Source organism: Emydura macquarii, unplaced genomic scaffold (genome assembly GCF_026122565.2).
Source record: "Emydura macquarii macquarii isolate MOO-44397 ecotype Brisbane River unplaced genomic scaffold, CSIRO-AGI_Emac_v2 contig_1230, whole genome shotgun sequence".
NCBI lineage: Eukaryota > Metazoa > Chordata > Testudines > Chelidae > Emydura > Emydura macquarii.
Window position 1 is genome coordinate 8,115,566 of NW_027131367.1, and position 243,793 is coordinate 8,359,358.

A 243,793-nucleotide genomic window follows, 5' to 3' on the forward strand; every position below is an offset into this window, starting at 1 on the left:
ATATTAAACATCCCATTCATGATTTTTTAAAATCAACCTATACTTCTCAATGGGCGTCACTCATTTTAGAACCGCAGTTCCCTATAGTCTACACAAATTTGGTGTCCCCTCACTTTACTGCTGCCAATTCTTTATATCAGAAACAAAGGCCCATGAAACTGAGGTTATAGACCCATTTACACTAAAAGGAAGAAATCACACAGCATTTTAAGTTTCCTGCATGAATAATTTATTTCTTTGTCTCATTCTAGGTCTTCGTCACACCTTGAGTGTGCTCCACATTTGGGCTTTGATAAATCAGCTAGAACTGTTAAAAAAAAAAAAAAATTCAAAATGTCAATACAATTTTTATCATCAGAGTGTGGACTAACGAACAAACAAACAAAAGGATGAAATTTGGGACCAACACTTGAACTGACCTAATTCTAATTGTTCCAGTCTGAACTCTGAGGGTATGTACACACTGATGGCGGCAAATTTGCCGCTCTCAGATTGATTAAGCGGCAGTGAAGACCCGCTCAGTCGATCCGGAAGTCGATTAAATTAAACCACCTCCTCAAAAGGCGTAGCGCTCTGTGGATGCGAACGCATTTCCCGTCTACGCAGTGCCATGGAGACGGCGCACTAGAGGGAATGTATGAAGTCGATGGGAGTTACGCAGGCTACTCTGTTTGGGAGAGTTAGGCCCTGATCCTGCAATGAGCTCAGCGCAGGAAGCAGTATTCCCAAGCCCTTGTCTTCAAAAATCATGAGTCAGGCCTTGAAAAGTCGTAAGATTATTTTAAAAAATCTCAGGGTTTGTAAGCGAATACACTAAGGGTGCTTTGTATTTGCTTTCCCACTTTTAGCACGAACAGGTCACATTTTCCAGATTTTCTCTGCAAGGGCAAGGGCTAGAAACATCTGTTTTTGTTTAAGCGAAAGCTGAGCATCTCCTACAGCCCCAGGAGCTGGGGGGCTTTACAAAACCCACCCCTACAAACAACTCCCTGGAGCCAGCCGCTCCTGGGTCCTCCTGATTCCATCCAGCTCCGCTCGGCTCCATTCTCAGGATCAGGGCCTCTCCTTTCCATTCCTGAAATGACTGAGCACTGGACTGGAAACTAAGGGCGGCTGGAAACACACCCCTGCCCAGCCCTCCTTGCTGGGCTGGGGCTGCTCAGGGGCTGGAGTGCAGGGCAGGCCCGGCCGCCTCCATCCCTCCCAGCCCGGACGGCTAGGGGGGCGCTCTTGGCTGCAGTTGCGGCTGGAGCCGCAGAGGGGCGGTAGAGCCACGGGGCCGGCGCAGCGGGAAGAGAAAGGCGGCGGCTCAGTCAGCCAGGCCCCAGCGGGGCCGGAAGCGGAAGGAAGCCGAGCTGAGCTTCCGAGTAGCACATGGGCCCGGTGCCGCCGTGACCCGTGTCTGCCCCGCTCCCTTCCTTGCCCGGCGGAGCCGCCCCGCGCTGCAGCGCCCGCCATGGCGGAGAGGATCGAGCAGCGCATCGAGGGCCGGCTGCCGGAGCTGGAGCAGCTGGAGCGGGTCGGACTCTTCACGCGCAAGGAGATCAAGTGAGAGGGGCCGGGGGCTGGGGCCGGGGCGGGGCGCTCGGGGGGGAAGGGGGGCCGGTTTCGGGGAGTTTAAGGCCAAAAGCGAGTGAGCTCCTCTGGTAACGTGCGCGTCACGCTGGCCAGGAAACCCCCTGCACACCCCCTGCACTGCACAAGCCTGGTGTGCGCCGGGGCGGGAGGGGTCTGGGAGACACCCCACCCCACCCCCCCCCGTAGGGTCCCAGCTGGCCCCAGCGTGCTGCAGAGGAAGGCGGCGGATGCCCCCGGCCCGCCCCCTCCTGGCGGGATCCCGTCTAATCTGACCTGGGGGTCAGAGCTGGAGATCAGGCGGACCCGGAGCACGGGAGCGAGACTCAGCCGCTGGGCATTTCAGACCGAGGTTTCTCTGCAGCATCGCACCGCCCTGGCCCACCCCGTCCGTTGTCCCGTCTCCTCTGTGGCCATTCTCCGAAGCGGCAGAGGAGGCAGGTTGAGGGTTCCCCACTCGCAAACACGTATGATCAATTGTGCGGGGGGAGGATCCTCCCTGACTGCTCTTAGGCATGGTCTGAAGACCGGACGCATCAGACTTGATCACAGGCCTTGTCTGAGTGTGGACCTGCGAGTGCTAGGAGCATGCTGAGAGAAATACAGGCAATCCTGGCCTCTCCATGTCCCAGGAAGGCAAGGGATGAACAGGGTGATTCATGGAATCCAAGGCCGGAAGGGATTGTTTCAATCATCTAGTTGAGCCCTTGCACACGGAGGCTGTAGAGCTTCTCCCAGGCTGGTCTAGAGCCTAGGGAATGGGGCCTTTGTGGCTCAGGGCAGAGACTGGGCTGGGGCCTAAGGGATTAGGGGTCTAGAGGAAAAGAGCCCAGGTTATTGCAGGGAGTTGCGGGGGAGGGAAAGTTGAGCCTGAGACTGGGTTATGGGGTGGCAGCCAAGGCTATTGGGTGTCTGGGACAACAGCCATATTATTGGGGTACTGAGACTAAGCTAGAACAAAGGTTATTGGGGTCAGAGATCATGTACTTAGGGGGAGGGATGGAGATTATTAGGATGAAGGGCTGAGCCACAATCAGGACCCAGGTTATAAGGTGAAGGGAGCTCAGAGCCCCGTTTATTAGGAGGGGTGGGGGTGTAGGACCCTGGTTGGGTGGCAGAAGCTGGACTACAGCTCATGTTGTTGGGAAAGGGGCAGAGCCTGAGCCAATGTTATCAGGATCTGTGAGGAGGAACAGGCAGAGGCTTGGCTACAGTTCAGGAGAAGCAAATGGAGGCTGAAATAGAGCTCCAAACCCAGGTTTTTGTTAGGGAGGAGTAGTAAGCACTAATTTAGGAACTAAACTAAAAAATCCAAGGGATGTAGCAGTCATTTGCCAGAATGGTGATTAAGGTTTGAAATGGGAGGTTTTTGGCTTAATTTTTATTTTCTCTGGATCAGAAGAAGCTGAGTGTGGACTGAAAATCTGCCTCGTATTTATTTGGAGGCTATTGGAACAACTTGGTAGAAACGTGCTCAACTGGAATAGCGTAGGAGACAGTCCAAGAACCCAAGGTCCAAAGAGGCTCCGTGCCTGTAGCTGTAGGACATCACCATGGGTGGAGATAGAATTTAAGAGTGAACAGACTGGAGACTGTGCCTGCATCACAAACACATGTAACAATGTGCCACTTAATTACTTGGTCATTTGACTTTTGCCACTTGGAAAAGGAATGACAAGAACAAAACTGAGTTTAAAACCTGCCCTGTAGAAAAGGCCTGTACTGCTGTATGCTACAGCAGAGTAAATTATTGTGGATTAAGAACAATTAAAGGATGCCTAAAAATGGAATTCTTACATTTCTCCAGGGCAGTCATTAAGAAGGCCTCAGCTCTAGAATACAAAATACAGAGGAGAGCCCTCCACAAGGAAGACTTTATCAATTACATTCAAGTACGTTTTATTATTAAGGGTTATTGGCTTAGTCAGGGCCTTTAATAACAGAAACATTACATGAGGAAGCATGTACTAGTGGTTAAAACACAGGGCCGGGAATCAGGTGTTCTGGTTTCTGTTCATGACTCTGCCACAGACTTTGTATGTGACTCTGGATAAGGCACCTAATTTTGCTGATCTTCAGCTTCCTTCTCCATTCAGAAATGTTGAGGCTTAGCTAAGACACCTTCCTAGAGGTGCTAGAGAAATGCAATTTATTATTATGAATAAAGTGTGACCTATTTTGTGGTGGTATTTAACTTATGAATTGAACTTTTGAACTACTTTAGGGTGCTTGAGAGTGTCTGAAATGTCACACTGTGATATAAATAGTCCAGCTTGAGTGCTGGCAATTTTTGTAGCTGTATAACTGACAGATGTTCGACTATAACTTGATAGCTACTTTGTCATGGATATAATTCTTGCTGTTCACCTGATAAGCTCTTTATAGCTGTTAAATAGCTAAACTTGGGAGATTTATTTTTTTCTTGCAATTACTTTTTAATTTTTTTCTCCCCTTCCCCAGTATGAAATTAATCTGTTGGAACTGATCAAGAAAAGAAGATCGGTAAGTTGATGAAGTACTTACGATGCAAAGTAGCATAAATCAAATCTTGATAGAGCAGTAAAATTAACTATTATTTTTCCCACCCCTCAGCGCATTGGATATTCATTTAAGAAGGATGAGATTGAGTATTCTATTGTGCAGAGAATACATGGCATCTTCAAGCGTGCCACAGAAAAATGGAAAGTAAGCACATTTCCTTCTATAGGGCCTGGCAGTATTAAACACCTCTTGATGCAGTGTGATGTAAGAGAATAAATACAAGCATAACGGCTAGCAAGTATCTATGATAATGCAGGAGAATATACAAGAAAAGTTAAACATGTTTGTTCTAACAAATGGCAGTAGGTTAGGGGTAATGTGCCAATATCTGATACATAACCTCTTGGAGGGACAGTATTCTGCCCTGTGCACAGATAGACTCTATGATCTGCTGGGTCTTTTTTCATCTCCAGCTGCTAGAGTTTGATATATTGCCATGTGGATTTGTCTGGCAAGGGCTGGAAACTTGGAGTAGTTTCAGGGAAAGTGATTGCCTTGAGTCATCCAGCAGTAATACCTCTTTAGGGAGATAAAGGAATTCTGCTGATGAGTTCTGTATGGTGCAGGAAGATGATGGGGAAGGAGGAGACTGTACTGAGGGATGGGATCCTTGAGGCATCCTTGCAGGGATGCAGGAGTTTGCAGGCATGGGTGTGAAGGAAGGGAGAACCACAAGCTGTGAAGTGACTCCTGCTTTACTACAGTCATATCACATATATGCTTTACATACTTTTAAAAATGCACAGCCAGTTCTAAAGATGTACTACTGCAGTGTTGTTTCTTCCTAGTTAACCCTATCTCCTTGCCTTTCCAATAGGACGACGTTCAGCTGTGGTTGTCGCATGTGGCTTTTTGCAAGAAATGGGTGAGTATTCAAAATGTCACTTTCCTGTAATTTTACAGAAGTAACATCTTCTGTGCTGAACGGGTCTGAGGAGTGTCATTCCCCAAAGGCAATCTTTTTGTGGGGGAGGGAAGTTATTAAAAACAGTGGGGTTGGAATGGAAATGCCTTTCCCATCAAAACCGTAGAGTAGCTGTCAATGCTCCGTACTGTGTCTTTGTTGCAGATGGTTCAGTTTAATGCTAAAATGTTCACAACAGGTAAAACTCAAGGAGTTCTCTTGTCTTTACAGAATAAAAAAATTCAGCTTAGCAAAGTATTTTCTGCCATGCTAGCCATTCATCCAAACAAGCCAGGTACAGTCAATGCTTTTTTGTGTCTTTTGTTCAAATCACCCAATTTGGTTCATTTAGAAAAACAATATAATATGCTAGTGTGACAAACTAGTGTCAATCAAAGCTACTGCTCTTTGAGATCCCAGTTCAACTCCTTAATCATCCCTTTCTTGCATTCTCCACCTTGCTGCTCCTCTGAAGGGAATGTCTCTGCAAAGAGAGGGTTCTGAAAGAAGGATCATACTAGAAGATCAGAAAAAACGGTGTCTGTAGGGGCCCTCAGGTATCGAAGGCCTTTCTCCTAAGGAGAGCAGGGAACTCAACAAATATCCCTGAAGTAGAACACTTTGGATGGACTAAGCGCCATCCCCCCTCCACTCTCCCCGGTCCCTTTTAAAGCCATATATTGCACTTCCTTGGCAGTGCCTTCCAGAATTGCCCCTCTTCTCCCATTAATCATGTAGCAGAAACTGAAACAGATCCATTTGTGTGTTCCATTGTAGCATTGTGGATAATGGCTGCCAAGTGGGAAATGGAGGAACGCCTCTCGTCCGAAAGTGCCAGGCACTTGTTCCTTCGTGCGTTGCGCTTCCATCCGGAGTCTGCAAAACTGTACCAAGAAGTGAGTTTATGGTTCTGCTTCTGTGTATATTATGTTTGCTTAGATCAGTGTTGCAAAGATTAGTTTCCCATTGTCCTGGGAAGTGGGGGTGAGTAGATTATTGTTTATGTACTTAAACTGGTAATATTTCATGACTGTTTTGCAAGACTGGCTTTAAATTAATTAGTGTAAAATCCTCACACCTATAGTTAGGAGAAATTCTGACCTCTTAAAACCTGTTTCTAGGCATTTGGAGTTCTATGGGGAAAACTGCATTGGTTAGGGCGTGGCATCCAAATCTTTTGCTGGGGGAATTGTTTTATCTTAACCAATTTAGTATAAATAGCCACACTGCGATCAGGTTTGCGTTAGCCTATTTTGCCCTGTCCTCTCACATGCTCTCGGTTAAAGCCCAGTTCTCCAGAAGTTTTACATTGCTGTAACTCCACTGACTTCAGTTGGGTTGTCTCTGACTTACAACAATGAGAATAGAATCGGGTCCTTAGTTCTGGTTTTCACATCATTAGCTATGGGCGAAGCATACTGGTTGAGAGAGGAATGGCTTCTGAAGGGAGCCAGATTAGAGGTCAGTGAAGATCCCTATTTGGTAAATGTGTATTCCAGAGGAGAAAGTATAAGAGCAGCTTTGTAATTACATTACTATAATGTTGCTTAATCTTAAGGGGCCTGCATTCCCTACTCTGGCAAAACTCCCATTCATGTCAATGGGAAAGTCTTGCTTGAGTACAGATTGGAGTATGCCAACTTCCTCTTCATTTGTATCATTACAACTGGCACTGCATTGTATCTAGCATTCTTGTTATTTATGTAGTAAGTGAAAAGTGAACGTTAACTGGCACAATAAACCGTAAACACTGCATACAAAACAAATCCCAAAGAAGGGCTTAAGGGGGGTGTTTGTGAAGCCTTTGGCAAAGATTAACTCCTACAAAAGTCAATTCAGATTGTGGGTCATGAGATTCCTATTACAGGAGATGCTGTTTCTAGAATGGAAAAAGGCTGGTGGTCTGTCATCTGATTTCAGTGTGCGTATGCTTGTTAATTGGATCTAGGGCCATACATTGATCCCTTGCTGAAGTGCACACTTCATAATCTGCATATAAAAAGGGTGGTGTCCCCTCTCCCCCTCCACAACTCAGCAAAGATGGAATAGCAGATGCTGTGGTGAACTGAAACATTACTAAGATGTAATTGTTCTTACAAAATGTTTTACTGTCCACTTGCTAATACAGGATTATCACAAATAAAGCTACATTACAGTTGCTTAAAATAAGTTAGCAAACTACATATTGTGATGTATTAATCCTATGTTTTTAAAACAGCTGCTTCATTTGCTATTTCTCAAAACATAGTCATTCATAATGGGGCTCCCAGACAGTGGTGGGAAGTTAGTGGAGTTCTGACTTGCAACTCTTCAAACAGGGCTTGCTTTAATAAATGTTCGCATGTTTATGCAGGCCATAAATATTTACCTCTTTCTCCCTTCCCATTTTATCCCGTCGGCCACAGTATTTCAGAATGGAACTGATGCATGCTGAAAAGCAGAGAAAAGAAAAGAAAGAGTTTGAACAAGCAAAGATGGACTTGGTAGGACACGTGTAATTTTTGTTATTTAAAATGGATTGTTTTGTAGACAGGCAAGGCTTTTTAAGATAGAGGGTTTAGAAGTATGTAGTACAGTAGAACCTCATTTCTCTGACCCTCCATTATGAACCGAACAACCAGCACACACAGATCCTGAAGCGGGCGATCTCTCCTGTGGTCGCTAGATGGCACTGCAGCCTCACACTTTCCCATTCTCCAGATTATCCGAATTTTTGATTATCCTATCTGGCCCTGGTCCCAGTTAGATCAGATAAACGGGGGTCTGCTCTAACTGACTGCCCGGCTACAAGTGCACCTTTTAAGTGCACTGTTTGACATCTATAGCCATTTAGCGGAACCAATTTGTTTGTTTAATTATAACTTACGTTCCTGTGGACATCAGGCCTTCTGGCTACAGGTTGTTGGTCAGATCACATGATTTATACATTTATTTGACTACCCTTAAGGGAACACACCAATTGTTGGTAAAGGCCTTTGCCAAGATAGTAATAACAAAATAAAGAAATGTAAAGCTCTCTGTATTCACCTCATTGAAAGTAACTACCAGTTTCTGATGAAGACTAGTTAAACTGGTTTCCTCCATTTTGTAGTAGATACTGATTTAATTCTATTCGGGTTGCTACAGACTAGACAGAAATGTGTTGGAGTTGAGAAAAATTTCTATTACCAGTTCTAAATCTTTGCAGAGAATGGCAGTTCAAAAAGAAACAAAATTCTCTAAAATTAGTTATTTCACTTTTTAGGGCGAGTTCAGTTATTCTGAGGAGATTCTGAATGGGGAAATGGCTCGAATAATCTACAGAAACTCCGTTCAGAAAATCAAAGGTAATTGAGTGCTTCCCCGCCCCTCTTGGTTAGTGGAAAAATTACCATATTGGAGTGTGTGTCTGGTATCTTGTGTGGCTAGTCCTGGTTTCAGTGTATGCATGGAGATGTGTTCTCAACTGGTAAAATTCACTCTTCCTGCACAAAACCTGAGTAGTGTGGTGGCATTAAGCGGGTAGCACTAAGTGGCAATTCATAGCCATTCTTCAGACAGGTACTTTCTCTGGCTCACCTGCCTTTAGCCTGAAAATAGTAGCCGCTGCCCCTCCATGGCCCTTAGCCTTTAGCCTGAAAATAGTAGCCGCTGCCCCTCCATGGCCCTTATGCTTGAGTTCACAGCCACTAAATCTGCATAAACACGAGATCAGGCCCATAGTTATTTGTAAAATCAAAACATCTCTTCTGGATGTGCTAGTGATATTGATACAAAATATAAAGTACGTTTCATTAACTCCATCTCTCTCCCCCCTGCGTGCTTTGTTTTCCACTATGACCTGGATTAAAACCAATCATAGAAATGTCCCCAGGCTCAAAAAGGATGCAAATCAATCTGCAGTCCCCACTCAAGCAAGAAGTGCCATTCTCCTCCATGAGACTCCTGGTGACAATATGGGTTGCAGGGTCATGGCTTTGCTTGTCAAGATGACTAACATCAGACAGTGAAAAATAAACAGGCAGATAACTAACATCTGGTCTGCCCTAGTATATGCATTAGAATGATACTTTTCAGTGGCTGGGTAGATTTTACAATATTGTATTTACTTTCTAGGAAACTTAAGTAAAACCTTTGAAAACCAGCAAAGACGAGAGAAACACTGTGTGCCAGAAGAATGTAGTATCTTACTTGTCATTGAGTTTCTTTGCTCTCTTGATCTTAGGTGCAGAGTTCCACCTGTCCTTGCTTTCAGTTGCAAACCTCTTTGATTTTACGCAAGACTTGCAAAAAGAAATTCTTGAAAAGTAAGTTGATTAAAAAAATAATAATAATCGCCAGCGAGGGCCTAATTTCTGGCCAGCTGACAGTTTGGTGTCAGAGACATTGTACTGGGGAAGTTGGATGTTAAGATCTAACAAAACTTCCTTTTTAAGAAAAAGACCAATTTTAGTGTAAAACAAAAGTTTGGTGCCCCAGGCAAGCCAACTTCCTGGAGGAGGATGTTGTGTGTGTATATATATAATGCAAAATTGGCTTCACTTGAGATCATGCTGATAAAATGTGGCTAAAATGCAGTTGTCTTGGAGAATGATTTTTTACACTCATGATAATTTTCAGAAAATGTGCAACTTCCTAGTTCACTTAGTTGCTTGTAATTGTGTATCTTAAGTTTTCCAATGCATTTCTTTTTCCAAAAATGCAGCTTCTAAAGCGGACAGTCAAGTTTAAGTTGTTATTGAATAATATATGTTGCAAAGAAAGAGGCCAAAATTTTAGTTAACTACCTCTTAGGCAGGGTGAAACATTTTATCAATGAAATTTAATGCCTTATAATTGTTCCCTTGGAGTAAAATGGCAATTGGCAACTCCATAACCCCACTCCTCTAGAATGAGCTTGAAGCAAGATGTCAATTTGCACATGATGACATTGTGGACTGTGCTTACTAGCTTGCAGGCTGAGCATGGTGATGATCCTCTTACATGGGACTACATGGCCCATCGAGAACTGGAGATGGGATCCCTGCCGTCCCCAGAAGGTTCATCTAAACAGATGAAAGCATCCGAGGTGTTCCAGAAAGAAGAGCGGTGCTGTGCAGTCTTTGAGGAAGCAGTGACAGCCCTCCCCACAGGTTAGAAACTCTGCTTGGATTTTAAAATTGGTTTTCTCAATATATTTGTACACTAGCGCTTGCGAGAAGTCTGTAGCAAAGCTTCCCCAGCTACCTTATAGCAGGGCCTGTGTCTTAATAGAAAGGGCGCGTCTTGGGACACCATTTCTTCCATATCCAATTCTGTGGGCCATGTCCATGCCCGCTCACAAACCTTGTAATATCCTTGTAGCAATTGCTTGCCTGGAAAAGTATTTATTTTAGTTTTTTTTTAATGTGACTTAGTGAATGGGGAGAGTCCAAAGTTTGCAACCGGCCCGATCTCTGCAGACCACTATTTGGAAACCATTGATAGAGAATACTCTGTTTTAAGCATCTTTCTGATGGACAGCCAGAGAATTCAAATATATTGTCAGTTTGCTGTAACTAAGCAGCATACATGGAATGTCAGGGGAATGGATCTTTGTACTTGGCTCCTGCCTACACTAAACATGATAGCATTTGTAAACACAATTGTTGGCCAGTGCTGTTTAAATAGTTCCTTTTTCTGTAGCTTTGTTAGGGAATGACTATAGATTTACCAGCCACTATCTCTGTATAAAGTGGCTGGCAGCCTGTGGGAAGACATGGTCTATAATAGAATCACAGAAATGTAAGAATGCCTCAAGAGGTCATCTAGTTCAGCCCCCTGCGCTGAGGCAGGACCAAGTATACCTAGATCATCCCTGAGAGATGTTTATCTAACCTTTTCTCAAAATCCTGCAGTGATGGGGATTCCACTGCTTCCCTTGGAAACCTATTCCAGAGCTTAGAACTACCCTGAGAAAGGTTCCTAATATCAAACCTAAATCTCACCTGCTGCAGATTAAGCCCCGTTATTTCTTGTCCTACCTTCAGTGGACGTGGAGAAAAATTGATCACAGTCCAGCCCTTCACATATTTGAAGACTTGTCAGGTCCCTCCTCAGTCTTCTTTTCTCAAGACTAAACATGGCCAGTTTTTGTTTTTTTTTAATCTTTCCTGATAGGTCAGGTTTTCTAAACCTTTTCTCCTGTTTGTACACATCTTTCCTAAAGTGTGGTGCCCAGAACTGGACACAGTACTCCAGTGGAGGCCTCATCAGTGTTGAGGAGAATGGGACAGTTACCTCCCATGTCTTACATACGACACTCATATGAATATGCCCCAGAATTAGCCTTTTTTGCATCTACATCATGCTGTTGGCTCATTGAATCTGTGATCTACTATAACCCCCAGATCCTTTTCCACATTACTACCACCTAGCCAGTTATTTCCCACTTTGTAGTTGTGCATTTGATTTTTTACTTCCTAAGTGTAGTACCTGGACTTGTCTTTATTGAATTTCATCTTGTTGATTTCAGACCAATTTGTCAAGGTCATTTTGAAGTCTCATTCTGTCCTTCAAAGTGCTAGCACTCATCCCAGCTTGGTGCCATCCACAGATTTTATAAGCATACTTTCCATTCCATTATCCAAGTCGTTAATGAAAATGTTGACTAGTACTATAGCCAGGACTGACCTCAGTAGATATGCCCTCTCAGTTTGACAGCGAGCCATGGATGCAGGTGCAGGCTCTTTGAGTACAGTCTTTCAACCAGTTGTGCTCTCACCTTATAGTAATTTCATTTAGAGCACATTTTCCTAGTTTGTTTATGCAAATGTCACGTGAGATTGTCAAAAACCTTACTAAAATCAAGATGTATCATGTTTTCTGCTTCCCCCTCCATTTACTTGGTCAATGACTCTGTCAAAGAAGGAAACTGGGTTGGCTTGGGATGATTTTGTTCTTGACAAATCCACATTGGCTATTACTTACAACCTTATTATCCTGTAGGTGCTTACAAATTGATTGTTTAATTTATTCCAGTATCTTTCCAGGTATTGAATTTAGGGTGACTGCTCTACAATTCCCTGAGTAGTAGGAGCACTGAGCTAACCCCTGCATTTGTCCCTCTCTTACTCAGGCTTTGTGCCAGGAGCCACATTTCATCCTCATTTTGGCCACAGTTCAACAAAACACTTAAGTACATGTTTCAGTTCCATGGATTTCAACAGAACTGCAGGATGCATTTAAAGTTAAGCAAGTCTAAAGAGCTGTTGTGAATGGGGATGGACTTAACCATGTGATTAAGTGCTTTACTGAATTGAGGCCTTAATGCTCTTCAGAGTAAAATTACAATTGGATTGAAGGCTATTTGCTAAGCATTACTTTCTGTAGTCCATAATGCAGACAAGCTATTTTAAACATTAATTTGACATAATTATGGATGCATCATCAATAGTATTTATGCTTTTAATTGTGCATGGCATCTCATCCTGCCCCCTCCACAAGACAGATGTCTGTGCTCTCTGCTATGGTTTTGTTCAGTATATAACTGTCCCTTTGACTTTGCAGAGGCCATGTGGAAATGCTATGTCACGTTTTGCCTGGAGAGACTTAACAGGAAAACCAATAGTGAGGAATTGAGACGGAAGGTAAGTGTTTGTCATGCATTCATAGTACCAAAAGCTCCTGCTGTCACTGACTTCCATAGTTTGTCTTCGTGATACCCTTGTAAACTCTGGTAGATTTCCATCAATTTGAAACAAATAATGCAGCTCTTAGAACAATTGGCTAGGAATTTGGACCAAAAGCTATCATTAAGGATCAGTTGTTCTCCCTATTAATCATAAAACTTGAACTCACAATGTACTTGTTCCTTTACTGATACTTTTATAAACAAAAGATATATAAAAATAATGTTAACATAATCCGTGAGCAGAGAATTTTTTTAGATTTAATTATATTTATAACACTTTTTTCATCCAGGGATCTTAAGTTTCCTTCTAAAGTGCTTTAAGTATCATTCCCATTCTACAGATGGGGAAACCGAGGCAGAGAAAGACTTGCTCTAGTTCACACAGCGAGTCAGTGGAAGAACTGGAAATAGAACCCAGGTCTCCTGATGCTCATTGCCTCAGCCTCTGGACCATGTCATCATCTCTGGTTCTTGTCCAGTCTCACCACAGTAGTCTCAAAAGAGATGGTGATCCTTAATATTCAGAAAAAAGTAGTGACCGGAACTGGGAACCTGGAATCCTGGGCTCCCTTGTATTTCCAGGACCACTCAGGTCCGGCAATAGGCCAAGGTCACATTCTGTGTCTCAGTTAACCTGTCTGTGCATGTCCACGGAGTATAATACAAGCTGGCTTCCCTCAGGACACAGGAAGCTTAAAGTTGGTCAAGTGCTGTGAGCTCCTTTTGGATGAAAGGCGATATAGGAATGCAATTGCTGTACCAGCACTGCAAAATCATACTTGCTTCGACTGAGCATTATTTTGATGGGTGAATAAATAGTTTTTTCATTACCTGGATGAACAGACTTTTGTGCCTGAACTGGTGAATCTTCACCACAGCTCTTCTGTGTTTAATTCTGACTGGCTGAATTAAGAAAGCAGTTGCTTTAACGATTTCTCTTGCATTTGACTTTTTAAATTAGCCATTTATGGTTTGACCCTGCCCTTAAAACTGCAACTGAGCTTTGCTATGTTTCTTATACAATCAGTCTGCAAGCTGCCTGTATATATCTCTTTCTAAAGGAAGGATGGAACCGTAAGGCCGAGGAACTTGATGCCACTTGTAAGCTGGAATTTACAAAGGAGCCTAAAGGAGCCTAGGCATCCAACTTCCATTGAATTACACTGGGATTTGGGTACCTTAGAAAGCCCCAGCCTTGAAAATGTATGTTTGATTTTGGTAGACACCAGCACATACAGCAGCAAAGGTTGTTATTCTTTCTCTTTCAGAGGCTGGAAAGGACTTTGAGTGTGTTCAGCAGAGCCCATGAGTCCACCTTGCTGCCAGAGATTTTGTATAAACAGTGGGTAAGGATATATACAGGAAACTAGATTGAGGCCCTGATCCTGAATTGCTTGCACTCCCAAAACTGCCACTCAAGTAAATAGGAACTTTGGATGTGCAAGAATGCCAGATCAGGGACTAATTTCCTAATAAATTATGTGTATCTATCTTGTTGATTAACTTCAACTGCTGTTTCAGCTTCACCTGTTACTGGAGCATGGCCTTTCTGAGAAGGCCACAGAGATAGCTGCAGCTGCAACCGAACGGTTCAGCCAGTCGGTGGAAATGTGGCAAACGAGACTGCAGGTGCTAATCAGACTGAGCAGCGGTGATGTGGCCCAGTGTTTCGAGGAAGCTGTGAGACAGGTGAAATCTAAGGTCTGTGACCATTTTAATCTGTTTCACAATACTCTGCGACAAGAACCCTCTGACCTGTGACTTTATTTTTTCTTAAAATTGTAAAGCCCCAAACCAGTCTTTAAAATCAATATATATGTATGTGCCCACCATTCAGAATACACATTATGTTCAGGGGAGTGCAAACAAAAACATGACTTTTAAAAAAATTTAAACTTGAAATTCAAGGATTTGAACAGTGAATTGTGATGCTTGTTCCATGTTCTTTTAGTGACCAGTTGGCATTTCCTGTGTCTGCCTTGGAGAGGCACCCATGTGTTCTTGCATCCCTGCATGCTGGCTTTGCATGGTCAGAGCTGTCCCCGAAGTGCTAAGGGGACAGGGGATGGAGTTTAAGGACTTTGCTCAGTAGGCTGGGCATTTTCCCCCACCTCAGCTGCCTACAGCTGAACTCCAGGAAGTGGAGGAGACAGGAAGGGTATCTCTCTTCCCCTTTCTGCTGCCTTTGGGCTGATCTCTCATGGTACAAAAGGACTCACTCCCAGCTTGATGTCTAGTAGCTGTTAAACCAGGCAGCATTTACCTGGAGAGGAGGAAGGTTATGGGGGCACATGTAATCTCGTTGCTGTTTGTGTGGGGGGAGTAGACCTTTGTTCATGATAGCCCCTTTTGGGGGTGATTTTGCATCCAGACGGACAGCATCAAGGTTAGAACATGGATGGATATTAGCTGGAAATGTTTGTATTAAATTGTTTTTAAACTCTCTGGTGACTGTTGGCATCTGTTGCTTTTTGATGCAGTTCAAACTGAGGCTTGGCTCTGAGCTTTCACCGCTTCCTTTTCTTCTGTAGGGCTGTTTGCCGTTGTGGACTCTCTGGGTGGAATGGAGTGAACAAGCAAACAGCAAGGAAGACACAGAAGCCCTTTACCAGGTACGTGGCTGGTGGAAATATAATTCCTCTTACTGTGTGAAAGTCAATAATGGCTGTGACTTATTGGAAGAGTACGTGGGGCATGCTTAACAAGCGTTTTCTACGTCCAGCCCTTGTCTAATCTCATGCCTTGACCACCAGTCTGAATGCAGGCTCTTGGATCATTTGGGGAAAATGTTTAAAGAGAATTAGAGTGACGTAAGCTCTAAGGGTATGTTTACGCAGCCCGGGACAGTCAGCCTCCCAGCCTAGCTCGGCAGGCTTAGGATAATGGAGTTCATGTTAGGGCTCTAAAAATCGCTGTGTAGACAGCACTTTGAAGTTGTGGCTCGGGCTGGAGATTGGGCTCTGAAGCCTAGGGAGTGGGGTGGGCTTCAGAGCCCAAGCTCCAGCCTGAACCACAACATCTACACAGCTGTTTTTAGCACTGTAGTGCAAGCCAGTCTGTTGACCCAGGCTGTGTAGAGTACCCTAAAGTCTCACTGAAAATCAGTTAGACTTCGGAGCCCTAAGTGCACAAGTCACTTCTGAAAATGGGGCTTAGGTTCCTAAGTAATTTAGGCACCTTTAAAATTTTTACCCTAATATCTGTGTGGTTTACAATTTGTGTCCTATTGTCAGTCGTCAGTTTGTAAAATGTTCTCTTGCTCACACAACCTGCCTGATGAAAACGTGAACACTGTACCAGAAAATTCAATTTAAAAGAAAATTAGAGAAAAACATTTTGGTTCTAATCCCATCAGAGACCACCCCCCTCAGTAGTCTTGGACAAAACACTTCACCTCTCAGCCTCAATTTCTCTACTTTTAATGTAAAATACTTGCTTCTAATGGGACATTTGAGAATTAATTTGTTTGTAGAGTATTTTGTGATCCTCCAGATGAGAAGTCTATGAAAATACAAAGTATTAACTCTTTAAAATGACTTGAATACTGGAAAGGAAGAAATTTTAGCTCTAATTTAAACTTAGAGGTTTGTAGTTGGAAAATATTGGGTTTGTTGCATCTGCCATTTTCCAGCTACAGTTTTTCCAATACTTGAAATTCAGTCTCTTTCTGAGGAGACAGATATTTGATGCTAACATATTTGAAAATGGAGACAAGTAATTGGAAGGAATTGTTTGTATAGTTCTCTCTAGTTATTTTATAACTGTAGCAAAAATCCTGTGTGTTTAACTTGCAGAGATCCTTATTTGTCACAGCCCCAGCTGATTCTGTAACCATGAAAGAGAAGTATCTTGATTGGGCCTACAGAAATGGCGGTTATAAGAAAGCAAAGAAAGTCTTTACCAGGTGAAAAATAAAAATCTTGAAATCTGGTCTTTCTAACATATGTTTGTAGGAGATCTGAAATCTAAAGTTCTTAATGCTTTCATTTTAGCATGCATGAAAGTCGCCCGTTTTCACTCGAGTTCTTCAGGAAGATGATCCAAATAGAAAAGGAGCAGGTAAGTGTTACATATCAATTTAGTATTGTATTTTGTAGGACATGTGTTACAGCTTTCGAGTTGAATAGGAAGGGGGAGTTGTCTGAGTACCATGTAATTAGGTTGCAATCCTCTCCATGTTTGTCTTCTAAAGTGGAGCCACACCATGTAGTATAAAACTGAGTTCCATACAGTAACTAGTCTTAAACTTCTGAGCTGTGTGTGTGTGTGTGTGTGTGTGTAAAACAGTGTAATTAGCATAACTTTTTTGGTTAAAGTATCTAATAATGCAGCAGACTGGTTTGTTTCTGTGCAAAATCAATGGTCTTTAACTTTTCCTTTGTTAGGAATCATGCAAGATGCTTAATTTGAGAGAATACTATGAACGTGCCTTAAGAGAATTTGGTTCTACAGATTCTGGTATGGAGGCTTTCTTGTTCAGTGCATTTTTTTCCATCAAGCTGAGAAAAGTGGGGTGATCTTCCTGCCCATAGATCTGCTAAGCTCATAGTACAGCTTACTGATGCTGTATCTTTAATGGGAATGGCACTCTATGGTGAACTTGCCCCATAGAGCTTTCAGTCTAGGGGCCTGATTCTAACAAATACTCATGTGGGTAGTCCCAGTGAAATCAGCGGAATTACTTGCGAGAGTCAGGGCTTGTGGGGTTTGTTGACATTGGCTGGCTTAGGGTTAATCAGCCATCTGTAACTCACTAGTTTTGAATACAGTACAAATCAAGCATGTGTAATTGTGATCATTTACACAACATCCCTTTGAGGATAGTGTCTTCATCTTACAGATGGTGTGCAGATAGGTTAAGCATGTCTCTGTCACAGCTCGGAAGAAAACCCAGCTCTCCAGACTCTGTCAGTGCTATAACCCCTAGGTAAAGCATCCTCTGTACAAGGAGACAAACAGTTGGACTTTACTATATTCACATATGTAACATTTAATGCGCAGAGCCTCTGTGTTAGGCATGGACACGTGTGTGTTATAACAGACAAATCAGAATGTAACTACATTTTTTCTTTTTTTTTTTTTTTTTTTTTTCCCCTTTAAAAGATCTCTGGCTTGATTACATCAAAGAGGAGTTAAGCCATCCCCAGGGCAAAGCAGCAAACTGCGGTAACATTCACTGGAGAGCTGTGAAGATGCTACAGGGAGAGCTAGTGGAAGAATTTGTTTCCAAATACACTTTGCTGCAAACTGGACACTTATGAAAAATGTAGATTGGTATTGTCTGTCAGAAACATTTGCAAGTTCAACACAAAGTGCAGAATTTCCAGAGTTGTTTGGTTGTCTAATTTTTTGTATAAAATTCTGAAAATAAATGCATTCCTGAGTCATCCTAGTATGTACATAAATTCCAACATATTTGAAAATAATCTTTGGTCTTAACACACAGCTGCTGCTAGTGTTGCCTGTCTCAGTGGTGAGTTCCTGTGAAAGGGTACAAATCCGCAGTTAAGAGGAAAAACTCATTACAAAGCAAGTGAAGGCATCTATCAGTGTATTCGTTACTGAGAACTTCGGAAAGCAAACATTCCTGACAATCTGCGCTATCTGGTGCAGTAAATAGCCACTATACATCAAATTTCACACATTTAAAAGTTCATATTAAAACTAAAATTGATGCAAAGAAATTTAATTTCAATAGAAACTGAAGCTTGGTTTCATGCCTATGTAGAACAGTGTGAAATGGAACGTAAAAATAAAGTGACAGTAATTCTGAAAGCAAAGGGATCAGCTTGCGAAGTGGGATTTGGTGGTAGAGGTAGTGTGAGTATTTGCCCTTTTCCAGTATAGCAGACAGTCATATAATTTATAATGCTCAATTGTCACTTATTGAAATATACTTCAGCTCACTGCTGCAGCAACGTGCTGGCTATCAAATCTAGATTTAAATTTGTAATTGTTGCTACTTACCCAAGCCATATGAAAGAAGACGACTGTTGGTTCATTAATGTTGGACATGAAAATGGACATATTTTGGGGATCTCCAAAATGTAGGGGCTTTTTTTTTTCCTAGTTTCTTAGCAGCAAATTCCCCCCATAGTTTTCTTCTTTTAATTTTTTGTTGAGGTCTGTGTATGTGGTTTGTTTCTTGTTAAATCGGTTGCTATTCTTTCCCCCCCTCCCCCCCAACCTCTAAATAAAATTGTAAAGGGCTGGTTCTGAGAATCAAAAATGTCAAATGGAGAGCTGAAGTGGGATCTGTACACCTAGATTCTTATGTCCCCCCTTCAGTGTGGGAGCTGAGCATTTTCATCTATATTTATATCCACTTGCTCACAAAACAGAACTGAAATAACATCCATCTCACAATTTCTTCAATGAATGGTGACTTGCTTACAATGCTATATTTCCACGTCAAGATGAGTAATGAATGACACAGTACTGAATCAACATGGAAAAACAGGCACATTCAAAATGCTGGATGCAGAATGCTATTTTTGGGTGCATGAGACTATCTAAAGTCTTTGAACTGGTGAAGATGGAGAGTATCTTCAAAGAATACCCCACCCACCTCACCCTGACAGACAAGATACATGCTATAGATGGACAGAAAATGATGGTGCACACATAGAATGTTTACCCTCAGCACTGTTGAGGTGACCAGATGTCCCAATTTTATAGGGACAGTCCCGATATTTGGGGCTTTTTCTTATAGGTACTGATAACCTTCCACCCTGTCCTGATTTTTCACACTTGCTAGCACAGTAGAACCAAATGATTATACAATAAACTTGGCATACCATCCATTATTAAGTCACTTCATTTCTAAAATGGTCACACGGAAAATCAAATGGTTTGGCTTATGTTTTGCACGCTTCTGGGGTGTGGGACAAAAATCCTCCATACTTTGGTGTACTTTACTTTTCTTCCACTGCCCAGAAGCTGCAAGAGTGTCAGATTTGCACAAAGTGTTTTGTGGTGTTACTGTGGCTGATGTGCTGAGTTCGGTGTGAAGCAGTGTCCCAAATTTGTCAGTGCATTTGTTGGCTTCTGCCTTTAGGCATGATCCTGTGCCCATTAGAGCCTATGGGAATCTTTCCACTGATCTCTCTGAGCACTGGAGCCAGGCCCCCGATTGAGGATTTATCATGGCATGAATCCTAATTTTGGGGGGGTGGGAAAGGCAGGAAGTGATCTGGCTGCAGAACTAGTAATATTTTGCCAGAGTGGAAATTGCATCCTGTTACAAAGTTGTTATGAGGCACATCACTTATACCCTGGATCCTTTCTTTCCAGAACGGCTTTTCTGTAGAGAACAAGGCACAAAATGAAGGGGGCAGTTTTATGATGGTATTGGATCCTTACAATGGATGAACGTTGCTTCTGTTTCATGTGGCCTGTTGCCCTTCTTGCCCCTCCCCCTAAGTATGAAATCAAGTTTAATTTAAAAATGTTACATGAAAAGAATCGAGAAATATTTTCTGGAAATTTGATAATTGAAGTGTAAAACATTAAAATAATGTTTTGTAATGGTGCAGGGAGCATCCTAGACACTGATGAACAATAAAGAATTGCTTGAAAAAAGTTTGCTAAGGGTTTGCTCTGACTTTGCCTTTGACTTGCTACCTAGGATTGATTTCCCCAGAAAACGTAAACTGCTTGTACAGAGATTCTTCAGTATCTAGTAGACTAACAGTTTTTGTTTTAGGAACAGATCTATTGAAAGTCACTTTAACCATTCTTATTTTGATTGTGAATTCCTGGTGCTATTTGTTCCAACTGCACGTCTCTTATGAGTTACTAGCAGCTACCTACAGTACTGGCTGAAAGGCTGCTGGGATAGAACTTGAAACTGGGCTGTCAGCTCCAGAGAGCAGTGAGATGCTGTCCCTTTATCAGGGAAGAAGGGAAAAAAGCAGTGCCACATAACCTTCCCCAGAATACCTCGTGAGCTGAAGAAGGGCCTCAGCACAGTGACGATCAGTAAGAGGAGCTCTCCTATGCCCCAATCATAACAGAGCAGACACAGAGCCCCTCAGCATACACACATTAGCCCACAGATGTTTCTCTTGCATGGGGAGGCAGTGTGGGCTAGTGGACAGAGCTCAGGAGTTGATTTCCAGCTCTGCTACTGGGCTGTCGGATGACCTTGGGCAAGTCACTATCCCTCTCCGTGCCTCTGTAAAATGGGGATAAAGATACTGAGCTCCATAAAGTGCTTTGAGCTGCTAAGAGCTACATGGGAGCTAGATGTCAGTATTATCCTCAGGCTAAAGAACAGGGGCAGTAGTTACTCAAGCCTTACCACTGTATTATAGTAACTTGGGCAGACTGACTGAACTCTTGGAAAAACTCTCCTTCCTACACCACATAACCTGCACTCCTTTCCCCTGGCTATATCAGCTGGCCATGCAGCTAACTGCCACAGCTCAGGAAGCCATGGCTATTTTGTGGTAGAGTGGGGCCATGCAATGCTGGAAAGACAAGACTGCTGGCTAATCTTTGGAGCTCTCCTATTGATTAAAAACAAAATCTCATTAATTTTCTTATGGAAAATCATTACAGCCCGGTCTCTTAATTCCATGGCTGCTGCCGTGGTCAGCATATACATGCTAACATTTTCTATTAGTGAAGATACAGCTTTTTAAGTCTTGTGTTCTTGGCATCAAAGTTGTACTGAGCCAGAACACCACATTATAATCCAGGGCTTCCATTTTTGACAGGGGAACATTTTTTCCTGATGGCACAATAGTATAGACAATACCTATTTTGCTAAATGCTGACCACATGCTTAGGGCTACACTAGGCAGAAAGGACAGCCTACCTTGCAGAACATACGGCTGAAAAGCCAATTTCTTTTATGACAGAGATGGGGGGAAGTCTTAAGAAATAGGATTAGCTGCAATGTTGGAAAGGAAAACTAAAGGCCTGCAGGTGGGTTTATGTATAGACTTATTGCTAACATCCAGTCACTCAATCTGCACTGTTTATCTAGCATCTGTTCACAGTCTAGATGCTGTCTATATATCAAGGCATAAAACAGACAGAGACCTGTACAAAGCAGCATCTGCCCCACTCAGGATACATTTTCAATGGGGGGGAAAAAAAAGGTATGGCCTTAACTGTTAAAATATCAGTGGTGATGCAGCAATTCTGCTTTTAACTTGGGTTAGCAGCTGAAGTTCAGTGTCAAGGTCCACCACAAGCTTTAACTGCTGCTGTTAAGCCTAAGGTACTATTTTTTCTGTATTTCAGCTGGAGTTAAGAACATACTTTGTTTCGTGAGGACCAGGGATCCTAGAAATCTGTTTGCCATGGGAAAATGTGGAATTTGTGTTCTTACAGAGAATTTTTAGTTTCTACATTTTGTGAAAAAATAAAAACATATTATGAATTAATAACATTTTACTGAAAGTACCAGTGTCACTTATGAAATGCACACAGCCACTCTTGTGGTTGATTTTTTAATGCACTTTAAATTTACATAGTTAAATTTACTCCAATAAACTGCTTTTGGCACATACAGGGTACTCAGTGGTATACAGGGGTTCGTGTTTTAATGCATCTCTAATTTCATTTCAGCCTTCAGATGTAATTAAAGTTATGAAAAGATGCCAAAAATTTAAAAAATCACCCCTAAAGACTGTCATTGAGTTTGCAAGGACAAATTTCACATTGATGGCAATGTGCTACAGATTAATATTCAAAGGCAGACAATTGTAGAACACATGAAAAGTGCTAAACATGAAGGGAATGAAAAGAAATGAAAACAAGAGGCTGAAATAGCCAGGCCATCGACAACAGCAATGAAACAATGCATGGTCACTGGATGATTCCAGGTGTTTTGTGTATTTAAGAAAAATCAATTTTCCGAAAATATAGATTACGACGTAGAAGTATTTGGTATATGTAAGAAATGCAAATTGCAGTTAATTGTATCGTAATATAATGATTGATGACAGTGGTAGGCTTAAAAATGGTAAATACATTAATAAAACATTGCGGCCAGCTGATACCTACTTATCTCGAGGCTAAGGAAACTAAAGTTCAGCATTTAATTTTCATCGTGGAAAAGTGAGAGGATTTTGGGGTTTTTTTAATCAGAGTTTTTTTTTTTAATTTTGATTTTTAAATCAGGGGAAACTAGGGTCCCTGGAGAGGGCAGAGCCGCGGGCTGGGGTGCTGCCTGGGGCCGCATGCCACCACCCACCTCCCTCGCTGTGCCAAGGAGAAGGTCCTGGCCTGGAAGGCAGGGAGAGGGGCCTGAAGTGGGGGGAAGGCAGTGAACCCAGCCCAGCGTGGGAAGGGAAGGTGCTCAGTGGAAGCCCCCCCCGCACGATTTAGGGGGCCGGAGCCTGGGGTGTGCAATGGGGGGCAGTGGGGCTTCCACTGCCCCATGGGTGGGGGGCTGGGGCGGGGGTGTTTCGCTGCTTTTTAACTGGGGCCGCTCTCCCCACGTGCTGCCCTCCAAGCCCGCCGCCGGTTGGCTGGGCTGAGCGGAGCGGAGCTCAGCTCCCGGGTGTTGCAGTCCGGCCGGTCGCGTGGCGGTGGGTCCGCGGCGGCGGGGGGGGCGCAGCCGGCACTCGCCGGCCCTCTGGAGGGCGGGTCCGCTCTAGCCGGGGATGGAGGGGCCGGGGGCGCGGCGGCGGGAAGAAGAGGGTCCCTTGGGGCCGCTCCTAGGCCCGGAGGTGAGAGGCAGTGGGGAGCCTGGCGTGTGGGGCGGGGATAGGGGGCGTGTTCGGAGTGGGGAGGGCATGGGGGGCAGTGTGTGTGTGTGTGTGCGCAGAGGTGGGGAGGGGGCAGAGCTTGTGTGTGCAGGGGGGAGGGGCAGCGGGGTGTGTGTGTGTGTGTGCGCGCAGAGGTGGGGAGGGGGCAGAGCTTGTGTGTGCAGGGGGTGAGGAGGGTATGGGGAGGGGCAGCGGGGGGGGGTGCGCAGGGGGGAGGGGCAGCGGGGTGTGTGTGTGTGTGTGGGGGGGGGGGTGCAGAGGTGGGGAGGGGGCAGTGCTCGTGTGTGCAGGGGGCGAGGAGGGGCTGTGAGGGCTGTGCAGAGGGGTTGTATGGGAAGGCAGTGGGTGCATGGGGATGACTGTATGAGGAGATTTATGGCCGAGGCTGGATTGTGTGTCAGCGGGGAGTAGTGTGTGTTAGTGCCTGGGGATAGAGCTGGGGTTATGGACAGAACTACAGGGGATGGGATGGATGTGGTGGGGGGTGGCTGATTTCTTTAAATATTGTGGTCTCATTTCCTTTCCTTCTCTTTATTCCTGTTTATTTCCCCAAATCCCATGGTAGTGTAAAGTGCATCTTTCTCTCTTCCCCCCCCGGCCTAGGTGGCCACACCTGAGTGGAGGTGAGGGTGGATTCTAGTTCAAACCTAATGTTTTAGACCCTTCAGGCTGATTTTCTGGCTTGGCTTTATGTCTGCGAGAAATATAAAGTTATCAAAAAAAATTGCAAAAAGGCCAAATGATGTCTGGGCTGATGCAAAACTCCTGGGGGTTCAGGTCTCTGGTAATGTGCAAAATGTTATTAGGCTTTTTTTGAAGTCTTATTTTAACTCTTTAGGTTTACAAGCATGTGTTCCTGTTATGACTTTGGTTATACATATATTTGTGTGTGTGTGTGTGTGTGTGTGTGTGTGTGTAAGTGAGTAACTGACACTCAATTTTCCCTTGGAGAGCATGGAAAATAGGAGTTGTTTTCCCTGTCAGTTACTGGAAACAGAATTGTTATATTTTAACAGGGGGAAGAAGCAAAATGCCTTCTAATTTTTCCCACATGTAAAATTTCAACCCTGGGCATTGTCACGATATGGAGGATTGCTTTCAGAGTTGTAGTAGTCGCTTCCTGACATAGAATGGGAGATATATTATTGTTACTGGTTAAGAACTTGCATACTAGGTACCTGTGAGTTACTATTCATAGGCCATTGACCAATGGAGCACCACGCAGGTGCAGGGGGCAGCCTGCACAGAGTAACTTGCAGGATGGAAACTATAATAAACACACAAAATGTAAGTCCCCTGTCATTCATTGTTTCCCTTCATCTATCACTAACTTTGCACCATCCCTATCTCCTTCCCCTTTGATTCAAGTCCTGTGTAGCTCACAGCTGGCCTGAAGTCCAATTTATGTAGTCATTTGCTCAGAACTCCATGCAGATACAGAGACTCACAAACTGGTGGGATCTCTTTCACAATCCTTCCCTGGACTAGTAGACTGGAGGAAAGGTGCTGTTGCTCTGCCATATTCCCCTTGTCCATACTTCGATGCTGGTACCAGCGTGGGAGGCAGTGCTCCAGCAGAATTTCACTTGTCTCCATTGTACAGTGAAGTCAGAGCAAGCAGCCCAGTTTCCTTTCTGTCCTATAGTTCCCAGCTTTGGGGCCGAAGAGCTGCTCTGTTGCTGGAGAAACTTTGTTTCTCTCTTTCTGTCCCTTACTTTTCCTCAAGCATTCCACTGCTAGAATTGGATCAGATACCCTTTCCCTCCCCCAGTCTCTGGGCTCCTGCAGAGGTGTTAGGTCTCCATCCATTAACTCCCCCTCTTTTCACTGCCTACCTTTGCTCATAGCTTTTCCAAAAAGTTGCAGTTCTAAAATTGACTTGTGTCCATTTCGCTGCTTCCCACAGGATTCTGAACAGAGGTGGTGAAACTGGCCTGAGGATGTTTTCTCCTTGCTGGGGCTGTCTGTCTGCAGGCTTATTTAAAATGAAACCTTAACTTGGGCAGAAGTAGATGGCTTGGGGCTCCTGATTTGCTTTGGAACAAGAGTCTTCATAAGTGTCTAAGGAGCAAAGTTGATGAACCTTTTTAAACCATGTTTCTGCTTTTTAGGTAACGGATGCTGCTGGTAACTCTGAGGAAGAAGAGCTTGTGAAGGGAGAGAAAACTGTGAACTGGAGGCCTAGAAAAGGTATGCAGAAAAAAAAGGCATTAAATCGGAACAAGGTGAGAAAGAATAGTTACTAATGCTGTCTGCTAGGGGAGGCCAACAAAGCTGTGTAGTGCTAATGGGTGGGAAACTTCTCTTGAATGACTCTGCTAAATTATTGTTGCCCATTTTCTGCACATCCCTAGATAGAGGAGCACTTGATCAATATTGCGAAACAAATTCTTCTTCCTTTGGAGGCTCCAGCTAGAGTTATTCAGCAAACCTCCCCCTAAAAAATATCAAGAGGTAGCAGTGATGAAACAGGACTGTAAATTCTAGACATCAGCCTAAGGTGCAAAATTCAGATCCAGACTTTGGATTCAGCCCATATAGAGAGACCGCCAGCTGTGAAGTTCAGATCCAAAGCTTGGGGGAGTTTGGAGCTAGTGATGGGATTCAGGCCCATCTCTAATGTATTCCAAACAGCAAATATCTGAAACCCATAACAATACTGGTGTGGTATTAAATACACACACATGAAATTGGATTTATAATTAGATAGAACTGATTCCTCCTCTTGTGTTACAGAATTTTATTCCTTCTGTAACCTCAGCATAGCATAATGGGTTGGGGTTAGATTTCTGTCTTTAGCTGAATTTGCAGAAGTGTTGTCGTTTTCCTGGGCTTTGACTAGCTGGCCTTTGTTGCCTGTTCAAAACAGGGCCGTGTTCACAACGTGTCCTCATGTAGCAGACTGAACTACTGCATGGTATTAAAGCATTTTCGCCACCCCAGTTTATTTCCTATGCATCTCTGTTTTTTTTGTTGTACTGCAGGCCATTTGGCAAGGAGCATTTCTGATGCTGAGTCTCACCAAAGCAGATTTTCTGATTGCTCTTGCTATGAAAGTGACACCACTCATTTGGATTCGGATTCCTTGGAACCTTCTATTAAAATCATTGGTGACTTTGATGACTTCCAGAGTGACCTTGAGAACTGGGAGTTGGAGGATGAAGCTGGCCTTGCATCTTTCCCTGAGCTGAAAATTGATTCTCAGTATGAGGAAGAGGATTGGGATAAAGAATTGGAGGATGCTGAATGTAATCCGTACGGTAGGTGCAGATTTGCTTATGCTTTGATCAAGCCTAGGACTTTTGGTGGGTGGAGGGGGGTGCTTTGCCTGAGAGCCCATTTAAACAGCTCCAGATTCTCCTGTTTTGAGCATTTGGTAGTGATGCTCTTTGCCTCCTTTCTGTCTCCCTGGTGCGTTTATGATGCATACTTGTACCTAGGTCTCAAATGCAATAGCTTAAAAGAAGCATTGCTGTGTTCAAATAGGACGGTCTTGGCTCTTTCCTTGGCCAGTGGGGTTCTTAAGAGATGCTGTGGCAAGGGGAAAATGTACATATGTATGTGTGGAGTTACTCTGGGGTTAGGCCTTTATAAGTCTTGTATATCGCTCTGAAACAGGAGAGATGGTCTCATCCTGACCTCTAGCAGTACAGTAGCTGAGGGCCCTCTGCTAAAGGAGCCTTCTTCTTCCCTCCTGAGAGATTCATCCTGTGCTTTGTCAGTCACGTCCCTCTGGAGCAGGGGTGTCAAACTCATTTGCTATGATGGGCCAGATTTGAATTAAATGTACTTCAAGTGGGCCGTACAGACCATAAATCGAAATACTAGGCACAACCATTTTTAGGTAGTATTATATTGTATTTGCTAGCTATCAGCGATATAAAAACTGCAGTAAATTCACTTCTACAACTACTACTATTTTACGATTAAAAGGATCGGTTAATGATTAAGAATTATAGTACTGCGCGATGCCCCAAGACCACACTGTCCCTCTTCCGTCTTTTGGAGCGCTGTGTCTCATGCACACAGCGCTCCATGTGCTGCGGCCAGTGTACACAGATCTCGTGGCAGCGCGCGCTGCCACGAGATGTTGCGGCGGTGTACTTTCTAGCGTCGTCGTCCACTGTCACGAGATCTCACAGTGTTGTGCTCTCTGGTGGCAGCGCGCACTGCCGCGAGATCTCACAGCATTGTACTCTCTGTACTCTCCGTGCGCTGCTGCCAGGGGCCGGACCAAAAAAGTTGGTGAGCTGTATGCGGCCCGCTGGCTGGATGTTTGACACCCTTGCTCTAGAGCATAGTGGTGTTGGAGGGTTGTGTAAAGAGACACAGTTCCTGGCCTGAACGTTCATTTACTGGCTGATCCTGCAAACACACACGAACAACTTTACCCTAACAAGCAATCCCATTGATTTTACCAAGAGTAGACATGGGAATAAACTTGCTTGTGTCTGTGTTAGCAGGATGGGTCCCTGAACGCTCCTCAGTTATGGGGCTGCTCCTTTGAGTGTCTGAGTACCCTGAACTTCCACTGCAGTCAGTGGGCAATGAGAGCATTTAGGGACTTGCCAGATTGGACGCTTCAGTTGACAAGCTGAGGGCATGCGTAATGAATAACCCATTGAGGGTTTGTAGAATGAGCCAGTCCTAGTGCTAGTCTTTCTCCTTGTTGTTCTCTCACTCAGAATTTGTACAAATAAAACAATTCCCTCTTTGCCTGGGAGATATTGATTGTTCTGGCTATTTTGTTTAATTGCATTTATCTTTCCTTTTACATATGACAGCAGCATTCAGTCGCGTTCCATAGGTTAATAGCAGAAAAGTCTAGGTTCGCTGCCTGAGAATTCCTATAGACCTTTGTAGTGCTGGGTTAACTCAGGATAACTGTGTTTGTGTGTTTCCCTCTGGGTTAGGCTCAGAGAGATGAGGAGACTAAATATTGTGTGTGTGTTTGCACATGCACCTGCTCACACTTTTAAAATCTTTGGTTCCATCAAGAGCTTGATTAGCAGTTGGCACAAGGACTTTTCCCCATTCATTTACAGTCAGCTTATTTTACCCATGACTCATGCCCTTCAAGTGCTCACAAACCTAGAAGTGAAGGGAAGTCCTGACTGTGGCTTGAGAATTTACAGACAACATTACCCTATTTCAATGCAAAAAACCTTGCCTGTGTACAGTGGATCTTGCTGTGTCTTTGTGGCAGGTTTGTTAAGATATTTTATTTTAATCAAACTAGTTGTAGACTTAGAGGACAAACTGGGTCAGCACTAGCTCCCTGCCCCATTTCCAACCTCCCTCACTCTTGACCTGATCCAACAAAGAGTTCCTCAGGTGCTGCTGGCAGATTGATGGAGGAGGCAGAAAGGAAATGGGGACTGTTAGGCACCAGCGAGAGCCCAGTGGGGCAGGAGGAGTTGTGCTATAGTGGGGTTAGAACCCTATGTGGCTGCATAGACCATGAAAGGGACGGATGGTCATGTGCTTAAGGCCCAGGACTCTGAGACAGGAGTTCTGGGTTCTGTTCCTAGCTCTGTCACAGGCTGTCTGTGAGATCTTGGGGAGGTAATTTCCTGAAGCTCTCTGTAGCTCACTTTCTCTATCTGCACCACCAGTTGCATAGGGGTTTTGTAGGTTTCATGCACTAATGTTGGTCAGTCAAATTGACATTCTTGCACTGGTGTAAATACCTTGCTATGACAAACCCCTCAGTAGCGATAGCCAATGCTGAGTGTTCTCGTGCAGCCTAATAACACTCTCCTATTTTTTAAAATCCTCTTTAGACGCAGAAGATATCGACTATGGTAGTCTTCAGGAAAATGATCTATTGGCATCCTGTGCATGGCAAGAAGAATCATTGTATAACCCCAGGTGTCACCACGCCACTCCACTCGCTCTGAGTTTGCCAAATAGAATACCTGAGGTTGGCCAGTTTGATGATGCAGATGACTGAGATTTGCCCCTATTCAGGGCCACACTTTGGCAAATTTGACTCTGCTCCATTGAAGGGATGCAGTGCAATGTGGGGTACCTTCATCTAGCCCAGTGGGTTCTAAACAGGGCTACTAATTCTCTACCTTCTCTGAAAATTTTCTTTGGGATTATTATTGAACTGCAAATAAACTGATCATGATTGACTGGTAGGAAGCAGAGAGTGATCTCAGGCTGGACACCAGCCTTAGGAATCAGTGCAGTTTTGTAGTGTTTCATTTTCATGTCTTTTAAACAAAAAGAAAAGTTGTCTGGGAAGTATGATTTTTAAACTTTGGCTCGATAGCCGGCATTAGCCAGGTTTAACATAGATCTCATCTGTGTAACTTTAAGTTTTTTCTTTTTTATTTGGCATTAATCATTGAGTTGAGCTGGGGTTAAATGTTCCTGTCCTTGTTACAGATTCTATATCGTGACCAAAGTTGTGTTTGAAGTTCAGGCCCTCTGATGGGCTGTTTGACAATATTAGTCGTGAGAAATACAGAGCACTCTGTGGTTTACCCAGCTTATTTTGTGTCTGTCAATACAAACACGGGGAACTATAGAATCAAATCTCAACAAGAGACCTAGGGCATGATTTACTCATGTTGCTGACCACTTACACAAACGATCCCATTGTAGTCCATGGGACTGCTCACTTGAGGAAGGATTGCGTAGTTGGGGCCTGAATGAAAGTAGCTGACTGTGCTAGGGTGACTGGCCCATTTAAGAAGGAGTGGGAGGTCCAGCACACTTGTGACTGGTTACCTGCTGCCCAGCTGGTTAAAGACACCTGGCTGGGCCTTTTAAAGGAGGGGACACTAGCAGGGGAAGGAGAGCTACCCACTGCCTCCTGTCTATCCCAGAAGATAAGGGTGCTGCTGGAGGAAGCTGTGGCAGGAGGCTTCTGCTGGAGACAGTGGGAAACCAGGCATGGGCCAGGAGAGCAGCAGAGGGGTTTTGCCTGCTGGCTTCCCTGAGCCGGAGGGAGAGAGTTGAAGGTGGCTGAGCTCCAGCAAGGAAGGGTGAGAGGCAGTGGCAGCCTCTGATCTAGAAGGAGGGTTGTGGGCACTCAGTGCTTTGCAGGATCAGGTGTATACAATATGTTAAACCTGGAAGATAGAGGAAACCAAGTCTAATGATCAAGCTACAGAAAGCATTGCTAATCTTGAATGGCTCACAGTCCACAATAAACAGGCCACTTTGCTTTCTCGTAATGTCTAATCGAAGCCAGGTCAGTGCTGCTACAACACTGGCATGCCGTGTAGGGTTAAAATATCCTCAGACAAAACTTTCTCCTCAGTAAGCCATTTTTTCACTCAAATTCTTTCTGTGGCTGGGCGCTTTGCAGTGCTGCCCTGCGGAGGGCAGCAAAAAATCCCATCAGTGAATGTTTTTATTGGCAATGGATTTAAGCAGCAAGTTTCAGATCAAGACTGGATTGCCAACATCCCGATATTCAGAGGTGTTTGGCTCGGCATTCAGCCCAGATCTACTGTTTAGTCTTCTGCCACTGTGAGCTTTGGTTTATAGCATTTTCTTTAGTTTCCTATTTTTAAAAATTCTGCCTAAAATTATACTTACAGGACATTAGCAAGACAAGATGGGTGAGGTAATATCTTTGATTGGACCAACTTCTGTTGGGGTGAGAGAGAAGCTTTTGAGCCACACAGAGTGCTTCTTCGGGTCTGGGAAAGGCATTCCGACACAGCTGTGGTGTTGAAATTCTATAGAAAATTAATCCCTTTTATTCTGCAAGCATTTTCCCATGTGCTCCGTAAATGGTAAGATCCATCTCAAATCTAATTTGAATTTAAATGTAGGGCTTGTCAACACATACATACTAATCTGGAGTAAGATCTGGTGTGAATTTAACTTTCCTGATTATTTCTGAGTGTGGATGCCCTTACTCCAGAATAAGAGCATCCGCACATGGATTTAATCAGGAATAGCTATTCTGGAATAATTTCCCTTGTAAACAGAAGTCTTTATACTGTTATGCTTTTAATTGGAATCAGGAGTATTTTTCTTGACTGCCATTTTATTTGAGGGAAAACTTGCCTTGAAATGGTGAGTGCATGGCTTGTTAAATTGACTGTCCATACTTTAAGTGACTGGAAGCTAAAGGATTTGTAATAGCTTTCTGTTTGCAAATAGTTTAAAATGATCTTCTTAAAAAAAATCATTGGGTCTTAAACCATGAGTCTTGTACTGCAGAGATGTATTGCTTGCTTTTGGGGTATGTTGGCAAATGTAACTATTCATCTTGAGCCCTCTTCTCTAGAGATGGGCCCAGTGTAAAACTTCTGATCTGAATATCCCCCAGATTTTAGCGAGCTTTGAAATCCAAATGCTGATTTCTCAAAAGGCTCCCATTTTAATGGGCTTAAGACCAACTTCCTAGATCCAAACATCCCCGGACTGTAGTCTTCAACATCTCAACATGAATCTTGCATTTGAGCCCATCTCTCCTACTGACATGCACATGTCATTGTAATTAAGAATTCCTCTTTAATAAAAATATCATTATCAGGGAGCACATAAACCAACAACTCAAGCAGAGATGCCTGTCAGGATCACCCCTTACACCTGCACAGAGTCCCTTTCAAGCCAATTGACATAAGGGTCATCTTGGTGGATCTCTTTGCAGAATCAGGGCCATGAATATTTCCCTGAGAGAAGATGCACGTTGATACTACACAAGCCAATTTTGAATGCTTGCTAGGTTAAACTTCCTTATGTGACTTAGATCCTCCTGAACTAGTTGCTGGGGAACATATCCAAAAGACAGGAAGTTCTGTGCTGCAGTTTAACACATCCTGTGGCTTTTTCTGAGTTGACTTTGGCGGCTAGTGGATAGGAATGGGAGTTAGGAGACCTGGGTTCAATTCCTGGCTCCGCTAATGCTTTGCTGAGTGACCTTGGGCAAGTCATCTCCCTGTTCCTCAGTTTCCCCATTTGCACAATGGAATAATATTAACCTCTTTTAGATCTGTGGCTGAGATGTGCTGTAGAAGAGGTAGGTGGTATTATTAAAAAAGGAGTATTAACTTTTTTTGGAACACATCAACAAAGAAAATAAAACTTGTCTTCTGCCACTTCCTTTGAATCCTCCAGGGGAATGATTTGCAGGAGGATGTAATTAAGGAAAGTATTCTTCATGCTTTCTGTTGACTGTATACAGAATCTAAGGTATGGAGGTTTTGATAGGGATTCCTTGCTGTTATGTGACACACAATCCAGATAACTTATTTCTATTACGTTTTTTTAAGATCTGCATTTCTTAATTGACAGAGTGTTGCTTGGCAGTCTGTTATATGGTCATGCCATTGAAACTGTGTGCCTGGGATCTCAGTCTGAGAAAACGTCTCCTGGGTCATCAGGAGCATGTCAATAATTTTGCAGCCTGGCGGGGAAATGCTGATGGCAGCAGACCATCTATACCATCTGCTGCTTCCAAAGACTCCGTTTTAAATCCTGGGTCACAATGTCACTCTGTGAAGTTGATGGCTAAGTTCCTATAGCCCATAGGCAGGGAAAGGAAATGATTGCAGACTTGCTGTTCTCAACCCCCCTGCAGGTCTGCATTGGAAACACATGCCCCTGAGTGAGTAAGGTTTTATGGGATGACACTGATGTGGAGCAGGTTGTACTGGGAATTACCAGTTGCTCATAGCACAGGTTCTTGGGATGGCAGGGGAAAGTATGTGACCTACTAAGAAAAGCTGCAAAGCATACCCTGGAGTGCACAGCACTGCTAATTAACTTTGGCAGTGAACAGAGCTTCCCTTGAATGTCCTGGGACAGAGCCTCAGCTGCTATCCACTGTCACAGCAGTGGACTTGCATTTACATCAGCGGAGGGTCTGCGCCCCCTACTTCCACTTAGCAATGCTGCTGGGAGCTGTGTGCTGAAGTCGGGGCTTTGCTCTGCTCTGTGACTTGTCTTATTTCTCCCCACTCCATTACTGCTGAGGATTTTAGTCTTTAGCTATAATGGGCCATAGTCATCTCTGGTGTAACACCACTGACTAGAATGGAGCAAAACCAAGATTGCCTGACTTTTGTTCCTTTTATGGTTTTTTCCCCCTCCTGGCTAAGAATAGTTAATTTCAAAACATTCAGCCAGTTTCAACCCAGGACAATTGCTCACCCTGCAGCCAATGCACTCTTGGTCCTCTGCTCTCAGTTGCACATATGGGAACTTTTAACTGGAAGCCTCAGGCTCCACCTGTGGATGTTAAATTGGTACTTAAAAATGTACTGTGACAGGGGCATTTACATTCCTAAACCCTGATTAGGCTGTAGGTGCCAATGTTTAAAATATGGTACCTGATTTTCACAACGGACTAAATATGAGCAGCTCCTAGTCTCTTCATTTGGAGTTTGGGTGCTCACCAGCTCTGAAAATCGGGCTATGCATCTCATCATTGGTCTTCATTGGAGACACTGAGATGCAGGGGCCTTGATCCGTGGTTCTTGTACTCTAAGATCAAGCATACCACACAACTCAAAAGTACTTGGAGGGCCACCTTTATAATTTTAATCAGTGTAGATACAATGGATTCTTATTCTGATGCTATAAACTGATCCTGATTGCACTCCATATACCAGCAATGGAGCATGTACTTCTAATCTGAGAGCCCTTGCCCTAGAACTTTCAAATCTTCAGGAAGGAGAAACTCTTTCTCCAGATACTTGTTCTGTTTCTCCAGTTACTGTATCACAGGCCGTAGAATTATTCTGGCTCCTTCTGGAGCATAGCTGCAGTAAATGGTTGTCTCTTCATGTGTGATCTTTGTCTATTTCATTTTGTCCAAATATCTTTTTATTGGTTGGTGGGTGAATGCAAAATTCTAGATAGCCAGTGGAGGTCACATCACATTGTATAACCTTGTAAATTGTTTATCTGTTGCGAATCTTGGTTTCTACATTGCACCTCTCGGCTCACTATGGAGATGAGCAAGCTTGTGGATAGGGTCAGAGAGGTGCGTGGAGGGCAAGGCTGCTGAGTGGGGAGTCTCAGTCCCCATCTCTAACTATTGGCTCCTGGGGAGGTAAGTGAAATAGAAACAATAATCTGTCAGCAGGATTGCATCAGAGCTTCACTCCCCGACTGAGAAGGGTGGTTTCCTTACAATGATTTTCTTTTCTGTAACTGCAGTGTGAGATAGAGGCAGCATTTCCAACTGCCAACTCTTGTTAGTGCCAATGGCAATTGTGTGGTTGGGATTCTGAATACGGAGTATGTCTTCAAAGCTGCCAACAAATGGCATATTTGTACAGATTGTTTTAGGGGGACTGGTAATGGGAGACTGAGCCTTTCACCACTAGATCGCTGTCTCATTTCTGGCATGGGTCAGTAGTGACTGAGGATCACCATTTGATGCATCTTCGTTGGACTGTGGTAAGAGCTGGTGGTCTGGCTGTAGTTCAGAATGGACTAGTGTCCTCAGTGGCAGCCATTTTAAGAGTCTCTGCAAGAGGCCAGGGATTGATCTGGAGATGGTAACAACTTGCTCAAAAACATGGTCCCTTTCCATCAGGTTTGAGGCACACTAAAGGCCTGAGATTTGCGTTGACTGTCAATGGGCCTTTGACCATGGCCGAAGAGGACAAATGGGAAAGCTCCTCTGCTATTGCTTCTGCTGTACCATATCTGCAGTACATTGAGGTCTTCGGTCTTCAGGGCTGTCCGGTACGTTTTGTGAGCACAGAATAATTCTTTTAGAGGAGGGTAGTTGGGAATCTTAGGAAAAAAGATCAACGCTTTGCCCTGTTCAGCTATGAGTTTTTCCTCCTGGACAAAGAATATTTTGATGCTCGTGTTCCTCTTGCTGCTTGTTACTGTACTTTAGCTAATATTCCTGGGACCTATAAAACCATCTGGTTCTGAATGGTAATTCTGATCCTCTGTTTTCCCCCCACTGGGAAAAGGGAGCAGATTGGAGGAATGTAAATGAGCACATCTGCTCTTTTAAACTTTTTAATGTCTAAATGTCATAGATTTTAAAGGTCAGGAGGGTCCACACAATGATCAGCTAATCTGACCACCTGCATAACATGGCCCTGAGAATTTCTCCCAGCATTTCCTGCAATGGTGGGACTTTTTCTTTACCTCTTGGTTTAAAAGTTTTGAAAGCTCTTATAATCAAATGAAGGCTATAAATAAGCATTTTATAACCAGCTCTAAGAAAATGCAATGCTGTCAGATGTGCAAAACAAAAAACATTTTTTTTAAAGCAATGTCTTATCTGGCACCCTGATCCTGCAGTCATTTTGGTCAGGCAAAACTCTTGCACCAACATGGAGCCCTGTTGAAGTCATAGGGCATCCACGTGGGAGGACGCTGTTCTAGGTCTGATCATATCTCAGGCTTAAAAAAGACTAGTGTGCTTAATAAGACTCTTTTCATCTTCCAGGAAAATTGGTGTTATGGGATCTTACCACAAGGTGGCAGTCTTTAGCAGTGTCCTGAGAGTCAAGTTTGCAGGAAATATAGATAAATAATCCTCGTCAATAAGCATTGTGCTTATAGTACGGTGTCTCTGAAGCACTGGCCAATAAATAAGGGAAGAAATTGCTGTCTCACTTTTTGTAGAAAAAGCCCAATGAGTTTTGCTTCTGGGTGGGAATAGTTTTATACATCACAACCTGAAGCTGCCTCTCCCATTTGGAGTTGCACAAAAATGCTAATCCCCCCCAAAATACACAAACCTAGAGCACATAAATAGCCGCAGTGCTAATCCACAAGCCACTGATGTTTTTTCAGTTACATTCTTTATCAGTCTCCTTTGCTTTTGGTGTAATGCCTTTCTGTAGGCCAGTTCTCTGTGCTTGGAAAAAGCCTGTTACTATCCTTCTGCCAAGAGACCTTCAAAACCCTCCTGAACTCTCTCCTTTTGCCTAATTGTCCAGCGCTCACCTGCTCTCTGATGCTTTCTGCACCTGCGTTTCTGAATAATTTATATTGAACCTGTCTAAATTAGGGACCGATTCTATAGTTCTTATTTGCCAATATAGTCCTATTACAGTTAATGGGACTGGCTATATCAGTAAAGTCTGCAAGACTATGTTGTAAACTACTTGGGGGGGATTTTATCAGCCTGCTGAATATAGGCCTAGGCTACAAAATCTGGATTTGTTCTTTGAACCTCAGTCTGGGGAATTGTTTGGGGGCTTGGTTTGATCTGTTAGAGGTGGGTGAGCTGTACAATTCAGATCTGGGTTGGTGTTCAGATTCCAACACCCCCACAAGTTTCAGAGGTCCTCAGGTATGGTACTTTGGTTTGGGGAGCGGTCCTTCTCATTTAAAGTGCATTGTACCCCTATAGAAATAAATACAGCATGTCTTTGGCTCCTGTTATACCTTCTGAGCCCTCTGGCTGCAATAATGTGCTTCTGGTTACATACAGGGGTAAAATTCTCAGCAGAATTAATGGGGAGTTTCTAGCATGTGTCCCACCACCCCAACAGGATTTATTTTGGGTGTGTTTTACTGCCAAGGTGCCCACATAAAATAAGTGCCTGCTGCTGGCAGTGGGAGGTGTAGGATTTTTAGGTTCATTCGGTGTTGATAATGTAAAGGTTCCTCTGGCCCCCTTAAAAAGTATAACCCTGATTAGAGGACACACCAGATTTCATATAAATCTCATCTTTGTCACCATCTGGCTAGATTATTGTAATGCGCACCTCATTGGGTCCCTTTGAAACTGAGCCAGAGCCGCAACACGCCCAGCATGCAGTGCCCCAACTGATCTTTGCTCTAGGGCTGGAGGAATTGGTAACATCCAACCTTTGTGATCTGCGCACTGCCTGAGAGCCAAAGGATTCGACTCAATGAAGTGTCCGTAATCTAGGCTCTAGGAACTTGGGTCTCCACCACCTCCTCTCTGACCTTGCAAGACTGATGAGTTTGGCTCAGTTGCTCTTGCTCAGCTGTGCTGACTTCCGTCTCCAGACCACTGCTGACCACCTGTGTCCCATCAGAATTTGCTCCCGAGTTCTTTTCCAGGCTCCACATTAGGCCTTTCAAGTCCTATTTGACTGTTTTGTCCTCTGTATTTTGCTCGTTCTCTCCTTTTGGGGTTGAGTTTTACCTTTTTCCTTTTGCTAGTGGCTGCTTCTGTCTGGGGCCTTCGGGCTCAAGTTTATTGTAAATTTTGTGTCTGGTTCTAGTACAGGGCCCTCTGCCTCTGTGTGCTTTCAGCTGTGCTTTGTGTGCCGTGAAGAGAACATTGGCTGTTTAGTGTTCTGGGTGTGAAACAGCCATGTAGACAGCCTAGAGGCCTTGTAACAGTGCTCTGGTACATGTGAGAACACCAGCTCAGTGGAATACACTAAGGACCATCACCCGAAAAAGAACCAAGCGTGATTTCTGCTCTGCTTTCCGGCTGCTTAAGCCAGAAGAGAGTGCAAGGGCTTTGTGTTGCTCTACAGCACCCCTTCTGGCTGAATGGGGAGCTGCATGCATCATCTCCAAACTCAGGCGTCATCCAGATTTCTGTGTCCTGAATGCTGATGGAGGTAACACAGCACTATAGGGGTGGAGATGTTGAACTGGGAAAATATGGGGGGCTCCTCAGAAGATCTCCTTAGAGAGAGTTATGCTAGGAGTGCCGTGTATTTATGTGCTAGTTTATCTCTTGTCAGATTCATGCAAGCCTCGTGTAATTAATCAGAGAGATCTTGCTTTGCAGCTTGAAATTGGACTATTCCACAGTAACTGTTTGTGCTGCACCTGTTTGCAGGATGTTACCTTAGACGTTACGTTGATGAGAGATGGTTTTATTTTTAGCCCATTTTCCCGTGCTCAGGCCTGGGAGTGCTCCCCTCATCCATTTCACTGTCCAGCACTATTTTAAAGCTGTATGCACCATCTGTTTCCCCCCCCCCCCATGTCTTATCAAGTATCCTCAATGTTCTAATATTAACAAGGAGGCCTCTTCATTCTCAGCTATTCCATATTTCTACTACTGAGCTCTTGGCACCTGTGTTCTTGGCCACTGCAATCTAGGAACAACTACTTGCTGCTCAATTGGCCAGATCTTTCTCTAAATATAAAGCATGAATGCACCAGTGAGATTCAGGCTTGTCTCTCATTTTGTCCTGCCTGTATTGGGTCTTTTACATTTTGAATAAGAATATAGGATCCAGATACCTCACCACAGAAACCATCCTAGTGACATCTTCATTCTTCTGCTTGGTGGGACTGAAGCTGCTGCTTGTCTGTCTGGTCCTTGTTGTTGTACCAGTAAAGTCCTGGGCAAATCCTCACTGCCCTTTATTCTTGGGCACTTTGGGAACAATGTAATTAGTTCCATTGCTGCTTTTATTAAAATTCCTGCTGAAGCATGTTTAATACTTGTGTTCAGGACACTCATTTTGCAATGTTCAACCCCATTATTTTTTCTTATCTCTGTTACATTGTCTGATTTCACAGGAGATCTACCCCTTTCTGGTTAATAGCGTCTGACAGAACGTGGAGGACTGTAGGGCTGTTAAATGGCATCTTCATTTGAATTTTTTTCTGTTGAGCTACATTGCATACTAATTACCTTATCCTTCAGGATCTCATTTTGTTAAAAAAAAGATGAAATTTGTTTGAATTTTGGTTGTATTATCTTAAATATTCTGGACAACTCACATGCACAAATCTTATAAGGGTTGTAGTATTATGACACAGGCTCTTTTAATAGATTCTTCTATTTTAAAAATCGTAGGCAGAATAGCTTCTACTCTCCAGATTTAGCTAATCTGCTCTAAAAGACACTTGGGCTTTCCCATTTTCATTTTCTTTTCTCGTCAGCTCCCCACTATAGCAACACTCAAGGGCACTCAGTAAGCTTAAATACTTGCGTTCATTGCAAATGTACCAAGGAAAACACAGCGAGATGCACTTGTTGCATCGTTATTTTGTTCTTTAGGTGGAAATGGCTGGGTTCCCAGTAGTTTGTGGCAGATTTGGGGTTGGACATACAGAAAGGATCACAAGCATCGCCAAAATCGAGCACTGTGGGGCCATCGAATTCAAGGCTAAGGATTTAACACCAAGAGAGATCCAAGAGTTCAGATGCTGTTGTTGGTTCTGGCTGTTCACTAATGTTGCAGCGTGGCCTAAAGCATAGGGACGCTAAAGACCTTGGTTTGATTCTCAGCTTGGACACAGATTTCCTAAATAACTTTGGACAAGACATGTAATCTGTCTCATGCCTCTGTAGAGTGGGGTAGTACTTCTCTACCGGGGGGCTATTGTGAGGATAAACTTCATTAATGACTGTGAGGTGTTCAGATATTATTGTGATGAGGGCTATCTAAGTAGCTAGCTAGCTAGTTTGTATTGTGGGATATCTCCTGAATGTTAAACAGGAACAATCAATGTTGGAAGGTGATCGCAGCTTTGAGAAGCTGGAGGAAGTTACCACCAAAGAAATATGACTTTCTAAGTGAATACCTAGTTAGTTTCTCACTGAAGGGGCAATCATCCAGGGTTGAGACTGCCCTAGAAACGTGCAGCAAAATTAATGAACAAAATCAAACTGAGTTTTCCCTCTGCACCATTCTTTTGAAATATCAGACACTGTCCACTTCCATTGATATGAGAGAGACTAGATGGAACCAAAGGTCTGATCCAATATGGCAAGTCCCATGTTCCTAATGTGACTTTAGATTGTGAGTGCTGCTACTACTTTTTATTAATGCTCAAGGCTATGGACACTTAGGTCTTACTACGCTAATATCCAATTCCCAGTTCTTCTATGGGAAGACAGAATACATCATATTTAAGAATTGCCCTAATACACATCTTCAGGAAACTGGCTGTATTAAACAGTTCTGTATGCCTTTAGGTTATTTACAATCTGTGTTATGGAGAGTACTTTAATTGATCATTCAGTGGAAATGCCAACCTTAACATCTGATTGCCTCATCACATTTAATAATAATGACAAGCTAATACTTCTCACTGGTTTCCAGGATTATTGCAAGTGGATTTTGCACAGATAGAATGTTTCATTGTGGTTCTAGCCCACCTGTAGTTAGAAATCTTCCATCAAAACAACCACACATTTGGGGATAATTTGGGTATGGACCAGGATTTTGAAAGTTGTCCCCATGTCTGCTGCTAATGCCAATCTTAGAATTAGTAACAGCAGCAATGTGTTGTCAGTTCATCTCTTCTATATAAAATGAATGTGTGCAAACACTTAGTTTGGTAAAATGCTGTCAAGAGCAATAATGGCAGAGTTAGAAACCATTTAGCAATTTTTCATTGTCAGTATTGATATGGGAATTCTGTTTGCAGCACAGTTATGGTAGAAAGAGTTTCCAAGGTCATTGGCGGTGGCCAGGAATAGGTTCATGTATTGAAGAGCCTGCGTCTGCTGGGAGAAATGGCTTTTTTCTTTTTAGGAGCTGAATCTCAGTTCTGTTGTTTGCCAAATTAAATTTTAAAAAAAGATATACCTTTAAGGTTGCTGTAGTTACAGAAACTTTCCTAGTTTTAGGGCCGTACGAATTTCAGCTTTGGAAAAGCACTTTGCCAAAATGTTGGTTGAAAATCAGATTTTTTTTCTCCACCAGACAGATTGAGCTTTGAGAGTTTTTTTTAATTGGTGGAACTCATTGCCACAAGATGACGTAGAAGACAGGAGTTTAGCAGGATTCAAAACAGAATTAGACATTTTATCTGGTAATGAGTCCTCCATAGTTGCACTGAATTATATTAAGAGAAGTTAGGGATATAAATGCTCGTTCTCTAGAGCGTAAGCCAATCACTAAGTGTATATCTATACTGCAATCAAAGGTCTGACTGCAGCATGTGTAGACATACCTGAGCTAGTTTTAATCTGGCTAGCTCTGGTACCAAGAGCAGTGAAGCTCTTGCATGCCAGGTTAGCCAGCAGAATACAAGCACGCCAGGGAACCTGGGTACATACTTGTGTGGCTAGCCGATGCTATGGCCTGTACTGCCATAGCTTCACTGCTATTGGTACCCAAGCTAGCTAGGTCTGTATGTGCTGCAATCACACCCCTGATTGCAGCGTAGACATAGCTTAATAACGAGCATCAAGAAGATATTACTGTGGAAAGGTTATTCTGTAATTGTCCACTTGGGGGGGCATTGCACTATGCTAGGAAGCATCTAGTGCTTCAAGTGTTGCAATGGTGGCAAATTGCCACAAAGTGCTTTTCAATACGTATACACGTAGAATTGTTGTTGTTGCAGCCTGTTAGGGTGGACACTGGACCAGACGGATCACTGGTCAGATCCCCATGTGGCAATTCTTGCATTGTTAAGCCATGTCCCTCATGGCGGTCAACAAATGATACTTTTAGCAGGGTTATAAAAACTAACCCTAACTAATAAAACAATATTAGATGCGCGGCTGGGAAATAAAGCCAAAGTGATTATTGCTCTGTCATTCCAGCAGCTGACTGTACCAAGAACACATCTGCCCAGCAAGGGCCCATTTTGGACACTGCTCACTGTTGTCAACGCTCATGTCCCGTATAATGAACACACACCTGTGGCTTTATCCTTAAAGCTGAGATACAAATCCCGATTACCCTGCCGTCTCTGAGGTTCTGATCCAGGCCCACCTCTGAAAAGAACATGTTCAGTCCGAGCAAGCATGCTCCTTAAAATGCAATTTCCTGGCACTTTGTATTTGGTATTTTAACACATTCCATGGATGCAAAGCATCTTGTGGTTTGAATAAATAAAAATACCAGATTGCTTAGGGCACATCTCTGCCCCCTTGCTCGTCAGGCTGGCTGTGCCTCAGTCATTGGTCTGGCAATTTCAGTGAAGGCTTTAATGAGCTTCTGGGCCTTCCCCAGTTTTGCTGCAGACAGATACTGGCACAAATCAGCTTGGCTTCTTAGCAATGGCGAGGGTACAACCCAACCCCCCCTCTGCCCAGTCTTCCCTTTAGGGTATGAATCTCCAGAAAGTTAGTGACAGGAAAGATAAAAGCCAATCGGTAAATATGATTGTTGAAAGGACCTGAGAGATCCCAGCTTGAAAAACACAGTTGCAACTGTAACAATTTGTAATTGGTCTGTGGAATTAACTAACAGATGCATAGCACATGCAGCTGTAAAACAGACTCCTCTGTAATCTATAGGTCTCTGAATTAATTACTGCTGAAGCTCAGTACAAGTTTTAATTATGATAATTTGGTTTATGATTCTTCTACCTTAACATCTGAGAATTACTAGTGTTAGTTTAGGCCTAGGCAGGTGATAGTGTAGATTATAACTCTTGGATTTCCATGTATTTACATTCCATTGCTGAATATTGTTTTGAGAACAATTTTAATCAAATACTGTGACCATTTTCAGCTTTCAGTTCTATTTAGGAAGGTTCCGCAAGCCTCTCTGCTGTTTACATTTAAATAAAAATAGTTATTTCTTTTCAACAAAGTTTCTTATATTGCAGAAACTTCTTATTTTATTGGCAGAGCATACCATAAAATCACCAGTTTTATGTAATTAGGGCCTCATGGTATCTTTTATTCTAAGTAAAGGAAGACACTGTGGTTACCTTTCAATGTTGGATTTTTAATAGTAGCTATTGTCATCATTGTCAGCTATTATAGACAAGGTTAAAGTTCTATGATCTGTATGGCATGGATTTTTTTAACAAGTATGGCATTCAATACTTCCCCTCTAATATCATACAAACTACTAGAGTATTATTCCTCCATACCAGCAGGTGGAGACAAAGACCAAATAACTGTGAAGATGTCTACCTGGAAAGAATGTAAGTACTATAGATCTTTCTGTTCTTTCAGGACTCTGAATAAGCATCTGATCCAAAGCCCACTGACCTCATTTAGCATGGCAGTCCTTCTACTGGCCAGTGTTTGTGAAGCTGCTGCTTTCGGCTGTAGGGTCTAGTTTGGAAACAGAAGTTCAAAGAAGAGATGTATGTATGACCTCTCTCTGTGAGTTTGGATCTGCCCAGGAGCCAAAAATGCAGGGGTCAAATCACACCCAGAACTTCAGGTCTGAACATGCCAAAAATTCCCAAGGAGGATGGGCGTGGGAGAATGGTGCTGTGTTCAGATTTAAAGGTTTGGGTTTGGTCATTTTTTTAATTTAGTGTGTGTTTGTGTACACACACTCTGCATGTGTGTATATGACATATATGTATGTACAGATATGGTGTGTGTGTATATTATTGTGTGTGTGTGTGGTTTTATTGCACTGGCTTTTTGCCTCTGCTTTCACTTGAAGCAAAACCCTGAAGTGTAATTTTGAAGAGAGGGCTCTAACAAATAAAAAGTCAGTGTAACTTGCATTAAACAGAAGAGCTGGTTTTATTAGCTTTTTGGAAAGAATGTAACACTTTTTTTTTTTGTGCAGAATGCAAAGCTTTATTGCTTGGGGAGTGCCTGTAACAGCTGTTCACAGAGCTAGCCATCTTCTTGGAAACCATTGGTCAGTGGGAATTACTCCTACCTTACAGCCAATCCAAATAAGAATATGTTTATGGTTTTTTAATTTTTAAAAAAAAATCCTGGTTCAACATCACTTACATTGAGCTACTGGATTCTTCTTTGTTAGATCCCCACAGCACCCTAGATGCACTGCCACGGACGTCGGTGGAGTTATGCCAAGGAAAGATTTTGTTTTATGTCTATAATAACGGAGGCATATTTCTCTTTGTTGTGCTGTATGCACAGCAGTTGCTCTAGGAGATAAGACCTGGCACATCTGTAATGTTTTTGTATAGACAGAGGAGCTAGAGTTTGATGTTAACCCCTGAAGTTTCAAAGCAGCACATGGGAAGGCTCATGGGAGTGTTAATTTAGGGCGGGTCTGCTGAAACCCTGCATGCAGCTTTGGGAATTGGGGGCTTATACTAACTACTGTATCTAGTGACGTGGGGAGTGGAAGCACAAATGCAGTGTGACCTCTAATTCTGCAAGGGAGGGGTGAAAAATCAGGTGTAAAATGTGTCCGCATCAGGTTGATGCAGACGATGTGGTTTCATGAGCCTTTTACGCAGATATGGGACTAACCCAATCATTACATCCAAACCTAGATGGCTCTTGCCCATTTCTATGAAACAGATGTGAATGGGAACATTGGCTGCATGTCTCCTTGAGCTCTGAGAGAGTTTGGATCTGGATCAGACTATGGAACTGAGGTCTGGACTGTTTCTAATTGTGTGTTGCATGTTGTCATCTTGGGGCACTGCCCACCTCAGTTTGTGCTGTCCAGAACACCAGACTTGCCCTTGGTACTGAACAAACCACAAGTCGTGCTGAATTAACAGTGGTTAGAAACCTTCCCACTTGCCTCTTCTACCGTGCAAGAAGCTTGGGGATGCTACTGCCAGGAGAGCGCTCTGATCAGTTCATAGCACATGGGGTAGACTAAAGACCTGTGACTGAATGCACAGCTAGAGCAGTGGCCAGGCAGAAGCTTACTTTCATGGAGAGAGAAATGGGGTCACATTTACAGCATAAGAATAGGAGTGAGGAGTTCTGCCTTCAGTTCCTGACCCTGCCATGCAGATTTGTTGCTCTGGGATATATCCCTTAACTTCTCTGTGTCTCAGCATTTTGTGAAATGTGCATTCACCCTTTAGTGAAATGGGGATAATGACATTTCAGCCCAATAAAGAGGGGTTGTGTGTGGTTTGGTTGGTCAGTGTCTGAAAAGGACATTGAGATCCATCTATGAAAGGCAACTGCAGAAGTGCAAAATATTTGGCTGCAGTTGGAGCAGAGGGGCAGGAAGTTAGAGTAGCTTTTCAGAATGAAGACACACAGGCTTTGTATGAATGACTGACATCAGCGAAGACGTGCAACACACAAGCCAGGAGCCGTATCGCACCTGTTCAGTGGAAGAGAACCTTACTCTGGGCATCCGTCTGACCAAATCCAAAGCAGCCTCCGGTGAGCATGTTCTGGGAGCAGAGAATGACAGACCAGTGTGATAGGTACCTCACCGGCAGTGTTGCTTGGAGGGTGTTATTCCAGCATTGTCCTCATGAAGGAAGAAGCAAAGGGAATCCTTAGAGATGAGAGATGCTAAATATCTCAGCCCTGTGATGGAGGCGATATGCTGCTGTTTGCGTGCTGTATTCTGTTGTTCAGATTTGACCTCCTGTAGCAAAGGCTGAACTTAAAACCTGGATTAGATCATAAATCATAACATTAACACGCATTGAATCAATGCTATTAGTCCTGTGTGTAGGACTGCCTTCCGTGGGGCTCACTTGGAAATACATGGCTCTTCAGGCTCTCTTAAGATTTGGGTTTATACTCCTAGCCTTTTAATTTAAAATGTCAGTCTATGTGGGATCCATCTTCAACTGTTTTAAATGGGCACATCTTCATTGATGTCTGTGGAACTACGCTGATTCATACCCGCTGAAGGTCTGGCACAATGTAATGTGGTGCTTCTGAAAAATACCAGGACTGAAGTTCTCTGCTTCTCCATCAAATGATACAGCAGCAAGAGAAGTGGCCCCTATCCTGCCCTGCCAGTCCTCTTAGTTCAGCCTCCATGCAAATTTGGCCCTTGGCCTGTCTTCTGAGACTGCCTACCAAGGTGGTAGTTCTGATGGGATGGCATGTATCAGCAGGAGTGTTGTAATGAAGACCACGAGAAGTAATTCTTCTGCTCTACTCTGCACTGATTAGGCCTCAACCGGAGTATTATGTCCAGTTCTGGGTGTTGCATTTCAGGAAAGATGTGGACAAATTGGAGAAAGTTCAGAGGAGGTCAGCAAAAATGATTAAAGGTCTAGAAAACATGATCTATGAGGAAAGATTGAAAAAACTGGGTTTGTTTAGTCTAGGGAAGAGAAGACTGAGAGGGGACATGACAACAGTTTTCAGGTATGTAAAAAGTTACAAGGAGGAGGGTGAAAAATTGTTCTCCTTAACCTCTGAGGATAGGGCAAGAAGCAATGGGCTTAAATTGCAGCAAGGGAGGTTTCGGTTGGACATTAGGAAAAACTTCCTAATTGTCAGGGTTGTTAAGCACTGCAACAAATTGCCTAGGGAGGTTGTGGAATCTCCGTCATTGGGAGGTTTTTAAGAACTGGTTAGATGAATGCCTGTCAGGAATGGTTGAGTTATTACTTAGTCTTGCTGTGAGTGTAGGGGACTGGACTAGATGACCTTAGGTCCCTTCCAGTCCTACACGTCTATGGTGCAAACACGTCCAGTCCTCTGGAAAGTGGACTGAGAGATCCCCTGACTCATTTCATTGCCGCATGGTTGTCGGTATGTAATGACTTTCTGATTCAAACCAGTGACTCAATGGGAAAAGCTCTTGCCCTTTATCATCCATCGACTTTATCTTGTAAGGCTAATTTTTATATATAGAAGAATGCTGTCAGTTTGCTATTGTTGCCAGCAAGCGTCGTTGGTCAGATCCAGCAAAGAAACCTGCAGCAATAGATTAACTCAGTTCAACTACAATTCTGAATATATTTAAAGTTAAAGCAATTAGTAAAACCCTCCCAAATTTGGTGGACTTATAGTGAGGAAAAAACGTAAGTCATGTGGTTTTGTTTCTCTTTCCTGACTGGTACCATAATGTCTATAATTAGTTTTTGGTGTGAACACACATGGAATGAGCACATAAAATTTGCTTTTCATGAGCTTAAAATTTGCTGTCTGCATTTGTGCAACTAAAACTTGATTTCATGAATGCAGGTGGAAACTGCAAAAGCAGGGAATAAATAGTCATAGTGAATTTGTTCAAATTTCCAAATAGATTAATTGAAATTCATTTGCAGTATTTACATGGCATTGCTCTTTCTATACAATTATAATTGATAAATATTTCATTTTCAGATGTAAAAATATATCAATATAAATGCAATCTATTTTATTGGACTTTTCTAGATGAGCTTCCCTTATACTGCTATATAGACATATACACAGGATTCATTTGTTATATTATTTATGCCCCAGGTCAATAACAGATATAATCAGGAAGAAACAAAATGAACAAGTTAGTAAAATGATTATTCTTTTCACTTGTTTAAAAATGTCCTGGAAAACAGGAAGAAGATTAATGATGGGCTATCGTTTTAGTTACAGTCTTAAGTGTGGCATATGTGTAACATCTGGTAGGTTGGGAAAGTGAAACTGTCACAGTCAAAGAATCTCAGTGCTGATATTGAGGGTTGAATTGTATGACCTAATTTAGAGAGAGAGCAGGGGATTCTAAGCACACAGATCAGTATGGACAGTGGCTTTTATTTCAGCACATAGTCAAATGTTTTCATTGGCTATGGAGCTTTGTTGGCTTTCATCTAAAGAATATAGACTACTCATGAAGGCTAGAATGGCTGGGAGACCACTTTGCAAGGAAGCTAGTGAGTAAGCTGATAAATATAGCAAAAAATCAAAGCACATATATCGGGGAATGTATTTGGTTCCTACAGGACCAAATCCAGAGAGGTGCTGAGTAATAGGAGCGTCTTGTTAGAATGTGCTTTTGTAATTGAAACCCCAAACTGGCTTCTCTCCTCTGCAGATATGCCAAAGATTTGGCTCTTATTTTGACAACTCTAGTTTAGCTCTAATTATTTGTCAAACTGCTTCATAATGTCCAAGTCAATGTGCATAGCACACTTAGTTAAAAATACTGACGTCTTAGTAATACGAATATGAGACCTCATTCCAGCGCTCTGCTGTTAAATCTTTGCTAAGGGGGAAGGAAAGACTGTGAGGTTTTGGTGCAGTTAATAAAACATGTGGATTAGCAAAGTGATGATTAGTGAGGTTCTGCTGTAGGCAGGAATCTGAATATCTATCTCTGCTGAAGCCCAAATAGAAAGTTACCTGTGCTGCCTACATGAGATTGTGCATGACTGATTATGATGCTGGTTTGCTACAATCTCAGCATTTTGCAAGCATGTTGGAGTGTGATTAACCCCAAGATATTGTATAAATGTTTGAGTGCTTTGTACTCAATCTCGGTGCATAGTTGGCAAAAATTACTTTTAACAACCATAATTCCCATAGTAGTGTGTGTATATTAATCAGTGTGAGGAAGTTAAGTAAATTTCTGTATCCTGGGCCTGATTCAAAGCTCGTAGAAGTCAAGGGAAAGACCCTTTGACTTCAATGGGCTTTGGGTCAGGCCCTAGCTGATGTATTATTTATTACAGTAGCACCTAGGAAGTGCTCGCAAAGGCTCCATTGTGCTAGCACTGAACACAGAGGTTGTAGTCCAGGTGTGAGACAGGATGTAACAGGTGGACAAAACAGGCAGCAGAGTAGCTGGGTAAGAGGACGAAGTAACAAAATGAACAGGGTTCATCAAAAAAAAATAGACATCTCAACTCGCCACTAGCCTAATATGAAGGTGAGTGTGTTAAGGGGAAGGGTCTTCCATTTACCACAAAAGCGCAGTTTAATGCTCAGAATTGGGGCTGATTAAGAAGTTTGTCAAAACTGTTTTGTTGGAAAATTGTGTCTTCGACAAAACAAATTTTTCTCTGCAAAGTATCTGCTTTCTGTAGAACATTTTGATTTTTCATTTAAAAAGCCCCTAAAATTTCTAAAACCTGAAATATTTGGCCAAAAACCAAAATAAGTTGTTGTTTTGAAATTGCTACCGGGGTCCTCCTTGGGAGCTGCAATTTGGTTGGCTCATAACCTCATTCTCCTCTATGAACTTGGCTTCCCAGATGGACTATTTTTCCCATAATGCACCATGGTCTCATTAATCCTGTGTTTAATTGCCTCTCTCTAAAATGGGAAACCATGGTTCATCGTAGGAGATATAGTCTGACTAGGGAGTCTGACCTATAGATGAGAATGGGAGTTTGAGGCCCCTGAACTGCAGCTCTCATGAGGCACTGCAGCAGTATTTCCAAATAAAAATATTTCAGTTTTCAGCCCAAAATTTTCAGTGGTTGAATTTTCTTCACAAATCTAAATTTTCTACCTGGGAAAAAACTTGTTTTTCAATCTGCTCTACTCACAATTACTATGCTGCTGAGAACAGATGGTGTTCTAAGGTTATGGTGGCATGGAGAGGCAGTGTGTTCTGATGCAGGGAACTTGAGAGTCAAAACTTCTGCATTTTATTCCTGGCTTGCTCTTATGAGATACTGGGCAAATCACAATTTCCCTCTGTCTTAATTTTTACCTCTCTGTGAAATAGCTACAATAATAATAATACCTACCTCCTAGAGATATTGTGAGGCTTTAATGATTGTTTATAAAAGTACTTGTGCTAATTATTCTTGCTAATCTTATTATTCCACTTGTTGTCTTGAGGTTCCTGGAAGGGTTGTAGACAAAACTCTGTCAGAACATTAGCAGAAGATGGTGCCAATTTATAGCTTCAGTGTGTATAATTCTAATACGCTATAATTCTAATACACTATATATTCTAATACACTATAATCCTATAATGAATTATAATGGTGTATTATTCTAATGAAACATGCCCTTGTATTAACTGTAATGAAAATGAGATTAGCATGCATCAATCAGATGGTAACATAGGAGGATGGCAGTCACTCCAGCTGATTGTCCTGAACTGCTAGACCATTCTAGCATAAATAGCCCTGGTAATTATTCAGTCAATCCTGGTCTGCTTCCAGTGATTTCTTTCCAGTACGATGTTGCTCTTGAGATCTGTTCTGATCCGTTACCTCCTGTTCCCACCAAACGGAAGTCAAAGGCACAAGATGAGATGGCATCCCTTGTCTGGTGCGTGGTGGGATGACTCAGTTGGGTGGGTAAGGACTGGAGGTAGTGCCCAGCAGATTGCTCTCGGATATCGGCTGATGGAGTGTTGATTACCCCATCTTAGTGGAATCTTGCCAGCTGCTGTGTGAGCGGACCGGAATGGGGGTTGGTTGCTTGTGCTCTCCTACTCGCTAGCAGAACTGGACAACACGGAAAGAATTTTCATGCTGTGTGCTTGCATGTGTTTATACAGCTACATGGCCATGCTGTATCTATATTTCGGTATGAAAACTATGAGTACTATGTTAAGGGTTAGACATTTAAGGGTGGGATTTTCAAAAACACCCAAGGGAGGTAGAGGCACTAGTTTCATTGCCTTTCAGTGACCATGTGCTCCTAGATCCCTTAGGCACTTAAGAAAATCCCTCCCTATATTTAGATAGGCAAGCACCGAAGAGTTAAATTTCTCCTAGTGTTACAAACTCTCTCTCATTGTACATCTAAGTTGGTTTTGAATACTAGTTACTGTTAAATGAACAACCAGAGAGGGGCCTGCCCTAAAGAATTTGCAGTCTAAATAGAGAAGCCAGCCGAAGAGTGGGAGACAGTAAATGGCCCCATTTTACAAATGAGGAACTGAGGCACAGAGATTAAATGAGTTCCTTTTCACAAAGGGAGTCTGTTGCAGAATGGGAATTGAACCCAGGTGTTCTTAGTCCCAGCCCTTTTGCCTTAACCACAGGAACGTCCTTCGTCTCTCCAAGTTTGAGATACTGGTGAGCAAAAAAAAAAAAAAGCTTAATTTTTAAGCTGAATTTTTTTCACTCTCCAATAACTCAAAAATAGCTGATAGGGTTTCCTTCAAACTTTCCCCTCTAAGATGAGAGCATGCATGGAAAATCTGAGCTCATGAAAAGAATCTTTGAGAGAGTTAAGCCATATAAATAAAGGGGGGGCTGTGTAAAAATGGAAATTTGAATGCAACTTCAGCTATAGTTTTTCTCTATCAAGAAAGCTTAAAGGACAGATCTACAGCTGGTGTAGTTGGTCTGATTGACATCAGCTGAAAATCTGGCCCATAATATTTGCAGGAGTGTATAGCAAACAGGTAGGTAACTTTGCATGGAGAAATGTGTAGATGTGTGCTAATGGTTAGCTTACTGATGGCAGGGTTTTATGCAAGCACAGACTAAAGCAACTACCCTAAATATTATGGAAAATTCCAACTCTAGGCTGGTCTCCTTAATAATATTCCACCACCTCTTTTGATGTGAGTATGAGTGAAGATGTGAGGATACATTTCTCCAACTGAATATACACACACACTATCTGGAAGCTTAAACTTCCAGGCAACTCGCCAAAGAACTGCTATTGACATAAACCATTGCTGTGTGTCAGCAGTATAGAGAACATGAGTGCTTGTTTCAGTTTTAGTGCTTTGTGTCATGTTAAGAAAAGAAATGCACTAAAAGAATGAGACGGCAGAAGGAAGCTCCGTTTAACTGGTAGCTGTTGTTTGGGATTGCGCACGAACCAAAAAAAAAAAAAAAAGTCTTTCGTCTTGTGCCAAGGAAGGGTTGCTTATATGCCAGGTACAGCAATACTTGCTTAACAATGTACCCAAACACGTGAATGATTTATATTCTCTGGGAGCAGCGTTGCTTTGCTCATGATGCCCCTGGCATGAACTAACTTGTTGCCAGAATTCTGAGGACCGATAGGCTGAAGAGTCGCACACCCAGTCTGCACACAGGCCGCAAGGAATGGTGCACGTGGTTGCTAGATCCTTCAGCCAGTCTTGCAGAACTGCCATGAAATTTACAAGTCCAGGCACCAGCTCTTCTTGCCTGCCCTTTACTGCCCTTGTGGTGACAGTGAAAATCTTTCCACCCCCTCAGCCAGGGGCAAGGAAGAATTTAGCAAGGCCCTGTTAGCTTAGGGCCTGATTGAGGAAGCTACTGAGCATGCCATCTGAGAGGAACTGAGTGCTCTTAACACCTATGGAAGTCAAGGGGCCAGATCCTCACCTGGTATAAATTGGTGTAGCTCTATCAACTCAAGATGGCAGCATGGGCTAGTGGATGGGCCACTGGACTGGGAACTCGGAGATCTTTTATTATTATTACGGTGGGGCCTAAGGACCGACCGAGAAGGGGCCCCATTGTGCTGGGCACTATGCCATAGGATAGTTGACCGTCCCCAGAGTGCTCCCAGTGTAAACAGCCATGGCAGGCACGGGGTGGGAGAAAGGGATGTAACACACAAGCAGTGAGAAACGGTGTGAGGGCAACAGCCAGCATGTCCTCTGCCACCATTTGTTATCTTTAATTCTATCTGGGAGGGGATTAGCTAAACGAAACGTGGAGTGGGGGGAGGCAGTGAGGGGGATGAGGCCGGGGGCGAAAAGTGGAGGGCAGGCAGCATGAGGCTGGGGTGAGGAGATTGAGGGGGTCGGAGCAAACAGCCAATCAGCACAGGGGAGAGTGTGTCTAGAGTTGTAAGCACAGAACGTGTTTCCGATGACCTCATCAGCATCCACCAGGACCTGCTGAAGCCACTTTTGTGTCTGTGCCTGCCCATGTCTAGAGTTTTTCTTCCCTGAGCCCACAGAGATCGTGGGTGGGAGGCAGCACAGGGGTCCTAGTGCCCTAGAAGGGTGGGGGAGGGCAACCTGGCACAGTTCACAGTCTGGAGGTGCTGGGAGGACGGAATGGTCCCAGCCATAGCCCCTTTTTTCACCTTCCCTCTCAGTGCTACTGACCTGCTCTGTGCCCTTGGGTAAGTTACTTCCCCACTCCATGTCTCTCTTTCTCCTTTTGCATTGTCTGTTTTCAGATTGCAAGCCATTTGAGACAGAGACTCTCTTAATATGTGTCTGTACAGCACGAAGCACCATGAGGCGCTACAGTAATATAAAAAATAATCATTGCCTTTAATACCACGAGATGCTACAGTAATATAAAAAATAATGCGGATCTACACGAGCCAAGGATCTGGCCTGATATTTCTTCTTTCTCGGTTATTAATTCCTCACAAGCGCCCCTGCATTACAAATAGCCTTGTCTGTGACCGGCTGGCAAAGATTGCTTTTCATATTAAATTACACATCGGATACTTTTTTCAAGTTAATGCGTACATTCAGCAATGGAACAAAGATCGCTATGTTTTTTTTTTCTGTTGTAACTATTTTCACTACAGTATATGTAAAAAGAAAAGTAAATCATATCAGAGACACTATAAGAATAATCTGGTTACAATTTTTTTAAGATCATGTCAGACTTTTTCCTCCTACAGTCGCAGAGGACACAACTATATATTTTAGATTTGAAAATTGGGATCATATAATTTTGAGGCAGAGGTCCTAAAATGTCGATTCATGAACCTGCTGAGATAAATGTACCTTCAGTGCAGGTGTGAGATGCAGAACTGTGGTCTATGTGGATGACCATCTTGAGTGACCATTTGTCTTGCCTTCTGGCAGCTGCATTAAAACCTTATATGCTCTGGTGGTTTTACTGATGTATTAAAAAGAAACAACACTATTGTAGGCGGCAGTGTTTTGGGGTGATGTTGTAGTATCTTTGTTTAAGCCCAGATTTCAGCGGTGGGTGTGTAAGAGGGCACACTGGACCTAGAGGTACAGTTACGTATCCCATATCTCGGAACTAGCAGATCACATGGCTGCTGAGGGTGAGGTATAAAAGGAAGGGGAAGCTGGGTCAAAGGGGAGCTAAGGGTGCCTTCTCCCCTTCGGGCTGGCTAAAGCAGGGAAAGCCTTGGGGATTATTGCTCTGTGTTTATCAGTTAAATTTTTGTGATTGTTTGTTTGGCATTTAATTAACAAGGTCTGAGGAAAGGGCTTTAAAAGGGCTGGCCCTTGGAGCTCTGTTTCCATTCCCTGGCTAGTGAAACCCCCTTCCAGCTCACAGGGTGCCTAATGTTAGACTCCTAAGAACATATGGAAGTACCCAAATACGTGGCCGGATTTTTTTTTTTCTTCTTCCCAAAAGTGCTAAACCCCCTGCAGCTTCCACTGTAGCCTATCTTGGCCATAGAGGCTGGGATGCCACCCTTAACTTGCTTCATCTCTTGTAAAAATCCCAGCCTAAAAGATTAGCTTCAGACCTCACAAGTACCCCTCCTTTTCATCACACAGAAATCGTGGCACCTCCCAGCTTTCTTAACGAATAGCTGAACTTAGCAGCTGGGTATCCACTGGAGAGAACGTAGATGCCAATGAAAGTGACATGTAGATCAGTGAAACTGTCAACTGAGGGAGGGGAGTTCATGAGTAGGGGAGACAGTGTCCTGGTGTTGTCTTTGAACCACTGCTGCATGCCTATCTATGTGGCATACCTGGAGATCTGTCCACGTTTAAATCAGCACACACGTCCTCACTCTGGGATCTCCACCGACTTCTCAGTTACCAAGGAAAACAGTGGTAGCCACACTCAAACGTTTATTTAAAAAACCAACAACTCTAAAGCATAAGCATGAGCAACCAGCCTAACAAAGCGGAGTTTGTTTCTGTGAGGACATCAATCTTCACCATGAAAGAGGCCTTCTGCGGATTAACTCTGGCTGCTTAACTGTTCTTAGTCTTCAGCCCTTTTCACTTTCCTTTTTAAGCTAAAATGTTAAACTGGTGAGGACACATTAATCAATTGCTTGGAGTCCCGAGGTAAAAAATGTCTGGACAGTTGGGAATGTCAGACTGAGAATCATGTTATCACATGATAATTAATAAACTGTGGTGAACATAGCCATAAAAATTGTCCTTTTGTTTCCCTGTGTACCGCGCCTTTACATTTCCAACATTCCCCTCCGTGTGGTTTAAATGCAGTGGCTGGTTAGTTGTGTGTTTTCAGTGCAGATGCCACAGGGGAGGTGCACATGCTGTGCTCTCTCTCCGTTGTGGGGTACTATTGTTGCTTTTGTTCTTTATATCTCTCTTCACCTCAGACAAGTCATTCCTGGTTCCAGGTATGTCTGTCTGTTTGTACCTTATACATGGAAAACTGTAACAATAAGATGGTGCATGGCCGAGAAAGTCCAAAAAGTTAGGGGAGAACAGCCAATGAGGGTGCTTATCTAATGTACAGTGAAAATGGACGGCTGACTACAGAAGGGTCAGATTCTCCTGGTTCTCACTATTCTGTTCAGTCCTGATTTACTCCTTCTGCCCACACCTTAGAAACAGGCATCTTGCAAATGAAACAAATGACCAACTTGGAAGAATACACACTGGATTCTCTTCTGAAAAATGTCTTTCTAACCACAGCATGAGAAATACAGCTATTTCCATTCCAGCGGATGTGGCTGAAGTCACTGGCTACAAATGTCTTCCCAGTACAAACAGCTATTTTGACCTCCTTGAGAACAAGTAGAAAGAGAGAGAGAGAGGGGTAGATCTAAATCACTCTCTTCTTCCCACCCATCTCTGCTGTCCCAGCAGTTCTTTTTTTCCAAGATGTTTTGTGCTATGATCTTGCCAGATCTCACAAGTTAAACAGGGATGGGCTGGTTTGGTATGTGAATGGGAGACCTCCAAGGAACACAGAAGTGCTCATGGGGGATAAGTAGGTGGTGGTTTCTCCTCTGTTAGTATAAAATGAATGCTTTCTGTGGTGCTAAATGACCATGTGCTGTTGAGGGGAATGTCTTTTTTGGCCACCCTGTTCGTTTGACCTCATTAAAGATTCTTTGGTGCGTGTGTATATGCGCATGTGCGCCTACCCACCCAAGAGTATTAGCCTTGATGTGGTGGGTGAATTCCAACATGAGTAATTTCAGTCTGATGGCCATTTATAATAATGAACAAATCCTCTAGTAGCTTCAGCTGGAAACATGATTCTTCTTCACTTCCTTTCCTAAACTAATGTACAATGTTGCTATGCTTTTTCCCGTAAATAATTGTTTTTGCTTAACTTGATGCGGTAAATAAATCCATAATCTTACATTGTCTCTTATAACCATAAAAGAGCAGATCCTTGGCGGGTGTTAATTACCATAGGTCGGTTGAAACCACAGCAGAACCTCAAAAGTTACGAACATCAGAGTTACAAACTGACCGATGAATCCCACACTTCATTTGGAATTGGAAGTACGCAATCTGGGGTGGCAGCAGATACCAAAAAAAAAAAAAGGCAAGTACAGTACAGTGCTGTGTTAAGCATAACCTACTAAAAAAAGGGGAAAGTTTATAAAAAGAAAAAAGGTTCGACAAAGTAAGGAAACTTTCTGTGCTTGTTTCATTTAAATTAAGATGGTTAAAAGCAGCATTTTTCTTCTGTATAGTAAAGTTTCAAAGCTGTATTAAGTCAATGTTCAACTGTCAACTTTTGAAAGAACCACCATAATGTTCTGTTCGGAATTACGAATGTTTCAGAGTTATGAACAACCTCCCTTCATGAAGTGTTTGTAACTCTGAAGTTCTACTGTAGTGACAATTTACCCCATCTGAGGATCTGCCTGCCCATAAAATACCCTGGATCATTTTGGAAATAATATCTGGTTGAGCTTCATTAAAGACTATCATGAAACTTGTATTTGCCCTTCTCTGTACCTTTTCCAGTTCAACAAAAATGATTAGGTTTATGGAACAGCTGCCCAATGAAATTAATAGGCAGCAGGTTTAAAATTAACATAAGTACTTCTCACAGTGTACAGTCAACCTCTGGAACTCATTGCCAGGGACTGTGGTGAAAGGCCAAAAGTATAACTGGGTTAAAAGAAGACTTGGATAAGTTCATGGAGGACAAGTTCAGTGGGTATTAGCTAAGATGGTCAGGGGACTACCACACGCTCCAGATGTCTCTCAATAATTGCCCTGTTCTGGTAATTTCCTCTGAAGCATCTGGTACTGGCTGATGTTGCAAGACAGGATACAGGGCAAGATGGACCATTGGTCTGATCCAGTATGGCTATTCTTATGTTCTTATATTCCCCAGAGTTGTCTGAATTCCGTGCGTATCAATTTGAAAATCTTTGCAAGGAGAGGAGCTGAATAAATGTAAGTTTAAAAATTGTTTTTCTCTCTTTGTGGCATTAATTATTGTAGTATCTGAAGTGAGTCACAATCTCTAATGTATTGAACCTCACAGCACCCCATTGTGGTAAGGCAATGCATTTTACAGATGAGAAATTGAGGCACAGAGAGATGAAGTGATGTACCCAAGGTCATGCAGGAAGTCTGGCAGAGCGGCTATTAAACCAAGGTTTCCCAAATCATAGGCTAGTGCCCAAACCATTGGACTATCTTTCCCTTTGTGTCCCTCTTCCCTGATGTGCTTGCTGTGTGCAATATTGGGCTCAGCACTAGGTCTGGTTGGAAGCTACTGAAATGAAATAAAACAGAAAAAATGGTATAATAAGAACTCGTCAAAATGGAACAATTTAATTCACACTTTTTTTAACCACACCCTTATTAACCTCTTTGCTGTTGATCCTTCCATTGCTCCTGTTGTGTTTTCCGTCATCCATTAGTACTCCGTGGAAACCAACAGAATGCTTGCCTGTCCTTTCAGCGGAACAGCAGGCGTGTTCTACTTAGAACGTTTGGTGGGAGTTGTATGCAGTGTTGTAGCCATGTGGGGTCCCAGGATATTCGAGAGATAAGGTGGGTGAGGGAATACCTTTTATTGGACCATCTTGTGTTGGGGAGAGACACAAGCTTTTGAGGTTACACAGAGTTCTTTGGGAGTCATCTAGTTATTTTTGTTGGCTATTTCTGTTTCTGGCCTCTAGTTTGGCTGGTTTCCTGCCTCCTCCTGAATGTTAGTCAGTAAATAATCTGGCCATGGTACTGTGTGATTGAGGAAGGTAGCTTCTGGCAAAGGGCTAGAGAAGTCAACCAAGGTCACTTCTTCATGCCATTTAATAACAGTGAATTACCTACCTAACCGGCTGTTGCATGACCTCTGAATTGACCACAGGGTAATGTAATTAGCTAGAATTTCAGTTGCATTCGGGAAGAAATGGACATGTCTGTTAATGATGAACTGTCAACACATTTCTTTTGGCCCTTGTTGAACATTCTTTTCTTTCAGATTTTTATCCCAGAGGCTCTCAATTCACCTTTTCTCATATGAATTAAAAAGAGTCAGATCTGATGTACTCCTCCAGCTCCCTAGGAAAAATCTATATCTGTAACCAAAACCAGGGATCTGTACATTTCTAAAGTGGTTAATGCTAATAGACATATGCAAGAGTTTGTGCAAAGAAAGGAAAAAGGCAGCATCACTTACCTAACCATCATCACCTTTTCCCTGGGTTGCCTGACATTCCTTTGGACAAATATTGAGCCCTCTATAATCTGCGACCTGCTTGACATTACCTCATCTATGCCTTTTACTTTTTAATCCAATACCAGCTGTAGTCTTTGACACAATGGCTCACTTTTATGTGGTGGGAAAATATGTTACTAGAGAGTTTTTGTTGTTTAGTCCAAAACAATAAAAGAAGAATGAATGGGAGACTTTTCTTCTCCCCCAGATACATATTGTATTTATTAAGAGTGCTGTAATGTGTTCGTCTGCCTGTTCCTGATCTTAGCATAGGGTTTAAGTGGGATGTAAGTAGTGCAAAAACTTTGAGCTAGCCCTGTGCTTAGGCGTGAATACATACCGCCAACGGGGAGTATAATCAATTTAGTTCCAGTACATGACAAGGAAGCCAGGGTGTGGATGACCCTCTCAGGAACAATGGGAGCTGCTGGGTGCTGAGTATGTTTGAAAATCTGGCCATTTCTTCTAGATCTGTAAATGAGAATTGACCCCTCCTTTTTTTTTTTTTTTTTTTTTTTTTTTAAAGAAATCTGGCCATAAGTAATTTACCCAATGCATCAATGGCAGAGCTGGGAATACACCCAAGGTCTCCTGACTTTCAGTCATGAGCTTTTGCCACAAGGCTGCCTTCTTCCACAGACACACTACCTTCTGCAATTTTTTCCTCTCCTAAGGAACTATGTTGTCTGAATCTGCATGGAAAAATGGTAGAGGAGCTGAACAGAGAGCCGCAAAAGTGGGCCAAGTATTTCTTTTAAATTACTTTCTGGAACATGTTTCTAAAAATGTGAATCTCTATTCAGTCATGTCTGCATGACAGCAACTTTATCAGATTCAGGTGGTGGTCTCTGTTTTCAGGTCAGCTAATGAAAATTTGCCTCTTACTTAGATTCAGGAAATACATTGTGATTTGCTCTCCTATGCACACTTAGGGCTAGTCTACACTTAAAACTTACGATGGCACAGCTGTACTGGTACAGCACTTACAGCTGTGCCGCTGTAAGAGTGCTTGTGTAGCCACGTTATGTCCGTGGGAGAGAGCTGTCCTGCCGACACAATAAAACCACTTAAACGAGGCGGTGGTAGCTATGTTGGCGGGAGAGCCTCTCCCGCTGATATAGCACTGTCCACACAACCGCTTATGCTGGCAAAACTTTGTCGCTTGTGGTGGGCGGGGTGTTTTTCACACCCATGAGCGACAAAAGTTTTGCTGGCATAAGTGCTAGTGTAGATAAGGCCTTCCTGTCTATCACTTCAGCAGGGATGGAAAAACACTGACATCCATGCACTGCAGCTAGAGTCCCACTGAATCTTAACAGCTGAGCATGGTTCTCTCTCTCTTGGGCTTCATCTATGCTTGGGAATACCCCTGACTCAGCCAAAGTTGGGGAGCAGTTGGTGTTGGTGCAGTGGTGCTAACCAATAAGCATCGGCTAGGCCAAGCCACGGTGTTTATTCGTGCAAAGCTCGGCTTGACCGTGTCTCTCCCCGATGTCGCTGCTCCAGCCGCAGTCACTGATGGTTGAACTGGGGTTATTCAAAGGCCTTGTCTTCACTTGATCTCAACTAACTGCCCATTTCTTATCTAGGTTTTCGGTGCTGCATCCACTCCTTCATTTTCCAAGCACCCTGGGGCCAGGTCAGCGCTTTGAAAGGAGACTGCTGAGGAATACCCAAGTCTGGTAGAAGGGGCACTTTTCATTTTGTAGTCTTATCTGAAAGATGCAGTCCTGACTACTTCTGGGCATGAAAGAACCTATAATAGAATTTTTTGCAAGTTAGCCGTCTATCTTGGCCAAATTGTAGCTTAAGTCATTTCTGCCTACCTAAAATGCCCCTGCAGTTTCAGTTGGATATGGTGATTTTCTTCGTTTTCTGTCCTAAACTGCTGTAAGGCTGTGCTGTTGAACAGCCCCGTTCAAGAGGTGGCTGCAGTCCGGTAATGGCTTTCCGAAATACTTGATAGTTTTATAAAATACTTCAGGATGCTGCAGCTTCAAAGCTTTGCTTCTATGTTTTCAATGCATTCCGGTATTTATTGCTAATTCTAGGAATGTTGTATAAATATGCCATTGTTTTTATCAAGACATGGGGCATGCGGGTTTCAAATGAACATCCAAGCCCCTCTACTGGCACCTTATGGTCTTGTGGTTTTGTAAACCACATAATTCAGTTAGAACTTCTCCATCAAATGAGAATAAATGGAACCAGTTTCTCACTTCGTTTTGTTTACAATGCCTGTTAAGTTCCTAGGAGGCTGTACACAATAGTTCAGAGAGATGTTATCCAGTGGTCATGTCTCATCATTAGGTTCTTGCATTTTGGAGGGGAATAAGAGATGTGTTGTGGCTAGCTGAAAGGAAAGTTTACTTCTCCCTGTCTGGATAACTTGTATTTCCCTTTACATTGTTCCAAGTCTGTGTTCAAAAAGATTTTGTCTAAGTTAATCAAGATTTGGTATCTAACACAAAATTGTGAGACATCTTCAAGTGGCAGCATTCAGGGGGCTCAGCACCTTGCGGGAGTAGAGCCTCAGTTCTTTCACATTTTCAGGCCTTTCCAGCGACTGTTGCTGGTGTGTGTCGCAAAACGTCCATTGGCGTCGGTGTTGGAACTGGCCCCAGAAGTGTTACTTTCTTGTGTATAGAGCACAACGAGGGTCCAGTCCTGTTCAGGCTGAAGTCAATGGCAGTTTTGTCATGGGCTTCAGTTAGAGCAGGTTTCAGTTCAATTTTCTTAGCACGTGGACTTCACACATATGAACAGCAGCTGGATGAGCACTGCTTACATTGTCTCAGAAAGTCGACTGGGTCAGGAGTTTGTAGCCTTAGGAGGATTTACCCAATGCCTTTCCCCAGAGTGGACCTTCTTAATGGATACATCATTACCCTTCACTTTCAGAGTGGCCCTGGGACGATCAGGGGGGTCATACCACTACATTTCCATGCATTGAACAATCAGGACTAATCATTTCCAAAGTGAACACGGTCAAAAGGTCTCACCAGGTATTTTTCTGACCCAAAGTGTACTTTCACACAAGCCTATACGCATTGCGGCTCTTGTTACATAGAGCAGCATAGCAAGGTATCACCTTCACACTCTTTAATGAGCATAAAAGTGTTGGCCTAGATTCTCAGGCAATGGGAATTTTATGATTTTCTATTAAAGATTGAAAAAATAATAATAAAAAACCTGGTAGCAAATTAAGGAAGTTTCTGGGTATTAGCTGCAGTCTAATAATGTTAATCTCACCATCAAAAGTGGTAGAACCAAATTGTGGCCCACTTTGTTTTCCTACAACAGTTAGTGCAATTCTTTCTGGATTTGGATTCCTTTCTTTTTGGTGGGGGGAGTTTTCCCTGCTCTTACACAGTACAGCGAAAACAGTGTAAGTGACTCAGTGCCCAGGAGTAACCCTAGAATAATATACAAATATGTGCAACAACACAACAGTTTGTGCATCCTAGTGCTCATGAATGACTCTATAACAACAAACTGGTGTGCACAAGGCGAAAGGAAATGTGTATTTATTTTTAAGGAAACAGATTTCATTTTCAAATTTCCAAGGGTTTTATAATAGCCTGTGGTAACAGTGAAAACTGATGTTAGTGCCATATCCTTATAAAGCGTGTTCAGCTCATGTTGTTTCAGTTGCTGTGAAGCACTGCTTTGTGGCAATCAAGCAGAGTCACTCCACAGTTGCTCCATAATCACTTTTGGACTTCAAATTGCCGTCAAGGATGGTCTCCTGTTAAGTCATTGGGGCCACGATTCGTTGTCCAGTCAAGTCAACATAGAGAATCCCATTGACTTCAATGGTGTTGGATCAGGCCCTGGCCTGACATTTAAGAGCTCTGAGTTCAACTCCCAGCACTCCCACAGACTTCCTGTCAGACTTCGAGCAAGTAATTTTCCATTAACTTCAGTCAGCTTCAGGTCAGGCCATTACTCTAGCTGTGCCTCAGCTTCCCATCTGTTTAAAAAACAGGGTTGGAGGGAAGTCACCAGGATAAAGTCATTAACGCTTATGAAGCACTCAGCTGCTATGGTGACGGGCCATAGAAGCACCTAGATAGAATAATAAATCCTGCTCATCTGGAACTGTCTCTGTAATGATGTTGATTTCATGGAGACCCACCTAAAGGAAGCTTTGTTTCCTGAAACCAGCCTCAGTTGTAGCACCATCATCCTGCAATGATCACTTTACAACTGCTCTGTAGTTCACTGTGCATTCAGGCAAGCCATCACGGTGCTCTTCATACGTTCCAACCACAGACTATTCCAACCACTGACTTCTCTGGAGGTTAAGTGATGTGCCTATTTTATGGGTATTGTCATCTTTTCTTCAGGGTGCTGCGTTTTGTGAGTGGAGATGTTGGGTCCATCACTCTGGAAAGTATCTTGGACTTAAATGCAGAATGATGTAACTTACTCCTCTGAGAAGCTCCCATCTGTCAATCACTCTGCCACAGTAAACAGGCAACTCCTGGTTCCTGCAGGTGTTCCTAGTTGTAATACCGTGATATCGTCTAGCATAATATACTTCCCTCATGTCACCTTCCAGCCAAGGTACTTCTCAAATACTAGTGGAAAACCAACTCCTCTGTGTTACCCTATACCCATTTCACAGAGGGGAGGATGGTCTTATTGTTAAGTTCCCAAACTGGGATTTAGGTTGTCTGGGTTTAACTCCTGGTACTGTGCTATATGATCTTCAGCCAGTCACTTAATTTCTCTTATAATGAAGAGACATTTGGTATAAGAGGTACTGTATTCTGGCAAGTAGGCAGCATGGGTAGCTAAGGTGCTTATATAGTTGTATGCGGGATCTTGCATCTATATAGCACTTCTGTCCAGATGGCTCCCAGAATACTTCCAGTGCTTTAAGTGACTGTAGAAAATATGGGCCTGATATATTTACAATATGAGCTTTAAGGTTAAGGCACTGGGTTGAGATTCAGGGGAACTTGATGCTGTTCCTGACTCTGTCACAGACTACCCTGTGCGACCTTGGGCAAGTCACTTAATTTCTCTGTGCCTCAGTTCCCCAACTTGCAAAATGGGGACAACAGAGCTTCCTTTGCGATGTATGTTTAGATTATAAAGGCTTTGCGGCAGGGCCTGGCTCTTCCTATGTATTTAAGCACATTGGCCAACGTTTCTAGTATCTCTCCAGGTCCTGCTCTTGGCTGGAATCTGTAGCTGCTGCTGTTACACAAGTCACAAGGGGGCCATCTCGCTCAGAGAGGCAAAGAGAATTGTCTCAGGTCACACAGTGAGTCCGTAGCAGACCATGGAACAGAGTGTGTCATGTTGCTGTACCAGATATGGACAGGCTACAGAGCTTTCTTTGGAGCTAGACACACACCAGATGTGTTCAGCATAAGATCCTTTAACACTCTCACAATGGATGAGGTTAGTTTAAATAACGTCCTGCACCGCCTAGTGGCTGAACAGTGTAATGCAGTTTAACATTCCATTACATCTCCCCCTTTAAGGTTTGTATCCCTATCATTTACAATATTTACACTATCACGCTCTCTTTGAAGTTTAGTATGGATCAATTTAAGTGTCTCTAAACCATACTGGTTTTCTAATTACATGACCTGACCATGTAACAAGTTGTACATCAGTGGCAATGAGTGGCTGTGGTCCGTCTAGAATCCATCCGTCATTGTTTTGTTCTGCATTTGCCATCTGTAGAGTTTTCTCTGTTGATTGTTCTTTCTGAGGAACAAACTGTAGATGTCGATGGTTTGTCTTGAACTCTCCACCGTTGTTCTCGATCGCATATGATCTGGGTGCTGAATTTTTTTTCTTTACCACAGCTGGCATTGAGCAGGAATGTTGCTGACGCCAAGCCTCTTGATGCAAGCGCTAGAGAATACCCTCTTCCTCAAAGTCCACTTCACCCCAATGTTTCCTTGTCCAAACAGATGTCTAGAGGAGAATGCTCTTCAGCTGAAATTCATTACTCAGCACTCTTGCTGACTTTGACAGCTGGCTTGTTCTATATCCCAACCACCTGTTGTGTAAATACATTTTTCCTAATTGCTAATATCTCGCCCGGCTTCAATCCATGACCCCTAGTTTTAGAGTTAGTTTCTATTTCAAATACTCTGTTCCTTCCACTTTTGGGTCTTTTTTTGCTGTACCTCTAAGGGATCCTCTTTCCTCCACACTCCTTTATCCCCCAATTTGCACTGATCAATGCTGACCAATCATGTTTCCTAACTCTTTCACTCATCTCCTTTTAGCTGCTGTCTATTTCACTTCTTCTCAGGTCTCTTCTTCCTTTAATTTGGCGACTAGTACGGAGCACAACATTCCAAGTACGCTTTTTCTCTTCTGCCTTTTCTAGAGTACATGCTGAAATTTTGTCCTAGCTATTGTGACTGTACTGACTTTCAGTACAAGGAGCCAAATCCTGATGCCAATGGAGTCAATAGGAAAACTCTTAGGGGCCCTGCTAACACTTTACGTGCTGTTTCTCTCCATCTAAGCTGTTCTATTTTTCCTGCTACTCTCTGTCCAATCCGTAACCCATGTCACTTGTTCTCACTGCCACATATTTCTGACTCTGTAAATTGATCTGTTGTGGTGCGGAATGCTTCCTGAAATCTATTTAAATGGTACTTCACCTTGCCCACCTATCTGCTGACATGCTCAGAGAATTCAGGCAAATGGATTCCTTACATGAATCTGTTCTGACTACCTTATTTTTATAACTGTTGGCTAACTTTTCCAGTATCTCCCAGAAGTACTGGAATTGGTCTGAGTATAGCAATAGTTTGGGGGTTTTCTCTTGGTTATTCATTAGACGAAGTTGCAGATCACAGTCCCCCACCTTTATGCTTTTACCTGCCCTCATCTTTAATGAACTAGTAGATATGATCCCCAAAGTCTTTCCTATTTCTTTTGGTCTTTCTTCTGAATTTTGGGATGTAATTTATGTGGGCCTGTTGCTTTGCCATTTTGCACGCCAGTGCATTGCTAAAGCTTTTTAATCCTACACATATTGCACTAGCCCTAAATAATCATACAAAAATAGATCTCTTTCTTGGACTGCAGTAAATGGGCTGTTGACTCTGAAACCTAAAGGTGATGGTATAAATGTCAGAGCCATTGTCCTGGGAAAGATTGCGGGGTGGTTTTTAACATTTGATACAATTCCAGTGAAATAGTTCCTTTTCCCCACTCTCTACGATTTCATGAGGCTCTGAATACATTCATGACTCTTTATACAATAATCTGGCCACAAGAATAAGACTGTCTTTCTTCAGGGTGCAGGGACTGTTTCAAACTCTTAACCCTCATTTGGGTGTAGTGTATTTATTTGTATAGCCTCTTTTTGAGACTTTGAATTTTCCCCATATTTAACAGGCCTCATTTGTTAGGAGGACTTATGCAATCTTCTGCTAACTCTGATATTCTCTAAAACACTTGAGACAAAAAACTTGTCCTCCAGCAAGTTCCCATCCAGATCACCGCTGATTGGAGTCACAGAATCATAGAATCGTAGGGCTGGAAGGGACCTCAAGAGGTCATCTAGTCCAGTCCCCTGCATTTATGGTAGGACTAAGAATCCATGTAATTCTTTCTATTGACTTCAGTGAGCTCTGGATCGTGCCCTCTCTGAAGTCTGATCTATGGTAAAAAGTTAGATCGACTTAACGATGTTGCTCAGGGATGTGGGTTTTTCATACCCTCGAGCAACTCAGCTGAGTCAACCTAACTCCTAGTCTAGACAGTGCTAGGTCAACAGAAGAATGCTTCTGTTGCCCTGGTGACCATCTCAGGGAGGTGGATTACCTATGCTGTTGGTGTGGGTAACATCTACACTGAAGCACTACACTGTTCCTTTCTACTCTGATCTGACCTTTTTGACTCGTACAGTAAAGAGACACTTAGGACACTTACTACACCGGCTCCTGTAAACTTCTGTTGAAGTAAAATGAATTAATCATAGCATCAGATCTTTGTATTGCAGGAGGAATCTGCAGACTTGGGCTGCAGATAGCTGGTCTGAATAAGGTCCAGGAAACCCGCCCCAACGCATGATGAAGTGCGAGATGATGTTAGCAATTAAGAAAGATCTGTCAGCTGATCAGAGCTCTGGAGTCTGATCTCTACTTAACCAATTACTCCTGTCTCGGGTTTAGAGCTGTAAAGCATTCAAGGACTTGGACTTTATCTCTAGAGAGTTTCACGCAGGCCAAATTCTGCCCTCAATCCCATCCATGCAATCCCATTGCCATCAGGGAGGCCAATGGGAATTTTACGTGCAGAACAACAGCTGTGCTGAGCCCATAAAAATATAGGGTCAAGTTCAGACCTGGTATAAACAGACAGGGCTCTGTTTGAATGGCACTTTTGCCTGCTTACGCCAGTTCTGTATTTGGCCTGTAGTTTGTCAAATGTTTGGGGCCATGCTGGATTTAAAAGTGCTATATAAAATGTATGATATTTTTGTTATGTTCCTGTATAGGGAGGATGCCCTGCATTCTGCGCTGTAATGGGCTCATCCTGCCTGGTGCAGAACAGTGAGCTCTCAGAGAAGCCAGTGGGGTTACAAATTGCGAGTTTGGGCTATAAAGGCTGTTCCCACTGAAGTCATATGAATGTCACTGTTGACTTTGATGAGATCAGAATTGGGACCTAAATGTCCCAGAAGTTTGAGCATGTGAGACATCTCCAGGCTTAGGGGCAATAATAATCTTTAGGGCCTGATGCAAAGCTCACTAAAGTCATTGGGCAGCTTTCCACTGACTTCATTGGGCTTTGGATTAGGTCTTTCCCGTGTTAATATTTTCCAAGCTGACTGGTGACATTGCAGTAAGATTTATTCCTCTTGTGCTGCACATATGGTTTGATTTCAGTTTCCCAACTGCAAGAGCAAAACAGAAACAGACAGAAAACCGGCCACAGATTGCAGCAAAGTTGCTGAGTCATGCAGAGTGCCTGCATCTCTCTTACCTGCAGTCTGTGCACAGCTGGAGATCCCAATGAATAAATGCAAAACAGAAAGCTTAAGGCTTTTTTGGCAACTTGGGGAATAATTGACATGTAGTCACAGTTTGGCATTTCACGCTGGAAGCAGCTGCATTTTCAATGGGCTCTGCTCCCGCATATTTTTCAACAGCAATAAAACCAGAATGCTCCAGTTCTGTCCTGCTCTCAATTAATTGGCGCTATCTGTCGTGCGCTGTAATAGGACAATTTATTAGCAGCAGATAAACATTTTCCAATTTGCTATGGAGAAAGAATAGGAAAAGGAAACAGAACAGCAAACTCGGGGGCTCAATTCCACTCCTATTGAAGTTAATAGCAACCCCAGCGGCCTTAAATGGGGTCGGAGTGGGCTTGTAAAGGGAAACAGTGAAGGATGGTTTCTTCCTTTGTTACAGCTGTCTTCCCAGTGTGCTGGCTGGTCCTAACTGCACACCTAAGGGATGATGCTGCTCCTTGCTTATGTGTGCAGACGGTGAAACTGGGGCAGTGAGTAGGAAGGCTGTAGGGTGTGTGTAAGGGGTCAGGAGTGTTGGGTTTTTTGGCTCTCCCCACTGGATATGTACCATAGAATTAGGTCTCAACCAGGGTTAAAATCATGTGTTTCCCCTTCCTATTAAAATGACAAAAACATCTTGGACATGATGCTATTTTTATGTTCTAGGCTCATTTCCTTATACAGTCCTAGTTTCTGACCTATTGCCTCCAGCAGCTCAAGACCAATCATTCTAGTGTACTAGGACTGCTGTCTTCTCACAGCAGTACCTTAGGTGTCCCTAAAAAAGTGGCTCACACAGGCCAGCGCTGCATGTCAAGGGGCCTTTCCTCCACAAAGTCAAGCTAATTGGATGTAGGATGTACTGGGCATGAGGGAGCTGCAGTGCTTCTCAGTACTTAAACAGGCACTGAGTTATTTCTGAAGTGCCCAAATTCCCATCTTATTGCCACCTGGAACACCCAGAAGTAGCTGTGGACATCCTAATGGAAGACCTCAGTCCTGTGTTTGTACAGTGCCGAACACAGTGGAGTCCTGCTCTATGATTAAGGCCCCTATGCACTATGATAACACAAATAATAGTGGTAATAAAGTCCCTCCCGAACTAATACAAGCTTGTCAAAGCCAGATGGCCCTCGATGGCTGTTTACGAGGGTCTGAACCTTTGACAACATGCTGCAGTTAGCGAAGCATCTCAAACGACACATATACTTGGTCAACTGGATACATTTTGAGAACAAATCACCCACAGAGGACACATGGCACTATGAAATACCACATTTGTCATGGGGTTTGGCACGTCATGCTGTAAGCATGAAGATCTTTGAGCATGTGAATAACATCATTCTGTACCCAGGCCATTTAAGTTTGAAATCTCCAATGACAAATTGAAGGACACCTCTTTTTTCATGGCACAGTAATGGTAATTGGGATTTATAAGTCCTGCCAACTTCAATAAACCTGTGTTATAGCCTTTTAAAATTGTTATATTGAGCACTCCTTGTAATGAGCCACCTTCTTTCTATTGTTTCATAATTTATTCATCATTTTCTTAACTGGCCCTTCAGCAGAACAGTAAAAGTGCCACAGAGTAAACTTTGTTTCATGGTGATCAATTTTTCTGTATATGTTACAATAACTTCTGTGGAAAGAGACAATTAACTTGTGATTTTCTGTCAAGTCTGTAAGTGCGATTTCTTTCCGGTTCATTTAGGGGGAGTCGTCATTTTCAAGCTCTCTCACCCTCTTTGCAGGGCTTTTTCTTCCCCTGCACATTTGGATCTTCGCCATGTGTGCCATGATGTATTGGTTCAATCCTGAATCCAGTGCTTGTAAATGTAGCCACGCACACCTGCTATTTTACATGTGCTGTTTATCTTCTGTGATGCATTATCAATGCAACTCAGATTCTTTGCTCAGAGGTAAAAAAACAAACAAACCCTTGAGCGTTGACTGTTACTGTTAACATTTTGCCATTGTTTTGTGCTATATTTTTTTCTTTCCAGACCTCTTCCAAGTACTGCAAAAAAAGGACCTGGGGGTAATAGAGGATCACAGACTGAATATCAGACAACAGTGCAATGTAGTTTTGAGAGAGGCTAATATCTTTTTGTGGTATAGTAGCATGAATGTCATATGTAAGATGTGGGAGGTAATTGTTCTGCTGTATTCAGCACCGGTGAGACTCAGTCAGCTGGAGCACTATCTACAGTTTTGGCCATCATACATAGACTGATAGGGGAGTCCAGAGAAGAGCAACAACAATGATAAGAAGTTTAGAAAACCTGGACCTGGGAGGAAACATTTAAAAAAAAAATGTACATGTTTAGTTTTGAGAAAAGATGTGAGGGTCACAGGGAGGAGCTTGATAAATTGTCAGATATGTTAAGGGCTCTTATAAAGAGGAGGGCGATCAATTGTTCTCCGTGTCTAAAAGATCTGCTTTAGGAATGATTTTTGGGAAGTTCTCTGGCGTGTGTTACGCAAGAGGTCAGACCAGATGATCAAATTGGTCCCTTCTGGCTTTGGAATCTAGGCATCTATGTCCACTGAAGGTGAGACGAGATGTAATCTGCTTCATCTGCAGCAAGGGCGATTTGGGTTAGATATTAGGAAACGTTTTCTAGCCATAAGGGTAGTTAAGTACTGCAGCAGGCTCCCCAGGGAAGTTGTGGAATCCCTGTCTTTGGATGTGTTTAAGAACAGGTTCGACATATACCTGTCAGGGTTGGTCTATCCCTGCCTCAGGGTAGGGGACTGGACTAGATAACCTGTCGAGATCCCTTCCAGCTTTACATTTCTGGCATTACAGATGGAGGCGGATGTGGGGTTTTGGTCACTGAAAATTCCAAGTCTTATCAGACCAGACTCTTGGGGAAGCAGCAGGAAATATTCAGTAGAGCCTACGTTTTCTAAAATGACTAATGATTTTTGGGTGCCCAACTTTAAGACACCTTTTAAAAAAGGGCCTGATTTTCAGATGAGGTTGAGCTGGAAACCAGGCCCCATTAGGTTCTAGTTGGGTATAACCCACTGATGGTTGTGTGACTCAGGACCTCTCACTCTGTGCTGATCTACACAGGGATTTGAGTTGTTACAGCCCCACCCATACAGCCTTGCCTCTTTACCTCACGCTGTCACAGCTCCTGCTTTTAGCTGTGGAGGTTCCCTTGTATAGTGGTCATCAGTGGCATGCAAAAGTGCTACCTACCCACATTTAAAAATGTGCAAGCCTCTAGTTTTAAAAAGGTTTTTGTCTGCAGGGGAAGGGCGGCATGCATCTGGCACACAACAGTGCCTGCGGTAGCTGCTCATTTGAGCAAGAATTACAGGTTCAAGCACTTGAATAGGAAAATTGTCCCCGGAACTTTGGCTAAAATTTCCCCATACCTACGGAATACTTGGGAGTCGGGGGGTGGGATTGGGACCCAAATGTGCACAGTATCTTTAATATCTATGCAGCGCAGGCAGCATCCTGATTTTGTCAGGTCTCATCTGAGATGAGCTTGCTGTCTTGTTTGTAAGCCTTCCCTCCACTAAAACCATTCATTGTATCGACCGTTCCTCGGAAGGATGAAAAGCTAAAATGACGGCAAGAAGCCTGCGTGTTTCAATTTGAAGATTAGGCCGCTAAGATATCCCAGGATATGAATAGCCTGAAATGTTACCTGGGTGCTGTATGAGACGGTTGAGACCTAATCAAAATAGTCAGATCCGTGTATCGTGTTACCCTTCTTGGAATCCAGGCTTCTATTACAAAAAAGATTTTTAGGATCCATAAATCCTTCTGCACTTTACTCCAGCATTTTGGCCATTAAACACTGCAGAGATTAAGCATCTACCATTATGTAGACTGCGTCATGTTTATAACAAATTGCTTCCTTGTAGCCCACCTGCCGCTCTCAGTAATTTGAAAGCACAATGATTTTGATCTCTTAAGTTGTGTTTTGGAAGACGGCTGGGGTTTAAATGAAAGGTTTCAAATTACCAGCCCTCAAATAGGTACCTAGAGAGGCAATGTCTAGCATCTGGGCTGTTATTACATTAATGAAAGACTTTTAATTCACAGGGGAGCCCCAAAACTGAGTAACTGGTGGGAGTGAAACTGGACACTGAGTGAGTAGACAGCAATGTAAAAAGCTTTGTGACTAACCCTCAAAGTAGAAGGATAAAGCAATACATTTTTGGGGAAAGAAAACCAAAACTGGCTTATGTATGATGGAAAAGCAAATTCCCTGAAGTGGAGCCGGGGGAGGAGGGGTGGGGGAGAGAGAGAGAGAGAGAGAGAGAGAGAGTGTGTGTTAAAGCTATCGACCAGGTCATCAGGTGTTGTAAATTGATGACACTCCATTGGCTTCAACAGAGCTATGCCAATTTACACCACCATAGGATCTGGCCCCACAAGTCTATACTTGGCACTCTCAAAGTTAGCAAGTTCAGCTTCAGAGAGTTGAATGCCCGCACAACAAACTCATCACAGTAATTGTGTCTGCAGAAGTGTGTGTTAACACTTTTTCATGGACAGTCCTCTAAATATAGGCCTCTGTTTTCTCCCTTTAGCACTGCCCCTCATTCTCCTCTCCATGCTGCTGGTTTTACATGGGCACAAATCTAACGACCCCTGGTCTACACTGTGTGAAGAGGAGAATCAGGCCCATAATGTTAACCTTCCTGTGTATGAAGTGTGCAGTTCCCATTGTGTCTGGGCATGGAATTACTAATGGTATGTTGTTAAGATAGTAACAGCCACTGGACCGTCTCACTGCGGCCCTAGTCCGACACCCATCGACATCAGTAGAAAGGCTTCTTGGGCATTGGATTAGGCTCTCAATGCTTAATTCACGGATGACATGTCCGCCGTGAGCGATCCTGTGATCGAAGGAGGATGGCATTAGGGCTGGGATTTTCCAAAGCGCCCATCTCCATTCAGCTTCTTTGAGCATCTCAGCCTAGCAGCAGGCAAGGGGGTGCACTCTCCTAGAGCAGCAGCAAAGCTGTGGGAGCAGGCACCTGTCAACCTGAGTCCTGTTCACTGGGAACGAGCTATCTGCCCTCCTGTGGCACCCACGGCTGTAGACCCCCCAAAGTAGCATTTCTGTATCTTCCGTGTGTGGTGGGACGGCTCTTCTCTGGGCTATTTGAATCTCTTTCTGTGTCACTCCCTTGCCCTGCCCAACCTGGTCCTCTGTTCTTGGAGCCACTATTTAATCCTTCTTATATCTCAGAATCTGCTTCTTGGGGGTTGACTTCCATGCATGAAGTGAGTGTAAAGAAAACTGTTGTTACTGTTCTCCCGATGGTATGAGCACATAAAACAAAGCATCAGGCACTCATTTAAGCCTGGTCCAGTGTCAGGTTTGGGTGGGAGGAAGGACAGTCGGCGGTTAAGGCACAGACCTAGGAGTAGGGAGAGCCGGTTTCCATTTTCTGCTCTGCCACAGACTCTCCGAGCACCCTTGGGCGATTCTCTGCACCACTGTTTTCTTGTGAGGTTTATAAAACCATCCTTCTTTGGGTGATGTTGGGAGGCTGCATTCTTTAATGTTTATAAAATGCTTTGAGCAGCTTGGATGGAAGGCCCCACAGAAATGCAAGAGAGTCTCCTTGGGAAGTGCTCTTTCCCCAAAGGCAGTGATGTTACCAGCAGTCTTTGTCCTTTGGTTTTAATCATTAGGACCTCACTGGGAAGGGAGCAAACAGCCATGAGGAGGACACGTTAAAGGCAGGTGAAGAACTTTTGCTACTCCCCTTGTGACTGGAGGGTGGCCTTCCAGGGGGCGTGTATGAACAAAGAAAATCTTTTTTGTCTCTGCAGATCCTTGCATTCTGTAGGAGGACTTGTGCTTTAGGCAGTCCAGATTGCCTTACCTTGGCAGTGTGTGACTTCCACTTGTTCTCTAACAAGGCTTGTGGGAGGAGATCTCCTCTGTTAGACTGGCAGGCTTCAAGAGGTGCTAATTTTGGGGTAGCTTCCTTGAATTTCCCCAGTGTGCAAGAAACCTTACAGCCTGGCAGGTGGAGAGTCCCAGAGCCAACAATCCAAGCTGTCCAAGAAATCTGTGACTTTCTCAAAATGTCTCACAATGAAGCTTTTGTTTCAGCTTTGGTGTTCTCAATCAAGGTATTTTAAACTGACATGGCTTAATTTAAACCTTCCCGGTGCATGCACATTTGCATCTGTGTGCAGAGTGGAACTCCCCACAGCTTCATGTTTGCACATATAATCGCGATGGCCAACTGTTTAGGTCTCCAGTTTGCCAGTCTCAATATTTTATTAAACTCTTATCTGAATAGCTGAATAACTGTACATTTGATGATCTTTTCAAAGTCAGTAGAGAGTGAAAAAAAATTGTGGGCAACATTGAATATAAAATGTCTGGTTATGTTTTTCAGTATTCTAAACATCCCTGAGATGTGTGTACCTCCACACATACACGTATGCAGAGCGAATGCAGATACACACATATGTATGTAGAGTAGTCAGAGTCCTCTTTCAGTTACACATGTGACAATCAGGAGTAATGTCAACTGAAATCATCGGTGTTAGCGAGAACAGAATTTGGCCTATAATCTGCTTTAAAACAGCACGTATAAATCATGCTGAATTGAAATGGAAGTCCTTTAAAAGTGTTTACAACAGCTACTACAGTAGATACTAAAGGAATTAAGTCATTTTATTAGACTAGCGGTTCTCAATGTATTTACCATTGTGGGTCGCGTATGCAGCTCTCCTATGTATCATGTAGGCCACATCCACGCAATATATTTACTACCTGTATGGCCCTGAGGATGGCACACGGACCGCAGCTGTGTGCTGATTGGCTGCAGGTTGAGAACCCTGGCATTACTGTAATTTTAAAGTTACACATACAGTCCCCATGCAGACAAAACTCTCACTGACTTATTCCTATTATAGCAAAGCTAAATAAACCTTTCTTCCCCACAGTTTTAGCCTATTATTCCTGATTTTAACTGTCAAATTGCTATAAGCTACCCTCTCCCCCACCTTTACCGGAGCCCTCCGTTATATGTAGCAGGGTCACCTCTCCCCTTAATAAAGCCTCCCCATTGGCTACATAGAATTCCCTCACTCCCCGCAAAATCATTGATTCCTTCAGCTGTGGGATTTGCTGCTGCCAGAATGGGGCTAAACGTGCCACTTTCAAGACTTGGAGCAAGTCTCCTCTCTTTGTGAAGGCCTTCTCCTAAGCGCTGAGCTGTGAATTCAGATCTCCAGCTGACTGTGGTCCCTTTCAGAAGGCGAGAGAGGGGAGGGGAGTGTCCTTCCTTCTGATAGAAATGGGTATTTCTCATAACTGCAGAAAAGATGCTCACGCACTGACGTGATGGGCGCCTTTGACCAGCGTTGAATGGTGATAATAGCGTGAACTGGCTAGTGTCTGAGCACCTCTTCCCTCTAGTGGATAGAATCAGAACTACTCCACTGTGTGACCCGTATACCTGTAAAAACGACGAGAGGCCTGTAGCACTTCAAAGACTAACAAATTTCTGCAGGCATAAGCTTTCGTGGGCTGCAACCCCCTAACTTCTGGAAATTTGAATAAGTACCCCAACACTCAATGTTCCACTCTAAGAAATACAACCTTTTCCCCCTTTACCGCTGGACGACTGTATTTCTCGTAAAGCAGGAGAGTTCTGAGTTCTGCAGTGCTATGTAGCTGTGGCAGATCACAAACCCCCCTGCTGTTTCTCCCCTCCTTTCTCCTCCCCTTCCTCCGTATTGGAGCACAGGTCAATGCCAGCCAGTCACTATGGCCTGATGGCGGGGGTCATGTGGGGTTCTTCTCACACAGGCGGGAACTTGTGAAGTATGAGCAGGCACAAGCGGCCCACCAGTGTGGATAGCAGTGCTCCCCATGGCTGTCCCCAGGGGGGTGCGGGCTTGGGAAAAATCGCACTGAGTGGGCCGGCTGCCTCCCAGCTGGGAGCTGGGACCGGTCGGGAAGCAGGCAGCTGCCACCTGGGTTCCTGCCACTCTCCTCCCTTCACTCGTTTTTTCACCGCGTACTTCCTGCCTGTGTCTCGCGTACCCCCAGGGGTACGTGTACCACAGGTTCAGAACCTATGCCTTATACTGTACTGCCAATAGGTGATTGACTCTCTCTTAACTCAGGTAGTTGAGGCCTGGGCTTCTGGAGCTGGAGAACTCTATTCTAGCCATCACATGAAATTCCAGCTCACCAAGGTATACAGTGTAGTGGCAACAAGGTAGTCCTTGGTAGTTTGTGCATTTGTTACTGCAGTCTTGTCTCCCGAATCCTTGCACTGTTTTCATTGTCCTGATTTGTTTTTTCCCCTCATTTATTTCTGAGGCGTGGGCCCAAATGCTATTCTCTGTTACTTCAGCAGAGCTCAGAGCCGGACTGGCCTCACACCATGGCTTGTCCTCAAAAGGTGCAGTCTTACCAGTACAGTATAAGGTCATATCCCCGATGCTGTCTTACCAAAGCAGCAAGCCAGAGATCATGACTGTCTTCTTGGAGAGGTACCTAATGCTATTTTGAAGACGTTACAGCGTGTAAGCATTTATCAATATTTAGCTAAAGAGGCTCTAATTAACTCACATTAGTTTATTAATGCCTCCAACAATAACCGCCTCTTGTAATTCATTTTGCGTTCTAATCAGTGGCTTAACAAAGTCAGTTAAATCTCAGCTACGGCCATGTTGTAATGTGTGTTACAATGATTAGCAGCATGACTTATTTATTTGTTTATATATTACTTATTTATCTGTTCAATATATTCATTTATGATTTAGATAAAGCAGTGACTCTTAACTTTCCAAACTACTCTACTGCTTTCAGGAGTCTGATTTGTCTTGTGTACCCCCACGTTTCACCTCACTTTTAAAAAGTACTTGCTTACAAAATCAGACATGAAAATACAAAAGTGTCACAGCACGCTGATACTGAAAAATGCTAGCTTTCTCGTTTTTACCATGTAATTATAAAATAAATAAATTGGAATATAAATATTGTACTTACATTTCAGTGTATTTGTATACTGCCCTATGTACGAGTCATTCTGTATGAAATTTTAGTTTGTACTGACTTTGCTAGTGCTTTTTATGTAGTCTGTTGTAAAACTAGGCAAATATCTAGGTGAGTTGATGTACCCTCTGGAAGACTTCTTTGTACTCCCAGGGGTACATGTACCCCTGGTTGAGAACAACTGGCATAGAGAGTACACTTAAGGTTTGTGGATGATACCAAGCTGGGAGGGATGGCAAGTGCTTTGGAGGTTAGGATTAAAATTCAAAATGATCTGAACAAACAAGGAAAATGGTCTGAAGTAAATAGGATGAAATTCAGTAAGGACAAATGCAAAATACTCCACTTAGGAAGGAACAATCAGTAGCACACATACAAAATGGGAAATGATTGACTAGGGTGGAATACTGCGGAAAGGGATCTAGGGGTCACAGTGGATCACAAGCTAAATATGAGTCAACAGTGTAACACCATTGCAAAAAAAGCAAACATCATTCTGGGATGTATTAGCAGGAGTGTTGTAAGCAAGACACAAGAAGTAATTCTTTTACTCTACTCCACACTGATTAGGCTTCAGCTGGAATAAGTGTGTCCAGTTCTGGGCACCACATTTCAGGAAAGACGTGGATAAATGGGAGAAAGTCCAGAGAAGAGCAACAGAAATGACTAAAGGTCTAGAAAACATGACCTATGAAAGAAGATAATAAAACAAATTTTTTTCATAGTTTGAAGAAGAGAAGACTGAGGGGGGGGACAGGAGGACAATTTTCAAGTACATAAAAGGTTGTTACAAGGAAGAAGGAGAAAAATTGTTCTCTTTAGCATCTGAGGATAGGACAAGAAGCAATGGGCTTAAATTGCAACAAAGGTGGTTTAGGGTGGAGGTTAGGAAAAACTTCCTAACTGTCAGGGTAGTTAAGTATTGGAATAAATTGCCTACAGAGGTTGTGCAGTCTCTGTCATTGAAGTTTTTAAAGAGCAGGTTAAACAAACACTTGTCAGGGATGGTCTAGATAAGATTTAGTCCTGCCTTGAGTGCAGGGGACTGGACTAGATGACTTCTTAAAGTCCCTTCCAGTCCTATGATTCTTCCTTTCCAGGTTTAAGGTTATGCCACTTGAGCTCTCATTAAATCTTTTATTTCCCTCAGAGGAAAAACAATAAAGGTTGCATTACATTCCAGGCCAATCAGACAGCACACTGTAATTGCTGATGGTGTTCCAGAGCTGGGTGTGAGGCCTCATCAAAGGAGTGTGGGGAATGTACAGTTTTTCTGCCATCCTGCCAAACTTTCTCCAAAAGAGTGAAGACTGCTGACATGAGTAGAAGCTTGACTTGCGTGGTATGGTGCCAAGTAATACCTGCAATACCACACCAAGGTGTGCTGCTAACCTCGGCATTTTTCCCTTACTAGATCATTCCCAAAAACAGCTCACTTCCTCACTCTCCAACATACATGGCAGTGGAGGTCTTCGTTTACAAGCTCTGATTTGATCAAACATGCCTTGTAGAAGATAAAATGGTATTACAACCTTGCAACCATCCTAAAAATGTGTCAAGCTCCTTTCAAACCACATAAATTTCATGGCAGAGCCTTCCCATTTGGGGATAATAAGGTGTGCGATAAATCCTGTGTAGCAGGCAGAGTGCACTATGTCACAGCATCATTATATATGGTAATTCACAGAACAAAACTCAATGAGAAGATTTATTGCCTGGATTTGCTTGTTGTGAAATAAATTTAAAAGATGGCTGGAAACCAATATGTGAGACAAAAAAGCAAAACACGCAATTGGTTTAGCAGTATAGAACTTCCCTCTCAACTGGTTATTTTATAATTTTTATGTACGTGGAAGGATTCCTATGTCCTTTAAATGAGTTTATATATAAACTCATTGTTTCATACAGAAAACTTTCTTCCTAAAACAGAAAGATGTGGTCAGACGTTCTCTGTCCTTGAAATAGGGAATGTGTTTGGATCTAGTGGATTGTTTGTTAGGATTTGTGCCACTGACTTGCTGTGGGACCATGGGGTTGGCACTTAATCTCTCTGTGGCTCGCTTTCCCCATCAGAATAAATGGCAATTATGATGTGTAATACCTAATTCCCAGGCGTGAAGTGAGGTTTAATTCATTTTTGTAATGCACGGTTGAGATCCCCTTGTGACTGCGATAGAAATGTAAAGTTATGATGATAAATCCTGGCTATAGAAATATTTCAGTTTGCTACTCACATTTAAATCTTAATAGAAACAGCCCCCGAAGGTTTATGCAGAACATTTCTCAAAAATCTGTCTCTTTTCCCCTTGATGTTCAGTTAATAATGATGAGCCATTATGCATCCGAGGTGCTGTACACTGGCACCTAGACAGCATTGTTAGCTTGATCACTCGAGGGCACATACAATTGTATGCATGAGTTAGGTAATAATGGTAATGATCTTGCCTCTTAGAGCACCTCTGTCCATATGTCTCCCAGAACACTTCTGATGCTTTAGTAAGTGTCTGTACAGCATATGGGCTGATTTTTGTACAAATGTGAGCCTTATGTTTAAGGCACTGGGTGGGGATTCAAGGGATCTAGGTTCTATTCCTCACTCTGCAACAGACTCCCTGAGCAATCTTGGGCAACTCACTTAATTTCTCTGTGCCTCAGTTTCCCATCTGTAAAATGGTGATAATGATTCTTTCTTGCTATGAGAATATATTCATTGTCTGTGAGATGCTCAAACCCTATGCTGATAGGAGTCCATAGAACTACCTGGAAGCATCCTGGTACCACTTAAGTCAATGGGAGACTTCCTTTTGTCTTCAACAAGAACCGGATGAGGCTCTGGGTAGAGATCACATTGCATACCATGGTAGTGTGGGGTGTATGAGTGTCTCAGGGCAATACTTGTGATACTAAATATACCTGTAACTGTCCTTATGTTGCGTATCATGTAGGGTGGTTCTGTCTGGTAAGAGCCTGCCTCCATACATGATGATAAACATGTGCCGATATTGTTGTGGATGAAGTATTCATGCCTCAAGAAGGATTGACATCAGTGGGTGTAGGATGAGTGTCTATGCAGAGTCCTGGGATTCCTACATTCCTGGCATCCACATGCATGAACCAGGGCAATACTAACAGGTTATCCAGCTTGCCCTCGCCTTGATATGGGAAGGGTTCACACTACAAATCTGAATCTTCTGGTTTAAGACTGGGGTCTGATTCAGCTCTGGGTTCAGATGGTTTCTGTTACTGCTGCCCAGGGGGCAGGGAACTCACTGGTGGCAAATTTCACCTGCAGCATTTGTGATTGTGCAAGGCGCTCGCCACCTGGCTTCATCATGACATCCGGTAGCAAAACAGCACAGCCCCGAAGGTGGGCCTGACTGCCTGGAAAGGGGGCTGGGCTAAGATATCCGAGGAATGTGCTGAGTCAGGATCCACTCTAACCTCCACAGATGCAGTTGGGTGTGTGCCTTTGACTTTCCCCGGTGTCTGCCCCATAGATGTTGCTCTGTACAATGTTGTGCTCTTAGTTAACAGGATGGCCATAGCCTTTTTGTCCAAGAAAGGGGCAGAGGGTCTGTATGTCAGACAATTGGGCCCAAACCAAAACCCTGGATATAGTCTCCCGCAAATGATCTGGTTCCAGATCGGAACTTCCTGTCTGGCTCTCCGTCTCCAGGATAGTCTAACTGAACTGGAATTTGACAAGTAAAAAACACTTCATATTTATTTCCGCAGTGGATTATTTTCTGTTAGTAACTAAAACTGTAATCGTGAGAGTAATGTATTTATTATGTTAAATTTTCATCTTCTTCATGGGAGCCTGAGCTCAATCTTCTATGAATCACCAGGTTCACCCCTGCTCAAGAGGAATTTGATGGATATAAACTGGAGTTTCGCCTTATTTATTGTGGTGCTTTAAATCCTTATGTGAAACTTGGCAACGCTGTTAGTAGACTTACCTCAAGGTGCTTTAAGGACTTAAAGCCTAATCGAAAACCCATTGAAGTCAGTGGAAAGATTCTCATTGACTTCAGGATCAGACCCATGGTGACAAATTGATAATTATTTTGTGTCTATAATGAGATTTTGGTTCATGACTGCTAGACACTGCCACAATTCAAATAATTAATATATATGTATTTGTGTAACAGTAGTGCCTGGCCGCAGTCAACATCTAGACCCTTTTATGCTACGCACTATGCAAACAAACAAAGGGTGGGAGGAAACTGAAGTAAAATGACTAGCTTGGAACAGAACCAAGGACTCCTGAGTCACAATGCAGTGCTCTGGACTACACTGCCTTACCACACCATGCTGACTTCTAATGGAAAATATAGAGTAAGGGTGAATAAGTTACTTGCTGCCCCGTTTTGTAGGACTTTGCAAGAGGATTTCATCATTATTAAGTGATTTGCTCTTGCACTTTGCTCTTCACATCACACCCCCTAAATTCCTATATACACATCCCCAGCAACAGTTGAAAACAAATACAGCTTCCAAATGCGTTTAAAAAAAAATAAAGGCAGTACATCTGTAGTGTCAGATTCTCAGCTGATGTAAATTGGCCCAGCTCTGTTGACTTTTTAATGACTAGATGATCATTGTGGTCCCTTCTGGCCTTGAACTCTATGAACTCATTAATTCTCACCTAGGTGAATGAGCAGCATTAGTCTCATTTTACAGGTGAGGAAACTGAGACATAGGGGTGAGGTGATTTTCCCAAGGCCATGTAGCTGCCTGGATTTGAACTCAGAGCTCATTTATTCAGACTACGTTGCTCCTACAGTGGTTTAAAGCGTTGTTAGTTCTATTTTATATTGAATTCTGTCTCTTTTTAAAGATTAGTAGCTACACTTTTGCCATGAAATCCTTATTTATATGGTTGAATGGTGCAGAGACCCCAGCTGTTAACATTTATTAATCTGAATCCTTGCATGACCATTGGACATCCCTTAGGGCACGAATAAGGCTCTGCCTTCACTGCCTATCCTAGGTTGCTCTTTGCATATCATTTCCGTGGGTAAGTTCCATCGATTTTCCCTCTCTGAGTGTAGAGTTCAATGGAGGGATTCTTTTGGTAGACCCCATTTACGAGTTCCCCCAGCTACCCAATGGCATGCCTGCATGGCAGACACTCTGACTTAATTCTTAACATATGTCCCAGATATTTCCATCTTCTTTTCTGGATAATTTTAGAGATAAGGGATTGCTGAACTCCCTGACAAATCTTGGTATTTGTTATAAATTCATTCAATTTAATACCTCGTATTTTTCTAAGGCATTTTCTTTGAAAGCATTCAGACTTCTGTCTGTACTTGGATGGATTTCCAGCTTTTATATCCATATGTTAAGATGGAAATAACATTTGAATTGAAGATTTATAATTTGGTCTTTAAACTGTAGATTTTTGATGACCAAATCTTGTTTGAGCTGGTAAGTACAGCGGCTTTCTTGCCAGTTCGTGACATGATTTCATTCTGGACTTCTCTGTTGACTTGAATGTTAATGCCAAGGTATGTGAATTGACTCTCTACATGTCCCATATAAGAGCTAGATATTTTATTTATTTTATTTATTTATTATCCCATTGCCTTATAAAGTAATGTTTGCATTAGGACTTGCTGAGGTTTTTATTAGAATAGATTTTTCATAACTGATTATTAATCCTATCTTTTTTTTTGTGAAGCTGGACGTCTTTTGGCCTCTGCTTTGCATGTTGATTTAGCAGTCGCTTAGAAGAGGCATGCCGTCAGCCAAAATCTAGATCTTCTAGTGTATTGTTTTTGGGTCATACGATGCTTGTGTTGCATCTGTCTATGCTTTTTCTCACTATGAACTCAATGGCGATGCCAAACAGGAGCGGGGTGAGAATGCATCTTTGTTTGACATCAGTGTCTACATTACACCATTCGCTTTAACTGTGCAAGCTGCATCTTGATTCAAGGCCTTGATGAAGTTAATTATTTTTGTTGGCACACCAAACACTTCAACGTGTGCCAGAGTGAACCACAGTAAAGGCTGACGAATGCTTTCTGGAAATCTACAGAGTTGATTAGGTTTGGTTTTTGCCATTTGATGCTGTCTTCGGTGATTATTCGTAGGTGACAATCCGGTGAATGCATTATCTTCTGGGTGGTAATCCAGCCTGTTATCCCCTTAATTTTGTTTAAATTGTTTCCTTTATTCTGCTTAAAATTACACTACAGAAGATTTTACCTATTGCTGAAAGGAGTGTAATCCCTTGCCAGTTCTTCAGTCACTTATTAGTGAAGAAAGAAAGAAAGGTGATCTATCATTTCCCCATTGTTCTGGAGGCTTTTTCTGGTCCCACACTTTATCAAAGAGTTACGTGATTTTATTGATGGTCTCATCAGAGCAAGTTTTCAGCATTTAAAATCCATGGCTTATATTAAATATAGCCATGCTCCCCTTATATGCTTACCTTACCCTCTCACCAGCACCATTTTTGAGTTTGTAACAGCAGTAAATGAATCTCAAGATTTGGAGCCAAATTTTCTCTTGGTGTAAAATGGACATTTTCCACCAGCAGAGAATTTGGCCCATCATCTTAGCTCTGCACAGTCTAAACCCCTGCATCTTTAAAATGTATAACCTGGTTTAAGGATCCTTTCCTTCGAATGACAATAAACTCCCTTGGGTGGGAATTTAGGGCAGACAGAAAATGCCAGGATGGGGATGCTCTCATTTGCAGGACTTCCATCTGTTTTTAGAACAATTGATTGTAATGAAGCTGTCAATACACCTTGAGTGTGAAGCTACACTCTGAAACCAAATAGGATTTATTAGTGACTATAGCTAGAGCTGCATCATACTTCCAGAGTTGTGTTTTTTAAGAAATTCAGGTCTTGGAAGTCCTCTTGAAATCAGGATGTCTGCCATGCAGCGTTCTAGAAGAAGATAACTGGTATTTTTATTTCATATAATTCAGTAAGATTATCCAGAAACAGGGACTTAGGAACTGAATGGTGAGATTTTGAAAAGCAACCAGCATTGGCCTAACTCTGCTCCCATGGATACCTAGACTAACACGCTCATTGACTGTAATCAGAGCAACGTTACACCAACACAAGTGCTGCTGAAAATCCCCCCCGAAGTTACTTTGGAAGGGATTTCAGTGCAGCTTGACGTTGGAGATCAGTAGCCTGATTCCACAAAATGTTTATGCAACTTTCTGTTATAAGTAAAACAGCCTTTTTTGGTACTATAAATCGCCAGTCTTGTAATCAGACCCACGTGTAGGGGTCTGCAGTGAAAGATCCAGCTGGAGGACTAGGGCCATGATGAGCAGCCAAAAAGGGCGCGGGGGGAAGTTTTATCTGTTTTGATGTTTCTTGGCTTTTTATGGGTGTTCCAGGCTATGGTTTTATGATCCAGTGTAAAAATCAGTAACCAAGGAAATGACCTTTCACTCTTTTGGGGCTAATCCACCAAAAAGATAGATATTGAAAGCAAACAGACCAGACCCCGAAGAGCCTGGATCCTCAATCAGCATATCATTTTAAAACCATCTTTTAAAAAAAAAAAAAAAAAAAAAAAATGCAATTAGATTGCAAGCCTGCCTTGGTGCAGGGACTGTGTTTTCTTCAGTCTGTGTAACATGTTTCCAGGGAGTGTATAAACATGACCCCCTGGATGGGTTGTCATTGATGTGGTTTGAACCTGGGGTATCTAGATCTAAAAGCATGAACATCTACTGCCTGAGTGGAAGAAACAGAGGGAGACAGAGAGCCGCATAGTGTAAATATGTGTTACAGTTCAGACTATTTTAGGCACTTATTGGGCCCCCATAGTACCTGAGCACCTGGCAATCTTTAATGTATTTATCCTCACAACACCCCATGAGGTAGGGAAGTGCTATTATCCCTATTTTACAGATGGGGAACTGAGGCACAGAGAGACTAAATGACTTGTCCAAGATCCCACAGGAAATCTGTGGCAGAGCAGGGAATAAAATCCAAGTCTCTGGCTAGCACTCTGTGCTTGACCATCCTTCCTTTCTGTCACACCTTTGGTGCTCAATAGATGATAATACTATCTTCTATGCTCTTGCCTAGGAGAGCTGCAAACTTCAAATAGTATTTTCTGTGTAGATGCTCTGTAGGGGTGATAACTATAATGTTTATGTACTTATGCAGCACTTTTGCCAAAATATTTCCAAGCCCTTTATATTAGGGACTAGCCCCCACAAACTCTGTGGATAGATAGGTAAGTAATATGATCTGTATTCCACAGAGAAGGAAACTAAGGCTCAGCGAGATAAAGGGCTTGGTTTTGATCTTGTTTACACTGATTTTACTCCCTTAGATTCAGGTTCCCAAGCTCATGCAGTAAGTCAGTGGCAGAGCAGAAAGTTGGCATTAGTCGGAATAGGAGACACATCACTATGTAATGCATCATTATCACGAGGGTCAATCTGTAAAGGGACATCAGTATAAAGAGAGTGATGGTGTTATCCACAATGAACTGAATAACGATCTATGATGACGTGAATTGCATGTAACAACTGCCGTCTTGACTGTCTCACTGGGATTGAACTGGGGACACCCAGAGCTAAAAATATGAGCTAAAGAGCCAAGGCTCCATAGCTGGGCTGTAATAATTCATAGCTGCTGCAGAAGGGCACAGTGGAGACCTGTAACACACACTCACCAGAGGGTTACATGTGCATTCCAGCAATGCATGCTGATATTTGGGCCTTTGCGCTTGTTACTCATCCAATGGACTTCGAAGAGGAGGTTTTCAGAAGTGCCTTAAAGATTTAGAACAAGCCCCATTGACTCTGAACGGGACTTACGTTCCTTAACCCCTTAGGAGCATTTGAAAATATGCTCCACAGTCTTCCATATGGAACTATATCACGTTTTTAGTCTCTTCCTCTTTCTCACACCGGCTCTGAGTCTACCCTATGTTTTCCATGAAGTATTTCCACATGTAGAGTAGATGGGTCTGAATTACTTGCTTTTTTTGCCTGTGTTGGTTGCCCACTTTCATTTATAAAATACGATGTGTTAGAAACTTGTGTGCCTCTGTTCCCAAGAGAGAGCTTTTAGTGCACCAACATTTATTCTTCCTCGTCCTTTTTTTTTTCTTTTCTGCCTTCTATGAAAAATGTACAGGTCTAATCACAATTCCTGAGTGACCCACAAACCGGGTCTAATTGTGGGTAATCAGAGCCTCAGATTTGTGGCTGGCTGTCAGTGATGGTTGTTAGAACGGTTGATGCAGTAGACATCTGTCTCAGATGAACTCTGGATGTACCTTGAGATGGAAAACAAGCACCCATTTGTATACATTGCATTTGAACAAGTGAGAACACAAGATTTATGACAATTACCATCTTTCCTTAAGAAGTTATCATGATATTTCATTATGATAATGTACACGTTTGGAACTATAGCAAATCTACAATGAAGCATGGCACTAGGGGTGGGTGTGTGTGTGTGTGTGTGTGTGTGTGTGTGAGTGAGTGAGAGGGGGGAATTGCTTCATTTCACAGGATGATATACTTTTGTAATTCATTGTTCTATGGCTGAGCTGTGTGCGGTGATAATTTATCGAGGGACAGAAAGATAATTTGGGCATATATAATTGGGGTGGTTTAAAATTTAAATGTACAGTGTAATTGTAGGTCCCCATTGTCTCTCAAACTGGTTTCTTTTTTCTGATTCCACTAGCTTAATTTTATACTTTCCCCTGAATGTTGTTGGAATTTTGGTATCCAGTGTGTAGAATCTGTGGTTAGATCCTACTCACTTAGATCCAGATCATGGATTGAGGGTTGTGGGAGCTCAGCACCGTGCAGCATGAGGCCCTTAATTTGTGCCACTCTACAAGTTCCTGGCGCTTTAAATCCCACAGGCAAATCACATTGCAGTTCTTCCATAGAGATGAACCTCCTGCGGTGCCAGAAGCGTCAACAAATTTCAGGCTATCGAGCCAAATACACAAAGGACATCATGAGGCTTAAGAACACACAAACAAACTAGTGTTAAAATTTGCTGACGCTGCTGGCACTGCAAGAGAATCATCTCAGTGTGCTTTGCTCATGTGATTTAAGGTAATGGAAATGTTTAGAATAGTACAAATTAGGAGGCAAATCATGTGAAGAGCCGTGCACCCTCACACTGAGTCGAGGCAGCAGCATGCAGAATTTTACGAGATGTGACCAGTAGCTGGAGGGGCAATGGAGCCTGAAATTCTAAATATTCAATTTCAGCATCAGGGGAATGTAGAGAATGAAGATAGAGGAGCAAAAATCAGTTTGAGAAACTATAAGAACCTATAATTATATTCTTCATTTAAATTTTAAACAGCCCCAATTATATAAGCACAAATTCTCTCTCTTTCCCTCGATAAATTATCACCACACACAGCTCAGCCAGATGACAACGAATTGCAAAAGTATATTATCTTCTGTAGCCGAGCAGTTTTTTCCTCTTCCAAATGTATTACACTCTGTTTAATTGAGGCTATCTTTTTGTGAACAATAATTTGTATCAATAAATAATGAGTTATATCCACATATTCTTCTCAGTGCTTTATATAATACCTCATTTGCATAGTTTGTGAAGGATGCAAGGATAAATCTTAATGGATCCTAAAGAGAAGGTACAGTATATAAAGTCTCTCTCTTGATATGCCTAGGAAGCTATTCTATATATCTATCTTAAAACATCTTCAGTATGTTAGTTAATGAAATATATGAAATGACAAAGGTTTTCCATTTTTTAAAATGAGATAATGTTATAGAACTTTGCTTCACTAGAAAAAATAAACAAAGGAAAAACTCCAGTCAAGATGACTTAGGCCTCGTCCACAAAACAAGTTGTATTGTTTTAATTGTACCAGCATAGTTAAAGCAGTACAACCACCCTTAGTGTGGACACAATTACACCAGAATTAATGTGCTTAGTCTGGTATAGCTATTCCCATACAAGTACTACAGATAAGGCATCTTTATAGTGGGCTAACTGGGCCCACACTAGGTGGTATAACTACTTTGATTTTTTTTAAAAAATCACACCCCTAATTGAAATAGTTTTACCAGTACAAAAATCTATGTGTAGACCAGGCCTTAATGGGACATAAACTCCCCTAATTTCACATTTGCAACTTCCATTGGCGTCACTGGTTTCTGTGCATAGGGTTGAGGGCAAAATATGTGCCCAACTCAGTGTAAGCACTATATAGACTGGATGGATCTGATTGACACAGCTGGCACTCTGGCTATTTAAGGGCCCAATTCAAAACCCCGTGAAGTCAATATACGTTTTTCCATTGACTAGATTGGGTTTTGGATTAGGCCCCGGATGAACAGCTGGAGCAACTTCCAAAGTTTCCATTAACTGGAATATGTCCAGAGGGCATTTGCCTGGTTATACTGGTTCAAGTCAGAGTCCTCAGACCCTAACTCAGTAATTTGTAGTGACATACCAGAACTCCAAGCTCAGCTCCGGTCTGCAGGTCTCCAAATGGCTGGGTTAAAACAGCTTTTGCTGAAGGCAGTGGCACTCAGAAATTCCCATTGCACAGTTCTTCCAGGTGAGTCCACAAAGGGCCTCATCACAATTCACTGATAATAATTTACCTGACCTCTTTACCCTTCAGTCAGATGAAGACTGGAGAAAGGAAGAGTGTTTAGGTGGATGCACTGGGTTACAATTGCAATGCTTTGGGCTGCCCATCAATGGTAGGCCAACATTTGGGTCCTTTGCAATCCCATACTCCTAGAAAAGCAGACAGATGACTGTAGAATTCTTATATTCTGTCCCTGAAACAAAAGATACCCTTGATTATTCACGCTAACTAGCCAAGTTTGAGTGTGTGGTACATCTGCAACTCAGCATCATTATGCGATCCGCACACACAAAAACCTTTCTTCCTGTTGATGCACAGACCTCATCTTCAGTTTGCTGCTCTCTGGGGCAAGAAATGAGAACTGCTCAGCTGCATGTCAGTGCCCCTGTATTGTTAAGAGAGAGTCCAATGGAGCACTACCCGTTGCTTCCTGTGCTTTTGGAGCAGGCAGATCTGTGTTCTATTCCAGCCGCGATTTGGAAGTTGTAGGTGACCACAGATTTGTGACATTATACCACAACTAGTTTATACTGTACGTGACGACAAGAAAGCGTTCCTCATCTTTCAGTATTTGTCAAGCAAGTGTCCTTGCCGTGGAGAGTGTTCTGATGTCACCTGTGCTTAACTGGTAATGAAAGAGGGGCTGGGGCTGAAGCAATTTTTTTACTTTCATGACTGATGTGACAAGACCAGAAGTGCCAGGGCTATGAACTATCAAGCCTAGAAGTGCCAGGGGTCAGCCCTGGCAAGCCCTGGCATATATTAAGCACTGGATGTAACATTATTCCTTTGCATTTAATTAGGGGAGTGGATTGTCTGTCAATATCCTGCTGTGGGAGCTTTGGCTGGCAACAATTCTATCTGTTACCTACTTATGCCACCTGTCACTGTAGTGTCTGAGGGCTGGTGAAACATTAATGATTTGATCCTCACAACACGCAATAGGATAGGGAAGGAAGTGGTGGTGTCATGTGCAGTTGACAGCTGGAGAGCTGGGGCAGAGACAGACTTAGACTACGTCTATACAGCCCATGGCTGTCAGCCTCCGAGCCTGGGTTGACAGGCTTGGGCTCTAAAAATAGCTGTTGAAGCTCATGCCCTGAAGCCTGAGTGGGGTAGTTTTAGTTTTCCAAGTCTCCTAGTTCTAGTCTGAGCCACCACTTGAACGGGCTGTCTGACACACACCTATTTTTAGGCCAATAGCCTCAGATAATTTGTGGCAAAGGTAGGATTGGAACTGTGTTTTCCTGGGTGTGAGACCAACAGCTTAACCACAAGGCCATCCATCCTTCCTTCACTGGCTAGAGCATTTCAGCTCCAACACTTGTGTAGTTAAATTCATCTTCTTAATGAAGGTGCTATCTTTTAATTTACCCCTGGCCTTTAATAAATTTGACACAAAATATAGTACTATTTGGCTCCCATCGGGCTGTTCTACACACTTTAAAATATCTTGAATCTAAACATGCCTCTCTGGCACACGAGTCTGTCCCATTTCCCCCATCTTTGGCTTGTTTTTATGTTCAATGCTCTGTCTTTTCCAGGCTGACTAGTTTCAGTCCCCTGTTGATATCCTCTCTTGCTTGCATTGTGTGAACACTGGGCAGAGTGACCTGACAATATCAAGCCTTAGTCTGGTTTTCTTTTTTAAATCTTTTTAAACCCTGTTGCTGGAGGTTGGTAGCCATGGTAACTCCCTTATCTCTGTTGAAAAATAAATACCAAAAATTGCTTTTTTACTATTTATATGTAAAAATGCAGAAGTAACTAAAACCTACAGCATATGACTCACTTCTTATTTTGAAATCTCTTCTGCAAAATGTGGAACTAACTCGTGTGAGGAAAATTAAAACAAACGCTGATACTTTTCAAGAGATTCCATTCACAACAAGTGTAATGGGTTTGGTAGTGTTTGTACAAAACACCTGGCTCCGGTTAGCAGTTATTGATGCTGAGGAAGAGTTAAGTGGGTTCTGCTGAAGGACCTAGAAGTGGCTCTCCAGAGAAAGAAGATCTAGGCTGTGGGCTGAGTATTCTTGAAGGAGGAATGCTAGCAGCAGCCAAACCTGGAGAGAAGGCTTGTGTTGATCTTTGTAATTATCAATGTCTTTGTTAATAGCCAAACCCAGGAAAGGGGCTGAGTTTTTAAAGCTATAGTGTGCACTGACTTTTTTTAAAAGCAGGTTGGGAAAGGCACCTGCTCATGATCAGTTTAACAAAATTCTTTCCAACTTGAAATTACTGCAGGTCTAAAAATGACCCTTTTGTTTAATTACTGCACCTTGACATCCTTAGTCCACTAGATAATTCAGAGATTTCTGCTAAATCAAATCAAAGCATTTTTTTTGATTCCTACATAAAAGAATCAACTATTTGCTTTTAAAAGGGGTTTCTTTACATCTAGTTTATGTGATTAATATTTGTAAAATTATAAAAAGGACTCGTCTAGCTTTTGGTGATCTCATATGCCTTTTGTTAGTGACGGCTTCTCTGATAGTCCTTCCAGACTTGTTTTCGTTTTCTTTCCTTCTTTGGTTGGGTGAATATTTCATAATGAATAACTTAGTTAATATGTTTTGCCTCTTTAGCTGTTCACTGACAGTATCATATGTTCACGGTGTTTCCAACTCACACCATATCATCAAAAAAATTACAAGACAATCTCAGCTTTCATTGAAAAATAAACAGTTAAGTGTCTAGTCTGTTTGTTATTGCTCCAGGGAAGCTGCATGGAGCTTTGGAAGCGTCTCTTTTCTTTTTGAATGGCATCCGCAGGTCCATCCTTCCAGCACATTGCTGCAAAGAGCAGAAGGACTTGTTTACATCACCCATGATTTTTATTGGAACCTTGCCATTCATATGCCATTTTCCCCTATGTGAAATGTATTTGTCAGTGGTGCTGAATGGGCCCAGGACAGAGCACTTCGCAGCAGTGGGCTCTGCCAGAAAAGCTGGATCCGGATTTTAAGGCAATATGCAAAACCCAACCTGCTCTGAACAGAATCTTCATGGGCTGTATAAAGCCTAATGTATCCCCTTCCTGGTGTGTGGCTTTATTGGTAACTCAAATAACCCTAAAACATAAATGTCAGCCTAAACGTTCTCTCCTAATATTCATCAGGGCCTCTCTGTCCCAGGCCTTTCTGAGAGACAGCCCAACTCCTCATACATTAACAAGAGGCATCTACTGCTATGACTCATCAGTAATTACTCTGCATCTTTACACAGGCCTCCAGTGCCTGAATTTAGGACGTGCAAGGTCCAATAAACCAGACATTCCTACCCAGGGTCCTAGAAACTGCCAGTCTTTTTCATGCCTTCCCATCCTAAGCCATGCCCCACAAGGTCTCTTTTGTTTCCCTCGTGTGCCACCCATTTCTGAAAGACCCGGTTTGCTGCCAGAATATTTGGTTCCTTTCTCTCCATGGGGATTGGGTTTATTGTTACGTGTGGATGTGGGTTATGGGAGCGGATGCCAGAGGCCGTCCTCCATTTTGGAAGGCGGGGGCAGGGCAGACTGACTGGCTGGTCCTGGCGGCAGGTCCTCCTGGTCGTTCTACAATGGTGAAAGAATGAGCTCTTAGCGCCTTAATGAGAAGAACCAACACAGTGCTTCCTGTTCTGCAGCTGTGCCCAAGTTCTCTGGAGTCCAGGAGAGCACAGAAGTATTCCTACCCTCTCCCTGGGACACTTTGCCAGAGATTACAGTGGCTCAACAAAGAAGTCCTGCACCTCTGTGCCTTAGGCTAAAAACTGTTACCCTATTATGAGGTAGGACACTTCCATGGGAGAGCTTTTCTTTTTTAAAAAAGGCTGTTTTCAGCGCACACACACAGCCACCGTTATGTAACAGTGAAGCTGTGACTTCAACCACCCAATGCAATGGAAGATGGACACAAAGCGTCCACTTCTCTGATGTGGGCACCTACAAAAAATTTCCAAATCCATCCTGCAGGCTTAAATTGGCTCTTAGAAAAGGCCCACATTGCATCTTTAAATGCTGATTTCAATATCCAGGTACAGGATCTATTCACCTGTGCCTGAAAACTGGGCTCACAGTCCTTAATTGACCCTCACTATTGAATAGGGGGTAATCTTACATACCAAATACTCTGCTACTTGATTTGAGGTCAGTGGACTGGAACGGAGAACCAGAAAGAATGTCCATAGCTTCACAGTAATTGCCATAGCAAGCAGAGCAGTGAAAGCCCGATTTAACCACCATTATAGAACATGTACCATAGTGTACAGTCTGCTGTGAGAGCTAGTGATGTCAAGGTTCAAAATTAAGTGCTTCAGCATTTCCAGACAGAAGATAGACATTGGAATTAGGCCCCGCTCAAGAGCCAATGGATATTGCCTCCTCACTTACAGACATAAATAATTAGTGTATGTTCATTTACTTCTGCAATCTTCTACTGGGTGAAAACACTGGCACAACCTTACAAGCCCACCACATACAGATTTATTTTCTCCCTGGAAATAATCATTTCCTGTCTGCCAGCAGTGCTGCTGTTTACAGCCTGCAGATCACAGACAGATGGGTTCATTCAGTGTGAATTTCCAAACAGTTTTCAACCTTTACCTTATTTTGAAATGCCATGGGAAAAATAATCCTTGTTCCGGTTTTCATGTAAGCAACAGTACTTGCTGGGTGCCAAGAATGCAAAGGATACAAATTGACGGTAACTAACTAGGTCATTCTCTAAATGCCGTCACGTATCTGTGTTTTTCTGTGAGGTTGTAGAAAGTAAAGCTGGGCAAAAGGCAGAAAACAAATAAATATTCTCACTGCAAGTTTATGCATTTGCTTTATCACTCTCCCCAGCCCAGTCTCATAAACTTTAGACCCTAGAATGTCCCTTGTCAAGTAGAAGATTAGCATAAAGTAATGACCCAGGGCTTGTCTATGCGGTGACTTTAGTGTGCAGCAAGCCAGGCTGTGAATCTACAGCTCACCAACTTTGTCACCCACTAATTTGCCATATACACAAGCCTCTCACCAGCAGCTAATATAGTGAGAAAATGCAGTGATAGATTCCTGACCATAAACCTTCATGCTTCGAGGCATAAGCCATCTTGTAGCTGATGAGGTTCAGGAAGAAGAACTGCCTATTGATAAGTGATGACATCATTGAACACTGTGGGATTTCTTATACCTTCTTCTGAAGCCTCTGGAAGTGTCCATTGTCTGGTCTGTTGCCTGTATTCCTACTGTTAGTTATCCAGTTTGGGTTGCTGGCTAGTTAACAAATGGAGTGTGAGAGTTCATGAAAAATTGCTGAGATTGTGTTAGAGGAATATCAAAGAGATTTCATCCTGAAGGAGGCCTGGGTCAGACACCTTGGAAAAAAGAGTTGGTGTTTTTGTGAATTTTGGCTTGATGCTTCCTGGAGACTTACTCAGATCAAGATGTTATTGATATCTGCCTCCATAGTCCTTTGGTTGGTACGGGGAAAGCAGTAATAGACTCTTTGAAATCTCTGATTTCATAACTAATTAGGTTCTAATGCAGTCCTGAGCCTGCTTCCTGACTCATTTGTGATAAATAGTCAGCTCAGGTCCTTATTCTTTCAGGTGCTTGTAAATTCTGTGAGCTAACGTGGATGAAACCATCACCTAATCAGGCCACTCTAATACCCTGAATGCTGGCATGGCAAACTTTACTTAGGCTGAGGCACCACATAACTGAGAGACCAATTGCATAACTCTGAAATTCAAGTCCGTTTAAGGGGTGAAAAGTCCATGTTGTGTTTTGAAGACTCAATCACAGCTCCTTCAGATTTTCTAATGTATTTCAGCTTGATCCATTTTTGTCAATCAATCATAATTAATTATTCACTCAGGGCACTGGCTATCCATCAAACTTGGATAAATTCACACCACAAAAGTCAATGCTTGTGCAGATTGTATCTCATCGATACCATCTGTTCTTGGCACGAGCACTAAAGAGCTAGACTGTAGATATGCTGATCAGTCCCTGGGAAAATTCACTTCCAAAGTATTTCTCTCTCTTTCACCTCAGGCAACAGGAAGGCTTAATTCTCAGTTACATTAGGGCCTCTGAATAGTTTACACTCACTTTAAAGCCCTTTTATGCTGCCAGAGTGGTGTAGCAGGGCCATAGTGTAAATGAGAATCAGGTCTGAAATGTTTACATATTTCATCTTGGCGACAGTTTCTCTCTCTCTAAACAATATACCTCTTTTCCAGTAAGTATTGTAGTCATTATATTCTAATATAAGTTTTCTGGTTCTGTCAAACTCTTCTTGGAAAGACTCTATTCCATAGTCAAGTTTAATTACCATATTTCGAAGTGTGTATGCTCTGCTTTCATTGAACCCTGTGTATGTATTTCTGGGCAGAATTTTTGTCCTAAATCTGGAATCTCATTAAATTAGACTCTGCCTGGCCCTCCCCCTCATTTTGTATTAATCTGAATATCTTCCCCCCTATGTTTCCTTCAAAACATCAGGGCAAGTTACCAATAGATTTCCCAGTCGAGCGGCTAAATTCATGGCAATATGGATACATGGAATATCTATTGCTGCTCATGGGGTTGTGTCAGTGGAGCTCTGTCAGAACTCCCCATAGGAGCAGGCACTTGGCATACAGGGTACATTTTTTGCAATGGTTAGGAATGTCAGACTGTAGCATGTGCCAACAAAACTAAGCCAAGATTCTGTCACTTGGTGTTTCCATGACAAAATGGCCTGTCTAGAATTCAGAGTCTGCCATCATAATGCCTTGGGACTTCCAGTGGCTCAATGATTTCCTTCAAGTCTCAGTTTTCCAGACAGTCCTTGGTGTCAGTGGGGAGCAAGAATACTTTTCATGATGCCATAAATAGGCTGGCACTGTGACTGTCCCCACTAGCTTAAATTTAAGCAAGAGCAAATAATTTGTTTAAACTACAGCTTGAGAAAACAAACAAACACAAAAGTCCCCAACCAAATGGCTTTATACCCAGTCCAGAACTTGAAGGTTTTACACCTTCTGAGGGTGTCCACTTCTCCTTAACTGCAAATGAAGTTTGGCTAGTGAGCCCCTTCCCAGAAAATGCTGTCGGAGTTTTCTCAAATCAGTCTCCGACTGTCATTCCCCCTGAGTGGCCATGAGGACTGAACTTTCCCTTCAGTCCATAAACACGTTTATTTCTCAGGTCACTATGCGCCGAGGCATACGTGGCTACTGAATTCTTTTGGAGGGCAAAGTGGAGACAGCCTAATGTCCAAGACTGTTGATTCTTGGCACGGTACAGAGTGACCCAGTGGCTGCCTCCATCTCTAACATGTTTGTTCAAAGTCACGGTTGCTTATGGATAGTCCCTTCGTGTTCATGTACGTAGAACTCAAGGCAGCAAGGCCCTGATCCTGAGGCTGGGTCTGTGTTGATGGTCTCCTGCAACTACGCACAGCCTCACTGAACTCAGTTGGGCTGTGTGGGACGGTAAAGGTCTGACAGCCTGGGTTTAGCTGCAGGATAGGATGAAGGCCCAAGTTGTAATACCCTACGTTCTTCTTAATTATCAACAAAGCAGGCTGGTCATATCTGATCTTCCTTTGGGTGTATAGTATCCTCTTTTCATTGTACTTTCTTTGAGGAGTCGTCCTCTTATGCTCAGCTCCAAAGTTTTGTTGCTGACTTTTCTCCGGATAATGAAGATGACTAATGACATTGACAAGCTCCCAGCTTCTTGTTCTCAGGTGCCACCTTCAAATGGTTTCGAACTTGGATTCATCTCTCCTGCTGACTGCAAAGGCCCCTTAGTATTTTAGCCAGAATCACAGTGGATGGTAGAATATAACAGTTTGTTGAGCAGCTAGTGATCCCGTCACTCTGCTTTGGCTGCAGACGGTGATGCTACATAGACTTGTTATTCACGTTCACACATGGCAAGAGGTGTTTTCGTTCCATGACAGTTTGCAGCCAGCCCCCAGCACATATGCTGGCAATGAAATAGGGCCAGTGCGGATGGCTGGGAAATGTACGCTACTGCAAAGCCGTTTTAGGGTAATTAATAAATTGCAATCACATCACACAACCTCTATTATGTTGCTTGTTTTTCTAAGTCGTTTTACTTTTCCACCTTGCCCAGAATACTCCATTTAGGCCCATTAAAAACACTTTGTTATAAACACTGACCATTTTTCATTTCCTCTGCAAACAGTGCTGATCTGATAAGTGTGTTTCCTTTCCCAGAGCTGTGAATATTTCGTTGTGGAAGAAAGTTTGTTTTGATAAAACAGAGTTTAGTATAGTGTGTACTTGACCCCTTTTCCCCCCTCTGACAAGCATTTAGCTTCTCAATGATACTTTCCTTTCCAGGGATCTGAACGACACTGAAAATTTCACTTCCACATACTGACGGCAGAGCTCTGGATTTCCCCAGGATTCCTTCAGCAGGTATTTAGTGTAACACCAAATGAATGCCTTGTAATGTATTAACTAGGGCTGGGAAAATTGTGAAGATGAACGATCGAATAATTGATCTGAGAAATATTTGGAAATTTGTCAAATTTGATTCAACCAACTTTAATAAGAAGCCATGTCAGAATAAGCAGAATTATTTTCACCTGGTGATAACTGTGGACCACACTGAGGGTTTAAGCAATGGCTTGCATTCATGTTGTGCCTTTGCTCTTTACACAATAAACATGAAATCTCAGTCCAGAAATACTGTGAAATGGAGCGTGGTTGCTGAAGCCAGAAGCCTCCAGAACCCAACCAATGCAGCAGTGTGTATACGTAGCTAGGCCTGGCATGTTGTGTGTTATTTGAACCCCACTGTGCCCATGGGATTTTTTTTCATATTGTATTTATTGTGTAAAGAGCAAAAGACACAGATGGGTGAAAGGGAACTGGACCAGTAACTGCTCTCAAAGCCATTATAATGAACAATGCCTCTGTGAGTACTGGGAGATTGCACACCTCAGCAGCATGCTCCATGTCTTCTTCAACGAAACGCCGTGTGCATGTCTCTCTGGGCCGGCCCAGCTCTGCTGGCCAGGACAAAATGGGGGCAGGGACCTAGTTCTGTTCTTGCTCCACCCCTCCCTTGCAGAGCTTTTGTATCCCTTAGTTTCAGAGCACTGAAAGTGTCGGACATAAGAACATGCCCAACCGCTGCATGAGTGAGGGGAACACTCTTTACGCCAGCTCACTCAGCGCTTCTGCATCTGGCCAGAGCGAGGCACCTTCTAACCGCACACAAACTGCATTCATTATTTGAATTCCGTGATTGCGCTTGTGCGTCATGCTGCTCATCTGCTCAGGGACAGCCCTAGGGAAGGGTCCTGCAGGCCTGGACTCAAACATGGGTATTTAATTCAAGCCTGCTGGGCCTACAAAATAGGAAGATTAACTTGCCAGTGAGTATGTTGCGTAGCCCCACAATGAGCTGCCCAGTGCGGCTATGAGGAATTGCCATGGCCAGAGAACGTGTCATTATAAAGGAGTGATGCAATGTGAAGGCTGATGTCAGGAAGAACCCACAAAGTGACTCTTGAAATGAGAGGCTGTGGTGGCATAAGAAACCTTTCCATCTGCAGCAGTGGGAAGTAGTGGGAAGGATAATTGGTGTGGCAATCATAATCGTTTCTGTTAATTAGAAAAAGAGACAGGCAGTGAAAAAGCCCAGTGTGCACCAGAGAGGAGAAAGCAAATGGTACTTATATTTTCTGAATCCTGGTTACTCTGGTTTAATTCATATTTTACATCCAGCTTTGTCATTATTGAACGCTAGCTACATAATCTAGGAGGAAATATTAGCTTAGTTTCATTGGAAGAGGCGTGAACTTTAGGATTTGGAGATGCAGCTCCTTACACCTTCTTCCAAAGATCTGTAAAATTGATGGGCTGGATCCTCAGTCGCTTTGTGCTTTAGGTGTTGGGTAATCCTGGGCTGACACAGGGCATAGGGTGGGATGAGCTAAAGATGGTGTGGTGGTAATTGCAGCCAGGTGGCATCAGCTCAGTGCCATCTGCTACTGCCTGGCTGGCAAAACAGTCCCCAGAAGACTGTGGTAGCCACCGCAAGTTGGAACATCCTTGTGGCTGCTCTAACTTGCAGGAGGAGTTGTTTTGGTGACAAAAGAATTGGGGCAGCAGAGGTGGCTCTAAAACACCGTCGCCTCCCCCATCTCTGCTGTGCCCTGGAAATCAGCAACTAGCCATGTAACCAGGGGTGATGCCAGAGCAGTATGAAAGGGCCTTGGCCAAACTCGGAAGGAGGCCCCTTGTGCGTCGGGTTCCCATCTGTACAATGGAGACATGCAGACTTAGTTTCCCACCTCCCAGGGGCATAGTGTGCAATGCTGTGACAATGTAAAGTGCCAAGTGCTGTAAGGGGCCCACGCACAAGGACAGGCCCTTTGTGAATGATGCATCCTCTGTGCCAGTGCTGGAGCAAGGTGAGTTTCTTCAGGAGTTTGCCCCCATCGTGGCCATTTGAAACTTAAATATGGGATGGCAACCTGGAAATCAACCTGGCAGCGTAACAGCACATCGGGCCGGATGCAGTGCGGCCTGAGTCTGTCTAGTGACAAGCTGCTGACAATTAGAGGCAAGTTTAAAAAAAGGATCCGCTCTAATTCAGTGATGAGAGGACGAGAGAGGGCTCCTGGGGAAGAAGAAAACTAGACATGTTTGGGTTTTAAAAGCAGGCTACTGTTTACAGTTAGCGACGGGTCTGCTGTTTCATTGGAGCAGCCATAGAAACCACTCACCAATGCTGCCTGGAAACTGAGGGCTGCGTTTCTCCACGCCACATTCGCTGTTGTAAATCTGACAATGAAAGCCGGTATTGTACTGTCTCAGCAGCCCTTCTGGTATGTCTGTAACTTCCATCTCCTGGGTTCTCAGGCCTTTGGTTGCAGCATTCTGAAGAAAAACCAGTGAGGAAGAGTGCTTTTTGAAAGGGAGGTTCTTCTGGGACCCCAACTCTGGCCTGGAACCCCCTTCCCAAGCCCTACATTGTGTGTGTGGTATACTGATGATAAAGCATGAGCCTGATGAGTTTATTAAAAACAACTACTGCAGAATTTGCCCTCTCTGGAGCAGAGGAAAGGCAGCTTCGCTTGGAATGTTACAAATATATAAGAGTTTGCAAGCCACATGTGGCATTGAGATGATGGATGTACTTCTGGGGGAATAATTGCTCTCTCTGTTACTTGGAATTTCTTTAAATCTATGATAGACTTTAGTGCATCTGGCTTACTGTATATGCGGGGCTGGTGTGCTGCCATGGCCCACGCTGCTTTTATGCAGTCAGACAGCGACTTTAACCGGCTGCCAAGGGCTGTGTCTTGCAGGCAACTCCTTGAATTCCTTCTGGATTCCCCAGGCCTTAATTCAAGTAGATGAAGTTGAGCAAGGGATCCACCAAAAAAATCAAACTCTAGAAATTAGTGCAAGAGGTCCATAAAACATCCAACTGCATGAAGTTCGCCCATTTCTATCAATATATTACCAAATATAAAGGGTGCTTCTCAGGCCTTTTGCATGGAGGACTCTGGGGCAGACAGTAAGAAAGTGTGCTGCTGTCTGAAAGAGAGGGGGCCAGATTCTGACCCTTTTACACCTCATGACCCCTGCATTTCTTGTGCTGTGTCAATGCAAACCTGCCTGGTTTATAAAAAGAAGTGCAGAATCGGGCTGTTTCTGCAGCAGAAAGCAATGCACTTTAGAGCCGTGTGCCTCGTTTTATTTTTCAGTTTCTGAATGATTAGGGCTGGACTGGAAGCCGAATAGCATCAATGTGACTCTCAGGGAAAAAACCTGCATCCTCATCACACCCTAAAGCCCCTGATGTGCGTCTGTTGCCCTGCTCCCTGCAGTCAAACCAGATTCCAGGATGTGGAGAGAAGCCCTTTGCTGTAGCTGTTCCCATCCTACATGCAGGTGCACTGCTGAGAAGGATGGTCCAGTGGTTAGGGCACTAGCCTGAGACTTGGGAGACCTCCAGTCAATTCCCTGCTCTGCCACAGACTTCCTATGTGACCTTGGGCCAGTCACCTAGGCCCAAGTTCTCAAAGCTATTTAGGTCCCTAACTTCCATGAGGATCTGGGCCTTAGTTTCTTTGTGCCTCAGCTCCCCATCTGTGAAATGGGATAATGGCACTGCCCTTCCTCACAGGGGTGCTGTGAGGATAAATACATTAAAGATTGTGAGGTGCTCTGATAATGCAATAACGGGGGCTAGATGAGTACCTCACACGGCGGAGGGGCAAGCAGTATATTCAACTATTCTGTGGAACGTAAGGGTTCAATTTTGCTCCCATTGAAGTCAGTTGCAAAACTCCTGGTATCTTTGGTGCGAGCAGGAGGGTGGAATACTTCCCACTCAGTTTACCATTAGATTTAGCCTCTTCCTCTGGTTCCAGGCTACGCTATTTCCTAACCAGTGAGTCTGTACATTGAGCCTCCATGTAGCAAGGGAAACACATCCTCTCACCTAATTTCAAAATGCTAATCCTATTTCAAACCAACCAACACAAAACAACGCAACCCCCTAACGACACTGTACTCTGCCTGCTGGTTCTCTTGCAACATCTTTTCTGCCTGGACGTGACAAAGCCAGTCTCTCAGATGGCTGGTGGGCCAAAGTCTCAATGCATCTGTGTAGTTCATCTGGAAAAAATTGCCTTGTGACAATTTTATAAATCGGTAACTTAATGTGGCGGAGGCTCCTTATTTAATTGTAAACACGTTACCTGAATGGCTCTTCGTATGCCATTCAAAATCTATTACTGTATTGTAAATTGGCCTACCTCATCTTGCTGAGGTAGGGCCAAATCCCTCATCATATGGCTGTCTCTAGACCCAGTGGTGTTTAGGGATCATGCACAAAGGGGTGATAACTTTGTGTGCTGCCGGATTCAGCTTCACGTAGACGCCCTGCACCCCAGTGCATTGTGGGGGCGAGGGATGTGGGGGGACTGCAGCTGCCCTGACTCGCCTGCCATTCTGTCTCCCAGGCACAAAAGGGGTACAAGTGTTGCTAAAGGACACTGGGGCGGAACTGTATGGCGTGCACAGCACTGGCCTAACGCTGTTCTTTTTGGAGTCGGTGGTGAAGTCGAAGTCGGTAATCTCCACGATACACAGAAGAATCTTTCTTCATCCAAGCGAGCTGGATATTTTTGAAAGCTTCCCTGTGTTATACTACAGCCGCTACCGTGGGATCGCAGGGCAAGAGATGGTTATGGGTTTTAAAAAATACATTAGTTTGAAGGATTAACAGGGGCACTGTGCTGTGGCCATTGACTATAACACAAGCCTTGGTGGAGGGCAAGAAATGCAACACTGTATAAAACATCCAGGGAAGTTCTGAACTGAGGAGAGAAGAGAGAGGTACAAGTGCCATTGATAACTGAATAAATTGCCTGCTCTTTCCTTTTGATAATGCTGGCACAAGGCCTGCATCGTTTTCATGGGCTATTGGAAAGAGCAGCTATTAAAGTAGGAGCTACTTTATCTTGGGAGTAGCTATTAAAACTGGGAGCCTGCTTTGGCGTTTACAGTAGCTGAGCTTGCTGGAGATACAGAAAAAGAGATTTAGGGGCCTAGTGGGATTTTAAAGCATCTGCGTACCTAACACACGTGGGTGTTATGTGCTGGTGCTTTTGATAATCCATTAGGTGGCACTAAATTCCAGTAAGAATTAGGCTGTTAAAGTCCAGATCCTCAAAGCCATTTGGGAGCCTAACTTCCACTGATTCCAGTAGGAGTTGGTGCTTTAATATGTTTAAGGATCTGGGCCTTAAGAGCCTGAGTCACTTCTGAAAGCAGGATTTAGGAGTCTAAGTAATTTAAGAGCTTTTGAAAATTTGACCCCTGTTCAAGGTGCAGAGCAAAAACAGCATTCTAGGCCAATCGTGATGGGATTGGCACAGTCTCAGGTATGTCTGCCTCTCGACTGCTAGTCACTGTGTCCCTCTTATGAGATCCAAATTTCCTGCCTGTCGTGCTGGCTGGGAGACCAGCTGAAATGCAGCCTTGTGACAATAAATCAGTGGCTTGCCCTGGCAGCTAGCAGACTGTTGGCTGAAGATCAAATCGGGCAAGAGGATTTTTAAACTCGCATAGCAGTGCAAAACAAACATACCGTTCCCCTTTCTGCTTCTGAAGATGTGGTAGGCAGAGAGGGTTCATCTGACACAAGTGGATTAAGCTTTATACTTCCAGTGGATTCTTATCCTGTATATAAGACTTTGAATCATGGCACCTTAGGAAACAGCCAGCAACACCCCCGCCCCTGGTTAAAGAGCATACGGAAATCAATCGGTAAAGAGAGAGCATTAGTGGTGATGTGCTTCCACACCTCCCTGTGCCTGCATCCCTTTTATTCGATCTCAAGCCATCACTGGAATGGGAGCGCCGCAGGTTTATTTCCAGTGCAGAGGGTTATGCAAACACACCCGCATTACAATTGTGCACATTACACCTATTTTAACACATCCAAAAGGCCATGGTTGACCTTGTCCATGACCAAAAATAAACAGGCTTCTGGTTTATTATCGTTTGTTCATAGTGGGGTCATACCCAGAGGACCCCCCCCACCCCGAAGGATTGGAGCCCCGATGAGGGAGCGAGACCCCCCATTGCACACCAATCACCGCACACGCACATGCACACATAAGAAGATGATGGCCTCTGTCCCAAAGAGCTTCCACTCTGAGAGTAAGATGAGCGAGAACAGGTCGATACAACAGACGGGTGGGGGAGGCACAAGGCAAGAACTATACAGGGACGGTTCTGTGTAGTAAGCAGCAGTCAGATTACAGCTATTGCCTCACCCCTGAGAGAGCGTGTGTGATACAGGCTCCGCACACAGGAATAACATCCCCTCCCAGCAGATGGGGCCTGCTTCCTGTCATGGTCACCAGCCCTGTGCAAATCACTCATTTGGGATCCTTTCTCCAGATCCCTGCAGTCTTTCCCAGGCTAAGCGTCTTGCTGGTCTCCTGTCTATATGCCTAATCGAATGTAAGCATTTAAGAGCTGATCACAAATCCATTGAAGCCACTTGGAAGATTGCCATTCCTGGGCATCATTTGCTGGGGGGCGAGAGGGACAGTGCCCACCCCCTCACTTGGTTTGCCCCCTCTGCTGACTTGTGAAAGGTGTGTGTATAGGTCTGTGCTGACACGACTTTGCCCTCTTCCCCCCCCTTTGAATTTTTGTGAAATGTCGTCTGTGCTGCCATTGCCCTCAGCAGGCTTTGGATCAAGCCCTTCCCTTGTTCTCACCACTGTAGTATGTGAATGCCGAACAGAATTTTTCTCACTCCCATGCAACGGCCCCTGTGCGGTCCTGTTTCCTCCCTTGATCGCTGCAGGCAGCCAAGGTCGCCCTACGTTTGCTGGCATCCCTCCTCGCTCTGACACAGAGCTGAACCATGCTAGAGATTCGGGACCAGGGGGCTCTAGCCAGAAAATCCAATAATGGTATTGAGTTTTCAAAGCGTGGTGAAATACAACCCCAGCCGTCACCAGTCGGTGTTTAAAAAAAATTTCTCATGGTAAATTCAAAGAGGCAGGAGCATTAATTAATTACTTATTAAATTTTAAATGGACATCAGCATTGCTTAACTGCTCCCACCTCACTCGCTCTGTGCCTGAGTGGCCTTACCCAGTGAGGCTGGATTTTCCCAGGAGCCCAAGCAAATTGGATGAATAGAGTTTAAGGTCAGAAAGGACCATTAGTTCATCTTGTCTGATCTCCTGTATAACACAGGCTTTAGGGTTTCACCCAGCTACCTGTGTATTGAGACTAATAACTTGTGTTTGGCCAAAGCATATCTTCCGGAAAGGAATCAGTGGAGAAAAATCCTAAATGCCCAGGCATGTACCAAAGTTTCTGGAGAATCTTCTTTCCTTCCAGCTCCAGATTCTTGATATTTCTAAGGTTTTATACATCATAACAAATCAGAAAAGGGGGAGAGCCATTTTAAAAAGAAGACCCTGACACTAATAACCTTCCCACCCTCATGCTGGTCTATTTGCATCTTTATGCAACTTTTAAACAGAGTAAATGCCCTATGTCGATGTCTCCAGTGATATCCTTTTGTATGTGCCATTAGGTGGCTGAGCTTGCCCCAAAGGAACATAGACCTCAACCTGCAGCATTAAATCCCTCTTGCTGAAAGCTGTCCTCAAAACGTAATCAGACTAAATTTCAGACCAAGCTGTTCCCTGACACAGCAAGTTTACCTTCCTAGGGACCCCATTTGTGGGCATGAGCAATGGGCTCAGATCAAATCCTTGGGGATCCCCCCCAAACCTGCTCATTGTAGGGAGATTTGAATGTGTGTTTGAATTGTGTGACTCAGGCCCATGTCTAAGAGATGCAATAGTTAGGTAATGCCAGTAAAAAGAGGAAGTTCAGTGATCTATGAAGATGATTGACCCATTGTATCATTTTGAGCCATCCTGGAATATCCTCACTGCTTCACACAATTGCTATTCCCATCCCTGTGGTTCCACAGCATCTCCTATACCGCAGAACCCTCTTAAAAATCCCTGCTGTCTTGTAGCTTTTACTTGCTACTTCCACAAGCCCCTTTGCTTCTGCCATAGCATCTAGCCCTAGCGTTGCCTGCTGATCACTTCCTTTGTGGTGGGCAGCTTTAATAAACAGACCACGCTCTATAGCTTTTTCTTAGGTCTTTGAATTGTTCTCAGGCATTGCATGTGCCTACCTTACCCCTTGTAATCATCAGGTTGACATGCAGTGGGTGAAACCTCCTCCCCCTGAGGCATATTGACGTGCAACAGGGCTTAGCAATATCCAAGACAGTGAAATCTGACAGTGCCTTGTTTTATATGACGTCTCCACTAGAAACAGGGAGACTTAAGTTGTAGAGCTAGACCTCCATGTCCTGAATGTAAAATTACATAGTAACTAGGCATCTCAGTGCCCACACCGCAGGGCTGTCACCATGGTTAAGAACCACTGAAAATGTCAATCATAATACCTTTCAAAAAGTTTCATATATATGTTGTTATGGCAGCAGTCGCCAAATGGTGCTGTTACACGTAGCCTTACGCATTCTTCTTAGCATGCGAACACTGTCCCGTTCTTGAAGAAATGCTGTATTGTGATTAGTGTGATGCTGCAGGTTCTTTTTGGGAAAGCTGTGGCCATGAGCAAGAGTGTTTGCTCGCTGCCTTAATCTCTCCAAGTCGAGTCAATCCTTGGGTGAAGCTGCTGCCCGGAATGGGTGGGATGAGGTTCCAGAAAGAAGGGATTATAGTAGAACCAAAACAAGTGCCTCAACCATTGGACCATCACAAGTACTGGCCTGTGACTGGTCAGGACTAGACTGAAGAAATCACTGAGCTGTGCGTCTGACTCCATAATTCCCCCCTGTAATAATACTGCCATTACATTTGTGTAGAGGGGCAAGGCCCCGTTGCTGTTACTTTTTGGATGAATGCTGCGTGTCAGCAGCACTGATTCGTATGGATGCAGAGGGGTTAATAGGAGGCATAACTCACATGAACAATAAAGAACAAGCAGCACAAATGTATCAGGTCAAGGCTTTCTGCATTAGAGAGAACTCCAGATTCTTTTCCAGGCTCTGGCACGGACTCGTTGTGTAACCGTGGGCAAGTCACTATCTGTCTGTGCCTCAGTTTATTCAGGTGTACAATGCACTTGCAAAGCACATATTTTATCTGATGAACGAATTCCTCATTATACTAGGACTCCTTGGTTCTATTCCTGGCCACTGTGTAATCTTGGGCATGCTGCAAGCTCTCTGTGTCTCAGTTTATGTATGGCTGAAATAGGGATTAAAAAATATGAACCTACCTGACAGGTGTATTGAGGAGAGGCGTTAATGCCTGTTTGTAAAGCACTTTCACATTCCCTAATGTGAGTTGCTAAATCCTGCAAAGTATTATAATTAATTCTGGTCCTTTCATGTATCCCCTGAAGCCCTGGGCCTGGCCTGGACTCAGCAGTGGGGGAAGTAACTGCTGACTACACTACAGACAATGATCAGCAGAAATCACAGTCTGCTAATCCAGTTGTTTATAAGCCGGCAGCATTCGCCTGAAGCACCCCACTCTGTTAGCAGCTGTTGATCTTCCTGGGAAAGAGCTAAACGGGGTCTGTTGATTCGCTGAAACAGATATCTCCTCCCCCCACTTGGATAATAAGAGAGATGGGAATAGCTCCTGGAGAAAGAGGATACAGGCTGGAGGCTGAATGGTCCTGAGGGAGGAACCTTAGGAGCAGACAGGTGTGAAGAGAAAGTTTGAACTGACCTGTGTTTCTTATGGTTATTTTGTTTGCTAACAAAGCCAGACCCCCAGGAGGGGGATGCATTTGGACTTCATTTATGTGTGTGTGGAGAACAGGTGTGGAAAGGCTCCTGCTAATATATAGTGCAAGATAAACACATTAGAGTGCGGCAGCTCAATGATTCCAGCGCATTAAAACACGATACACCTCAGTGAAGTACCGTATAAGTAAGCTGTGCTATAGTAACACTTTGGTGTATAAATACACTGATGGGATAAGATTTGGTAATACAATAACTTAAACAATGCCGTAAAAACGTGTTGTGTTTTCGTAATGTAAGATCCTGTCCCACGTCTTGCAGTTCTTTAAACGTAAAGGAACATGGCATGCTTTAAATCAACATCAAGTCCCATGCACAAGGTTACAAAGAGAGGGAAAGATGGGGAATTCCATATGCTATTTATATATCTATATAGCCTAGTCCTGGTTCTATTGCTAAGGATCAGCATTCCTTTTTTTTTTTTTTAAAGGAATCTGGCATGATGATCTGGCTTTTTGCCACACATGCACAGTGTGACGTTCCCCTACTGCAATCTGGACTTGTGCGTAGCTGTGTGTCCTCAATTCCTCATTCCTGGGCCCTGATTTACCCAGCTTTGCTGTATGAACAACCCACTCTTGGGTCAGCCCATGCCCAGCCTCTTGCAAGTAATCGGTCCATGGCCTAGGGAAGGAACGCTTCTGGCTAGCCACTTATGGGATAGACACCCAGCAAACACCCCCAGTCCCAGATGCAACCCTTGGAACTGCCATCTTGGATTCCAAGGGAGAGCTTTGAGACAAAGATGCCTCTTTCTTTTAACAAGTTTCCTCGACACCCTCTGGGGTCAGCTAATCGTCCATGTCCAGCAATGGGCGTGATTTTTCCCTCTTGAGCCAAAGTGCTCAAAGGTGCTTAGGCCAGTCCATTGTTCCTGTCTGCATGCCTCTGCAGGGCGTGTACCATCAGCTTTGTGTCTGTCTGCATCTATTCAAGCCATGTGAGACACACATTTGGGGATAGGACATAGCAGAGTTTCAGATCTGTACATATGTATGCCATTGCAGGAAATGTGCTACCATAACAATAATGTTCAGTATGTCATAAGCATACCAGAAACACTTTGCATCAGACAGTACACACTTACACTGTAAGGGTGAACATGAATGATACACAAATCACACTATAAGGGTGTACATGAGGTACAGCGTGTCACACACAGTAGAAAGATTGTAACCTACACATAAGTCATTTGAGTGTATCTGGCCTAAAACTCTTAAAATATGCGCAGGCGCACCCTAGACTTGATCCAGTGTCCACTGAAATCAAAAGAAAGACTCCCTTTGACCTCAGTGGATGTTGAATCGAGATGTAATGCAGGAGGAATGCGTGCATGATCCTGAAGATCGGGCGCTCTTAATTATTTTAGATCCCGATCCTGCAAAGTACTAAAGCGTGTGAATCACTTTCCTCGGGTGAGTAGTCTTAGTGGACTCATTTGAGGAAACAGTGTGGCCTCAAGGACAGAGCACTGTACTGAGAGTCAGGAGATCTGGTTTCTAGTCCCAGTTTGGCAAAGGACCTGCTGTGAGAATTTGGGCAAATCACTTGAGCAAGTCTGTGCTTCTGTTTTCTCTCCCATTTAAAGGGATATTACCCAGTTTTTATATATTGTGCCACCCTTTGTTTGTCTTGTTTGTTCAGATTGTCAACTCTTTCAGGCAGGGACTGCCTCTTACAATGTTAATACATGACACCTAGCACCATCTAACTGGTCAGAAAGACGTCTGAGGGCTGATTTGATCGCAGTCTATAAATACCTACCTGGGGAACAAGAATTTCATAACAGAGGGCTCTTCAATCCAGCACACAAAGGCATAACAAGATCCAATGGCTGGCCCGTGGACTGCTTGTGGCCCAATCAGCACACAGCTGCAGCCCATGTGACACCCTCAGGGCCATACAGGTAGTAAGAATTGGATGCAGCCCATATAACACATGGTGGGCTGCATATGCGGCCCACAATGGTGAAAAGGTTGAGAACCACTTAGATAGACACATGCAGACTCAAGATAAGTCTCACATTTTTAACAGTAACCCTGGGACCAAGATACTAAAGGTTATGATGGATTCTCCATCACTGTAAATTTTGAAATCATGATTGGATGTTTTCTAAAATACATGCTCTAGTTCAAATAGGAATTAATGTAGGGAAGTCCTATGGCCTGAGGTTATGCAGGAGGTAAGATTAGATGATTGCAAGGTCCCTTTTGATTTTATAATCTGTGATCTATGAATGAGGCTCTGATCTTGGTTGAAGCCTCTAGGTATTATGGTAACACAAGTGTAGTAATAATGACTAATCACGTGAGCAGGTATACACATGCTTTGCAGGATCTGGGCCCTAGCTTCTGAAATATCCCAGTAAGTTAGCCCGAGGGGAAGATTTGAAAGAAAATCAAACATTATCCCCTTGTAAATTAAAAAAAAATCCCTCCCACATTTCTTGCTCCTTGTTCCGGTTGTCCATTTCCTAACCATTAAAATGCAAACCGAGTTCCTGCCCTTGCAAATAGTTCAATGTAAAAACTCTTTTTCCTCAGCCAGCGTTTAGTCTTTTAATGAGAACTAGTGTTGAGCAAGTCGAGGATAGAAATTAAAGCGTTACAAAAGGGCATCACTCAGCACTGCATTCCTTAGGCGTCTTATCTGATCCTGGGTAATTGCCACTGGCATTTCAGGGTGCTGAGGTCTGGGTGCGTGAGTCTCCTCTCCTGTACATTGCTGTAAATCAGGAGTAGCTCCGCGGAGGTCAGCTGAGTTATGCCAGCACAGTACTGCTGTGAGTGAGAAGAGAGTGAAGCCCCCAGTCTTGTTGCTGTGTCACTTGAAGCTGGACCAGTCGGGTGCATTAGGCAATCTTTAATCGAATCCTCCCTTCCTTCAGCTTTGGCACGTGATTTTTGTCTTTTCCTCTGTCAACAGTATTTAGTTGTATTAGTGGCTTTGCTGGCTTGGCCTAATCTGATTTTTAATCCATTTAATTCTGGTAAATGTCCCAGGCGCTGATTCTTCTTTCTCTCACTCTGGTGTAAATCAGGAATAACTCCATCGCAGCCAATTTTCAGTCCATGGAATGACACCAGTGTAAAACCCTCCTCTCTCGGCTTCAGAGCTCAAGCTCCAGCCTGAGTCACAACTTCAGAATGCTGTCTACACAGCTATTTTTAGAGCACTAGCTCAAGACTGTCGACCCAGGCTTCCATAGGCTGTGTAGACATATCCTTAGTGTCTCTAGTAGCTCCGGGTCTAATCATTCCATGGGCGTTTTACTGGAAACAGGAATTTACTGTGCATCCTGTTAACCTATTTTACAATTTTTGGCTGGTTCTATAACGTAGTCGGATTTAGTACTTTGCAACATCCCCCAACACCCAACCATCTGCATGAAGCTGGGATCCGTCCAGGGTGCCTGAAAGCTAAGTGATGTCAGGTTCCATACAAAATTATGGGCCTTACTAGGTAACTCTGTCACTTAATTCTCCTGCTCCACACCCCTTCACAGCTGAGATGGGTTATTCTATTTGTTGATAAACATCAATTTCACCATATACGCACAAACCAATGGAAAAATGTTTCCATCAATAATAATCGTAATTTACAGATAGACGCAGTCAGAAGAATACTGCATGAGAACTTATTAGGGTTGAGGTAATGATATTTACTTTGACTATTTTGACATGTGATGTTGAAAATTTTGTTTTAATGGTCATAAAGCTTTAACTTTTTGAATCTCGATGTCTATTGTTAAATAATTGTCTCCGCCCCATAATTTCCTGCAACTGTGAAAATTTAAATAGCTAAAAATAGAAAAAATGCTTAAAACCCACAATTTTGTGCAACTGTGATAATTTAAATAGATAAAAATAGAGGAAAAAGAGCTTAAAAATGCACATTGATATCATCCGTCCAAATTATTTTTAAAAAATGGAATTCGGCCAAGCCTAGCTATGTAGCATGCATGGTGGCCAATGTATCAGAATTTGGAAACGTATAAAAAGGAAGCTACAAGTATTCTGTGGACCAAAGGACAAGACAGCTTGTTTAATAAAGAAGGATGAAGCCACTTAGGATGGAACCTAAGGCACAACATGAACAAATACACCTATTCCGCCTACAGAGGACTCTCCCAAGGGCTAGCGCTCTTTACCATATACTGGAATTCCATCATACTCTCTAATTACCTTCAACCCAAGTGAGAGAGATTCATTCTATTCAGAGCTTTTTAAAGACACTGACGTCTCCAGCATAACTCCTATTGATTTCAATGGATGAAGAAGAAGCTTTCAATGTAGTGCAGATTTAGTGCCAGATTCTGATAGATGCTGAGTGCTCTCAGCTCACATTGAATCCAAACACTGGAATTGAGGGCATTGAGCACCTTGCAAGAGATACTCAGAAGATCAGGCCTGGTTCTCAAGTTCTTAAGAAGGTCTTTTTGCTTCAGTCATGGTCAATATTGATTGAGCACTGACAAATCCATTATAGCCCCTTCTCCCCACACCTCCACGTTGAACAGGTTGCAGTCGAGGAATCAGTCTGACTTGTCCAAAGCTGTTTTCTCTTTCTTTCCAGGTGTGCTTTTCTACTTTTCTACAGATGGATAACAGAACAATCCAAATGCCTATCAAATGACTGGGCTGTAACGTGCAAGGAACCAGTCTCCATCCATGCAACTTCAGCATGATTGTGTTTATTGCCTTGACTTGAGCTGGATTCTGTATCCTTAGAAAGCTATGTCTCAGGAAACGCAGAGAGGCTGAGCATTTTTGGGGCAAAACCCTCTTTAATGTCAGATGCTTTTCAGCGACTTAAACATTGCAGGCTATTTTGTAATAAATGTAAATTGTTAAGTGAGGTCAGGGATGGTCTCAAGGGCGGAGGATTGTGTCTAATCTTGATTCTGCCTTTATGAGCTTCTATAACAACTTTTCAGGTATAAAAAAATAGCATCCAGGAATGTGGTGCAAGGCAATCTAAATGTGAAACTGGCACATTGAGTCTCATACTGTTCTTTGACCTCTGCTGGAATTAATCTTGGACCTGATTCTCAGCTGGAGTAAATCAGAAAAAACAAAAATACAGTTTCTGAGAGAGAGAGCACATGTTGTGTGTGTGTGTCTCTCCTCTGTAATAGTCTGTGCTGAAATAAACATAAAATGTCCATCTGTCTCTGCAATAGGCTTTAACAGGGCTGGCCAGAAATTTTCTGTTGCAACTTTTTTTTCTTTTTTTTTCTTTTTTTTTTTTTTTGACAGAAATTGGGTTTTTGACTAAATAAACATTTTCATGGGAAGTGTCTGTTTTCTTTTCTTAAAGTATTTTTCATTGGAAAATCAAAAACCCCAAAATTTTTGGCTGGAAATTGAAACTTTTTTGGTTTTTGGCATTTTTCAGCTAAAATTTTGTTTTGTTTGTTTTCATCAGTTTTTGGCCCACAGTTTTCAGATTTGGGGTTTTCCATTTTTGGATGAAAAGTCAACACTTTCCATGGGAAAAACCCACTCGTTTTCTGACCAGCTCTCATCTTTAGATTTAAAAATCCTCTACATGGAAAACAAAGGCTACGCAGCTACTGTAAATACACACCACATATCCTCATAAACTCTCTTTGGCCTTGTTCCATATGTTGCAGGAATTATTAATCTGCCTTTAAAACCTATGCAATTCCTCCATGGTTTAGTCTGAACTACTCCCAGTTAAGGAAGTAGTGGAAGATTCAGAACCAGTTCAGCCCATTGCAGCAATAGCAGTCTCCCTTAAAAGGGCCAATCCTTATGCAATCAGTAGGAATTTTTGTCTATGGGGTAACACAGGATCAGGCCCTTAAAGCAAAATCCCATGTATTTAAAACATGCTCGTTAAGGATCAAAGCAACTGCAGGCCAGAACACAGTACAGTGTGTTCTGCAGCTCCACTTTTAGAACACAAGAATTGAAGACAAATATAGGGGGTGAGGGGGAGACTAAACGTGGCATAATAGCTCCATTTATTTTCCTGTCACCCTGCATGCCCTAAGCACTGGCACCTAGAGCTGACAGATAAACAAACTCTGCTCTCTTTTATAAAATACGCCAATAGGGTTGCACATTATCAGCCTCCCATGCCAGAAAATAATAAACACAGAGGTACATTGGAGGGGAACAAAGCTATTCTGAATTCTCCCATCTGAAACCCCAGCATCCGAGAGGGGAAGGAGGCAGAACTCTACTTGGGTATCACAGACAACATTAATATGTGGGCTGCGACCCTCATATTTAAAGAGCACTCACTGGTTCACACTGGTGATCACTAAGCAGCTGTAAGGTAGTGGTGGCTGGAGACTTCTGACAGAGAGCAGAGAGTCCTGGCATTCCTCTTCGGGGGGGGAGGACAATCCCCCTTCCCCAAGCCCAGGTGGTTTTTGATAATTTCTCCCTTTCAGTTTTCTCTGTTCCCTTCTCTCCTAAGTTGTTCCGTTTGCTTCTTCTCCTCCCTACCCTCAGTAGCTTGGTCCCCCTTGTGCAATGGAAGCCAGGCAGCACCTACCTCTGGCGTGGGGATTTCCAAGAAGCAGTGGGCCTGATTCTCCACTTTTTACACCAGTGTAAACAAAGAGTAACTCCACTGAACACAGTGGCATTTTGCTGGTGTAAATGTAGTGGAAGTATATGGCAAATGAAGCCCACTGTGTAGCTACTTTTATAATAATTACGGTAATAAAGGAATGATTACTTACATCACAGTCTATTGCCTTCATTTCAAGATCTCCAAGCACTTTACGAATGTTAGTGGTTTAGCTCTCCAACACACATGAAGCAGGTGAGTATTCTTTTAAAGGTGGGGAAACGGAGGCGCAAAGGGGTTAAGGCCCAGATATTTAAAGGTGTTTAGACATTGCTCCACTCAGTGCTGCAAGACCTCAGTAATTTCGATGGCTAAGTCCCATTTTCAAAAGCGATTTAGGTGCCTAAGTCTCAGGGAAAGCCAATGTGATTTAGGCTTCGAAGGTAATATTTCCAAAAGCACCTGCTTGAGTTAGGTACCTAATTGCCATTCACTTTCAAGAGGCACCTAATTTATTTATGCACTTTTGCAAACGTCACCCGAAGTGTCTCAGTTTTGAAAATGGGATTTAGCCATCTAAACCTCTTAGACCTTGCCACAGTGAGCAGAAAAATGCTGAAATACTTTTTAAAATCTGGGCCTAAGTGACTTGCCTGAGATCACAAAGTGGATCAGTGGGAGGGGAGGGGGAGAAGGAGAGGGAATATGAATTGACCAAGGCCTGTCTGACCTAAGTTGTCATTAGTGACACATTTGCCACTTAACAGGTAATTATTCCCACTGGCAGCGTGTTAAAGAATTACTTGATTTATGAGAGGCAGTGGGGTCTAGTGGTTAGTGCACAGGCCTGGAAGCCAGTGCTTTGAAATTGAAGTATGACCATCCCCCACTCGCTGATTCTTGTATGTGTATGTTGATCAGCAACAGTGTTGTGGGTCCAAATGAATTACTAATTTCAGGGTACTGGGTCTTAGGCCTGTGTACTAGCCATTCAGTATCACTGCCTTCCATCAATCAAGCCATTTTCTAGCTTGTTGTAAGTTAAATAATGATTCACTGAATGACAAATGTATTACTAATTACAAATTACTTCATTAGACAGCAACAATGCAAAATTAGACCAGGTCTCAAATATATCTAGTAAAACATGACTTAATTAGCAAATTATTCTGGCTCAATTTATTTTCCATTTTATTCGCTTAAAAGGACAATTCATGAAAAATGTTGGGTTTTTTTCCTTTTTTTTTTAACCAGCATTGCATAATACAGTAATGCTGCCATTACAAAGGTTTCACGACAGGGAGATAAATATTTTACCTAGGCTGAGCGCCAGGGGTCGTTTAATTTGTTTTGCTCTTTTTTTTAATAAAGCATGGTATTTTTATGATTGCCAGATCTTGTATTAGCAAAAAGCCCTGCAATAAGTTAGTTAAGCCCTTAAGTGTTCATAGGGTAATCTGAACAGATCTGGACCTTCAGTTGTCCCAACCCTATTTACTCCTCTTCCTCTCAGTCCCTTGTCTAGGGCCTCCAACTTAAATCCACCTTACTTGCTGCTTCCTCCAATAACACAGTGGGTTCTCCAGCTGGCTGATCATCCCAGCCCAGCCAACTAATTATTATTATTGTTGTTATTAATTGGTATTGTGGTAGAATCTAGAGGTCCCATTGAGAAGTTGGACCCTGTTTTGTTTTTACTTCTCACCTGAAACAGAAGAACTACCTATTGTAACTACCATGTGAGCTTCCAGAAAATTATTTTGACCCAAACTTTTTTTTGGGTCCCAATTCAGAGACTCTAGATTCCAAAACCATAAGGTTTGAGATTGTTGGCAGCAAACAGGCCTGTGGGGGGCTGGATTCTAATGAACCCCAAACCTCCAGAGATTGTTATCAAGAAAAAGAACAAATTTGCAAACAATAAAAGAAGTGTAAATGGGAACAATTCCTCCCTGGTCTAATGCTAAAGACTTCAATGGAATTACATGTGGGAGGAATTTGGCAGAGTACTTTGAGCTCCAAAGGAACCTCCGCCCCCCCCCCCCACACTATCTATTACTATTTGTATTACAGTAGCACCTAGAGACTCTCCAACAAAGTTCAGGGCCCTGTTGTGCTAGGTGCTGTACAAACACTAATAAAAGATGGTCCCTGCCCCAATGATCTTATAATCTAAATAGAAAAGACAGACAAAATGTTGGCGCAACAAAGGATTATTATCCCCATTTTACAGGTGGGGAATGAAGGCACAGACAGCTTAAATCAGGGGTGTCAAACTCACATCGTATGGCGGGCCACATTGAAATTAAATGTACTTAAAGTGGGCCATATCCGCGTCTTACCCTCCGCCGCAAAATCTCGCGGCGTCCTACCCTTTGGTGGCAGCTCCCGGCGTCCTGCCCTCCGCCGCGAAATCTCACAGTGTCCTATCCTCCGGTGGCAGCCGCCAGGGGCCAGACCAAAAAGGTTGGCGGGCCATATCAAAGATTGGTAGGCCGGACCAAAATAGTCGGCAGGCTGTATCCGGCCCACAGGCCTCATGTTTGACACCCCTGGCTTAAATGATGTGTCCACGGTCACACAGGAAGTCCATGGTGGAACTTGGAATTGAGTTCTGCTGATTCCCAGTGCTTTAACCTCAAGACAGTCCTGCCTCCAAACTAATGTCTTACTGTATTTCTTCTTCTTTTAAATAAACCTTCTGTTAAAACAGTATTGCCAGCCCTTGTGGTGTGTGGTATTTTTTTTAAAGTCCCAGTTGCTGGAGTTGAGATGGCATGAGAATCATAGCTTTTGTTTAAAAAAAAAAGTCAGTTTCTAGCCCTTATAATTGCAGAGAAAGCTGAAAAATGTGATCTGAGTGAGATGCTAACCTCTCAGAGACCAGAAGTCAAAGAAAAAAAATCCAAATTCATTTTTAATAGTCTCATGATTTTTCAGCCAATCTCACGATTTTGATGAGCCAGACTCATGCTTTTTAAATGGTTGGCGTTCAATGTTGGTAAAATGTTCATGTGGGACAAAACCATCCTCACACAGTCTCCCATTAATTCTTATGGCACTACAGGATTTTCTTTGTTCAGCTCCACAACAAACCATAAACCTACAGAGTTTAATGTAGCCTGTGGACAGAAAACTGCAGGCAGGTTTTCATTCTGCCCCTCTGCGCTTTGGAAGGCTTACAGGGTTCCTGGTATAGAATGGGACTGAAATGAATTTTGGAACAGATTTTAGCCTGCTAGGTCCCAAGCCTAGGGAGCTCAGGTGCATCCTAAAATCAATGATGTCAGAGTGGTGGAGGGTTAGATTCTAGGGTTTGCTGACTTCCCTGCTCCCTGGTGGATAATTCACTGATCAGCAGTGGTGTTCGCTCTGCCGGGAGTTCCTGATCCCGGCTCCGGACAGGAAGTTAGCAGCCATTGTAAGGTGGAGAGGGAAAATAGATTAGTACGAGACAATAGGAGCCTCAGAGCTGTCGCTGTTTTAAAAACAGGTAAACAAAGCAACCCAACAGTTTCTATATGTTCCACAAAGTTTCCGTAGCTAGTCTTTCAGAAATGCTCTGAAGTCCTACAGCTAGTCACAGTGTATATTACACGAGGGCCTTTCATTTGAGGTTCTCCCTGCTTTTCAGATATTGACTAAAACTCACAACGTCACTGAGTCTATGATGAGTAGCGGTTTTAACTGATAGGGGAAACCAAGGCACAGAACGGTTAATGGCTTGATTTTTCAGAAGCGCTAAGCATCTGAAATTGTCATAATAGTCTGACTCAGTGCAGAAGAGACTTGCTATACATAGCAAGTCAGTGACAAAGCTGGGAACTGAAACATCACTTGGAGTTGTGTGCTCTAATCGCTAGACTATGCTTCCATGTGTGAGATTTAATCTGCCTTTTAAATTAACTAAATATTGAATTGTGAGCATTTAGTAATACTCCTGAGATACTGAGTTTTTTGTATGTGGCTAACCACCATTAGTATTAATATTGCAGCACCTGGAAGTCCCAATCAGGGCCCCATTGAAGTAGATGCTGTATATGCACCTATGGGAGACAATAGTTTACAATCTAATTTGAGGCATGGAGGCAGCAGATGAGGATGAAAAAGCAAAGGAAGGAGAAAGAGAAAGGATATGAGGCTAAGATCACCTAGCTACATAAGTAGATATTGCAAACCATGTCAGTTTCTGAAGGTACCAAATATTTTTCCTCCTTTATTTTCAAAGTGAATTTAAGTCACCTATTCCCAACTGACACACTGAACCATCAGAGGTTGGCAGATTTCGCACAGGCTTTAGTTGGTACATTTGGCAGTTGTCTGCCCAGTCAAGGTTAATTTAATGAAGTGAATGGTATCCCTGCAATATTTTTCCTCTTGTCTGATTTTGCATATTCTTTTATTAGCTGAATTTTACTCATACTGTTCAGACAGCCAGCACCAGACCTGCCTGCCACCTGCATTCTCAAAACAGGTCTTAAATAATGCATAGGTTTGTGCTGGCCCTTTGCACATGGGTGAATTTCACTCTGGAGGAGAACAGAATGGTAAAGAACTTCCAAGGTTGGCCAGAACAGAGCCAAGAAAATGCTAATGGCATACAAGGAGTTGGATTGCTTTGCAAGCCCTTTTAGATCTCAGTTTCGTTGATGGGGAACAGAATATTTCTTCCAGAACAAACATAAAAATAGTATCCTCTTTAATCCCTGGCTTAGATTTCCACTATAAGTGACCCTGCTAGCCAGAAAAATTCCACTGAGACCTATTGGCAGTAAAGGTTTATGTACGTTATTTGGAAAACCAAAACTGTAAAGAAAAAGCTTAAGCGCCTCTAGGTGGCCCACGAGAAGTCCTCATGTTGGGTTTGCTTTGGGAGTTTCTACTGGTCTCATATGAATATTACCTTACTTTCACTTAAAGGCCTGTGCAAAAAATCCCGAGGCTCCTTTGCTATTGAAGATGAGGCGATTGCTGCTGAAAGAGTGTTATTCCAACTGTTCGAGTATTACTGTTTGGGCAATGGCGGAGAGTTATTTTTCACTTTGCCTTCAAATGGTCAGATTCACGTGGTGTCCAGTTCTGCGCCCACTAAGCTGCATGGGAGCCTTGCTATTGACTTCAGTAGGAGCAGGATCGAAGCCCTGCAGTATTAAGGAATGATTGCAAGTTGCTCCATAGTTAAGGCTGTGGCTACTTTTCTGTTTATAGGAGAATTTTGCTTCCTCTCTAAAAACCTAATGAGATTGGCTTGAAAATGAGCAGACCAAGGCAGAGACTGTGGGGAAAATCTGAGGTCAATCGATCTGTGGGTTCCTGAGATACAGGCCCATTGGTCCCCAAAACCAGACTATTCAGAGTTTCAGAAATCTTTTAGCACAAGAGCTGGTGCAAGGTTTTTTTCATTGAGAAATGGCCTTAAAAAAATCACAATAAATGTTGATTTCACCCCCAATTTTTTGTTTCCACCCTGTTCTTTCCTCATATTTTTAATTGGAATTTTTATCGAAAAAATTATAGATATATTATTGACATTTTTCATTGACTGAAAACATGGGAAAATTCCAATAATGTTTTTTATAAGAATTTGTATTTTAAAATATCAATGAAAAATGTTGAAGAAATGAAAGATGTGTGTGTGTGTTTCAAAACCTGCAGGACAGGAGCAACTTTGAAGTTTTGTTTTTGTTTTTTGACCAACTCTATTTTACATCTATTTGGGCAGAGAGATGGAAAAATTGGAGAAAAGAGGCATATGAAATATGTACTTCGACTCCTCTTGCTGTGCTCATGGTACAAAAAAGAAGGTCTAAAACCTCCACCCTTTTAAAAAAAAGTTAATGCATGGGCATTGTTACTATGCAAGTAGTTTTTCATAGCCAAACTCATGCATATTTAAGAGGCCAGATTCTTTCTGCAGTCTTGAGTTGAAAATCCATTACCATCACGTCACCTGGTCATATAATCAGACATATAAGAAGACACTATTATGCAGGGATGAATCATAAGATGTTTTAAAGTTCTATTTCTTTTAATACGTATTATTTTTAATTTAAAAGAGGAAAGGTTTTTGACTGTCTGTTAATCAATTACGCTAATTTTCAGAAGGTTCTTTCTTTTTATAGATGCTGTGAAAGTGTATGGCTAATTTTGACCCTCATATTATACCTATTTACATGGGTGCATCTCCCTTTGACTTCAATGGGTAAATAGATGGCAGAATTGAATCCATAGTTGATTTGGATACCTGCGCATTCTTTATCTTGTCTGTTTGTGTGATGTACTGTGGAGACTGGGGAGAGGTTGATATTTGGCTGTAAGAAAGGCTGATAGTTTACCTACTCCATGGTGGTTTCTTTGTCAGTGGACAAAATTCAAGCCACCCATGATGCCTCTGTTTTGCAGTTGTTTGTGGACGTTTTCCTTTGAATTTCTTGTGTGGTCACATTGTCTGATGTGAAGACAACTGTCTAGACATCCAGAAAAATAAATAGATCTCTTCTACTGCAGCTAGAGGGGCATGTGTCAGAGAAGACAGAGCATAAGTGCAGATGTGTAAATACAGAGCATGTGAGATTGATCTGAAACCAATAGCTATGCGGGTAAGTACTGTGCTCAGCTCAGTAAAAGCTGCAGCTCTGTTGCAGAGTTTCACTTGACTTTTAGACATTGCTAATGCTGTCCTGTTAACTTTTGACTGACCCAAAATATTCCATTTTCTGCAACAACTTCTGTTGGTCTGTACATTTACACACAACTGTGGAGATCTGATGTATTTAATTATTTTTTGTCTCATTTGATCAAAATATAGTAAGACCTGTGTCGTCTTCTTATTCATCACACTCAGCTTGAAGAGGAAAACAGAGACTGAATTAAAATAACTGATTGCCAAATCATCTAGAGCTTATCCATAGTAGGTGCAATGCTTAGGTTCTTTTGAAACAACTTTGTCTGCTTTCTTCTGTCTCCTCTGCTCTCCTGCAGAGGAATAATATCAGCTTTCAGATCCATGCATGCAGGAGCCTGCTGCGTTCCTGGAACTTGTTAACGCACAACCGAATTTCCTGTCTTATGAAATCCTTCAGCAGCAAGAGCGTATCCTTCCAGGGCTCCATCTCTTCTGAAGTCTTCACCAGATCAGTAAGAGCAAATAATTTATAAACAGCATTTTCCTCTTGGTTTTGCAGACTACTGATACAAACCTGATACACACAGCTGGAGAACAGTTAGAGAAACAAGGTAACATGCACAAGCAAGTCACAGGGGAAGAACTTGTGTCCCAGCAGTCCCCATGCTACTTCACTTGGTTGATCTGCCAAGAAGTTGGGACCTAGGACTTTCAGCAACTTTCATGCAGCACAGGAAGCAGTGAATCATGGCAAAGGAAGAGGCCGGCCGCCAAGTCTGTGTTTTAAACACAGCAAATGCCTAGATTTGGATGGAAAAACCTCTTCTATTTCTGTAATAAGCATCTACACTACAGCAGCATAGCTGCAACGCTGTAGTACTTGTAGTGTAGACATGGTCTTAGGAAATGTAATGTGGTTATCAGCATATCAGTTACACCTCAGGTCTTGTCTACATTACCTAGCTTCATAGTCATAATTCACTACTGGTGCAGCTCTGTTGGTGGTGTTGAAGGTGAGGGCCATAGTGGAGACAAGACTTGGGGGTTTTTGCTACCATGCCATCTAATCTTTTGCTTTGAAATCTACAGGTAAATAGTGCTATGGAAGAGATAAGCTGTTGCTTTGATTTTGGCAGTTGTATCCAAGTATCTTCTCCTGTAACAGCCCTGCATTGCAGGGTGCTCAGCGCTTTCAATATTTCTTGATTTCAGTGGAAGCTGAAAGTGCTCCTCTCTGGAGATACTCAGCACCCTGCAGACTTGGGACCAACATCCTGTCCTTGGTGGGGAATGGTCTTGATGATCCAGGTCCCAATCCAAAGCCCACTAAAGTCAACAGGCATATGGTTATGTTTTTATATTGAGTAAATTGATAAATAGTTTATAAAGGGTTAATAAATGATTAATAGATGATATAAACATTTGGAATGGTTGAACATTTTCCATTGAAATGGTTTTTTGATGGAAAATTGGGTTTTCAATTAAACAGAATTTTTCATGAAAAGTGTTTTTTTAGCCCATGGAAAAATTCCACATTTTTGTTGAAAAACTGAATACCAAAAATTGAAATATTTGGCCAAAAATTTCAAATCTGAAATGCTGCTGCTATGCCTCATGGGAGTTGTGGCTCAGGTACTTCATGTTCCCTTTGTATAGGATGGGCTCTCCAGCGAGACTTCATCTTCCATGATGCACCAGGGCCAAGCAAGTGCTATGATGTACTGCCTCCCCTCACCAACATGGGAACTTTCATGCATCATGGGAGATGTAGTCTGACCAGGGAATGGATTAAATATGGAGAATGGGCGGGGGAGAGGAAGTGTAAGGCACACAAAATACAACTCCCATGAGGCACTATGGCGGCATCTCAGAATTGAAATATTTTGCTTTTCAGTTTTTCACTGAAAACTTAACATTTTCTGTAGAAAAAAATTCCATTATATGGTGAACTCAAATAAATGTGTTATAAGATGTTGCAAATGTTTAAAAGAAACCTAATGACCTGCTAGACTCTATAACAATCTTCAAGAATCGATTAACCATTTATTAAAGCGCTAGTAATTTATTAAGCCTTTTTATAAACTATCCATGAATGTACCATTTATATAAAGTGTAGTTGGGATTCTTCCCATTGACTTGACTTCAACAGGCTTTGGATCAGGACCTTAATAGGTCATTTCTATTGCTAACTTCAGTGACGCCAGCTCTTTTTAAGACAGCATACGTTAGAACAAAGGATTTTTCACACCTAAAGCTATAGTCAGCATAGTGAACTCAGTTTTTATCGATAGCTTTTAAATACACTTGGTTACTTAAAGGCAGCAGAGGTAAAATGAAGCAGATAAAAGTGAGTGAGATGGAATCAAAGATTAGATTAATATAAAACACATTACTAGAGTGTATGGTTTTTTCAGGTACTGTGGGGAAAAAAGGAAGTATAGACTAGAGTGAAAAATTATTCCCATTAAAGGGACTGTGTTGCTTATATTAGGTAATTCTAACTTCCTTTCCCTTTAATGGTAATTTTCCAGAAAAGAAAGGTACATTAAATAAACATTTCAAAGTAACCTAGGCAGCAATTTTCAGATATTAAGCTCTCACATTGGCGGCCCTAAACACATTGATTCTGTGTAATTATATACATCTTAACATCCAGTAAGATCTACAATAAAAACAAATACCTTAAATGAAAAGTACACCATTTAGTACTTAAATGGGCTTCATGTTACAGGACCGAACAAATACCATAGAACAATCAATAGTTTTGTGTTAAAGGTTATGTATCATAACTGGGGTTGGTGGAGCACCTGAAGTATAACAGAGTGATTCATCTAAATGAGTAATTGATTTACAGTGAACACACATACTGTGACGGGATCCCTGGGGTACAACCTGGAACTGTGGGACTGCTATGCCCCCTTAACTCACTAGCCTGGGCTGTCTCTCACAAGGCTTTGCTAGTGACAAGCAGCAAACCCCTTCCAGTGCTGTTATCACCCAGCACAACAGCAGGTGGAGTCTCACACCCAGTAAACTGAATAAATGCTCCCTGAGCCACTCATGAATCATACAGAGAAAAGCAACAGCAAATCTCCCAAGCCCCCAGCCTCACACCCCAGGAATATACTGTCTTGCACTGCTCAAGACCTTCTCTCAAGCAATGTAAGGTTATTACTTAGCTCACCACTTCGTCAAATGAAAGTGGACATGCACCAGTCTTTGTAATCTGAGCAGATTTCCCAAACATGTTAGACAAACCCACTGGCAAGGATAAAACATTAAAATAAGTTTATTGACCCAAGAAAGATAGATTTTGAGTGATTATAAGTGGTAGGCATAAAAGGTCAGAGATAGTTACCAAAAGAAAATAAAAAGTAATCACGCAGTGTAAATCCTAAACCTTATTAGACTAAGCAGTATTTGGATCAAGCAGTTTTTCTCACTCCACTGGATATTACAGGTAGGTTACAGTCCATAACACACAGGCTTTCCCTTTAAGTTTGGGACCAGTCTCCTCAGTTCAAGTCTTTGTCTTCCCATCATTCTTGTTGGGGGAGGAGAAAGATAAGGTATGATGCCACTGTCCCCTATTTTATATCCTCAGGCCATGTGCCTGGAAAACATTAGCCCATACATGTTCTCATGGGCTTCGCTGAGTTCCAGAGTTGAGCAATCCCCATTGTGTGGCCTTGTGCAACTCTCTTACTAAATTGTAAATCCCTTGTTCACAACTCCCCTGCTGACGAATAGTCGTGTAACACCCGCCCGGATGTTGGTCACCTCCTTTTTTGTCGTCACTGAAAGGCTAGCAGTGGGTGATTCCCAAACTCACAACACATTTCAGTAACAACCACACAGCAAAATCTCAAAACTTCATACATCCTAATGATATACATAGTTGACAAAACAGTGGGTTTCACCAAATCATGACCTTTCCTGTGATATCTTACATGGCACTGCTTTGTATGAAATAGCAACAACCATATATAAATGATGAATATGGGGGAAACACCTTCCCTCTTAGTTCACTGCAGGAGTGTTAGTCATTGACTAACTTGAAGGCAGTGTGTGTTAGGGTTCTTTTGAGTTTTGACAACATAATTCCCAAGTGTTGTTAAACATTGTAGTGTTACGTGGCACACATACACAAATCTATATTTCATTTGCCCTCATTTTAAAATGGTGTTGTCCTTGGAGTTCATTCAGGTACCATAGAAGTCAATGGCAAATCTCCTGCTGGCTTTCATGACAATAGGAGCAGGTCCTGAGATGTGAAATGTAACACTGTGGACGTACAAGAAGCAAATTAAATAGCTGTTACAAGTGATTAAGGCAAAGAGCTGCTTCGCTATGGGCTTGAGCCAAAATCCTCTGACGTTCTGGAAACCTTTCTTTTGAGTTTAGTGGGCTTTGGATCAGGTCCTACGAGCTGGCTTTGCAAACTAGCTTAGCACCCACGATCAGCGATAGATTTGCAAGAGAACTCAGCATGTTGGAAATCTAGCCCTTAATGTTCACAATGCCTCTTCTTCAGAATATCAGGGACAAAGAGTTCTGCAAGCCAGGGCTTTGAAAAGGTTGGAATTACAGAATTTGGCCCATTGTAAATATACTTTTGCTTGTGGTAGGCTTCTCTGGGAACGCACTGATGTAATTTATAGCATATGAGTGAAGTTGGAGGAGTTGCAGTCACCCATCCAAGAAAGCCAGGCTATCCTAGGAAAATGGATCTGGCAAGGAAGTGTGCTATAGTCTCCAAGTTTGCCAGGGCTGTGACCGATTTACTGCTCATTTCCTGCTCCTCCCCGTCCCTCATCGCTTCCTCTCTCAGACACTTTTTAAGATATGAAAAGCAATTTAAGTGAAGCTGTTTTGGACATGGTGCTCACTTGAGAGTCTCCCCTACTTTTCTCCAGTTTCCTCTTTCCTCTCACCACCCCCTCCTTCCCTTCTGATTCCCTCTTTTGCGTGGATTTTGAAAGTCACCAGTCCAGACTGGACTCACTGTTTTTATTGTAAAGTTCCTCTTTACAATGAGAGTCTGACCCATTGGCTCCTCTGCTCCTTGGAACTGCTGTTTGAATTTCCCACTCTCTCAGTGTTTTCTTGGGGGCTTTTCTTGGCTTGTTGTTAAGTGTGAGCCGGTTGGGTGAAAGGTTGCTGGAAGGATCCCTTGCCAGAATCCATAACTCTACCAAATAGCTTGCTGCAGCTCTAAAGGCCAAAAATACAGAGATTTGATTGTTAATGGGGAATGTCTGGGACAGAAACTGGGCATGGTGAAAATATTTCAGAGTGTTTCATATATATTATAAATTAGTATGTAAGCCTCACACTCTGCAAGTATTTGACAAATGTCGCTGCCCAGAGAAGACATAAACCAGGGGCTGTCACCATTTTGGGGTCATTAAAGATTTTTTCATTATTTGTGTGTGTTACAGAAGGGCTCAGAGGCACCACCAAACTGAGCCCCATTGTGCTAGGTGCTGTACAAACACACACTAAAAGACATTCCTCACCCCAAACAGCTTACAATCTAAAGAGCGAAAACAGACAAAAGAAGAATTCTTCTTCTTTTTCTTCTTCTTTCACAAATGGGAAACTGAGACACAAAGAGATTTTTTTTTTTTTTTTTTGGTCAGTTGCCCAAAGTCATACAGAAAGTCTGTGGTGGAACCAAGAATAGAACGCATGTCTCCCGAGTCGCTTGCCCTAGTGCCTTAACAACAAGTCCTTCCTTTCTGTCTAAGAGCACACTGCATTTTTAGAAGGAGGATGGGTATTGCCTTAGAGGTCTGGCCGGCTTCTAGCTTGGAAATTATATTCCCTCTTGTCGTTTCTGTGCGATAAGGTATTCACTTCCTGTCCTAAACTACTGTTAGCATAGCTGTTTGCTGGTAAACTATTATGAACCTATTGTTCTTCATCCCAGAAGTGGTAGCGATCACGGGCAGGGTGAAGTGACCCCTCTGTGTACCTAGGCTATCAATTTATGTGTGTTCAAAGCCTTTTTTGTTCCTTTGGGATGAAAGATGCCAGTTAAGCTTACATTAGACACTGTCAACTTTAGAGCTGCCTGAAACCCTGAGACTCAGATGCCCTTGCCAATCCCTCATTATGCTGGAGATTTTTGCATTCCTTTTTTGTGACATTTTGTGAATCTTTGCTGTGGAATTTTCCCTGGTGATTCCTGTCTTGCACTCATGGCCAGGACACACAGCCCTTGGGAAAGAGCCTGTGCATTAAGGGATTTAGTCTGTGTTTTCATATGCTAGGGATAGGGCCGCCACTTCCCAGCAAATTTGCTGCCTGGCAACTGTTAAGAATCTCCAGCTCCCATCAGAGAGTTTAGGTCAAATGGCTCCTGGTGCAAGCCATCGGCAGGGATGGCGTGAGAGGGAGCGGTGTGCCAGACGCTTCTGCTAGGGAAATTGTCTGAGGCAGTCACAATGGGCCTGATTTTGATCTCTTTCTCACACCTCTTTTACATTGGTGTTGCTCTGTTGCACCCTAACGCTAGTCATAACCCCTATCCCGATCCCTAATCAGAGCCGTTTACAGTGGTGTGAGAGGATGGCCGGCTCACGGTTCTCTGGAGAAGCACTGGGAAGCACAGGGCCAAATAACTCCTCCTCCTGCAGCGGCTCAGCTCCTCTGGGTGGTTCAGAGAATGCACCGTTTGCAGCGTGTGGCACTGCTTTCTGCATTAGGCACCCCCAATCCTTGCATACAAGGAGGACAGCTAGGCAGATGAGCCTGGCCTCTGGGCAGAGCATAAAGGAGGTGGGGGGAGGGTCCTTGCTCTCTTTCCCCCTTTACACATCCATGTAGGGCTAGACCCAATCTAGCCCTGTGCATATCTGCATTCCGTCCATAAAAGAGGGCTAGTACTTGCTCACCTCTGTCACTAGCTGTTATTAGACTTATCCAAGCCAGTTTGCCCATCCTTGAGGGATGAAATGTAGAGCCCAGAATCTCCGCGTACTCTTTGCAAGCCTGGATAGGGCCAACACTTCTCAGATCCAGACGTCTCTTGTGCTGCATATCCATCAGCACCACCAGCATTTTCATTCTGTCACTTGAGGAAACTACAGGAGGAGTGAGTGCTGACATGTGCATCAACACTCGCTCTGCTGGACACTGTGAAAGAGGAGAACAATCTCTGAATATGTCAGGTAGCACCCCAGATATAATATTCAGTTTCCTTTCCTCTTCAATCCAGCTTGCCAGAGAAGCTAACAACAGTCGCAACCTTTTGAGTAACCCCTTTAATAGGTACATTTATCAATTGTATCTATAGAGGTTAATAAATGATTCATAGATGTTTTAATTAATGATTGTTACAGATAGATAGAGAGTTTTACAGATCAATAAGTTGTTTAGAACCCAGGCTTTCTGCTGATGAGCTTATAACCATCTATAATACATACTATTCATGTCTCTAACATGCTTATAACTTCTATTAAACATGTATTAATCCTTTATAATGTAGTCATAAAGATACCCACAGTAGAAAGTGTGACTCATGTTTGTTTTAAGGAGAGGAATAAATAATCAGGCCTGATATGAAAAAAGGCTGATGCAATTTAGGAAGGACATAGGCACTCAGGAGCCTACATCCTGTTGACTCTCCATGAGACATAGGCTCATGTATGACTTAGCGCCAGATTTTTAAAGGTACTTTAAGTACCTTAAGATGCAGTTGGATTTTCAAATGTATCTAGTGGGAGTTACATGCCGAAGAACTTTTGCACTTTTGAAAATTTTTCTCCTGGATAAGTTCATGTTCAAAACTTATAGTTTTTACAATGGATTGTTGCGTTGAACCGACTCTTGAGAGACTAGATATTTCACTTAGGAGGGAGTAATAGGCAACAAAAAGGAGGGCCTTCTTGAGTGCGAACAGCTAATAACAGCTCTGAGAGAAAAACCCTCATGTTGAGTTGAGCTCTTGGTTTTCAGAAAGATGCTGTTTGCTGCAGTGAAGTAAAATGTTCTATGAAAATGGAAAGATACTGTGGTCCTTGAGTTATGGAGATTGCTTTTAACTCTCCTGGCTCTGGAAGATTGGTAGCTTTCACTATACATTTTGAAGCTGAGAGCATATGTACTTTATATGTATTGCATAGCATGCTATCAACTCATATGGACTTGATTAGCACTTACACGAAGGCATGTACACTGCTCTGGCACTGAGCATGCATGCATCCTCGCACACGTGCATTGTAGTGTGATGGTTCATAAAAGCAGGCACAGGATATTAACAAAAACAGTGAGATACCTGAGCAATTTCAGTTGCATTTATTTCTGCTTCCAAGATGTTCCTAAATGGGTGAACATTTCAGGATAAGAAAGAACATCTTAGAGTGTAAAGAGTGAACTCTGAACTCTGCACCAAGAGGGATAAACTGTATCTAAACAATGTGTTTAAATAAAGCCTGAATTGACACTAACTCATTCCAGATGAGACTTTGAGATCTGCAGGATACATGGACTTTCTCTAATCTGTTTATCGGACATGGTTGGTCCATATGTTATAGTGGGTATCATCAAGACTTTACCACATGAGTCATGACTGAGTGCTTTCCATGGCTTAGGAAGTGTCTTGCTATCTGTCACAATAACCTGGAGTGCCTCACTGCAAGCAATAACTTTTCTTTAGAGCACAGCACAGTGAGGCAGCCTCTCTGTATTCTGCTCCCAGATCCAGCATGGATTTGTTGCAAGTCACAACTTGTTTGTGCCTCAGTTTCTCTTTCTGGAACATGAGGACAACAGTCGTCAGCTAGCTCATAGGAAATGGTGTTTGTATTTTGCTTTTGGATCTTTAACTGCTGTATTTGTGGAGTGTATTAAATTCATTTTATTAATGAATATTAAATAATCAATTACTTAACATTTATTTAATTGTACCCAGTATCTGTATTTAAGCAGCACAAAATGCCTTTAGATTTGTTCAATGTTTTTTTGTTTACCAAAAAATACACGTCAATTAGTAGTAAAGATACAATCTCTCAGCTCTGCAGTGTCGTTCTGCATAGGTCGCTCTTTAGCTTGAACCCAAAGAGCGTGATTTTGCCCTACACTGTGACACTTTTGTTTCTCTTTTCATTACAAAAAATTGGCATGAGAAAAATCTACCACTTGTCTCCTTAGCTTTCAAATATCCGCCCAGAGGTCCTGATTTAGGAAAACAAGCATGTGCTTAAGTGCCTCTGTATTCAAAATGGTATTTAAGCATGTGGATAAGGTTAAGTATGTGCTTAAGTGCTATCATGCAGAAGGATGCTTTCCTGAATTGAGGCCAAAGCTCCTACAGAGACTACCAGCTCAACTTTCATCTTTCTCAGCTGCCAGTGTTTCTACCACCCCTTGGTCACTCATCTGTAGTAAGTGTGTTGCATCTTCTTGCAACATGGCTATCTTGTAGCCATAGACACTCCACAAAATCTTTCATCTTGGTTTCCTCTTTAATCCCTTGGCTTTTTCTCCACTCTCTCCATGGGATGTCACATACGCACATCTTTTTATGATTTGCTGCTGGTTTTAGGCTTTGTTCCATCGTCATGGTGAGGACCCCAGAGTGGATCTGTAGAGTGAGAAGGGCTCAGCTGCAGATTAAGTTTTTCAGCAAAGGAAACCAAAGTAATATCCAAATGTGAGGTTGCTTAATTCCTCTCTTTAGATCTTGTAGATTTTAAGATGCTGTAGGACCATCATGATCATCTTGTCTGACCACAACACAGCCCATGGCATTTCAACCGGTGATTCCTGCACCGAGCCCAGTAGTTTGTGGCTGAACTAGAACATATTTTTTAGAAAAACATCCAATCTTGATTGTAGCTGGGATTGTCAAAGGAGCCTAATGGAGTTAGATGCCCAAACCCCACTGAATTTCAAATATCTGTCGAGACTGCAGAGACCCAGCACACTGTGAGAGATGGGGTGAATGCAGGACCGTCTTTATTTCCTGTTTACATACCACCTTGCTCTATGCCCCTAGGGGCTCTAAACATTCACAAGTAACACCACAATATCCGCAGGCTCCTTTTGAAAATTTGAGCCTTAAACATTTCAAGTAACAGAGGATCTACCACATCCTTTGGTAAGCTGTATCCACTGTTAATTACTCTCAGTGTTAAGAGTTCCTGCCTTATTTCCTGTCTGAATTTTTCTAACTTCAGCTTCCAGCCACTGGATCTTGTAAGGCTTTTTGCCTGCTAGATTAAATAGGGCTCTTGTAGCAGCTCTCTCTATTCCCTTCTTTACCCTTCCATTGTACATTTGTAAACACCTCCTTCCAAGCAGGAGAGGAGAGCTCTGGTGAAGTGCATGTCTAACTTCAGGCTTCAACTGGAGCTCTTCATTCTTATTGTCAAGCTCAGAGGTGTTATTCGTGTAAACTTCTGTCAGGGTTCTTTCAGATCTGCTTTCTCTGTTTTCCTTTTGTGTTTGGCATCATTCCTGAGAATCTTATTTGTTGCCTGCACCAGTTGAGAAATTCCTTCTGAATCTTGGCTGTCCTGCCTGTTGGTTAAAGTCCAGAAATCACTGTCTCTTAACAGTGGTATTTCTGTGCTGATGATCTCGGGTAACACTGATGGTAAGCGGGTAGTCTTTCATATGTTCCTTAACATTTCTGCTGAACACCACCTGCGCCTTCCCCTTCCTTATTTTCAGGTCATGCCCTCTTGGTCTTGGACTTATTGCTTGATCCCAAAGTCTAGTGGCTTCCATCATCTCAGGATCCCTCCAGAAATGTGTGTAACTCAGTCATGTTCTCTTTTAATCTGAACTTTTTTAAGGGACACAAATCTAGCTTCCCTGATAGGGCAGCCCCTGAGACTAGTTTTCATCTGCTTGCATTTTTCTGCACCTCTTTCCATCCTACTGCAGGTGAATCATGAAAAGGTCCTTTCTGATTTGTGCTCCCCTTCCATTCTGGCTGCTTGTATTGGCTTTAGGTGCTGAGGATTCACTACACCAGTTGAAGTCAGTGTAGCCCGAAGGCATTCAGAACCATGCAGAAGCATTCAAGGCTGATGCAAAGCCCAGTGAAGTCAATGCAAAGACTGATATTGATTTCAATATGCATTGGATCCGGACCTCACCTGATGCGAGACATTATTCTGTATGTCATGTCAAGGTACTTAAATAAAAAGAGAGGGACAGACTGTCCCAGGGTCCTGCCCTCCAGCATATGACTCCCTCCCTCAGCAGGTGAATCTTATAACACCAGCAACTTTTGACCCTCTATAGCAGCTTCTAAGGGAGGATCTGAAAGCACTTTGCAAACTTGTAAGCCTCACCAAACCCTTGTGAAGTAGGGTAGCATTACTATTCCCATTACACAGCTGTGGAAACTGATGCACAGAGAGGTTTAGCTGATCTTCCTAAGGTCACACAACAAGTCAGTACACTAGCTGAGGCTAAACCCCAGAGGTGAAATCCCGGCTCCTTTGAAGGCAATGGCAAAACTCCCATTGAGTTTGGTGGAACCAGGATTTCACCACAAATATTTTGGCTTCCTGTCCTGTGCTTTACCCAGTAGAATAGTAGAATTTCAGTTATCTTATTCTGTGGACCACTTTATAAATCTTTTCATGAGCTGTCTCCCTTTCTAGTTCCCCACTGGTTGGTTCTCAAGTTGGCTCATCTGGTGAAACATCAGCAGTTTCCAGGGACCACAGTTTAATCAGGCTTGCTCTGGACCCTATAGTAAAACTCTGCCTTCATACAGGCATCTCCCACTTCAGTCAGTGTACTCTGCAGCACACCTAAGGGCACTTTTGGATACCCAAAAGTCGTAATCCAAATCCCAATGAAAAGACTTTCCATCGACTTCAATGGGCTTTTGGATCGGGCCCTAAGTCGTTAGACTGTAGATTGATTTTTGTTTGTTTTCAGAATGGAAAATTCTGAAAGAGCAACCAAGAAGTTGGAGAAGTTGTGATGGCCCAGCTTAGGGACCAATCATAAACAGGCTGAACTCAGCACCATTGAGATTTAATCTGAAACAGCTGGTGCAATTGTTGGAAAATTCACATTTGGAAAGAAGAAGAAGTGAGAGAGAGAGAGAGGGTTCGGGAACAGAAACTAAAACTTAACAATCTCCTGTCCCATTCACCTCCCCCTTGTTTCACTTTAACACGGCTAACCCTCTGGAACTTTATAGTAATGTTATTGTAAAAAAACCTGGTTCAACATTATAATCACCTGGTAGCTAAGGATAACGAATAAAGAGGTCCCAAGAGTTGAATGCCCACTATAGAGGCTTCCTCTCCTCTCCATGCTGAACTGTATGAGCCAGCTCTTCTGGCAAGTCTTTGGTTTCTGGTTTGTTGTTCATAAGGAAGTATGGGACTCATCACAAGCAAACAGAGCATGGATGTGAGAACCAAAAAACCAAGATGGTTTGTTTTTTTTTGCTCCTCCTTCCAGTATTCAGAGCTGGCTCATCTGTTTATCCTCGTTTTATGTTTCATGTCTTGTGTCTATAGCTGAGACCTGTGAGTCAATTTGTGATTCCACTTCAACCCCATTGTATCGACTGGTATAAGATCAGAAGCTTGTTGAAAGGCTGATGGAGGCTTTGTACTCTATATATATTATAGAAGTAATATTGTCTTTCTGTGTGTTGTAGTTGGGCACGTAACATGACCTGATTAGTGTAACTTGACAAGTAGAGCCACGAAATAAATTAAAAAAAAAAAAGAATCAGGAGTCTTGGCTTCTACTCATCTCTGTGTTTGTAGCTATCCGGAGCATGAAGGAGATTAATGTTCCTGCATCATTGGCAATGGGCACAGGAAGCTTTAATTGGGGGAGCACGTGCTTTTTAGCAAGGTGTGGAGAAAAGTTCGACAGTTAGTGGGGACCCTCCTGATGCAATGGCTTCTCACACCGAGGATCTGATGACAAAACTGGCCACATTTACCAGTTTGCTAATTTCTAACGAAAGGATGAAAAACAAATTACTTGTACTTTTCATCAGTGCCGATGCCTAGGCAGTGCTGCCGTCAGTGCACACACGACACCTCTTCTGGATTGCCAGTTCAGCCGGCCCAGCCAATGCTGCTGAATGCCGAGCCCATGTCTATCGTTTGTACTTGTATGGCCCGTTACCACAGTATCTGGGTGCCTCACACTCCTTAACGCGTTTATTCTCACAACACTGCTGTCAGATAGGCCAGGGCTATTATCCCCATTTTTAGAGAGGGGGAACGGTGTCACAGAGAGACTGAGAAAATTGCCCAAGGTCACACAGGAAGTCTGAGGTGGAGCAGAGTCTTGAACTCAGCTCTCCCAAGTTCTAGTGCAATGGCCACTAGACCATCCTTCCTTTCTGTCTGGGGGAGATTGGGCCTGGAGGAGCGCAAGCTGACTGAAGCTCAGTCCAGATCAGACTAAGGTGATGTTGGTAGGTTGTGGGGAAGCAACTGTTGAGGCTAATGCGTCCCCCTCTGACTGAGGGTATTTGCTTGCCGGCTTTGAGTAGGGTGTGTAATCAGAGGGCTGTGTTGGATTCCCCTCAGAGGGCAGCAGCACCTCACAAGGTGCTGTGCAGCTTAATTAATTAATGTTTGTACAAAGCTTGGGAATCCTGGGGTGAATGGTGCTGCAAAAGCACAAACATTAATATTCCGATGTATCAAGCTGCAGAATGCAGGAGTGAAACTGAAGAAACAATATATGTTGAACACATGTGAAAGCGATACCAGAGGACTAAAAACTAGTTAACCTCTGCCTTTCACAGAGGGGGAAGAAAGATTCCATTACAGTAAAAGCTGGCCTACAGCCCAGTCTGTCTGACATAGGGGAGAATATGTTAAAAATATATTTTAAGACATCAAATGGTGATCTTGAAAAAAAACAAAACAACAACCCCGCTTTGTTTTGTTTAAGAGCAACAGACAGGCTTTCTGGATAGGAAGCCAGTCCCCCAAATAACAGACTGGAAGTCTTGGAGGATATTTCTTTGATGGTACTATAGATCAATTCTGTGCCTTTGCCATAACAGATTTCAAAAGACACTCCACAAAGTACCGCAAAAGAGAGCTGTAGTAAAGTGGCTTGTCTTTTCTGGGAAACAGCAATGCGCTTTTACTTTGAGATTATTGTGTAAAAAAGCAAGGCTCTCTGAGCAAAGGGGAAAATGCTTTAGTGGTACATTTTCCCTAAAAATATTTTTGTAGGCAGAGCCAAGCAGTTCTGTTTTGAATGTAACATTCAGTGATGCTCTGCCTTTCATATTAGCACCATTAAGTAAGGGAGAGACTTAGACTGAAGCGGGACCCATTGAATTTTGCATGGAGATGGAATGGTTAGCTGAATGGTAAAGCGGCTAGTAAAGAAGGTACAAAAGGTCTGAGAAGCAATACAGTGACACATGGAAACTTTTCAAGGTCTCTCACAGTGGTTTCTGCTTGAAAACACGCAACCCACAAGCCAGCTTTAAATGGTTACCATCAGATTTGCCGAAATTAAATTAGAAGATGGTTTTGGAGAACCAAATATTTCAGCTGGCGGATGGTATTTAACACAGGAAGCAGGGCAAAGAAAGAAGGTTAGTGCAGGCAGATTCAGTAGAATCTGTATCCTGAAAGTGCCTGTTTTGGGCTGAGCAATAACTATCTTTTGTCAAGAATCATGAGAAATACAGATTAATGCACATCGGTATTAAAGAGCGAATGAGCGTTCAGTAGAGAGGTTCTCATGCCAAATGAGAAGATTTACTAATGTATGCATCAAGAGCGGCTTGGCATGGCGCATTAGCATCTGACGTTTTGAGCTGGCTGTCCTACGTCTGGCCCTACTTGGAATAATGGTTTCCATTCTGGCTCCACTGTGCCTGCCTCCTGGGCTCCATTCCACATGCTGGCACCTGTCGTCATGGCTAATCTTGATTCACGCCTCCAGATTTCCATGGAGTTTGGCTGTAATATACGGACCCTCAGAGCTGTGCTTCCATGTATGGAATAACTGATTATATTTCCATGTACTTGACTGTGGTGATCTCAACAAATGCTTTAGATTTCAAAGGGACAAGGTAGATGAGGGAATATCTTTTATTGGCCCAACTTGTGTTGGTGAGAGAGACAAGCTTTCGATGATGGATCTGGCTTCCTCCTCTGTGGAACTGTTCTGTGGAACGTTTTCCTATGTCGTCCTCTTTTCCCCTTCTTAGGTGGCGTTGTGGAAGTTGTGTTGGTGACATCCTTAAAACACGTCCTAGATATGCCCTCTATTCATCACTATAATAAGAATTTTAGTCTGAAATTTCCCCCAGCATTTGTGTCTCCTAATATGCAGTGTTCACATCTGAGTCATATTGCCCTTTACTAGAGGGCTTTACAGATTTGGCACTCTTATGCAAACCCCGTTGAAGCCGGACTTGTAAGTTATGGTGCGGGTTTTGGGAAGGGAGTAGTACAAACCCCTCTGACTGTACCATTCAGTAGACACAGCTTTGTTTCTTTTTTAAGCTGGCACAGAAATATTGGATAAGCTCAGCTGACCACAAGCCATTAGGCATTATGGCTTGAGCTGAAGACTAAACTGTATTGTTAAAGAGTAGAGGGAAACTCTGGAATAAATTAACAGATCATATAATATCTCACATTTCCCAGAAACACTACAGCAGTATTACTCCTCTTCCCCTTAAAGGGACATTTTCAACTGCTTTCTCAAGTGAATCATAGAAATGTTGGGCTGGAAGGGACCTCAGGTGGTCATCAAGTCTATCCCCCTGTGCTGAAGTAGGATTAAATGTGCTTACACCTTTCCTAACTGGTGTTTGCCTAACCTGTTCTTAAAAACCTCCAGTGATGGGGATCCCACAACCTCCGTAGTTAACCTGTTGCAGAGTTTAACTAGCCTTATAGGTAGAAAGATTTTCCTAATATCTAACATGAATCTCCTTTGCTGCAAACAAAGCCAATTACTTCTTGTCCTGCTGTCAATGGACCTGAAAAACAATTGATCACCATCCTTTTTATAACAACCGTTTACAGATTTGAAAACTGCTATCAGCCTTTTCTTCTCTAGACTGAACATGTCCTGTTCTTTCAGCCTTTCCTCATAAGTCAGGTTTTCTAAACCTATCACTTTTTGTTGCTCTCATTTGGACTTTCTCTAATTTATTCCTACTTTCTTAAAGTGTGATGACCTAACCTGGGCACAGTACTCCAGCTGAGACGTCACCACATTTTCTTCACTGTAGGCTGGACATTTTGGTTGTTCCTGGCATTGGCAGGTGCTCACCTAGCTGCTTTAATCGTTCTGGACATAAATGATCTTATCAGAAATATATCTCATTGCCTAGAACTGCATTATGATGAGTTACCTCAGCTCAGGTCAGTGGGAGTTGAGGGCACTTAGCATCTCATTGGATCAAGATCAGTATTGGTGAATTTGTGTTGCTGTGCTGATGGAGTGGCGGGCGGGCGGGGGGCACATTGTCAGTGTGATTCATCTGAATTGTGTTTTGTGTTTTTTGATACATAAAGAGCATCTGTGCATCTAAAGGGCTTTTATTTTAAATTAAGGGAAAGCATTCAAGTATATTTTCCAAGAGAGAGCACAGTGTGTGTCTCTCCTTTGAAACAGGCTGCAGCAACTCTTAGAACAAAATAGCTGCTGTATCTGGCCAGAGGGAGAGTCCTTAGAAATATAAAGGTATGTATCAAAGGGTGGCTCCGTCACTACCCAGTGGGCTGTACTGCTTGCCCCGTTGCTTGATTTCTTAACCACAAACACACACCAGCTTGTTACCCTTTCACCACATGTGTATTTATTCTTCACTTACCTAGTATAACAAAATGTATTGCAAGGTGAAAACAAGAGGAGACGTCTATGCTGCCTTCTCTCCTCAGCCCAGCTGTGAGCTCCCCACTTCCATCCTGTTTCTCCCACTCATCCCACTCCCAATTACTGAGCCAATCACCGCATTTGCCCAGCAATTGCCACCCAAGTATCAATATCCCCATATAGACACCGATTTATTGCTTTCGGTTAGACAGTGGCCATGGTGGGACTACTAACGGTGCCCCATCACAGTACAGTACAATGACAGCAAAGCCTCGTGGTTTCATGGGTGTACTCACCACAGCAGATACGTTTGGTTTTTAATTTCTCAGAGCTGCTTTGGTTTGGGGGTTTAGATTCACGCTCTGGAGGCCTTTGTACATTCATTTTATTTTTAGTCTTTGTTTGGACTGGATTTTCACAGAAGGCCTTAGACTGACAGCACCGGACAGTGGAATCCTCTCATTGTCTGGATAACAGGCAGTGCTCCACTTATCTGCCTCAGCCTAGTTCGGAAGGCATCAGACTGAGCAGTTAATGAACACCCATTAAGCCCTTAGCCTCTCCATGGAGACTGCCAACAAGAGTGCCGTCTGCAAAGGTGGGGTTTTTTTACACAAATTCCTCGCCACTAAACTGGATTGACTCCAACTTATTTCACATAGGCAATAAAGGGTCTGACTTCTGGGCTTCTCGGTTATATTACATTGAATCCGTAACATGCCAGTTGATAATCATTTTAAATTGGGGCAGTAACTGACTTGTGTTATTATGGGTGTGTGAATTAAACATTGACACGTGAAGGAGAAATAGGTCTGAGAATCAAAAAGTTGCCAGGTCTGATCCTGCAAACTTTCACTGCCTATCTTACATGATACTTACATGCCCCCCATCACTGTAGTATCTGAGCCTCACAATCTTCAGTGTATTTATCCTCACAACGCCTCTGTTAGTTAGGATGTTCTATTATGCCCATTTTACAGATGAGAAACAGACAGGCTAAGTGACTTGCCCAAAATCTCACAGGAAGATTATGGCGGAGCAGGGGATCCTGGTCTCCCAAGTTCAACGCTAGTGCTGTAACCACTAGACCATCCTTTCTGTCCCAGAAAGTAACCCCAGAAACTTCGGTGAAGTGGGTAAAGAACTACTCATGTGAGTAAGGGCTTTCAAGAGCAGACTCTAAATATTATAAAAATATAAATCAAATAATAAATATTAATGCTTAAAGAGATCAGTTACACAATAGTGGCGGATTCTCCAAAAGCTGGATATTCAAGTTTCTATTGACAAGATATTTCCCAACTTAAAAGTCAATTAAAAAATCCATGGAAATCATTGTATGTTTAGACAATTGGTTATTATTGCTCGGTTAAATATAAACAATGTGTCAGCACATAACTGGCACTAGGGAAGGATACTTCCCTGCAATAGCACAAATCTGAAATCCTCCTGGCTGTGTCCTAACCTGGCACTTACAGACTTGGAATCAAGTGCTGAACAATTCTGAAACTGGCCTTCAGAGCTGGGCTTAGGGTAAAGTTTCTCAGCAATATATAATTATTCCCATTATACCTGTTGTCAGTGATTTCATTGACCACAGCGGCATACATATGGGCCATTTTTCTCTTTATGACTTTTTTTTTGTGATGATTCACTGGTTTAAGTGTATACTATCATATGACTAGAGAAGAAAAAAGACAAATAAGTGAAGTGCCACTGAGATTTTCCACATTAAAATAAACCAAAAAAATAGATTTTGATTGATAGAATAATACTTCTCCCATGTAATGCTAGCAGACATCTGTAAAGCTTCAGAATGGTTGGCCTGATTCCACATTGCTTTACATGTGCTAGTGTGACTACATTGATTGTAATATGTGAAATCAATGGAGTAAAACAAACGGAATAAAACTGGAAGAAGGTAGTGATAGAATATGTCCAGATAGATTGACCATTCCTAATACAGTGGTCACTCCTTACACACTCTTCATAATACAGTGGTCACAGTTCCATTTCTTGCATGATTTGGAGAGCTGTTTCCTATCAATATGATGGGGAAAACTGATAGGACTTGCTAAAATAAAAAGTCATGCACTCTTAGCAACTCTTGAAGCCCTGCCACTGTACTTGGCATCTACTAAAGTTCCTGATCCTTGCTTTCATGAGAGTATGCCACTGAAGTCAATGGGACTGGCTCATGTGAAAGAGGAAAGTAGTCAAAGAATACATGGCTTGATCTGAAGTGAATGGAAAGACGCCCATTGACTTCTGTGGCTTTGGACGCCCATTGACTTCTATGGCTTTTTTCTGTGGCTGTGGCTTGTAAGCCTTAAGTTGATGGGAGTAAAGGTTGAGGGATGATTTATGGACATGTGAGTACAGTCTGAATCCATATGGCAGCAAGTTCAAGTTAGGAGACAGGACAAATAAAAAGAAGTAAAACAACCCATTGCATTGTAAAATACAAGGGGGTGGGGGGAAGAAGTTAGACGTTCTGTTGTGCAATAGGGAAAATAGATTTATATGTCAGTGCTCTTATTCTTGATAAACAAGCCAAACAGTTCTGGCACACGACACAGCCACAATGTGGAATTAATTGCACATCATCCACATTTTGTAATATTAACGGATTAGTCTTGAGCCTTGGTCGTTGTTAGGAAGAGGATTACACTGTATGTAAAGGGGCGCGAGGGGAATAATGGTTGGTCTGATGCAGTAGGTGATGAGGGTAAACACCATTTCCATCTTAAACATCCTCTTTCAAGTGAAGGAAGCTCAGTTAGCTCCTAGCAGTAGTAGGAGGTCCCATTTGTATCCTAATATATATGTTTCATTAATAAGGAAATAGCCCCTATTTGCTCCACTGAACTGGCCCTTACAATAGTCACCAGAGATGTTTTCTCTTCCACATATTTATTCTCCTTTCTTCACTTGCCTTTGGCACTGTCAAGCACCCTCATCATCTCAAAGTCCTCTGTTCCTTGGCTTGCCTTTCCGGGTTCTCCTCCTACGTTGCTTCAATGGATTCTCCTCCTTTTTCTGATGCTGCTCCTCTGGGGATCTGCCCTGGAACCCTGGGTTTTTCACTTACCCCCTGGGAAACCTCATCTCCTCCACGGTCTCCCTTAGCACCTTTATGCTCATGCCTCTCTCTTCCAAACTCCCCTCGGCTCTGTCCAGTCTCACATCTCCTCCTGCCTCTCAATATCTCCTCATGGATGTCCTGGCATTTCCTTAAACTGAGCATGCTGAAACTTGATCTTCCCCCATCATGGCTGAGATCTCACAATCTCTCCCCTCTCTAAGACTCGCACCCTTCTCCCCTCACATCCAGCCTCTTGCCAAATCCTAGTGCTTCCCCCTCCATCCCCCTCCCTGCTGCCTAAATACTGTTTCACCACACCATGGTTCTCTCCCTTTCGCCTGGATAGCCATCACCTTCCTGATTTTCCTTTCTTCTCTGCAACCTATTCAGCCTACATCCCCTAAAATAACCCCCATCTGTACTCTGGCCACGTCAGCCCCATCCCCTCAAGTCCTTCTGGTTCTCTGTCTTTTCCAGCATAAAGATCAAACTCTTCATCCTCGTCCTTAAAGCCCTAACCCTTCTTGGGCACTTCTTTGGAATGCTTATAGATGTGATCCTGCAAGGTGCTGAGCACTCTGGCTCTGATCCAGCCATGCACCAAACCACGTGAACAGTGCTGCTAATTGACTCCATTGCCAAGCTGAGTTAAGGCCTCGTTATAAATGTTTGAAATGTTCGTAGAAATCTGAAGTTTCAAATGCCGAATGATATTTTGCAATGTTAAAATACCTCTAAGTGGACATAGATGGGAATGTTCCTTGCAGTAATAGACCATGAGTTAAAGGGCTGCTATATGGCAGAAATGGTATGCATTGATGATGGAAGTTGCTCATTGCAAATTCCTTAGGAGCAATTGGAGAGATCCTTGATTTCAACTGAAGTCAGCACTCTGCATTTATACTGGGGTGCAAGTGAGATAAGAATTTGGCTCATTGAGTGCAGAGCATATATGGTATATTGCAGTATATTCAAGTTGTTCTAATACATATTCAGAAAAAAAAGTGAGCTTTGTAATAGGATTTACCCTTGACCTGGACAGACCATTCTGATAAAAGTATTTGAAAACAAGCAGTTGCATTTATAACACCCTGTTGGCTAAGATCATCTGAACACAGTTGGCCAGGAGCAGAGACTGATCAATGCTACTGACCCACAAGCCGGAGAGAAGCCCAAGTTGAAAGGGTCACTCGCTGGCCGATAAAAAACTGGCTGTTGGCTGGGAACGCCAGACTTGACAATTTCAAAAACATGTTTTTCTTTATCTCGTTGAAATAGGAGTCATCATTTATATGGCAGGGCTGTTATGAGTTCACAGTAACACTCCCCCCACTTTGTTTGTTTGCTCATTTGAAAAGCCATTTATTAAACATAGAAGCTTTATTCATAGCCAGGGGATTTCTACTTGGATCCTCTTTTAAATATCTTTTTTTAGCTCTAGATTTCCCAGTGCCTAAACTGATCTCAAGGCAAGGCTTTCTTCCTCTGTGTATGGAATGGTGGCCCTAAAAGGAGTGTCTAAAATTTCCCCCAAATGAAAACTGCACTCATTTATGGTAGAGCTGAATTTGGATTCTAACACTTCACAAACTTTTTTTTTTTTTTATTACCATGGCTTAATACTTTCTCTGAACCTCACCTTACTCCCTTGAACTTGCCCTCAGCATTGCTATGCTTTCATGGTATGTCATCATCTGACTAGTGGTAGGTACGACTGACTCTGTACTTCTAAACTGCCATCTTCTTTTCTGAAGGATTGTCATTCAGCTGTACCATAGCTCCTCCCCTTTCCTCACCTATCTCTTTGCACACTCTGCTCTACTCTTCTTACTACTTCTACCGGGAATTACTGCTACTCACAGTAACTACCTTTCTTACCCCAAACTCATTATTTCAACCAGTCTTCAATTATTATTTAATTTAATGTAGCACCTAGGAGCCCTCATCAGAGACCAGGACCCCACTGTGCTAGGCCCTGTACAAACAGAACAGAAAGATGGTCCCAAAGAGCTTCTGGCATGCTAAATACTACTTTAGCACAACTCCAGCTTCGACTGCTACACCAATTAAACCTAATCCCTTGTCTTTAGGTAATGCATTATCTTGACTGTTTGTCTGCTCACTATCATATACTCTGTCTAGTCTCACATCCTGTTGGAAAGCTAATTAATTCAGCTAAATGCAGCTAAGTTCAAAGTTATGCTTTGTATCCTGCTCCCTTGAAATACAACCCAATCTCAGTCTGTAAATTATCACAATTTCATCTCCATAATATTGCTCATCCTTGGCCTCCTCTTGACCCTGCTGCGGAATCACTTAGCGATATCCTGTATTGACGATCATGCCTCTGCTTTTCTGTATGTCTGTCGAGAGCTGTGCCATAGGCATTGCAATTGAATCTGAGCTCTGCACGTACAACCTTGAGGCAGAAGCTTTATTGTCTTCTGATGGGAAAGTTCTGGCTTTTCATATTTCCTTGCTCTCTCAAACACCAGAGCATGAATATTCATTCAGGAACGAAGTGATTTCTCTGTGGTATTGACTACTGATCCATCTCATGAGGGCCGATCAAGACACGCTGTAGTCTCAGCTGACACATTTTAGGCTAGATTAGGCTCTTGTTTTACTCAGTGTAGCAGGGGAGAAACACCCCACCTAATACCCCTGGCTTAAACCTGGATTTTGAGTCCACATCTGTTGTTGAGGGCAAGCCATCCCCACCAGCTACTCCCACTGTGAACAAACTTGGCTCTGCCCTCCCATATCTGATGGCCGGATGCAGAGCGGGAAGTGAGCGCCTCCTCTTCTCAGAGCAGAGGGGGACAAGGTGAGAAGTTGTGCCCCAGACGAGTGTCTGAGATGCACAGTGCTTGCCCAGGCTATACCCCTCGAGTGGTGTAGCTTACATCCCACCTCTTCTTCAGGGCTGTGCCTGGCGGCACCATCTAGTCCTACGTAAGTAGTTCTGATAGTCGGTTTTCCTGGAATTAGGCCAATCACATTCTCGGTGCTTCTCTTTCCTCTAACCCTCAGTAGCGTCTGATTCTAAATGTTACTCACGACAAGGGCAACTGCTGCATCTTCCCAAATGGCAAGGCCTGCACAGCAGTTTTTAACAATACCGGGGCTGCTTTGCGAAGCTGCAGCTGCTCATGCAACTTTTGGGACAGACCAGCTATAACGTAGGTCAGACAGCAGTTGTGGGGAACACGTTCCCCTGCACTCAATAGTGGGTGTACCTCTGCCTTTGACTCAGGAAGCTCATCGCATTTTCCAAGGATATTAATTATATCAATTAAGTATATAATATACAATATGAATTTGATTTACTAATCAGTATGTTATATTGATACAATTGTTTACTAATAAATATATATTCGTACGTAATATTAACTATATTTATTATCACCTTTGTTAAAGGTGATATCTCCCTTCCCTTTCTGAACTTGGCTGGAGACATCCATACTTTCACCTGTTGCTTTGGATGGGGCTGAAGAAAGCTATGCTGTACATCTTCCGCTTATACCGTGGCCGGGGAAGCCCTGGTGCTTTTGTGTTTGGCCCTTAAAAAGACAGGGCTAGCTACATTTGCTTTTCTGATTTACAACTAAGGATGCCACAAGGTGGTTTAAATTCTACTTAGATCTGCAGAATCATTCCTGGTCCCACTCACCTTGTCACAGTCTCTATTATGTTCTTGAACGAGACCCTTATTGGATTTCTCCATTAAAAGAGTTGAACTGCACCTTTAAAGTCATATATTAAATGGCCATGCTTGCACTTTGCACTATACCAGAGGAACCAGTTGGGCTGCTGTGTTCCATCTCAATGGGATTAATTATAGAGCTTGGAGCCATATTTAGTGGGGAGTGGAAGAGTGAATCCTAGTGTCCTGAACTCTGCAATCACACAGTCTACAGGGAGAACTCCATCAGGAGAGAGAATCTGTCAGCAGACCGCCATGGGGTATCACTTTCAACTTTCAGACAGGTGGCTGAGAAGTTTGAGGGTTCTTTGGGGAAAAAACCAGAAACCCCCAAACCAAAAATCACCATCCCAGAACCCTGTTAATGAGAGGGATTCCACAAATTCCTCCTAAGGAATGATTGTCTGCATGGGTATAGCTACTGCTGATAACTCATGCAGTTCCAGGAACTGTACACTCCAACGCAAGAAGGTGGGTTACATTTCACAGCTCGTTAATAAAATATATCTGGGTGGAAAATATTTTTTAAAGTTCTAGCTGTTCCTATCAACAGATAGTGTCTGAATGATGAGAATATATTGGATTTCCTTTGTTTCTGGGGTCTGCATGGGCTGAGAGTGCAATATGGACTGTGTGATTGCTACCTGTACTGGGGATTCACTATATATAAGAAGAGGGTGTTCAGGATATATTAGCAGAAGGGACCTTTGGTTCACAGGAATGGGACAATAATCCTAAACTGTACAGGCAGGTGAACTATGTAAAGCAAAACCTGAGAAATTCATGGCAATGGTTATGGCAAAGGAGGAAACGGTGACAAAATATACTAGCCCTGTTGTGATGGCTTTATGTCTGAGGCATAAGAATTGGAGTTGGGAGTCACTATTGTATTCCTGACTCTGCCTCAGGCACGTTCTGTGCCCTTAAACAAGTCACTTAACCTTTCCTTGCCTCAGTTTCCTCATCTGCAAAGTAAGGCTAATGATACTTGCCTTCTTCACTGGGGTGTGTTAGCATTAAATCGTTAATGTTCGTAAAGTACTTTGAGATCCTGGGTGCTATAGAAGTGCAAAGTATTTTCGTTATTGTTACTAGCTATATCCAGGAAATGTACAATCATTGTTATTTGCAACTAGGATCCTAGCTGGATGCTGAAGTTGCATTCTTCTGAATAAGTGTGCCATTAAAACTGCTGCCTATTCAGCTCTTGGCTCTTCTTGAATGTCGAAGCTGTTGGAGTGTTTCAAGAGAAGATTGTATGATGGGCTAAATGTGCAGTTGTACTGTTGCTTCTCCCCCTACCCTCTTCTCCTTTTGTTTCAGTTATGAATTGGGCCAAGCAGAAATGAGAAACTATGTCTGTATCTTTTAGAGAAGCATGGATGGAATGTAAGGATTTATTGGCACCAATAAGCAGGAGCAAATTTAGAAAGGGCTCTGGAAATGAATGCATGTGGTGGACTTTAACTCATTCTGAACCCAGCAGCGACAAGGACCAATGAGCAGATTTCTCCCAGTGTCAATAATTATCCTTTGCCCTTCTATGCCACCTCTAATCCAAGGATCTCAAAGCACTTAGGAATATTACATGGTGCAATTCTGCTGCAAGATGGAAATCTTAATATTCGCTTTAGAGATGTGGAAAATGAGGCCCAGAGAAGTTAAATGACTAGCTCCAGGTCTCTCACTGGATCAGGGGGAGCATCAGGATCAGAAGAAACCAGGATCCTCCCATTTCCCTGCTCTAACCACTCTACAGAAATCTTCCTCTCTCTTTCTATGAGAGTGTCTCCCAGGGGGAGTTTTGTGGAAAATGTTATAGTCTGGGAGCCTTAAGCCTCTGCCTCCCATGCAGCAGTTTTCTTGTCATTGTAGGGGGAAATCCATGGACCAACACCAAGCTCCCGTAAACGACAACAATTGGGGCAGGCGGAAATGAAAGACGCGAGGACTGTAGGGGGAAATGTCCAAGAATGAAGCATGGAATAACATGAATGTCCCCATTCGCAGGCTCGCTCAATCCTCCCTCCCTCCACTACCCCAAGCCAGCCATGGCAGTGAAGGCCCTGACTGCTGCACGGGGCTGGGCTGAAATGCTGCGGCAAGCCCACAAGAGTTTTTCCATATTACCCCACGCACAAGGGAGCTAAACTCTGTGGCTGCTCTCTGTGGTGGTGTGGAGGTAGATGTGGGCCAGTGCCTGTGTTGTGTGTGGGAGAATACCCTGCAATAGCAACTGCACTGTGGATGCATCCCAGTTATTGCAGGCAGGGGCTGGAGACACTGTTCCTCTTCCCATGTTTTCATGGTGGAGTGCACAGCCCCTTACTCTGGCTGTGTGCTCTATAGAAGGGTCTCACCCTCAGGCCGTAGGGTTGGGAGATGGAGTAATAGGTGTGAGATAACCCAAAGCCAGGCAAGGGGAAGGGCAGGCAGATATTAGCATCGGGTTTTTTTTTGCAAATGCCAATAAATGGGCTGCTGAGGAAAAATAAATCATGTGTGACGTGAGCATTCTATTCTAATGACCAAGAGCTGGTTTGCTGCTGTTGCTGAAGGACAGTGGTTGAAAGCCTTGACCAATGGGACTGATCTGAGAAGGATTTCATCTCCATTACCTCCCTGGTTTGTCAGGATCCAACAAGAAGTTTGGCCGCTGACATCCGGTATTTCTCGTTCCTGTCCGAGTCCATTCACAGCCCACGTGATCTAATTCTTTGTGTGTGATGAACCCTCAAGGCGGGGTACCTTATTGTGCCGTTAAGCCTCTAGGGCACCCAGGTAGCCATAACTTGGAAGTCATTATGAATGGATCGTTAGATAAGCCGTGTTTGTGTGTGAGATAAACAACTTGGCACCAGCTTCTAATTCATGTACGGCAGAGGATTAACGTTGCTGGAAAGAGATCAGCCTGTAATGATGCTGTTCCGCAGAGTTCCAGAGAACACTTAAAAAGTTATTTTACCTTATTCCAATTTTGCAATCTCTACAGGGTCACCCCCCGCAGAAAAGGCAACTGGTTCTCTTTCTCAAAGCGTGTTTTTAGATTGAACCTGACATAAAGATCTCAAAGCTTAATGTGATACTTAAGAGTGTTTTACAGAAGAAAGCTCCCAGGCCATATGATTTACAGTTCTTTTAATTTAACCTGAACAAAAATATTATGTGCTAATTTATTTCAGAGAAGTCTTTTTCTGGAAGCTCATTTGATCCCGTATGCACCATATGGAAGGTTTAGATTGAGGTTTGACTCCTACACTCATCTGTTCATATGCTCTTTGGGCCTGATTGTTCAAAGCAGGCATCTGGCCAATGCAGTTCTGGACCTGCAATGAACTGTGCCTACAGATTTCTACCTGGAAAAAGCATGAATGCACTGGGGGGAGCGGAGAATTATGGGTAAAATTATACACACAAAAACAGGCTGGTTTGAAAATCGGGCCTCTCCTTCGAAGGGGCAGGGAGAAGGTGTCATCCATTGAAGTCAGCGGAGTTCATGGTCAATACTGGTGTAAGTCTGTTGTAATGGAGTGGAGAATCAGGCCCATTGTATTCTGAATGTGATGGGGTTGTATTTTTCAGGTGCATCATGTATTTTTGAGTGTCTTATTCTGAAGCATTAAGGATGCTATGACAAGACCTACTTCACCATTTAAACAAGCCTCCAGTCCTGCAGTGCCCCGAGCTTAGCACAAGGCACTCTGGGACTTGTAGTTTGAAAGGATTCCAGGGTGATGTAGGCTGTCACAAGGTATTCTGGTAAAGAAAACCTGCTGCTACATAAGCTGCTCTGTCTCTCATGTTGGAGAGGGAAGCAGCTGCTGGTTGGGCTCCTCAGGGTGGGTTTGTGAAAGTCAGGGAGATGGCTAAGGCTGTTTTAGAGAATGTGGAATTTCTGAGAGATTTAAGAAGGAGAAACTCAAACTGGGAGTTTTTATTTTGCACAGTTTTCCTCATCCTGAGACTCAGATCCAAGCTGAAAGCCCAATCCACCTCACCCTCCTCACACACAGATGCATCTTGAAGCATGCCTTAATGGTTAGCAGATCAGGACTGTTTTGGGGAGCTGTGTTTGGAGAGGTTTTTTTGGGGTGAAGAAAGTAACCTCTGCTTCTTTTCAGGGTCCAGCATCAGGACTTCTAGCAGAAGAAGGAGGAAACTTTCCTTCCCTTCACCCATTTCCCACAGCTGTTGGGTGAGAGCATGTTATGACCTGGTCGAGGGGTTTGGACGAGGTAATCCAGGATCCAATCAGGTACTGTCTAGCTTGGACCCTCTTGATGTGTATGTTTGATCTCTGTACACTAACCACTGGGATGAGCTGGGCCTCAGGAGGAACATTTGAGAGAAGGAACCTGATGAGGACATGGCGTTAACTTCTAGCTATTTCATTCTGGACCTCCATTGACCTGGAATGGCTGTGGGGCTGAATCACATTTACTGGAAAGGGAAACTGAGACGTTGTCTATTGGACCAGACAAGAGATCCATGAAGGCCTGATCCAAAGCCTATTGAAGTCAAAGTCAAATACTTTGGATCATGTCTCTGTCAGAAGCAGGAAACCAGACCAGATGAATCAGTGGGCTATTTTGGTATGAAGATTCCAGCTAGTGTAGAAATCCAGGCATTACCAGCTTAGCTCCTGCTCTTTGATTTCTGTCTCTGAGTGTCAAACTCCTGAAATATTACTGACTAGGAAATTTTAAAACTCCATGACAGTGACCTTGTAACACGTAAATCAAGTTCATTTACCAAAACCAGATGCAAATAATTCTTTCCATTGATTTCAATAATGGGTTTTGGATCAGGTCTATATCCACTTAATGCATTTTCTGTGTATTCTCGGGGCTATAAATCACAGGCCGGACTAATAGATCTCTAACAGTGCTGTTTTTTGAGGAAGAAGGAACTGCAGTTTTCAAGTACAACAGACACACGCAGTTGTTCACACAAATGGCTCATGTTCCTGTGACTTCTAAAAAGCTTAGCAGAGTAGGAGCTAAATGTTGCTGACCGACCGGAATGACTGCCCATTGCTGGCATGTAACTTGAACATCTAGGCCAGGTCTTCACTAAGAAAACGTATTCTATTAGAAAATGTGTTTTCTAACACATCTGAATTAACATGATGTTAAACATGACATCATCTCTCGGGTAGACCGAGACAGGTGGGTTCATGTTTAAACATGCGTGAGCTTTAACCACAACCAGAGGCTTTTAAGAGGCTGGACATCTTCCTGCCAGGCTGCCCTTCCTGCGTGGGCCTTTCTGGAAGGCTTACAAATATCTATAGGATGTGCCTTGGCACAGGGGAAGTGCACCACTAGCGCTGTATCGATGTCCAGGCAACAGGAGGAGAATGTCAGGAGAGCGTCATTGGGCGTGCAGCCAGAATGGGAGGAGTCCAGTGAGTGCGAGTGACTCTCTAGATTCTGGATCCAGATTATAAACACTCTGAAGTTCAGGGGTGTTTGGATCCAGGGTTTTGGCCTATTCCCTCACAGGGCAGGGAAGTCTGTGAAATCCAGCTCAGGGTTCAGATTTCAGCAAGCCTCTGCCCCCACAGTGTGGCCTGGTTCGGCTCTTCTATAAACCCTTAGTTTTAAATTCTGAAGGGATATTGCAAGTGAAGTAGCCCCAGGATTGTGGGGCCACATTCTGAGCTGTGCTGGTGGCGGGGCAAAGGGAGCTGTACAATGCTGCTGCTGCCTCAGATGCTGGGCTTGACGGAGGCTTACTGGCCCAGAACAGCCAGAGTGCAGTGTGCTCAGACCAGGACTGCATCAGTCTCTGGCCCCTCCCCTCCGCTATCCGCGACATGGGGCCTTATATCAGCCCTCCACCATCCAAGAGTACCCCTGTGTGGAGCTATTCCACAGATGCTGGTTAAGCTGGTTTTGTGACCCCGACCCCCCTTCCTAAAGAGAGGGCAGCAGATCACAGAAGTGGAGCCACTGCTGGGCACTTGGAGTGGTGGGTAAAGAGAGCGAGGATGAAGTGGGGAGACCCCGGTGGGTTGGAATGGATCCTTAAGGCTCTGACCATGAATCTCATTCAAATCCCTCAGTCCACCTTAACGGAGCAGGCTCCCAGCCGTCCAGACCACTGCCAATCCCGTTCAACTTGCTCAGCTACCGAAACCCCTTCCCAAACTGTTTTCTCTCTTCATATTTTAAATTCCAGCGTCCTTCTGTGGATATGAATGTGCTGTGTGTAGACGTCCTCATTATATAGCGCGTTAGCTGGGCCAGAGTCAACATTCTGACCCTTTTTTTTCCTTAAGCCTCTCGTAAATGTGTATATTCTCTTATGTTGTATCAATAGTGGGACGCATTTGGCTTTACTTCCCGTGAAGGTGCCCAGAAGTAATAACACACACTGAATCATACCAAGGAATGAAGACACTGATATGCCCAAGAATTCCGAGGCTGTTAAATTAAACTACAAACCCTTGGTTGCCCATCCATCTGCTTTTAATCTCCTTATTGCTGCACATTCTTTTTTGGACCTTGATCTTGGCAACTGATATTCAAGTTGCTAAATTAATCTTGTCAGTTTCCAGGAAGCCCCCTGAAGTCTGCAGGCCAAATTCTGCTTTCAGTTACACCTGTGTGACTCCAGAGTCGCTCCTCTGTAGTCAATGGAGTGACTCCAGATGAATGCTGATGTAACTGTAAATTCCAAGCTTTATTCCATAGCCTATTGACCTGGAGTCTGGAATCTAACTGAACTGCTTGCCCAATACCTTTTAGGCATCCATATCTCTGGAGGACTCTAACTATTTACCGTGTCCTCCGCAGTTCTTCTCAGATGTTCAGGCAGATGTTGGGTGAGAGTGTTCAGGAACACAGCAATAGCTGGGGAACAGCGTGCAGTAGGTTGCGAGCATTTTCTTTCTCAGACATGGAGACATTTATTTCCTTATGTGCAAAATGTCTGCTGTCGTGATGCAGCGTTCTGTCAACAGGGTTATTAACGCAAGGCTTGTGTAGCCTGACCAGGATAACGCTAAGCAGATTTCTTAGCAGCAAACTGTATCTGGGACAGGCTAAACCTGCTTCAGCTTCCGTTTATCTGGCTGGCAAAATGAAGTTTTGAAGCTGCCCTGAGACACCTGTTAGCTTCAGGAAATAGCCATGGAGGAACTAAAAATCTCTCTAATATGCGTGTCCTGCAGCATGTCAAGTAGTGAATAAATAGCGCAGTTGAGACTACTTTTCACTGTTGGAGGCTTTGGTGGCATTTTGTTGCAGCAAAAGGTGGTGTGTGTGTGTGTCTGTGTGTGAGTGAGAGAGAGAGAGAGAATGGCTTTCTTTGTTTTTCCTCATTTAAAGAACCACTTCTGACAGCCCTGGTGAAGGCCACAGATCCCGAACGAAGTGGTGATCAACTTGTGAAGAGCCTGGACAGTCAGTCTGGGGCGCCCCAGTGTGCTGCCGAGCAGTGCTCCACAGGGACGCCCTGTAATTTGAGGGTGTAGGGCTGGAAGCAGCGCTGATGGATTCAAGACTGCGCAGATCCACTGGACCAGCAGCCTTGAGGTTCTACTAGCAGCTGAGGAACTCAGTTAGAAACCGGTATTAATCCTTAAAGCTACTCTCAGTGCCCATGGCTCTCTTTCTGCTTGACTGCAAAGCGTCTGTCTAGAACACTTCCCAGGTCCCTCCTGCCTAATTTCTTGTTACAACTTTAAAGAAACAGTACATGCACCCTCAGGCTAATCTAATTGTACTTCTAGGGGCGCTATCATTGTGGTATCGATGTTCTTCCTCTAGAGATTTGGCTTTTGGTCGCTTTCAGGCATCCATGTGAATAATAAAAAAAACCAACCACCCTGAGAATTAGAATCCCTGTTATTAATATGCTTCCCTTTTTGCTTCTCAAAGCAAGGCTTGCAGAAAAGGGGCAGTCAGGCTCACTTGTAAAACCTGACAGGCATTTTAAAAACCAGCATTTCAGTCAGGGCTGTGAGTGCCTAAATGAATTGGCCAGAAAAATAAAAGCTAGCAAACCGACACTGCTTAACAATTCCCAAATTAATTTTCCATGTCAAGTCTCCTCTTCCGTTTCCTTGTGCAGTTTACACAGGAATGTAAAAAGGAAATTGTTGAAGAAACCCAAATATCTAATGACTGGGGGAGGAAGGATCGTTTTGTGGCTACGGAACAGGGAAGGAGCTGGAAGATCTGGGTTCGGTTCCTACCTCTGCCACAAATTGACGCAATCTTGGCAAGCTGACATTTTCCAAAGTAGTTCTGGGCATCTTGTCATTCAGATGCTCAGCTTGAGACACCAAAGGCGTGAATTTCCAGCGGTGCTGAGCATCCAGAAGTTCAACTGAAGTCTGAAGAAGGCACTCAAAATGAGAAGGTACTCTTGAAAAGCTGGCCCTTAACTTTCTGTGGCTGTTTTCCCATATATAAAACAGAAATAATATCTACTTAGAGAGGGGTGTTGTGAGGCTCCCTTGATTATTTGTAAAGTGCTTTGGGTTCCTCAGAGGGAAGGCTCCGTAGATGGAAAGTGCCATAATACGGACTTCAGATAGTACCTTTAATTTATTTAATGTAGCACCAGAGGTGTGGGGCCAAGAGATTCTCTCCTGCAGTGTCAGTAACACTGAATTTTTGGATGAGAAGACACCACCTTCCCAAAGGATTAGCTGTGTCACTGAGCTGGGATTTGTTGCCTGCTGTTTGTATTTATTTTTTCTGCTGTTAATCCATCCAAAAAATGCAAGTGTGTGGACAGAGTCCATCGTGATACCATGAACCATCTCTTCTCTTTACAGAAAAGCAATAAAGCTACTGTGCTGTATAAAGGAGGGAAAAGAGCTTGTTTGTGTCCTGCCCCTTCCTAAACCAAGAGTACAAACTTTGAAGTATAAAAATAGTTGCTCGTATTATATACATATCGTAGGATGTTTACCCCTGGAGACTGCAGCCTAAACAATGAATTTGTAAACTGCTCCAAATAATCTGGCTTTATCCTAAACACCAAGTCATGAAGAAAAATACTGATTACAATAAATGAAATCCTGTTATTTGTTTTCTTTTCACAGTTGGAAATTCTGTACACACACAAATGTTGCTCGAGGTCTGAAAGTATTTACCCTGCCAAATATAAACATTCTAAAAATGATCACTTGGCATTCCGTGTCTTTGCATATTTATTTACCAGGAAGAATCTGCTTACAGAGGTTATATTATTTTTTTAAAATATCAGGCTTAATTAATCAGATTTCTAAAAAATCAATCGTGCTTTCTTACCAACACCGCTTTCCACTAACAGTGATAAAAAGATGGTGACTGTTTTTGTGTGGGCTGTGGTCAATCTCCAGACAGGTTTATTTAGCAACCTAAGGTGACGCTAAGGGCCAGGTTTTCAAGGCAGCCTTCTAACTGCAACCACAATGTTTGCACTCCTGGCTGTTTGTGTGTACAGGAAAGCCCACAAACTTGCAGGTTTTCCTGCATGCAAATGCTTGTGTAACCTACATTGGTAAACTCAGAGACTGCTAAACAAACATATTAAAGGAGCAATGTTTCTCTGGGAAGCTACAGGGAGGAGGAGAGAAAGACTTCATAACCTGTTCTCTCTCTCTCTCTTCCCCCCCGTGAACTTCTTTCCTCCTGCAAGTCTTTTTCTGTATCTGCATTTTTATGAGGATCATCATTCTAGTATTGGGACATTTAACAAATATGAACAGCCTGAGCCTCCTGTCTAGTGTTATTGCACTTTACAGGGAGGGAACTGAGACAGTGAAGTGATTTCTCCCAGGGTCACACAGGGGATCAGAGAAGCGCTGGGACCAGAACTCAGTTCTTGTGACTCTCAGGCACATGTCTTAATCACAGGGGCAGTCACCCTCCCTTTAGGCTAGGTCATCCTGACACCGTTTGTAAAGCTGGTTGGAATTTTTCAAATCGAAAGATTTTTCTCTCCAAAATCCTGCCAGATTTTTTGTGTGTGTGTGAAAAATTGCTGATATTTTTTGTGTTGCAAAAACAAGTCTTGCCTTTTTATTTTTTCAAAATGGTTAAAGAAAATGTTATGTAAAATTTTCCGTAAAAATAGAGAAAAATCATACAGCTGAAAAATGGGTCCATTTGAAACCCTTCGAAAGTTCAAAGTGTGGCAGTAGATCTGTCTTTAGCCAGCTGTCATGGTTTGTAAGTGTGTAGCCTTGCTTCTAGGTGAGCAGATAGTTTGGTGCAAACCAGCATAGCTGCACAAAGCTTGCTTAGCTGGGGAGATTGGCGGCAGAAAGATATTGCCCTGGCACTCGATAACTTGCTTTTTTTAGATGTTTCTAGGATTTCACCCCATAGCAATGTGAAAGGTTTTGCCCATCCGTCCCTTTTTGGATCTTCAGAAAAGCGCCTAATTGAACTACTTATGTACGGCAGGAAAGAAGCAGCTGTTAGAGTCTTGCAAACACATTGTGAAGCATTTAGTGCAGAGAAAGGATGGACCTCCCTTTATCAAGGGGCTTGGAAATTTGGTTCTCGGCTCAAAACTTATTTGGTATAAGAAATCTTTTCCATTCCAGCTTCAAGAGGTAGGAAAAAGTGAAGGAGGCGTCCTCCCTAACTGTGGTGAAAGAACAGCATCCTCAGGAGAATGCTGGGATTGCACCTGCTAGAATTGGTTGGCTGGGCTGAACCCAATTTGCTGTCCATCTTGCTTCCTTCTTCCAGCACATGCAGCATGGGTGCTTTTCATCATGACCCAGTCTCGCACGGCCATTACTTGCTGTCGGTTGAGTCTCTCTCCCGTAGTTTGGTGTCCAACTTTTCCACTGTGCGAAATGATCTTCAACTTCCAACTTGGTGCACTTGTTCAATTTTTCGAAGGAAGTGGACAACCTGCCCCTTTAAAGAGCATGGAGTGGAGACTAATAGCAGAGCTCTTCCACATTGAGGAGAAAAGAGTGGCAAAGTAACTCATTGTTGGTAGTGCCTGGGCTTTAATTAACAACAGCTGAACCACTGCAGAGACGTTCTGTGTCAAATCCAGCAAGAGTCAGGCAAATAACTTTTTTTTTTCCAAAGCTAGAGATGACAGGACTAGAATGTGTAGGTGTATTGTAAAGAGTCGGCTAATGTTCCCCCTCTAGCTAGCTTCCCAGAATGACTGCAATCAGACCTCTATTATCCAGACAAAATAGGGTGCATTGAATTAGTTGGATCACTGTCTCAGCTCATCCAGGGTATTTCCATCACCGTTATTACATATTGGAGGACAGCTTCATTTCAGGGCAATGAGATTCTCAGATCATTGGGGTCTGTTTTTTTTTTTTTTTTTTAAAGATAAAGATGGCAGGGATGCTCTCAATGGTTAATCCACCCTACTGGAACACACACTTGGCTGAGAGCAGAATCTTTGGAGGAAATGAGGCCAGCTGTCCAAAGTGCAACATCACAGTGGGTGTTCACAGCACATGCCACTTGTGGGATTCAGCCCACAGAAACTAGAGAGTAGCAGACTGACGTCATCTAGCCCATCCCCTGGCCACGGCAAAACCGTTCCTTACTTTGCTCTGTAGGTTTTGTTAATGTTTTCATACAAAAATCTTTGGATGGCAGTGCCGTTAAACCCTGGGTAGTCATTTTCCACCTGTGCAAATGTCACCATTCAAACACATCTGAGTCAGCAAGACAGAGAACTTCTCAACTGCCTTGGACTGTCTTTTATGCTGCTGGTTTGTCATGTCTAGTTGAGACCTGAGGCACTGTTTTAATGTCACGTTGTTGCAGTTACACTACAGATTGGGGTGTCATTTGCTATGGGACAAGAGGGCCAGGTGCCTCCCCCAGGCCTTGGTCTGCTTTCCCAGACTTGTCCTAGGTCTATATGCCCCATTATATCTTCTGCCCACACCAGATGTCGAATGCAGGAAAGCAATAATTGCCCAGTTTTTCTCATGCATGATGCTGTTTGAGACAGAGAATGTTCTATATGCAGACACAACGTATGCACCCTCTACCTTCTCCCCCTGGAATCTTTCTGGAATGCTGCCCCTGCCACAGAGCACTGACTGGACAGACGAGTAAGGAGATCTGACTCGTGGGGGTAGCTGGAAATAGCAGGGCAGTTGCTATTGGGGCATGGCCAGTAAGAGCGACCTGCTCAAATCAGCTTTAGGGATGAGTGCCAGAGGGGGGGAAGGACTGGAATGGTTGCGCAGCAGCCAAGATGGGGGAGGTGGGCTATTTCCCATCCACAGAGGATAAAATATACACAGTAAAGGAGCAGCTGAAGATATCAGAAGAAACTGCAGATGAAACATTTCCTGGCATCTCAGTGCATCCCTCCTACAAGATCTTGCTGTGGGGCAGATCCTGCTGTCCTTACTTGAGTAAACGTCCTGTTGACTTCAGTGAGAGACTTGCCTGAGTGAAAACAAGAGTTCTAGGCTCTGTGGCCACTATACTGGAAAGCACTTAAGCGCGTGCCTAACTTTAAATACATGACTTGTCTTGTTAGCTCCAATAGATTACTCATATGCTTAAGGTTAAGCATATGCTTAAGTACTTGGCTGCCTTGAGGGCTCTCTGTGCCCTATTGTCTTTAAACTTCTACCACACTTAACCTTCAGCTCATTCATTAGACCTCCTGTGACAGCAAAACGTAACTCACGCCACAGGTCTCACTAAGGACGCGCTGACTTTTTAGAACTAGGTGAAAGGGTTTGGTGTCCCACCAGATAAACAGGCCCAGCCTCTCTCCAGCATCCAAGGACAGAGGGGCCTCCTTTACAGAAAGAATTCACATTCTGAATGCTAATTAGCAGCTGATAGAGATGCAGTTGTATTTACTTAGCCTTGTCATCATGACACATGTGTATTGTTAGAACCACCGTGATTACTCCGTTCAGTATTAGACGTGCTCATTAACTAGTTCCGGAGGGGTAGCCGTGTTAGTCTGTATACAGCAAAAACAACGAGAGTCCTGTTGCACCTTCAAGACTAACAAATTTCTGCGGGCTGCATCTGACGAAGTGGGTTGCAGCCCATGAAAGCTTATGCCCACAGATATTTGTTAGTCTTGAAGGTGCTACAGGACTCTCGTTGTTTTTTCTCATTAACTAGGACGCCAAGAGGAAGAAATGCTTCCCGTGGCTATGATAAGTTGGGATCCAGCATCGAAAGCTCATTCCTATGCTGCTAGCAAACATCCCTATGGATGGGGATGAATGTAATGCCATCAGTACTTTTCTCATTGCCGCATTGATGGAAAATGTCTTAGCAGAATTTACTTGTCATCCAGCATGAGACACACAAGGTGAAACAGGGCACATGCATCCAATATCAGGGCTGTGACTAGTTCCTCCTTCTCCACCACTGTTCTCTGGCTCCTCTGGAGTCCGAATCAACTATAGGAATGTTTCTTAATCCATTTGTCATATGGTGCTGGGGAGAGAGCCATGCCCCCCTTGATGATGGCATAGTTGTTGTCCCCGCAATCTGTCTCCCAATGGCAATGGTGGTGCATTGCTGTTTGTATCCGGTGTCTCTCTATGCTGGAAGAGGGTTGGATTGGTGGAAACAATCCCACGTATAACACCCATTTCACCTCCTAAAGTAGTGATGTGCGCTATAGCTTGGATGCCATTGCAGTCCCATGACCTCAAGGGAAGGCTGTGCATTTGAACTGCCAGACTGGGAATAGTTGGCATGGGGCAAAAATTGTTATTGTGTCAAGGATTTGGCATGATGCCCTGCATGATGGGAAATAGGCTCGGATCCCAGTCAGCACAATGCAGTTGGTTTCTTGCTGACTTGTACCTGCCAAATCCTTGGTAGGATAAGTAGTTATGGCTGATGTCATTCTCTTTTAGGTCCTCGTTTATTTTTACAGGCATCTGCATGGCTAGATACTAGATCGAAACCTATCCTATATAACACTGTGCAAATACCTCATACGTTTCAGGCTCGGGGAATAAAACACACCCTGACTCGCCTCTCTTGTAAAATGTCTGTGGTCTAATTGAAGAGCCCATAACTTACTCTTTTATGACCAGCTGAGATTTTTCTATTTCTGCAGCAAGGCAGTTTTTTTTCCAACTACAGGGTTGAACATTCAGCTGAAAGGAGCAAAACAAATGCAAGTGGACACTACTGCTTTTAACTCAGATCTGCACTGACAAGTGCTAATGTGGCTTCATTAAAAATAAGGGGCAGGGGAGATAATCCAAGGAAGACCCCTTTGTGGATCCAGAACAGGATTTTACAGCATGAGACTAAATGGGCCATATATCAATTACATTTTGACCACTGTATGTATCCCAGGCAACATCTTTGTTATTTCTTTGGAGGCAACGTCCAAGGCTCCATGTCCTTGTGCCAAACACGAAAATCAAATTAAATAGCAGAACTACAACCCTACAACGAAATGCAGTTTCCCTCGCCCTAAGACTCAGATCCAAGGCCTGGGAACCCTACCCTCCTTTCACACAGATGAACGTTGCAGCATGCTTTAAAGGACAACAGATCAGGGCTATTTTGGTTCATTCTAGAGCAAAGGCTCCTTCAGGGAGGACGTTTTACTGCTGGCCCCTCTTTCTTCTAAGTCAATCTGGGGAGCCAACTCAAGTGCCTCTTCTGATCACAGCTGCATCAGTGCGGCAGGAGGAGACAGGTGCTCTGCCAAGTCAGAAGGTCCTATGCTGTTATGATCATAACAGTCCTTTGAGGCCTTAAAAATCCACGATTCTTTAAAACCAAGGCTCCACTGGCCGCGGATTTCGGCGGCAGTTGACGGGAGACTTCCTGACTTCTACTTACCGCAGCGTCCCCGCTGTGCTGCACCGACGGGAAATGCCCTCCGGTCGACACAGCATTACTCTTCTTGCAGGGGTGGATTAACGGCGTCGACTTCTGGGTTCAATTGAGCGGGTCTCCACTGCCGCTCAGTGGATCCCACAGAATCGATCCTGCACTGCCGACAACACCATCAGCCGTGTAGATATACCCCAAGGCCCTGATCCAGCAAGCCAATCTTTGTAGGGAGGCCTCTGCACTCACATGGGTCAGTATGCAGGGTTAGGCCTACGGGTCCCAGTATTTAGTCATTACTTTCAAAGCATGCATTAGTCAAAGCTTTCTTCGCCATCAGTGTGAGTTCTGCACGCAGCCAGCAGGATTGGTCTTCACAGCACTCAAATGGGTGAAGGGTGGCAGCCAGTACACAGCATGCTAAAGAAGAAGGAATTTTGGCCAAGGTCAACAGGGTAAAACTCTCCTCTTTTGAAAAGTGCCCTGAGTTCTTTCGTGCTTACACAGGCCCTGATCCAAATCCCACTGGAGTCAATGGGAAAACTCTCGCTGACTTCAATTGGTTTGGAGTAGGCCAGAAAGCAGAGCAGTGTCCTTATGTAAAATGCCCCTCTTCCACCACTTCTGTGAGGCGTGCTGTATTCTAGTTGGCTGCTACACTATGCTCCAGAGGTGGCTGCATTTCAAGAGTGTTGTACGTGTGTAATTTGTGAAGGCCCTTTTGCGAGAAAAGGCACTAATTTCCTACACAGATATAAAATATTGTTTATTCTAAGACGGCAACTTCTTGTTTGATCTATTTTTTATTATACCTAAGACATGATTTTCAGTCATATTACTCTTTGTAACTGAACATATGGTTAGAATATCTTTTTTTATGACCATTAGCTTTCTTTTAAGCTTCCTGCATTTTAACTGGTCTCTCACTCCATTCCTAACTCATGCTCTTATGAGCAGATAAAGCTACAATGATGTGAAATTCAGACGGCTGGAATTTATTAGGTTTTGTTGTTTTGTGTCACATGAAAAGCTTGGACGGGGTTGGTTCTGGCAGCTCTCTCAGGTTGCTGTCTGGTCTTTCAGAATCTCAGGGCAAGTCTACACCACAAGTTGCCATAAGTTACATTGGTGTACAACCACTGCAGTAATCAAATCATTTTTGCATGTCCACACTACGCTCCTTGTGTTGGCAGCGTGTGTCCTCCTTGCACCGGTTTAACTGCCAGCATGGGGCATTGTGGGATGGTTTCTGAAAGGCAGCAAAGTCAAGGTAAGCAACGCAGTGTCTACACTGACACTGTGTCATCCTAACTACATCAACCGAAGCGCTACGCCTCTTGCAGAGCTGGAATTATGAAGTTGGTATAGCAGGCAAGTTACATTAGTGGGAGCTACATTTTAGTGTAGACTTAGCTTGCAGAGTTAGGTTGATGTAAGCTGCCTTATGTCAATCTAACTCTGTAGTGTAGACTAGGGCTTAACTTTTATATTAGTAAGTCTCTAGCTCTTGTTAGTGTAAAGAGAAACATTTGATTTAGCACCTAAAGTGGGTCGAGTGTATTCTGTAAGCAGTGAGCTTAGAGAATCACTAACTTTTTTCCCCAGTTCGACGCCTAACTTCAGTGAATGTTTAAAACTAAGAAAATTGACTTTACACATTTTAAAGAGATTAATGGAAAACGCATAATTGGGTAGTTCTAAAAAATACCTATTGTTGTAGACTGGAACCAATATTTGCTTAGGGTCTGATTCTGCTCTATTTACTCAGACAGAACTCAAATAGCATTTTCTAGTGTCATTCTGGTCTGTTACATATGGGCTCAATTCAGCATTCCCATGAACATCATTGAGAGATTCAAGTGTACAAGGAATGTAATAATAGCCTTAAATCAATATTTAAGTGTAATGAATATTATTAAAATAGGGTCCAGTCCTGCACCATTGAACTCAATTAGACTGTTGCCACTGGGTTTATTAGCAAGATAATTAGGTCTGTGTTATAAATATGCTATAGTACTGAAGGTAGCACATTAGCAGTCATGATCCATTTGATGGAAAAATACCATCCACAGTAAAATGTCCCTTTATTACAATGTGTGTGGCACAATTATTCTCACATGGAATTGTCAAACTTTAACCTGTGAAATCTCAGTGGTATTGTTTCTTTTCTTTTTTTTTTTTTTTAAATTTCAGAATTGATCAAACCTAAAAAGCTTCCTTAAAATGAGTCTTAAAAAAAATTCACAAGACAAAAATCAACACCAGGCTTGGAGTTCTTACACAAGTATAAATTATAAAGAGCTAAAGTAACTTTTTTTTTTTAAAGGTTAAAAAATAAAAACAAAATGTCCTCTTGCTTGTTTGCCAGACTTCAGTCCAAAGAGGGTTTCTGCCAGGGATATATGAACTTTTCTTACTAGGAGTTTTATAATGAAAGTTCTGACACAGCATTAATTATAGCAACATGACTGACACTGCTGAAATACTCTTTATACTAACAAGATTTTGGTGCTGATGAAGTTGTAAGAAGAATTAGTCTCGCCTAATTTACACAGCCATTTAGTCAAACTGCAGGCCAGATTCTGATCATGTTTACACCAGAGAAACAGTAGGCAATGTTGTTACTCTGGATTTATGCCAGTGTAAATGAGATTAGAATTTGGCCCTCAGTTTTTACAAGAACGTAAAAGAAATACAGCACTGTGAAGCACTATCATGCTATAGATTTGTTTTTCTTAACAACTGTGCAACTGACTAACTTACAGCTGGTGCCAAATTTGATTATAATAGAGGTTGACTTCTTGCCAAGTGTAGTGTGCTGATTTGTATGGCAACATTGGCAACTTAAACTAACATTTACATTGACTGCTATATTACACATTTATACTAGGGAAGTGGTTCCAATTACCTAGTGTTCTGCCGTGTGACCGCAGCAAGTCAGAGGGAACAGTCGTTTTTTAATGAGCTCATAATGAAATGCTTGGGCTGGGATTTAAAAGCCATTTAAGGGGCATACGGTATATTATGGCCTTTTATCAACGCTACTGTGAGCACATCATGGTAGAAACCATTTTGGTGGTGGGAATTAAGCTATTTGTTTTAAGGATAAGTATAGTTACAGCTATTTCCTGCACATTCCAATGACATAGTCGTGTGCTTGCCAATTTGCTCTTGACATGTTTACAGACGGAGAAAGCCACCTTTGGACTAGTTTTTGCAAACATCGTGTTCTATTATGAAAACATTCCCAAGGCTGAGGGTGAAGAATCTGGTTCAGAATACGTTCCTCTCCAGACAGTCTGGTCTCAGTTGCTTCTTGGGTAAATTTGGAGTAAGTCCATTTGCTTTAATAGGGATGCTCTGGATTTGCACTAGTTTGACTGAGGTTAGACTCTGACCTTTGCTCTTCAGATGAGATCTGATGGAATTTTTTTTTTTGAGTAAATAGCTCCAGGGAAACCTTTTATGGGCTCTTCTTTCTCAGTAATAAAAGTCTGAAAACTGAAAGGATGCCTGCTGTATCAAGACTCCCCAGCAAGTGACGTGTTTCTGTAGAAACATAGAAATGTAGAGTTGGAAGGGGCCTCAAGAAGTCATCAATACCAGCACTGTGGCAGAGATCATCTTCGTTGCAAAGGGCTATTGCCGCACAAGCTGGCATTCAGCACTTCAAAAACAGTAGAGAGGAGATGTCTTTTCCCTCCCTAGATGGGGGTTTTATCCCTGTGGTCATCAGAAGAACAATGAACAAGATGGATGTTCTAGACCTTACTTTAGCAAAGCATTTAAGCACGTGCTTAAGTCCTGGGAGGAGAGCTAAACCCATGTTTAAGTGCTTTGCTGAACAGGGATGGTCTGCTGAATCTGGGCCTGATTTAGGAAGAATCTTTCATAACAAAATAGCGAGAGAGTGGGAACTGAGTGGTGGGTTATGCTTTAAGGCCCTGATCCATGTCCATTGAAGTTGATGGAAAGATCCTAACTGTATGTGCCATTCTTTGTCCTTTATTACCAGCTGGGGGTGGAGGAACTGGTTTATTCCCTGTACAAAAGCATGATCATCCACATAGGTATGTCGCTGCAGCACTTGGGAGCTGTAATTCTCAGCATGGGGAGACATACCTATTCGTTCTACTCAAGTTGACACCTAAAAATAGCAGTGTGGCTGTGGCGACATGGATAGTGGCTTGGGCTAGCTGACCCCCTGGGTAGAGTAGCCACTGACTCATCCCCAGAATACAGGATCTCTCCAACCCCGCCCCTGCTGGTATGAGTTTAGATGCATGGTGCATGCAAGATCAGGCCGTATAGAGGACATCATTTTGCAGAGCATGCTGACCCCCCATGGGCGTGACCTGGTATGCATGGTGTGTGCAAGGTCACACCAGCGGAGGCGGAGCAGTGTGCTCCGCAAAAGGTGCTCTCTGTGCATTATACCAGAGAAAACCATATCCAGTTTTATTTCAGTACCGGATGGGGACAAACCAGACAAAAACAGGACTGTCTAGCTTAGAACAGGATGAATGGCCTGCCTACCTCTGAGTTCTTATTCAGGTGGCTAACTCAGGCTGTCACCTGTGCTGCCCGCAGCCACACGACTATTTTTAGCACACTAACTCGGAGCAGAGCTAGCACATGTATGTTCACCCGTGCTGGAAATCACATTGTCTGTGGCTTCTGATATCTTCCTTAACTTTTCCCTACCAGACTTTAACACATGGAAGGAGATCCAGGGAACTTTTCCAGGTATCTACCAAGCCACGTTGCTTGCAAGGAATGGCCCTAATCTGAGCACCTGTGTTGACAAATATCCCAATTTTATCATGAGTGTTACAACATGTGGTATTCTTTCTTAAAGCCTTAACATCAGGAGTTATGTGAACATGTGAGAATCTCAGCTTTTTCTTTTTCTTTCTTTCTTTAAATCATGAGTCTGCCCTCCAAAAAAAACCAAAAACATTTAGGGTTCTTTTTATTTGCTTTCTGGTTTTGGAACATTTAGCGCACGTGGTTTAAAGCTTTATTCCACAGCCACAAGGGCTAGAAACGTACTTCCAGGAGCTGGGGCTTTGAGAAAAAAAAAAATATCACAAGATTTGCATTAAAGAGTTGGTCAGACCAATTGTAGATTGGTCCCACCAGGTGATGGTCCTACATATCCCACATAGGCAGAGTGAGTGAGAAAAGTGTTTTTACAGGGTGTGTATGGTCTTAGAACTGAATTTGTCCCTTTTTGTAATGAAATATGGTTCCAAGATATTTGAGTGCAGACAAAAAATAACCCCCACCATAAATGGCTATCCTTATATCGCACTTGTGTCCCTTAACTGCTCAAACTGATATTATTTAAATTTGTTACCAAAAAAATGTTTGCAACTGAGCCAAGACTACGTCTCTGCTAAATTTCACTCCAGCGTAAAATTTTTCAGCCAAGTTATAATCCCCTGGAAAATGGAGCTATCACAGAAGTGCTAACTGCTAACACAACCCTAACTATAAACTACATTGCTTTACTAAAAAAGGAGATGGCTACTTCTTATTAAATGTAGTCATGACTTGGCAATTTGGATGATGTTTAAGTTTCCGGTGCATTTTGCAACAGGTAAATCTCCTAGTGTTGAAGAATGTTGGCCTTATTTGTATACTCACTGAGCCGCTTTCTGTTCTCCGTTACATCCCTGCCACCATCACTGAAATTGATGGATGTTAATCAGAGCAGCATCTGACCCACTGTATTTGTTTATGTACGTACATCACTATATATAGCTGCCTGTTCAATAGTAGTGCTCATTGACGGTGACTCATGTTACTGGCAGATAATATACACCAATGATCTCACTCCTGTGGAGTGGAACTTGCTTATAATGAAATTGGATTCAGTGCAGCTCCACTCCTGAGCCCAAACTTGAAGTCTTTATTCAGGCAAAACTCCCATTCAAAGTACCGGATGTGTGGCATGAGGAAGGGCTGCAGGGTTGATGCAGAATACTATGAAAATTCCATCTTGTTCCTGTACTGGGAAGTGTGCAAATCTAGATCGTATCTGGATCAATCCCGCTCCCATTGAAGTCCCTGGGGGTTCTACCACTGACTTAGGTGGAAGCAGGAAGAGGTCCATAATGAGGCTGTTTTGTGAAAGGACAGAATGGGCCCGATCCAAAGTCTAATAAAGCCAATGGGATTCTTTCCATTCTTTTCTCACTGGGGTTTGGATCAGGCCCTGTACCAGGATTTCATTGGCAAATACGTCTATTTTCACCACAGACGGTGCGTTGTGGAAAAGGAATCCGTGGCCAATATGCAATTGCAGCACTTTGTGTGTTGTCTCTTCTAGTATACTTCAAAGGAGGTGTTGCACTGAGCGGGGGAGCTAACCAGTAAAAGCACCACAAACCTGCAGCTAGGAATGAAACCCAAAATGATTCAAGGCTGCTGTATCATCAACAGAGAGGAACAAAGCTCCTTTTCAAATAACAGGTAGGGGGGCTTCAACCTGGCTTCTGAAACAGGGCCCACCTCGCAGCCCTTTCGCACACTCTTTGAAGCCAGTGAGAATTTTGGGGCATGCACTGACCATGAGAAAAGACCCTGATGTTGATTATAAGAGGTAACTTCCCCCTACTGCCATCTTCTAGGGTCAGCATACGAGGGATGCTCCGTGCCCTTGAGGCGTCAATATATTATTTTCCTTCCCATCCTTCAGATCACATTCATGAGGACACATGACATATGCACTCACATGCTCAATGAAGCCTGTTCCGCAGTTGTTGCCCATGAGAAATTTGAAGCCGGAACAAATGTATATTTATTTTTTGCAGTGGCTATATCCAAAATGAAGAGGGTTTTTAATTTTTATTATAAATCTTGACTCATGTGGATCCCTGGTGGGATGGAGTTAGTGGATGCCAGCAAAAAAAAACAATTGTGGACCATTGTTAAGAAACATAGCAGCAAATTCATGGCTCCCTCTGATCCCAATAGATTGGGACCCACATGTAGCTCATAACTGACATAGGGCTACCTTGAAGAATGACCTAGAGTCTCTTGTGGCTGTATGTTTGAAAGACTCTCTCAAAGACTATGGTATCCTCTTGTTGGCTGCCTGGGGTTGGTAAGGGTCTAGTGTAGCACACCCTATGTATGTGTATACGCATCATAATATAAAAAGCCAGTGAGGCTGGTGCTGGGTGACTCAGAGACCATGAATCAGAGGAACACTGGCGGTTTTAGTCAATTATGCTTATTTTCTTTGTGGAAGAAAGGTTGACAATCCAGGCGCAGATCTGGCATTTATTTATGAATGCATTCCAAACACACAGCGTATAAAAAACAAGGACAAGCCTGTTGGCTAGAGAAGGATGGGCATGGTGCTGAGATACTGTATCTGGCTTGCTTTGCTGACTTGCTGGTAAAATTCTTTCCATGTGAGTTCTAGTGGGGTGTTGATAGGTGTAATGGAGCTCTTGGCAAGAGATGTATCTTGTCCCCATTCCTTCCTATGAGTCAACAAGCAGGTTCACGGTTCCCACCCCTATCCATGTGGCATCTCATCTTATCTTTCCCCAAATTCTCACTATGATGGGGACTTGTCTTCTTGCCAACTTGTTTCCTCCTCCACACTTCAGGGATGGGCTTCTGGAGCTTGAGCAACAGCTTCTTTCCTTTCCCACAGTCATAATTCCTCTTCTGAAGAGTGGCACCTTAGGTAGCCAGTTTTCATGGAAAGACCCATATTGACCCAAAAGCCTGCCATTTACTGTTAGAGGTGCCCTTGTTCACCAAGCGCTGTTAGACTGCTCCGTCTTTGTAAACATAAAGGAAGACAGTCGCTGCCCCATGGAGCTGACAGTCTAAAGACTCGATCCTGCAAGCTGCTGAGCAACCACAACTTGCAGTGACCATTCGGCACCTGGGTGGATCAAGCCTATCAGACCAGTAACCCCAATGCAATTCTGTGTTCTAAGTGCAACTAATGCGTCCACCTCTATGCAGCCAGGTAAAGATTCTGCCATAGAGTCCGGTGACGAAGTCTTTTGACGTGCAAGCAAGAACAGAAATAACTTGTTCTTCGATGGCTGTGTGGGCCCTGTTGAACTAACAGGAGTAGAAAATAGTAAAAATATCCTCTTTGTTACTAAAATGAGTAGCTATGACTCTGAATACACGCGGGAAGCAGATCTGGTGAGTAAGAAGGTACTGTTTAAGGATGACAATCACTTTTATGGCCTTATCTGCTCTTTAAGGCCAGAAAGATCCACCCCCCATGTGCACACACAGTTTAATTGGATTCAGTGTATCTAGTCTGGAAAGATAAAGGGGCTGAGTTGACTCTGCTGAGACTAGACCCTGTGGCTCTAGGGAGTTTAGGCATATGATCTTTTTCCAATACACAAAGAGTAAGCATATACTTTCATTCTGAATATCTGTTTTTTGGAACAAAAGTAAATTCTTCATGAGTGAGAGCATGGTGTGTGCATCTCCTCTCTGACAGGCTGCACAACTCTGAAAACAAAGTGGCTCCTGAACTCTGTGTGCAGAGTGAATTCCTGGAAATGTGAAAGTGCAGCACACAAAGGAAAGTGATATTCTAGTTTCACATCTGCACATACCATAAAGTGTTCTAAAGCTGATACCTACAGCACTAAGCTGTCCCCTCTGACTTAACTAAAAAGCTAGAGACACTAAATAAATCCAGGATGACATTATTTCTTCCATGTGGCTTCAGAACCCTTGAGTGACTTTCAAATGTCAGCCATTGCAGAAGAACATTGTCCCTTTAACATTGAGGAGAAAATAACTGGCTCGCTGGTAACTCAGCAATCAGACATTTCCTGTCAGAGTTTTCCAGAGGCATGATGGAAAAGATAAAGAATTGGGCTGCAAAGTCAGGCAGCCATAAAAATCAGAAACAATAAAATAGAGCAAAATTAGTTACAAAACTGCTGAAGGGTTTTTCCTCCCTTGATCCCACCCCTTCCCCGCAACATTTTAAGCAAACTAACTTTTTCCTGGGTTATGTGAATTGCATTTCGGAGGAAGTGGCAAACAGAACCTGAAATTCAGAGACTCTCTCGGCTCAGGTAAACAGCTACAATGTATGGAAATATTTACAATAAAAGAGGCTTCTTAATAACTCTAGGAAATCACCATGTCACCAAAAATATGAAGTGTTTTAAGTCCACTAGCCAGAGCTGCAATTGGTGTTTCAATAGCCACATATTCTAAATCTTGGCAGGCATTTAGACCTTTTTATGATAACTTTTTTGCAGTGTAAACCTTCACCTAGGATAACAAGAGGGACTTGTGCATAGATGGTGAGTGGGGATGTATAAACTGAGTACAGCACGGGGATTAATCCATCAATTTACACAGTATCTGTTTTGAATCAGTAAACATGTCACCTACATTTGCTCTGCCAGCGTTTTATCTTATGTTCAATGATTTAATAACAATGTATTTGAAGTTCTAATGGTAGCAGTCTGCTTATTCTGATCCAAAGAAAGTACATTCTACCTTGAGCAAAAAAACAAACCCAACAAAACCAAACAAATGAAGCAGCATGCGAACACTGATTTAGAGCCAGAGGATTTCACATCAAAAGTCCCCAAGATCCTTGCCTCAACTGCAAGCAACACATACAAGATCTGAGTTCAAATAGCTTGGAGTGCTGAAATAAAATCCGTTTCAGGTCAAAAAGCCAGTGGGGAAATGTCGTCTTTGACAAAGAGAGACAGTAAAGGCTAGTTTGGAACCGAGCCAAAAGCTGACTTAAAAACTACAAAGCAAAGTTGTCAGAAATATGTCCCACTTACCATACTACCATGTAATTAGGGCCTGATCCCATTCTTACTGAAGATAATTGAAGCTTTTCCATTGACTTCAGTGGGAGCTGGCTCACCCCATTCTTTAACTTGAGGGAAGTTCTGATTCAGTTCAGAACTTTCTGGTTGTGGCCCATTTCTAAATACAATTTATTTTCTTTAGTGTCTTGCCTGCAGTGTGTTCGTGAGCTTTCCAGAGCTGCTGTGGGAAATGTGAGAGAGAGAGAGAGCAGCTTGACAAACCGACAGCACGTTTTGTGAAAAATTAAGAGATTTTCAGACTTTGCCCTATTCAAAACAAAAATCCAAATGGTTTCTGGTCCCTCCCCCCTCACGCCCTCATTTCCTCCCTTTTTTCAGCGGTGAAATGGGAAAAGGAGAGAGAGAAGGGACATGGGGGCACCTGTCCAATATCAGCTTTAGGCTTTTTATTTTTTTTAAATCAGAAAACTTCAAACACCTGAACATTTTCATTTTTTTAAAGGCTATTTTTTGGTCCCCAAAATAATTTTTGAGTGGAAAAATTTCCACCCGCTCTGAGACATTAGAGACATGAAGGGATATCCAGGGAAGAAAAGATACAGTTTCAGCCGATCGTGTCAGTTAAATGGAGAATTGAACGAAGAAGAGAGATGCTGGAAGGCTGCTCTAGATAGCAAGAGCCGCAGAGGAGAAGAGCCTTTGACGCAAGAGCACAATAGATTGTGTGGCATGGAGTCATGCTCTTCACAGGAATGAGGCTCGCCCTTGGATTAGAAAAGAGCTGGTCGGGTGCTCTAAACCTCCCTCGGAGCTCAGCTTCCCAGCCCAGCAGGGCCAACTCCAGTCATTGAGGTGAGTGAGTAGCAGGCAGTTCCTTGTGGTGGCGAAGCAAAGGGCCCGAATCTGTACCGCCTTGTACGCTGTGCGGTCGCTTCTGGACATGAAGAATGGATGCAAAACCCCACCGGATCGGAAAGGCTTTGGGCAGGCATGATTTACGGCACAGCGTGCAAGGCAGAGGAGAGTCAGGCTTGAGGCCTTGTTTGTATGGTGAGCATTAAAGCCCCAGTCTCTTTAGCCCACCTTTCCCACCCCCTGCCGTAGCGCGGAACACTGTGCCATGCTCTCTTTTGGTGGTGCCTTATGGCGATAGTTATGAAATGCTTGGGAGGAAAGGTGCTGTATGACCACTGAAACATCATGAAGCGAAAGGACCTCTGATCCTTTGCACGCTTGGTCTTTGTTCATCCCTCTATTCTACTCCCTTAGGGCTCAGTCGTGGGGGTCTCCCATCGACATCATTATCAGTGCGACCTTCCTGCATACGCCTGGCGTATTCGCTGGCTGTTAATCTCTGTGATGCCCCTGTGGTGGTTCATGTTTTAGAAGATGCCAGGACATGCACGTTTGTATTAAGCAGCAGAAGCATAGACTTTTTGTTTGGTTTTCAATGAATAACAGACTTAATGGACAAGTGGATTTTTTTAGGCTCGACCCTTTTCCTCTGACGCCCCACCAGGAGGTGTCTGTGATCTCGCAGCGTTGTGAGTTCGGCAAGACGTGCCCAACAGCACTTGAAGCCTCTGGCAAGGAGCAGCTAGCCACCAATATGTTCCCCAGAGCAGGGCCCATTCCAGCTCAGTCGTGGAGGAAGTGCCAAGTGAAACAAATAACGCTTGAGGTTAAAACATAAAAAAGCACAAATTGTGTTAGTATCACAAAGTCAGACCTCTGAATCAGCTTGGGGAGTTCCAAAATCATGACACAGAACAGCGAGTGTCAAAAGGTCGCAGAGATAAATGGGACGCAGCAGATGCAGTGCTGTGCCTGGTGGAGAAGTAATTAGCCGAGACTAATGCCGGAGCCAATGCAAACTGGTAGAGATGAGAAAGGAACCAAATTTCCCCCACCTTTGAATGCATGCAACTCCAGCTGGTGTTAGGATACAGCGTGCTGAAAATTCCTTCAGACAGACAGTGACACCACTGGTTCTGCATCGGGAGCAACCCTTGCCACCATGATATTGGGCATCACTATTAAATATTTATATTGCAGTAGCACCCAAAGGCTTAGTCAGGATTGGGTCCCCTTTGTGCTAGGCAGTACAAAATCACAGAGACGAGACGGCCCCTGCTTGGAGAGTTTGCCAGCTAATTTAAGACGTGATGCAAGATACATGCAACAGATAGGAAGGAAGAGGGGTGAGGTTAGCCATAGTCAGATCAAAGGGCTACATGGGCTAACAATGAGCACGGCTTGATTCCTGCAACCATTATCTAATCTTGAATTGACAAGGGCATGAACTACATGTCAGTATTATTGGACTCAGACAATAATGGGTAACTTCTGAGCTGTTAAGTGTCAGAATGGTGAGCAAAGCTTTCCCGTTCTGTGTCAGCTGAAAGGCACATCTGGGGTTAAAAACCATGCCCAGGTTCTTCTGCTCTGGTACTTACGGGTGAGTCCAAAATGCCTGTTTTGAATCTGGATTTCCAGCGTCACCAAATGCAGGAGTTTGCTTTGGCCTTTGTAAAGATGGGGGCTCATTGCAAAAGTCAGCTATCAATCCAGAGGGAAATTGCAAAAGCCCTCCAAAACTGAGGCTGTTCAACCATGAGGAGATTAAGGCCCATATCCAGCGGTAACAGTATTACCTTTAGCTGTAAATAACCCCAGGTCCACTCATGGTGGCAAAAGTGGAATTTACTGTAGACAGAATTCCCACTGTATCATCTAAGACGGCAGCCATTGATCTCACCTTGGCTCCACCTGCATTCCATTGATGCCTACCTGGTTTTAGCATTTCCCGCAACTTATCAGCACTTGACAGATGGATGCTTAACAACCCATCTAATGCAAAACAGGTCATACTCTTAGAATTACACCAGAACCTCAGAGTTGTGAACTGACCGGTGAAACACGCACCTCATTTGGAACCGGAAGTACAGAACCTGGCAGCAGCAGAGACAAAAAAAAAAAAAAAGCAAATACAGCTTTCGCAAATACAGTGTTGTGTTAAAAGTAAACTACTAAAAAAAAAAGGGAAAGTTTAAAAAAAAAATAAGGAAACTTTCTGTGCGTGTTTCATTTAAATTAAGCTGGTTAAAAGCAGCACTTTTCTTCTGCATAATAAAGTTTCAGAGCTGTATTAAGTCAATGTTCAGTTGTAAACTTCTGAAAGAACCACCATAATATTTTTTTCAGTGTTACAAACATTTCAGAGTTATGAGCAACTTTCCTGAGGGGTTTGTAACGCTGAGGTTCTACTGAAATGAGATAATAAAACGCTTAAAGAATAACGGGAGATCCAAAAATAAATACATAAATGAATAGATAAATAAAAATCATATATAAATTTCCTTGTGATTTTAATACTGATCTGTTGCTTTCATTGCATAAATGTGCTGTATATCTTATGTCCGTGTCTAGAGCTGTTCTATTTTAAAAAGGTCACGTTTGTTAGATGTCTTTCTCATGGTGTGAATTGTCTTGTATTGGCTGTTAGCAGGATTATACGTTGGTAGAAAGCGGCTTTTTTATTAAGCGTGTGGTGAGGAAGGAGAAATAGCTGTGATCCATTCCGTGGAGCTAGCGGGGAACTTTCTGCCAGGTGGATTATGGTTGAGATTCAGGCTAGATCAAGAAAACATGCCGTCTTGAGGACGGCAACTAAGCATTTTTGGCGGAGGGCACCCAGCTGTGAAGTTTGCTCCCTCTAGTGGTTAAATAGAACCTGAGTTTGTTCCGTTTTAGAGCATAGAGCAGGGTTCATCGTTTTGGTGAAGCATTTGCTGAAGGGGTCTACATTGGAAGGCGCTAGGAAGGCCACATGGCCCAGCGGATGGGACACCAGATTGAGGGATAGGATTTTCAAATGCACTCAGCACTGGCTTAACTCTGCTCCCCATGAAGTGTCTGGGAGATCTGTCATTGGCTTCAGTGTGACCTGATAGGCCAGCACTGAGTGCTGCTGAAAATCCTTCCTGACATCAGGCAAACTGAGTTCTGTTCCCATGTCTTCTGCTGACCTGCTAGGTGACCTTGGCAAGTCACTTCACCTCCCTGTGTCTGTCTTCCTTAAGCACTTTAAGTGCTTCCATACAGATTTGGATGCCTAACATTAAACTCCAGCGTTTGATTGTTTTGACCATGGTTCTTGTGCGTTTCTGAGAATGGAGCTTTCAGGAAGAGAAAAATGGATCCGCAAATTACAGGGGGCAGGAGGGTTCCTCGCCCAACTGCCATTGCGGGGTTTCTCTCTGAGCAGAGCGTTCTGCCTCGCTTTTTCAGCCTGGCTTTCAACTCTCCTGTCATTCTGTCTTCCAGAGGAAAAAGGTTAAGTCCAAGTTTCTGGACTTAGAGGGCCTGGCCCCTGGGACTTATAAAGTGAGAGGCAGGGATGAAAGAAATGAAGGGTCACAGCTGCTAGTGGGGATAAAATAACTCTCGGAAACATGTTTAAAATAATACCCAAGAGGTAGAAGTCATTCCAACCACCCATGCTGTGCCTGATTCTCAGAGGTGCTGAGCCCTTGCAGCTCTTCCTATCATCAACAAGAGAAGGGGTGCTCAGCACAGTTCTGGATCCAGCCTGCTGAGTGGAACACATCTGGAAACTCGCACAGAACGGCGGGGTCAGATTCTGCTCTCAGAGACATACAGTGACTCAGGAGCTCTGAGTCACTCTTTTTAGAATCCTCAAATTCCACCCCATGTGCATAAATCCTGTGTTGCCCGATTCATCTCACTCGTCCAAACAGACTGGATGAAATGGTATGTTTCCCACCAGGAGTGCTTAGGGATGTTCTGTCTGTGGATTTATGTTTAGTAAATGGGGATCAGTCCTCTGCCTCCCCAGTCGTGTCATGTCCCCCCCGCCCCAAGGAAAAAAAAAGATGCTGCTGCTGTCTGGCCACCTTTCCAATAGTTTGTTAATGTGACGGATCAGATTTTAATGCGCAAATTATTTATTAATTTAATTGACCGTTTCTATTACAGCCTAAGCAGTGAATTACGCCGAGTGCTCAACACGCACATAGCAAGAGGCAGTCCTGCCCCAAAGAACTTACAACGAAATAGACAAGGTGGCCAAAGAAAGCATTACCACCCCAATTTTATGCAAGGAGAAATCCAGTGATTTGCCTGAGGTCAGGCAGGAGGCATGGCAGAGAGCTAGAAACTGAACGCAAGGCAATTAAGACTTGGTCCAGTGCCTTTGCCACAAGACCAACCTCTCTTTCAAAGGCAGTTATGTTAAGGAGAGATTTGATCCCTCTGGTACTTCCTAGCCCCTCTCATTCCCCTTTTGTGAATATGATGGACAGCATCTTCGAACTGCATCCTTCCCCTATTCTAAGCAGCCCGGCTCCCATTATACACGGGTTGCTGTCCATTAAAGTCCGTGCAGTTACACCACTACCTCCAAAGCTGCCTCTGGACCCATGTTAGGGTCTTTGTTTCATATGGTGATCTGACTGGGGGGATCTGATCAAATGACTGCCTGGACCCTCCCAGTGGCTTTTCCTCTTGAGCTGCAAGCACGGTTAGAACACAAGCAACTTCCTCCATGCTCTGCAATAGGGAAGATTTCTCCTGGTACAATGCGCTCACCATTCTTGCTTGTTTTATTTGCCGGAAACAGCTTAGAGAGCTAAACATACAGCAAGTCTCTGATGGAGCCCCGCCCCGCAGTCCTGTGGCCACATGACTTTTATGAACACTAACATCACAGCTATTTAACGCAACCGAGTCATGGAAGTTTTGTAATTGTTACTCATCTTAGGAGTCAAAAAGTCTTTCTGCAGCCCCCAAGTCTTTCTCATAGCCAAGTTTCCCCCTGGATTTACTCTCCGTGTAGCACCCAGCTGACAATGCATCCAATTGTTTAAATGTAATGTAACGTTTCAATTGAGGCCCATGCAAACAACCCCAGAGGCTGAACGGTTACAGAGCAGGGTCCCGTTCCAGCAAAGAATGTGATCACACTCTGAACTTCCCCGAGACGATGTTACAGGCTCACAGTTAATCACGTGCGTGAGTGCTTTGCAATGCAGGACCAGGACCTATGTCAAGACTGCTCATCAATGTAAAGTCAGGATGAGTCGTCCCCTCTTTAGGATGTGAAAGAGGTTCTTCCCTGGAGTCCTCAATAAAGGATTTTTCCTGAGCCGGTGGGGTCCATGAGCTGTTCTGATGGCAGGTATTCCTTGGTGAATCCACATGTGGTTATCCAATGTGCAAACGGAGCACGCTCCCCGTTATGTGATGCTCGTGTTAGTGATGCCGGGCAGAGGCTAGGTAGCTGGTGTGTCGTGACCACTGCTTATTGCACTGTTCTGTTTGCTGCGCTGTTACCCTACGCTCCCCTGTCTGTTTGCTGGGCCCAACTGTTGTCTCTTTACTTACATACGCGGTGTTGCCGAGTCTCCAAAACCATGAGATTGGCTTTAAAAAAACTGGGATTATTTAAAAAAAAAAAAATGCATTTGGGATTCATTTCCTTTGCAGTCCTGTTTCTGAGGTCATGTTTTCATGCTTTTCTCTGCAACCTCAGGGGCTAGAAATGTTTTCTTTTTTAACAACAGTTGAGGTTCTCACCTCTCGACTTGACTCCAGGAGCTGGGGATTTAGAAAACCACCAAGCATTGCAAAACTTAGCACCACAAGAGTTGCCAACACTATTTGGATTGTATTCTCTTTGGGCCAGGAGCAGTCTTTGTTGTGTGTTTGTACAGCACCTGGCACAACGGGGCCCTGGCCTCTTGGAGCTACTGCCATGCAAATAATAATAATAATTCAAAATGTTTTCTGGATCGCGCAGGGTTTTCTGTCTGATAGAGATAGGCCTCCCCAGGAGTTGTCAGAAGACAAAGGAACTGAAGACCCTGGATAATAAGGCCCAGGACAACAAACATTGGCTGGAGAACTTGTCCATTTTACAATGGGCTGCATCCAAAGATATGCTCCTTCAGTGCTGGAATGAAGTACAGCCTCCATGATCAGACAATCCAAAATCTCCTGCTAAATGGCCTCGGACCCCTCCATCTTTGAGTCCTGGGTACGTGGCCATGGCACAGATAATGGGCTTTCTGTATGTGTGACACTCATGGTGACAGTCATCCGACTTCCCCAATGCCGACTGGCTCAGCAGGATTTCAGTGTCTTAGGCTGGGGCTTGCCTAGCACAGTAGGTCCTGGTCTGTGACTGGCGCGCCTACCACTGCTGCCATACAAATAATAAATAATAGTAACCATGTGCTGAGATGCTGCGGAGCCCCTGCTTGTCCCCTGGCATAAAACCATAGTAAAAAAATCCCCTGCCAACGTTAGCAGATATATTGGGCCTGATTCTCATTTACACTAAGGCCGTTTTATTCTGCTCTAGCTGTGCAAAGGGACCTTACACAAAGTGGGAGCAAATTCTGATGATATAAGGAAGCTCCGTTGTGTTGTCAGAGTGGTGTAATGTGGTCTCAGTGTAAACAGGAATTGGACCCAAGGCTTTACAGTCAGGGGTCATCACTTGAGTTCCCAGGTTAGTACTGACCATGCAAATTTGGGGGTCTTGTGTGGGGAAAACCCCCCCAAACCCTCTTTAAATGGTGTTCTTTCTTTGGATCTTTTCATTCCGTACAAGCAATTAGCAACTGTCTCCCTGGGATGAATGTAATTAGCCTGCCGGCGGCTGTTCAAGCTAGGGCAAGATGTCACAGGTAGGAAAGTAATGACACAGGAATATTAACAATAAATCCTGTTGCTGTTGTAGTTTTCCCACACAATTAGAAGAGATGAGTGCTCTGTGGGAGTTCTACCTGAGTAAGGAGGAGAGGACTGGCACACATCCATAACCCTAACCCCAAACCTCTAGCCTTTGCAACTAGTTAGTTTTCATTTGTTTGATCCTTTTCTGATATCTTCTATTTTGGAGGATAACCAGACACCATAGGCATTTTAAAGTCACAGTGGCATATGACTTCTCTAAGTCTTAGGGTTTCTTCCCTGAACAGGTAGAATATTCATGCTGAGAGCATGAAGACATTGCCTTTAATCCTTGGGAATAGAAGGGTGTGAGCAATCCTATTTCATTGCACACATGAACTGGAAACTCCACCCTTACAAATACATCAAAGGGCAGCTGTGATTTCACTGGGCTGGCGTTCTCAGCCTGGGAAGTGAACAATCTTTGTGATTTTGCTGCATGGTGCCCTCTCAGGATTTGGTGCAGTGATCATATAAAAAGAAAATTCAGCTACCAGGCCAAAAATGACCCCAAATAACTAAGCTTCTGAGGTCACTGTGTGGGTAAGGAACAGCAACAAATGCATAACATTGTATCGGCTGATGGACTTTGAGTCAAGGATGTGCTGAGAAGTACATTTCAGAACAGGGGTCTGCAGGAATGAGTGGGTGAAATCCTAGAGCCCGTATTTTGCAGCAGATCAGAACAGATGCTCACAGGAGTCCCACCGGCCTTAATCTATGAAACTTCGAATGTGACTATAGTTCATCACAATGATTTAATGTTGATTTAAATTCATTGCAAACAATTAACAAAATACTGATCCATGTGCACAAAATAACCCTGCTATTTTACAATTCCCGTGAAAGCCTATTCAGAAACTGCCAGTATATGACTAGCAAGGTGAGCTAATTATGTTACTTATTTCCACAAGATCTTTGCCTCTGCCATTTTGCTTGGCACGGATTTATCTCATCAGACAATATGATCAATTTTAACATTCCTAAGTACAATTGGTAAGAAAGGGGTCTCCCATGAGTATTCATATCCATCTACATGAATCCATCTAAATGATCCTGAATTTTATCTATTCATCAGAGTACGTGTTTGAAGGACTGTGCTCAATATATTATTCTCTCGTGTTGCTACACCCGTCAGTGCCCTTAACCATTCCTTTCATCAAAGTAAACAGGTTTGATTACCAGTTTAAGTAATTTACTGTTTTGTCTTATTTTGTAATTCAGCATTAGTAGGCTTTGAAGAGAGACATTTTCTGCCAACGTAAACAGTTCCTTGAATGTAAAAGAAATGAGTCCTTGCTTGCATTAGTCGTCAGTGAACATTACAAGCACTGTAAATTAATCATGTGAAAGTAGATGGTTTCAGCCGAGCATCAGAATCTCCTTTTGACCACCCCCAAGGCTCCCACAATAAGGTCTAATTTAGTTCTTGTTCTTTTTTTTTTTTTAAGTTTACAGAGTAGCCTTTGAAATCACCTGGTCCATGGGGCAAGACTTTGAAATCCATTGAAGGTCACATCAGACCTGTTGACCCTGAGAACTGCGAAAATCCTAACCTGGTAAATCCCGTGTGTAAGGGCCTGATCCAAAGTCCAGGTCATTGAAGATTCCTGCTGACTCCAGTGGTCTTTGGATCACCCCTTTGTTTTTGCCAAAGCCACCTAAAGTCTTCATTAAAGATATATTCAGAATACCCACAGTGAAATATCAAGGCAGTCCTCTCTTCAGTCATCACTTCAGTATGTTCACATCAACGAAACGTAGGGCACTGTCACTAAGACATGAACTAAAAATGGGTAAAATCACCCAAACCCAATCCAGAAATTGGCGTGAATTGCCCCAAAAGCTGAAACCCAGATTGAGCACCAGGAGTAACATTGCTATTTATGAAGACTCAACAGAGAATTGCATAGGACAGGAGCCAGCAATTGGCCATCGAAGTTCAAATCTGAAGGTCATTTTTAATATAAGAATGCCTGGTCTTATCTTCTTCATATTCCCAAACATCCCTTTGACTCAAACTCGGTCAGCTGGGTTCCAAGCCGTCTTCAGTGTTAAATAGCATTAGCACCTCAGCAACATGTTATTTCAGTTAACAAGCCTAGAAGAAAGCTGTACAGAAACCAAAAATTCACTTCTGGTAGATTTGGTCATTAAAGTGTGGCCTTGCGTCATTTACTGTGTAATAAAATAACTCTAGTGACATTCTACCATAGTCTTCCTTTATAGAGCAACATTCTGCAATGATCAGTGGACATAATATCAGTACCTACAGCATATAGTCTGTCTTCTAGAAATGTTTATTTACTAGCTCACATGACAGTTACACAGTGACAAACATTCAGGTTTGGAAAAGCTGGCAAAGGGATAGAAAAATACAAGTGTTTATCTTTCTCCATATAAATGACTGCATCTGTAACCTTCAGGCTGACATTTATGTGAGTTACAATTGTATCTCCATTGCAGCTACAGGGCCGGTCTACACTGAAAACTTACATTGGCATAGCTACATCTCTCAGGGACACGAAGAATCCAGGTAGCTTTGCTCACCTAACCCTGCTGCAGACAGCGCTAGGATGACAGAAGAATTCGTCTGCCTTTAGGGAGGGGTTCTCCTGTTGCTGTAGCGAGTGTCTACACTGAAGCTCTAAAGTGGTGCAGCTGTAGCGTTGTAAGTGTAGACTTACCCTGTGTCTACCTATTTCATGCCATGTCACATCCTCACTGGGTATGCTAGCCTCCTCTTCTTTAATTAAACAAAATGCCTGTTCTATGGCGAGATCAAAGTGCCTGGTAGGTAATTCTCTGTTATTAGAGTAAAAATCCAGTCCTACAATTAGACTTTTATTGGTTACTTTTTTCTGACTGGGATTTTTGTGTTGGACTGGGGCTTGAAATTGTTTCCCACACTAGCATTGCTTTCCTTCGCTGTTGAATGGCTTGGGAAGGGTTACGCCTTTACTAATACATCACATGTCTTTTTTCCCGCAGACTGATCAGTGATAGCAATCCCTCACATGCTAGTATGATGCCTGCTATCTTAGCCAATGCCAGGGATCGAACAGGGGACTGCTGGAGGTAAAAACATGAAGCGCTGTCACTTGAGCGCACATCCCCAGTGGATTGGGCATAGATGGGAGGACAAGTAATACACACTGACCACTGAGTTACTCTAGCCCTACTAAGCATCTGTTGTTTCTTACACACTTGATTGAAAGCTTTTACTTATACTCTCTGGGCAAATTCTGTGCTCCAGCAACACTGACTTCAATAGGAGTTTTGAGTGATAATGGATTGCCAAATTGACCCTATGGCTGGTACAAACCTATCCATAATGTGATCTAATGAAGTGTGAGAATCACTGAAGTTCTCAGCTGCTCAGGATATTCATGCCAGTTTAAGTTTAAACATATCTTTACTATTATATTATTGGGCTGAGTGGAGTTTTGTATTAACCAGTCTGAGTAGTACATATAGTAAAGGTTACATTTGAAGAGAAATATGTCATTGTTGGCTGTCTTGTACTTCCCTAAATTCTTTTACACTTTTGATCAGGTATTGAAATTAGAATTCTTCACAGAAATCTAAAAAAATAGATTAATTTCTTGTCCATGAAGTTGCTTGATTATCGTCTAGAAGGGAGACTGTATCTGTTGTTTGTGTTTTTTAGTGCAGTATACCAAGGCATAACATCCAAAGGATGGAAATTGAGATCAGAAACACTGAAGTTGGAAATAAGATACAATTCTTTAATAAGAGGGATAATTTAGCAGAACTGCTCACCAAAAAGCTTGCCAAAGGAAAAAGCAAAATCATTCTCACTTGGAGCGTTCACATTATTATTTGTGTCGCACCAAGGAACCCTCAGCCTGGGTCAGGAACCTGTTGTGCTAGGTGCTGATGTCTTTCTAAAAGATATACTATATTTCAGGCTCACGTTATCCCACCTGATGATGTTAATTACTTAGTAGGGAAGATTAATTCCATCTGTTTCAGGAATTACTGGATGAAATTCTCTAGCCTGTTTTATGCGGAAGTTCAGACTGCATGATCATTGTGGTCTCTTTCAGACTCCATGAAAACTGCTTATCTATACCAACAAACGCACACAGACCATCCATGGATGATACCCTGGCAGGCAAGGATAGGTTATTCTAGATTTAAAGCAAGGGATATGCCTGAGCATGCCTAATTGAAGACCTTCTTGCATATTCCATGAATGAGCTTTATGACCTGCAGGAGCGATCCTTGCACTTTTGCTGCTCTTAGGAGAGTTCTGACTTTTTGCTCAGGAAAGCTGGAATTCAACTCTGTACAAAGCACCACCCCCACAAAGCCTATGCACCATTTAAGCCCCACAAGAGCTTTTTAGTACCCTGTGAGCAGGTTGGGTAATACTCAGCAAATAAGTGATTTGCTGGAGCTGGAGGCCAGGTCTTTTTGTTTTCTTAAAAATAATTACCCAACGCATGTGGTTTTTAAATGATTTGACCAGCTAACAAGCTGGGATGATAACACGATCCAGGGGCTTAAGGAGGACTTATATGGCACAGGCCCCAGGCTCCAGAGTCAATTTCACCCAGCTGTGATTACATCCTTCAGTACATGATCAAGTAGTAGGACAAAAGCATTCACCATCTGGACCTCTTCTGTTTCCACTTCCCGCTGACTGGAATTCAAACTTGCACCATACTTGGGAGCTTGGAAACAGGATCATCAGGTCTTTCCTAGTTGTAATGAGAATACACCCATGCATAGTATATGGGGAGATCAAAGGAAAGAGATTTGCAGGCCTTCTTAAAACAACGAGTCTCTTAATTTTCCCTTCTTACTCAAAGGAGACCATCAGCTAAAAATATTTGAGAGCCGCTGTCTTGATTTGCTTGGGCTTATCTGAGCTTTGCCCTGGAAAAATGTGAATTGTCAACTCTCTCTCCTTTTTTCCTCTGCTTTTCAGTCCTCAGGTACCTGGAGCCCAGCCCAGAAAAACATGAGGTTGAGCCAACCCTGTGAAAAGCTGGTGTTTTCCAAGCTTTTCCTGAACTCTGGCGGGCTGGGCCTGAGTTTGAATATTGAAAAGTTCTCACAACTTCCACTGAACAACCGAAAAAAAAAAAAAAAAAAGCTGAGCAGCAGGGTTTCCAGATACACTGTGGGGAGGATAGTGGGCAGCCAGAAACTCTGCTATGCTGGGAGCTGAAAGCCACGACAGAGGCACTGTATTATTCCAGCCTGCTAGTTTCCAGAAGCCAGGCCTTTTGCTACTGATGGGTGAGATTCATACTGTGCGCAGAGAGTACGAACAAGACTTCTGCATCCCTGCTATCTTAGTGTGACATGAGTGGTGCATAGCCCTCGAACTGGTCCTGTGCACCGGGGTGGGTTTTGTTCCGTGTGCATTAAACCGCTGTGTTCTTCAGAATAAGCAAAGAGAGTCGGTTTTCAAGAGCATCTGCAGCAGTTTAGGTCAGAAATAACATTGCCTTTTCAGTCAAGGGAAATAAACAAAGTTTTGGGGCCAGAGATGTTTGTTTGGCTGAAATTGTTCTCTGAGGGCCGGATCTTGGACCTGGCACAGCACTCCTTGGGGAGGAGCCCCTTCTCATTCATCCTCTAGCCTGGACTTCACTTGTCTCCTGCAGCAGCTGCCCTCCTCTCCCTCTCACTAAGGGGTTGGCTGGTGAATCTGCATAGTTGCTACTACTCTTCCCCACTGTCCACAAAACACTCCTCCACCTCAGGGTCCAGAGATCTCCCACAGAACTGTGCTTTGTGACACACTGGACATGTTCTCCCCTCCCCCAGCCCCCTCACGCTTGGGGCAGCAGGAATGTAGCTTCTTTGCTCAGGGTGGGATTTAGCCCTTCTTGCAGAACCTTTCATAATAAAGATGGTTGTTTTAAAAGCTTAATTAACAGAGTCAGACCTGTTACAGAGTTCTTAAAGCTAAATAAGCTTTTAAAATAAACAACTGGTGACCTATTCACGTGCCAAATAGCCACCCATCTACATCGGTATTTAAGCAGGGGTTTTCTGAGCAGTCTAATGGAGTTAGGTGGCCAGATCCCATTGACTTACCTAGGGAGGGTTACCTAGGGAGGTGGTGGAATCTCCCTCTTTGGAGGTTTTAAGCTGCGGCTTGACAAAGCCCTGGCTGGGATTATGTAGCTGAGGTTAGTCCTGGTTAGTCCTGCTTTGAGCAGGGGGTTGGACTAGATGACCTCCTGAGGTCCCTTCCAACTCTATGATTCTATGACTTCCAATAGGATTTGGCTGTCTGACTGCCTTAGCTCCTTTGAAAATCCCACCACTACATTCCTAAATATATTTAAAAACAAAGGGCTAGCTCTGCAGCTGGAGTCAATCTGTGCCGTTCCAGTGACTCCAGTAGAACGGAGCCGAACTATAACAGCTGAGAATCTGGAGGCAACACTGGGAGTCATGAGACCTCAGGGTAAGTCCAAGCTTGGCCACTGCCCTGATGTATGACCCCGGAGAAGTCATTTCCCCTCTATGCATCTGTTTCCCTCCTGCTCCTCATCTGCTTAGGTTGTGAATTCTTTGGGGCAGGAGCCAGCCTCTTACTATGTGTTTACACAGTGGCTGGCACAAAGGGCGATCCTATCTTTGATTGGGGCCACTAGATGCTAACGCAATAAAATGTTAGACAACCAGCCCTAAATGTCACCTTCATCGCTCAGTTCAGCTTACAGTAGCCCCCTTCCTATCCCCTTCCAGAAGACGCTTGGGGATGGGGGGATGGAGGTGTGAAGAATCTGTCTTAGATTTCTATACCCTTCCAATCTCTTGTCTCGGCTGCTCCCAGATAGAATAATTTTATTTAACTAAATAAAGAAACCCACTCCATAATGTCAAGTGCAGATTGCTGGTGCTGTGAAGTTCAGACCTTCCTTTCCATGCAAAGTTCTCATTATGGCTTTAAAAAAAAAAATCACAACCAAGAAAACAAGCTGACACAATGCATTTTAATCTGAAAGATGAAACCTGACATAACAGGTAGTTGCATTTTTCTTATTCTCTGGTAGTTGCCTAAAGGCAGCTTTTAAAGAACTCTCCCTTTGCGCCTCCAGAGAAATAATCTATTTGCTGCTGAATTAATAAGGGACCATCTTAAAACCCTTCCAGCATCTTTTAAAGCTTCTGATCTCACTTTTATTTTTTTTCCTTCTTAACATGATGGGCTTGATTCTCAGGGCAGCCAGCGGGGATTTTGCCCTTGTCTTTGATGGGAGCAGAAGCAGGTTCTTTGAGCACAGTGCTATTGAAAGAACAACACTCACAATAAATAGTAATGTAAAGGACGTTGATCTTTCTATTGGCTTCTACGGTCTTTGTCACTGTAGTGGATCACTTGATGATTACCTATTCTATTCATTCCCTCTGATGCACTTGGCTTTGGCCACTGTCAGAAAGGATACTGGGCTAGATGGACTATTGGTCTGACCCAGTATGGCCGTTCTTATGTTCTTACGTAATATCTGTGAGTCTCTCAGACATTAATGAATGTGTCCTGCTTTGTTTTCATCTTCCTCTCTACAGTACCATGCAGAATGGCCTAGACTGGATGTTGCCCATCCCACAGTGGAACAGCTTTTTTTTCTTTAATATATGTGCAGTGCCCTGATGGCCACTGGAGGGGAAAGCAGCCAGCGCCTGCCAAAGCATCTCCATGTTTTGCTGTCTAGATCAACCAGACGAGTTAGGTCGGATAACTAAATAACTTCTTCAGCTTCCCACATCCTCTCTCCCACCTTTAACTTCCGTTCCTGCAATTGATAGCATATGGGCAGATCCCCCTTTGAAATCAGCAGAGTTATGTGTGGGCACAGCAATCCATCCACACGCTGTCAATAGCAGACTTGGGGTGTTAGAGGACGACTACTTCAGGCTATGATAGTCTCTCTCTCTCACACACACACACACACAGGATTGTCATCATGGAACACTATTATTTTAAATTTTGTATTCTGTTATAAATCTATAATTATCAAATGACCAAAATAGCAGAACAAATTTTGGCTTCACTCATGAAAAAGAATAATAAGTGGTTCTTGGTATTTTTTAAACATACTTGTAGTCCAAATAAAAAAATGATTGTACACCCTTATAATACTATACTAAATGTTGGTATACATACGTGTCTGTTTACCAGTCGATATCCCACCAAAGTATAAGCATTTTAGATAAAAATTCATTTTAAAATTATAAATAAATATATTTTCCCTTTTGCAGCCAGCTTTTTTGCAGTTCTACAGTGTTACTATATAGAATACGGCTGGTCAAATACTGGATAAAAGTAGTTGTCAAGAAATGTATTAGAAAGACGAGGTGGGTGAGGTCATATTTTTTTATTGGACCAACTTCTGTTGGTGAAGGAAAAAAGCTTTTGAGTTCCACAAACCTCTTCAGGTCATCATGGAGCTTGTCTCTTTCGCCAAAAGAAGTTGGGCCAATAAAAGGTATTACCGCACCACCTTGTCTTTCTCATATCCTGGGACCCACATGGCTACAACAACGCTGGAAATAAACAATATATGAAACTGACAGGACTTTAGTCAATACATACAGTATTCAATAGTTATTGTTTAGCCACTGTAGAGCTTATATTCCTCAAATAAATATGGCATCATTATCAAATAAATTATCTGAAGCTCATTGGATTAATGCTAATAGCAAGTGATCCAAAGCCCAGTCAAGTCAATGGAAAACACTCCATTCACGTCACTGGGCTTTGAATCAGGCCTATAAAAAACACCCTAACAGCTCTGACTTTAGCAGTGCATCCCGACAAGGCTGAAAAATAGTCTAGTCCTAGAGGCTGGGGACCATCAGTAGCATTGCTGCATGAATTGCATCACACCGGCTGACTCAGAACTTCACCCACAGCCAGTAGCAATGTCACCAATACAAGTGGCGAGGAAAAGAGAGAGCAGCTCAAAAGCTGCTTGAGGAACCAATGCTGGTAATGAATGTGATTTGGAATTTGGACTAGGAGGTCTTAAGAATTGTGATCAGGTGTGCTTGTGTGTGCACTTGATGTATACCCTTCGTACTGTACTTGTATGTTCACTAGTATGGTCATAGGGATGACGCTTTCTGGCTAGCACCACATCAGGTAAACTCAGGTCATTAAACGGTGCTCCTTCAGCACAAATATTCAGCGCTGCACAGACTTGATAGCTGTGAGCCTCATCCAAAGCCCACTGATATCAATAGTAAGTCTCTCACGTAGTCCAAGGAGCTTTGGGCCAGACCTTACCTTCTCTTACACAGACACTGCTGGCTTTCACAATTTTACAAATATTTTTTCTTACTCCTGCTTTACTGAAAAAAGCAAAACCCTCAAGAACTTGAAACTGATCCACTTTCCTTACCAGCTATGCTCTACCTCCTGTGTGCATGCTGTCTGGCATGTTAATGTGGGATCGCGCTTCTCTGCTAGCGCCACAAATTGGTACGCTGGCTTGTTGTTGTAAATTTCCTCATAAATACTGGCCTGCTTGCACAACACTGCTTTGGGGGGAAGAAAAAAAAAGAAACATTTGCCCCCCCAAAAAACCCCTTTATTGTTCCCCTCAGTCCACACAGCATCATGTAGACTCTGCAAACATATAGCTGTGGGGAGGGCTAGAGAAGGGTAGATCAAATTTTGTGTCTGCCGTTTCAAGAGTCCTTTTAAAACTGTGAGTGCACCTCTGCAATGTGATCGTCGTGGTGCGTTAATTGGAAGGGTTTAGATGGTTCACACTGAGTCCTGGTCAGAGTAGTGAGTGGAGAGATCTGGTCACTGAAGAAAGCTGAAAAAGGAAGTCAATGGTTTACCAAAAATATCTCCATTGATTGAAGTGAGCAGGTCAGGGGAGATATTATATGGCATTTTTTAGTAATGCCAATAGTGTTACCTTGTATTTATTTTTAGACCTACATTTATACACGTTCACACTGGAAGTTTGCAGAACAAATATAGCTTGATCTAATGGAGGTTTCTTGATCTAATGGAGGATCTATTAGGTTTTTGGCATCAACTTCTTTTTCCATGTCAGTGTGCCCCAAGACGTTTGAAATGTCTGCATGTTCTCCCCTGCTCTGTATCAAACTTGTATGTCCAATCACAGGAAGATGTTCGTGGGGGCAAAGTCCAAAGAATTATAGCCTTATTTACAATTAGGTGACCACCTACAATAGCAATAGCCCATCACTAACAATGCCTTGGGCACATTTCAATTTTATAATGTAGTGGGACTGGAGCCTGGTCTACAATGACAGGCAAATTTGGCTGCAGTCAACAGGAGTTATGCAAGTTACGGAGAGTAGATTGCATAACTTACGTCGACTTCCTAAATTCCCTTCTGCGCGCCGTCTCCACTATACTGCGCCAATGGGAATGTGTACCCGTGAACACAGCGCTATGCTTTTTGGGGAGGTGGTTTTATTAAATCGACTTCCAGATCGATTGAGCGGGTCTTCACTTCCACTCAATCGATCCAGATAAATTGATCTGATGGCGGCGAATTTGCTGCCATCAGTGAAGACATACCCTGGTATACTTCTACAAAAAAACTTCAAAAACAGACTTCAAAGAGAAACTGCAGAGCTGGAACTCATCTGCAAACTTGACACAATCAAACTGGGTCTGAACAGGGACTTGGAATGGTTTTCTCATTACAAGAAGTAATTGTCACTATTCACACATTCTCACCTTCTAATCAATGGTTGTGAATAGGCCTCAACTACTCTAACTGAATGGACTTTGCTTATACATACCTTCTCCATTGTTGTTCCTTAACCTTAGATGTATATATATACCCCAATCTGATTTCTATTCCTTACGTCTGATGGAGTGGGTTACAGCCTACGAAAGCTTATGCCTGCAGAAATTAAATTTGTTAGTCTTTAAAGTGCTACAGGACTCACGTTGTTTTTGCTGTATACAGACTAACACGGCTACCCCTCTGGAACGTTATACCCTGGTTATGTTATTGTAATGGAGGCAATAAAGACCCAGGGTGAAATCTGGCCCCATTGAACTCAATGATAAAACTCATCTTATAGATGGGGAAAATGAAGTAAAGAAGCTAAGTGACTTTCTCAAGGCGACAGAGGGAACAGTATCAGAACCTGGATTAGAACTCCAGAGTTGCTCAGTGATATGAAAAGAACACATGATCATGCCTCTCTCTATACCACATGTTCAATGAAAATTTACTGTGGTCATAAAACCAATATGCATGCATAAGAAATGGATGAATCTTTCTCATCTAAATAACTCTCAAGGTACTTGTGACCCATATCACTATAGTATATAGTATCTGAATGCCTCTGGAAAGAGAGCATGTGTGTGTTTAATAGTGAGACAAAAGAGTTTTTAAAATTTTGTATGAAATCTTGGGTATTCTGGTCAGAGTAGATCTTCTGGAGATTGTAAACTCATTAGTGTGAGGAATGCAACTTTATCTAAGTTTGTGACGTGCTGGGTAGATTCTCACCATTGTGTGCAGATTTGGTAATAATAATACTAGCAATTAACCTTCCTGATTGTGAGTTTGTGTATTCTTGTCACATCTCCAGAAGGACTGTTTCTTTCAGAGTCCTGAATGCCAGCAACAAGAAAAGAAACAACTTCAAGATGTATTGCGTCCTGCCCTTTGGGAGGAGATTCCTGTTTAAAATACTTCCAGATCTTGGCACTTTTTTGGCTGTCACAGAAGACTATATTTGGATTACGGAGCAGCACATGGGCCAAAAGCTGTGATCATCAGCAGTTTGATTCTGATAAACAGTTTCACATCTCCAAAGGTAGAGTGAACCTGGCAGCAACTTTGTAAACAGCAACAGATTACAGTCAGATAAGGCCAGGATTGACAAATCATTGGGTCCAAATCTAGTCCTGCTTTTCTGTGGTTGCCAAATGTGGATGAGTCCCCATCAACCCTCCTGTTTGAACCTTCTGTAATTGATCATTACCGTATCCAGGTGAATCCTGATACCTGATGTATGAGAAGACCATCCACATGCCGAGAATTCCTTGCTAATTTAAGTTGCTAGTTCATCAAAAACATCCTCCCAAACATGCACAGGATGTATTAAGTTATGGTGTGGTAAGCGATCAGCTTGTCACATTGACATTTCAGCTCCTTGCCAGAAAGTATTGGACCTAGTTATCTCTCTCAAGAAATTAGATCTGTAAGTGTCACACTGCAATAAATTTGTGTAACTGGAAACTTTTCACCCGGCACATGAACATCTGAGGACAACTGAGCACTGCTGTTCTCCAAAGACTGGTATATAAATACATTCTGGACTAATGAGAGATGGTCCTGACTCTAAAACCATCAGAGCTGAATAGGGGAGAGAGGTGAAGGATTAATCTCCAGAACTTTATTTTGCAGCTTGAGCTGTTCTCTTTTACTAACTGGTACAGGCTGGATGAGAAGGAAACATTGACCTAGGCACACAGTGTTGTTTAAGAATTGTGGCTGATGATAACTTGTGAGGGTATAAAATGTTCTAATTTAATTACAACCCTGACAGTTCCTGGTGTGCCCCTCTCAGCGCCCACAAACTAAGCACCACACTTCCTATTTGACATAGGGACCGTCCTCGAAGCCATCCAGCTGCTGCAGGGAGAGGGGGTGCTAATTCAATAGGTGGTGCTCTTCCTCCCCAACATGGTGTTAGGAGACTCGGCTGATGGAGATGCTGCTGTCAGGGTGAGCTGTAGAATAAAAGTCAAGCTCCTATGAGAGTGTGATCCAATGGATAGAATACCAGACTGTAAGTCAGAAGATCTGGGATCTGTTCCTAGCCCTGCCATTGACTCACTGTGTGACCCTGCGCATGTCAGAAAAAAACCTCTCTGTGCCTCAGGTTCCCCATCTGTAAAATGGGGCTAATAATCCCCATCTTTTCCAAGTCCTCTGAGATCTATTGAGAAAACTCTAAGATACATGTTACGTATTACTGTTATTTTCCTAAGACTAAGGGTGCTGACCCCACTATCCTGGCTAAAATCCAACTCAAATCAAAGTTGTTTTCAGTTTGAAAAATGTGACATGGATCCATTTTTGTTTGGTTGTTTGTTTTTAATTTTTAAAAAGTTCACTCTTTTTTGGAATTTTTATTGAAAAAATGCTATTGACCTAGGGCACCAAAACTATTTGCAAGTTTGGGTCAAATTTGGCCAGTGGTTTCAATTGAAAAAAACTCCTGGAAACAAAAATTTTGGAAATGTCAAAATGGTTCACCTCAAACTGATCTAAATGAACCATTTTGATGTTTCATTTCAAATCAATATTTTTCAAAATGAAATATCTGAATGTTTTCTTCAACCTGAACACGTTTTTTTTTTTGGTTTTTTGTTTTGTCGAGAAAGACCAAAAAAAAATCCAGTTTTGTCTGGAAATGAAACACATTTTTTTCCAAATTTTTCCATTTGGAAGCCGAACGGGAAAATCAATGATTCATTCAGCTGCACTTAGATGCTAGTAAATGCACGTGACTTGGTAATGTATCATAAATCTCATAAAACACAACATAACCTTTTAATTGGCTCCTATGCTAATTCTGTATATGCATGGGACGGTGTGACATATCCGGCCTAATTTTTGAACAAACTCAAGGTTTCCAAACTAGGGCGCACAGCCCTACTGCTAGTCTCTGCTCTGGGAAGTGGAGTGTAAGTTACAGCAGCCCTCAAGCTGGGGGGCAGAGACCCAGCGAGCACATGGGTAAGCTGGCAGTTGATAACGTATTTTTGTTGAGAATGTATTATGATGCGAGCAACTCATAGAAAACCAGAACCAATCTGTATTGAAGTATAAATACGTCTACGGGCAAGATAAGGGCTGGTGCTTTGAACACTGCACTTGGTCCCAGAGCACCATAGTTTTTATTTCAACTCTGACGCTGCCAGCCTCTGTCACCTCGGGCAAGTCCTTAGACTCATAGACTCTAAGGTCAGAAGGGACCAATATGATTATCTAGTCTGACCTCCTGCACAACACATGCCACAGAACCTCACCTACTCCTGTAATAAACCTCTAACCTAAGACTGAGTTATTAAAATCCTCAAATCATGGCTTAAAGACTTCAAGGTACAGAGAATCCACCAGCAAGTGAGCTGTGCCCCACGCTACACAGGAAGGCGAAAACCCCTCAGAGCCTTTGCCAATCTGCCCTGGGGGAAAATTCCTTCCCGACCCCAAATATGGCGATCAGTTAAACCCAGAGCCTGTGGGTAAAACTTACCAGTCAGACACCCAAGAAAGAATTCGCTTTAGTAACTCAGAACCCACCTCATCTAACATCCCTTCACAGGCCATTGGCATGTCTACCACCAGTAGTCAAAGATCAGTCAATTGCCAAACTAGGCTGTCCCATCATACCATCCCCTCCATAAATTTAGCAAGCTCAGTTTTGAAGCCAGCTAGGTTTTTTTTGCCCCCACTGCTCCCCTTAGAGTCTCTGAGTCACAGTTTCTCTCTGCACCCTCCTTGCCCAGGGAGCGCTACAGTAATTAGCAGCACAGAGATGCAAGGGGGATTCTTACTCCTTTCATTTCCTTGCATGGATAAAAAATCCAAGTACAATCTAGCTCAGTGTGGAAAATACTTTCCTCCCAGAGCTGGTGTGTGGATTGAGTGACTGATGCTTCCAAAGAGCTTTGAATCCAAAGAGAGTTAAGTAGGAGTATTTTGAGAAAGAGAGAGGAAAGGAGCAGCATTCAGTTCCGGTGCACTTTGGACATGCTACGTAATGCAGTATTTTTAAGCTCAGTAATAACTGGTTTCACTGTGTATACAGTTTTTTAAAAAAGGAAGTGAAATATTTATTTTCAAGAGAAGCACATTCCCAATTATCCGCTGCAACTGAGGCAGATAACTCTGGTGAGGACATGCTGACTCTTCGTCCCCTTTAGAAAAAGCTAGTTAAATAATTAGTGTTTAATTATGACTACTCAATAGTTTTCGGTTAGACATTATGTAAATTTCAAACAATTTTGTATTTACTGGACATGCATAATAAAATAACTATGGTGATTAATTTTTCACCCTTAAAGTTTAATTAAGAGCTTTCAGGAAGGTCAGCCTAATAAACCAATCTATAAATCACAGTTCAAGCCACTGAAAACTAACTGCCTAGCTTTTGAAAGATGCTTTTTGGGTGGAGATTTAGCCAAATTGTCCTGTCCAGGTAGGGCAAGGTGTGGGCCCATTTAATGATATAATGGATGATCTTTATATTCTAATGGGTGATGCGAAAAAAAGTCAGTTAAAATAAGTTTCCCAGGAAATTAGTCTTGCTTCCTATTTTCAGTAGGGGAAAGGTGGCAGTAAAGGTAAGTATTGGAGCATGGGCAATGTTGATTATTTTTGTAATTGCACCCAGAGGATCGTGCCATCAGGGTGTAGATCAAGTTCCTTCTGGAATGTCGGATGGCCCATGCTAGAATCTGCCTGCCAGCAAATGTGCGGTCTTCAGGGTGTGGAGCAAAAAAGCAGCTCTCTGACGTTATGGAAGAAAATTGCATGGCACAACGTTCCTACCCTCATGTCCGTGGGGTGGAATTGTTTTCCCTTTGGTCTCTGTCTGCATTTTTCATGTGACTGGGCTGTGCTCACCTAGAACTTTTGCCCACATGTTAGTGCAGGTTTGTAAGATCTGTCAGTACACAATATGGCCCCTGACTCATGGATGAAGCATGTATGGAAAAACCATGCTATGCTTTTACGAAGGCTTGTTTTTCTTTTCTGTGTATCGTTTTATTCCCCCCAGCCCCACCTCCCACTTTAAATAAATGCTCAGTAATAAAAGCTAACTTGGAAAGGAAACGATGCAGGTGAGTTCTGCAGAATTTCATGCTGCACACATGAACAGAAGGCCTTTTCAGGAGAGTTGTATGAGTTTAAAAAAAAAAAAAGGTTGATTGCTCGGATGCCCATAGGGCAGGGTGCAAAATGGCTATCTTGCTAAGTTCTCTTTCCTATACTTGTACTGAAAAGTCGCATGCTGTATTTTTTTAAATATGGGAGAAGCTGAGAGAAGGCACTTCAAACAAATTCTCTTCTCAGTTACATTGGTGTAAATCCAGAGTTACTTCACTGAAATCAACCAACAGGGTTCTGCTACACGGTCTAACTGGTCGAGTTACTCTGGATTTACACCAGTAAGAGGATAATTTGGCCCACTGTGAAAAGAAAGAATTTCTGATTTAAATAAATCAAGCCGTTCCCTTTGTTTGTAGAAATATCTTCAGCAACAACTCAGTGATTCAGTAGGCAGCATTTCACCCTCGGGTGTCAGGAGTAATAGGAAGTCAGTGGAATAATTAACATCTAAGTTAGCACTTGGTCCCGGATCTAAGTGGGCTCACATGCTACCTAATCATCTCTAGAGACCTATAAGCAAATCATTTTCTTGAGTGTGATGGTCTTATTGTGAACCCTGATAGATCTTCCAAATAAATCTGGCAAAGGCTTGGCAAAGTCACTTCCCCTCTCTGTAAAATGGGAATACAGATAGTGACCTCCATTGTAACATGCTTTGAGATCTCCTGATGAAAAGCCCTATATAAGAGCTTGGTATTATTGTGGTTTGTACTGGAGAAAAGTATCAAGTTCTAGCTAGTTCTCTAATTAAAAGAGTTGATTTGCCCTGTCTTAATCTTTATGTCTTATTTGTACATTGTGATGTTTGGATAATGGGTCTAAGGGACTTTTCCTTCAGAATCACGGCATTTTGCTATTCAGGGCCAAGTCACCTCCTCTCTGTCATGATCTAACAAATACAAGAGCATCTTGAGCAGGACTCTGGGGCCTGATTCTGATCTCCCCTGGTTTTACGCCAATGTTCTATAACTCCATGGGCTTCAGTCAGTTCCGCCCAAGACAGTTATACATTAGAGGAGAATCCAGCTCGATGCCTTCAGACTTGGCGAGGAGACTGTATTGGATCAGCATTGTATTTTCCATTCCCAAAGGTAGGGAAAGGCACTTAGATGGAATCTTGTTCTCCGCCAAATTACCAGTTGCCTTAGGTCCTTATTGCTTAGTGATCTCTCCTGTTCCAGTATACACAGTCTGCTTTCCCTCAGCGCGTTCCTAAGAACCCTGACAGTCAATTTCATCCATTATCTGACTCCTCCCCAAACAGAGTTTTTAGTATAAATACCTCCCCCCCCCCGCACACACACACACATTTCAGCTTTGATGGTTGATAATCTATTGCAATTTGAAACTTCCCTATGACTCCTGTAGTTTCTTGTTGATTCTCATCTTTCCATTGTCCTGTCAGGTAAAGTGTATTAATGGGTGAAAATGACCCAGCCAATAAGTGCTCCCTCGCTGTTCCAACTTTTCCAGCTAGGCAGCTGCAGAGAGTGCATTTCAAATGTTAACATGTTGTTGATTTTCCAATTGCTTTGTTTGGCCTTTTAAATGCTCCTTTACTGCCTTAGTTTGTCCCCGAAGTATGTTTGTTGGCTCCTCCAAAAGTTCTTAGCTTGCTCTGTTAGGAACACTCAAGACAGTTATATGCAGACATCTATCGCTGGCCCCTTATCAGAGTGCCTATGTATTTATCCTCACATGAGGCAGGGAAATATTCTTGTCCCTCATCTGACAAATGGAGAATTGAGTCACCAAGAGATTAAGTGACTTGCCCAAGATCACAGGTGACTCTGGAAACAGAACCAGATTCCTGGAATCCCAATTTAATGTTTTAACCATATGATGATCCTTCCTCCTGTAGGAGCTCTTCTTTATTTCCCACCAGGTTCTGTAGCACACTTGCATTTCTCTGCTCTAGACATGCTTTGATGGCGCAGCTCATCAGCAATGCTCAGCAATGCTCATGTTTTACTCTGTCTTGGTCCATGTTCCATCGGTTCTGCCTGTAGAGCAGTGGTTGCGAGTGTGCAAGTTACACCTTTTGCCCTGTCTGGGATGGAGGAGCAGGAGTTGTAGGTTTTAGATCTTGGAAATGCCACCTCGCAGATTACATTCCAGCCAGAGCAGTCATAGCTGAGCCTAGCCCTGAGTCAGCCCTCAACCTCAATTCCTAGTTCAGAGGGGACTCGGCCTGCTCAGCCTCTTTCTGGTGCGGAGAGCGAAGAGTCCCCGAGCAGAGAGCCCTGATTCGCCTCCCCGCCCTTCCTCCTGAAGGCGTCGGTGACTGGGCAAATAAAGAGCTGCCGTCACCAACGTTCCTGTAAACTGCCCCAGCTCTGCTCCGATCCAGCAAAGCGTTTTGCTTCAACCACATGGAGTCAAAGGGATTAACCGTACACTTCAAGGGGCCCAGGACTCTTGTTTCTCTAAAAGGGCCCTGTTGAGGAAACCGTGCAGAGGCAGGACACAGCAGACCCCTGCATTTATAGCTGTAGTCACTCTTTGCCAGCACACTGAATTGCTGCTTTGCGGGCGATTGTAGCATTTTGTGTTGCCATTTTTCCTGTTTTTACAAACTGTTTAAATTGTGGGTTTTTAATGAGGAATCTGGGGTGATAGCCCGGCAGGGGAATTGTTTCCAACAAGGCTCACAAAAATCTTTGTAGAGTTCAGGGGCTATTTCAGCAAGAAATTCCTGAACAGTTCTTCCATCTAGATTAAAGCCAGACTATTGCCTTAGCCACCCTGCAAGAGAAGCCAGCGCAGAGCTCAGAGTTGGCCAACAGCTCCAAATCACTACAGCCAGCCCAGCACCATAAGCGTACTCACAAATGAGTGTCGTGCCTTTGTGAGTGGCATGTGCCTGCAGGTAAATTCCATGATCGCTTCTGGGGAAGACATGCAGAACCTGATTGACCTGCTTTGGTATTAAAGTGTCTAGCAGAACTTGCTCTGGTTTGGCATGATGCAGACTGTATTTGTATGCATGTATCTAATCTGGGACGCTCACTGGTTTGTGGCTGTGGCCATAGGGTGAAATTCACATGGCCTACGCATCATGTTAAGTCCCCCGTGAGCTCTCCTTTGAAAATGCCAGTGCTAGGACTTAAGCGGTGCCTCGCTCTTGTGCTGGTTCTCTGCACAGGGGTGACTTTTGCCCTGAATGAAAGGGGTAGGTGCTGCAACTGGTTATTTGTTTTCTGTGTGATCAATCACCTCGCGTTATGGCACATAACGCTGCATTGTGAAGTGTCCCATTTCAGTGTCATGCTGACTTACACCGTGACCTAATGTAATTTATGGGACATCTGAAATGTACAGCGAACTATACTTTTTTCTTAGAGTAAATGTCCCTTGTTGGGTGGGCCAAGGGGTATACAGTGCTACAATAACCCAGAAGCAGTCATAAGTACCCTAAGATACCTAGATCAACTGTGTTGGAAATGGAAGGCTTTAGCCACACAGGACAGAACGGCAGCATGGTAAAGTGCTGTGCAGCACCCCTTGTACCTCAATCCTGTCTGTGGCCCGTCTGTTTTGTTGCATGCCAACGTCATTCATTGAACTGGGCATGGGACTGGAAGTCATGAGGCCTGGGTTCCTGGCCCAGCTTTGCAACTGACCTATTGTGTGACTTTGGGCCCAGCTCCGTGCCTCAGTTTCCCCATCTGCACTTTGTCTATTTAAATTGTAAACTCTTTGGGGCCGGGATTGTCTCTTGCTGTGTGTATGTACAGCACCTTGTACAATGAGTCAGCAGTTTCCCTGGGGGGTTTTTAGGTCCTAGTGTAATATCAGCTGTGGTGAGCAGGTAATGGTGGGCTTTGTGGGGGAGGGAGCATCTACTGGCCTGAATACAGAAATGGAATAGATGTGGAGCTTGAGGATGGATTTTTTATATTGCGGACACCATCCTGTAGCGACAGAAGTGACTGCAGAGTAATGCTGGCTGAAGAGATCCTATCTTTGTGAACGCGTGCTCACCCACACACATGCACGCGCATACACATGTGCACTTGACGTTTAGCTCTGTAGCATAAAATTCAGCATCCTGGCAACTGAGTTCCATGATAAACGACATCCTTTTATTACCGTAGGTCCTTTAGCAAATCAGTAGCCCTAGTGTGATGGGCTAGGGGTAAGGGAAAGCCAGTGCAGCCTGTACCCCAGGACTCCTTGTGTGAGTAAGGGTTGCACAGTGTGCTTAAAACTTTGCAGGACTGGGCCCCCAAGACTAGATGACCTCCTGAGGTCCCTTCCAACTCTAATATTCTATGATTCTATGAAATGCAAACCGGTTTTAAAACCTGAATAGACAGCAGGGAAAACTGGAGAGTCCTAAATGAATAAACTTCTCTTTACTCTTCTCGGAGGAATTAAACAGTTTCCAAATGTAATTATAAAATTAACTTCCATGGGTGGAGAGGGAGGGAAATATTTTCCATTGAAGTCTCAGAGGGATTTGGAGCTACATTTCTGGAGTCTTCCTTGGGGAGCTTTTACATGCATTCCAGTGTCTATTTCCCTGATTGTAATGTGCGATCTGTGCAGCAACAGTGCTGGATGGCTGGAGAGAATTCAGCTAGCTCAATTTGCTCTGGGACGCCCAGCCTCAGAGCACATATCAAACGTATTGGTGGAGAAACCATTTCCTAATTCCTATCACCCAAATGCAGCTATGTGATAGAGGTGGGCTGGAGCTATAACAGGCCAAAATAGATGCTGAGCCAAATCACCCCAAAAGTCCGGGATGTTCTGATCCGGGGTATTTTTCTTCCCGTTACAAGCATAGGCTGCCAGGGGTGACATTTGGGTGTGTTAGGCTGTGGCATGAGCCCATCTGTATTGTACGCTGAGAGAAGCAGTGCACAGAGCATGGGATTTATACTCAGAAGACCTGGGTTCTATTCTTCCTTCTGCTGTGTAATGCTGAGTTAGTCATTTTGCTTCTCTGTATCTCAGTTTCCATATCTATTAATGGGATATTCTTTTCAGGTTCTTTCGCCATGCTCCTCTGGGTGATGTGTGACCATAATAATACTTGCATACTCTTTCTTTGTAAAATGCTTCGATAATTCCAAGAGAAACTTGCTAAAGGACAGTAAAGCAAAGTATTATTATTCATGAGAGTTAATCTAAAATTTTCTATCAACTTTTTTTTCCCCTCACTGCAAATTTGGTTTATGACGAAAGGAATATTTACACAGGAAGTCACTGCTTTTTGTTGGGAAACCCACAGCTGAACATTTTCAGCTACAAACTTTCTAGGGTTTGGCCTTTTTTGGCCATTTTTTTTTGTGTTTTCAGTTTTTTTTATAAAAAAAAGTCCAAGTTCCCCACTGAAAATGTCCACAAACACATTGTTTCCCATATCCATTGACATTTTCCGTGGAGTAGGAGGGACAATTTCTGAGCAGCTGAGTTATTAATGACCACAGGAGCATGTTATTTTATTTAGCTAGTGGGTAGCTTTGTTGCAGAGCGCTTGCTGCAACAAATCAATCAAAGCCAAGTTTCTGTCCCACTGTGGAGCCCGTCCTTCACAAAGCTGAAGCGTGACAGGGAGTATGTCTTCAATGAGTGCTAGAAGAGGGTGTCTCAAGTGCTTTCAGGTACAGATCAGCTCTCTTGTTCTTTGCTACTCCCCTGAAGTCCACTTGGGACTTCACTGTTGCCTATCTAATTATGGTGGGAGGTGCCCAGATGAAACGATGATGGGCAACAGAACAAAACTCTAAGACTGCTACTTAAAATGTTTCTTTTTACCCACTTCCAGGGACCTGATCCTGCATTATGAAGCACACAGACAGATTCGTGCAGCCAGGCACACATTTGTTAGAATCAGAGCCTAAATCAGCAAACTTGTTAGCCTACAAGATATTGTCTCAAGGGATAGAGCCTAAAATAGATAATTACAGTCCAAAAGAGAGAGGAGAGAGTGTGTGTGTATTATTTCCTCTCAGATACTGGCGCTTTTCCAGTAGCTACATTGAAATGGAACAAATCTTAACACCGTTCATTTGCGAGAAAGGTGGCTGAGTACACTTATGTAGGGGGTGCATCTCCCACACACAGGTTTTTTGCTTATTTTTTTTTAACCAGGCTTATTTCAGTTTTGCTTAAATCCTTTAGGAATCGGATTAAACGAAACTGAACTAAATCCCCCTTAATGCAAAATGAGCGTGTCCACCGATTGAAAATAAGTGTTTAAAAATGGATTTTAATTACAAGCAGTGCAACTGTCGCTTGTAGGCAGGGCCTTAAAGTGAATTGAGACTTGATTTGAAAAGACCGGAGCTTCACCAGGGGAGCTAGAACAACCTAAACTAAAGTGCTCTCCACCCTCAGCAGAGGGCCAAGATGAAGGATTTGACCAGGGGTGAGGAGGAGGGGACGGTAGTATAAACGCTTGTTTACACTCAAACTTGCACTGAGTTAATTAAGATGGCTTAGTTAAACCAGTGCATGAAGCGGTGTAGACTCTCTTCTTTCAAGTTTCAGTTTAGCATAAACTGATTCCTGATCAACTGAAGCTGAATTGCAACAAGCCTAGTTCACACTCAATAAGTGTCCACATGGCCTTTTGCACGGATTTCACCAAAGTGGTTTAAAATCACACCTCAGGTTAAACAAGTGGAATCCTGCCTGCAGCCAACCCGTAAAGTGCCGATGCTCAAAGGGGGCTGACGGGTTAACTGCCTAAATCCCATTGGCTGTCCATGGGAGTTGGGTGCCAAAGGTGGGACTTTGAAATCTCAGCCTAAATCTTTACCATGTTCTGAGTATGAAAAAACAAGCATGCGCGGCACAGATTAAACAAAGGAGAGGGATCAAGGGCTTGACTGCAGTCTTTACACCCCGTCGCACCCATGGCTGGCTTCAGTATGAGCTCTAGGGGTGCAAAGAAAGGCAGAACCAGATCCTCAATCTGCAACTTCTCAGTGATGGGAATGGCAGTGAGGGGAGAAGCCCCAAATTCTTGCCCTATCCCACATTAATCATGAAACAGAGAAGGGACAAACAAATCTTGAGTTTCAAGCCCTGTTGTTCAAGTGAATTCATGAGAGTTGTCAAAATTGGAGAAGCGGCTTGCCTGAGGCGGACTGAAGAATGTACAGCACTGAGCACAGGATTTGATGGCTCCTTCTCCTCCTGCGGCTCTGTGCACCTCAGGCATAGCCATGGAAATGGATCTGGCACCTTGATTTGTTGGTACCTCCCATTTGTGTCCTGTGGCAGGTTGGGCTGGAGTGGCCAGGTGAGCTGTCACCTAGGAGCTTCTTTACCTAACCTAGTTGGCTATAGCACAAACGGCTTCTCATCTGCTCCCATTTCTCCAGGGAAGCTGTAGCATTTTGTACAGGCACCAAGGTGGCTGACCCATCAAGGACAGCCTTATACTGCAGGGGGTCCCTGCCTTGCAATTTAGCGGGTGTGCCATGGCCCAAGGCTAAGCGTTTGGGTTAGATATCTCAGCTTCACATCTCAGCATGCTGAATCAGTTAGGGCCCGCTGCACAGATGGGCGGGGGGTGATATGACAGGCTAAGGAACAGAGGGTTCGTTGCACGCAGGAGGATCTTCAAAAATGGGAAAATACGACTGTGTGAGACCTCACAGGCTACCTCCATGCCCCAGCTGTAACTGCAGGACTGGCCGTGTGTGGCAGGCTGGGCAGGGCTGGGACAGCAGGCTCAAGGTCTGGTTAGCAGAGGTGCTGAGCACCCATGGTTCCCATTGACTTCAGCCAGAGTTGTGAGTGCTCAGCATCTTACTTCTTAACTGAGGCCTGTATCAGTGTCACCTGCATCTGGTAACAAGATGGGAGTGGGTCTCTCTGTAGTGATCAGGCAGGATCTTTTCACAGAATAAATTAACAAGGAGATGGGTTCTCAGCGTGGGGGTTGCAAAGAGGTGTCAGGGGGTAGCGACTTCCCTGCCCTTCTGATACTGCTAAATGGGAGAGAGGTGCCAGCTAGTTCCTGGCTAGAGTAGATAAACCTATCTGAAGGGGGGTCCCAGGCTGGAAAAAGGGGACGGTCATTGACTTAGGAAAATTAGCCTTGTGAATTTCACCATACAGTGTTGTCAGCGCTCATCATTTTATCACAAGTCTCGTGATATTTTTAAAGCCCCCGGTGAGAATCTCAGCGTTCGTTAAAAAAAAATTCTAGCTCTTGTGGTTTTAGAGAATAGCGTAAAAACATGACTCGACTGTAACCCTAAAGGCCAGAAGACAAATAAAAAAAGTTGCCTTTAAAAATAATGAGATTTTTAGGAAAAAAACCCAGAATTTTTGAGGACCCAACTCAGAACTGTTGAATGCTTGGGGTTGGTAATTCTGTATTTATTTTCTGTGCTTAGGTTATTTGTATGGCTTTGTGTGCATTATGAAAAAAGCAGATCGGTTTGTTGGACGAGTGCCAAACCAAACTGTAACATACACTAAAAATTCTATAGTGCATTGGAATTTAATACAAAGGAGTAAGATACCACTTCAGCAGTACAGGCAGAAAAAAGTACATTACAGAAGAGGAGAATTACATGGTATATTGCTTGTGTTTATGGCCAGAAAGAAAATATACTCTCTCTGTGTGTGTGTGTGTGTGTGTGTGTGTGTGTGTGTGTGTGTGTGTGTGTGTGTGTGTGTGTGTGTGTGTGTGTGTGTGTGTGTGTGTGTGTGTGTGTAAAAACACTGTATATTGCAATTACAGAACCAAATGGAATTAAAGCTTTATAAATAAAATCCACATATGCTGATTTATGATAGATTTATTTCTCAGCCTTTGAAACAAGGATTGGCTTGACTTTTTAAAAACCAGTCATTTGCAGACAGCAAGCATGTAATTCAGGAAGGGGCAAAATCAGAAGTTGGCTGATTTGAACGCTGACAAACACCAGTCCCTTCACATCTCTGTTTCACAGGACCATGCAGCTATGGGATACGGGAGAGGGGGGCCTGTTTGAGGCATTTTGGAAAATACACCTAAAGCAACCTTTTTCACATTAATAAAAACTTGAAAAAATAGTTTTGCTTTTTTCCCTTCATTATTTGAAAAACCACAGCGGCACACAATTAAAGCTGACGAAAGAGTGAACAATCTTCACAAACTACAGCCATCTACACGTTCCATTGCGTACTTCCTGCTGCATGTGCAAAATAAACATGATTGCTGTGCAAATTATGAGTGGGAATCCCAGACCAACTGAAATAGAGAGCCTTTTTCTTGGTGGGATAGGATTAGGGCCTATTATAACACGTTTGTTAAAGGCAAGATTGGGCACTTTTTTACTCACATGTGTAACTGCTCAACCGAGTCCCAGTGATGTTACTTAGGAGACTGAGTCTTAGATCCCACTTAGATCCCACTAAGTAGTAGTCTTAGATCCTTAAAGGTAGACACTTAAATGCACTTTACCCAAAGGGACTTGCCCAAGGAGTCCCACACAACATCTGTGGCAGAGATGAACCCAGATATTCTGGGCCCCCATCCAGTGCCTCATCCATAAAACCTCCTGTCAGCCCATGAAAAATAAACCATGACTTCAGGGTATGTAAATTCCCACCTGCAGAAAGTGACTCCTCTAAAGAGACCAACAAGCGAGTCTGAGTTCAAAGAAAGAAATTCAGCACCATAGCCACTTCAATCTCTCTCGCTCTCCTAAGACCTTAAGTTATTTAAAGGGCCACGACTGGTCAATACCTTGTTTTTACAGCTAATCCCAAAGACAGGTTGTTTTGTCTCTGCTGAAGGTTGGGTTGTATCTTTTGCAATACAGCCTTCATGGCACGCAGTCCAGTTTTCCTTTCACAGTAAACAGATGTAAGTCGATGGAGCAGGCTCCCGGAGAGCGGGACTGACGCTAGATGACAGCTCTGTCTCAGCACTGAAAACAGCCATGAAGGCACCTTTCACTAACACATTCCACCAGTGTTAGAGACTTGCCAGGCAGGGAGCAAACAGTGAGCGGAGCAAAGGAAGCAGTTACAGTTTGCGCCTGTGACCGGAGACAAGAGGAATCAAAAGGCACTAAATTACACAGCCAGCAGCCCTCATGTCTACATTGGCAATGCTGTTAAAATCCATTGCCTAGCACGTGCCGGAGAAATTATTTGCACAAAGGGTGCGTCAAGATTTTTAAAGTGTGATAGGATGCCCATTTCTGGAACCACGTGAAAAACACAGGTGATAGGAACATCTTAAAAGAGACAACAATTGTGAACGATAGTCAGTGCGCATCTACTCTAGATAAATATTGGGGGGCGGGAGGCCCAGTAGGGGAAATTAAATCAAACACAACTGAGTGTCAATGAGATGATTAACAAACCAATCAGCTGTAACCAATGCTGTACAGCAATAGCAATAATGCAGGCAGGCTCAGTAATATAACTAGTGGATAAGGAGACAAATTAAATCGGTTGTTTGAGTGTGATTTGCCTGCCAGATCTTACAACAGCCTTTGTGGGTAGAGCTTTTAGGAACTGACATAGTACCTTTCATTTCAGGCTCTCACAGAACTCGGTACATGTGCAGTGAAGCCCCACAATGCCCGCCGAGGTTGGTAAACTGAGGCATTGAACGGCTACGTGACTTGCAAAAAGCACGTCAATAGCTGGCCCAGGCATGGCATTCGGGCGGCCCGGCTCCTAAACGCCTATTCTTACGCTTGTCCCACATGACTTTCAGTAGCTCTTCTACTTGGCTGGCAGTGATGTCATCACCATGGCCGTAAAATAACCATTTCCAGGCCCAGGGGAGACTGGAGGGGCTCCATGCCCCTAGCCCACCTGATTTCAGTGGAGGAAGGGCTGGGGCAGTGCTGTCTGCACAGCAGAGGCTCCTTCAGTCCTGTTTCCACCCCCCTCCAAGCATAGCAGCACATGGCAACCCTTGTGGTGCTAGGTGCTGCACTATGGAAGATGTGTAAACTATGGCGTGGCTTTTCCCGCTCCTGCCTCTACCCTTGCTCAGAGGCCCTGCAGAAGATGTGGGAGCAGGATTCACTTCCTAGTGCCTAGTCTGACAAAGCCCCCAATGCTGAGCTGGTTCCCGACAGCATCGGGATATCTGGGCACCTTATCACTAGATGTGTTTCGTGCAGAACCAGGGCGCTTGTAGAGGAATGACTTCAGGCTATACAGCAAAACAAAACAGCAACAGGGCACCTCCGAGCCAAGGAATACAGCCCCAGGCTCACACTATGGTGCTAACTATAGCCACCTAGCCATTTTGGCTCAGGTTGGAGCTTGGGCTCTGAAATGCCTCCCTGGCCCCTGGCTTCAGAGCCCAAGCTCCAGTCTGAGCTGGAATGGCTATTTTTAGCTCGCTAGCATGAAGGCCAGGCTGCAGACCCGTGCTCTGAGACTCACTGCTGTGGGATTTGTTTTTTTTTCCTCTGTGAAAATGTACCTTAGTGGTTAGTGCACAGAACTGGGGCTCAGGAGAGCTGTGGCTTATTCCCAGCTCTGCCACCTTTGTCCGGTGTGTGGTGTCTGGAGACCTGCTGGAATTGCAAATTGTCATTTTAAGAGTGTGTGAGTGAGGGTGGGGGGGTGGGGGATGTTCCTGGTCCTACTTGCAGGCTAGGGGGCTAGGGGGCTCTGTAGTCAAGCGTTTGGGGAGCAACCGGCTGAACAGAACGAGCTAACAGCAAGGGGAGGGGTTAGTGATGTGTCTCTGCCTGAAGGACCAACCTGTTTCCTGCCTCCGCGTTTTTCGGTGCGTGTGCGCGTGATCATTCTGCATTCTAACAACTAAAGTAGGCTTCTGCTGCAACTTCTTGCCAAAGGCAGTTAGGGTAATCGCGAACATGCCTGTGTGTACGCTGGGAACATAAAACTGTGTCCCTTCGGGTAAGTCATTTAACCCCCGTTTCCTTTTGCATTAAGAGAGGATAACACCAACCTCCTAGGTGATGTGAGGCTTCATTTACGTTGGCGATGCACATGGAGCACGTCACTCCTGGTCTACACTACGCAATTACTTCAGTAGAATGATATCACTCAGGGGGTGTGAATAATCCACACCCCCTGAGTGACGTAGTTATACTGAGCTACGTGCCGGTGTGGCCAGCACTGTCAGCGGCTGAGCTTCTCCCACCGACACAGCTACTGCCTCCTGTGGAGGTGGAGTTATTAAGCCAATGGAAGAGCTCTCTCCTGTCGGCTTAGAGTGTCTTCGCCAGAGACGCTGCAGCTGTGCCTGTGTACATTTCTAGTGTAGACCTGCCCTCAGGTAGAAGAGGCTATAGGAACATAAGAGCTGCCATACTGGATCAGACCATGGTCCATCTTGCCCAGTAGTCTCTGGCAGTGGCTGAGAGAGTGTACAGACAGGGCACTTATGGAGTGAGCTAACCCTATCTTCCATGCCCGGCTTCTGGCAGTCAGAGGTTTAAGGTCACCCCCCGGCAGGGGGTTATGTCCCTGACCATCTTGGTAATAGCCACTGATGGATTGATCCTCCAGGAACTTATCAAGATCATTTATGAATATATTGAACAGCACAATCCCAGTATAGAGCCAAGGGGGACACCACTATTTACCTCTCTCCATTCTGAAAACTGACCATTTATTTCTACCCTTTGTTTCCTGTCTTTCAACCAGTTACTCATCCATGAGAGGATCTCCTCTTACCTCTTGGCTATTTAGTTTCCTTAATAGCCTTTGGTGAGGGACCTTGTCAAAGCCTTTCTGAAAATCCAAGTACACATGAATCATTCATAACAGGCCCTGTGTAATAAAAATCCAAACTGCACATAAAACACATGCACTATAAATCAGAAGAGAATATGGTGCTAGTTCTGTGCAGTGAGACAGGTCTGATGTGCACATTACAGCGCAACAACTAATGGTTAGGCATACAGACTGTAAACTTAGATTGTAAAATCTTCAGGGCAGGGACCATAGCCAAGATTATAAAAAAGGACTAGTGATTTTTGGGAGCCTCAATTTTTGGGTGCCCAACTTGAGACACCTCAAAGAGGCATGACTTTCAAAGGTTGGGTGCTCAGTACTTTCAGAAAAGCTGGCCCCTTCAAGGTATCCCAAGTTGGACACCCAAAATCACTAGTCATTTTTGCAACTCTTGATACATTTTTTTCATCTGTCTTTGTACAGCACCTAGCATATAGGGGCTCCAATCCTGAGTGGGGTTTTGGGCTCTACCGTGCTATAAACAAACAAAAATACTCTTAGGAAGGGTACAGAAAGGAATTCTTTCCTATTGAATCACAGCTTGTTTCCTGCAAAACCAAAGTGAAGACTCTGAATTTTTAATTTTTTTTTAATCTTTGAGATCATAGAATCATAGAAGATGAGGGATGGAAGGGATTTAAGGAGGTCATCTAGTCCAACCCCCTGCTCAAAGCAGGACCAACCCCAACTAAACCATCCTAGCCAGGGCTTTGTCAAGCCGCACCTTAAAAACCTCTAAGGATGGAGATTCCACTGCGTCCCTCAGTAACCCATTCCAGTGCTTCACCAGCCTCCTAGTGAAAAATACCTCAAGAAAAGCCCTAGGACAGAAACGTCCATGTAGCTCTTCATTCTCGCTTTTCCTGAAACAAATGAGCCGGAGGTAATTCATTTGGAAGTGGTTTATTTGGTTAGATTAGCTGCATTGGTGTCTAAGATGTGTACGCTTTGGCAATGGACTGTGGTTTGAAGAGCCCAGTGGCAGCGCGCCCTACCCCAAAGTAGATCTGAGTGTAGCCTGCTTTTGCACCGTCAGGCCTGAGACCTTGAGGTCAAGTGATTCTGAAGGACTTGCTGATTCTCGGCTGTCACGTGGCTTCAAACTGCCTTTGAGGGCTGATACTGCTGGGTGCTGACCACTGTGCTGAGGACCTCTCCTCCCTTTGAGGGGAAGATGGTCATGCGGCTGAATAGGAAGTTAAATGTGCTCAGCTTTGCACAGAGTTAAGCTCATAGAGCTAGATCCACCCAGGGGGGTTCTGAAGAACTGGACCTGTTTCATAAATTCTCCAAACCAGGAAATATTTCTAACGTATCCCTATGTAGGGCTTGTTGTTCTGATGGCACATAAGAGCCCCAGTCGTGGACCAGGACCCAATGATGCTAGGGACTGTACAAACACAGACCAAAACAATAGCCTCTCCCCCAAAGAGCTTCCAATCAAAAGCCAGTTTGATGTGTCTAAAATGGTAGCCACTTTCCTGACTCTAGGACCCTGAATGCTTCATTCTCTAGGAAGAATTAAAATATAATAGGTCCAATGTATCCTGGGGCGACTCCATTCGTTTCAGGGGCTGGATCTGGCCTGAGATGTCTTCCTCCCATAAGCCATTTCCCAATTGTCCCCTCAGAGTCAGCCTGTTCTGAATGTGCATTAGCTTCTTGTATGTCTGGGGAAAGGCCTAAGAAGCACCAAATCTAAATACCTCTCCCTCCCACTGAGGAATTGTTACAGACACTAATGAAAGATATCCTAATGGGTTTGGCTACAGTTCTCTAGTTCAGATTAACGACGTTCCTCGGAGCTGAAGGGCTGACATCAAGGCTGACGTCACTAACTGCATTGATGTAGGCGCTTCATGAGCTATTACCGACGCAGAGGGCTTTCAACGTCGCTATTCGCTCACTTGGGCTTCGTATGTGCAAGTGGAACAGAATTTAAAAGCAGGACTCTGATTAACCCTCAGATGGATTCTAACCCTACATGGTGGGGCTGGATTGAAAGCAGATATGTCTGGAGTCTAAGGGATTCCAACCATTTGGGGCCTGATCCCACACCCGGCGACGTTAATGACAAAGAGCCCATTGACCTCAGTGGTTGAGGATCAGGGGTCGTAGGAGTCACACCTAACCATGAAAACACTGAGCCAGCTTCAGTGCTGGAGCGACTCTCTCCTGTAAAGAGCAACTATGGGTGGCAATGTTCCCCTCTTCCTGCAGGCAAAATGTCCTCGTTGACGGCCGTCAGAGCAGAATGTTGCTTTCTACGTTGATTTTAGAAAATGGGAACACGTGCCAGGAGCTCACCTTCTTCGGCTGATGTTTTCTTACTCATTTCTGGTGGTGCCCACCCCATGCTACGTGCCATCCAAATAGAGAAAGGCATGAGTCCAGCCCCAAGAAGTTCACAAAAGCTGACAGAAAGTAGGGAACGTGACCTACCCTATAAGTAGTTCAGGGAGGTGACTGGCCCCATCGTGGTGATATAAAGTTATGGTAACACAAAGTTATCAAGCATCCCACTTACTTCTCTAACTGGTCATTCGCTATCTGCTAGTTTCCCATATGGAGCATGGCAGAAGAGGATTTTCAGGAGGGACTTGAATGCAGAGGGTGGCGGAGTGGCCCACCGGATAAACCGAGAAGGAGGCTGTGTGAAAGAAGGCACAGCGACATTGACCTGAGAGGCTGACAAACTTGCTGGTGGGGTAACTGGTGGTAGAGCAGCCCGGCAGCCTCTCTTTCAGGATGGCATAGGGGGGTATTGGTGGAAGGAAGGGGCATGATGAATGAATGGCAGGGAGATAGTGACACCAATCCTCCAGAGGTATAAGTTCCTACGTCCTGCTCCCACGGACTCCTGGTCAGCTCTGAATCCATGCGCCATGGCAGCCAACCCCATTCTTTTTCATCCAGTGTAGCTCAGGGGCTGGGGAGAACTGATCCCTGTATTTAAAAAAGTACACGCGGTTTCCATGTTAAGTGGAAATGTCCCCAGTGTAGCATCACTTGGCTTTGTCTTTGCAAGAAGAGAAGCTCATTGAAAGTGGAGGAGACTTTGGAAGGACTGGAGAGCACCTCACCGGGTGCATGCTGTACATTGTTTTCCATAGCTAGTGGTTTGCTTTTCAGATGAGCTCATCTCAGCGGTGACATGCGTTCCGAGAGGAGATGAACTGAGCCAGCAATGATAGGCTCTTCATACCTCCACATGGAATCTTTAGCCCAGGCGCATGTTCTGTGGCCTTTCAGACTGTAACCAACCATCCAGTCCATTGCTTCTGAGCCAGCGTTTGTTGGATGCAATACTGCGTCCATATTTGACCCTCCTTCCTTGGTTATTGGAATGCTGGCGTTTAGTCTAGTACATTTTCACAGCCCTCCTGCACCCACAGTTGTTATTAACACCAGATGCGGTGCCAAAGAGAATCTTTTCCATTCTTAATCTCTGGTTAACAAGGTTGTTAAAATCATTCTCTGCTCTGTGTAAACCAAACAGAATTTTATATGACATATTGGCCAAAGGCTGTGTTTGAAGTAGTCTTTAATCTCAGTTCTAGGACTAAATCGTATGTAAACAGTTACATTTTATCAGCCCCACTGCAAAGTAATTTATTTGTTGGTCTATTTTTAGCAACCTCTAAGTGCTTCAATATTATTTTAAACAGGTTCTATGGGATTAAGTGGCATTTATTCCTCACCAGTAGAGAAGGTAATTTAGGTCCTGATGCTGCCAAGGTTGACACACATGCTTTACACAATGCACATAGTCGCATTGATGTCAGTAGGGCTACCCAAAGTGTGTAATAAAGCTAAGCGTGTGTCTATTTTTGCAGGACTGGGGCCTTATTTTGTATTTGTTCTGCCATTTTATATGCTATTACAGTAGATTATTTGCAAATTTTAGAATCACATCTCTTCCTCCACCAACCAATTAAATATTTAGGACACAGTTGTAACTACAGTAAATTAAAGTCATTAAAAAACCCCAGCATTTGCTAAAAGTGACCATATCACAGCATATGGGATAGCTCGGCCTTTTTCTTATCATTAGAATAGGAAATGACCGTGGAATGTCAGATTCTGGCCTGGTGAACCCATTGGTGACTGTTGGCTTTTTAATGGCTCCCATCACACACTAATTCGTTCATGTAACAAGACTGTGTAAGTCCATTAGCCATATGTGCTACATGGGCCTTCAAAGGAGTCCGAGATGTTCCTGAACGTCAGCTAATAACTCATTACTGTAGGAATTAACGGAATTAACTATCGGAAAGGTCGCTTTATAAATTGTGTCGCACCTCAGTGGAGATCTGCAAGAATTTTCCCCACCATATCTAACTGGATGCACCCCAAAAAGTCCACCACCAAAAAGGCTTTTAAAGGGGATTTTGATTATACATTGATTATTGGTGGTAACAGGTGAAGCAGCTGATGGAACCTAAGGAGCTGAGTCCTTCCAGGCCTGGATCTCCTGTGAAATTCAACTTTGCCCAGTATCATTTTCAAATCTACATTTCCTCCATCTAGAGCACCTGACTTTCCAGGAGATTTTGGAGGCACACAGCATCTTACTGGCTGCAGCCTGCAGGCCTATACCACAGAATGTGTCTATTTCCCATGCCTGGTTCTAGTTAGATTTCAGAGCCTTCCACCAAACAGACCAACTATGTGCCACTTAGCTCCCACTTAAGGCCTGTTTGATGCATGGGTCCCAAGCAGATCCTGTACCCAGAAATGAAATTCACCCACAAGTGATTTGCTATTGGGAAAATGGCATGGAATGGATCTACACCACAGAAAGCTTAAAACTTTCCCCGGCTTTTTTGCCTAGTATCTTTCATGCTCAAATAATGGTATTATCCAGAGCACTATTAATTTACCCTGATAACAGAGATTTCCTCTCCAGGGAGCAAGGTTATACACTGGGAAATGTCAGTGCCTAATTTGGATAGAATTGATTTAATCCAGGGCCCTGTAGCATTTTACAGCAGTTGGCCTAGGGTCCTGGCCACATACATGATCATCTTTCATTATGATCCTCTTCTGAAGGGATAAGATCTTGAAGAACGTTTCTTTGTAGCCAAGGGATTCATTTAGTTCCCTGCCTGGCTCACTGTGCTAGTGCTGGTGTACAACTGGGGATGATCTGCATTTTATACCATTTTTTTTTTAATAACCTGAAATCATAACCCATGGGCTTTCAATTACCAGGAAGCTTGGGTTTCAGTGCAGTGCAGGGCCAGGCTGAAACGAATAATGTGACTCAATTGACTGTGAAATCCTTCTAGGAAGAGGTGTAATTGTGATCATAAACATTCAGGTGATAATTTAGTACCGAGTTTAATCCCTACCAAAGGGAACACTTCGGACTAGGAGGACAAGTCTGAAAAGAACTTCCAAGTCTGGGCTAAAAGAACACAGACGAGATCCTTAGCTATGGTTGAAGATCATTTGGTACAGGTATGGGGAGGGGATGCAGTGGTAGCTTTAATTCACCTTTCCGTTCTTCCAATCCTGCCTAGCTGCAGCCTTTATGATAGCCAAAGAGCATCAGCGTGTAGGGATATTGCCACCATACCCGCTTTTCCCCATGCATGCCCCTTCCCCAGAGCATGATACTGAATTTCTTAGTTAGCTCAATCTCTCTAAGAGGCTGGCTCCAAACCAAGGAAGAAAACGCTCACTGACACTGGGGCAAGGGGTTGAAATCTAGATGCCAATTTTGCAGCTTCACTCCCATCTTCACTGCGATGGACTGAGAGTTGGGGCAGTTACTTGGCAGCGGGAGGTAAATCACCGCGATGTTCTACAATACAGCTTGACAGGAATTTAAAGAGCCCTAAAAGGTATGGGACTATATAAGGAAGTTCACGGGAGGATTAAAGTCACCTCTGTGCTCAGGGCCAGCGCACGGAGCCACTTATGTCTCACTGAAGCTGTGTTGGACATAGGCCTTCTGCAGGAGCTGTGCCTGGGGTGAATATCACCCCCCGCAACTAAGGAAATGCCTCTTGGCAGTCTCAGCGAGGGAAAACGAACAGCGCTAAAGGCAGACACATAGGAAGTGTTACAGGGTGATAAGGATGCCAAAATGGTAAATCAAAAGCAGAGGAAGGATGTAAAGCAGAATACACGTAGTAAATCTTTTTAAAGTCTGACAGTCAGGCAAGGAGTCACTGGGGCCTTGTGAATTGGGAGAAACTGCTGAAAACATGAAAGAATTCCTTGTCTTGATAATTAAGGAAAAGAAACTGAAGGTTGCATACTGCATGGGAGACTGGGAAAAAGATGGTTACTGACCTTGTAACTGTTGTTCTTCGAGATGTGTTGCTCATGTCCATTCTGTTGTAGGTGTGTGCGCGCCTCTGAGCACGGTTACTGCAACTTTTTTCCCCTTAGCAGTAGCCGTACGGCTGGCTCTGGCGCCCCCTGGAGCCCTGCGCATATGCTGCGGTATATGAGGTGCTGCTGGCCTCTACGCCCCCTCAGTTCTTTCTTGCCGCGAACTCCAGCAGCGGGGACAGGGGGTGGGTCATGGAATAGACACGAGCAACACATCTCGAAGAGCAACAGTTACAAGGTAAGTAACCGTCTTTTCTTCTTCAAGCGCTTGCTCACGGCCGTTCCATTGTAGCTGACTCACAAGCAATACCTTGGAGGTGGGCCGGAGTTACGGATGAGCTGCCTGCAGCACCGCTCTGCCGAAGCCTGCATCGTCCCATGCCTGCTGGACGATGACGTAGTGCGACGTGAAGGTGTGTACAGATGACCAGGTGGCAGTCCTGCAGATGTCTTGCACAGGCACTCTCGCTAGGAAGGCTGTAGATGAAGCTTGAGCTCTGGTTGAGTGCGCTGTGCTTATCCCCAGAAGCAGCATCTCTGCTTGCTCATAGCAGAACGTGATGCAGGAAATTATCCACAATGAGAAGCACTGGGCGGAAACAGGTAAGCCCTTCATCCGATCAGCCACCATGACGAAGAGTTGTGTAGATCTCTGGAACGGTCTAGTGCGCTCGATGTAGAATGCTAACGCCTGTCTAACATCTCCTCTCCTCCTCCGAACCGTGCGGTTTGGGAAAAAACACAGGGAGAAAAATGTCTTGGTTATAATGAAACTGGGAAACCACCTTAGGCAGGAAGGCCGGGTGCAGCCGCAACTGGACCTTGTCATTATAGAACACAGTATAAGGAGGCTCCGAGGTCAGTGCCCTAATCTCAGAGCTCCTTCTTGCTGAGGTAATAGCCACCAGGAAGGCCACTTTCCAAGGAGCAGAGCGTGGCCCTTGAGTCTTTCAGACCATGCAACTTCGCATTTGTCTGGTCCGAGAACAAGGCCAACCCATCGCAGGAGAGATACTGGATGGACAGTTGGACCTCCTGGAACAGCCCCAAGGATTGCAGCCATGAGCACCTGCGCATGCAGATGGCAGAGGCCATGGCTCTGCCCATCGAATCTGCTGCGTCTGTGACACCCTCCTCCAGGATGGTGCTAAAGTCCAGCACCTGGTCCTGGGGCAGAGCGTCCCCAAAGCACTTTAATGAGTCCCAGAGATTGAAACTGTACCTGCCCAGGAGAGCCTGCTGACTGACAATTCAAAAGTGCAGGCTTGCCATCCAATAAACTTTTCTCTCGAACAGGTCCAATTTCTTGCTGTCTTTGTTTCTTGGCGTGGAGCTGGGCTGTCCCTGCCTGTCCTGCTGATAGCCCGCATCCACCACCAGGGTACTGGGAGAAGGGTGGGTGAAAAGGTACTCGAAACCTTGGCTGGGACATAATATTTTTTCTCAGACCCTTTAGAGGTTGGAGCTACTGATGAAGGGGTCTGCCACAGGGTCTTCACTATTTTCAACACCCCTTCATGCACAGGCAGGGCAACCCGGGCTGGGGCAGCCACTGCCAGGACATGAAAGAGGCTATCCTTCAGCTCCTTCACCTCAAGTTGGAAGCCACCCTCTTTAGAAGTTCCTGATGCGCCCTGAAATCATCCAGGGGTGCCAAGTATCCCTGAGTGACTGCCTCATCTGGGGAAGAGGAGGAGGACTGGAAGGGCGTGGTGGATGGTGGCATCCCTTTCCGCTGATGAGGGGCCCCCACAGAAGTCCCTTCATGGGGGTCTGACTTGTCGTCAGAGGCCGAACGATGGCCCTTCTCCAGCGCCTGCGGCACGGACTGCACCCCAGACAATCTGAACGACTGCAGACCTGGCCCTACCAGAAACCCCCAGGGTCCCCAATAAAGCCATTGGGGTGGCCACTGCCCTTGAGGCCATCCTGGGGCTGCCTGAGCCGAAGGGTGCTCTGGCATCTTATGCTGGTGACGACGACGACTCCCCCCCGTGGCCATCGTCTCGAGAGGACACTGACTCACTGCCAGACGATTATGGTGGGGCTGCCTCGGAGGCTCCTGTTGTATGGTACCGAGTGGCAGGGGAGCGATGACCCGATCTGTGGGTGCTCCGGCACTCTGGAAAATGGCCCCTCAGCATCATTGAGCGTGATGACAACGAGACCCAGTGCCGCGACCGGTGCTGACGCGGGGAACCATGCTCCAACTGAGAACTGGAATGCCCGGAGCGGCGCCTGGGCACCAATGACTTACGGCGCCGCTTCCCTCTCTATGCTGAGTCAGGCTCTAGCGACTGGGTTCTGCACCACACCGGTACGGGTGAACACCTCGGTGCTGGGGAGTGGGAGTGGTGCCAACTTCCCTCTGGGGAGCAGCCTCCTGCAGGTGACCTCAACAGGTGCTCCATGCCCCACCGATGCGGGGTGCTCCGGCAACCATGATCTGGAGTGACTGCTGGGAGAGTGGCGCCACATCAACTCCTCCACCCGGGGTGACCGGCTGTTGGGGGATGTTCCTCCCTGCTCCAGGGATTGCCTGAGCCAACCAGGGGGTCCCAACGCGGGCTTCCCCTGCGACACTAGTCCCTTCTCTCTGGGTGGAGCCCGGGGCGTGGGCGGCGTGGGCCAGGCCAACAAGGTCCGTGCCGCCTGAAATGCCTCCAGTGTCGACGGCGCCGGCAGGTTCAGAGACGCCCTCCCACTCCCAGGAGTCAGGGGTGACTCTCCAGTTGGAGACATAGGCTCCGCTACCTGGCTTTGGTGCGGCCCTGTGCTCAACCGTGCTTTCTTGGACGGTGCAGGGGAGCATCCCTGCTCTGTGCGCTTCTTTCTTCACAGAGAAGAAGAAGTCCAATGCCGAGGCAGGGCCAGTGCTGACGGCGCGCTCTGCACCGATGCCACGCTTGGTGCCGAAGTAGCATGGGTTGGTTCGGAGGCCGGTCTGAGTGCTGCCTCCATCAGAAAGGCTTTCAAGCAGATCTCTCTGCTTTTTGAGTCCGAGGTCTGAAAACCTTACAAATTTTGCATTTGTCCTTACGATGAGCTTCCCCCAGGCACTTTAGGTAACTATCATGGGGGTCGTTCAGCGGAAAGGTCTTCCCACAGGAGGCACACGGTTTGAAGCCCGGTGACCGGGGCATGCCCTGCTCCTGGCAAAGTCCCAGCCGGGACTATCCTCAGTGACTAACTACCACTGCTAACAACACCTAAGGACTAATCTACCCAACTAAGACAAACAACAAACGATTCAGGGAGAACAAAAGGGATTGAACACTTGCGATGCGAGTCCGAAGCAGTTCCAGCAACTATCACGGGCGGAAAGAAGGAACTGATGGGACGTAGGGCCGGCAGCGCCTCATATACCGCGGCATGTGCGCAGGGCTCCAGGGAGCGCCGGAGCCGGCCCTACGGGTACTGCTAAAGGGAAAAAAGTTCTGGTAACCATGCACGGAGGTGCACACACCTACAATGGAATGGACATGAGCAAGGACACAATGTTTTCCTGGGTGGGTGAAGGGAGAGGGGATAGAATAATACAAAACTTTTAACCAAAGCAGACATTTGGATAATTAAAACAATTAAAGTTGACAGGTCACCAGGCAGCAGATGAATTACCGCCTAGGAATCAGAAGAACACAGTCCGGGAGCTCGAATGGCCTCCAGCAATGGTGTTTGACAGATCTCTTGAAAGTGGCAGTACGAGAGGCTTGACGAGCAGATAATAGAGTCTCCATACTTAAGACAGGAATCCCAAAAAATCAATGGTGGAGAAAAAAAGGGAACATTGAAAAAAGAACAGCAATAGTCTGTATCTTGAAGCCATTTTATGGACAATGACGAGGTCGTCAAGTACAAGATTAATCTGATTCTGTGTGCATTTCATTTCTAAAGGTACGCTCTTTGGGGCAAGGACTGGCTTTTGTTTTGTGTTTGTACCTTGACAATGAGGGGCTGAGTTGTGCCAGGCACCTATAACGCCTAATGAAACAGTGGGAATCGTGGATGCTCAGTGTGTGAGCTCAGCCCTGAGGTCAGGAAGGGTTTTGCCTGAGTCAGGCCGTTAGAGATGAATCCAAGTGATCAATAAAGTTGAACAATGCTGCATGGCAGAGTGTTTGTAAAGGGTGTTCAAAGAGGGGATGTTAACTGGAGCACTGCATTGATGAGCCATTGTAATGTTGTTCACTTCCAGCTCCATGGTAACTAGTGCTGACAAGCATGAAGGGAGCATAAAATTTGCTCGAGTGCAAAACTATCCTCAGCTGTGACGGTCTCTGCCAGTCCCTTCTCCTGCAGCAGAGTCGGAAAGCAGATTGGAGATATGGAACAGAAGAGACCAGATGGCAGATGTCTATCTTTCCAGCCTCTTACCAACTCAAAGGTCCCCATCCGAATCAGCAAGAGCTTTCTGGATGTCGAACGTGGCTGGTAGGTATTTTTAGAAGCCAATCAATCAGCGGTGACTGTTCAAGTTCAGGCATGTCAAGTCAAACACGGCCTGCAAAGTTACACAGAAACACTGTGTGTAATAGAAGAGGTTGGTGAGCCTGGCTTACTGGATATGCTATGCCAAAATCCATTAGCCTACCAGTGCTGGAGTTCCTTTTACAGAGATGTCTATGAGACATAGGAGTATAAACAGGCTGCTGATTGTCAAACACAGACTTTTTTTTTCATACTGAGGCAATAAATTACCATTTGTGCTTCTACAGAGGCCTTCATTCAAGGATCTAAAAGTGCTTTGCAAAACATTAACACCCGACTGTGAGGTGGGAGGGTGCTAAAGCCTTTTTACAGATGGGGAAACCGAGGCACCGTTCTGTGGCGCTTGTAAGTTCTTTGAGGTAGGAGCTGCCTCATAGTAAATGTTTGTTCCGCATCCAACACAGTGGGGTCCTGAGCCTTGCTACGGCCTCAAGATGCTACTTTAGTGCAAATGACTAGAACAATAATAATAATTTCACCCCATGAGAGCTTTGGGTGCAGCCAAATTCTGCAAATTGGGGCCAACCTGCCTCAAACAGGAGACCCAAAAATTGATGCACCCTGAGTTAGTGGCATAATTTTGACCTTACCTTCTCTGTGCCTCAGTTCAACCATCTGAAAGATGGGGGCTTGCTAAGTATTTACCACACAGGAAATAGTATGTTAAAAAAGGCACTGTAGAAACAGTTTTCTTCCTGCTTCTCTGCTTCCTTTTTCCCCTTCTCCTCTCAATTGCAAGTCATCCTCCCTGTAGTTCTTTGCTGGAGTCTGCACAGCTGTGTGGCCCGATTTGAAGTTTTGGATTAACTCATGTGTTCCTGTGCCAGCTGGAGGGACCCACTGGGTTTTTGCTGATGCATCAAAAATATATATATTTAGGAAGGTTTCCTTATAATTATCACATTATAGCGCCTTCTGGATCTCTCAGAATATAGTAAACAATCGCCATACTTGTCAGAGGTCATGAATACATAAATTCATTCCTCTGTGTGAGGTCTGCTGCTGAATAGTGACTTAGTTTGCACACGCGTGCGCGCGCACACACAGAGCAAGCAAAGGAACACGCTGACCTTGTTCAAACCAGTGATCCGGGTTTTGTAATTTACACAGCTTTCCTAAAGTTGCTTCTCTGAATTGGCACCCATTGCATTGGCTCATTTTGCTTCGGAGCAAGTGGTGTTATGTCACATTCTCCAAACACTTCATACTTTCGATGAGTTTTACGTGGCACTGCTGTGTCTCATTCTTCTTTTGTTATTTAGGCAGTGGTAGCAATTAGGGGCCCCAATCAAGGATCAGGAGCCCCATTGTGCTGTACAGACAAACAGCAAAGACAGTCTTTGTCCCAGAGAGCGAAGTGTCTGACAAGATCCAAGAGATGGACACAACAGATCTATGAGGTGGAGGTGAGCGGGACAAGAAATAACTAAACGAACTGAGTTTAGTGGGGGAAAAGATCTCAGCTCACCATTTTCCCAACCAGTCCACACATCTTGTGGTTTTCAGATGCCCTGATACAGAAGAATGCAAAGACAATGCAAAGGGTGAAATCTGCCACACTGCAACATGTGGGAGTTCAGAGGGTGTGGAGATCTGCAGTACTATCCATCCCAGCAGGGGCTTGGAAGGCCCGGATACTGCGAGACAAAGTCATTCAGAAATTCAAAGAATACTTCGATCCACACAAAAATGACACTCGGAGAAGAAATATTTTCGAAAAAGCCAGCTCTCAAGTGAGACCACTGACCAGTATGTTCCAGAGCGACGTGATAAAGTCACGTCCTGTGAATGTGAACACTTAACCAATGGACTCAATTGTTAGTGGTAGGGCTGATAGCCAGGTTAAAGAAAGGTTATCATGAAAACTGGGACTTGGCTTTGCAGAGAAAGTGGATGGTGAAAACCATACTTCCCAAATGAAAACGTTAGCAAGCTGTGGAAGAATGGAAGTGTACCTAGGTAAAATGGATACACAGACATAAAGGTGCATTACTCATATGAGTTAATCAATCCAGGCTTGACCATGAGATCCTCAGTTTAGTGCCTTTGGCCATTCTATTCTTGGCTTCAGTCTAGTACAAAGATGCCAGCTGTGGTCCTTTTATAGTCTGAATCTCCATTATTGGTCCTCCTTTACTATACATTACTGAGCTCCTTCCCCATCCCATGCATGACGTAGTCAATGGCTCTGAACACTAGACAGACAGCATGCATGCCAAAAAAATGCAGGCAGAAAGGGGAGAGAGCCACAATTTATTCCGACTCTAAAAACCACCCACTGCTCTGTATTGTAGGATAAGAACATACTCCTGCTTTTCAGCTTTAAATCTTTATGGCAGTTTGCCTATTGTACAGTGCTGTGTACACCTACAGTGCTATAGAAACCATAAAAATAACTTGATTTAAGAAATCGCCACGTTCTGAGATGTGAGACACATGAGCATTTGTCATGGAAATGTTTGCCAGGTTTTGATTTATGCTGTAAACCTGCCGGAACTACTTTGAAGCACCATTAGGTTGGACAAAATGATGTCACAATAACTCAAAGCTCTGAACTCCCCTACCTCCGACGTGTCACTCTTTAACCTGGAGCAGAGGCTAGCATGCGCTAACATACACCCGGGAGAGGAGCTAAGATTTTGACATTAAAGAAAAGAGGCTGGGCAATGTAGCGTTAGTTCTGCCATTGGATCCTTATTTCATCTATTGTCCCCTGGATCTGTTGTAAAGAGCTGCATAGAGGAGGCCATTTGCGGTACGCATCACCACCAAGTTGTCTTGGTTCTAGTCCAGGAGCTATGCTATGCATTCTTGTGCACCACTTCTAGCTCTTTACCGATTAACTAGCTAGTTACATATATGCAGCCAGGTCACAGTGTCTGCAGAAGATATCGTGCAGGTTGGTGCAATAACAGCAATGCTTTATGCTTCTATAGCACTATCCCTTGGAAGATTTCAGAGCGCTCTGCAAGCGTTAATGAATGAATCCTCACTACATTCATGTGCGCTAGGTCAGTATTATATTCTGCCCAAATAGGGAAATGGCGCTACAAAGAGTTTTTAGGTCTTTATTACAGTTAGGTCAGATTGAAAGAAAGACTCAGCAGCTAGCTGTGGGCATTCCGCAACGCTGGAAAGAAATCTCACGTCACGCTCAAAATCCAGCCCTCTCTTGCCCTAAAGAGCCACACAGCAAGTCAGTGCAAGGCGTCAAGAACAGAACTCAGGCGTTGAGGTTCTCAGGATTATGGCCTAGCCACAAGATTGTCCATCCACAGCTTCCAGTGCTGGTTCCACAAAACATAAGTACAGCTTAATGACCAATGGCAGTCTGAACAAGGAAACCCCGTGCTTTGTTTGGTTTGTGTTGCACGCTCCATGTTGTTTTAATATAGCCTCTTGTATTCAGTGCATTTTTATTGCCTACTCTAATCAAAGAGACTGAAAGCTAAGAGCCAAGCCAAACAAGCAATGCCAAAAAGCCAAACGCTTCACTTCAACCAGCAGAACGGATGCCTCTTTCCCCTACTCAAGTTTTACTTCGCCATGTAAATCAAGAACCTTCCCAGGCCATTAGAGAAAGCAAAACAAACTGCACCTCTGATGTCTGGAAAGCCGCCAATGGGTGAGTTTCACGGGACTTGATGCTGAAACGGCCATGGATTGGCTTGGTCTTCCTTGCTGCCCTTGCTCTCAGCATGAAAGAGAGCGAGAGAACGAGCGACGAGGCGTGGCTAGCAATGCAAACAATGGCAGCTCTTCTCAAGGTGTATAACTGGAGCGCTGGGCTGATTTGCAGAGGCTGTAAGCACCTGCAGATGCCTTGAACGTCAGTAAGTGCAGGAGTCGCTCCGCTTTTTTGAAAACCAGGTCACTAATGGCTGACCTGTTATTTTCAACACAATTTGAAAAACCTCCCCCGCCTGGTGCAAATCACTGTAACTCCACTGACTTAACTGCACTTATACCCATTTACACCAGGTAGGGATCTGACCCAAGTGGAGTCATGCCCATTTACAACAGCTACGGATCTCACCTACTGACTTCAATGGAGCTATGCCCATTTACACGTTGGGGATCTGGCCTTTGCATGTGTCTATTTTTTATTGTCTCCCTTTCCTTATGTTTTTCCACAATACTCTGCCCCCCGCACCCACACGTGTGTTTTCCCCCAACGTACTCCACGCTCCATGTCTCTCCTCAGAGATGTTTCCTGTCATTCTTCGTGCTCTCCCTTGTTCCTTCTCTGTGTTCACTTCCTTCCTTTCAGGTCAGTCCTTTGCCTTCAGATTTCTCTCCACATAGATTTATTTTCATTTCTTTACCCTTTATTTTAGGTGTCCCCTTTGTAAAAAATGCCTTAGTCACGTGCTCTCTCTCCCTAATCCCCCCAAGGAGAATAAATTAGGGACCCGAATCTCAACTTCATTGTCCCTGTCTCTCCATGCTATCCCATGGCTATCCCAACTGTTTTTCTTTCCTATAGACCTCTCTCCCATTCAGTAGTCCATTCCCAGTCCTTTTCCCTTGACCACCATATATAGCTCATTTCCTCCATAGCAGTAACTGAGAAAGATAGAAGATTACCTGGGGAGAAGGGGGAGCAGAAAATTACATTATATCCAAGAGCGATGGTTCCTGAGAGATGCCAAGTATTGTCCTGCCAGCATTAGGCTGGACTGTTTTCATTTGGATAGACAAGTTGAACCAACCATCTCAAGTACCGACAAACAATTCACTAGCCTGCATTCCATGTGATCTGTCACTGCTCCCTAGAGATTTAGGTGTTTTGTTCTGCACATGTCTGAAAATTATAAATGCTTCAGCGAAGATGTCACAGGGTATAAACATGCAATCAGGCTTTTTTCTTTGGGATATGCTTCTCATTTTAACTTGTGAAGCTGTAAGAACCTGTAGCTGCCAGCTAGCCATGCTGCTGTGACCCATATAATTAAGCAATCATAGCGATGCAATCTCAGCTGGGACAGAAAATAATCTAACGAACAAATTACAGAAGATGCATTTGTAAGTTGAGCACATTGTAGGAACAAAGGCATGCTGAGTGCGGATCATCCTGCATTACAGCTCTGTCTATTCATCTGCGTTGGTGTAACTGTGTTGGTCCCAGGATATTGGAGAGAAAAAGTGGGTGAGGGGTAATATCTTTTATTGGCCCAGCTTCTGTTGGTGAAAGAGAAAACAAGCTTTCAAGCTATGTGGCTGTTTAGCTCGACAGCTTGGCTCTTTCACCAACAGAATTTAGACCAATAAAAGATATTACCTCACCCATCTTGTCTCTCTATTCATGTATGGTGCATTAAATGTATACCTCAAAGGTACTAAGGAATTTCCCCTCGGGCGGTAATTAAGCTACACTTTACCCAGTAGTTTCCCAGCTGCAACAACACCCCTGCCTTATGCATCCATGCAGCAGCCTGTCTGTGCCTTTTTACAGGTTGGGGAACGATCAAATATGGGAGGAGGGCTGAGCAGTCACTGAAGGAGGAACTGGGACCCAGCTTTAGTGTCGTGCAAGTTGCTTCCAATTTGCAGCACAGAATAAATTCCTCAGACAGCCCAGAACTGCTGCGTCATTCATTCACCAGCTGGGACTGAATCTATCACACTCTCCCACTGCCCCAGTGTAATCCCTGACTCATGCTTTGCCTTTCATTAACAATACAGAAGACACCTCTTTTTTTAAAAAAAAGGAAGTATCACAGCTGTCCAGGAGCTTGGTTTGTAGCTTACCACACAGGAGCTCAGAATTCGGAAATGACCTTCAGCCTCCTCTTCCCACAGCAGGTGGGCAAGGAACTGAGCTGCCACGGAAAAACCGTGGGGCTGGACTACCGTAGCGTGGGGTACAACTAGCTAATCTAGGTGATCAGATCCAAGAAGAAAGCACTGTGTAAGTGGCACATTTCTAAATATATGCATAGTGGTGTTTAATCACAGAGCACTTTCTAGCATGCTCAATTGCGCTAAATATGCTCAAGCTGTGTATATTGTTTTAACAGTGTGAGCCCTAGATAAATCACCTGTCAGAGCCGCGCATACATTTTAAAGCATTTATTCCTAATGGATCTTCACAATCTGGTTTAAAGGACGTTGTTATTAACTAACATAGCTGCATCCAGTAGTAAATCTGATAAGGTTGAAAGAGGCATTTATAAATTCCAGTTCACTTTCAACTGTTGCTAGGATTTTTCACTGATTCAAAATAAACTGCATTTCACTTTGGTTTTTCTTTTTCTTCGAGTGAGGCTACAACAATCTGAAGCTAAAAGGAATTTATATGCACAATAGCCCCAATTCTGCCTTCCATGATGCTGGTGAAAATCCAGAGTCAACTCTAATCATGTCTGTGAAGTTACCTTAGTGTAAGAGAGTCTGAGCAGAACTAGTTCCACTATCTGGCAACTAATTCCTTCAAACACACCCAAAGCAGATTAAAAAGGGGGATGGGGGGGGGGAATTAAAACGGATGATTAAGGTACCGTAATACAGATGGTAACTTGAAGAAGAAACTTATGTCTATTTTAGACAACCAATTTTTGCCAATGGCCTGCTCGCCATTACATGATCATTGCAATGACTAAAGTACTTCTTTGTGTCTACATTCATTGTGGTATTGATTATATTTCAGTAGCGAGCACTGTGTGAGTGGCATCGCTGGCACATAAAGCATAGTATGGCTTAAGGCTGGTACTCACCTCAAGAAGGGGGGGGGGGGTCTATCGGCATTTATGGTACAGTGCTGGGAAATGGTAAGAGTTACGTTTTGGCTGGACCATAAAACAGGCATAACATTAAATAAGGACAATTGTGAGGTGGGCTTGTGAGCAGGAAACTGGAAAACACTTTCATTTCTGGGCTTTAATAGGAGCTATCCACACAAGGAGTCACGTCTCTCGCACAGGTATTGATCACAGGAAAGCATTTGTTTGGTTACCAGAAAGCGTCGCTGCACAAGGAATGTCTTGGTCTGGTTGGGCTTTCGGTTGCAGGCACACGCCGTCCACACTTCAGAAGAGGGTGAAAAGGAAAAAAGGCTTGTGTGGACTAGTAGCTAGGGCTGGGTCTCAACCCACTTGGTTCTGTTTCTACCCGTGAGCTGCTCTGTGACCTGGTGCCCGTTACCTCAGCTTTCTGTGCCTCTGTTTTGCTTCCCACCCTTTGTTTATTTAGATCAGAAGCTCTCTTCAGGGCAGGGATTGTCTCAGACCATGTATTTGTACAGTGCCTGCCTCCTTGAGTGGCTATAAACACATACACACAAATGCAGCTCAGTTCTATTATGACTAACACCCATTTTGCACCTGTTGAACTTCCTTGGAGTTACTCCTGAGTTCTCTCTCTCTCTCTCGCACACGAATGAAATACCAAACTTTATATTTCAAGATGGGAAAATATGGTGGAAGTTCGCGATCTGCTCCCGGAGCCAGCCTTCTCTCTCGTGGTGACTGTATTTTATTCATTCCTTATAATCATTCACTTTTTCTTGATTAATTTCCACATATAGTAGGCTATAGCTAATCGTTGTTGCTATTGCCAGGAAGCCGTGAGGTTCTGAACAAATGTGATCGAATTCTCAATTTTTCAGTTGCTGACACAGTGCAGCTGTTTTTCTAATTTTTATTGTTTTGGTATTTTATATGCACAAAAAAAGTATGAAATTTACAGCGTTTCATCCTAGATTCATGGAGTAATCATCTCACAGGTGCCTCTGTGGATCCCTTTCATTGGACACTTGTAGATATTGGGTTCTGACTGATGAAGTAGTCAGGGTGAGTGTTTTGTTTAGCAGTGTAAATCCCTAACCGCCAGCAGTTCCTCAAGACAATCACCAGTTTCCCATGGGGCACATCATATTACTGGTGGAAAACGTTCCACAATGAAAATATTGTTTCATCCTTCTCAAAGTGCCCGCTGCCAAAGTCAGCCAAGAATCCAGAGGCACTTACTCTATTATGACTTTTGAATCATTAATATTCACCTGACAGGCTATGCACACAAGACAGACACAGCCCTTCCTTAGGTTTTCAATTTTTATCGTGTCCAAGCACTGCTAGTTCTATTTCTTAGGGACCAATCCTGCTAAAATCCACGGGTCTTACTCTGCTCTAGTTACTCTGATGTAAGTCAGGGGTAACGCCACCGAAAATCCATGGAGTTACACAGATGTAAAAATGGTGCAAGTGGGATATGAATCAGACCCAGGGGTCAAAATACCATTGACTTCCATGGAAGCCAACAGGATTGCATGTACAGTTCACCTGGCTTTACTCTGGTCTTGCATTCAGTGATTAGTGTTTCCACATTGCAAGCTCTGTACTCTGCATACATTAAAGCCCCATGGATTTTCTGCCTAGCATGGTGAATGAAAAATTCTGCACAAAGAGCTTCCAAAACAGCCTTCCCCAATGGATCCCTGCCACAGCAGACAGAACATGAGGGCAGAGCCTTTTTGGACAGTGCTGGCATTAAAGATGTAAAGGAAAGTTGTAGATTCTTTTTTCCTTGGATCAAGTAGCCTGATGGCCAGATTCCAATTTGAGCTATGCTAGTGTAAACTCAGCACAAAGGCCCCTGACATCAATCCTAGCCCTTGCCCCAGCACAGCAGATGGATTTGATCATTTGCGCACAATGTATATATCAAACGATACCATTAGAAAGCAGCTACCTGCTCCAGCCGCTAGCACACAGTACAGCTGTTTGGCATCACAGATCTTTACTCACCATACTGGCTTTAGGAACGTCAATGCCTAATTTGCTGCTGTTCTCCGCTGGTCCCGTCCCTTCCACAAGCAAACATCACACATCTGAGCTCTGTGCTCAGTCACACCAGCATAACTTCACCGACAGCAGCAGTGATACTGTGAGCCAAACTGGGCCGGTCTGCTAACGCGCAAGGTGGGAATCAGGATGTCTCTCAAGCCTCCAATTGACTCCAATATGCTGCAGGAGAGAGATTAACACCCAGTTCCTCTAGGGCAAGGGAGTCTTCAAGGGGAACCAATTCTGGTCAGGGAATGAATACAGAACAGCCAACAGCACCTTATTGCTCAGAGCATAAGGGAAACGATAGACCAAAGTGTTAAAGGAGCACTGCAAAGTCATGTTGGCCTCAAACCACAGGAGGTGCCTAAGGGAGTTAGACAGAGTTTAATAGGCTAGGGGTTCCTCTTTGAAAATGCCAGCTATTGACTATGCAGGACACTGGAGAAATGGCCCGGGGTTATTGTTACCCTGACCTGATACGAATAGAAATGCTTTCTTTATTCAATACACAAACAAACCAAGCCTCACTGGCCCTGATTCTGGTCTAGGTTCTAGCCCTGCTAACTAGGAATCCCTGCGATGAAGTCATTTGAGTTACTCCCCTTTTACACAAGAAAGTAGGAACAGAGCGAGGTTCAGCAGAAACCAGCTTTTGCTAGCATTTGTTCTGGTTTTGGTCGCCTCCATTGCCTTGCCCTGCAAGGCGGGATGCAGCCTGTGATGTTTTTTAACTGGACACTTTCCCTTTAATGCAGAGCTGTGGTTTTTCTTGCAATGCCAACCCCAAACGTTAGTGATGCAATAACCAGGCAGGAAGAGAAGGCCCGGACACCTGGGAGACAAGACTGCTTTGTCCTGCCGGCGGCGATGGGGCTGTTCAAGAAAGAGATTGCAAAACTCTGACTCGTGCAATGCTGCCAAGGTCAGCAGGTGCTCAGCCCAGCTGGCCATGCAGGTCAGAGATGCCTGAGGGCACGGTAACTTACACCCCCAGTTATTTCAAGATTTCAAAGTATTTTGGAGGAGCAGAGAAGGGGAGCTTGCTCTTCTGTTCCAGCTCAGGGCTTTTGACCACTTTCTTTTAGACATTAACCCCTTCACCTGCAGATACTTTGCCTATTACGAATGATAGATTATTTATCTAGGGTATTTATCTTGCCCCCACTGCCACAGTGTCTGAGTGCCTCAGTCTGTTATCTTCCCCACACCCCTGTGAGGTAGAGCAAGGCTGCTCTCCTCACGTTACAGATGGGAAAGCAGAGGCCCAGAGGGGATAAGTAACATGCTCAAGGTCACACAGCACTTCACTGGCAGAGCAGAGAGCAGGTTGGCCTTATGTTCAGCTTGCTGGCTGGGGACTCAAAATATTGGGCACTGGGAGGCAAGGATGGAGAGCAAAAGGACGGAACACAGAGTCTTATAGCACCTCCGGCTGTCTGAACCCAGCAGTAACCGCGGCATGGGTGATATCGCCATGGTGAGTGCCCCCTGAGTGCAAGCAGGTGTGGATTTTTTCCAACGTGAGAACAGAAGAAACAGAGGGGGAACTAGGCATCTAGGCACTCGTGAAAGTCCCACTCGGTGCCTAGCTGCGTTTTTAGGCATCTACAGACCTTTAAAAAAAAGCTGGCTCCTCATGTCCTTGTGCCTCAGTTGTCTGTCAAGTGAGTATAATAGCGCTTCCCCCCCTCGTTAATGGCCATGCTGAGAGACAATGGTGGTAGGGTCCATTTACATAGGAAGAGAGAGCTGGGTCTTTTACCTTCTCTAAATCACAGACTTGTGGTGCATCAGTCGTGTCCACCTCTAGAGGATGCTCAATTAAGGAAAAGTTTTTAACGGAACATGCTCAGTCCAGCCAGACCGGATGACGCATGAGTCTCAAGCATGGTCTCTAACAGGGGTAAGTCAATTATTTTTTTGGAAAGGTCCAAATTTCTTGGTCAAGGGATAGTCAAAGTCCAGACTCCAGAGAAAATAATAATAAAAACCCAACGATAACGATAATAAATAAATAAAGACTTCAGGGTCCATTCAAAAGCACCTGGCGGTCCGGATTTGGCCTGTGGTTTGCTGTTGATTACCCCTGGTCTATAACCACGTACCTACCAGTGAAGAAGTTCTCAGCCACGTTGGTCACCTGAGGGGAGTTAAAAGGAATGGTCCCAGGTGGCAGTGTAATTGTCGTTCCAGGGCTGGAGGCACATGCGTTGCTGCTGGCAGATGAACAGATCTCTCACTCGGAGTCCTATTATGAAGCTGAGGACACAGCCTGCACTCCGGGTAACCCAGCCTTTAACAGTGCCAGCTGTGGTTGATAGATGGCCCCTCTAAAATGCACTTATAATAGGGCTGATCTCTAGCTTTTCAATTAAAAACTAAAATCTCATTTCTCGTAACAGGAGACCTCTGCCACACACGCTCTTCAGCTGCAAGGCTGAGACCAAGACCTGCAGAGGCTTCTGTGCTGGCGCTGGAAAACAGCCGTATTTCACCTGCTCTCAGGGAACCCTCGCCATGACAATATCATCCATGCATCTGCTGCCTTTGGAGTCAGACAGCAGGAGGTGCTATAAATCTCGGTATTCCGGCCTTCTCTGATCCATTCTTTTCCCAATAGCCCCCAACATTCAAACTTCCAGTTCAAGGGCAAATGTTCTATGCCTCCTGCCATGGACACTCGACAGGCAGCGTTCCGGTGGCGTAACAGGCTGATTAAGTGTGGGAGGTCCCAGCTCTAGTGGCCAGTCCCCAAAGTGAATAAAAGCCTACTACTGCTACTAGCCACCAGAATTAGGACTTTAGCTAAAGTGCGAGAGGCTTGTGCTTTGGCGCTTGAGTTCTTAAAGGTCAAACAATGGTGGGACTCTTACATTAGTATCATGTAACAGAACAGACCAGCTTGACCACTAAAGCACAATGGCATTAGAAGAAAAGTACTTACAAAAATAAGCTAAGTGCCTTGAAGTTCTTATGCACTTGTTCGGCAAGCTGATGAGCACCTCCTGAAGGCCGCTGACTACCCTGAGTGTCCTTTGGCTTCAGTGGGAGTTGAGAGCACTCAGGCCCAGAGTCTCCAAGGTATTTAGGTGGTTTTCAATAGAAATTTGAAAGGCTTCACTAGCTGCCTGAAACGGGGCTGAAGACATGGATGCAAGTTTAAACTTTATAAATGGAAATAAAGAAAGAGATGCCCGTATTGCGACTTCCGATTCAACTGCTAAAATAAGGTCAGACTCTTACTGCTGAGAACCAGCAGACTCAGCTCATTCCTGCTGCCCCAGTGAGTAATTCCAACATCCTCCCTTCACCTTGCAGAGAGCTGAGTCACAGGCATTCTGCACTCCAGTCGCTGCATTGCTTCCATGGTCTCCAAAGGAAACTTTAACACATCCAGTGAGTCATCAGGGATTGGATCATATTTAAAAGAAGGGAAATACCAATGGAATAAACTATTGTAACACATCTGCCAACACCTAAAACGTCAGCTCATCTGGACCCCTAAATGTATTGAGAAACTAGTGTGTTGACATGTACAGCTACTAATAAAATAATTTTTTTTGAAACAAGTCCTTTAAAACCCCCTTCAATAAACAAGTGACCCCTAGAGGATTTCGGTAGCACTTTGGAGCTGCTAATTTTGTCAGACTGCTTCCTTGTTTTGGAGTTGCTTATTTAAAGAACCCAAAGTTAAAAACGTTTCAATAGCCAGCCTTTAACTACAGAATTCAAACCACTGCGGGTTTCATGCCAAGATGTTATTTGCACAGCAAAGACGTGAACAGCCCCTCGCTCGCTCTCAGAGGCGCACACATTCCTTTCCAAACCCTGATAAAAATAAAACGCTTGCAAAGCAGAGACAAAACCATAACAGTGGTAAGTAAAGAAAACAGGGCATCATTAATGTACAGCCTGCGCCAGGCCTTCAGCTTCATGATGCAGCAACAGCTCTTGAGAGGGACACCGTCGATTGCTACCTCGTTTTTCCCAGGCGTCAAAGCTAAATCTGATTGGTCCATCAGTGGCTCCACATTTGAAATAAAAGCAAACCTCTGGAAAAGCAGAAAATTCTCCTGCAGAATTTGGGGGCATTTAAATATAAATGTAAAACAAACAAACATTTCTCTCTGCTGGTTTTCAGGCTTGCAGTTTGACAGAGTGTAATTATTCGGGGCCTTTCATGCATTTATTCCTAGATCTGCAATTTCAAATCAGCTAAAGCTGCTAGGTGTTATCGTTTTGGTCTTCTTAACACTGAAATCCATCCCGATTCTTAGCTAATTGAGGTCAATTTTAATTTGTCCTGTAAGTGGCATTTCTCCAATGCTTTTCATACGAGATGATCCAAAACCCTGTTTGCATCAATTTATATTGGTAATACATTCATTGTTGAATTGCAATTCATTACGGAAATCCAGCCACTTCTGGGGTGAAACACAGCAACTAGCTTAACTGCCCACAACAACAGTGATGGCCGGTCATTGCCAGCAGTTACTATACAATAGAATATGAGAAACCACAGTTTTTACACCGTAGTTGGAATGGACTATAACTGGTACAGGTTGACAAATGCTGATATTTTTAAACAGTGACTACTGGGGTTAGTTGTAGAGTTCGTAGTTTTTAATCCTACGTGTGTGTGTAAACCCGCTCAGAAACCCAAGTGTTCCCTACCAGTTGTGGCCTTTTCTTTTTGGCCTCTCATTGGGTACCTACAGAACACGAAGCAAAGTTTGCTGTATTGCTGCTGTGGTCATATAAGTGGCTCAACACACTCCTAGGAATAGGGTTTGCTCATGCATCCATGCCATTCTGCTTGTCAGATGGCAACCCATCCCTGCAGCAAAGCAAAAAAATACTGCACGATCAGGAACAAGAGTGGCTTGAAAGCAAATTGCTCTTTGTATAAGACTTTATACTTTGGACATGAAAAATGTTCAAGTCTAGATCCAGGAAAACTGAGAAGCTTTGAAGGAACTGCTTATGTGGACAGGATCAAATTCAGATCATTGCTTAGCAAAAGAGTTTAGTGGCTCATAACGGCATCCTCATGCTATGCTTTTGATGTCCCACCTCCTCATATTGAAGAGCAATAGTGTACAGCATGCACCACCAACAGCAAAACAATAGGCTTTGCCTTGAGTTGTCCCTGCTAGACTGAGTTACTCCAATTAATTCCAAGCATGCAGGAGACATTTGGATAACTGCACAATGAAACGGAAAGCAAAATAGATTAAAAATACATCAGGGTACGATGGCAGATCTCCAAACCTACAATACATAGGACAGTTTTTGGCCATCAGCCTATGGACATGAGAGGACTGAAATAGTCATGTCACAATAGCTGTTGCAATATGTGCTGATATTTTGCTTGACGGCACTGTTAGTATCATACTTGCTGTGCAAAGCCTATGCTCCATGACAGAGGAGAGGTAAGCCTATGGAGATCAAGTGTCTGCACTTCCAAGTATTAACAGAATGACATTAACTGAGAAACAATATCTTTCAATTGTTTCAATTTCAAACCATATGGGTGGGAGGAAAATGCCATTGACAGCAATGGGATCTATTTGTGTGTATTGCAGTGGTGATTAAAATAGTTGAGGACCAAGGGACAGTGATCATCAGGGGCACGAACCTGGGAATGGAGGGTACTCAGCGCCTCACAGGATTTGGCCCTTACTGAAGAGACCATGAAGTATAGTTTGACTTAGTCTTGAAGTTTACAATAGAAATCACATTTGAAAAGAGCTGGCAAGAAATGGTTTATTTGTTTTTCCTTTTTGTTGAAGTCAAATATGCCACGAATCCCCTGGCGGCTTGAATTACAAGTTCTTATTCCTGAAGGCCACAAAAACTAGAACTAGCATGGACAACATTCCCCAGCCCAGACAACCTAGAGTAGATACAACCCGCCATAAGCCAGTCACTATGACAGTCAAAGCCCACATAGAGACGCAGGGACCTCAGGTCTCACGCAAGTTAATATATGCGGCGAGGATGTGGATCGATGGCCATGTGGGGTATGGTTGGGTTCCAGATCACCCATGTGAGGATGTCACTGGCTGCAAAGCCGCTACACCAGAGGTGAAGCTTCTCCTGTTAATGTATGTAAGGCTCCTTGAGATGCTTGGGTGGCAGGTACAATAGCAGCATGAAGCATCGAGTGCGACAGAAGAAGTTAAATTAATCATATTCTAAAAGTACATTTATAGAACACAGTCAACAGAAAACAAACAATCACTGATGACTCTGTCCTTCATTTGCACTTAAAAAGAGGCTGAATTCAAGTAATAGGTTAAAAGGGGGGGGAAAAAAACTACCCAGAGACTTAAATAAACCATTGATCCAGCTAGTGCAGAAAGCTCGCTCATTTCACAGAGTCTCCTTCTACAGCAATATGAATGAATGTCTTGAGGAGATGGGTGAAAGCAGCGGAAACGCTGTTGGTTTCCCCTCACTGCAGGCAAATAAAAGCCTTTTACACCCATTCCTTAGGCTCTCCAGCACCCTTATTTATAAGCAGGAATGCTACTGCCCTGCATCTCCAGTCTTCCATTCTTTATACATTAACACACCATGGGTACGCACGGATGCCACTCATGCTTGTGTACTGGGGAGGCTGGGCAGAGAACAGAGGCAATTATTAGTGGGAAATGCTTTGAAAGATGGGGAGGCTCCTCTTGAAGGCTACCTGCAGCCTCCATAACTCACACGCAGAGGGAGATGCTGACAAATAGTCACCGGTGAATTTACAAGCAGAATCCAGCCTTTAATCCACTACCACAGACTGCACTGGTTACCTTGGGATGTCATACCCCTTCCGCTGTTAGTCTTAATATTCAGGGGACATGGTATACTTGGTTGATTTTTTTTTTCTTAAAGTAGCTGATAATTCAGCCATCAAACTCTGTGACCTGGGAACTCTGTGACATTGGCCTTACCTGGGAATTTATCCCTGCCTGGCATTCAGGTTGGGAAAATGTCTCCAGACACAGTGAAATGGGAATTTCAAGAATTCAGGGGAAAGTGATAATCACAGAAATGTAGAGCTGGAAGGGACCTCAAGCAATCACTTTGTCCAGTCCCCTGTGCTGGAGCACGACCAAGTATACCTACAATAGTAAGGGCCACAATTTTCTAAAGCTACGAGGGATTTGTGATGCCTCACTTAAGAGCCTGAAAGGGGGCTGATTTTTTTTAAAAAGTGCTGAACAGCTGTCCTCTAAGGTGACTCAAGTTCGGGCGCCCAATAATGGAAGCATCCCAAATCACTAATCATGCTTGAAAATCTTGGCTTAGTCTTCTCTGTCCTCCTACTGATAGGTTTCCATCTCGCCTTCTAGCACCTATTGCAAATTTTCTCCCATTGTAAACATTCTCTGTTTTAATGCCACCCACTCTGATCCGATGTAGAAAAAAGAAACAAATCCCAGCAACAATCTGCTAAAGGGAGACTTGGGCAACTGGGATTTCTTCCATCTCCCCCAGAAAGAAGAGTTGAAACTGCTAATAAAATTAAGTTCTCCTTAATAACCATATTTCCTCTGCTGAACAGCTATTTACCAGGAGTTCCTGCAGCCAACCAAAGGGTTCCATTCACAGAATCAGAAGCTTTGGCTGTGAAATTCGGGTATTTCCTGCTGCCACTGGTTTAATTCACGTCATGTGGCTCGCATACAACTCCTATCTGATTAGATGCACCACCTTAAAATACCACACAAGAGAGCTGTGAACGAGCGGCAGTTGATGCTATTACAAAGCAGTTCAGCAGGTGCCTCCACAAGCAAGGTTTCAAGTTGTGCTTGAAACACATTGCTCTAAGTGCTCTGCAGTAGAGGTCTCATCCTGAAACCTTTGCTCTCGTGAGTCAACTCTGTACTAGAATTGATAGGTTCTTAATCCACACATCCATGTAGCATCTGAGCACCTTCCAGTAAGGTACTAAGTGATGTGACTACCATCTGTCAGGCCTGGTTTGGTCTCTCTCTTCCTCTCCTGAGGGAGAGGAGGGGGGAAATTGTGTGCGCAGTGCAGTGGTTTGTTTTGGTAGGGTTTTTATGGTGTCTGGTTTGTTTGTACGCTACCCATGCTGCTGTGGGTGTGTGAGAGCAGGCAGGTCGAAGAAGCATGCCTTGCCTTCAGAAGAGGAGGGGAGGAGGTTGGTGATGGTTCATTCCACAGGCTCCGACCGGCCCCTCAGGAAGCTGTTTCCAACATAAACACTGGTCTACATTTTCAAAAGTGACCAGCCATTTTGTGTGCCCAGCTTGAAATACCTTAAACGAGCCTGGTTTTCAGAAAGTGCCTCAGAAAATCAAGCCCTTTTAAGGCATCTTAAGTTGGGCACTGAGAAACTGAGGCACCCAAAACCTTTCGCCACTTGACAATTTAGGCCATGGCCTTCAAGGAGACTTATAGGGGTCCGGGCCCTCCATGCACAGGGGGCCCATATACCACAGCAGTCGGACTCGGAGCAGCAGGGCATGTGGAACACTGCTAATTGCTGCCAACCCACCACTCAAGAAGGAAGATCCACTATGAACCTACCAGGCCCTGACCCCCTACCCTGGAGGAAGGATGTCACATAACTTACGTAGCTGGCATGTGCGGCACGACTGACTGGAACTGAGAAAGGTTTCGGAGATGAGTAGGCCCTGTACAGCCTTTATCCAGCCTCCTCAGTATCCATTACCGACAGGGGGTGACTTGATCGGACTATAATTACCTATGGAGGGAGAAACTATTTGACAATAGGGGAACTTTCTGGCAGCAGACAAAGACGTTACAGAAGCCAATGGGTGGATGTTGAAGTCTGCAGTAAAAGAAGAAATAAGATGGACATTTTTAACAGAGAAGGTAACTAACCATTGGAACGGATGGCCAAGGTCTTTGTACCAAGACGGGAGGTCTTTCTGAAAGACACGCGCTGTTTAGTTCAAGCGCAAGTTGCACGGTCAGAGGCAACGATCACTGGGAATGTCTACAGTCCAACTAGACAACTGCAGCTGGCCGTGCCATCCAACCTGAGCTTGCGGGGCCCAGGCGGCGAGGCTAGTTCTTATCTGAGTAGACTTCCAGGCTCAGGCTGCAGCCCAAGCTCTGGGACCCTCCCACCGTGCAGAGTCCTAGAACCCAGGCTCCAATCAAGTCCAGAAGCTACCCTGCAACGAAACAGCCCTGCAGCCCGAACCCAAGACAGCGGGCATGGGCCCCCCGCAGGTTTTTCATCGCAGTGTAGACACACCCACTGTGTGCAATCTACGCTTGTGTGGTGAAGAAGGTTGGATTAGATGATCAGAATGGTCCCTGGCCTTAAGAACCATGAATGTTTTCTCATTGGAAGGGCGAGGCTGGGGGAGAATCATTCAAATATTACAAAAGATTTATTTTGAAATACAAATATTCCCCTTTAGAGTTAAAATGTTTCAAAACAATAGTGATAAAAACAGTAGCTCAAAACAATAAATTTGAAAAAAAGTCCATGTGTCTCACCATGACCGGCCTTTCCTGTTTTCAGCACTAACAATATCCCGCAGTAGAAGCTTTTCGGTCTCCAGCCTATTTATTGGTGAGGTAATGCTCTCTAGTCTGCCTTAGACATAAGAATCAAAGCAGAAAGATAAAGCTAATCATATCCACAGGCTGTGCCAAGGAAAACAGGCAGCCCCTTCCTTCTTACCTCAGGCCCAGGGAAAGACATTTCCAGTTGGTAGATGAGGAAATGCTTGTAAATCCAGAGCATTCTGAGTCTAGGATTCCTACGATGAGGTATTGTCAGATATTGGAGGTGTCAAAACAGGAAGCACTGAATCAAACTGCTAACTACAAGCGCAACAAGTCCCCAGGATCAGGCAGCAGAGAGGAAGGATGATTTTTTGATTAACGCTTTGGGGCTCGAGTTCTGGGGTGAATTCTTCACTCCACCACAGACTTCCTGGGTGACCTTATACTTCAGTTCCCAGTGTCAAAAATGGGGATAATTAGCCTTCCTTTCTCTTTTCCTTTGTCCATCTTATCTATTTAGATAGAGAGCTCTTTTGGGGGCAGGGATTGTCTTTTAGGGCTTTTCTATACAGGGAAATTGACTGATAACTATTCTGCTATTGTTGTTCCGGAATAACTCCCCAGGTGGACATGCTATAATAGCTATAGCACTTTAAATTCATACCATCTTATTTTGGAATAACTTCCATGTGTAGACAAGCCTTTATCAGGTGTATGTACAGCACCTAGCATAATGGAGCCCTCATTTCAGTTGAGGCTTCGAGGCACCACTATGGTACAAATAATAATTTGGAAGAAATGAAAATGAAATTACTGAGATGAATTGTTAAGAAAAATATGCAGTCTCATTAAAATCAACTAGAAGGCAGCAATGTGCTTATTTTTAAGAAAGGTGCGGGGGTGCTCTTTGGAATAACAGAGCAGTAAATTTATTTGGGCATACGTTTTCGTGGGCAGAAACCTGCATCTGACGAAATGGGTTTTTGCCCATGAAAGTTTATGCCCAAATAAATTTGTTAGTCTTTAAGGTGCCACAGGACTCTTGTTGTTTTGCTAAAAACAGACTAACATGGCTACCCCTCTGGAAAAGAGCAGTAAATCTTACTCAGAATCAGGTAAACTGATTAAAATGATATGTAAAAGTAGAATTATTAAATACCTTATTGAACATGAAATAATAGGGACAAGCCATGTAGAGGAAAACCGTGTATCTCTAATCTACTAGAGCAGGGCTGACCAAAGTTACTGACCCTCTGAGATGCCCCTCCGTGCTGGGCAGAATCTTCTAGCCTCACCACCTTGCTGTAAGGCAAAAGTTCCAAGCTTCCCACCCTCGTCTGGTAGGCGGAGAATGGGGAGGGCGCAGGGTGCAGTTAAAGTGAGCCACACTTTAACTGTAAAAGAGTTGCACGAGCCACGGTTTGGCCACCCCTGTGCTAGAGCATGGCATAGGCTCCTAGTGACTAAAGAAGAACTAGCTGACGTAAATGATTTGGACTTTCAAAAAGGTTAAATGGAATCACTCAGGCAAAAGGCCCTGGGCATCACTGTAGAACTCAGTGAAAACCTCTACTCATTGCACAGAAGTGGACAAAAATGCAAGTAAAGCATTAGAATGCATAAGGAATGGAATGGATAATAATATAGAGATATCATCGTGCTATTTTATAAATCGATGAGAAATGCTCACCTGCAATATTGCATTCTTTTCTGATCTCAAAAAGAATGCAGCAGAAATAGAGGCGCGCCCAGAAGGGAGACAAAAACGAGCAAAGGCCTGGAAAGATTTCTACATGAAGAGACTGTAGAGGTTGGGCCTGGTCAGTTTAAAGAGGGACTGGAGGGAAGTGTACTAAACAGCGAATGGTACTGAGAAGGCAAATCAGATGCCCCTGTTTATCCCCTCTCATAACACAAGAACAAAAGCCTGTTCCATGAATTCAAAAGACAACACATTTAAGACTGAGCAAAGAAAATACTTTTTTATCTACCACAGATAATTAGCTGGTGGAACTCATTGCCACAAAATGCTGTTGAGGACAAGCGTTTAGCAGGATTCAGAAAAGTATTAGACAATTATGTGCATGATGAAAACATTCACAGTTAAGGTAAAAATATAAGGAATATAAAACTTCTTGTCTCAAGGAGTAGGCCAACGGAGGCGGTGTGGGATTAGAAAGAAATATGCTTTATAGGCAGGTAATTCCATAATTGTCCACTAGAAGGGTTCTTCCACCTTCCTCGGAATAGTATGGTATTGGCTACTGTCCGAGACAAGATTCTGGACTTCATGGACCTGTTGGCGCAAGTCCTATGAAATCACTGATAGGTATTTAACTGCCTCGTCATGGAACTCAACTTAATTCATATTCGACGGAGTTCCTCTGCCCACAGATGGGTACAGCTTGGGGAGCCGCTGCACAAACTTGGCCTTGTGGCTTAGCCCTGACCTGGAAGGCCCAGGATTAACGTCATTACATGTATCAACTCATTTCCAACATGCTGTAGCTTGTGTCTTCAGTGCTGGAACTGAACTTCAATTATACTCGAAGCAGCAACAGGTAAGCGCTGCCTTGCGGAAAGAGCCGTTCTAGGCTGTGCTGTCTTCACGCCAGGTGAAGAGTAAAGGTCCTATATAGTCTCCACTCCTGTGACCTTCCCCTGGAGCCCTGTGGGTCATTAAAGGGGATAAAAGAGATTAGATTTCATGGACCTGTGCAAGAGGAGAGCCGTTTATAAAGCACATGCTAGAAATCATTCCTTCCTGTAAAGTCGAACTCTGTCCCATTGACTTCAGTGGGACTCTTCGTGTGCCTAAAGTTAGGCCTGGGCTTAAGTACCTTGCCGAATCTGGGCCTTCCTTCAGATTTCCTCACAAATTTGCACCTAGCACTTCTACTTCCAATTATTATTTCATCTTGAAGAAGGTTTCCTTCTCCTCCACTTTTCCTGACCAGGCTTCGCTGCCAGCTGGTTTCATTTCAACATGGTTGGCAGACTGCTGTTCAGTCCCATGTGTTAGGAGGAAGGGCAGGAGCACGTCATCCCTAAAGAAAGACCGTTGGAGGATTCCTTTTGGTTGGGGCGCATGGTCCTTCCAGGCTACTGGGAAGCATTTGTTCAGTCTGCTTTCTTGTAAGAGTCATTCTGAATTTGCTTAAGTTTGAAGGGAATCACTGAAATTTTTATAATTTAAATAAACAGGGGGGGAAAAGACACTAAGAAAAAAAGAGCCATCAGAAGGCCGCATTCACTTGTGAAAACACACATCTGTTTGACGGATACTAGAGATACTGTTTTAAATGCTGATAATCTACATCTATTTGGGGAGCACATTCATTTGAAATTCCATAAAAGGACACAAGCATAAGTATTTGCAGGGTTGGGCATTTAAATCTGCCATTACACTGTTTATCTGAATTTTAAAACCTGTAAATTTTTAAGGTCCAGGTCTTTGGCTGGTGTTAAACAGCAAAGTTCTGTTCCAGTCAGTGGAGATATACCCAATTTATCCCAGTTGAAGATCCAGTCCTTACGGCACTGATCCTGCAAAGGTTTACACACATGCTTAACTTCATGTGCTGTGAATGGGAGACCTTACAGCGTATAAACTTAAGCATGTATGTAAGTCTTTGTAGATTTGGAGATGTTTTCCCCACACCTGGGTTTATTACTGTTAACAACAACATCAATGAAAGTTTTTTTTTGGAAATCTGATTTTTTTTAACTGTATTGTTAACCCTTTATGCTATTTGCTTATGTGTCACTCCAATTAATCAAGGGGAAAAAATAGATTAGTGAGTTTCAATTTTGTTTCTCATTAGTTTCACTTCCAGGTTCTTATGCTGTCAGCGCCATGTTATTGTTTGGGATGTCAGTATAAAATACACTTTCTGAAAGACAATTCATGACAACTCTCCTATCCAGATTTGCTTTTGCAGACCCCCCCTGCTTCCCTCTGTCTTTCAAATAATAATAAAGTTCCTAATTGACAGTATCCCTTTAAAATGAGGACACAACCACACGCCCAGATTTCTTCACTCCCAGGACTGATACTTACTTTGTAACGGCCTCCCAGTGCTGGAGCGTCTAGTTGAACATTGCAAGAACAATAAGGATTTTTAGGGGCATTATGACTGGGTTAGTAAAACACAGCTGCCCCTGAAAGTCCCTCATTTTTCTTGCTGCCTCTCAGTGCCCTCCAGGTCCCTGTGAGCTAGGAGAGTTGACAGACTTGCTTCACTCTGGCATGCTTGTACTGTGTAAAACTGACACGGAAAGCTTCCGCAGTTTTCCCAGCCCTCCCCGCCCCCACACGCCCAGGATATCAACCAGCAACAGCTCAGAGAGAGCTCAGCCGTGCTGGAGGTGCTTTGTCATCATAAGCTTTGCCTTTCAAACTCAATACTGTACCGATGTGGTTATACACTGCAGTGTAACAACACAGACTTTTTGTCACTTGCCCCCCTTTAAGCCAATCGAAATGTCACCGAGCAAACCCTGCCAGATAGCTTTTACCCTAAACAACGGGGCAGCAAACGCATCAGATTCTGTATTAAGAACCCACAAGGAATAGGAAATAAGATGAGGGCTGGCATTTTGGCTGGAGGAAGAGGCTTTTCTCCAGCTCAGAGTGACCGATATGGACAAAGTCATGCCACAGGTTAGTACTGCATGTGTTAATATAGTACTCATGCTGTAATCAGGAGACAAACTGCTGTACGCTAACGGAAGGTCAGCCGTAACAATCAACTGTCAGTGGTAGGAAGCCACACGCAGCTTCCCAACAGCATCAGTTACTTTTGATTTATTAATAGAGGCTTGAAGGTTGGGATTTTTATTGATTATAATTTAATAACATGGGGATTATTACTGATTTTTTCTAGGAGTCCCAGTCACGGACCTGGACCTCACTGCGGCTAGGTGATGCACGAACACAGAGCTAAAAGATGGACCCTTCCCCAAAGAGATTTCGAGCAAAGTAATTTTTAAAGGGTCGTATAGGACTGAGGTACCCAACACCTACTGAAAGTCTATGGGAGCTAGGTGCCTTTGACAACAACAAAGTCAAGACTGCAGTTTTCAGTGAGGAGCAACTTTTTGTAAATTCACCAATAATTAAAACCATTACTGGGTGTAATCAGCAGAAGAATTGAGCCGCTTCCCCAAATAAATGCAAGATCCTTACATGGCCCATACCTCCATTTTCTTAACACCTCACTACCTTAGAAGGTAATGGATTTAATCTCATAACTCTCCTATGTGGTAGGGCACTTATCCCTCTTTCAGGGATAAGACAAAGGCACAGAAAGACTAAGTGACTTGCCCAAGGACACACAGGAAGTCTAGTGCAGAGTAGGGAACTGAACCCAGGGTGCTTAAGTCCCAGGCCAATTTCATAACCATTGTCCCAGCCTTCCTCATAAACTGAAGAAGGTGCAAACCTTTTCCTGCTCACTTCTTGGTAGGAAGCCTGTCATTGGCTGGACAACCCTTCAAATGCAGATAGTCTCAGCTGAGCGACAGCCAGCAGCCTTCTGATTGTAAACAGAACAACCTTTTGCTGTGCCCCCTAGTTGCCCAGCACCGTGTTGGATTCAGTTTCCAACAGGTGTATTAACATTCATCTCCAAAATAAAGTAAGCTAAGTTGGCACATTCAGTTGCTTTCTCTGCATCTACTTTGGAGTTGTTGAAGCTCCAAACATATCATCACCACGGATACAGCCAGTAGGTTAGTGAGTCTGCTTTGCACGGAATGTAAACGACGAGATTTTACACACAGACGCCAATGAGGCATAATATTAGATTTATATCTCCCATGTCCTCTAGTGGGAGACTATATTCTGCATTTGCAGGCAATCAGAGTTCAGAAAGGTCTATAAGACCTCATTATTATTTACACAGACCATTTTATTTTATTGAGATTTTTTTCCAGGGTCTGAGATACAAATGAAAGAGAGCTCTTGGTCCTCATTTGCTAAGAAGACACCAGCCATTATTTTGAGCCAAAGAGCTTATTTGCATCTTTTTAAAATTATGACAGCAGTTAAAAAAAAAAGTGATAGCTACATGATGACACTGGTGTCCTAATGGAAGCACTACAGCCAGCCCTTGTGCAAAGCAAACCAGCGTAAGAGCAGCAGAACCCCCACTTTGGAAGGAGCATGGCTGGCCGGCGCATTCATTGAAGAAATCTGCTCTTTTATAATGAACATCAAGTAGTCTGAGGACCCAGATCATAAAATTGCTCTTATTATTTTCAAAGGTTGGAATGGGGTTTTCTTTATTGATTAAAATAAGCAACCTTTTTATTATTCTGGGAGCACCTAAGAGCCCCAGTCCCAGATCAAGTCCTTGTTGCGCTAGGCGCTGTACAGACAAGAAACATAGAAGGCAGTCTGTAGCCCAGGGAGCCATTGATCTAGACATTAGACAGGACACAACAGACAGATGAAGCAGAGAAACAGGGTAACAATAAAATAAAGAAAGGAAGTTTAACAGAAAAGTAGAAATCACCAGGTGAAATCCTGGAGCCACCAATGTCAGTGGACCCACGACTTCACTCGCAGTTTATTATTTATTTACAGTAGCATCTGGCAGGTGATTAATTCATCCCAAACACTCAGGAAGGACAGTTCCTGCTCCAAGAAGCTCTCAGTCTCAGAGGTTTTGGACTGAACATTCCTCCTTGGCATTGCAAGTCCAGACAGAGCTGCACCGTGTGAAGCGCACCAGACATGGAAAGCAAACCCAGCCCTCTAGTTTCACCATCCAAGGCCCCATGTCAACCAAAGCATTTAAGCCTGAGCTTAGCTATAAGCAGGTGAGCAATCTGATTGTCATTCAGCAGAGCACTCAAGCACACGCTTAAAACTCACTGATACCCGAGGGACAAGTTGTGTATTTAAAGCTAAGTTTATGTGCTTTGTTGGCGCTGGGCCTACGCTTAGCAAAATGTAAAAACTAGACAAGACCAAAAAAAAACAAACAACCCATCATCAAGCATGAGAAGCAAATTAGGTTTTAAAAATTCTTTCAGCTGTAATCATCCGAAAGAGTCGTTAACAACAGACAAAAGTTGGGGGTTTTTTAAGCGCGACTTTGGTCTTGACAGTTTCCTTTCAAATGCAAAAAGTGTTTCAAAGCCCAAAATAAAGGCCCAGCTCCTCCAGCGGGCATCACTTGGCATAGCCCATGGAACAACACCAGTTCATACCAGCTGAGGAACTGGCCCTTTAAACTGCTACCCCTTCTCCTACAGCAGCCAGTGCAAGCTTTACCGCTGATTTGAATGGCAGCAGAATCGGATCCTCTATTTTAAACTAGACCAAGAACTGGCTTTAGAGCAGTTGAAAATATGTTAATAGCCTGAGAAATCGAAAAACATGTTACATTTCTTAAAGCTGAATCCAATTATATTGAAACGAGCCAATGGCCAGAACATCAAGAAAATGTCTGACACTTGAAGATGTGGCCTTGGAATTTATTAACATCTTTTGAGAGATGCTAGCAAAGCATGCATCCAAAAATCAATTATTTATGGTATTTCGTCCCTGGAAGAACATACTATCTTTATGAATAGAGCCTTGTCTCAGATTTGTTCTTGAAATTATGATTGAGGCCGATCATCATCTTAAAATGATACTACAGATCTCCAAGGAAATATTAAATCAGTGACCTCCGAATACAAAGAAATGCATATAACTGCATGACCTATGCTATGTCAGCCATGCCTCATGCAGTGACTAAGGCAATATGCAGCTGTACCAGATGTGCAGGATAATACAGACAGCCATCAAGAGGTTACTAGCTTAGAGAGTAATGGAAGTTACTAGCCACACCAAAAGGCAACTGTTTAAAAAGAGACTGCCAGGCAGGGTTAATGACAGGTCTGAAATTAGACCCAACCATTTTGGTTTGGGCCAGCGGGTGTGCTAGCTGCCGCCTCCTGTTGCTCTGCCCAAACCATTCATGTGAGCAAAGCCAGTGGGAGGAATGCAAGGTCAGACTCCACCCTTTCACTGCTACCACTGAGATCATCTGAGCAGCATGAATATTAAACCAACCCTTTCTTTATTCTTTAGGTTTTTCCAGGATCAAGCTCTTATCGTGGTCACTATCCAGATAAAACAACACATGCAAGTTACAAAGGTATAGGAAGCCACATATTTCATGCAGCAGAGTGGCCATCTCCCCTACTGCAGGAAGATTTTAACTGCCCCTTGCTATGCCTATCTACCTCAGCTGCAGAAAGCCCAGTTTACTGTACGAACAGATGCACGGATTTCTTTGAAAGACACAACTCTTTAAAGGGTGTGTGTGTTACATGGGAGTACTCAAAAGAGCAGAGAGTATGTGCAGAAAGAAAGAGGGACAGTATCAGTGTATGACTGGAAAAACACCCAGCCCCCAGGGCAAGTTAGGGGCATTTACAGCCTCTGAGGACATCAAACCAAGTAAAATACAATTTGGGAGACCCTCCAGCATCAGAAGACTGGGAAAGCCGAAATTATTTTGAGGGGAGGGTCCATTTGGGGCCTGTTAACCTTGACAGTGTCTCTGAAACCTGTCAGGTTTGCATAATCAAACATACGACACTGATTTTCCAGGGAGTCTACTTAGAAAAAGCAACCACCTGACAATGCAGGAGCCGGTAGTTCAAATAGTAACTCTTTTACCCTATTGTGATGACCTCACTCGTATTTATATGCAGGGGATTCAGACACCAGAAGGACAGAGCAAGGAGCCTACGGTACCTACGTGACTCAAATTACATTAAATAAAACAATTAGTCACCATAATAAACCAAGAAAAGCCTTTCCGGAGGCTGCTGTGTTGCTCCCTCCGTGAGTGGAACAAAACTGGCCAATGGTGTGTGGCTGCAAAAGACTTTTTAAAACAATCAAAGTATTGGCTTTGCTGTTCCACGGCACAATCCCAGACACACTCCACCAGCAGCATCACAAAACTAAACTAAGCCCTTAACCTTTGACATAGATAAATCAACAAACCAAGTAAGAAACTGCTGTCATGAGAGTTGGGATAGTAAACTGCTTGGGGAGAAGAGAACAGAAGGGGAAGTGCTGGGAATGCATCACTGGCATGAAGGCACAGGACCTCTGCGGAGATGACTGTAGGGTTATGTAGTTCCCTTGGGATCTGCAGGGATTGGCACCAGCCCTTGAAACGCCTGACCAATTAATCAGGGAGAAACTCCACAAGGGGCTCTTCTTGGGTTATACCAAGTGAAGGGTGATCTGGCCCAATGATTTGATCAAGGAAGCCTTGATACAGAAGACACTACCAAACTAGATGTAACAAGGGAAGTTAGAGTAAGATCAAACAACCTGAGGGTAGGCCAGATTCTGACCTCCGCTGTACTTGTTTTAGGCCAGAGCAACTCCACCAAAATCAGCCTGGCCATGTACAGGTATCACTGAGATCAGAATATGGCACACAGAGTCCCTGGTGCATTTAGGAGACATCAGGCATTTATTTAATATTTATTTGATTTAAAGACACCCAATTTAATATCATAAACAGCTGCTTAGGCATGTGTATTGTGCTTACCATAGTGAGATCCAATCACTGTGGTAATAGGATGTGTCGACTTAAAATTTTAATGGAAAACAGTTATTTTTAAACCAATAAATATTCACCTGAAATGTGTAAGGCCCAGATTCAACAAGACACAAGCATGTGCTTCACTTCAAACATGGGTTGAAACACTCAACCACTGCAGGACTAAGAACCTGACAATGCAACTGTCAACAGCAGTGGAACGGGCTTCAGTGATACAAACACCTGGCAGGGATGGTCTAGATATTACTTAGTCCTGCCATAAGTGCAGGGGACTGGACTAGATGACCTCTCGAGGTCCCTTCCAGCCCTATGATTCTATGATACGCATTGGCCAAAGTGCCGAGAAAGGCAAAAATAGCAAACAAAGATCGGGGAAAAGAGTGCCAAGCAAACTGCATTTAAAATGATTTCCCTTTGAATTAAATAAGGAATTATTAATAATGTCAAGGAACACATTGTTCCATTTACAACATATGGATTTTTGAGCAAAAAAAACTGGCACTGCCGTACCATTGATATTTAATGCGATTTGGGGGCCTTATTCCCTCAGATTCCTTTAACTATCCCAGCTCAAAACCACCTTCAGATTCACCAGTTTAATCACACACACCAGTACCTTTTAGAATTCCCAGGCGCTGATATGGGAAAGCACTTAAGCCCAGGAGTATTTATGTGCTTAAAGGTAAGCACGTGCTTAATTAATTTGCTGAAGAGAGATGTGATTAGTCATATGCTTTAAAGTTAAACATGTTAAGTGCCTTGCTGAACCAGGGCCATTAATCTGATCCAATGGGTCATGTAAGACTCCCAGGTACCCAATCCCAAAAGGATTTACGAGACATCCTTTTATTGACACGCTCCGATAAAATACACAAGATTCAACAGGAGTCTGATCTGAGATTTTAAGTGAACACTTTTCTTATCAAATTACTTCTAACATCATTAGTTTATCTGGAATGGATATTACTAAAGTTTAGTAACATTAATGTTAATTAACTAATGTTAAGTAGTTTATTAAATCACTAACATTATCCAGTACTAAGAATTTTGGGCCCAGATCTTCCAATGAGTTATTCACATATTTAATGTC

The 243,793-nt window shown here is 43.6% G+C and overlaps 2 protein-coding genes across 13 annotated transcripts; both read left to right on the forward strand.

Annotated features, from left to right (window-relative positions):
* Positions 1-1,344: 1,344 nt before the first annotated feature.
* Positions 1,345-18,037, forward strand: UTP6 (UTP6 small subunit processome component). 4 transcript variants are annotated; one of them, XM_067547396.1, is made up of 19 exons: positions 1,345-1,548; positions 3,383-3,467; positions 4,036-4,077; positions 4,168-4,260; positions 4,934-4,981; positions 5,252-5,315; positions 5,798-5,916; positions 7,426-7,503; positions 8,265-8,346; positions 9,225-9,306; positions 9,950-10,131; positions 12,527-12,606; positions 13,919-13,996; positions 14,172-14,351; positions 15,182-15,262; positions 16,445-16,554; positions 16,643-16,709; positions 17,036-17,108; positions 17,754-18,037. In XM_067547396.1, exons 1-19 carry the CDS (start codon positions 1,457-1,459, stop codon positions 17,909-17,911), a joined length of 1,794 nt encoding a protein of 597 aa, XP_067403497.1. In that variant the 5' UTR covers positions 1,345-1,456; the 3' UTR covers positions 17,912-18,037. The 4 variants fall into 4 exon arrangements, 3 of the variants coding, with proteins under 3 accessions (XP_067403497.1, XP_067403495.1, XP_067403496.1); XM_067547394.1 differs by having other exon boundaries at positions 14,172-14,339; XM_067547395.1 differs by lacking the exon at positions 3,383-3,467 and having other exon boundaries at positions 1,440-1,548.
* Positions 18,038-23,105: 5,068 nt separating this feature from the next.
* COPRS (coordinator of PRMT5 and differentiation stimulator) lies at positions 23,106-238,164 on the forward strand. 9 transcript variants are annotated; one of them, XM_067547398.1, is made up of 5 exons: positions 24,417-24,661; positions 25,486-25,564; positions 26,359-26,634; positions 147,170-147,303; positions 238,006-238,164. In XM_067547398.1, the coding sequence occupies exons 1-5, from the start codon at positions 24,584-24,586 to the stop codon at positions 238,063-238,065; spliced, it is 627 nt and encodes a 208-aa protein (XP_067403499.1). In that variant the 5' UTR covers positions 24,417-24,583; the 3' UTR covers positions 238,066-238,164. The 9 variants fall into 9 exon arrangements, with proteins under 9 accessions (XP_067403503.1, XP_067403499.1, XP_067403500.1 ...); XM_067547399.1 differs by lacking the exon at positions 238,006-238,164 and adding an exon at positions 149,373-149,634 and having other exon boundaries at positions 24,418-24,661; XM_067547397.1 differs by lacking the exons at positions 147,170-147,303; positions 238,006-238,164 and adding exons at positions 34,890-35,041; positions 35,766-35,914 and having other exon boundaries at positions 24,418-24,661.
* Positions 238,165-243,793: the final 5,629 nt, after the last annotated feature.

Coding starts and splice junctions, on each gene's coding strand:
- UTP6 (XM_067547396.1), top strand. CDS start 1,457: ATGGCGGAGAGGATCGAGCAGCGCATCGAGGGCCGGCTGCCGGAGCTG. Junction 5,917..7,425: donor CTGCAAAACTGTACCAAGAA/GTGAGTTTATGG, acceptor CGTCGGCCACAG/TATTTCAGAATGGAACTGAT. Junction 10,132..12,526: donor AGTGACAGCCCTCCCCACAG/GTTAGAAACTCT, acceptor TTGACTTTGCAG/AGGCCATGTGGAAATGCTAT.
- COPRS (XM_067547397.1), top strand. CDS start 24,584: ATGGAGCACCACGCAGGTGCAGGGGGCAGCCTGCACAGAGTAACTTGC. Junction 24,662..25,485: donor CTATAATAAACACACAAAAT/GTAAGTCCCCTG, acceptor TCTGCTTTTTAG/GTAACGGATGCTGCTGGTAA. Junction 35,042..35,765: donor TCGGTCTTCAGGGCTGTCCG/GTACGTTTTGTG, acceptor TTCATCTTCCAG/GAAAATTGGTGTTATGGGAT.